The sequence below is a fragment of the Salmo salar genome, chromosome ssa15 (genome assembly GCF_905237065.1).
Source record: "Salmo salar chromosome ssa15, Ssal_v3.1, whole genome shotgun sequence".
NCBI classification, from domain to species: domain Eukaryota; kingdom Metazoa; phylum Chordata; class Actinopteri; order Salmoniformes; family Salmonidae; genus Salmo; species Salmo salar.
In genome coordinates, this window is record NC_059456.1 from 32,950,217 (window position 1) to 33,214,597 (window position 264,381).

At 41.3% G+C, this 264,381-nt stretch overlaps 12 protein-coding genes and 198 non-coding genes across 221 annotated transcripts; 7 read left to right on the forward strand and 203 right to left on the reverse strand.

The window, feature by feature from the left end:
* The first annotated feature begins 32,847 nt into the window (after positions 1 to 32,847).
* Positions 32,848 to 41,922, forward strand: LOC106571277 (snake venom 5'-nucleotidase). The gene is made up of 9 exons (XM_014144145.2): positions 32,848 to 33,292; positions 34,407 to 34,629; positions 34,918 to 35,106; positions 36,160 to 36,357; positions 37,301 to 37,455; positions 37,564 to 37,672; positions 37,860 to 38,009; positions 39,929 to 40,129; positions 40,471 to 41,922. Exons 1-9 carry the CDS (start codon positions 32,963 to 32,965, stop codon positions 40,656 to 40,658), a joined length of 1,743 nt encoding a protein of 580 aa, XP_013999620.1. The 5' UTR covers positions 32,848 to 32,962; the 3' UTR covers positions 40,659 to 41,922.
* A 756-nt stretch (positions 41,923 to 42,678) lies between these two features.
* snx14 (sorting nexin 14) lies at positions 42,679 to 65,977 on the reverse strand. Of its 3 annotated transcripts, none has more exons than XM_014144084.2 (30): positions 65,756 to 65,977; positions 65,430 to 65,580; positions 65,081 to 65,201; positions 64,697 to 64,770; positions 64,385 to 64,463; positions 64,188 to 64,231; positions 63,996 to 64,083; positions 63,732 to 63,816; positions 63,446 to 63,602; positions 63,133 to 63,208; positions 62,802 to 62,846; positions 62,635 to 62,715; positions 62,164 to 62,278; positions 61,741 to 61,896; positions 61,492 to 61,616; positions 59,440 to 59,498; positions 59,031 to 59,057; positions 57,892 to 58,021; positions 57,359 to 57,545; positions 57,091 to 57,174; positions 56,827 to 56,927; positions 56,184 to 56,295; positions 55,852 to 55,892; positions 55,601 to 55,717; positions 50,043 to 50,163; positions 48,776 to 48,940; positions 48,368 to 48,463; positions 47,986 to 48,077; positions 47,817 to 47,873; positions 42,679 to 42,822 (listed from the first exon to the last, which is right to left on the reverse strand). In XM_014144084.2, exons 2-30 carry the CDS (start codon positions 65,564 to 65,566, stop codon positions 42,787 to 42,789), a joined length of 2,808 nt encoding a protein of 935 aa, XP_013999559.2. In that variant the 5' UTR covers positions 65,567 to 65,580; positions 65,756 to 65,977; the 3' UTR covers positions 42,679 to 42,786.
* A 298-nt stretch (positions 65,978 to 66,275) lies between these two features.
* On the reverse strand, positions 66,276 to 76,231 carry LOC106571276 (heterogeneous nuclear ribonucleoprotein Q). 8 transcript variants are annotated; one of them, XM_014144144.2, is made up of 12 exons: positions 75,994 to 76,231; positions 75,110 to 75,287; positions 74,218 to 74,336; positions 74,019 to 74,126; positions 73,612 to 73,725; positions 73,159 to 73,335; positions 71,812 to 71,947; positions 71,438 to 71,643; positions 70,899 to 71,048; positions 70,671 to 70,792; positions 70,113 to 70,494; positions 66,276 to 68,516 (listed from the first exon to the last, which is right to left on the reverse strand). In XM_014144144.2, the coding sequence occupies exons 1-12, from the start codon at positions 75,994 to 75,996 to the stop codon at positions 68,478 to 68,480; spliced, it is 1,734 nt and encodes a 577-aa protein (XP_013999619.1). In that variant the 5' UTR covers positions 75,997 to 76,231; the 3' UTR covers positions 66,276 to 68,477. The 8 variants fall into 8 exon arrangements, with proteins under 8 accessions (XP_013999619.1, XP_013999618.1, XP_013999617.1 ...); XM_014144143.2 differs by having other exon boundaries at positions 66,276 to 68,519; XM_014144142.2 differs by having other exon boundaries at positions 69,971 to 70,494.
* Positions 76,232 to 80,784: 4,553 nt separating this feature from the next.
* Positions 80,785 to 140,150, reverse strand: LOC106571278 (uncharacterized). Its single transcript, XM_045695629.1, has 103 exons — positions 140,047 to 140,150; positions 139,652 to 139,684; positions 134,057 to 134,106; positions 133,814 to 133,861; positions 133,078 to 133,124; positions 131,971 to 132,022; positions 130,477 to 130,524; positions 130,239 to 130,285; positions 129,235 to 129,286; positions 128,995 to 129,041; positions 128,250 to 128,298; positions 127,519 to 127,565; positions 127,017 to 127,068; positions 126,772 to 126,819; positions 126,043 to 126,090; positions 125,054 to 125,100; positions 124,804 to 124,852; positions 124,065 to 124,111; positions 123,815 to 123,863; positions 123,315 to 123,362; positions 123,072 to 123,119; positions 122,584 to 122,630; positions 122,336 to 122,383; positions 121,334 to 121,381; positions 120,592 to 120,639; positions 120,341 to 120,389; positions 119,602 to 119,648; positions 119,352 to 119,400; positions 117,622 to 117,669; positions 117,384 to 117,430; positions 116,381 to 116,428; positions 115,644 to 115,691; positions 115,396 to 115,443; positions 114,889 to 114,940; positions 114,390 to 114,437; positions 113,902 to 113,948; positions 113,650 to 113,701; positions 112,650 to 112,697; positions 112,407 to 112,454; positions 111,922 to 111,968; positions 111,674 to 111,721; positions 111,172 to 111,223; positions 110,682 to 110,728; positions 110,434 to 110,481; positions 108,965 to 109,013; positions 108,473 to 108,519; positions 108,229 to 108,276; positions 107,475 to 107,526; positions 106,733 to 106,779; positions 106,490 to 106,537; positions 106,238 to 106,289; positions 105,990 to 106,037; positions 105,747 to 105,794; positions 105,260 to 105,306; positions 104,758 to 104,809; positions 104,269 to 104,315; positions 104,026 to 104,073; positions 103,033 to 103,084; positions 102,792 to 102,838; positions 101,795 to 101,843; positions 101,307 to 101,353; positions 101,057 to 101,105; positions 100,567 to 100,613; positions 100,324 to 100,371; positions 99,327 to 99,378; positions 99,086 to 99,132; positions 97,838 to 97,885; positions 97,335 to 97,386; positions 97,097 to 97,143; positions 96,854 to 96,901; positions 96,601 to 96,652; positions 96,358 to 96,405; positions 95,616 to 95,662; positions 95,373 to 95,420; positions 95,120 to 95,171; positions 94,378 to 94,424; positions 93,634 to 93,681; positions 93,133 to 93,184; positions 92,895 to 92,941; positions 92,652 to 92,699; positions 92,399 to 92,450; positions 91,656 to 91,702; positions 90,911 to 90,958; positions 90,168 to 90,215; positions 89,668 to 89,719; positions 89,430 to 89,476; positions 89,187 to 89,234; positions 88,934 to 88,985; positions 88,691 to 88,738; positions 87,203 to 87,249; positions 86,953 to 87,001; positions 85,029 to 85,075; positions 84,527 to 84,578; positions 84,284 to 84,331; positions 84,046 to 84,092; positions 83,800 to 83,848; positions 83,557 to 83,604; positions 83,064 to 83,111; positions 82,826 to 82,872; positions 82,338 to 82,385; positions 82,086 to 82,137; positions 81,821 to 81,885; positions 80,785 to 81,287 (listed from the first exon to the last, which is right to left on the reverse strand). The coding sequence occupies exons 2-102, from the start codon at positions 139,660 to 139,662 to the stop codon at positions 81,839 to 81,841; spliced, it is 4,872 nt and encodes a 1,623-aa protein (XP_045551585.1). The 5' UTR covers positions 139,663 to 139,684; positions 140,047 to 140,150; the 3' UTR covers positions 80,785 to 81,287; positions 81,821 to 81,838.
* Positions 81,973 to 82,044, reverse strand: LOC123727401 (small nucleolar RNA SNORD50). Its single transcript, XR_006759397.1, has one exon. It is a non-coding gene; the product is annotated as a small nucleolar RNA SNORD50 (small nucleolar RNA).
* On the reverse strand, positions 82,225 to 82,296 carry LOC123727458 (small nucleolar RNA SNORD50). The gene has a single exon (XR_006759454.1). It is a non-coding gene; the product is annotated as a small nucleolar RNA SNORD50 (small nucleolar RNA).
* On the reverse strand, positions 82,468 to 82,539 carry LOC123727459 (small nucleolar RNA SNORD50). The gene has a single exon (XR_006759455.1). It is a non-coding gene; the product is annotated as a small nucleolar RNA SNORD50 (small nucleolar RNA).
* LOC123727461 (small nucleolar RNA SNORD50) lies at positions 82,714 to 82,785 on the reverse strand. The gene has a single exon (XR_006759457.1). It is a non-coding gene; the product is annotated as a small nucleolar RNA SNORD50 (small nucleolar RNA).
* On the reverse strand, positions 82,951 to 83,022 carry LOC123727536 (small nucleolar RNA SNORD50). Its single transcript, XR_006759530.1, has one exon. It is a non-coding gene; the product is annotated as a small nucleolar RNA SNORD50 (small nucleolar RNA).
* Positions 83,194 to 83,265, reverse strand: LOC123727413 (small nucleolar RNA SNORD50). Its single transcript, XR_006759409.1, has one exon. It is a non-coding gene; the product is annotated as a small nucleolar RNA SNORD50 (small nucleolar RNA).
* On the reverse strand, positions 83,446 to 83,517 carry LOC123727573 (small nucleolar RNA SNORD50). Its single transcript, XR_006759567.1, has one exon. It is a non-coding gene; the product is annotated as a small nucleolar RNA SNORD50 (small nucleolar RNA).
* On the reverse strand, positions 83,687 to 83,758 carry LOC123727462 (small nucleolar RNA SNORD50). Its single transcript, XR_006759458.1, has one exon. It is a non-coding gene; the product is annotated as a small nucleolar RNA SNORD50 (small nucleolar RNA).
* LOC123727537 (small nucleolar RNA SNORD50) lies at positions 83,934 to 84,005 on the reverse strand. Its single transcript, XR_006759531.1, has one exon. It is a non-coding gene; the product is annotated as a small nucleolar RNA SNORD50 (small nucleolar RNA).
* On the reverse strand, positions 84,171 to 84,242 carry LOC123727539 (small nucleolar RNA SNORD50). The gene has a single exon (XR_006759533.1). It is a non-coding gene; the product is annotated as a small nucleolar RNA SNORD50 (small nucleolar RNA).
* On the reverse strand, positions 84,414 to 84,485 carry LOC123727414 (small nucleolar RNA SNORD50). The gene has a single exon (XR_006759410.1). It is a non-coding gene; the product is annotated as a small nucleolar RNA SNORD50 (small nucleolar RNA).
* Positions 84,666 to 84,737, reverse strand: LOC123727574 (small nucleolar RNA SNORD50). Its single transcript, XR_006759568.1, has one exon. It is a non-coding gene; the product is annotated as a small nucleolar RNA SNORD50 (small nucleolar RNA).
* On the reverse strand, positions 84,916 to 84,987 carry LOC123727592 (small nucleolar RNA SNORD50). Its single transcript, XR_006759586.1, has one exon. It is a non-coding gene; the product is annotated as a small nucleolar RNA SNORD50 (small nucleolar RNA).
* On the reverse strand, positions 85,154 to 85,225 carry LOC123727415 (small nucleolar RNA SNORD50). Its single transcript, XR_006759411.1, has one exon. It is a non-coding gene; the product is annotated as a small nucleolar RNA SNORD50 (small nucleolar RNA).
* On the reverse strand, positions 86,840 to 86,911 carry LOC123727463 (small nucleolar RNA SNORD50). Its single transcript, XR_006759459.1, has one exon. It is a non-coding gene; the product is annotated as a small nucleolar RNA SNORD50 (small nucleolar RNA).
* Positions 87,090 to 87,161, reverse strand: LOC123727593 (small nucleolar RNA SNORD50). Its single transcript, XR_006759587.1, has one exon. It is a non-coding gene; the product is annotated as a small nucleolar RNA SNORD50 (small nucleolar RNA).
* Positions 87,328 to 87,400, reverse strand: LOC123727566 (small nucleolar RNA SNORD50). Its single transcript, XR_006759560.1, has one exon. It is a non-coding gene; the product is annotated as a small nucleolar RNA SNORD50 (small nucleolar RNA).
* Positions 87,582 to 87,653, reverse strand: LOC123727417 (small nucleolar RNA SNORD50). The gene has a single exon (XR_006759413.1). It is a non-coding gene; the product is annotated as a small nucleolar RNA SNORD50 (small nucleolar RNA).
* LOC123727464 (small nucleolar RNA SNORD50) lies at positions 87,835 to 87,906 on the reverse strand. The gene has a single exon (XR_006759460.1). It is a non-coding gene; the product is annotated as a small nucleolar RNA SNORD50 (small nucleolar RNA).
* Positions 88,078 to 88,149, reverse strand: LOC123727402 (small nucleolar RNA SNORD50). Its single transcript, XR_006759398.1, has one exon. It is a non-coding gene; the product is annotated as a small nucleolar RNA SNORD50 (small nucleolar RNA).
* Positions 88,330 to 88,401, reverse strand: LOC123727465 (small nucleolar RNA SNORD50). Its single transcript, XR_006759461.1, has one exon. It is a non-coding gene; the product is annotated as a small nucleolar RNA SNORD50 (small nucleolar RNA).
* LOC123727466 (small nucleolar RNA SNORD50) lies at positions 88,578 to 88,649 on the reverse strand. The gene has a single exon (XR_006759462.1). It is a non-coding gene; the product is annotated as a small nucleolar RNA SNORD50 (small nucleolar RNA).
* On the reverse strand, positions 88,821 to 88,892 carry LOC123727418 (small nucleolar RNA SNORD50). The gene has a single exon (XR_006759414.1). It is a non-coding gene; the product is annotated as a small nucleolar RNA SNORD50 (small nucleolar RNA).
* Positions 89,074 to 89,145, reverse strand: LOC123727467 (small nucleolar RNA SNORD50). The gene has a single exon (XR_006759463.1). It is a non-coding gene; the product is annotated as a small nucleolar RNA SNORD50 (small nucleolar RNA).
* On the reverse strand, positions 89,317 to 89,388 carry LOC123727540 (small nucleolar RNA SNORD50). The gene has a single exon (XR_006759534.1). It is a non-coding gene; the product is annotated as a small nucleolar RNA SNORD50 (small nucleolar RNA).
* LOC123727411 (small nucleolar RNA SNORD50) lies at positions 89,555 to 89,626 on the reverse strand. Its single transcript, XR_006759407.1, has one exon. It is a non-coding gene; the product is annotated as a small nucleolar RNA SNORD50 (small nucleolar RNA).
* LOC123727468 (small nucleolar RNA SNORD50) lies at positions 89,806 to 89,877 on the reverse strand. The gene has a single exon (XR_006759464.1). It is a non-coding gene; the product is annotated as a small nucleolar RNA SNORD50 (small nucleolar RNA).
* Positions 90,055 to 90,126, reverse strand: LOC123727469 (small nucleolar RNA SNORD50). Its single transcript, XR_006759465.1, has one exon. It is a non-coding gene; the product is annotated as a small nucleolar RNA SNORD50 (small nucleolar RNA).
* On the reverse strand, positions 90,298 to 90,369 carry LOC123727419 (small nucleolar RNA SNORD50). Its single transcript, XR_006759415.1, has one exon. It is a non-coding gene; the product is annotated as a small nucleolar RNA SNORD50 (small nucleolar RNA).
* Positions 90,549 to 90,620, reverse strand: LOC123727470 (small nucleolar RNA SNORD50). The gene has a single exon (XR_006759466.1). It is a non-coding gene; the product is annotated as a small nucleolar RNA SNORD50 (small nucleolar RNA).
* LOC123727473 (small nucleolar RNA SNORD50) lies at positions 90,798 to 90,869 on the reverse strand. The gene has a single exon (XR_006759468.1). It is a non-coding gene; the product is annotated as a small nucleolar RNA SNORD50 (small nucleolar RNA).
* LOC123727420 (small nucleolar RNA SNORD50) lies at positions 91,041 to 91,112 on the reverse strand. Its single transcript, XR_006759416.1, has one exon. It is a non-coding gene; the product is annotated as a small nucleolar RNA SNORD50 (small nucleolar RNA).
* On the reverse strand, positions 91,292 to 91,363 carry LOC123727575 (small nucleolar RNA SNORD50). Its single transcript, XR_006759569.1, has one exon. It is a non-coding gene; the product is annotated as a small nucleolar RNA SNORD50 (small nucleolar RNA).
* On the reverse strand, positions 91,543 to 91,614 carry LOC123727594 (small nucleolar RNA SNORD50). Its single transcript, XR_006759588.1, has one exon. It is a non-coding gene; the product is annotated as a small nucleolar RNA SNORD50 (small nucleolar RNA).
* On the reverse strand, positions 92,036 to 92,107 carry LOC123727532 (small nucleolar RNA SNORD50). Its single transcript, XR_006759526.1, has one exon. It is a non-coding gene; the product is annotated as a small nucleolar RNA SNORD50 (small nucleolar RNA).
* On the reverse strand, positions 92,286 to 92,357 carry LOC123727421 (small nucleolar RNA SNORD50). The gene has a single exon (XR_006759417.1). It is a non-coding gene; the product is annotated as a small nucleolar RNA SNORD50 (small nucleolar RNA).
* Positions 92,539 to 92,610, reverse strand: LOC123727474 (small nucleolar RNA SNORD50). Its single transcript, XR_006759469.1, has one exon. It is a non-coding gene; the product is annotated as a small nucleolar RNA SNORD50 (small nucleolar RNA).
* On the reverse strand, positions 92,782 to 92,853 carry LOC123727541 (small nucleolar RNA SNORD50). Its single transcript, XR_006759535.1, has one exon. It is a non-coding gene; the product is annotated as a small nucleolar RNA SNORD50 (small nucleolar RNA).
* LOC123727412 (small nucleolar RNA SNORD50) lies at positions 93,020 to 93,091 on the reverse strand. Its single transcript, XR_006759408.1, has one exon. It is a non-coding gene; the product is annotated as a small nucleolar RNA SNORD50 (small nucleolar RNA).
* On the reverse strand, positions 93,272 to 93,343 carry LOC123727475 (small nucleolar RNA SNORD50). Its single transcript, XR_006759470.1, has one exon. It is a non-coding gene; the product is annotated as a small nucleolar RNA SNORD50 (small nucleolar RNA).
* On the reverse strand, positions 93,521 to 93,592 carry LOC123727476 (small nucleolar RNA SNORD50). The gene has a single exon (XR_006759471.1). It is a non-coding gene; the product is annotated as a small nucleolar RNA SNORD50 (small nucleolar RNA).
* LOC123727422 (small nucleolar RNA SNORD50) lies at positions 93,764 to 93,835 on the reverse strand. The gene has a single exon (XR_006759418.1). It is a non-coding gene; the product is annotated as a small nucleolar RNA SNORD50 (small nucleolar RNA).
* On the reverse strand, positions 94,016 to 94,087 carry LOC123727561 (small nucleolar RNA SNORD50). The gene has a single exon (XR_006759555.1). It is a non-coding gene; the product is annotated as a small nucleolar RNA SNORD50 (small nucleolar RNA).
* Positions 94,265 to 94,336, reverse strand: LOC123727595 (small nucleolar RNA SNORD50). The gene has a single exon (XR_006759589.1). It is a non-coding gene; the product is annotated as a small nucleolar RNA SNORD50 (small nucleolar RNA).
* Positions 94,758 to 94,829, reverse strand: LOC123727533 (small nucleolar RNA SNORD50). The gene has a single exon (XR_006759527.1). It is a non-coding gene; the product is annotated as a small nucleolar RNA SNORD50 (small nucleolar RNA).
* On the reverse strand, positions 95,007 to 95,078 carry LOC123727423 (small nucleolar RNA SNORD50). Its single transcript, XR_006759419.1, has one exon. It is a non-coding gene; the product is annotated as a small nucleolar RNA SNORD50 (small nucleolar RNA).
* Positions 95,260 to 95,331, reverse strand: LOC123727477 (small nucleolar RNA SNORD50). The gene has a single exon (XR_006759472.1). It is a non-coding gene; the product is annotated as a small nucleolar RNA SNORD50 (small nucleolar RNA).
* LOC123727613 (small nucleolar RNA SNORD50) lies at positions 95,503 to 95,574 on the reverse strand. Its single transcript, XR_006759607.1, has one exon. It is a non-coding gene; the product is annotated as a small nucleolar RNA SNORD50 (small nucleolar RNA).
* LOC123727424 (small nucleolar RNA SNORD50) lies at positions 95,741 to 95,812 on the reverse strand. Its single transcript, XR_006759420.1, has one exon. It is a non-coding gene; the product is annotated as a small nucleolar RNA SNORD50 (small nucleolar RNA).
* Positions 95,993 to 96,064, reverse strand: LOC123727478 (small nucleolar RNA SNORD50). Its single transcript, XR_006759473.1, has one exon. It is a non-coding gene; the product is annotated as a small nucleolar RNA SNORD50 (small nucleolar RNA).
* LOC123727554 (small nucleolar RNA SNORD50) lies at positions 96,243 to 96,315 on the reverse strand. The gene has a single exon (XR_006759548.1). It is a non-coding gene; the product is annotated as a small nucleolar RNA SNORD50 (small nucleolar RNA).
* LOC123727425 (small nucleolar RNA SNORD50) lies at positions 96,488 to 96,559 on the reverse strand. Its single transcript, XR_006759421.1, has one exon. It is a non-coding gene; the product is annotated as a small nucleolar RNA SNORD50 (small nucleolar RNA).
* LOC123727479 (small nucleolar RNA SNORD50) lies at positions 96,741 to 96,812 on the reverse strand. The gene has a single exon (XR_006759474.1). It is a non-coding gene; the product is annotated as a small nucleolar RNA SNORD50 (small nucleolar RNA).
* LOC123727542 (small nucleolar RNA SNORD50) lies at positions 96,984 to 97,055 on the reverse strand. The gene has a single exon (XR_006759536.1). It is a non-coding gene; the product is annotated as a small nucleolar RNA SNORD50 (small nucleolar RNA).
* LOC123727426 (small nucleolar RNA SNORD50) lies at positions 97,222 to 97,293 on the reverse strand. Its single transcript, XR_006759422.1, has one exon. It is a non-coding gene; the product is annotated as a small nucleolar RNA SNORD50 (small nucleolar RNA).
* Positions 97,474 to 97,545, reverse strand: LOC123727480 (small nucleolar RNA SNORD50). Its single transcript, XR_006759475.1, has one exon. It is a non-coding gene; the product is annotated as a small nucleolar RNA SNORD50 (small nucleolar RNA).
* On the reverse strand, positions 97,723 to 97,795 carry LOC123727555 (small nucleolar RNA SNORD50). Its single transcript, XR_006759549.1, has one exon. It is a non-coding gene; the product is annotated as a small nucleolar RNA SNORD50 (small nucleolar RNA).
* LOC123727428 (small nucleolar RNA SNORD50) lies at positions 97,968 to 98,039 on the reverse strand. Its single transcript, XR_006759424.1, has one exon. It is a non-coding gene; the product is annotated as a small nucleolar RNA SNORD50 (small nucleolar RNA).
* LOC123727481 (small nucleolar RNA SNORD50) lies at positions 98,220 to 98,291 on the reverse strand. Its single transcript, XR_006759476.1, has one exon. It is a non-coding gene; the product is annotated as a small nucleolar RNA SNORD50 (small nucleolar RNA).
* LOC123727429 (small nucleolar RNA SNORD50) lies at positions 98,470 to 98,541 on the reverse strand. The gene has a single exon (XR_006759425.1). It is a non-coding gene; the product is annotated as a small nucleolar RNA SNORD50 (small nucleolar RNA).
* Positions 98,722 to 98,793, reverse strand: LOC123727576 (small nucleolar RNA SNORD50). Its single transcript, XR_006759570.1, has one exon. It is a non-coding gene; the product is annotated as a small nucleolar RNA SNORD50 (small nucleolar RNA).
* On the reverse strand, positions 98,973 to 99,044 carry LOC123727596 (small nucleolar RNA SNORD50). Its single transcript, XR_006759590.1, has one exon. It is a non-coding gene; the product is annotated as a small nucleolar RNA SNORD50 (small nucleolar RNA).
* Positions 99,466 to 99,537, reverse strand: LOC123727534 (small nucleolar RNA SNORD50). Its single transcript, XR_006759528.1, has one exon. It is a non-coding gene; the product is annotated as a small nucleolar RNA SNORD50 (small nucleolar RNA).
* Positions 99,716 to 99,787, reverse strand: LOC123727482 (small nucleolar RNA SNORD50). The gene has a single exon (XR_006759477.1). It is a non-coding gene; the product is annotated as a small nucleolar RNA SNORD50 (small nucleolar RNA).
* LOC123727430 (small nucleolar RNA SNORD50) lies at positions 99,959 to 100,030 on the reverse strand. The gene has a single exon (XR_006759426.1). It is a non-coding gene; the product is annotated as a small nucleolar RNA SNORD50 (small nucleolar RNA).
* Positions 100,211 to 100,282, reverse strand: LOC123727535 (small nucleolar RNA SNORD50). The gene has a single exon (XR_006759529.1). It is a non-coding gene; the product is annotated as a small nucleolar RNA SNORD50 (small nucleolar RNA).
* On the reverse strand, positions 100,454 to 100,525 carry LOC123727597 (small nucleolar RNA SNORD50). The gene has a single exon (XR_006759591.1). It is a non-coding gene; the product is annotated as a small nucleolar RNA SNORD50 (small nucleolar RNA).
* LOC123727431 (small nucleolar RNA SNORD50) lies at positions 100,692 to 100,763 on the reverse strand. Its single transcript, XR_006759427.1, has one exon. It is a non-coding gene; the product is annotated as a small nucleolar RNA SNORD50 (small nucleolar RNA).
* Positions 100,944 to 101,015, reverse strand: LOC123727484 (small nucleolar RNA SNORD50). Its single transcript, XR_006759479.1, has one exon. It is a non-coding gene; the product is annotated as a small nucleolar RNA SNORD50 (small nucleolar RNA).
* Positions 101,194 to 101,265, reverse strand: LOC123727390 (small nucleolar RNA SNORD50). Its single transcript, XR_006759386.1, has one exon. It is a non-coding gene; the product is annotated as a small nucleolar RNA SNORD50 (small nucleolar RNA).
* Positions 101,434 to 101,505, reverse strand: LOC123727432 (small nucleolar RNA SNORD50). The gene has a single exon (XR_006759428.1). It is a non-coding gene; the product is annotated as a small nucleolar RNA SNORD50 (small nucleolar RNA).
* Positions 101,682 to 101,753, reverse strand: LOC123727485 (small nucleolar RNA SNORD50). Its single transcript, XR_006759480.1, has one exon. It is a non-coding gene; the product is annotated as a small nucleolar RNA SNORD50 (small nucleolar RNA).
* Positions 101,932 to 102,002, reverse strand: LOC123727558 (small nucleolar RNA SNORD50). The gene has a single exon (XR_006759552.1). It is a non-coding gene; the product is annotated as a small nucleolar RNA SNORD50 (small nucleolar RNA).
* On the reverse strand, positions 102,172 to 102,244 carry LOC123727569 (small nucleolar RNA SNORD50). Its single transcript, XR_006759563.1, has one exon. It is a non-coding gene; the product is annotated as a small nucleolar RNA SNORD50 (small nucleolar RNA).
* Positions 102,679 to 102,750, reverse strand: LOC123727590 (small nucleolar RNA SNORD50). Its single transcript, XR_006759584.1, has one exon. It is a non-coding gene; the product is annotated as a small nucleolar RNA SNORD50 (small nucleolar RNA).
* Positions 103,172 to 103,243, reverse strand: LOC123727486 (small nucleolar RNA SNORD50). Its single transcript, XR_006759481.1, has one exon. It is a non-coding gene; the product is annotated as a small nucleolar RNA SNORD50 (small nucleolar RNA).
* LOC123727598 (small nucleolar RNA SNORD50) lies at positions 103,421 to 103,492 on the reverse strand. Its single transcript, XR_006759592.1, has one exon. It is a non-coding gene; the product is annotated as a small nucleolar RNA SNORD50 (small nucleolar RNA).
* On the reverse strand, positions 103,661 to 103,732 carry LOC123727433 (small nucleolar RNA SNORD50). Its single transcript, XR_006759429.1, has one exon. It is a non-coding gene; the product is annotated as a small nucleolar RNA SNORD50 (small nucleolar RNA).
* On the reverse strand, positions 103,913 to 103,984 carry LOC123727487 (small nucleolar RNA SNORD50). Its single transcript, XR_006759482.1, has one exon. It is a non-coding gene; the product is annotated as a small nucleolar RNA SNORD50 (small nucleolar RNA).
* LOC123727600 (small nucleolar RNA SNORD50) lies at positions 104,156 to 104,227 on the reverse strand. Its single transcript, XR_006759594.1, has one exon. It is a non-coding gene; the product is annotated as a small nucleolar RNA SNORD50 (small nucleolar RNA).
* Positions 104,394 to 104,465, reverse strand: LOC123727434 (small nucleolar RNA SNORD50). Its single transcript, XR_006759430.1, has one exon. It is a non-coding gene; the product is annotated as a small nucleolar RNA SNORD50 (small nucleolar RNA).
* LOC123727577 (small nucleolar RNA SNORD50) lies at positions 104,647 to 104,718 on the reverse strand. Its single transcript, XR_006759571.1, has one exon. It is a non-coding gene; the product is annotated as a small nucleolar RNA SNORD50 (small nucleolar RNA).
* Positions 104,897 to 104,968, reverse strand: LOC123727488 (small nucleolar RNA SNORD50). Its single transcript, XR_006759483.1, has one exon. It is a non-coding gene; the product is annotated as a small nucleolar RNA SNORD50 (small nucleolar RNA).
* Positions 105,147 to 105,218, reverse strand: LOC123727391 (small nucleolar RNA SNORD50). The gene has a single exon (XR_006759387.1). It is a non-coding gene; the product is annotated as a small nucleolar RNA SNORD50 (small nucleolar RNA).
* Positions 105,387 to 105,458, reverse strand: LOC123727435 (small nucleolar RNA SNORD50). Its single transcript, XR_006759431.1, has one exon. It is a non-coding gene; the product is annotated as a small nucleolar RNA SNORD50 (small nucleolar RNA).
* LOC123727489 (small nucleolar RNA SNORD50) lies at positions 105,634 to 105,705 on the reverse strand. Its single transcript, XR_006759484.1, has one exon. It is a non-coding gene; the product is annotated as a small nucleolar RNA SNORD50 (small nucleolar RNA).
* On the reverse strand, positions 105,877 to 105,948 carry LOC123727543 (small nucleolar RNA SNORD50). The gene has a single exon (XR_006759537.1). It is a non-coding gene; the product is annotated as a small nucleolar RNA SNORD50 (small nucleolar RNA).
* LOC123727490 (small nucleolar RNA SNORD50) lies at positions 106,125 to 106,196 on the reverse strand. Its single transcript, XR_006759485.1, has one exon. It is a non-coding gene; the product is annotated as a small nucleolar RNA SNORD50 (small nucleolar RNA).
* Positions 106,377 to 106,448, reverse strand: LOC123727491 (small nucleolar RNA SNORD50). Its single transcript, XR_006759486.1, has one exon. It is a non-coding gene; the product is annotated as a small nucleolar RNA SNORD50 (small nucleolar RNA).
* LOC123727601 (small nucleolar RNA SNORD50) lies at positions 106,620 to 106,691 on the reverse strand. Its single transcript, XR_006759595.1, has one exon. It is a non-coding gene; the product is annotated as a small nucleolar RNA SNORD50 (small nucleolar RNA).
* Positions 106,860 to 106,931, reverse strand: LOC123727403 (small nucleolar RNA SNORD50). The gene has a single exon (XR_006759399.1). It is a non-coding gene; the product is annotated as a small nucleolar RNA SNORD50 (small nucleolar RNA).
* Positions 107,112 to 107,183, reverse strand: LOC123727492 (small nucleolar RNA SNORD50). Its single transcript, XR_006759487.1, has one exon. It is a non-coding gene; the product is annotated as a small nucleolar RNA SNORD50 (small nucleolar RNA).
* Positions 107,362 to 107,433, reverse strand: LOC123727493 (small nucleolar RNA SNORD50). The gene has a single exon (XR_006759488.1). It is a non-coding gene; the product is annotated as a small nucleolar RNA SNORD50 (small nucleolar RNA).
* On the reverse strand, positions 107,615 to 107,686 carry LOC123727495 (small nucleolar RNA SNORD50). Its single transcript, XR_006759490.1, has one exon. It is a non-coding gene; the product is annotated as a small nucleolar RNA SNORD50 (small nucleolar RNA).
* LOC123727436 (small nucleolar RNA SNORD50) lies at positions 107,864 to 107,935 on the reverse strand. Its single transcript, XR_006759432.1, has one exon. It is a non-coding gene; the product is annotated as a small nucleolar RNA SNORD50 (small nucleolar RNA).
* Positions 108,116 to 108,187, reverse strand: LOC123727496 (small nucleolar RNA SNORD50). The gene has a single exon (XR_006759491.1). It is a non-coding gene; the product is annotated as a small nucleolar RNA SNORD50 (small nucleolar RNA).
* Positions 108,359 to 108,430, reverse strand: LOC123727602 (small nucleolar RNA SNORD50). Its single transcript, XR_006759596.1, has one exon. It is a non-coding gene; the product is annotated as a small nucleolar RNA SNORD50 (small nucleolar RNA).
* On the reverse strand, positions 108,600 to 108,671 carry LOC123727404 (small nucleolar RNA SNORD50). The gene has a single exon (XR_006759400.1). It is a non-coding gene; the product is annotated as a small nucleolar RNA SNORD50 (small nucleolar RNA).
* LOC123727497 (small nucleolar RNA SNORD50) lies at positions 108,852 to 108,923 on the reverse strand. The gene has a single exon (XR_006759492.1). It is a non-coding gene; the product is annotated as a small nucleolar RNA SNORD50 (small nucleolar RNA).
* On the reverse strand, positions 109,101 to 109,171 carry LOC123727578 (small nucleolar RNA SNORD50). Its single transcript, XR_006759572.1, has one exon. It is a non-coding gene; the product is annotated as a small nucleolar RNA SNORD50 (small nucleolar RNA).
* On the reverse strand, positions 109,348 to 109,419 carry LOC123727437 (small nucleolar RNA SNORD50). Its single transcript, XR_006759433.1, has one exon. It is a non-coding gene; the product is annotated as a small nucleolar RNA SNORD50 (small nucleolar RNA).
* Positions 109,600 to 109,672, reverse strand: LOC123727453 (small nucleolar RNA SNORD50). The gene has a single exon (XR_006759449.1). It is a non-coding gene; the product is annotated as a small nucleolar RNA SNORD50 (small nucleolar RNA).
* LOC123727562 (small nucleolar RNA SNORD50) lies at positions 109,850 to 109,920 on the reverse strand. Its single transcript, XR_006759556.1, has one exon. It is a non-coding gene; the product is annotated as a small nucleolar RNA SNORD50 (small nucleolar RNA).
* Positions 110,321 to 110,392, reverse strand: LOC123727498 (small nucleolar RNA SNORD50). Its single transcript, XR_006759493.1, has one exon. It is a non-coding gene; the product is annotated as a small nucleolar RNA SNORD50 (small nucleolar RNA).
* Positions 110,569 to 110,640, reverse strand: LOC123727392 (small nucleolar RNA SNORD50). The gene has a single exon (XR_006759388.1). It is a non-coding gene; the product is annotated as a small nucleolar RNA SNORD50 (small nucleolar RNA).
* LOC123727439 (small nucleolar RNA SNORD50) lies at positions 110,809 to 110,880 on the reverse strand. Its single transcript, XR_006759435.1, has one exon. It is a non-coding gene; the product is annotated as a small nucleolar RNA SNORD50 (small nucleolar RNA).
* LOC123727499 (small nucleolar RNA SNORD50) lies at positions 111,059 to 111,130 on the reverse strand. The gene has a single exon (XR_006759494.1). It is a non-coding gene; the product is annotated as a small nucleolar RNA SNORD50 (small nucleolar RNA).
* On the reverse strand, positions 111,312 to 111,383 carry LOC123727500 (small nucleolar RNA SNORD50). Its single transcript, XR_006759495.1, has one exon. It is a non-coding gene; the product is annotated as a small nucleolar RNA SNORD50 (small nucleolar RNA).
* On the reverse strand, positions 111,561 to 111,632 carry LOC123727501 (small nucleolar RNA SNORD50). Its single transcript, XR_006759496.1, has one exon. It is a non-coding gene; the product is annotated as a small nucleolar RNA SNORD50 (small nucleolar RNA).
* On the reverse strand, positions 111,809 to 111,880 carry LOC123727393 (small nucleolar RNA SNORD50). Its single transcript, XR_006759389.1, has one exon. It is a non-coding gene; the product is annotated as a small nucleolar RNA SNORD50 (small nucleolar RNA).
* On the reverse strand, positions 112,049 to 112,120 carry LOC123727440 (small nucleolar RNA SNORD50). Its single transcript, XR_006759436.1, has one exon. It is a non-coding gene; the product is annotated as a small nucleolar RNA SNORD50 (small nucleolar RNA).
* Positions 112,294 to 112,365, reverse strand: LOC123727502 (small nucleolar RNA SNORD50). The gene has a single exon (XR_006759497.1). It is a non-coding gene; the product is annotated as a small nucleolar RNA SNORD50 (small nucleolar RNA).
* On the reverse strand, positions 112,537 to 112,608 carry LOC123727544 (small nucleolar RNA SNORD50). The gene has a single exon (XR_006759538.1). It is a non-coding gene; the product is annotated as a small nucleolar RNA SNORD50 (small nucleolar RNA).
* Positions 112,785 to 112,856, reverse strand: LOC123727406 (small nucleolar RNA SNORD50). Its single transcript, XR_006759402.1, has one exon. It is a non-coding gene; the product is annotated as a small nucleolar RNA SNORD50 (small nucleolar RNA).
* LOC123727389 (small nucleolar RNA SNORD50) lies at positions 113,033 to 113,104 on the reverse strand. The gene has a single exon (XR_006759385.1). It is a non-coding gene; the product is annotated as a small nucleolar RNA SNORD50 (small nucleolar RNA).
* On the reverse strand, positions 113,287 to 113,358 carry LOC123727503 (small nucleolar RNA SNORD50). The gene has a single exon (XR_006759498.1). It is a non-coding gene; the product is annotated as a small nucleolar RNA SNORD50 (small nucleolar RNA).
* LOC123727454 (small nucleolar RNA SNORD50) lies at positions 113,536 to 113,608 on the reverse strand. Its single transcript, XR_006759450.1, has one exon. It is a non-coding gene; the product is annotated as a small nucleolar RNA SNORD50 (small nucleolar RNA).
* On the reverse strand, positions 113,789 to 113,860 carry LOC123727603 (small nucleolar RNA SNORD50). Its single transcript, XR_006759597.1, has one exon. It is a non-coding gene; the product is annotated as a small nucleolar RNA SNORD50 (small nucleolar RNA).
* Positions 114,277 to 114,348, reverse strand: LOC123727504 (small nucleolar RNA SNORD50). The gene has a single exon (XR_006759499.1). It is a non-coding gene; the product is annotated as a small nucleolar RNA SNORD50 (small nucleolar RNA).
* Positions 114,524 to 114,595, reverse strand: LOC123727611 (small nucleolar RNA SNORD50). The gene has a single exon (XR_006759605.1). It is a non-coding gene; the product is annotated as a small nucleolar RNA SNORD50 (small nucleolar RNA).
* Positions 114,775 to 114,847, reverse strand: LOC123727612 (small nucleolar RNA SNORD50). The gene has a single exon (XR_006759606.1). It is a non-coding gene; the product is annotated as a small nucleolar RNA SNORD50 (small nucleolar RNA).
* LOC123727552 (small nucleolar RNA SNORD50) lies at positions 115,028 to 115,100 on the reverse strand. Its single transcript, XR_006759546.1, has one exon. It is a non-coding gene; the product is annotated as a small nucleolar RNA SNORD50 (small nucleolar RNA).
* On the reverse strand, positions 115,283 to 115,354 carry LOC123727506 (small nucleolar RNA SNORD50). Its single transcript, XR_006759501.1, has one exon. It is a non-coding gene; the product is annotated as a small nucleolar RNA SNORD50 (small nucleolar RNA).
* Positions 115,531 to 115,602, reverse strand: LOC123727507 (small nucleolar RNA SNORD50). Its single transcript, XR_006759502.1, has one exon. It is a non-coding gene; the product is annotated as a small nucleolar RNA SNORD50 (small nucleolar RNA).
* On the reverse strand, positions 115,779 to 115,850 carry LOC123727604 (small nucleolar RNA SNORD50). The gene has a single exon (XR_006759598.1). It is a non-coding gene; the product is annotated as a small nucleolar RNA SNORD50 (small nucleolar RNA).
* LOC123727441 (small nucleolar RNA SNORD50) lies at positions 116,019 to 116,090 on the reverse strand. The gene has a single exon (XR_006759437.1). It is a non-coding gene; the product is annotated as a small nucleolar RNA SNORD50 (small nucleolar RNA).
* Positions 116,268 to 116,339, reverse strand: LOC123727567 (small nucleolar RNA SNORD50). Its single transcript, XR_006759561.1, has one exon. It is a non-coding gene; the product is annotated as a small nucleolar RNA SNORD50 (small nucleolar RNA).
* Positions 116,512 to 116,583, reverse strand: LOC123727545 (small nucleolar RNA SNORD50). The gene has a single exon (XR_006759539.1). It is a non-coding gene; the product is annotated as a small nucleolar RNA SNORD50 (small nucleolar RNA).
* Positions 116,764 to 116,837, reverse strand: LOC123727553 (small nucleolar RNA SNORD50). Its single transcript, XR_006759547.1, has one exon. It is a non-coding gene; the product is annotated as a small nucleolar RNA SNORD50 (small nucleolar RNA).
* LOC123727614 (small nucleolar RNA SNORD50) lies at positions 117,018 to 117,089 on the reverse strand. The gene has a single exon (XR_006759608.1). It is a non-coding gene; the product is annotated as a small nucleolar RNA SNORD50 (small nucleolar RNA).
* Positions 117,271 to 117,342, reverse strand: LOC123727605 (small nucleolar RNA SNORD50). Its single transcript, XR_006759599.1, has one exon. It is a non-coding gene; the product is annotated as a small nucleolar RNA SNORD50 (small nucleolar RNA).
* LOC123727570 (small nucleolar RNA SNORD50) lies at positions 117,509 to 117,580 on the reverse strand. Its single transcript, XR_006759564.1, has one exon. It is a non-coding gene; the product is annotated as a small nucleolar RNA SNORD50 (small nucleolar RNA).
* Positions 117,757 to 117,828, reverse strand: LOC123727572 (small nucleolar RNA SNORD50). Its single transcript, XR_006759566.1, has one exon. It is a non-coding gene; the product is annotated as a small nucleolar RNA SNORD50 (small nucleolar RNA).
* On the reverse strand, positions 118,006 to 118,077 carry LOC123727442 (small nucleolar RNA SNORD50). The gene has a single exon (XR_006759438.1). It is a non-coding gene; the product is annotated as a small nucleolar RNA SNORD50 (small nucleolar RNA).
* LOC123727579 (small nucleolar RNA SNORD50) lies at positions 118,247 to 118,319 on the reverse strand. Its single transcript, XR_006759573.1, has one exon. It is a non-coding gene; the product is annotated as a small nucleolar RNA SNORD50 (small nucleolar RNA).
* LOC123727508 (small nucleolar RNA SNORD50) lies at positions 118,500 to 118,571 on the reverse strand. The gene has a single exon (XR_006759503.1). It is a non-coding gene; the product is annotated as a small nucleolar RNA SNORD50 (small nucleolar RNA).
* Positions 118,749 to 118,820, reverse strand: LOC123727395 (small nucleolar RNA SNORD50). Its single transcript, XR_006759391.1, has one exon. It is a non-coding gene; the product is annotated as a small nucleolar RNA SNORD50 (small nucleolar RNA).
* LOC123727580 (small nucleolar RNA SNORD50) lies at positions 118,990 to 119,062 on the reverse strand. The gene has a single exon (XR_006759574.1). It is a non-coding gene; the product is annotated as a small nucleolar RNA SNORD50 (small nucleolar RNA).
* Positions 119,239 to 119,310, reverse strand: LOC123727509 (small nucleolar RNA SNORD50). The gene has a single exon (XR_006759504.1). It is a non-coding gene; the product is annotated as a small nucleolar RNA SNORD50 (small nucleolar RNA).
* Positions 119,489 to 119,560, reverse strand: LOC123727396 (small nucleolar RNA SNORD50). The gene has a single exon (XR_006759392.1). It is a non-coding gene; the product is annotated as a small nucleolar RNA SNORD50 (small nucleolar RNA).
* Positions 119,729 to 119,800, reverse strand: LOC123727443 (small nucleolar RNA SNORD50). Its single transcript, XR_006759439.1, has one exon. It is a non-coding gene; the product is annotated as a small nucleolar RNA SNORD50 (small nucleolar RNA).
* Positions 119,977 to 120,048, reverse strand: LOC123727510 (small nucleolar RNA SNORD50). Its single transcript, XR_006759505.1, has one exon. It is a non-coding gene; the product is annotated as a small nucleolar RNA SNORD50 (small nucleolar RNA).
* Positions 120,228 to 120,299, reverse strand: LOC123727546 (small nucleolar RNA SNORD50). The gene has a single exon (XR_006759540.1). It is a non-coding gene; the product is annotated as a small nucleolar RNA SNORD50 (small nucleolar RNA).
* LOC123727556 (small nucleolar RNA SNORD50) lies at positions 120,477 to 120,549 on the reverse strand. Its single transcript, XR_006759550.1, has one exon. It is a non-coding gene; the product is annotated as a small nucleolar RNA SNORD50 (small nucleolar RNA).
* Positions 120,727 to 120,798, reverse strand: LOC123727397 (small nucleolar RNA SNORD50). The gene has a single exon (XR_006759393.1). It is a non-coding gene; the product is annotated as a small nucleolar RNA SNORD50 (small nucleolar RNA).
* Positions 120,972 to 121,043, reverse strand: LOC123727557 (small nucleolar RNA SNORD50). The gene has a single exon (XR_006759551.1). It is a non-coding gene; the product is annotated as a small nucleolar RNA SNORD50 (small nucleolar RNA).
* LOC123727511 (small nucleolar RNA SNORD50) lies at positions 121,221 to 121,292 on the reverse strand. Its single transcript, XR_006759506.1, has one exon. It is a non-coding gene; the product is annotated as a small nucleolar RNA SNORD50 (small nucleolar RNA).
* Positions 121,469 to 121,541, reverse strand: LOC123727559 (small nucleolar RNA SNORD50). Its single transcript, XR_006759553.1, has one exon. It is a non-coding gene; the product is annotated as a small nucleolar RNA SNORD50 (small nucleolar RNA).
* LOC123727615 (small nucleolar RNA SNORD50) lies at positions 121,722 to 121,793 on the reverse strand. Its single transcript, XR_006759609.1, has one exon. It is a non-coding gene; the product is annotated as a small nucleolar RNA SNORD50 (small nucleolar RNA).
* LOC123727512 (small nucleolar RNA SNORD50) lies at positions 121,974 to 122,045 on the reverse strand. The gene has a single exon (XR_006759507.1). It is a non-coding gene; the product is annotated as a small nucleolar RNA SNORD50 (small nucleolar RNA).
* Positions 122,223 to 122,294, reverse strand: LOC123727513 (small nucleolar RNA SNORD50). Its single transcript, XR_006759508.1, has one exon. It is a non-coding gene; the product is annotated as a small nucleolar RNA SNORD50 (small nucleolar RNA).
* LOC123727398 (small nucleolar RNA SNORD50) lies at positions 122,471 to 122,542 on the reverse strand. Its single transcript, XR_006759394.1, has one exon. It is a non-coding gene; the product is annotated as a small nucleolar RNA SNORD50 (small nucleolar RNA).
* On the reverse strand, positions 122,711 to 122,782 carry LOC123727444 (small nucleolar RNA SNORD50). The gene has a single exon (XR_006759440.1). It is a non-coding gene; the product is annotated as a small nucleolar RNA SNORD50 (small nucleolar RNA).
* On the reverse strand, positions 122,959 to 123,030 carry LOC123727568 (small nucleolar RNA SNORD50). Its single transcript, XR_006759562.1, has one exon. It is a non-coding gene; the product is annotated as a small nucleolar RNA SNORD50 (small nucleolar RNA).
* On the reverse strand, positions 123,202 to 123,273 carry LOC123727547 (small nucleolar RNA SNORD50). The gene has a single exon (XR_006759541.1). It is a non-coding gene; the product is annotated as a small nucleolar RNA SNORD50 (small nucleolar RNA).
* LOC123727407 (small nucleolar RNA SNORD50) lies at positions 123,450 to 123,521 on the reverse strand. The gene has a single exon (XR_006759403.1). It is a non-coding gene; the product is annotated as a small nucleolar RNA SNORD50 (small nucleolar RNA).
* Positions 123,702 to 123,773, reverse strand: LOC123727514 (small nucleolar RNA SNORD50). Its single transcript, XR_006759509.1, has one exon. It is a non-coding gene; the product is annotated as a small nucleolar RNA SNORD50 (small nucleolar RNA).
* Positions 123,952 to 124,023, reverse strand: LOC123727606 (small nucleolar RNA SNORD50). The gene has a single exon (XR_006759600.1). It is a non-coding gene; the product is annotated as a small nucleolar RNA SNORD50 (small nucleolar RNA).
* LOC123727445 (small nucleolar RNA SNORD50) lies at positions 124,192 to 124,263 on the reverse strand. Its single transcript, XR_006759441.1, has one exon. It is a non-coding gene; the product is annotated as a small nucleolar RNA SNORD50 (small nucleolar RNA).
* Positions 124,442 to 124,513, reverse strand: LOC123727515 (small nucleolar RNA SNORD50). The gene has a single exon (XR_006759510.1). It is a non-coding gene; the product is annotated as a small nucleolar RNA SNORD50 (small nucleolar RNA).
* On the reverse strand, positions 124,691 to 124,762 carry LOC123727517 (small nucleolar RNA SNORD50). Its single transcript, XR_006759512.1, has one exon. It is a non-coding gene; the product is annotated as a small nucleolar RNA SNORD50 (small nucleolar RNA).
* Positions 124,941 to 125,012, reverse strand: LOC123727607 (small nucleolar RNA SNORD50). The gene has a single exon (XR_006759601.1). It is a non-coding gene; the product is annotated as a small nucleolar RNA SNORD50 (small nucleolar RNA).
* Positions 125,179 to 125,250, reverse strand: LOC123727446 (small nucleolar RNA SNORD50). Its single transcript, XR_006759442.1, has one exon. It is a non-coding gene; the product is annotated as a small nucleolar RNA SNORD50 (small nucleolar RNA).
* Positions 125,427 to 125,498, reverse strand: LOC123727518 (small nucleolar RNA SNORD50). The gene has a single exon (XR_006759513.1). It is a non-coding gene; the product is annotated as a small nucleolar RNA SNORD50 (small nucleolar RNA).
* LOC123727519 (small nucleolar RNA SNORD50) lies at positions 125,680 to 125,751 on the reverse strand. Its single transcript, XR_006759514.1, has one exon. It is a non-coding gene; the product is annotated as a small nucleolar RNA SNORD50 (small nucleolar RNA).
* On the reverse strand, positions 125,930 to 126,001 carry LOC123727520 (small nucleolar RNA SNORD50). The gene has a single exon (XR_006759515.1). It is a non-coding gene; the product is annotated as a small nucleolar RNA SNORD50 (small nucleolar RNA).
* Positions 126,177 to 126,248, reverse strand: LOC123727399 (small nucleolar RNA SNORD50). The gene has a single exon (XR_006759395.1). It is a non-coding gene; the product is annotated as a small nucleolar RNA SNORD50 (small nucleolar RNA).
* Positions 126,417 to 126,488, reverse strand: LOC123727447 (small nucleolar RNA SNORD50). Its single transcript, XR_006759443.1, has one exon. It is a non-coding gene; the product is annotated as a small nucleolar RNA SNORD50 (small nucleolar RNA).
* Positions 126,659 to 126,730, reverse strand: LOC123727548 (small nucleolar RNA SNORD50). The gene has a single exon (XR_006759542.1). It is a non-coding gene; the product is annotated as a small nucleolar RNA SNORD50 (small nucleolar RNA).
* On the reverse strand, positions 126,904 to 126,975 carry LOC123727550 (small nucleolar RNA SNORD50). Its single transcript, XR_006759544.1, has one exon. It is a non-coding gene; the product is annotated as a small nucleolar RNA SNORD50 (small nucleolar RNA).
* LOC123727551 (small nucleolar RNA SNORD50) lies at positions 127,157 to 127,228 on the reverse strand. Its single transcript, XR_006759545.1, has one exon. It is a non-coding gene; the product is annotated as a small nucleolar RNA SNORD50 (small nucleolar RNA).
* Positions 127,406 to 127,477, reverse strand: LOC123727591 (small nucleolar RNA SNORD50). Its single transcript, XR_006759585.1, has one exon. It is a non-coding gene; the product is annotated as a small nucleolar RNA SNORD50 (small nucleolar RNA).
* LOC123727448 (small nucleolar RNA SNORD50) lies at positions 127,646 to 127,717 on the reverse strand. The gene has a single exon (XR_006759444.1). It is a non-coding gene; the product is annotated as a small nucleolar RNA SNORD50 (small nucleolar RNA).
* Positions 127,894 to 127,965, reverse strand: LOC123727521 (small nucleolar RNA SNORD50). The gene has a single exon (XR_006759516.1). It is a non-coding gene; the product is annotated as a small nucleolar RNA SNORD50 (small nucleolar RNA).
* On the reverse strand, positions 128,137 to 128,208 carry LOC123727522 (small nucleolar RNA SNORD50). The gene has a single exon (XR_006759517.1). It is a non-coding gene; the product is annotated as a small nucleolar RNA SNORD50 (small nucleolar RNA).
* Positions 128,387 to 128,458, reverse strand: LOC123727408 (small nucleolar RNA SNORD50). The gene has a single exon (XR_006759404.1). It is a non-coding gene; the product is annotated as a small nucleolar RNA SNORD50 (small nucleolar RNA).
* On the reverse strand, positions 128,640 to 128,711 carry LOC123727523 (small nucleolar RNA SNORD50). Its single transcript, XR_006759518.1, has one exon. It is a non-coding gene; the product is annotated as a small nucleolar RNA SNORD50 (small nucleolar RNA).
* Positions 128,882 to 128,953, reverse strand: LOC123727409 (small nucleolar RNA SNORD50). Its single transcript, XR_006759405.1, has one exon. It is a non-coding gene; the product is annotated as a small nucleolar RNA SNORD50 (small nucleolar RNA).
* Positions 129,122 to 129,193, reverse strand: LOC123727410 (small nucleolar RNA SNORD50). Its single transcript, XR_006759406.1, has one exon. It is a non-coding gene; the product is annotated as a small nucleolar RNA SNORD50 (small nucleolar RNA).
* Positions 129,374 to 129,445, reverse strand: LOC123727524 (small nucleolar RNA SNORD50). The gene has a single exon (XR_006759519.1). It is a non-coding gene; the product is annotated as a small nucleolar RNA SNORD50 (small nucleolar RNA).
* On the reverse strand, positions 129,624 to 129,696 carry LOC123727455 (small nucleolar RNA SNORD50). The gene has a single exon (XR_006759451.1). It is a non-coding gene; the product is annotated as a small nucleolar RNA SNORD50 (small nucleolar RNA).
* LOC123727456 (small nucleolar RNA SNORD50) lies at positions 129,876 to 129,948 on the reverse strand. The gene has a single exon (XR_006759452.1). It is a non-coding gene; the product is annotated as a small nucleolar RNA SNORD50 (small nucleolar RNA).
* LOC123727563 (small nucleolar RNA SNORD50) lies at positions 130,127 to 130,197 on the reverse strand. Its single transcript, XR_006759557.1, has one exon. It is a non-coding gene; the product is annotated as a small nucleolar RNA SNORD50 (small nucleolar RNA).
* Positions 130,364 to 130,435, reverse strand: LOC123727525 (small nucleolar RNA SNORD50). The gene has a single exon (XR_006759520.1). It is a non-coding gene; the product is annotated as a small nucleolar RNA SNORD50 (small nucleolar RNA).
* LOC123727400 (small nucleolar RNA SNORD50) lies at positions 130,612 to 130,683 on the reverse strand. The gene has a single exon (XR_006759396.1). It is a non-coding gene; the product is annotated as a small nucleolar RNA SNORD50 (small nucleolar RNA).
* On the reverse strand, positions 130,852 to 130,923 carry LOC123727450 (small nucleolar RNA SNORD50). The gene has a single exon (XR_006759446.1). It is a non-coding gene; the product is annotated as a small nucleolar RNA SNORD50 (small nucleolar RNA).
* On the reverse strand, positions 131,102 to 131,173 carry LOC123727526 (small nucleolar RNA SNORD50). Its single transcript, XR_006759521.1, has one exon. It is a non-coding gene; the product is annotated as a small nucleolar RNA SNORD50 (small nucleolar RNA).
* On the reverse strand, positions 131,353 to 131,425 carry LOC123727565 (small nucleolar RNA SNORD50). The gene has a single exon (XR_006759559.1). It is a non-coding gene; the product is annotated as a small nucleolar RNA SNORD50 (small nucleolar RNA).
* Positions 131,607 to 131,678, reverse strand: LOC123727451 (small nucleolar RNA SNORD50). Its single transcript, XR_006759447.1, has one exon. It is a non-coding gene; the product is annotated as a small nucleolar RNA SNORD50 (small nucleolar RNA).
* Positions 131,857 to 131,929, reverse strand: LOC123727457 (small nucleolar RNA SNORD50). The gene has a single exon (XR_006759453.1). It is a non-coding gene; the product is annotated as a small nucleolar RNA SNORD50 (small nucleolar RNA).
* Positions 132,110 to 132,180, reverse strand: LOC123727564 (small nucleolar RNA SNORD50). Its single transcript, XR_006759558.1, has one exon. It is a non-coding gene; the product is annotated as a small nucleolar RNA SNORD50 (small nucleolar RNA).
* LOC123727528 (small nucleolar RNA SNORD50) lies at positions 132,351 to 132,422 on the reverse strand. The gene has a single exon (XR_006759522.1). It is a non-coding gene; the product is annotated as a small nucleolar RNA SNORD50 (small nucleolar RNA).
* On the reverse strand, positions 132,599 to 132,670 carry LOC123727608 (small nucleolar RNA SNORD50). Its single transcript, XR_006759602.1, has one exon. It is a non-coding gene; the product is annotated as a small nucleolar RNA SNORD50 (small nucleolar RNA).
* On the reverse strand, positions 132,965 to 133,036 carry LOC123727609 (small nucleolar RNA SNORD50). The gene has a single exon (XR_006759603.1). It is a non-coding gene; the product is annotated as a small nucleolar RNA SNORD50 (small nucleolar RNA).
* LOC123727529 (small nucleolar RNA SNORD50) lies at positions 133,205 to 133,276 on the reverse strand. Its single transcript, XR_006759523.1, has one exon. It is a non-coding gene; the product is annotated as a small nucleolar RNA SNORD50 (small nucleolar RNA).
* Positions 133,448 to 133,519, reverse strand: LOC123727530 (small nucleolar RNA SNORD50). The gene has a single exon (XR_006759524.1). It is a non-coding gene; the product is annotated as a small nucleolar RNA SNORD50 (small nucleolar RNA).
* On the reverse strand, positions 133,701 to 133,772 carry LOC123727531 (small nucleolar RNA SNORD50). Its single transcript, XR_006759525.1, has one exon. It is a non-coding gene; the product is annotated as a small nucleolar RNA SNORD50 (small nucleolar RNA).
* Positions 133,944 to 134,015, reverse strand: LOC123727452 (small nucleolar RNA SNORD50). The gene has a single exon (XR_006759448.1). It is a non-coding gene; the product is annotated as a small nucleolar RNA SNORD50 (small nucleolar RNA).
* A 1,007-nt stretch (positions 140,151 to 141,157) lies between the features above and the next one.
* Positions 141,158 to 149,679, forward strand: LOC100306849 (mitotic checkpoint serine/threonine-protein kinase BUB1; the record flags this gene model as incomplete). Its single annotated transcript, XM_045696069.1, is given in 24 exon segments — positions 141,158 to 141,277; positions 141,279 to 141,394; positions 141,465 to 141,508; positions 141,613 to 141,692; positions 141,805 to 141,851; positions 142,167 to 142,179; positions 142,394 to 142,923; positions 143,116 to 143,162; positions 143,275 to 143,394; positions 143,539 to 143,655; positions 143,878 to 143,959; positions 144,068 to 144,143; positions 144,286 to 144,454; positions 144,666 to 144,735; positions 144,900 to 145,041; positions 145,218 to 145,413; positions 145,476 to 145,799; positions 145,908 to 146,008; positions 146,212 to 146,373; positions 146,692 to 146,864; positions 147,070 to 147,247; positions 147,339 to 147,411; positions 147,414 to 147,444; positions 147,614 to 149,679. Coding segments are annotated over 24 exon segments (3,207 nt in total), but the record flags the coding sequence as incomplete, so codon positions are not given.
* Positions 149,680 to 151,600: 1,921 nt separating this feature from the next.
* LOC106571297 (mucin-5AC) lies at positions 151,601 to 156,628 on the reverse strand. The gene is made up of 4 exons (XM_045696070.1): positions 155,516 to 156,628; positions 154,387 to 154,412; positions 153,512 to 154,256; positions 151,601 to 153,325 (listed from the first exon to the last, which is right to left on the reverse strand). Exons 1-4 carry the CDS (start codon positions 155,678 to 155,680, stop codon positions 151,601 to 151,603), a joined length of 2,661 nt encoding a protein of 886 aa, XP_045552026.1. The 5' UTR covers positions 155,681 to 156,628.
* Positions 156,629 to 211,451: 54,823 nt separating this feature from the next.
* htr1e (5-hydroxytryptamine receptor 1E) lies at positions 211,452 to 212,714 on the forward strand. The gene has a single exon (XM_014144207.2). It carries the CDS (start codon positions 211,528 to 211,530, stop codon positions 212,671 to 212,673), a length of 1,146 nt encoding a protein of 381 aa, XP_013999682.1. The 5' UTR covers positions 211,452 to 211,527; the 3' UTR covers positions 212,674 to 212,714.
* Positions 212,715 to 214,717: 2,003 nt separating this feature from the next.
* LOC106571280 (zinc finger protein 292) lies at positions 214,718 to 235,535 on the forward strand. The gene is made up of 8 exons (XM_014144173.2): positions 214,718 to 214,922; positions 227,178 to 227,332; positions 227,709 to 227,787; positions 228,006 to 228,141; positions 228,318 to 228,520; positions 228,832 to 228,968; positions 229,187 to 229,328; positions 229,509 to 235,535. The coding sequence occupies exons 1-8, from the start codon at positions 214,761 to 214,763 to the stop codon at positions 235,305 to 235,307; spliced, it is 6,813 nt and encodes a 2,270-aa protein (XP_013999648.2). The 5' UTR covers positions 214,718 to 214,760; the 3' UTR covers positions 235,308 to 235,535.
* A 1,984-nt stretch (positions 235,536 to 237,519) lies between these two features.
* LOC106571283 (gap junction beta-7 protein-like) lies at positions 237,520 to 243,434 on the reverse strand. Of its 2 annotated transcripts, none has more exons than XM_014144181.2 (2): positions 243,304 to 243,434; positions 237,520 to 239,695 (listed from the first exon to the last, which is right to left on the reverse strand). In XM_014144181.2, the coding sequence occupies exon 2, from the start codon at positions 239,672 to 239,674 to the stop codon at positions 238,883 to 238,885; it is 792 nt and encodes a 263-aa protein (XP_013999656.1). In that variant the 5' UTR covers positions 239,675 to 239,695; positions 243,304 to 243,434; the 3' UTR covers positions 237,520 to 238,882. The 2 variants fall into 2 exon arrangements, with proteins under 2 accessions (XP_013999656.1, XP_013999657.1); XM_014144182.2 differs by lacking the exon at positions 243,304 to 243,434 and adding an exon at positions 240,473 to 240,620.
* LOC106571284 (small integral membrane protein 8) lies at positions 241,469 to 242,111 on the forward strand. Its single transcript, XM_014144183.1, has 2 exons — positions 241,469 to 241,754; positions 241,859 to 242,111. Exons 1-2 carry the CDS (start codon positions 241,635 to 241,637, stop codon positions 241,991 to 241,993), a joined length of 255 nt encoding a protein of 84 aa, XP_013999658.1. The 5' UTR covers positions 241,469 to 241,634; the 3' UTR covers positions 241,994 to 242,111.
* LOC106571281 (uncharacterized) lies at positions 242,288 to 258,601 on the forward strand. 2 transcript variants are annotated; one of them, XM_014144178.2, is made up of 26 exons: positions 243,425 to 243,505; positions 243,602 to 243,706; positions 243,897 to 244,099; positions 244,379 to 245,547; positions 245,878 to 245,952; positions 246,075 to 246,195; positions 246,314 to 246,416; positions 247,257 to 247,370; positions 247,460 to 247,576; positions 248,653 to 248,813; positions 249,113 to 249,259; positions 249,545 to 249,647; positions 249,889 to 250,017; positions 250,129 to 250,314; positions 250,536 to 250,792; positions 250,943 to 251,992; positions 252,107 to 252,215; positions 252,550 to 252,648; positions 253,015 to 254,622; positions 254,724 to 254,846; positions 254,968 to 255,096; positions 255,228 to 255,420; positions 255,625 to 255,749; positions 255,890 to 256,080; positions 256,316 to 256,449; positions 256,533 to 258,601. In XM_014144178.2, the coding sequence occupies exons 4-26, from the start codon at positions 245,526 to 245,528 to the stop codon at positions 256,763 to 256,765; spliced, it is 5,529 nt and encodes a 1,842-aa protein (XP_013999653.2). In that variant the 5' UTR covers positions 243,425 to 243,505; positions 243,602 to 243,706; positions 243,897 to 244,099; positions 244,379 to 245,525; the 3' UTR covers positions 256,766 to 258,601. The 2 variants fall into 2 exon arrangements, with proteins under 2 accessions (XP_013999652.2, XP_013999653.2); XM_014144177.2 differs by lacking the exons at positions 243,425 to 243,505; positions 243,602 to 243,706; positions 243,897 to 244,099 and adding an exon at positions 242,288 to 243,316 and having other exon boundaries at positions 252,550 to 252,657.
* Positions 258,602 to 258,691: 90 nt separating this feature from the next.
* Positions 258,692 to 263,806, forward strand: cfap206 (cilia and flagella associated protein 206). Its single transcript, XM_014144180.2, has 12 exons — positions 258,692 to 258,897; positions 259,003 to 259,086; positions 259,179 to 259,269; positions 259,438 to 259,626; positions 259,825 to 259,983; positions 260,091 to 260,305; positions 260,437 to 260,556; positions 260,788 to 260,983; positions 261,203 to 261,343; positions 261,501 to 261,694; positions 263,253 to 263,396; positions 263,542 to 263,806. The coding sequence occupies exons 1-12, from the start codon at positions 258,790 to 258,792 to the stop codon at positions 263,767 to 263,769; spliced, it is 1,869 nt and encodes a 622-aa protein (XP_013999655.1). The 5' UTR covers positions 258,692 to 258,789; the 3' UTR covers positions 263,770 to 263,806.
* Positions 263,807 to 264,381: the final 575 nt, after the last annotated feature.

Genomic DNA, 264,381 nt, shown 5'->3' on the forward strand with positions numbered 1-264,381 from the left:
AACAAGGACATTTGTTTTGAAACCATTTCACATTTTTAAATAGTGGCAGGATTTTATGTCATCAACCCGGGATATGGCGTATCTCGTTGGCCTGGGGTCATCCTGATAACATTTTCAGCCGACCTCTCCTCTCAGTTGGGGATGAAGACCAGGACAAATTCCCATTCTTTGACTGGAACAACCTCAGCAGGGCCCTCTTCCTCATCACTGGATTGTTCCACATCGGTTGTCTCTTGGTCTGGATCATATTCTGTGTTGTCTTCGACTTCTGACACTTCCTCCTCTAATGCATCTACACTGTCAGTTTGCTGGCCTCTCTCCTCCTCACTAGTGTAATGATCAAAGATATGATCAAGAGCCTCACATACAGTATTTTTTTTGGTCATTGTGTTGCCACAGAATGAATTGTGAGCAAGGCCTCAAAAAAGCTTTATATACCAGAGCTGCGAGAAAAGTTCTATATATTATTGAAACAATGTTGCGATTGTTTGTGAGAATGCCAACAGGTGTGGTTCCCGTGGGGGAAAGATTATATTGGGGAAAGGTTCCTGAGGGGGTTGCCATGGAATCCAAGAAGGGGAGTGAGGTGTGTGTGTGTGCTCAAACATACATGCATGTGGGGTCTGGGAGAGGAAGTGTGTCCATCTGATGAATGGGCATGTGCCTGAACTCAATTTTATACACGAATTGTAGTCTCACCCATTACTTTCTAATGACCAGTCATTTTTGACCTGGAACACCACAGGTGTACAAAAGTTCAATAAAACACCCAAAATGTAATGAAAATCATCTAAATGTATTTTGTGTGTTCAGATGCCCTGTGTGGACAAAGTTATGGAACCTAATGGCAATCAGATTAAATGAATTACATTTTTCAGAGAGAAAACTTGTAAATCGGTCCAATTCGACCGGAACACAACAGGAGGGTTAATCAATCATTTTCTGACGCTTTTACTGAAAACTGTTCTAGTTGTCTCCCAGAGTTATTTTTCTTTTGCTTCTCTGTCATTTTCACAACATTAATGAAAGTCAGTGGTTGGAACTTCAATAGAATCCATCATTTACACCTCATCAAGATTGACAGGTGCTGTGTGCATTTGCATACTTAGCTAAGCAAGAGCATAGATTTAGGTTGTTCTCACTCACTCCAAAAATGACAGATGAAATACATTAATCTAGTTACATATTGATGAAAGATAGGATGACAGCGGAACAAGCTTTTTAATGGAATACATATCAAAGTCAATGTGGAAATAGACAATAAAAGTGTCTTGTGAATTTAGAGAACAATTAATTGAAAGACTCAATAATTACATGCAAATAAATTGCCGCTGCCCACAATTTGAAAGGGTTCCAACCAACGAACATGGATCTTTACTGCAGCAACAACACATTGCTCGATTTCTTGTTGTTTTTAAAGTGAATTTTGGGATGTTTTCAAAAGGCATTTTTAGATGTTTTTCTTCTCTTTTGCCCACCAGTATTTCTACTTGCACATCCTCATCTGCACATATATCACTTCAGTGTAAATTGCTAAATTGTAATTACTTAGCCACTATTGGCCTATTTATTGCCTTACTTCCTTACTTCATTTGCACACACTGTATACAGATTTTTCTATTGTGTTATTGACTGTACGTTTGTTTATCCCATGTGTAACTCTGTGTTGTTTTTGTCGCACTGCTTTACTTGATCTTGGCCAGGTCACAGTTGTAAATGAGAACTTGTTCTCAACTGGCCTACCTGGTTAAATAAAGGTGAGAATTAAAAAATTTAGGTGTTGTTTACCTGTAAATAGCTCTAACTGGTGCATAATCAAAATGGCAGCATGACTGGGTAAGGGTGTTCTACTTGGAATGGCTGAGGGAATTGAGGCTGTCACACTGAGAGGAGAGGTTGGCTGCATCCCAAATTGCACCCTATTACCTATTTAGTCCTCTATTCAGGGCCGGCTCCAGGCATAAGCGACATAAGTGGTCGCTTAGGCCTGGGGCCCCCCGACCACCAAAAAATGTGTATATATATATATATATTACATATATGGGGGGGGGGGGCTCAGTCAGGGTCTCAACTTACTGTTGAGAGTTAGAATAGTATAATACACAAGGTTTATGTTCGAAATATGGTTGTGCACCAGCAATTGTTCTCTTATGTCAGTCATTGACTGTCACTCAAGTAGCCATTTCAGCTAACAATTATTTGATTGTCTAGCCAGCTATCTGAACTAATCATGGCCGAACACCGACCAGGCACGCAGGGCACGTGCCCAGGGGACCTGACCTCCAGGAGGCCCACATTGATTTTGTTAGTCACTCTCACTCAGATATCCTTAACATGGCATAAGGCATGGCAAAATGTGTAGATTTGCATGAAATTTGCTTAAAGACTGAAACAATTTCACTTCACCCCATGGCAAAATGGGTAGAATTGCATGAACTTTAAAATGTAAATGTTTCTCTCTGCCGTCAAGAGAGGAGCCACTAAAGAAAATTGCCCTCGAGGTGGGTGCCCCCCCAACCACATCCTCCCCCAACCAAATTCCTTCCCCCTCTCTCTCTCAATTCAATCCAATTCAAGGGCTTTATTGGCATGGGAAACATATGTTAACATTGCCAAAGCAAGTGAAGTAGATAATAAACAAAAGTAAAATAAACAATAAAAATGAACAGTAAACATTACACTAACAGAAATTTCAATTCAAGGGCTTTATTGGCATGGGAAACATACGTTTACATTGCCAAATCAAGTGAAATAGATAATAAACAAAAGTGAAATAAACAATAGAAAAATGAACAGTAAACATTTCACTCACAAAAGTTCCAAAATAATAAAGGTCTCTCTCTCTCTCTCTCTCTCTCTCTCTCTCTCTCCCTCCCTCCCTCCCTCCCTCCCTCCCTCAGGGGTGAACAAACAGGCACAGGATGTGTGAGCTCTCTCTCTCTCACACTGAACTCCATTTAAGACCCTCAGCTCAGCAGCATCAGATCCACATTGTCTCATTAGAATATTTGTTCTATGCTACGAGGCCCATCTCCGGCACCTCATTAGTTCTTTGTCTCATTACCCCGTTTTTATTTACAAGTGTCTTTCCTCTTTGTTCTGCCTGAATCCTCCAGCACCACAAATGAGCAAAGGCTACTGTTAGATGATCACAATCTTTTATGATGAGCCATTTTGAGAACAGGGACAAGAGCCACTTTAACTCCTGTGTTTTCCTTTCATCCTGGCTGGCTGTCCTCTTAACACCATGGTAATGTGGGGATATTTTTTTAACAAAGTGCTTTGTTATTGCATTGGGATGTCACATGAAGGAGTGAACCACACAAGGGATCAATCTCTTCAAGGCAGAAACCCACAGGAAACAAACACAGCACAGCTAACTACATCAAGACTATGCCCTAAATGGTGCCCTATTCCCTTTGTAGTGCACTTCTTCCAACCAGGGCCCATATATTGGAAATAAGGTACTATCTGGGATGAAGATCATAAATATTAACTGGGCTTTCACAACACTACTAATTGATTCTCTGGTGAGAGATAAAATATGAAACATAATTTACACCTACTCTGCTGTTGGCACTGCCCCTTCGTAATGACTAGCTGTGGAAAATAACCAAATTATTGGAATGCAACATAATGAATCATCAGTTTTTCTTTTCCAAAGTTTCCATCCAATTTTCTCTGTGTGTGGTTGGAGTGATGTACAGTGTCTGTCCATTTTCCTCAAACGAAAGTATCCGCAAACTGCAAACTAGTAATTGCGAAGCAGAATTATGGAGGACAGATTATATATCATCCCAATTGTAACTTTCAGTTGTTTCATTAACTCCTGAATTTAAATCCTAATGTGTGCTGGCTGTTTAGAGGACTTCTTCATGCATACAGCATACCCTTTGGGACATACACCATGTGTCTGTAACGTGACTGATGAGGAAATGAAAATAAAAATTAAAAAATCGGTCTTTCTCCCTCTGCCTGTGGATACAGTTCCTTCCACGGCACGACAAAATGCCATGATGGCAGCTTGTAACCCAGGCTGTTAGGGAGAGCCCACCACTCAAAAGAGGCGCATACACACGTAAACACACTTTGAAAGAGCACATGCTGTAGCCACTGCAGGTGTCTGTCCCACAGTCAGACTTCAGGGTCTTTATCACATGCTGTCATGCAGCGCCCCAGAGTCTCTCCCCTCGGCCTACTCTCACTGACAAGCAACATTCTTCTTTGGCTTGACTTATTCCTACCACACATTTAAATCCTATAGTATATTTGTGTGTGTGCTTGTGTTTGAGTCTGTTTCTCATACATTCATCTCTCGTCTTCTGATTTTCAGAAATTAATCAATCGCCTTGTGAACTCTAGAAGTTGGCTTTTGTCCAAATAAAAGAGCTGCGTATTTCCCTGTGGAGGCCATCATGATTAAAATAGTAAAAGTCACGTTTAAGTAAGAGCTCTCTGCAGCTTTATCACACGGTTTTAAGTCCATTTGAAATTGTGCTCATTTGCTACATGTGATTGGCCATGCTGTGGTGGCACTAAATGTTTAAAGGACCCCCAAAAGGAAGTTGACGCCACTATTTCAACGTAATTTCTAGTCCTAGAGAGGAAATGCACGTTTATGTTCCATCCACGAAGAATGACGAAGGCTACTTATACATATTCACAAATTGGGTGTGGGGAATTTCCATGTGGAGTTGATAAACATCAACAAATAGGGCACTGACAGCTGTCAGTGTAGCTAGCTAGCATGCCAACATTATCTAGCTAGCTACCTTTCTGACCTTATCTAGCTAGCTACCTTTCTGACCTTATCTAGCTAGCTACCTTTCTGACCTTATCTAGCTAGCTACCTTTCTGACCTTATCTAGCTAGTTATCTTTCTGACCTTATCTAGCTAGCTACCTTTCTGACCTTATCTAGCTAGCTACCTTTCTGACCTTATCTAGCTAGCTACCTTTCTGACCTTATCTAGCTAGCTACCTTTCTGACCTTATCTAGCTAGTTATCTTTCTGACCTTATCTAGATAGCTAATGTTATTTGTTGTTGCTGTTTTTATTTACTACCCCGTATTGAAAAGATTAGTCAGTTGGCTCTATAGCTGATTCTGGAGCTGGATTTGTCATCAACATTGATTTAGGGAAAACTTTGCCACAGATGGAACCCACTGGCATATCTTTGACTTTGCCATCTATTGCTATCTCCAAAGTTATGGCATTTCCATATATTGCAGCCGCAAATCCGCCATAGAAAAATACTGAACAAAAATATAAACTCATGTTTCATGAGCTGAAATAAAAGACCCCAGAAATTTTCCATACGCACAAAATAATATTATTTCTCTTAATTCTTTCAGCACCATTTTTTTTTACATCTGTTACGGATACAGGTATCCTGTGTATGTATCCTGTGTGTGTTTCTTTTCTCTCCTTCTCACCTCACAGGTGACAATGCTTATGTTACAAATCCCTTTGGCCCTGCAGTCTAGGGGGGATGGCAACGAGACCCGTAACATAACTCATGCAAATTATAATAGTGATAAAGAACAGTGAGAACAAAAACCACAGACAACTGAAATTTACCGTCAAACACTAAAAGTTTATTTTTAAACACACGGTAAAAGGGGTGTGAGAAAAGGGGCTGAGCTGGACCCAAGGAAAGAAACAATAATCCCAAAACACCCCTAAGCTAGACTAGCCTACTTCAATAACAGCTAGCTAACTAACCAAAAAATACAGTGGGTGGTCCGCCCAGTTCTAACTAGTGTATTTCGACACTGTTTTCCTATGTGTAATGTAGGCCCATGGGCGACTGGTCTTCTGATTGGTGACTGATTTGGGAATGATGATTGTCACCTGTGAGGGGAGAAGGAGAGAAAAGAAACACACACAGGATACATACACATGATACCTGTATCCGTAACACTCCCACCCTTAAAAGAGCAACCCTAGGGGGGATAGCGAACAAAGTTTTTACAATAACTACTCACAAGATCAAACAAAGTCAACCTCACGAAACATACAAAAATAATTTTTACACACGAGACAAAGCATCTGCGAACACATTATCAGAACACTTTTTGTGGCGGATCTCCAAATTATAATTCTGCACAATGAGCGCCCAACGCATAAGGCGCTGGTTCTGGTTGTACATCCGGTGAAGAAACACTAACAGGTTATGATCAGTATATACAATCACTGGTAGGGCACTAGAACCAATATACACTTGAAAGTATTGAAGCTAACAACAAAGCTAGAGCTTCTTGCTCGATGGTTGCATAGTTGGCCTGACATTTGTTAAATTTCCGTGAAAAATAACACACAGGATGATCCACTCCACTCTTGTCCTGCTGCAGTAGAACAGCACCAGCACCTCTGGCACTAGCATCTACTTTAAGTTTAAACGGTTGTTCAAAATCCGGAGCAGCAAGTACAGGGGTATTACATAAGAGTGCTTTAGCAGTATCAAAAGCTACCTTACAATCAGGGGACCACTTAAACGATCTTGCCGGACTGAGCAAATCAGTCAAGAGAGCAACTACCGCAGAGACATTTTTACAGAAACTACGGTAGTAGCCAACCATCCCTAAAAAGCGGCGTAGCTCTCATCTGGTGGTAGGTGCAGGGAATGCAGTTATAGCATTGAATGTGGCTTACTTCATTGATGGTAATCTCCTCATGCGTAAATGGACATCCCATGTTGACGCGGACGGAGATTGGAATGCTGCTTACCAAATAGTGATTCCTACAGCCTTTCGACAAAATGTGTTATCCCTTGCTCATGATCACCAGTGGTCTGGTCATTTAGGAACCACAAAGACTTATGATCGGGTCCTTCGACATTTCTTTTGGCCAGGTTTAAAACAAGATGTGGCTCAGTTCTGTCGGACATGCCACACGTCAGATAACAGGAAAACCAAATCAGGTTATTCCTCCCGCTCCTCTTTGTCCTATACCTGTCATAGGTGAACCATTCGAACATGTGGTGGTTGATTGTGTTGGACCGTTACCGAAGACAAAAATCGGGTAACCAGTTTCTGTTAACGATTATGTGTATGGCAACAAGATACCCCGAAGCCATTCCTCTGAGAAGGATTACAGCTCCGGTGGTGAGTAAAGCCTTAATTAAATTCTTCACGACATTCGGGTTACCTAAGGTGGTACAAACTGATCAAGGTACAAATTTCCTGTCAAAGCTCTTCAAACAGGTGTTAAAATCCTTGTCAATTACGCACCGTGTGTCAAGCGCATATCACCCAGAGTCTCAGGGTGCGCTTGAACGTTGGCATCAGACATTGATGTCTATGCTACGTGAATATTGTTTGGAATCTGACAAAGATTGGGATGAGGGAGTTCCTCTAGTTTTGTTTGCTGCTCGTGAAACTGTACAGGAGTCCCTAGGGTTCAGCCCGGCTGAACTAGTGTTTGGTCACACAGTGAGAGGACCAATGAAAGTCCTTAAAGAACAGTTTTTGTCCCAAGAGTTGTGTATGGGAGATGAGAATGTGTTGGACTACATTAGTCGCTTTCGTGAGCGCCTACACCAAGCCTGTGCTCTCATAAAGGAAGCTCTGTCTTGCTCACAGAGGAGTATGAAAAAACACTATGATAAACAGGCTGTTTCTCATCCACTACAGCCAGGTGACCAAGTACTGGTGTTATTGCCTGTTCCAGGATCTTCACTGTCAGCTCGTTTCTCTGGTCCTTATTTGATTGAAAAGAAATTAAGTGAAACTGATTATGTGCTTCAAACTCCTGAAAGAAAACGCCAATCTCGTGTGTGCCATATTAAAATGTTGAAGGCATACCACACCTGACCCATCACCCAGGTAGATAGTTCAAAAACAGCGGAAGATACTGCTGTTTCCTCTGCTTCTACTGCTATGGTAGTGGACTGTCATATTGATGATGTTGATGGATTAGAGTTGCGCAATACTCAGCAGCAGTGCGTTAGATTGCCCAACTCCGAAATGCTGCGGTCTCTCCAGTCAGGTCTGATTCATTTAACGGACGGACAGGTCGACGATATTGTGAGGCTACAATACAGTTTTCCATGTCTCTTTAATGACGTTCCTACTCGCTCAAATGTGTTGGAACATGACATTAATGTTGGAAATGCTGCCCCTATCAAGCAACACCCATATCGTGTCAACGCTTCAAAGAGGAAGATAATGAAGGATGAAGTGAGATATTTGTTGGAGAATGACCTGGCTACGCCAAGTTCAAGCCCTTGGAGTTCTCCTTGAATTTTGGTTCCTAAACCTGATGGTACGTCCAGGTTATGTACGGATTATCGAAAGGCAAATTCTGTCACAGTGCCAGATTCTTTCCCGTTACCCAGACTGGACGACTGTATCGACACTGTTGGTGCTGCTACTTATGTAACAACATCCATGAGCATTTCTCCTTTGCCAAGATAATCCATCCACCTGACAGGTGTGGCATATCAAGAAGCTGATTAAACAGCTTCTTCACCTGAGGGATCGTCTGAGACCAGCCTGCCGGACAGCTGATGAAACTGTGGATTTGCACAACCGAAGAATTTCTGCACAACAGAAACAGAAGCCGTCTCAGGGAAGTTCATCTGGTTGCTCCTCGTCCTCATCAGGGTCTTGACCTAACTGCAGTTTGGAGTCGTAACTGACTTCAGTGGGCAAATCTTCATCTTCGAGAGATACTGCACAGAGATACTGTGATGAGATTGTGAGGCCCATTCTTGTGTCATTCATCCGCTGCCATCACCTCATGTTTCAGCATGACAATGCACGGCCCCATGTCGCAAGGATCTATACAGAATTACTGGAAGCTGAAAATGTCCCAGGCCATGTTCTTCCATGGCCTCCATAATCACCAGACATGTCACCCATTGCCATGTTTGGGATGCTCTGGATCGACGTGTACGACAGTGTGTTCCAGTTCTCGCCAATATTCAGTAACTTCACACAGCCATTGAAGAGGAGTGGGACAACATTCCACAGCCTGATCAACTCTATGCGAAGGAGATGTGTTGCGCTGCATGATGCAAATGATGGTCATACCAGATACTGACTGGTTTTCTGATCCACACTCCTACCTTTTTTTAACCTCTATGGGCTAGGTGGGACGCTTGCGTCCCACCTACGTAACAGCCACTGGCAGCCTGTGGCGCGATTTTCAAAACCTTAAGAATCCTATTACTTCAATTTCTCAAACATATGACTATTTTACAGCTATTTAAAGACAAGACTCTCGTTAATCTAACCACACTGTCCGATTTCAAAAAGGCTTTACAACGAAAGCAAAACATTAGATTATGTCAGCAGAGTACCAAGCCAGAAATAATCAGACACCCATTTTTCAAGCCAGCATAAATGTCACCAAAACCCAGAAGACAGCTAAATGCAGCACTCACCTTTGATGATCTTCATCAGATGACAACCCTAGGACATTATGTTATACAATACATGCATGTTTTGTTCAATCAAGTTCATATTTATATCAAAAACCAGCTTTTTACATTAGCATGTGACGTTCAGAACTAGCATACCCCCCGCAAACTTCCGGGGAATTCGCTAACATTTTACTAAATTACTCACGATAAACGTTCACAAAAAGCATAACAATTATTTTAAGAATTATAGATACAGACCTCCTCTATGCACTTGATATGTCCGATTTTAAAATAGCTTTTTGGTGAAAGCACATTTTGCAATATTCTAAGTACATAGCCCAGGCATCACGGGCTCGCTATTTAGACACCCGGCAAGTTTAGCACTCACCATAATCATATTTACTATTATAAAAGTTTGATTACCTTTTGTTGTCTTCGTCAGAATGCACACCCAGGACTGCTACTTCAATAACAAATGTTGGTTTGGTCCAAAATAATCCATCGTTATATCCGAATAGCGGCGTTTTGTTCGTATGCGTTCCAGACACTATCCGAAATAGTAAAGAAGTGTCGCGCGCATGGCGCAATTCGTGACAATAAAATTCTAAATATTCCATTACCGTACTTCGAAGCATGTCAACCGCTGTTTAAAATCAATTTTTACGCCATTTTTCTCGTAGAAAAGCGATAATATTCCGACAGGGAATCTCCTTTTCGGCAAACAGAGGAAAAAAATCCCAAAGGCGGGGGCGGTCGGGTCACGCGCATAAGCCCAGTGTCCCTTGATCGGCCACTTGAGAAAGGCGATAATGTGTTTCAGCCTGGGGCTGGAATGACGACATTCTGTTTTTTCCCGGGCTCTGAGCGCCTATGGACGACGTGGGAAGTGTCACGTTAGAGCAGAGATCCTTAGTAAATGATAGAGATGGAAAAGAAGTTCAAGAAATGGTCAGACAGGCCACTTCCTGTAAAGGAATCTCTCAGGTTTTGACCTGCCATTTGAGTTCTGTTATACTCACAGACACCATTCAAACAGTTTTAGAAAATTTAGGGTGTTTTCTATCCATATGTAATAAGTATATGCATATTCTAGTTACTGGGTAGGAGTGGTAACCAGATTAAATCGGGTATGTTTTTTATCCAGCCGTGTCAATACTGCCCCCTAGCCCTAACAGGTTTTAAGGTATCTGTATTTCCAGTCATGTGAAATCCATAGATTAGGGCCTAATTTATTCATTTCAATTGACTGATTTCCCGAAATGAATTGTAACTCAGTAAAATCTTTGAAATTGCTGCATGTTGCATCTATATTTTTCTTCAATGTAGTTAGAAAAAATATGAAGCTCCGGTAATATGGATAACTATTCAAAGATAGCTGATATGCGTTTTTCTACATTGTAATGGACACGATGCAACCTTTGGTAGGTAGGCTGCTGGCAGGCTTCAGCTGCGGTAGAGCAAAATCAAGTCAGCCCATGCTCGTGGTTCTCACAGGGGAAGTGAAATGATAGGCTACAATAACTTTGCTCATGATCATGCATCCTGCAAATGACATGTAACTATAACTTCCTTGAACTTTCTTTTACCTTTTCATTATCTGGTTTGTAGCTAATGTTACACCAGTCAAAGCAGTGGAGCGTGTAGTGAAGCAAAAGTTGTCAAACCATTAATCTTGGGATGACGGGAGAGCGGGTTTTGCAAAATACTATCATATCACGCAGTTACTCCATTTATAAAATTGATATATATTATATATATATATATATATATATATATATATATATATATATATATATATATATATATATATATATATATATACATACACATTTTCTTTATATACAGACTAGCTCAAAAATAAGTGGAAATTACAAAATTATCCAATGGATTATGATACTTTTCAGGTAAAAAAACATTGAGTTGCAAAAAGTTAGCAGCCCTTGTTTGTCACATCTGTGTGTAGGAATGGACCAAGGCGCAGCGTGAATATCGTTCCACATATTTTATTATAATGTGAAACTATGCAAGACATACCATAAACAAAACAACAAACCGTGACAAAGAGGTGCTACATGCACTAACTCAAAAATAATCTCCCACAAAGGTGGGAAAAACAACTACTTAAATATGATCCCCAATTAGAGACAACGATGACCAGCTGCCTCTAATTGGGGATCATCCAAAAACCCCAACATAGAAAAACAGAAACTAGAACCAAACAACATAGAAAAATAAAACTAGAATAAACCCCCCCAGTCACGCCCTGACTTACTTAAAATAAGAGCTCTCTATGGTCAGGATTTGACATTGTTTTAATTTACTCCATGGCTCAGGCTACCAAGTGGACACAAGGCTGTTTGGCTCATCTAATTTGCAGAAAGGAATAACTTTGCAGCTGTTCCTGATTAGCCCTGACATGAAATGTAGGCTGAACATATCATGTAGGAAAAGATTCACTCAGATTTGCACGAAGTGGGCAGTTCGAATTTGTCACTTCAAGCCCAAATATGTCATACTTTGACTAAATTGATGACTTATTGACTTAAATTGTTTTCAACATCATGGGTATGCTCTGGCCATCGCTCAAAAAAATAGATTTCTACTGGTGTGTGTGTTTAAGGAAAAGTAAACATGAAACACTGATAGCCTGAGAGGACGTGACCTTATTTCCCCTCCTCCTCAAGCAGTGACCAAATTGAAACGATCTTTCTCTGGTTTTCCAAGCGGGCAGCAAATATATTGACAACATAAAAAAAGCTTAACTTCCTCAAAGTGATGGATAAAGTGCAGAGGTGTGGCTCTCTATTGAGTGGAATGTAATGCGGGCGGACGGGCATCATATTGGGGATTGAATCAGTAGCTGACTGCTAATTAGCCTCTCATTTCCCATTGGAGATATGGACTGGGGTAGTTGGACACAGATGGCCACTGAGGCGTAGCAGACTGAAGGAAGGAGCCGCCTAGTGTAGCTAGGAGCAGGGACCGGGAAATTGCAGTCAATCAGAGCATAGCCCAGGCATCAGACTTAACGAGGCTCGGTCTGTCATGTTCAAGTGGCATCACTACAACTAGAGGCCTTACCTCTCTGTGTTCTCTGGGCTGTGTCCTAAATAGCACCTTTGCATTCCCTCTATATTGCACACTAGAGTCCTGGTCAAAGGTAATGCACGTTATAGGGAATAGGATGCCATTTGGGACGCACACTGAGTCTGTCACTGTATAGAGGCATCACAACTAGACACCTTCCCTCTCTGTGTTTACTGGGTCTCCAGTGCTGTCAGGGTCTGCTGAGCAGTGAGACAAGCGTTTGAGCTGTTTAAGACCGAGGGACAGCCCTGTTTTAGGACGCTCACTCATTAAGTAGTGGACCTTTATACCCTCCTCTCTGATATTGGCTTTCTCCACAAATCACCTTTTCAATCAGGTTGGAGGATAGTTGTATCACATCAATCATAACCGGTATCACCAATGTACATTGAGGACCGTCTGTGACACACTCCATTTGTTTGGTGCCTCCCCATTAAGGCTTTGAGTAGCAGACTAGCAGTGTATACAGTACCTCTGTGAGTAGGGCTCAAAGTGGTATGTTTGAAATGACAGATTTATTTTGAAGTACTCATAATTAAGGTTAAGGGACTCTATTTCACTCCATTCTCTCTCCTTATTGAATCACGGTATGTGGGCCAGGAGAAAATAAGTCAAGTCGTGTCACCTTGGACTCCACACATACCAAGGCAAAATTATTGTAAAAACCTTCAAAACATCTAATGGGGCATGAAACAGAGATGGTATTGTTTCACTGGTTTGATCATTTGGTTTATTGTTTTGCTGGTTTTTGTCCTTTGGAAATAGCAATGCAAACATTTGGCCCATGGAGAGAGTTTGTCAAAGTGTGTATGACAGATTGGACAGAATTTAGAGCGTTCCAAACTCTGCTGTCTTCTCCACATACTGTAGACAAGGTCTTTTTATCCACCATGCTCTCATAAAAGCATGCCTCGTAGGGCTAAAGAAGTAGCCTACATTTATGACTATAGATGAGCTGATGTCAAAATAACAGTAAAAAGAGAGATGCTTCAACAACAAATCTACAGATTTCCATCTCTGTAGATCCGAGAGTCATGGAATTGCACATGTTTCAATTTCATGACAGAATTTAAGATCTGAGCTACTCTTATATCAACAGTGTTCTATATAACCAAGGTCAAACAATTCTATAGATTTTTTTGTTCAAGCATCTATCTTTCGACTGTTATTTTGACATCAGTCTCAAAGTTAAGTCAACATACGTTTACTACTACCAGACTATCCTATATACAGAATAGGAACGCAGAGTGTGTGAGGGGTTGTCACTCATCCACTCTAACCAACATCAAACAGAAGAAGAATTACATCCTTGATTAATCGGTGCAATTACTGGCATGGGTAGATTGATGGGTCTTGTGTAGAATTTAATTTGGCTGTAGGAGCGCTTCAAAGATTCATGAGGGGTGAAAGGACTGGGGACTGTCTCTATTGAAGCAGACTCTTAGTATTCCAGCCACATCCAGCCAGAGGAGAGGAGGCAGTGCCAACACCCACCCATATGAGGACAGCAAGCTCCTCTGATGAGCTCAGCCGAGCGCCTGAACTCTTAAATCTGGGCTAAATCTCCTGGCCTCCACACAGGTCAGTCGCTCGCCAGGGGATGGGATGGCCTTGGTGACAACAAGTATTTTTGAAGCCCACCTGAAAAAGCAACCTGGTCTCAGAACATTTAGTATTATTCATTATGTAAATCCAAGACACTCCATTTACTATGATATGTTATGTTTTGTATGATATGTATTAATTTGTGGATGTTCAGCACCCATTTTGTATGATATGTTACAAATTACCAGTCTTATTATATGTTACGAATTTGCAAAATGTACAATATGTTATGAATTAGCTAAATGTACAATATGATATGAATTTGCAAACATATGATATGTTACGGATTCTAGCTAGGTGGTTAGGTGCTAACGTTAGCTAGCTCACTAACATTAGCAAGGCTAGAGGTTTGGGTTAAGGTTAGGGTTAAGTTTAGGAGTTAGGTTAAAGGGTAAGGTTAGGGAAAGGGTTAGCTAAAAAGGTTAAGGTTAGGGTTATATGAAGGGTCAGCTAAAATAGTTAAGGTTATGGTTAGTGGAAGGGTTAGCTAACATGCTAAGTAGTTGCAAAGTAGCTAAAAAGTAGTAAGTAGTTGAAAACTTTCTAATTAGCTAAAATGCTAAAGTTGTCCAAACTTGCAAACTTTAGGTTGCTAGACATACGCTTTATACGCCCACCCATCAACCCCAACCAAACACCCTAAGTAACCATCTGTCTTATGTAATCATACCAAAGGTAACATATCATACTAAATGGAATGTCTCGGATTTACGTACAGAATAATATGTAATGATCTGAGACCATGTTGGAGAAGGATGCTATTAGGATGCTGCTTTCAGTGGCTGATAGGTAAAATGAGACAGATTGAGACATGAATGGTTTTGGCCTTCTCCAGAACCATCTCTCCCCTACTTTTCCTGACATTTACATTTACGTCATTTAGCAGACGCTCTTATCCAGAGCAACTTACAAATTGGTGCATTCACCTTATGATATCCAGTGGAACAACCACTTTACAATAGTACATTACTATATCCTATCCCAGGTATTCCTTAAAGAGGTGGGGTTTCAGGTGTCTACGGAAGGTGGTGATTGACTCCGCTGTCCTGGTGTCGTGACTTTTAGGAGTCCTGAAATGTTCCACTTTTATTCTTAGCATCGTTCTTTTATTAACTACAGTGTTTTTCTGGAAATCTTCAAAGAGATCTGGTCATGTAATTCTGACTGTGGTAATAGGCCAATTCTGCAATAAATACATTTTACGAAGAATCCCACGTACTGTCAGTTTTTGTATTTATTTTGTGTTTTTCAGTTTGTAATTATGTAATCTCTTGGGGGAAGATCTATGTAAACATAACTGGTACCATATCTGTCTGGAAAGAATTCGGGATGCGTGGGGTAACGAGCAGCAGTAGTTCCGAGGTTTGGGTTTGTCGTCACTGGTCATTTGGACAAATCACGTGTTAGCATCTTTCGAATTTGGGAAGGGGAGGGGACATTTGGCCGATACTCTTGCCCGTAACTTGCAAAGCGAGACGGTCGCATCTCTTAATCCCTTCTCTTAACAAGTAGGAACCCAGAACATAATCGAGCAGCTGACCAATTACGCAAGACTTTAGTTCTGGGTTTACCGATTCGTATGTATGTGCTCCCTATTGCTTCCTGCCAAATGAACAGCTTCTAGTACCTCAGAGGTTGATTGAAGTAGCAGTGTTTGAGAAACATTGAGAAACAGTTTCATAACACTCTGTTTGATTCAGTGTTGATGTACACCCACTTCTTCAGTGAGAAACAACATACAATCCTTCTTTCGTGTATCCATCCCTGTTTATAATTGAATGGGCGACCCCGAGCTAACATCAAACAGAGCAAAGGGAAATTCAATAAACAGTGCTGTGGTGAATGACGCAGTGGTGGGCTGAGTGGAGCGGCTATCTGGACACCTCAGGCCTGGCTGGCACAAACAGGGAGAGTTTGATTGCCGTACTCTTTTGATCGCTCTGTCCATCACTCTCCAGATGGACTCAGTCGTCTTGATAAATAGAGAAGCAGAGAGGCAGTCAGAGGAGAGGCTCTTCCATCACACAGGACTGGAGTTCTCTGGGGCCGAGGAGATGTTGATGGCTCAGAGGGGGGGGGTTTATTGAATTAAGGACATCTTGTCTGTGTGGCTTGTACGGGGTCTGAATACACACCAGGCACCCAAGGAGTTACAATCAAGTGTTTGATGTTTTTCCTCATACTAAGAGATTCTAGTCACCGGTTCATAGTTTAATCAGTGAGTAATGGTGCCGGAGGGAATGGCTGTCGTTTTATGGGCTCTTAACCAACCGTGCTATTTTGTTTGTTTTTACGCATTGTTTGTAACAGATTTTGTACATAATGTTGCTGCTACTGTCTCTTATGACCAAAAAGAGCTTCTGGACATCAGAACAGTGATTACTCACCTTGAATTTGACAAATAATTTTTCTTTAATGAGTCGGACAAGAGGGATTTACTCCAGACACCCGACAAGGCCATCATCCCCTGCCATTCGCAGAATAAAAATAAGGAGATATCGCGGAAGGAGATCGGGGTGCTTTGTAAGGATCCGGCAACGAGTGGCTAATCTGCCTTTGCCATCGGTACTATTGGCCAACGTACTAACTCTGGATAATAAAGTGGACGAACTACAAGCACGTATATCCTACCAACGGGACATTCAAACCTGTAATATCGTATGTTTCACCGAGTCGTGGCTGAACGACGACATGAATAACATATACACTACCGTTCAAAAGTCTGGGGTCACTTATAAATGTCCTTGTTTTTGAAAGAAAAACTATTTTTTTGTCCATTAAAATAATATTAAATTGATCAGAAATACACTGTAGACATTGTTAATGTTGTAAATGACTATTGTAGCTGGAAACATGTTTTTTTATGGAATATCTACATAGGCGTACAGAGGCCCATTATCAGCAACCATCACTCCTGTGTTCCAATGGCACGTTGTGTTAGCTAATCCAAGTTTATCATTTTAAAAGGCTAATTGATCATTAGAAAACCCTTTTGTAATTATGTTAGCGCAGCTGAAAACTGTTGTCCTGATTTAAAGAAGCAATAAAACCATCCCTCTTTAGACTGGTTAAGTATCTGGAGCAGCAGCATTTGTGGTTTCGATTACAGGCTCAAAATGGCCAGAAACAAAAAACATTTTCTGAAACTCATCAGTCTATTCTTGTTCTGAGAAATGAAGGCTATTCCATGCGAGAAATTGCCAAGAAACTTAAGATCTTGTACAACGCGTTGTACTACTCCCTTCACAGAAACCGGCTCTAACCAAAATAGAAAGAGGAATGGGAGGCCCCGGTGCACAACTGAGGAAGTGCATTAGAGTGTCTAGTTTGAGAAACAGACGCCTCACAAGTCCTCAACTGGCAGCTTCATTAAATAGTACCCTCAAAACACCAGTCTCGACGTCAACAGTGAAGAGGCGGCTCCGGGATGCTGGCCTTATAGGCAGGGTTGCAAAGAAAAAGGCATATCTCAGACTGGCCAATAAAAATAAAAGATTAAGATGGGCAAAAGAACAGACACTGGACAGAGGAACTCTGCCTAGAAGGCCAGCATCCTGGAGTCGCCTCTTCACTGTTGACGTTGAGACCGGTGTTCTGTTAAACAAGGGGCACCACCAAGTAAGCAGCACCTTGAAGTCCAAGGAGCTCTACAAACAGGTCAGGGACAAAGTTGTGGAGAAGTACAGATCAGGGTTGGGTCATCCCATGGAGCACCATTAAATCCGTTATTAAAAAATGGAAAGAATATTGCACCACAACAAACCTGCCAAGAGAAGGCCATCCACCAAAACTCACGGACCAGGCAAGAAGGTCATTAATCAGAGAGGCAACAAAGAGACCAAAGATAACCCTGAAGGAGCTGCAAAGCTCCACAGCGGAGATTGGAGTATCTGTCCATAGGACCTCTTTAAGCTGTACACTCCACAGAGCTGGGCTTTATGGAAGAGTGGCAAGAAAAAAAGACATTGCTTAAAGAAAAGATAAGCAAACATGTTTGGTGTTCGCCAAAAGACATGTGGGAGACTCCCCAAACATACGGAAGAAGGTACTCTGGTCAGATGAGACTAAAATGTAGTTTTTTGGCATCAAGGAAAATGCTATGTCTGGCGCAAATCCAACACCTCTCATCACTCCAAGAACTTCATCTCCACCGATGTTTTTCATCGGCAGGGACTGGGAAACTGGTCAGAATTGAAGAAATGATGGATGGCGCTAAATACAGGGAAATTCTTGAGGGAAACCAGTTTCAGTCTTCCAGAGATTTGAGACTGGGACGGAGGTTCACCTTCCAGCAGAACAATGACCTTAAGCTTACTGCTAAAGCAACACTCGAGTGGTTTAAGGGGAAAAATGTCAATGTCTTGGAATGGCCTAGTCAAAGCCCAGACCTCAATCCAATTGAGACTCTGTGGTATGACTTAAATATTGCTATAGACCAGTGGAACCCTTCCAACTTGAAGGAGCTGGAGCAGTTTTGCCTTAACGCTTGCTTCTAGGCGTTCCGCCAGCGGAACCCCTAGCCAACAGCCAATGGGATAGCAGGGCGCGAAATACAAAACATCAAAAATCAAATAATTCAAATTTCTCAAACATATGACTATTTTACACCATTTGAAAGATACACTTCTCCTTAATCACACCACATTGTCCGATTTCAAAAAGGCTTTACGATGAAAGCAAAACATTATGTTAGTCTACCACCCCAGCAAAAAAACAACAACACAGCCATTTTCCAAGTAAGGGTAGCCGTCCAAAAGCAGAAAATCAGCTAAAATTATGCACTAACCTTTGACGATCTTCATCAGATGACACTCCTGGGACATTATGTTAGACAATACATGCATTTTTTGTTCTATCAAGTTCATATTTATATCCAAAAAAACACATTTTACATTGGCGTGTGACGTTCAGAAAATGTATTCACCCCAAAATTTCCGTTGAATGGGCACATCAATTTACAGAAATACTCATCATAAACGTTGACAAAATATATAACAATTCATTAAAGAATTATAGATAAACTACTCCTTTACGCAACTGCTTTGTCAGATTTCAAAATAACTTTACGGAGAAAGCACATTGTTCAATATTCTGAGTACTGAGCCACATCATCAATCCAAGCTATACAGTTAGCCGTCCAGCCACGGCATCCACAAAACTCTGAAATATGTTTAAAATATTTTCTTACCTTTGCTGATCTTTGGCTGAATGCACTCCCACAAGAAATGTTCATTTGTTCGATAAAGTCCATCATTTATGTAGAAATAAATCAATTTTGTTGGCGCGTCCAGATCACCATTCCAAAATGCATGAAGCGCATCTATCCCCCGTTGACGAAAAGTTATAAAGTTCCCTCAGCGTTTGTAGAAACATGTCAAACCATGTTCACAATCAATCTTTAGGGTGTTTTTAATGTAGAATTGCGATAATATTAAAGCCGGACAATAGCACATTCATTACAGAAGAAAAAGAAAATGGCTAACCCTTCGTTGATCGCGCATGAGGTAATGAAGTGACCCCAGCCAGACCACTTACTGTTCCAGGTATTATTCAATCAAATTGCATTGTAGAAGCCTCAAATAAGGTTCGAATGACTGTTGACATCTAGTGGAAGCCTTAGGAAGTGCAATATGACATCACAGACACTGTAGTTTGGATAGAACATAATTTGAAATGACTACAACCCTCTGAGTGCCCACTTCCTGGCTGGATACCTCTCAGATTTTTGCCTGCCATATGAGTTCTGTTATACTCGCAGACATCATTCAAATATTTTTAGAAACTTTAGAGTGTTTTCTATCCAAATCTGCTAATAATATGCTAATATTTGACTCTGGGCCCGAGTAGTAGGCTGTTTAATTTGGGTACGTTTTTCATCCGGCCGTGGAAATACTGCCCCCTATACCACAGCAGGTTAAAGAATGGGCAAAAATCCCAGTGGCTAGATGTGCGAAGCTTATAGAGACATACCAACAGATTTGCAGCTGTAACTGCTGCAATAGGTGGCTCTACAAAGTATTGACTTTGGGGGGGGGGGGGGGGTGAAAAGTTATGCATGCTCAGGTTTTCAGTTTTTTTTTTGTCTAATTTCTTGTTTGTTTCACAAGAAAAAATATTTTTAATCTTCAAATTGGTAGGCATGTTGTGTAAATAAGAATGATACAACCTGGAATTAAAATTGATTTTGGGGGGGTTTGTAAGGCAACAAAATAGAGAAAATGCCAAGGGTGGTGAGTACTTTCGCAAGCCACTGTAACACTGAAACATGCACGAGAGCATCAGCTGTTCCGGACAACTGTGTGATCATGCTCTCCATAGCCGGTGTGAGTAAGAACTTTAAACAGGTAAACATTCACAAGGCAGCAGGGCCAGACAGATTACCAGGAAGTATACTCCGAGCATGCAATGACCAACTGGCAAGTGTCTTCACTGACATTTTCAACCTCTCCCTGTCTGAGTCTGTAATACCAACATGTTTCTAGCAGACCACCATAGTCCCTGTCCCTAAGAACACTAAGGTAACCTGCCTAAATGACTACCAACCCGTGAGCCATGAAAGGCTGGTCATGGCTCACATCAACACCATTATCCCAGAAACCCTAAACCCACTCTAATTTGCAAACCGCCCCAACAGATCCACAGATGATGCAATTTCTATTGCACTCCACACTGCCCTTTCCCACCTGGACAAAAGGAACATCTATGTGAGAATGCTATTCATTGACTTCAGCTCAACACCATCGTGCCCTCAAAGCTCATCACTAAGCTAAGGACCCTGGGACTAAACATCTCCCTCTGCAAATGGATCCTGGACTTCCTGACGGGCCGCCCACAGGTGGTAAGGGTAGGTAACAACACATCCGCCATGTGGATCCTCAACACAGGGGCCTCTCAGGGGTACGTGCTCAGTCCCCTCCTGTACTCCCTGTTCACTCATGACTGCATGGCCAGGCATAACTCCAACACCATCATTAAGTTTGCCGATGACACAACAGTGGTAGGCCTGATCACCGACAACGACGAGACAGCCTATAGGGAAGGGGTCAGAGACCTGGCCGTGTGGTGCCAGGACAACAACCTCTCTCTTAACGCGATCAAGACAAAGGAGATGATTGTGGACTGCAGGAAAAGGAGGACCGAGCACACCCCCATTCTCATCTACTGGGCTGTATTGGAGCAGGTTGAGAGTTTCAAGTTCCTTGGTGTCCACATCACCAACAAACTTACATGGGCCAAGCACACCAAGACAGTTGTGAAGAGGGCATGACAAAACCTATTCCCCCTCATGAGACTGAAAATATTTGGCATGGGTCCTCAGATCCTCAAAAAGTTCTACAGCTGCACCATCGAGAGCATCCTGACTGGATGCATCACTGCCTGGTATGGCAACTGCTCGGCCTCAGAACGCAAGGCACTACAAAGGGTAGTGCGTACGGCCCAGTACATCACTGGGGCCAAGCTTCCTGCCATCCAGGACCTCTATACCAGTGTCAGAGGAAGGCCTGGAAAATTGTCAAAGACTCCAGCCACCCTAGTCATAGACTGTTCTCTCTGCTACCGCAAGGCAAGCAGTACCAGAGCGCCAAGTCTAGGTCCAAGAGGCTTCTAAACAGCTTCTATCCCGAAGCCATAAGACTCCTGAACATCTAATCAAATGGCTACCCAGACTATTTGCATTGCCCCCCCCCCCTTTACGGTGCTGCTACTCTCTGTTTATTATCTATGCATAGTCACTTTAATAACTCTACCTACAGTACATGTATATATTACCCCAATTACCTCGACTAACTGGTGCCCCTACACATTGACTCTGTACCAGTACCCTGTATATAGCCTCGCTATTGTTATTTTACTGCTGCTCTTTAATTATTTCTTACTTTTATTTCTTACTTTGTAGGTATTTTCTAAAAACTGAATTGTTGGTTAAGGGCTTGTAAGTAAGCATTTCACTGTTGTATTCGGCGCATATGACAAATAACATTTGCTTTGATTTAATTTAATAATTTAGTCAAAGTAAGTCTGAGGAAAGAGTCAGATGTGGGAGGGTTTCTAATGCAACTGACTAAGTATCAGTAGTCACCTGGCTGAGTGCTGAAATGTTGAACGATGCAGAATCATTTGGGCACTATGTGCTAATCTTACCTCCTGTTGTACAGTCAGCCCCTATAAAAGACAAGTTAATGGACTTCTGTAATTGTTTCTATCCTGACTCTCTGACACCGCAGCACTTACTTCTCACAATTAAAATATATCAATGTTCTCCCCACATGTGCAGAGACAAGTACAGATGGTCCCAGTCAAAAGTGTATGTTTTTTCCTGCTCCTTTTAAAATGCCTAGTGTAGCTCCTAGAGTCTAGAACTAGCTATGATGAAAACACAGTTTGCTTTCTTTACTGATATACTGAACAAAAATATTAACGCAACATGTAAAGTGTTGATCCAATGTTTCATGAGTTGAAATCAGAGATCCCAGAAATGTTCCATACTCACAAAAGCTTATTTCTCTCAAAAGTTGGGCACAAATTTGTTTATATCCCTGTTAATGAGCATTTCTCCTTTGCCAAGATAATCCATGCACCTGACAGGTGTGGCATATCAAAAAGCTGATTAAACTGCATGATTATTACGCATGAACACCTTGTGCTGGGGGCAATAAAAGGCCACTCTAAAATGTTTTAAGGGAGTGTGCAATTGGCATGCTGACTACAGGAATGTCCACCAGAGCTGTTGCCAGATAATTTAATGTTAATTTCTCTACCATAAGCCGCCTCCAACTTCATTTTAGAGAATTTGGCAGTACGTCCAACCAGCCTCACAACGGCAGACCACATGTAACCACACCAGCCCAGGACCACCACATCTGGCTTCTTCACCTGCGGGATCGTCTGAGACCAGCCACCCGGACAGGTGAAGAAACTGTGGGTTTGCACAACCGAAGAATAGCTGCACAGCCTGTCAGAAGCCGTCTCAGGGAAGCTCATCGTCCTCACTAAGGTCTCGACCTGACTGCAGAGTGATGTCGTAACTGACTTCAGTGGGCAAATTCTCACCTTGATGGCCACTGGCACACTAGAGAAGTGTGCTCTTCATGGATGAATCCCGGTTTCAACTGTACCGGGCAGCTGATGTCAATGTTGTGAACAGAGTGCCCCATGCAGGCATAAGCTACGGACAACGAACACAATTTCATTTTAGCGATGGCAATTTGAATGCACAGAGATATCTTGACGAGATCCTGAGGGCCATTGTCATGCCATTCATCCGCCGCCATAACGTCATGTTTCAGTAAAATCTTTGAAATTGTTGCATGTTGTTTTTATATTTTTCTTCAGTGTACTTAAGCTCTCAAGGAGAGTGACATAGAGGTTAGGAGAAACACTTAAGTGACACCATCTCTACCATGCTGAATAGGTGGATAGAACCATAGAATTAGAATGAATAGAACTTAGAAGTGAATCAGACAGGGGATATGGAACTCCCAAGCCTGATAATGAGATGCATAGAGTGAGAGAGAAATTCCATTTCTCTTCTCTTTCAGGAAATGAGGTAAGGCTATATCTGATAACGTTTCATTCAACATGAAATGAAATGATCCCCTCTGACTTCATATGAACTTTTGTGATTTGGTTCTGGGGGGGGGGTTGGTTTTATGCTCGCATAGAAATTAATATGAATCAACATTGTAATAGGACTTTGTATCAGTCCTCATGTGTACTGCGTTCTGCTTAGAATTGTTTTACATTTTGATGACATTGTCTCACATTCAATTCAGATAATGATATGTAATATGTGCCGGGTGGATAGGATAGTGCTGTTCCACTGGAGTTCTGAATTCTTTTCAATCACAGAACTCATGAGTCTCAGCTTTTATCTCCTATTCAACCATTTAATTAAAATGTAATTAAATAAAATCTCCATTGATTACAAAATAGTCATATGATCTCAGTTAGTTTGCAGCCCACTGAGAACATTATTTTTCAGACCATTTTTTTCTACTAATCAATTTCTGCTAATAACTTTTATATTTTTCAGAGTAGCATCTGCGTACTAGTCACGGATTCATGCTGCTACCCACAAGGGTGCTAGTGGCTTAATACTTGGCAAGAAGATCGGGCAAGGCAAGAGGGTTAGTTTCCCACACCACCACCCCCATGTTCTGTAGTTGTGATGATGCCAAAGTCACTGCTTACTTTCTCCCCTTTTTTAGGATATATAAAAAATATTAGTATCCCCATGGTGACAGTCTTACTGGGGCCCGAACCATAATGAAAAAGACATTACAGAAAAAATGTACATACATTTGAAACATTAGCATGTGTTGTGCGTCTATCAGTTACACATACATGTCAGTACATACACACAACAAGTAGGTCACATGGGGGAGAGGCGTTGTACCGTGAGGTGTTGCTTTAGTCAAACAGTAAAAGTCTCAACTCAGTAAGTGATTTGAGAGGTCCAAAATCATAAAAAGCTTATAGATTTGCTAATACTGTATACAATTATATCCATAATTTTGTGACCATTTCAAATTAGGCTAGTAACTGATATCACTGAACTTCTTCACATGGCCAAAAGTTATTTATCACCAACATTTTTACATTTAAGTCATTTAGCAGACGCTCTTATCCAGAGCGACTTACAAATTGGTGCATTCACCTTATAATATCCAGTGGAACAACCACTTTACAATAGTGCATCTAAATCTTTTAAGGGGGGGGTTAGAAGGATTACTTTATCCTATCCCAGGTATTCCTTGAAGAGGTGGGGTTTCAGGTGTCTCCGGAAGGTGGTGATTGACTCCGCTGTCCTGGCGTCGTGAGGGAGCTTGTTCCACCATTGGGGTGCCAGAGCAGCGAACAGTTTTGACTGGGCTGAGCGGGAACTGTGCTTCCTCAGAGGTAGGGAGGCGAGCAGGCCAGAGGTGGATGAACGGAGTGCCCTTGTTTGGGTGTAGGGCCTGATCAGAGCCTGAAGGTACGGAGGTGCCGTTCCCCTCACAGCTCCGTATACAAGCACCATGGTCTTGTAGCGGATGCGAGCTTCGACTGGAAGCCAGTGGAGAGAGCGGAGGAGCAGGGTGATGTGAGAGAACTTGGGAAGGTTGAACACCAGACGGGCTGCGGCGTTCTGGATGAGTTGTAGGGGTTTAATGGCACAGGCAGGGAGCCCAGCCAGCAGCGAGTTGCAATAATCCAGACGGGAGATGACAAGTGCCTGGATTAGGACCTGCGCCGCTTCCTGTGTGAGGCAGGGTCGTACTCTGCGAATGTTGTAGAGCATGAACCTACAGGATCGGGTCACCGCCTTGATGTTGGTGGAGAACGACAGGGTGTTGTCCAGGGTCACGCCAAGGCTCTTAGCACTCTGGGAGGAGGACACAAGGGAGTTGTCAACCGTGATGGCGAGATCATGGAACGGGCAGTCCTTCCCCGGGAGGAAGAGCAGCTCCGTCTTGCCGAGGTTCAGCTTGAGGTGGTGATCCGTCATCCACACTGATATGTCTGCCAGACATGCAGAGATGCGATTCGCCACCTGGTTGTCAGAAGGGGGGAAAGGAGAAGATTAATTGTGTGTCATCTGCATAGCAATGATATGAGAGACCATGTGAGGATATGACAGAGCCAAGTGACTTGGTGTATAGCGAGAATAGGAGTGGGCCAAGAACAGAGCCCTGGGGGACACCAGTGGTGAGAGCACATGGTGCGGAGACAGATTCTCGCCACGCCACCTGGTAGGAGCGACCTGTCAGGTAGGACGCAGTCCAAGCGTGGGCGGCGCCGGAGATGCCCAGCTCGGAGAGGGTGGAGAGGAGGATCTGATGGTTCACGGTATCAAAGGCAGCAGATAGGTCTAGAAGGATGAGAGCAGAGGAGAGAGAGTTAGCTTTAGCAGTGCGGAGAGCCTCCGTGACACAGAGAAGAGCAGTCTCAGTTGAATGCCCAGTCTTGAAACCTGAACATGTGTTCATTAAATCAAGGAATGATCACGGAATCAAACAAAACACAAGTTCTTCAGCTGGAAAGCTGTGACGAGGTGTCGTGAAGTCACAGCTGGCAGGTTGAAAACATTTTCAAATGCCTTTCTGAAGAATAGGCACTAAATTCACTCCATTTCAATTCACCTCGGAAAATAAAATCACAGAAGGTCTTTAGAAAAGGACGCCATCTGGCATTTTAAGACTTCATTGAGAGGGAGCTATAGTCTTTGAGAAAGCTATTGTGTCAAAACTGTGCAACAAAAATGTTCAGTCTTTATGGGGCAAATTACAGTAATGCAAAAAAAATGACTTCTCTTTGAATTTAGAGTGTCTTAGAACAAATTGTAAAATAACAGCTTTGGTTTCCCTTTGACGACATGTTCCTTTTCAACTCCTCCTGTCTCAATCTCACACCCTTAGCCCCTCCAGCTATCATCTCTGACAGTCTCAGAACCTCATCACTATCATTTCTCCAACCCCTTTACTTTCTGGAGAGTTCTGTTTCATCCTCCCTTTCCGCCCACCCAGGTCTGGATGGGGGGCAAGAACAAGAACATGCAGTAATGCACAGCAGGTCATTTCATCACTCTATTTCTACTCATAGTTCCCCTAGGGAGCCCAGCAACAATTTCATTCCTCACCAAGTGCTCTTCGTCCTTTGGCCTCATCAATCATTCATATCGAGCAGGTCCTCTTCCTCACCTATTCAGAACAAGGCCTATGGGCCCTGGTCAAAAGTAGTGTACTAAAAAGGTATATGGTGCCATTTGGGATGCACACCATGTCAACAACATGGGATTAATCTTCGACTGAGGACAAGGACAGGTACGTGAAGATAACAGGCCTGCTCTTGACTGCTAAGCCCATTCATGATTGGCTACAGGGCCTTGTATGAAATGCCATGGTCATTCATTCATTGTTTGTAAAATTGGACCACCCCGATCACCAACTGTATCATTATAGGTAGTCATATTAAGGCTGGTGTATGAGAGGGTTGGCCAATGTCCATCAACATTGTTTCGAATCCCTTTTGGCCCTGTAGTCTTGGGGGGGATGGAAACGGGAGCCGTAACATAACGCCTGCAAATTATAATAGTGATAAGAAACAGTCAGAACTAATAACCACAGACAAATTAAGTTTACCGTCAAACTCCATAGGTTTATTGCTAAACACACAGTAATGGGGTGTGAGAAAAGGGGCTGAGCTGGACCCAAGCAAAGAAACAATAATCCAAAAACACCCCTAAGCTAGACTAGCTTACTTCAGTACAGCTAACTATCCAAAAATACAGCAGGTGGTCCGCCCAGTTCTAACTAGTGTATTTAGACACTGTTTTCCTACGGGTAATGTAGACCCATGGGCGACTGGTCTGGTTACCCCCTTTTCCCACCAAACAGTCAACCAACAAAACAATACTCACAGGATAACCGGACAAATGTGACATGTAGGAGCAATAGAAAAGAGAGATCACTACAGAAAGAGAGAGCTGGGAACACAGAGCGAGAGAATGAGTTACCGAGAGATTGAACACAAAGCGATTGATCTCAGGAGAACACAACTGACTGGGTTTTTAAACCAAGGGAAAGGGATGTGATAGGGTAAGTGAAAAAGGAGCAGGTGCCTTCTGATTGGGGACTGATTGATGACTGATTGGAGAATGATGATTGTCACCTGTGAGGGGAGAGAGAAGGAGAGAAAAGAAACACACACAGGATACACACACAGGATACCTATATCTGTAACAAGTACGGAATAGAGTTACTTCTAATGGAAGGACTTCCTCTCCACATAGTGCCTCCACTCTCTCTTGCTCTCTCAGTCTCAGCCTATAGTGAAACGTACTCGTACTTTGTGTTTTTCATTTGTCATTTGTGTTGAATGTGAAGTGGGAATGTGAGAGAGACTGTCAGTGTGCAAGCCCACACACACAGATCATCATTCATTTGGTGAGCAGCTGTTATAAAAATAAAAAAAACAGGGACTCTTGAGAAGCTGTCAGATGTTCTGTGAATTGTTTCATCCATTACATTTTTCATCTAACATCAGGCTTGGCTTTCATTTCATATATCCAGTGAAGTAGTAGTCTGTATTATTTGAACGTCACCATATCTGGTGGTATCTGGTGGTATCTGGTGGTGGAAGGTGCTGGTACGACACGGTTATTAGCCCTGTAACACATCAAAACAGTCCCACATGCAGTGTACCTCATCTCTGGGTAAAGCTACATATCTCCATGAATGAATGTTTACTGCCACCTTGTGTGTCAAAGGTGCCCCTGCAGTATGTCTAACTAATAACACTATAATTTCTCTACAATTTTCATAGTATTGGAACATACCAAATAAAGGTTTAGTAAATGTGTAATAAATAGCCACAGAAGAGGTAGTGGTGACGGATAATGGGACCAAAATGATCTTAAAACACAGGATTATTATGGAAACAATTATGTGTTTCCGGTTTCCCAGACACCGATTAAGCCTAGTCCTGAACTAATAAGAATGTCCAATGGAGAATCTCTATAGAAAGTGTCAGGGTAATTGACCCTAAAGGTCTACAACATGAAAAAAGAGCCATTCCACTGGAACCACTAACAGCAGAGATCCATGTAGCACGTTGGGGGCGATGAAACAACAGAAGCCCATTCATTTTAAATGAAGGAAGCCAAGTGGGTGGGGGGACCGTTGGGCCATGCGAGTATGGGCGAGGGACTAAAGTTGGAGAAAGTTGAACTTTATTCAAATGTTCTGCAACATCGTGTCTGGTTGACCAGTCGAAGGTCACTATAGCTTCCAGCCCCTACTGGATTGGCTGTTTCCACTGGGCACAGACGTCAGTTCTATCATTCAGCCTACAGTAGCTGCCAATGTGTGGTGTTCAATGTATGCCTACATTCCATGAGACATGCAGGGCTTGACAAAACATGCAGGGCTTGACATTAACCTGTTAATCCACTTGTTCTTCAGACAAGGAGGTGACTGAAAATGTTGCTGTGTTGTTTGATGCAAGAAACCACTTTACAAAATAAAATGCATTATTATTACCATACGATTATTACAGAGAATCAGACAAATTATGCTGCCCTCCGCCTATTGGCTACTTAGCTTATTCAAGCCTGTCTCAAAATACAACAGCTCCCCTTTAAGACAAAAAAAACCTCTACCCAACTCGCTTTTGAAAGATGTCTAGAAATGTACACATTTTGTGCTCTTGTAGGAAGCAATCACTCCCCTATTGCTGACTACAAATGATCTATAACTGGGCTAATACCTCACTAACAAGCAAAGGATATGAACAAATATGCACAGGCACATCTACTCACAACCGCTCATGCTGTAAACAGTCCAGTTCAAAGTGAATGGCACAGATCCATATATGACAATGGTCTATTTGCATATAGGCCTACTACAGGTCTGATTGGTTATGCCGCACCGGTCTGTGTATGTGTCAATGCAATATAATTCTACTTCGATGTGCTCTGCCAACAACAAAATCTCTTGCATAGTTAGTTTTGCATACTAAATCTTGTATAATTCGTTTTGTTTTGGTATGTTCATTGAAAGTGGCTAATACTGCATTGAGTCGATCATAATTCCCACAGTAAATGGAAACGTTGATAGTGTTAACTAAGGCGGAAAACTCTAGCGTAGCTTAGAGGGAACATTGTTCCAAAATGGGCCCTGGTCAAATGTAGTGTACTACATATGGAATAGAGTGCCATATGGGACGCATCCACACTGCTACTTCTTATTCACTGATAGAAAAAACCTTTTGTGTTACCCTACTCATCAGCACATACTGTACCAGCATACTGTAGCCAACTCTGCTGTTATAATATCACCTCAAGCCCAAGACAAACTATTACTGGTAGTTCTGGTCCATGTACATTATACGCCTCTGTCAGCAGACATAAGAGAGAAAATGTGTTTGTGAGCAATAATTGTAGCAACACAGCAGTATGCAAGGAGTATGATTATAGCCTCCACCATTTGTGGTGATAAGTTTGCAGACGTTGTCATTTTTACAGACGTGGCACAGAGTATCTGGTATTTAAACATAAATATTTATTGGGAGTTGTACATTTTAAATAGTGACTCTCCCTGTACAGCAGTGGTATTCAAACTTTTTCAGCGGGGACCCCATTTTTTCCACCAGAAAATATATTTTTACATCAATAAACAACCTTCAACTCAACAAATGATAATCTCTTATCAAAATTAAAAGAAACCATTAAGAAATGTTACTCAATAACCCCACTGCAGTTCCTCTAGGGGGTTACGACCCCGACTTTCCAATACCACTGCTGTATTTAAGAAATGAAGCAATAAGGCCTGAGGGGGTGTGGTATATGAATAATATACCACCGCTAAGGGCTGTTCTTATGCACGACGCAACGCGAAGTTGTTAAATGCGGATTTCAGTTGAACACATTCAGTTGGTCAACTGACTAGGTATCCCCCTTTCCCTTTATATTGGCCATATATTGGCCAAACCCCCAAAGTGCCTTATTGCTATTATAAACTGGTTACCAACATTAGAACAGTAAAAATAAATGTTTTGTAATACACGTGGTATTTGGTCTGATATACCACGGCTTTCAGCAAATCAACATTCAGAGCTCGACCGCCCAGTATATCATGTTTAATCTATTATTCTAAATGAGTATACCAGTAGCAGCCCACACATACAGTTGAAGTCGGAAGTTTACATACACCTTAGCCAAATACATTTAAACTCAGTTTTCACAATTCCTGACATTTAATCCTGGTAAAGATTCCCTGTCTTAGGTCAGCTAGGATCACCACTTTATTTTAAGAATGTGATACGTCAGAATAATAGTAGAGAGAATGATTTATTTCAGCTTTTGTTTAATTCATCACATTCCCAGTGGGTCAGAAGTTTACATACACTTAATTAGTATTTGGTAACATTGCCTTTAAATTGTTTAACTTAGGTCAAATGTTTCAGGTAGCCTTCCACAAGCTTCCCACAATAAATTGGGTGAATTTTGGCCCATTCCTCCTGACAGAGCTGGTGTAACTGAGTCAAGTTTGTAGGCCTCCTTGCTCGCACACGTTTTTTCACTTCTGCCCACATATTTTTCTATAGGATTGAGGTCAGGGCATTGTGACAGCCACTCCAAAACCTTGACTTTGTTGTCATTAAGCCATTTTGCCACAACATTAAAAGTATGTTTGGGGTCATTGTCCATTTGGAAAACCCATTTGCGACCAAGCTTTAACTTCCTGACTGATGTCTTGGGATGTTGCTTCAATATATCCACAGAATTTTCCTCCCTCATGACACCAGCTATTTTGTGAAGTGCACCAGTCCCTCCTGTAGCAAAGCACCCCCACAACATGATGCTGCCACCCCCGTCCTTCACGGTTGGGATGGTGTTCTTCGGCTTGCAAGCCTCCCCCTTTTTGCTACAAACATAACAATGGCCATTATGGCCAAACAGTTCTATTTTTGTTTCATCAGACCAGAGGACTTTTCTCCAAAAGGTACGATCTTTGTCCCCATGTGCAGTTGCAAACCGTAGTCTGGCTTTTTTATGGCGGTTTTGAAGCAGTGGCTTCTTCCTTGCTGAGCAGCCTTTCAGTTTATGTCGATATAGGACTCGTTTTACTGTGGATATAGATACTTTTGTACTTGTTTCCTACAGTATCTTCACAACGTCCTTTGCTGTTGTTCTGGGATTGATTTGCACTTTTCGCACCAAAGTACGTTCATCTCTAGGAGACAGAATGCGTCTCCTTCCTTAGCGGTATGACGGCTGCCTAGTCCCATGGTGTTTATACTTGCGTACTATTGTTTGTACAGATGAACGTGGAACCTTCAGGCATTTGTAAATTGCTCCCAAGGATGAACCAGACTCGTGGTCTACAAAAAAAAATTCTGAGGTCTTGGCTGATTTCTTTTGATTATCCCATGATGTCAAGCAAAGAGGCACTGAGTTTGAAGGTAGGGCTTGAAATACATCCACAGGTACACCTCAAATTGACTCAAATGATGTCACTTAGCCTATCAGAAGCTTCTAAAGCCATGACATTATTTTATGGAATTTTCCAAGCTGTTTAAAGGCACGGTCAACTTAGTGTATCTAAACTTCTGACCCACTGGAATTGTGATACAGTGAATCATAAGTGAAATAATCTGTCTGTAAACAATTGTTGGAAAAATTACTTGTGTCATGCACAAAGTAGATGTCCTAACTGACTTGCCAAAATTATAGTTTGTTATTAACAAGAAATTTGTGGAGGGGTTGAAAAACGAGTTTCAATGACTCCAACCTAAGTGTATGTGAACTTCTGACTTCAAGTGTATGTAAACAGATACTGGTTCGGGGAGGGAGAGAGTGGAGTGACTGCAAAGAGGAGTGGTGCATGTCTAAATGTCTGCTTAGTGTGCTTAATCTTTATGATGTAATGCATGGCAGCGGGAAGATGTTTTGGGGTGGGGGTGCTGTTGATTGGTTGGGGTGGGGGGAATTTTGTCAATTCATATTTTTCTCTGCTCATACAGGTGTAATAAATGCCTAGTGCAGTAATTTGGTGAGAACATTTTTTAATTTTAAATTGTGATTTATCAGGGGGTGCTTCAGCACCCCTACATCCCACGGCTATACCATAATTCAGTGTGTGGGTGGTGATTGAATTGAACAATTCAGATAGCAGAAATGTTCTTCATATGCTGTATACACCTCTGTGGTAAAAGCTAAGAAGACACTACAATATTATAACTATAGAATGTGTACGTGGGAAGGCACAATCTTTTGCCCAGATTACTCTCTCTCTCTCTCTTCCTCTCTCTTAAATGCTACGATTTGAGAAGAACAGTGTCCACGCCTTCTGGTGCAGTCACTGAAAGTAGTGGGGATAACTTCAGTGTTCTAATACATTGCGCTGCCAACGAGCAGATAAAATGGGAGTGCGTGAGCCGGTGAAGAGCATTTTATTCTACCTCTGCATCTGTAGTCATGTTTGTACTGAAGAGTGGGAACTCACGCTGCTTCATACCAACGATGTCCACGCACGGGTTGAGGAGACAAGCAAGGACTCCGGCAAATGCACCAAGCCTCCGTGTTTTGCCGGGGTGGCACGGAGATTTACGAAAATAAAGGAGATCCGGAACCGAGAGAAAAATGTGATGCTGCTGGACGCAGGCGATCAATTTCAAGGAACCGTTTGGTTTAATGTCTATAAGGGAGCTGAGGCTGCACATTTTATGAACAAACTTGGCTACGATGCAATGGTAAGCCGTTTAGTCCTAGTTGGGTAAGAATGAATATAAATATGGGCTAGTGTTGGGGTACTCAACTACTATTTGAGAAAGTTCGGTCACACACATTTCCTAGGTGGCAAAGGTCCTGATATATATTGTAATTTATCGGTGTAGTAACATATGATACCTGAGTGACAGAATCAATGGGGGCCCCCTGGCAGTCGAGGCCTCTGGGCACATAATCTGGCAATTATAACTACAAGATTTAGATAGCTGGTTAGCCTAACTAGCTAACATGGGCTGGTAGTTGATCCACTGGACATTTCTGACAGTTTATAAAAATCTCTCTAAGGTCTGTCAGTGAATGAGATAGCAAAACTGCCCATGTACTGCCACATTTCGTCATTTTAACTTGTGCATTCTACGATACAACTCTCAACAGCAGTAGCCTAAATTGAAAGCCCCCCCAACAACAACAAAAAGATACAGGTACAACGGGGACATCTGTGATGTACAAGGGACAGGTAACCTGGAGTAACGTGTCAATGAGGTAATGGGTAAAACTAGACCTGACAAAGGACTACAATTCCCAGAGTGACACTGGCCCGGGAATAATTCCAGGCATCTTTATATTATGGTTGGGAAGCCAACCCCAGGATATGTCCAATCACAGAGATGTTTTTAATTCCATCAGTTGTTAGTAGACATGTAGCCTCTACTCTTATGCTCCGCTAACCAGGCTAGGTGAAAGCCTGTGGCAGAGGCTAGTAGACATTAGATGAAGACAAATATTACTTTTGATTCGATTAGGTTAGATATACTAATCTAAAAATATATTTGTTTGTTTTCTAAGATGAACTTGGCAGCACAATAACTACTGAACATTATGGCTGATTTGTTGCACACTTTGTTAACAGGTGAAATATTGGGGATGACTTTTACCTTTGTTTTGATTACACAGGAGGTTGGTGGCACCTTAATTGGGGTGGATGAGCTTGTGGTAATGACTGGAGCGGAATGGATGGAATGGTATCAAACACATGGTTTTCATGTGTTTGATGCCATTCCATTTACTCCGTTTCAGACAATATTATGAGCCTTCCTCCCCTAAGCAGTCTCCTGTGGTTTTGAACTATCTTTATAGGCTCTGGGCAATCATGAGTTTGACAATAAAGTGGAGGGACTTATCAAGCCGTTTCTCCAGGAGGTAAAGTGCACAGTCCTCAGTGCTAACATCAAAGCAGACGACACACTAGCCCCACGCATCAGTGGCCTTTATTTCCCTTATAAGGTATTTGATGTGGACTCTAAGAAAGTGGGCGTGGTGGGATACACATCAAAGGAGACGCCCGCTCTGTCACAAACAGGTACAATTGATTGAAGTTCTAGCTCCTCTTCATCCGTCTTCCTCTCTTAAAGTCTCTTCCTCTTTTCCTCAATCCCTCCTCTATTTTGCTTCATTTCGTACATTGTTATTCATATCCCTCATTCTGTCCTCACAATAATCCATATTGATCACTTTGTCCAGGTTGCTTCATATTTGATTCCTATTTTTGTCTTGGAGCAAATATGATTTTGAGATGCCTTTCCATACGTAGCTACATTTGAGGATGACCCTGGTGTAAAACCATTTTTTGTTCCCCATTCTGTTGCAGGACCTAACTTAGTGTTTGAGGATGAGATTGATGCACTCCAGCTCCAGGTTGACAAACTAATCACTTTGGGGGTCAACAAGATTATCGCCCTTGGTCACTCTGGCTTCGTTACAGACAAAGAAATAGCCAGAAGGGTAAAGGGTGTGGATGTGGTCATCGGAGGACATAGTAACACCTTTTTGTACACAGGTAGGCATAATGTTTGCTATAGGCTCCTTTTCTTATTTACAATCATAGTAGCTAGCCGCTGTAATTCTTCAGAACACCATCTGGTAAACTGTCATCGTTTTTGTAAGGAGCCTACAGTTGATTTATTCCAGAACTGAACATGTGTCCCTGGCTGTCTTCACAGTTTTCAAATCAAATCAAACTTTACTTGTCACATGCGCCGAATACAACAAGTGTAGACTTTAACGTGAAATGCTTACTTACAAGCCCTTAACCAAGAGTGCAGTTCAAGAAGAGAAGTGATCCAACAGTGAAATCAAGTAACAACAACAGACTGAAAATGTAAATGAACGCGCCAGAGGTTACCTTCTAACCTCAGCACCATAGAAACTCCATAACAACGTAGCCTGTTTCATGTCCAATCAAAAGGACATAAATTCTGCTTCCAGTCCTGTCAAGGAAGTAGGTCTACTAATAGCTCAGCCAACACACTAAGCATGCTGTTTCTGCTACACATGCAGTAGATGTATATACTTTATGCCTCAGCAGCTCTTGGCCAATGACTGTGACCATCTCATCCTTTGTGCAAAAAGCTGAAACGATGAGTACCTGCCACCGGCCTCTCCGGTGATGCCAATCATAGCCTTACTCTTTGTTAACTTGAGCTGTGCTGCTAACCGCTTTTTCCACAGCAGCAGCCATGATTAACGTTGGAATGTTTTGTTAGGGCCATTAAACTGTCTGCTTCCCACACCTGCACGTTCAATAAACTGTAGGGGAGAGTGGGTTAAGTTGAGCCAGAGAGGAATAAGTGACTAAGGGAGGGATTAAGAGAGTGATTACGTGATTCCTATAAGGTTTCCCTTTGAATGGAGGCCTATACAGTTCACTTATGTGGTGGGAAAGCACAGAAAATAGCAATGCAAGAAGACTGCATTGAATCTTTATTCACCCCACAGTCATTTAGGCGTTGTATAAATTGCAACGCTGTTTTCTTACGCATGATTACAATGCAACCGATGACTGATATTAACAATGTTAATCAATTCCATGGTTTACATTCACCGTTTCTAGGAAAACAGCCTTCCTCTGAGGTCCCGGCAGGTCCCTACCCGGTCATAGTAAGGTCAGAGGGTGGGCGTGACGTCCCTGTGGTGCAGGCCTTTGCCTTTGGGAAATATCTGGGTTACCTCAAGGTGACGTTTGACGAAGCTGGCAACGTGCTCCAGTCCACAGGCAACCCCATCCTTCTGGACAGCTCTGTACCAGAGGGTGAGTACAGTACTGCTGAGTAAAACGAGGGGAAGTTGATAGTAAGTGCATCCCAAATGCCACCCTATTCCCTATATAGTGCACTACTTTTGACCAGGACCCATAGGCACCCTTTCTTCAGAACACCTGCATCTGGTAAAACTGTCATATGTTTTTGTAAGGAATTATGGGGCCTAGAGTGAATTTATTCCAGAACTGAACATGAAAGTAACAACAACAGACTGGAAATGTAAATGAACGCGCCAGAGGTTTCCTTCTAACCTCAGCACCATAGAAACTCCAAAACAACGTAGCCTGTTTCATGTCCAATCAAAGCACATACATTCTACCTCTAGTCCTGTCAAGGAAGTAGTTCTACTTCTAGGGCCCATAGGGGTCTGGTCAAAAGTAGTGCACTATATAGGGAATAGGATGCCATTTGGGACGTACACAGTGAAATGGACTTCCGATTGCATCAGCAGTGAGTGCATGGTGATATACAGTAGTTGTATACTTGTAGTGCATGGTGATATACAGTAGTTGTATACTTGTAGTGCATGGTGATATACAGTAGTTGTATACTTGTAGTGCATGGTGATATACAGTAGTTGTATACTTGTAGTGCATGGTGATATACAGTAGTTGTATACTTGTAGTGGATGGTGTTATACAGTAGTTGTATACATGTAGTGCATGGTGTTATACAGTAGTTGTATACTTGTAGTGCATGGTGATATTTTATTTATACTGTAGTATATCAGTAGTATGTCTCTCTGTCCACTGTCACTATATCTTAATACAATGATAAGCATGAGTTCACCAATGTTACCGATCTGCTAGTTTTTTTCATTGAAAACGTCAACACTGTTATTATCACTATCAGGATCATTATAATGTATACACGCATTAGAATTCATATATTGTATGGAGTATATAGTAAGTGTATATGATTCCGTCTTGTCAGACCCCAGTATTCTGGCTGAAGTCAACGAGTGGAAAAAGGCCCTGGCAAATTACTCCTCCCAGTATGTGGGGGAAACCCTGGTGTATCTCAATGGAACGTTTGAAGAGTGCAGGTTCCGAGAGTGCAACCTGGGAAACCTAATCTGTGACGCTATGGTGAGTTAGTAGTACTCAGACAAGCTAACCAAAGCAGGTACCTTTGGGCCAGTCTGTAACCTACTGATGATGTAACCTGCTGAAATCCTCTCTGTTTTTTCGCTGTAGGTACACCACAACATCAAATACGCAGATGAGCTTCAGTGGAACCATGTTAGCTCCTGCATCCTCCAAGGGGGATCGATACGGTCATCCATAGATGAGCAGAGTCGAAACGGTGTGTGTGCCTTTATGGGTCCGTTTCCTGGATACAGATTAAGCATAATCTTGGACACCTTTTTTTTTTTTTCCCATTTCTCCAGGACTAGTCTTAATCTGTGTCCAGGAAACCGTCCCTGTGTGTTTAAGAGAGAGAATAAACTCCAGCAATGGCTGAGGAAACTGAGTGAAATGTCTTTTGTTAGGTTCCATCACGATGGAGGACCTCATTGCTGTGTTGCCGTTTGGAGGCACTTATGATCTGGTTCAGCTGAAGGGATCTACTCTGAGGAAGGCTTTTGAGCACTCCGTCAGGAGATATGGAGGGAACACAGGGGAATTCCTTCAAGTATCAGGTATCAGACACTGTTTTATTTTAATTGGTACAGAGGGTCACAATATGACTTCATGCAGGGGCAGTTACGCTGAGTGTACAAAACATTAGGAACACCTTCCTAATATTGAATTGCACCCCCTTTGCCCTCAGAACAGCCTCATTCATCTGGGAATAGACTACAAAGGGTCGAAAGCATTCCACAGGGATGCTGGCCAATGTTGACTCCAACAACTGATGCTACTGAGCCAGATGTCTATGTGTCAGGGGAGAAGGTCCAGGTGGTATCTGACTTTAAGTACCTTGGCATCATACTTGATTCCAACCTCTCTTTTAAAAAGCAGGTGAAAAAGGTAATTCAAATAACCAAACTCAACCTAGCTAATTTATGATTTATACGATTTTTTTTACTATAGAGGTAGCAAAACTGTACATCAAATCTATGATACTTCCCCACTTAACATACCGCTTGACTAGTTGGGCCCAAACATTAAAACCCATTCAGTCGGTCTACAAACAGGCTCTCAAAGTGCTTGATAGGAAGCCCAATAGCCATCATCACTGTTACATACTCAGAAAGCATGAGCTCCTGAGTTGGGAAAATCTTGTGCAATACACCGATGCATGTCTTGTATTCAAGATCGTAAATAGCTTGGCTCCCCCTCCACTCAGTACTTTTGTTAAACAGAAAACCCAAACATATGGCAGCAGATCCACAAGGTCTGCCATGAGAGGTGACTGTATAGTTCCCTTAAGGAAAAGCACCTTTAGTCAATCTGCTTTCTCTGTGAGAGCTTCCCATGTCTGGAATACACTGCCATCAGACACACATAACTGCACCACCTATCACACTTTCACAAAAAACATGAAGACATGGCTAAAGGCCAATCAGATTTGTGAACATAATCCCTAGTTGTGTATTGCCGCTTCCCATGTTGTCTGTAGCTTGTGAGGTGTGGAAACACTTTGTTGCTTTTATGGATTTTGTCTTGTTGCTTTTTGTGCTATTTTGCTTTGTCTGCATGCTACATCTTGCTTGTCCTATGTTGCTCTGCGTGTGCTCAATGATTGTCTGTATTGTTATTGTAATTGTTTTTAATAACCTGCCCATGGACTGCGGTTGAAAATTAGCCGGCTGGCTAAAACCGGCACTTTTACTGAAACGTTGATTAATGTGCACTGTCCCTGTAAAAATAAAAAATAAACTCAACGCTTCCCACAGTTGTGTTAAGTTGGCTGGATGTCCTTTGGGTGGTGGACCAATCTTTTTAATCTTAATGATTAAAAAAAAAAAAACATACAATCTACATGCATGCAGTGAAGCCGCTCAACATTTACATTACGTTCAGTCATCTAGCAGACGCTCCCATCCAGAGCAATCCACAGGAGCAACCAGGGTCACATCGACAGTTCCCCCACTTAGTCGAATCAGAGACCTGAACCATCCAAGATCCGCCCACAGTTCCCTGTGAGAGCTACCCCTCAACCATCAAAGACTCCCCCACAAATCATTATTGATACACACAGGAAACTGTTGAGCATGAAAAACCCAGCAGCGTTGCAGTTCTTGACAAACCGGTGCGCCTGGCACTTACTTACATACCCCATTCAAAGGCACTTAAGTCTGTCTTGATCATTCACCCTCTGAATGGCACACATACACAATCCATGTCGCAAGGCCTAAAAATCCTTCTTTAACTTGTCTCCTCCCCTTCATCTACACTGATTGAAGTAGAACACTCAGTGTGTCTCTAGTAGCTGTCTATCCCCAAGAGCCTGTGCACCTTTATTGAATTTAGTTTTTGTTACATATTGGTTACATATAAGTTAGGTCCAGCAACAGATTGAGGAAACTACGTGAGGGAGAGGAATGAGGACAGGTGTTTGGTCTCCCGCTGTGTTTTGGACTGATTTTATTTCCCTCTTGTACAATCTCAATAGGATTTCATGTAGAGTATGATATGTCGAGGCCCCCTGGGGACCGCGCTAGGAGTATTAGTGTGCTCTGTACGGACTGCCGAGTGCCTGTCTATGAGCCTCTGGACGACAGAAGGCTATACAAGGTGGTCCTGCCCTCATACATGGTGGAAGGAGGAGACGGATTCTCCATGATTAAAGAGGAGAACCTGAAACATGACAGCGGTGAGCTCACAGATCTGAACATATTAAAACACTATGGTTGTGTCCTAAATTGTACCCTATTCCCTGTATAGTGCACTACTTTTGACCAGGGTCCCGGTCAAAGGTAGTGCACTACATAGGGCACAGGAAGGAAAGAGCGCTATTTGCGACGTAGACAATCTATATTTATGGGTGAGCTCCTCTCTGCAGACTCACAACTTCCTTATGAACAGGAACCCTTTGGTCATTTTCTGTTGTACAACCACTACTTATCAGACCAAGCAATGTTGGTGAACTGCTCCATTAAAAAAATAAAAAATGTTCTTGACGTCGCAAACTATCTGTGTCTGTTTCTCTTTCAGGTGACATGGACATATCGGTGGTGGCCAGCTACATTGCTGAGAGGAAGAAGGTGCACCCGGCTATAGAGGGACGTATCAAGATTTCCAACTCAGCTTCAGGAGGGCCTGGTCACATGGCTCTGTTAATCATGCTGGGGCTAGTGATGGCTGTTTTGGAGACTATGAGAGATCCCTGGCTGCAATCATGATGTAAAGCTAACCATTGGATATGTTTTTCTCAGCAACAGCATTTAAGGGAAGAGCTCAACTCTAGTCTATTGAGTACAAATTGAACAGGGATATTGTGAATGGATATTTCACCAATGCTCTCAGATTTGTCTTCATAAATACTGCAGTTTGATATGAAATTCGTTATTGAAACTTCAGGGAAAATACTATAAATATATTATCCTATGGCTAAAATTAGAAATGATGCACTGGTAAGTCTCGTGTACAGTAGATGCTGTCAAGCTCTTGCTCTGCGATCCAGTTAGAGTGCATAAGCAAATATATATGGAAACAGATGACCAGTGCTTGTTTAAGTGTGTACCCTTGGCAGAGCCTGCTTAACCAGCATTAGGACTGAAGCGTTACAGATTTTGGGATAGAAATGTAAAGGTAATTTCCGATTGAGCCGACATATACAGTCTCCACTAACGGGGGACATTGCCTTTAAATGTCAATCACGCTGTAACACCGAATGTCCATGATATGGATAGAATAGACTTTGTTTATGGGATAGGGTGTCCAAACACAGAGCTCCAGAATAGTTTTGTCAATATTTTGAAGCTCTTTTAGACATGAAATATAATCTCTGAAGGTGGGATAAACAAGTTGGCGATCAACCTTTTGTAAACATTTAGAGGAAACTCTATTTACAGGACATACCCACTCAAATTAATGAGGTAGCAGGAAACTGATACACTTGGTATTCTTGATTCACACAGGAAACTGTTGAGCGTGAAAAACCCAGCAGCGTTGCAGTTCTTGACAAACCGTTGCGCCCAGCACCCTACTACCATACCCCGTTCAAAGGCACTGAAATATTTTGTCTTGATTATTCACTGATTGAAGTGGATTTAACAAGTGACATCAATAAGGGATCCTAGCTTTCACCTGGTCATGGAAATAACAGGTGTCCTTAATGTTTTGTACACCAAAGAGGGACCAGAGAGGGAATGTTTTTCTCTGGGTTGTAATTTCTAAATAGCCCTGGATAAATTGTGACCTCTTAACATTTTATATTTGGTGTGATATTGCAACAAGGTTGGTAATAGTACAATATACTGATGTGTACCTAAAGCCTGAAGGTTATACAGGTAAATGAACAAATTGTCCTCCTTACTGTTTTTTTTTTATGTCTAGCAGCTATTTCTGCATATAAAAACTGGTCACCAACTGTAACAATTCAACAGTAGCAATGCTGTTACTGTTGAAAAATACCAATAAATTGTCATGACAACAACAAAAAAAGAGCTCATCTTAAACTTATTAAAAACAAAGAAAAACACATGAATTCTGAAACGCCTCCCAGGCGTATTTCCATCGAATGTAGTATTTCTCAAAGGAAAGAATTACATAACATCCCTCACAGTTACTCTTTAACTTGTGAGTGGTGTAACCTTGAGCTTTGCTGCTCTCACTATTCATCAGAACTGTGTCAGGGCCACGGGGTAGAGTAGTATTCTGAGGACAAGGACCATTCTGTCTCTGGATTGCCCACAGAAACACAAGCTTTATTATTCACAGGGGCCAGCTATTAGTCTCCACTGATGGCTCCGACCCAGCTGGCTCTGACCAGTGGGAATGTACATGGTGTTGCCAATTACCACATCCATGGAACACTGCATGGAAAGTATCTCTTTTTCACAGTGGACTAAAACATTATCAGAGCAGAAATGAAACTCCAAGGAGGGAAGGGAGATGGAAATCACATTAGGTCATATGCAGGACACAACCTCATTTTAGAAAACAGAAGCTGACAAACAAAACAGCTCTTAGTGCTCAGCTTATTGCTCCAACCTGCTTCTCAGCTGTAAAACGACACATGAACCTACAGTTACCATACAAAATACAGAGACAGAGTCAATTGGTCTTTAAACAGTCATCTCACTTGGAGAAGGGAAGACATCTAAAATTGACACATCTAACTAAAAGATGGACCAGTGTGCAAAGCAGCAAGGCATTATTATATCCAATAAGTAAAATACAAAATATTTGACCACCCAGTAAAATCTATAAATATATTTTTAATGCATTATTATACATTGGAATGTTGATATTTGTTGGAATTTGTTGTATTGCACTTTGGCTCCAGGAAAGGGAAGCAAGCTAAATTCACTGGTTACTGTCTACCGATGGCTCCCTTTGTCCCTGCTGAAGAGACAACATACAGTATCAGCAGGGAGGTACACAACCTACGTCCTGTTACCGTTCTACTTTCACTTCATTTATAAATGTGTAAATAGTTTGGAAAAGACAACTGGTTGATTACCCCCTAGTTGAAACACAAAGTGAGTGTTTACTTTCAGGGGGCCTATGGCAGAGAGATGCTTAAGTTAAATACGATATACAGTGCCTTGCTAAAGTATTCAGACCCCTTGGATTTCCTTCACATTGTATTGTGTTACAAAGTGCGATTAAAACAGATTTAATTATTTTTGTCAACAAGACAAAATACTACCGAATGTTTTTTTTTTATTAATAAAATAAAAAAATATATATAACTAACAGTTGTTGGATAAGTATTCAGACCCTTTGTTAAGGCAAGCCTAAATTAGTTCAAGAGTAAAATGTGGCTTAACAAATCAAATAAAAAGTTACATGGACTCACTGTGAAATTATAGGGGTTGACATGATTTTTAAATGACTAACCCTTCCTTTGTCCCACATACATACATCTGTAAGGGCCCTCAGTCAAGTATTGAATTTCAAGCACAGATTCAACTACAAAGACCAGGAAGCTTTTTTGAAAGCCTCATAAAAAGAGCAGTGATTGGTAGATGACAATAAAACATCTGACATTGAATATCTCTTTAAGCATGGTCTAGTAGTTAATAATTATGCTGTGAATTATACAGTATATTAATAAACCACCCAGACACAGCATGGTCTAGTTCAGGGGTCGGAAACCCTGTTCCTGGAGTGCCGCACGTACTGCAACATTTTGTTCCAACTAGGCACCACACTTGACCAACTGAGCTAATTGATCAGTTCAGTGATTACCTAAATTCAAAACACCTGGTCTTCCAGGTTGGTTAAATCAAACGCATAAAGTGCCTGTGGCCCTCCAGGACCAGGGTTGCCCGTCCCTGCTCTAGTTATGCTGTATTAAACCAGCAAGACACATCAAAGATGCAGTCGTCCTTCTGAACTGAGCTGCTGGATAGGAAGGAAACTGCTCAGGGATGTTACCATTAGTGATTTTAAAACAGAAATGGAGTTCAATGGCTGTGATGGGAGAAAACTGAGGATGGATCATTGCAGTGACTTCACAATAATGACCTAAATGACAGAGTGAAAAGAACACAAATATACAAAAACCATGCATCTTGTATGCAACAAGGCACTACAGTAATACTGGGAAAAAAAATAAAAATACATGGCAAAGAATACACTTTTTAGCATAAATGCAAAACCCTACACAACACATCACCGAGTAATTGCCTTCTTATTGTCCAGCATGGCGGTGGCTGCGTCATGGGTATCAGGATAAAAAGAAGCACAGGCAAAATCCTAAAGGAAAACCTGTTTCAGTCTGCTTTACACCAGACACTGGGAGATGAATTCACCTTTCAGCAGGACAATAACATACAATACAAAGCCAAATCTACACTGGAGTTGATTACCAAGAAGACAGTGAATGTTCCTGAGTGGCCAAGTTACGGTTTTACTCTCGCTCTTCAAGAGAGCGAGAGTTGCACCCCTTCTCAAAAAACCTACACTCGATCCCTCCGATGTCAACAACTACAGACCAGTATCCCTTCTTTCTTTTCTCTCCAAAACTCTTGAGCGTGCCGTCCTTGGCCAGCTCTCTTGCTATTTCTCTCAGAATGACCTTCTTGATCCAAATCAGTCAGGTTTCAAGACTGGTCATTCAACTGAGACTGCTCTTCTCTGTGTCACGGAGGCTCTCCGAACTGCTAAAGCTAACTCTCTCTCCTCTGCTCTCATCCTTCTAGACCTATCTGCTGCCTTTGATACTGTGAACCATCAGATCCTCCTCTCCACCCTCTCCGAGTTGGGCATCTCCGGCGCGGCTCACTCTTGGATTGCGTCCTACCTGACAGGTCACTCCTACCAGGTGGCGTGGCGAGAATCCGTCTCCGCACCACGTGCTCTCACCACTGGTGTCCCCCAGGGCTCAGTTCTAGGCCCTCTCCTATTCTCGCTATACACCAAGTCACTTGGCTCTGTCATATCCTCACATGGTCTCTCCTATCATTGCTACGCAGACGACACACAATTCATCTTCTCCTTTCCCCCTTCTGATAACCAGGTGGCGAATCGCATCTCTGCATGTCTGGCAGACATATCAGTGTGGATGACTGATCACCACCTCAAGCTGAACCTTGGCAAGACGGAGCTGCTCTTCCTCCCGGGGAAGGACTGCCCGTTCCATGATCTCGCCATCACGGTTGACAACTCCATTGTGTCCTCCTCCCAGAGTGCTAAGAGCCTTGGCGTGACCCTGGACAACACCCTGTCGTTCTCCGCTAACATCAAGGCAGTGACCCGATCCTGTAGGTTCATGCTCCACAACATTCGCAGAGTACGACCCTGCCTCACACAGGAAGCAGCGCAGGTCCTAATCCAGGCACTTGTCATCTCCCGTCTGGATTACTGCAACTCGCTGTTGGCGGGGCTCCCTGCCTGTGCCATTAAACCCCTACAACTCACCCAGAACGCCGCAGCCCGTCTGGTGTTCAACCTTCCCAAGTTCTCTCACGTCACACCGCTCCTCCACTGGCTTCCAGTTGAAGCTCGCATCTGCTACAAGACCATGGTGCTTGCCTACGGAGCTGTGAGGGGAACGGCACCTCCGTACCTTCAGGCTCTGATCAGTCCCTACACCCAAAGAAGGGCACTGCGTTCATCCACCTCTGGCCTGCTCGCCTCCCTACCTCTGCGGAAGCACAGTTCCCACTCAGCCCAGTCAAAACTGTTCGCTGCTCTGGTACCCCAATGGTGGAACAAGCTCCCTCACGACGCCAGGACAGCGGAGTCAATCACCACCTTCCGGAGACACCTGAAACCCCACCTCTTTAAGGAATACCTGGGGTAGGATTAAGTAATCCTTCTAACCCTCACCCCTACCCTCCCCCACAAAAAAGATATAGATGTACTATTGTAAAGTGGTTGTTCCACTGGATATCATATGGTGAATGCACCAGTTTGTAAGTCGCTCTGGATAAGAGCGTCTGCTAAATGACGTAAATGTAAATGACTTCAATCTCCTTGAAATACTATGGCAAGACTTGAATTGGTGTCTAGCCATGATCCCCAACATCTTGACAGAGTATGAAGAATACTTACAAGGAAAAAAAAAAATTGGCAAATATTGCACAATCGTGGTGTGCAAAGCTCTTAGACACTTACCCAAGAAGACTCACAGCTGTTATCGCTCCTTAAGAGTTTCTAACATGTATGGACTCAGGGAGCTGAATACTTATGCAATTACTATATTTTATTTATTAATCAAAAAAAGTTAGCATTTTTCAGACACTGACAGAGTAGTGTGTATATTGTTGAAAAAAAAGAATGAAATCCGTTTTAAATCACACTTTGTAACGCAATAAAATGTGAAGAAATCCAAGGGGTCTGAATACTTTTGCAAGACACTATAGCTAAAGCTGTGTTTGGTAACTTTACATTTATTGGTGTAATACAAGCAAATACACAGTAACTTAATTAGCTAACAGAATAAGAAACAGAATCTGGCCAATTTCCTTTTAAGAACACAGCTAAGGTTACCCTATACAGCACAGTAATTGCATTGTACTAACAAGTAGGCATACATATTATGACAAATGTATTACGAATGGTTGCCCTGCATACAGTGCCTTGCGAAAGTATTCAACCCCCTGGCATTTTTCATATTTTGTTGCCTTACAACCTGGAATTAAAATTGATTTTGGGGAGGGGGTTGTATCATTTGATTTACACAACATGCCTACCACTTTGAAGATGCAAAATATTTTTTATTGTGATACAAACAAGAAATAAGACAAAAAACGGAAAACTTGAGCATGCATAACTTTTCACCCCCCCCCCAAAGTCAATACTTTGTAGAGCCACCTTATGCAGCAATTACAGCTGCAAGTCTCTTGGGGTATGTCTCTATAAGCTTGGAACATCAAGCCACTGGGATTTTTGCCCATTCTTCAAGCTCCAGCTCCTTCAAGTTGGATGGGTTCTGCTGGTGTACAGCAATCTCTAGGTCATACTACAGATTCTCAATTGGATTGAGGTCTGGGCTTTGACTAGGCCATTCCAAGACATTTAAATGTTTCCCCTTAAACCACTCAAGTGTTACTTTAGCAGTATGCTAAGGGTCATTGTCCTCCGTCCCAGGTGAACCTCCGTCCCTGTCTCAAATCTCTGGAAGACTGAAACAGGTTTCCCTCAAGAATTCCCCTGTATTTAGCGCCATCCATCATTCCTTCAATTCTGACCAGTTTCCCAGTTCCTGCCGATGAAAAACATCCCCACAGCATGATGTTGCCACCACCATACGTCACTGTAGGGATGGTGTTCTCGGGTGATGAGATGTGTTGGGTTTGCGCCAGACATAGCGTTTTCCTTGTTGGCCAAAAAGCTATATTTTAGTCTCATCAGACCAGAGTACCTTCATCAATGTTTGGGGAGTCTCCCACATGCCTTTTGGCGAACACCAATTTATTTCTTTAAGCAATGGCTTTTTCTGGCCACTCTTCCATAAAGCCCAGCTCTGTGGAGTGTACGGCTTAAGGTGGTCCTATGGACAGATACTCCAATCTCCGCTGTGGAGCTTTGCAGCTCCTTCAGGGTTATCTTTGGTCTCTTTGTTGCCTCTCTGATTGATGCCCTCCTTGCCTGGTCTGTGAGTTTTGGTGGTAATTGCTTGCACCAGATCTTATTTAGGGGCTTCATAGCAAAGGGGTGAATACATATGCACGCACAACTTTTACATTTTTTTGAATTTTTTTAAATAAGTCATTTTTATCATTTCACTTCACCAATTTGGACTATTTTGTGTATGTCCATTACATGAGATCCAAATAAAAATATATATAAATTACAGGTTGTAATGCAACAAAACAGGAAAAAACGCCAAGGGGGATGAATACTTTTGCAAGGCACTGTATAGCTGATTCTCAGAAGTTTACCTTGCCGAGTTCTGGAAACAGTTCTTCGACAGCAATATCCATCAGAACGTAAGTCATCTTAGGGGAGCCAAAAGACAGAAACAAGAGGAGAGAAAACAGTTAATATCACCATGAGACCTTGGCTGCAGAGAAGCTGTTACTCGTCTTCATGTTTGCCTTTCAGCTTTACCTGCTTGTTGAGAAGTGGCTGCTGGAAGCCGTCAAAGAGAAGTCTGATGCCCTCGTACTTGGCCTCCTGTCCAATGCACTTTTCCATAAAGTCTACAAGGTGAAAAGACAGAAAGACACAGCAATACTGTACAGCTTAACTGAGGCCAATGTTATTTGCCTTTGCCATTAATGGGACTGATTGGTGAAACTGGAATGTTTCTACAATGGAAAATATCTGGGATTGGAGGAAACTGTCTAGGATGATCCCAGAGTTTCCGACTTACAATTCCAAGTTGGATGACCGCTCAAAACAATTTTTCCCACTCAGAGCAGGTGAATATGGCAAAAGAAAACTACTGAGTAGAGAAAATATTAATAGTCAGCCAAAGCCTGGGTCTAACCTGGCAGATAATTCATCATCTCTTCGAATGCCTTCTTGGCTCTTCTCTGCTTGTCTCCTGTGGTGCGTTCCTCACTGTTCTCGCAGAACACAGCATCTGAAATTGGGCAGAAAATGTAATTATGAATTTAGGAGAGCTGGATTAAGTAAGGCAGGGCAATCCCAGACCTCAATGGACATGGGATAACAAACAATATCATGGTGATTGGATTTGGATGAGCACTGAAGTGAAACAACACATCTACAGTGATTGTATGCTGCCCTCAAAACCTTTGGTGGAGCCTTAGGAAGGAAATAGGAGGGGTTGGGGGAGAATGTCAACAAAACAGGATGCGTTACTGAAGGAACATACACAAGCGACTGCACGCACAAACACACACAGAGAGAGACCAACACACACACACAGTACCTCTGAGCATGGTGACGAGAGACACCACACGGTGCTCCTGCAAGATCATCTCCAGCTTGTGTTGAATGTAGTTATCCATGTAGGCCTCCAATGTGTTCTTGAGCAAGATCCGCCCCCCTGACAGGATGTGATGCAACCAGTCTGGCATGTGGAACACGACTCGACCTGTCCATCAAACACAACACCAAACACAATGAAAATAATCATGACTGGGCAACAGGTGTGCGTCTGACAGTCAGGATACGCAAACCATCCTAAAAACTTTCTATCATGACAAACACTGTGGTGGCCATCACTGGTAGTGCTAAAACTCTGGATTCACTTGCACAAGGTGAGCGTTGGACCAGTCACCGAAAGGTCACTGGTTCGAATCCCCGAGCCGACTAGTTGACAAATATGTCAATGTGCCCTTGAGCAAGTCACTCTGGATAAGAAAGTCTGCTAAATCAGTGTTTCCCAACTCCAGTACCCCCAACAGAAAACATTTTTGTTGTAGCCCTGGACAAACACCTGATTCAGCTCATTGAGGGCTTGAGGATTAGTTGACAAGTTGAATCAGGTGAGTTTGTCTGAGGCTACAACAAAAATGTGTGCTGTTTGGGGTACTGGAGGACTGGAGTTGGGAAACACTGTGCTAAATGACTAAAATGTAAAAAAAATGATTTTTATATTGGCTGAATCCTATAACAGTTTGTCATATGTTACAAGCTTTGGTTTTTCCATTTATGTTTTGAGGTTGGTCTTTAGCTCGTTACCACGTAGGGCGCACCAATTGGTGTCACCTCGTTAGTCAGTATGTGTTACACCTGTGCTGGTTTCCGTCTTGTTAGTGGGAAGGTGTTTCACCTGTGCTGGCCCAAGTGCTATTTAAGAGTGGCTGGCCCAGTGCTCCAGTTGTCTTGATAGATGTGGAGGGTTAACACCTTTAGTTGGCGCTCTCTATTTTGATTTTTAGACAAACAATCCTTTATCTGATTTTGTTTCACTCCACCTCTTTAGTTTGGTGTGGGTTTTTATTTTGTTTGCTTCTTCTTAGGCAAATTTAGTGGGCACTCATGGTGGGTGTCTTAGGTTCCAGTTGTTGTTGCTAGTCAACTTTATATGGACACCCCCATGAGTGTCTTTCAGAACCCCTCCTAAAACCCCACTTGTTTTGGTTGTTGTCAGTGACTCTTGTTAGTTCTCCCTTCTGTTTGAGTGCTGGGGAACGTACCACATAGTTCAGTTCTCTGTGATGGGGAACTACTACTTGTGCCTGGTCACTTACCCATAAACATCATGTAGTCATACATCCCTTCTACTGAGATCATCTCCATAAAGTAGTTCCGGTTATGTGTCTCCAGGGTCTCAGACAGATTAGCATTGTTTTTGTAGAGGTCATTGGAGTGCTAGGGAGATCGGAAGGGACACAATTATTATATTGACAGAATGAAATATACAACTGTCAAGGCAGTTCAGAGCTACAGGGCAGTCAGTCTAGCCATCTTCCTAACAGTGGCCGGCGAAAGTATTCATCCCCCTAAGCATTTTTCCTATTTTGTAGCCTTACAACCTGGTATTAAAATTGATTTGTTGGGGGTTTGTATCATTTGATTTACACAACATGCATACCACTTTGAAACAAAATATATTTTATTGTGAAACAAACAAGACAAAACTACTTGAGCGTGCATAACTATTCACCCCCCCCAAAATCAATACTTTGTAGAGCCACCTTTTGCAGCAATTACTGCTGCAAGTTTCTTGGGGTATGTCTATAAGCTTGGCACATGTAGCCACTGGGATTTTTGCCCATTCTTCAAGGCAAAACTGCTCCAACTCCTTCAAGTTGGATGGTTCCGCTGGTATACAGCAATCTTTAAGTCATACCACAGATCCTCAATTGGATTGCGGTTTGGCCTTTGACTAGGCCATTACAAGACATTTAAATGTTTACCCTTAAGCCACTCAAGTGTTGGGTCATTGTCCTGCTGGAAGGCGAACCTCCGTCACAGTCTCAAATCTCTGGAAGACCGAAACAAGTTTCCCTCAAGAATTCCCCTGTATTTAGCGCCATCCATCATTCCTTCAATTCTGACCAGTTTCCCAGCCCCTGCTGATGAAAAACAGTCCTGTAGCATGACGCTGCCACCACCATGCTTTACTGTGGGGATGATGTTCTCGGTGTGATAAGGTGTTGGGTTTGCACCAGACATAGCGTTTTCCTTGATGGCCAAAAATCTACATTTTAGTCTCATCTGACCAGAGTACCTTCTTCCATATGTTTGGGGAGTCTCCCACATGCCTTCTGGCAAAAACCAAACGTGTTTGCCTAAAGAAAAAAAAAAAGCAATGGATTTTTTTCTGGCCACTCTTCCGTAAAGCCCAGCTCTGTGGAGTGTACGGCTTAAAGTGGTCCTATGGACAGATACTCCAATCTCCGCTGTGGAGCTTTGCAGCTCCTTCAGGGTTATCTTTGCTCTCTTTGTTGACTCTCTGATGCCCTCCTTGCCTGGTCCATGAGTTTTGGTGGGCGGCCCTCTCTTGGCAGGTTTGTTGTGGTGCCATATTCTTTCCATTTTTTTATAATGGATTTAATTGTGCTCCGTGGGATGTTCAAAGTTTCTGATATTTTTTTATAACCCAACCCTGATCTGTACTTCTCCACAACTTTGTCCCTGACCTGTTTGGAGAGCTCCTTGGTCGTCATAGTGCTGCTTGCTTGGTGGTGCCTCTTGCTTAGTGGTGTTGCAGACTCTGGGGCCTTTCAGAACAGGTGTATGTATACTGAGATCATGTGAAACTTAGATTGCACACAGGTGGACTTTAACTAATCATGTGACTTCTGAAGGTAATTGCTTGCACCAGATCTTATTTAGGGGCTTCATAGCAAAGGGGGTGAATACATATGCACGTACCACTTTTACATTTTTTTTTTTTTAAATAAGTACTTTTTGTCATTTCACTTCACCAATTTGGACTATTTTGTGTATGTCCATTACATGAAATCCAAATAAAAATCTATATAAATTACAGGTTGTAATGCAACAAAATAGGAAAAACGCCAAGGGGGATGAATACTTTTGCAAGGCACTGTACAGTCGTGGCCAAAAGTTTTGAGAATGATACAAATATTAATTTCCACAAAGTTTGCTGCTTCAGTATCTTTAGATATTTTTGTCAGATGTTACTATGGAATACTGAAGTATAATTACAAGCATTTCATAAGTGTCAAAGGCTTTTATTGACAATTACATGAAGTTGATGCAAAGAGTCAATATTTGCAGTGTTGACCCTTTTTTTTCCAAGACCTCTGCAATCTGCCATGGCATGCTGTCAATTAACTTCTGGGCCACATCCTGACTGATAGCAGCCCATTCTTGTATAATCAATGCTTGGAGTTTGTCAGAATTTGTGGGTTTTTGTTTGTCCACAGGCCTCTTGAGGATTGACCACAAGTTCTCAATGGGATAAGTTCTGGGGAGTTTCCTGGCCATGGACCCAAAATATCGATGTTTTGTTCCCCGAGCCACTTAGTTATCACTTTTGCCTTATGGCAAGGTGCTCCATCATGCTGGAAAAGGTATTGTTCATCACCAAACTGTTCATGGATGTTTGGGAGAAGTTGCTCTCGGAGGATGTGTTGGTACCACTCTTTATTCATGGCTGTGTTCTTAGGCAAAATTGTGAGTGAGCCCACTCCCTTGGTTGAGAAGCAACCCCACACATGGATGGTCTCAGGATGCTTTACTGTTGGCATGACACAGGACTGATGGTAGCGCTCACCTTGTCTTCTCCGGACAAGCTTTTTTTCCGGATGCCCCAAACAATCGGAAAGGGAATTTATCAGAGAAAATGACTTTACCACAGTCTTCAGCAGTCCAATCCCTGTACCTTTTGCAGAATATCAGTCTGTCCCTGATGTTTTTCCTGGAGAGAAGTGGCTTCTTTGCTGCCCTTCTTGACACCAGGCCATCCTCCAAAAGTCTTTGCCTCACTGTGCATGAAGATGCACTCACACCTGCCTGCTGCAATTCCTGAGCAAGCTCTGTACTGGTGGTGCCCCGATCCCGCAGCTGAATCAACTTTAGGAGACGGTCTTGGAGCTTGCTGGACTTTCTTGGGCGCCTTGAAGCCTTCTTCACAACAATTGAGCCGCTCTCCTTGAAGTTCTTGATGATCCGATAAATGGTTGATTTAGGTGCAATCTTACTGGCAGCAATATCCTTGCCTGTGAAGCCCTTTTTGTGCAAAGAAATGATGACGGCACATGTTTACTTGCAGGTAACCATGGTTGACAGAGGAAGAACAATGATTCATTTTACATTTACATTTTAGTAATTTAGCAGACGGTCTTATCCAGAGCGACTTACAGTAGTGAATGCATACATTTCATTAAAAAAAATGTTTTCGTACTGGTCCCCCGTGGGCATCGAACCCACAACCCTGGCGTTGCAAACACCATGCTCTACCAACTGAGCCACACGGGATTCTAAGCACCACCCTCCTTTTGAAGCTTCCAGTCTGTTATTCGAACTCAATCTGCATGACAGAGTGATCTCCAGCCTTGTCCTCGTCAACACTCACACCTGTGTTAACGAGAGAATCACTGACATGATGTCAGCTGGTCCATTTGTGGCAGGGCTGAAATGCAGTGGAAATGTTTTTGGGGGATTCAGTTCATTTGAATGGCAAAGAGGGACTTTGCAATTAATTGCAATTCATCTGATCACTCTTCATAACATTCTGGAGTATACGCAATTTGCCATCATACAAACTGAGGCAGCAGACTGACTGAAAATTAATATGTGTCATTCTCAAAACTTTTGGCCACGACTGTACATATCAAAAGTCTGTTTTTTATATGCATAGTTTCAGTGGAAAATGTTCTTCTTCCAAAAGTGATAAACCCTGGAATGACCGGAACAGTCTTGGTTTATGTTTCTGGGAAGGAGTGTGTAAAGATTTATCATTCTAACATACAGTTGAAGTCGGAGGTTTACATACACTTAGGTTGGAGTCATTAAAACTTGTTTTTCAACCACTCCACAAATTTCTTGTTAACAAACTATAGTTTTGGCAAGTCGGTTAGGACATCTACTTTGTGCATGACACAAATCATTTTTACAACAATTGTTTGACAGATTATTTCACGTATAATGCACTGTATCACAATTCCAGTGGGCCAGAAGTTTACATACACTAAGTTGACTGTGCCTTTAAACAGCTTGGAAAATTCCAGAAAATGATGGCATGGCTTTAGCAGTTTCTGATAGGCTAATTGACATCATTTGAGTCAATTGGAGGTGTACCTGTGGATGTATTTCAAGACCTACCTTCGAACTTTGCTTGACATCATGGGGAAAAATCAAAAAGAAATCAGCCAAGACCTTAGAAAATAAATTGTAGACCTCCACAAGTCTGGTTCATCCTTGGGAGCAATTTTCAAACACCTGAAGGTACAACGTTCATCTGTACAAACAATAGTACGCAAGTATGAACACCATGGGACCACGCAGCCGTCATACCGCTCAGGAAGGAGACGTGTTTTGTCTCCTAGAGATGAACGTACTTTGGTGTGAAAAGTGCAAATCAATCCCAGAACAACAGCGAAGGACCTTGAAGATGCTCGAGGAAACAGGTACAAAGGTATCTATATCCACATTAAAACGAGTCCTATATCGACATAACCTGAAAGGCCGCTCAGCAAGGAAGAAGCCACTGCTCTAAAACCGCCATAAAAAAGCCAGACTACGGTTTGCAACTGCACATGGGGACAAAGATCGTACTTTTTGGAGAAATATCCTCTGATCTGATGAAACAAAAATAGAACTGTTTGGCCATAATGACCATCGTTAGGTTTGGAGGAAAAAGGCTTGCGAGCTGAAGAACACCATCTCAACCGTGAAGCACGAGGGTGGCAGCATCATGTTGTGGGGGTGCTGTGCTACAGGAGGGACTGGTGCACTTCACAAAATAGATGGCATCATGAGGGAGGAAAATTATGTGGATATATTGAAGCAACATCTCAAGACATCATTCAGGAAGTTAAAGCTTGGTCGCAAATGGGTCTTCCAAATGGACAATGACCCCAAGCATACTTCCAAAGTTGTGGAAAAATGGCTTAAGGACAACAAAGTCAAGGTATTGGAGTGGCCATCACAAAGCCCTGACCTCAATCCTATACAAAATTTGTGGGCAGAACTGAAAAAACGTGTGCGAGCAAGGAGGCCTACAAACCTGACTCAGTTACACCAGCTCTGTCAGGAGGAATGGGCCAAAATTCACCCAACTTATTGTAGGAAACTTGTGGAAGACTACCCAAAACGTTTGACCCAAGTTAAACAATTTAAAGGCAATGCTACCGAATACTAATTGAGTGTATGTAAACTTCTGACCCACTGGGAATGTGATGAAAGAAATAAAAGCTGAAATAAATCACTCTACAATTATTCTGACATTTCACATTCTTAAAATAAAGTGGTGATCCTAACTGACCTAAGACAGGAATTCTTACAAGGATTAAATGTCAGGAATTGTGAAAAACTGAGTTTAAATATATTTGGCTAAGGTGGATGTAAACTTATGACTTCACCTGTAAGTGAGAACATCCTGACAGAGAGCAGGGGTAAGGAGATAATCAGTGATTAAGGCTGTCCAATGAGGCAGGATATATCCCTACATATAGCTGAGCTGGATGGGAAGGGTGTACATAGTGTTTCCACTGTGAAGTATGTATAGGCCAAGTGGACTCAGGACAGATGGGGAGTTTTGCACAGTGATTGTAACTTAGGTAAAATCAGGGAATTTGGGGAATGTTTTGGGAATTTTGCAACCGTAGCTGACCTTGTTGTACTCAGCAGTAGAGCTGAGGATGGTCAGCTCAGGCCTGCTGGGTTTGACTTTGGGAGATTCACAAGAGTTGAAGAAGGACTGGATGAAAGGCTCTAGGTTCTGTCCTTTCTGGCAGGTAGAGGAAACAGACAGAACATCATGATTAATATCAGACCACTGAGTGAAATAATTTCAGCGACTAACTACAGTATATCCCAAGAGATATTCTACTATTAAAATCCCATTGGATAAATGCCTCTTACCTCTTTAATAATTTTTCCAGGGACAGACCTGAATATTTTACCTGAGAAGGAATAAAATCAATTTGTCAACACGGCTACACATGGTGCTACATAGCTAATCAACAATGAATTTCTCCTATATTTCTCTATGGTATGTTTAGGCCTCCTTGTATGAATGTGTGGGTTATTAAGGATGCATCCCAATTGGCACCCTATTCCCTACACATTGCATACCTATTAGGCTCTGGTCAAAAGTAGTGCACTATATGGGAAATAGGGTGCCATTCGGGATACAACCCATGCATTTTTAGTGCTCCTTGTGTTATACATAAGTGTTATTTGATGCTCCATACCCAGGTTTACATCAGGCATCATCTTGTCCATAAACTGAGTCTCCATGCTGTGAGGTGACAGGAAGTCTGCCAACAGCTGACTGTTACTCAGCTCTGGGTGCTGCAGCAGTCTCTGTTTACAACAAAGACAAGTATTATAGTAGTTTCAATTTCATAGAACTGTATAGGCACTACAGTTACTGTATACTACAGAGCAACAGGCCTACGTACACAGTGTACATAACATTAAGAACACCTTCCTAATATTGAGTTGAACCTCCACCCCCTTTTACGCTCAGAACAGCCTCAATTCGTCAGGGCATGGACTCGATAAGGTGTCGAAAGCATTCCACAGGGTTGCTGGCCCATGTTGACCCTAATGCTTCCCACAGTTGGGTCAGGTTGGCTGGATGTCCTTTGGGTGGTGGACCATTCTTGATACACACAGGAAACTGTTGCGCCTGAAAAACCTAGCAGCGTTGCAGGTCTTGGCACAAACGGGTACACCTGGCACCTACTACCATAACCTTCTTTAACCAGTCTCCTCCCCTTCATCTACCCTGATTGAAGTAGATTTAACAGGTGACATCAATAAGGGATCATAGCTTTTACCTGGTCAGTCTATATCATGGAAAGAGCTGTTCATAATGTTTTGTAGGAATACCTGCAAATACTCCTCAAATTCTTCCCTCTTTGATGATAGGAACTCATAGTTCTTTGGTCCTATAATTCTTTTCGAAGGGAGCTGTGCATCTGCAAATGAGCCTGTGCAACAAAAAACAAGATAAAAACTACCAGTGACATAACAAATGTGAAAAAAGTTAACGGAAGCTCACATCTACTAACCACAGGACTTCAGAGATAACAAAGCTAAACAGGTATACTTCCTGTGAAGAAATGTGTGAGAAAGTACACAATGTCATCTTACCATGGAACTCTGTGAGTTTATTTTCTAGAACGTAGAATTCCATGTATCTTCTGAAGATGGACCAGTCCTCTGTTTCATGTCCCACTGAAAATCACTCAAGAATCAACACAATTGAAAACCAACATATATAGTGCATCCTAAATGGCATCCTATTCCGTACAAAGTACACTACTTTAGACCAAGGCCCTCTGATCAAAAGTAGTGCACTGTGTAGGGAATAGGGTGGCATTTAGGACTTTAACATAAACAGCTCTGGCCGTGCCCTCACCTTCCTTCATGTCATTGCGTTCCACGTCGATGCAGAACACGGGGACCCTCTCCTTCTTCACCTCGTCATCGTAGAAGTCAATGTAGGGGATGGTGATGCTCCAGGCTGACAGGTTCCTCAGGACTCCTGGAGTACTAGCTGTCTCCACAGGGGAGTCATCCTCCATCACCATAGTCGCTTCCTCAACCTGCAACCCAACATGGGATGTCAAAAAGGCACTCTTCATATAATTAATTAAAATTCCTTTATTTGTATGGCATGTTCAATGATGTGTTAGTGTGTGAAAATTCAAGAACAATATTGGAATTGGAAATAATTGTTGTGTGATACTTTAGTGTTATCCTCGGAGTGTATTTTTTTTAAACTGTACTTACTACTAAAGTAACTGACAATTCAATCAAAATCACTATGGAAACCCAGCCTGTGGTTACAATATGCAGGAATAGAAATCCCCCATTCATATGCACGGTGGAGGATGGGGATGTGATCATGGTTTCGGTGTCAGTGTTCGTTTTGGGGGGGGGAGTTCTCACCGCTTCATCTTCAGCGTCGACCATGGTGTACGGCAGCATCGCCCCCTCCATGGTGGTGCTCTTGAAGACGCCTTTGATTTTGCTGCCGATCCGGCTGATCCCGAACGTCTCCCCTCGTTTTGAGACGTTCCTTCACAAGCACACACATGAACACAGAACTGAACACACAAGAAAATGGAATGCCAGACAGGCAGCTGTGTGAAACTGCATGTGTTGTTGCTGTCAACAGTTGATGCCACTTATCCAAACATCTGCTGTTAATGCAGCGATGCCTCAAATGGTGATATGCAGATCAAAATAATTCAAAATGCTGCAAAGATGTTGAAATTATAAGTCCAAAGTCAAAGTGCCATGCTGAGGTCCAAATCCAAACATGAACACACAAAGAGAGCACACATTATGAAACGTTGCACATTCTACTAATGCCAAGCAGACAGATGAGAACAGATGCACTCAAGCAATGAGAGGTAGTTTGTAGTTGTGTACAGGAGTCCATGCTTACAGACTGAGGCTCACATCTAGCCATATGTCAGTAAAGGTGGAGGTTTGAATGTTGGATGGGCAACTTAGTGCAGACCAAAAATTAGGGACAAGAAGGGAAGGTTGAAGAGGGATGGGGTGAAATTGAGGCCCTCCAACTCTGTCCCGACAAGGAGATCTGGCGTCCATTATACACAAGAGAACTATGGGCGCTCACACAAGACGTGGATAGACCATTAGAGAAACAGTATGAGAGGAGATTAGTTATGGGGCCATGGGAAACACCATATTTCTCCTTCCTCCATTCTGTGGCTCGAGTTCAACGCCAAAACTAGAAATTAAAATACTATTCAAAGCACCTGCTACCTTGAATGTTCAACAATTCTTCAACTGAATAAAAACAATTGCATATAACCCCAACTCTTGTTCAGTTACAGCAGTACAAGGTAAAGAGCAAGTCTTAACAAAAACAACACAAACGCTAGCTTGCAAAAGCCTACTGAAGAAAAGTGCTTATTGCCCCACAATGCTTTTTCTAAGGCACATTTTGGTTCCATTCACTGCAGTCTGGGCTAATTATATCTGGCATGCAGCAAACTCAACGGCAGTCGGCAGCAGGACATTAACCTGGTCTGCATCATTCCCAAACACATACTCACCTCATATCATCCACACACAGACTATTCCTGGAATAACAGCAAGATAAACAGCATAAGCCCACAGCTACAGGCTTCAAATAATACAAAATAGCTTCAGTGCCGTCGATTGTGTTGGGCATAAACAGGCCTATGTTACAGGGTCCAAAAATAACAAGACACCACCCTAATGTGGAGTCTTGGCTGAGAAGTAAAGATGCACGATGTGTAGAAATAGCCATTGAAACTACACTTAACACTTCTGTTTAGAAGAAGATGAAATCTCACCAATCAAGTCTCTATTTAGATGCAAAGAGACAATGTGTGTGTATATAATATGAGTGAGTGAAAATAAACAACACTAAACACTTCAGCTTAGAAGAATATTACACCTCTTTCTAATGTTACAGTCATTGCCATCAGGAGCACAAACCTGTTAATTCTGGAGTCCCTTTTTGGAGACTCTGCCCCCATCAGCAGGTGTGTGAAATACTGCAGAGACAGAGTTATGAATGGGAAAAATGTTATCAGTTAGTCAACTTGCTTTTGTATATTGAAACGTTCACGTTGTCATTGTATCATGTTCTGGCTCGTTGTAGGACAATTCCATTGAAGGCGATTAGATTAGGGTGTATGGTTTATGTCCACATAGAAAGTACAGGTTGCATCCCAATAATCTCTCTTTTCTCCAGAAATGTGCACTTGTTCACTTCCCTTCATGGTTTAGAAAGGAAAATGACAGGTACAGTTAAAGTCGGAAGTTTACGTACACCTTAGCCAAATACATTTAAACTCAGTTTTTCACAATTCCTGACATTTAATCCCAGTAAAAATTCCCTGTTTTAGGTCAGATAGGATCACCACTTTATTTTAAGAATGTGAAATGTCAGAATAATAGTAGAAAGAATGATTTATTTCAGCTTTTATTTCTTTCATCACATTCCCAGTGGGTCAGAAGTTTACATACACTCAATTAGTATTTGGTAGCATTGTCTTTAAATTGTTTAACTTGGGTCAAATGTTTTGGGTAGCCTTCCAGAAGCTTCCCACAATAAGTTGGGTGAATTTTGGCTCATTCCTCCTGACAGAGCTGGTGTAACTGAGTCAGGTTTGTAGGCCTCCTTGCTCACACACGCCTTTTCAGTTCTGCCCACAAATTTTCTATAGGATTGAGGTCAGGGCTTTGTGATGGCCACTCTAATACCTTGACTGTGTTGTCCTTAAGCCATTTTGCCACAACTTTGGAAGTATGCTTGGGGTCATTGTCCATTTGGAAGACCCATTTGCGACCAAGTTTTAACTTCCTGACTGATGTCTTGAGATGTTGCTTCAATATATCAACATAATGGCATCTATTTTGTGAAGTAAACCAGTCCCTCCTGCAGCAAAGCACCCCCACAACACGATGCTGCCACCCCCGTGCTTCAAGTTTGGGATGGTGTTCTTCGGCTTGCAAGCCTCCACCTTTTTCCTCCAAACATAACGATGGTCATTAGGGCCAAACAGTTCTATTTTTGTTTCATCAGACCAGAGGACATTTCTACAAAAAATACAATCTTTGTCCCCATATATAGTTGCAAACCGTAGTCTGCCTTTTTTATGGAGGTTTTGGAGCAGTGGCTTCTTCCTTGCTGAGCAGCCTTTTAGGTTATGTCAATATAGGACTCGTTTTACTTGTGGATATAGATACTTTTGTACCCGTTTCCTCCAGCATCTTCACAAGGTCCTTTGCTGTTGTTCTGGGATTGATTTGCAATTTTCGCATCAAAGTACGTTCATCTCTAGGAGACAGAACGCGTCTCCTTCCTGAGCGGTATGAAGGTTGTGTGGTCCCATGGTGTTATTACTTGCGTACTATTGTTTGTACAGATGAACGTGGCACCTTCAGGCGTTTGGAAATTGCTCCCAAGGATGAACCAGACTTGTGGAGGTCTACAATTCTTTTTCTGAGGTCTGGCTGATTTCTTTTGATTTTCCCCATGATGTCAAGCAAAGAGGCACCGAGTTTGAAGGTAGGCCTTGATATACATCCACAGGTACTTGAAATACATCCTCCTATTGACTCAAATGATGTCAATTAGCCTATCAGAAGCTAAAGCCATGAGATCATTTTATGGAATTTTCCAAGCTGTTTAAAGGCACAGTCAACTTAATGTATGTAAACTTCTGACCCACTGGAATTGTGATACAGTGAATTATAAGTGAAATAATCTGTTTTTAAACAATTGTTGGGAAAATGACTTGTGACATGCACAAATTAGTCCTAACCGACTTGCCAAAACTATAGTTTGTTAACAATACATTTGTGGAGTGTTTGAAAAAGGAGTTTTAATGACTCCAACCTAAGTGTATGTAAACTTCCGAGATGGAAACTCCATCTAGCCCAAGCCTACTTGACCATTACAATGTTTTAAAATGTGTGGGCAGTAGGACAGAATATTGGGATGCAACCAGAGAGTAGTGTCAGTGCATGGCTGGGGCTCACCCCATCGCTGTGGCAGAACATGGGGGTGAAGACGCTCTCCAGCAGGGACAGGACATGCTCGTAGGCCTCAAACAGGCAGCGCATAGTCTGCAGCTTCACCACTCCCTCGTACGGCCCCTCGGCAACTAAAACAAGAGACATATATGTTTTTAAAGGTTTAAGGACTTCCAGAAAAGAGCACATCTCACATCACACTGTGTTAAATGATTGTGGTAAAATTGTGAGCACCAAGTGACTACCACAGCTTACTGTTTCGTATTTCCTCAACGATGAAGCGGTCAAAACTGATCTTGTCGATACTCTCCTCCAAGCAGTAGGTCTTGTAGACGTGCTGCACCTCACCATGCAGACGATGCAGCTCAGCTTCACTCAGCTCTGGACACAGGATCTTATCATTGAACTCCTCTGTAATGCCATGAAGGAGAAGTGGATGAATGCTGTTAGTGTTACCAGATTGATCTATGCTTTATAAAACTTTCAAATTAACTGAAAATAAGTGGGGTTGTGTAGTACCTCTCTAAATATCACTGGCTTGACTATGGTTATTTTACATGTCCTCCTGGACTTACATTAAATGGATCTTTGATGAAATGATATAAATGCCTCTCAATAGAGCAGTATGCAGGAAAGACCTTACAGCCTCGTATGAGGTTCTATGAGATTTGTCCTTACCCACGGTGAGTAAGAACTGGAGCACGTGCACGGCTCCCTCCTGCTTTAGGAAGTTCATGAAGCGGAACAGAAGGTCCTGCTGCTCCCGGATCTCCTTCAGCTCCAGCTTCAGCACCTGGGAAACCAGATGGCAGGAGGAAAGACAGAGTTCAGCAGCTGTGTGTGCTCCCTAAATGGCACCCTGTTCCCTTTATAGTCAACTACTTTTGAACAGGGCCCATAGAAATGCACTATATAGGGAATAGGAGGCCATTTGGAACACATTCTGTGTTTGTCCATGCAAAACTCTCTACCAATATTTCATTTATCAATCTCTTCTCTTTTTTTTTTTGTATTCTGTTTAAGTTCATTAACTACCTTTCTCACTGTGCTTGTAATGGCTGATAGAGTACTGTACAGCCAATGAATTGGTCAGTGGACTGGATATGTCGGTAACAAGGGCTTTCTGTGCCCATAGGACTAAGTACTTACAGATGTCTTCTTGGTACGAGGGTCAGCGTATTTCTGCAGGAATGGAACCAGGGTAGATGGTGGCTCCATGGCCGGCTCAGACTTGGAAAACAATGAGGAATGAACCACAAATGCACGACTGCATGATGCTTCCACTAGAAGATTGGTAAAATGTGCAATTTACTTACTGGAGTGTCATCAACGAATATTAGCACCATGTGGTTCACAGTATCCTGAAAAGCAACAGGAGGAATGCATCAGTAAGATGGAACGTGTCAACCACCACTCAGTTACGTTGCTAAAATTCCAGGTCTAAAATGTTCTGCTCGTTCATGCATTTCATTGATACAATCTTAATGCAGAGAGTTTTGAGTTTATATAATTGGCCCATTCACTTGATTCTGCTCCTTTGAAAAACAATGGCTTGCTCAGCACAAAGCAGTTCTTGCACGAGTCATGTGAATGGCCTTTAGCTTCTACACCCTCGATCACTAAGCACACATACATCATCATACTTACAGGATCAGCCATGAAGTCCATGATGGGGAGGAACACAGAGCCTACCAGGATCTCTTGCATCAGCACAGCTAGAGATCTGACAAAGAGTAAGACACAGGATTCAGAGTAAGACAGGATTCCAATTGCCTTGTTTCAAAAATAAATGTTTTCCTTTCCCTTCAACAGGTCCACGGACTCTGTCCCAAATGGCACCCTTTTCCCTTTATACAACACTACTTTTGACTATTGCCCTATGGGCCCTGGTCAAAAGTAGTGCACAATACAGGGTGTAGGGTGCCATTTGGGAGGCAACTGTCTGGTTGGTTTGGCCTACCTGCAGTCAGTGGCTTTGGGAGGCATGAGATAGGCAAATAGCATCTTTGTCACCTTCCTGAGATAACGGAGCTCATCTTTGCGACTATGCAGGGCAAAATGTAAGCCAGGCCCATACTCATCCAGAGCAGCCTGCTGCAAACCCTCAGTGTTCTTCACTGAAACACACACATACACACACAGTATTAAGCCTTGCACAGTCAGTGCACATTTAGTTCTCTACTGACCAACATCTTGCAGTGCAGAAACTTACTGCAATTTGTGTTACCAATCTACAGAATAGAAACCTTTTTGCTTGGCCTTTGCAATTATTTCAACGTGCTTCATGGCTGCTTTCATCATTTTGCCAGAAATAACTGAGGGGACATCAACCTGTATGAAACATTTTCACAGTTAATGTAAAGCCTGAGTACATTAACAATGTATTAACCATAATCAGCAATATGTGGACCCAAGGTCTCCCTTGAAAAAGAGACTCTGGGTCTCAATGGTCTTATCCTGGTTTTAAAAAAGGCATACATAACTTGAATCGACTGAGAACTATGCATCACCTTCTGAGCTCGCCGAACTAACACAGATGCAAAGAACCGAAAGGTCATTCTCAGTTCATCTACACATGCCTCATCATCTGTGATGTTCCTGTCATATAAAGAAAAGCATAATGAAATATGCATTCACACTTCCCTCTCCTCTCCACAGAACAGAGAAGTCAAATGTTAAAAACTGTGGTAGAATCTACTCACCGGTACCAGGGATATACAAAATTCTCCAGAACCAACTCGAGCACCTAAGGGCCAAACGATAATACAAAATGGATTTCCTGATTTGGACAATAAAGACATTGACTGATTGACAATCTGTTATAATTGTGACTGATTGACAATCTGTTATAATTGTGATTTCTAATCAAAATCCTATTTAAAATGACCAATTGCAATACCTCAGACATGGAAGCATCCACTTTGGAGTAGACTTTCAAGTCCAACCATGGCTGATAGTTTTCTAGGAGTAATGTTGGTCTGTGAAGGACAACATATTTCAATAGTGATGTGAATGAGAAGCACCGACTCATAGTGTCCACTAGGTGGCAAATTAACTCCGCCAAATCCTTCTTCGACTTTTATTAATCAATCAATGTCACTGCTGTTCATTGCTGCTCAACACAAGCTTCCATTCATTCGCCATACATGTAAACGTGACATTTGGTCTGTTCTCCATTTGTGCTAGGCTTATATTGAGTGGTCTGACATACCTGTGACGTTTGCACTTTACTTTCCCACACACTGCACAGCTGTGTCCCAATGGAAACAGCTCCTGTTGCTCTTGCTGGTGGAAGAATAGATAGGGAGACCCTGTAGCTACAACACTTGTCACTTACTTTTGGATATCCCACTGACTAATGAGAAATTACCAACTGTTTACAGAAACGTAATAAGCAACTCAATTACAAAACACTGCATTCCCCTCTGACTATTGGGTCATATTAATTAGGGCACACTGAAGGAAAACGTTTGCAACAGAAAACTAAAACGACTGTTTAGTTCAGGAGGTTGTCCCTCCCTGAATCATCCGTATTCTTCAATTTGGTGCCTAGTGAACATGACCGTTGTACTTCAGGTTTTTGGAATGTGCTTACTTTGTTCTTGGGCTTTATGGTGTACAGGATGTTGGGCAGGAGTGATTCTGGACCGAGGGAGCAATAGAATGTAATCACTCCAGCCAGGAAGGACCAAAACACCATCAGAATGTGAAGATACCTAGAATAACCAGGTCAGACACATAGCTAGATGTCTAATACCTCAACTGAAAAAAATGAAATATTCTGAAAGAATGAGTATAGACAGGATGCTATACTGACTTTTCCCCCGACAGTTCTGAATTGAGCAAAATAACCGTTTAACTACTTCAGATTACATGAGCATAAAGTATAACATTTGTAATTTATTCCAAAATAGACATCCACCTTGTTTGTCCACAAAACCTACCTATTAAGAAGTATAGTTAATGACAGCATAAAAACCAGAAGAATGCAAAAGACAGGATATTGACGTCCAACTTCCCTCAAGACATCAATTTGCAGTCCTTGCTTCAGGCTCTCCAGATAAACTCGAATACATTCCATTTTACAAATGGGGTCTGTTGAAGAAGTGAACATTTTATTTACTCCCGCTAGCTTGAAAGGTGTAGCTAGCAAGTTAGTTACATGGATAGCCTACTATTTGAAGTAATACCAGCAAAAAGTAACAGCACACCAGCTACAATGTACTTAAATTATCAAGGGGCACGCGACATTAACTAGCTGGCTACTTACAAATGAGTAATCCAGGCAGCTAGTTCTACTTCAGACAGCGAACCATGTTATACTTTTGTGTCAGTTTCAGATAGCTATACTTCTATGTCTTCATTTTAATTGTAGCTAGCTAGCGTTCTGTTCTTTCCTATGCCCGAAAGTGTTGTTTATTTCCTTGACAGATCGACTGTTTCCTTAATCCTACAGTCGTCACTTCCGGCTCTAATCCTCGCCACTAGTACATCGAGGGATAGGAGATGCGACTGGGAAATCTTTAGTACTAGTAGTCTTGAGTTGTATTATCGTAGATATTTTCTGGCATTTCCAATTAAACGCGTAGTTTTGATAGTGACATTAACATCAGTAAACAAAATAAAATCTGTATGACTATTGCTGTAAATTCCAGAAAAAGGGCAGTGAATGTAGTGTAATAATTCACAACTCAAACATGCTGATTATCAGTCTTTTCACCAATTTCCATTACATCTACACACTTGTTAGATGGATATAGTCATACACATGGATACAGTAGCAAGAGCACTACAATAAAATCAAGACCTTTATTTTGAAAAATAAAGCTACTCGCCTCAATTTACAGTATAAAACAATTTATTTGCAAGACTGCAAAAAAAAAAAGAAACTTGTTAGCCAGCCAACAATATTTTAACACTGGTATTTTCAAAGGTTGTCTAATGAGACTTACTGAGGGAGTCAACTGTGTAAAAAACCTGATCAAGTTGTTCAGTATCCTTTATGCAATTTAAAAAAGCTGCCGCATCCCTTTTGAACTGGATAAAACCAGTCATATCCAGCTAACTCCGCTACTAATCATATGTTCAACATGATGCAGATTGAAGACACTTGTCAAATGTGACAAAAAGGCAGCTGGTTGGATGTCTGATCAATGCTCACGTTGTACAACATGATTAGGCAAATATCTTTACACAAAGTAGGTGGATGGCTTTCAAACATTAGTGTATGCAACCTTACAAAAGGGATGTGATTATATACACAAAAGTTAAACTTCCTATCCCATCGAGCAAAGAAGGGGACACTTTAAAGCTTGAAAAAAGTTGATGTTTTTCTGGTGTTCAAGCTTTTACAAAAGTAACATTTTCCTAAACTATAATACAACCAGTAACTACATTATCTGAAGAAGCACACTGCAAATTCAGTTCAGCCTAGATGAAAGCATGGCTTGTTCATTCAGACTCATTACATGAGATTATTTAACATGCAGAGTTTGACTGTTCGCAGTGTCAGACAAATAGCACGCAGCACCTATAATAAAACTACATGTGCTCTGCTGTTGCCCTTGTGCATATTTAGTAGGGCCGGGACCATACCAGTATCGCGATACTCGTATTGTGGCAAGGAAACAAAACCCTAATGTTGGAAACAAACATTATGGTGTCATCCAGAGTCACATGTATTTACTTTCCAAGCTATAGGACACAATATTTTACATACAGTAGATGTTTTAAGTAACAAAGAGTTGTCTGCTTCATGTTGTCATTTTTGCCATGGGAAAAAAAGGAAAAAAATAGTGCGATACTGATACCTTCACAGTCCTAATATTTAGTGGGTGAACAAGCCCTTCTTTCATCAATTAAGTTTTCCTATTTACAGTACAAACAGGGCAGTTGAATCCTCTGTACAGAGGTAGTTAACCAGTGGTGTAAAGTACTTGAGTAAGAATACTTTAAAGTACTACTTAAGTAGATTTTTTGCTTATCTGTACTTGACAACTTTTCCTTCACTACATTCCTAAATAAAATAATGTACTTTTTTTACTCCACATTTTCCCTTACACCCAAAACTACTTCTTACATTTTGAATGCTTTGCAGGACAGGAAAATGGTCCAATTCACACACTTATCAAGAGAACATTCCTGGTCATCCCTACTGCCGCCGATCTGGCGGAATCACTAAACACAAATGATTCATTTGTAAATTATGTCTTGAGTGTTGGAGTGTGCCCCTGGCTATCCGTAAATAAATAAAAATACAAGAATATGGTGCCGTATGGCTTGGAATTTGAAATGTATACTTTTGATACTTAATTACATGTTATCAATTACATTTACTTTTGATAAATAAGCATATTTAAAACCAAATACTTACTTTTACTCAAGTAGTATTTTACTGGGTGACACTTTTATTTGAGTCATTTTCTAATTAACATATCTTTACTTTTACTCAAGTATGACAATTCAGTACTTTTTTTCACCACTGTAGTTAACCAACCCTTTAAAATAAGTTCTGAAAATAACCACCTTCCTGGAATGCCTGACTTTATGCCAGGGGGTTACGCCTGAAAACATTCTTAAAACCAATCCAAATCAAAAACAGGATTAAAACATGTCTATCCCAGCATAAAGCTGCATTAACCACACAAATGTACATTAGCATCAAGCTCCTCTGAGCCACTTCAAACTTAGACAAAGTGCAAAAGACATAATTACATTTCATTTCAGGATGAAGAGTCCCCTGGGAAATCTCAACATCTTCAGTCATTTAAAATGGCATATTCTTTGGGGATATGGGGGATGGTGACAAGTTAAAATAAAAAAGTCCAAGCAAGTGATTTGAGTTCTCTTTTGATCATCTTCTCCTGTAGCAGTTCTGGGAGATATGCTGCTTTAAGGCTGGAATATCATTGGACCATTGAGTTGACCTTACCATCACTTCCATTGGCAGCTTCCTGGTGTAACCCCACATACAGTAAGTAGCAGGTCAGTCTTCATAGTGACAGGTCAGGACCGGCCTCGACCTCTTTTCCCTGCTAGTCAGGTAACAAAAGGATGCAATTAGAAGATAGACCACAACAGAAGACCACATAACATCTACACCACATAACATCTACACACATGTAACTACAGAAAATGGGCTACTGCACATTAAAGACAAACTCTTGTAAGCATTCATCGACTTCCACACCTTTCAACGTCACATGCAACAAGTCTATGCCTTTAGGAAAAGGTCAAGCAGAACAGTGGCTTTGCTGTGTTCTTTAAAAGGAGACAAGTTAAGTAGTTGGGATGTGGAAAGATTAGGGGTTATGGCCAAACTACAAGCTCTACAGACAGTCCATGCATGACAATTATTTCCCACCATTACTCAATTAGGAATTTGAGAAACATGCAAGATCAGTGTTAAGGCTACCAATGACTATATAGATCTTTCTGAGACACAAAAAGCTTCACAAATTGTGCTTTCTTAATAGCTGAAGGGACAGATTTGAAGTGGCCACCAGAGAAAGATTTCACACTTGTTTTCAGTGCATGTCTTTAATGAAAATCCATTTAAATTTGGGCTACAAAAAAAAAGTGAAATCAAATTCAATGTTTGAGATATGGCGTTTCATTTATTTATTTTTTTATGCTCTGATGGGGTATGTCTCTACACATACGTAACACTTGAATTGTGGAAAGATGCCGACTGCTGAACTAGGTGATAAATTTGATGGCATGCAAAAGTGACGTTGCAGCATGTGGCTAACATAGGCAAACCTTTAGTCCTTCTCTTCCACAAGGAGCCTTAAATTTGAAGGCAATTTAAAGAGAGAATTTGCCGAAACATGAATTTGCAACACAATTTGAAGTTTTGTACACTTGTGTGTGTATGTTTATTAAAGCAGACAAACAGCAAAGAATACAAGCCAAAATGTAAAGGCAAAAAAAAATTGGACTAGTCCCCCCCCCTTTTTTTTTTTTTACAAGACAAGCTATTTCCTAGAATTACCTTGTGTAACATACAAATTGTAATTTCATTTGTTTTAAAAAGCGAGGCTACATATTTAAGAGACATAAGCGTTGTTGCTGTTAGCTACTTAAGACATGGAGATCAGAATTGCTAAAAACATACATAATACTACTATAGCCAAATAGAGAGCTGGAGCACATGATTGCAAATTTAAAATGTCAAAACATTATGGAAATCACAATCAATATTTTTTTTTAAATGTACCAGTTCGCCAGAAGCAGGTGGGATTGTATCTACGGTTAAAATCCAAGCGGATTATTAAAATATATACAAGACAAAACTTGCCAGATGTTACCAAATTGGAAAAAAATGGAGGCGACCGTATGGATTTACGACTATTCAGATCAAGCCTCTAAAAAAAAGGATTTGAAATCATAGCCCTAAAATTCTACTTCCACTGTTGCCCAAAAGAATCCTGATAAAACTCCTGGTTGTCAGATTTGTAACCATAGTTACCAGAACGATCACCACCTTGGAGCGGTTGCTGAGCAATGGGTTGAGAGCCCCAGTTCTGATTATTGGTCTGGCGCCGCTTGGAATCTGGCTGGTTGTACCCATCAGCTTTGCGCTTTCCTCCTACATTTCCACCGCGGCCACCCCTTGCACCACGTACCCCGCCGCGGCCTCTCTGCTGCACACCTCCTCTGGCACCTCGTACACCTCCTCTGCTTGATCCTGGACCGCCACGCGGTGAGAAGCCACCTCTGCCCCTGAAAGTGCCTGCACCGCCTCGGCCTCTGGCTGGAGATGGCCCCCAGGCACTTCTGCCCCCTCTTCCTCTAGCGGGAGCCTGATAGTCATCATAGCCGTAGTAGGGGTCCTCGTATCCGTCACGGTAATTGTGGTAGTCATAACCATAATAATCGTAGTAATCCTCGTAGCCATAATAGTCAGGGGGGTAAGCATACCCTCCCCTAGCACCACCTCTACCCCTACCGCCTCTTGTGGGAGGGGGCAACTGAGGGGGGCCGTAGTTGTAATAATAATCATCATACCTATGTGGGAAAAACAAGCACAACCATGCAAAAATGTTCAAGGCACTATACACATATGGACTGATTACTGTTCTTACGGGATTAGAACTTAGAATTGGTCATGCAACCATTTCAATTTGGCCTTTGAAAAGTGGAGTTTTTTGTAAAGAGGTGTAACATTTGGGAAGACTTCTTACATGTTTGTTTTGGCTGCTTGTCTCTGAGCTTTGCGTTCTTTCCTCTTCTGATCAGGGGGCTTTGCAAAGACTATGTCAATGTGCTCTCCCTCTAGATCTTTACCATTCATTTCAGCCAATGCCTGTGGAGATGGTGGCAAACTACAGTCATCATACAATTACACACCTATGCACCGTCATGTACTTACAGCAGTGTATTCTCATTATATCGTCGCTTAACGGCAGTACCTTGACTGCACTGTCCCTCTCATCAAAGTGAATGAACGCGTAATCTTTCAGCTTTTTCACTCGTTCCAGTCTACCAAACTGGCCGAAGGATTTTTCCAGTATTTCTTCCGTAACACTGTTCGCAAGGTTTCGGACAAACAAAACTTTGACCTGTGGATTGAAATGCATGAAAGGAAACGTGTTATGAATTTCAAGTACATGGTTTCCACAAAGACATCAGTGTGATCACCCAGTTAAAGACTAGCTGTTGCATTTTGTTAAATGCAAGACTTGAGGTTGATCAATTTTCAACTGCAAGCCTATGAAGCAAGACGTCAGGTAGGAAACCAATCAATGTACATCCCCTGACCTTCAACAGAGGGATTTTTATACCCGAGATAAAGTTAAATTGGCAACATTCAGAAACCCCGGCGTCGTCCCAAATGACACCCAATGGCCCCTAGTCAAAAGTAGTGCACTATATAGGGAATAGGGTATCATTAGGGATACACACTCATTTATCCAGTGTTTCATCACTTTGTAATAATCAGATCACCTACCTTGGCCATGACCTCTGAATCAGGTTCCTCTATGGGGTCTGCCCACTCCACAGTAACCGCGTTTCCCCAGACTTTCACCTTGCCACTCATCAGCCTGCGTCTGGCCTGAGCAGCAGTTTTGTGGTCCTCGTATTCCAAAAAGCAAAAACCTCTGTTCTTCTTTTTGTCATCCGGCTGATGGTACAGTATGACATCATTAAGACCCTCTGTTGGTAAAAGAAAGAGTCAGTTCAGGTTTGAAATGCATTAAAGATCACATTCTCATAGCTAAAGCAAATCTGCTCTTGATGTAGTTAGCTACAACCAGAAGACATGTCCTTAACGTAATAAAATGAAGAGCCCTAATCTCACCCATCAGCAAAGATGTTTCTTACCTGTGACTTTAGCAAACTCCTCCACCATCTGCTCTTTCGTTTTACTCTTGGGGATGGAGCCGACGAACAGCCTGTTATTGGCAACAGATATACACACTCCAATGTGCTTGCCAGGGCGTATTTCATGATTATTACACTACGGAAAGAGAGGAACTCGTCAACCAGGGTGACAAGCATAAATATGAAACCACCATGGCACAGAAAGTTCATATTTTCAAATTGATTAAACCGATGAAGCCTGAAAACAAAATGAGGAATACCATAGAGCAGGGTTCTCCAACCTTTTCTAGCATGAGCTACTTAAAAAAAAAAAAAAAGGCACATTTTCCTCCCTCCCCTGCAACTCTTCCCCAGGTCCTTACTGTACAAGAGAAAGTAGTGCACTGTGTTTTTGGTAAATATACCAGGTAAAATAATGAAAGGATTTCTCTCTCCAAATTATGTTGTATATTTCCCAAAACTATCTTCTCAATTTTATTTTTCCTGGTTTTAGATTTGTTTTGAAATCAAAAATACAATTGTTCAAAGAAAAACAACGAAATTGGATGTTCTGAGTCCATGACAATGCTTAAATCCCACCTGAAGACCATTTTTTATAAGTTTGGAAGAAAATGAAGACATAATTGTGCATCTGGCAGGTGAGGAATGTGCCATCTGATGTGCTGGTCTGGCGATGGTTCTGTACTGCTGCTGCTCAAATTTCATGGCAATGTTTGCAGGTAACAAATAATAGATACAAATAATATACTTCTGCCAGGTTAGCCTACTTTGCAGTTAACATTTAATTGAGTCGGCTTTGGGGAAAGCATTTCTGTCAACCCACAAGACTTATCACGTCAACTAGCTACACACAGAGCGATAGAAACACGTGCACCACACAGACAGGGGCAATATTGCTGCAAATTAACTGGCAGATATTGTGTTAGATTTAGCTTTTTAAGCCAATAGTGGCTAACCAGGGGTTGAGATAATGTCAGTGTTGGGTTGATTAGATGGTAGCGGATACTGGTGAGATTTGTTTATCACAGTTTGCAGTGGAACATATGGTAACTGCATGTACTTTCAGAATTGTTTGGCGAGCTACTCATATGTGGGCTGCGAGTTACTGGTAGCTCGCGATCGACCTGTTGGAGATCCCTGCTGTAGAGGATGCAATAACTGGAGTGTCAAGGTTAGGGTTGCAAAATTCCCTGGTATTCCTGAAATCCCAGTTGCAGGATTCCCGGAATCAGGAGCAAATAATTATGAAATTCGGAATCCTACAGTGAGGATTTCTGGAAAAACAGGGAATTTATTGAAAGTTCCTGGAATTTTGCAACCCTCGTCAAGGCATGAAGACACACTCACCAGGTTTACTGCCTCTGAGGCAGCCTCTTTAGTGCAGAAAGTGACAAAGGCGTACCCCCTGTTCAGGCCACTAAGAGGGTCCATCATTAGACGTAGATCCCAGATAGGTCCCGCCTTCTCAAAGAGCGGCACCAGCTCGTCCTCAAACAAGTCTCGAGGAATTTTCCCAACAAATATCTGGAAAGGGAGGGAACATGACATGAAGAAACATCTGCGAAAGTGCTCGGTTCTGGAAATGTATACACAAAATATTTATGGAACTCAAAAGGCACAAGATAGGTTATTTTTTTATTATTACACTTTAGTCTTTTAAGTTTCAGCCCAGTCAGATCTTAGCAGTAAGCTCTCAGTCTCTCCAGAACTACAAATGTCATCATTAGGACAAACAGCGATTTGTAGATGTTTGATGGTCTCATTCATGTGCGTTTGTTCACTGAAAGGTAAAGACCTTACCTCTGTTCCAATAGTGGGTTGAGCACCTGAATACACAGACTCTGGAGGGGGGCCTCCATACTTGCGCTGACCCGTTGTCACATCAAGTGTATAGCTGGTTCTATCAAGCAGAGCCTAACATAATCCAAATAAATAGATTAAATGTTGCAACTACACAAAAACAATGCTTGATTGTCACAAATAACCAAAATATTAAGCTATGCAAAGAGAAATCTATGATCACAGCCTAAATCGACAGACTTTTGGAACCTTGGTATAATACTCTGACAATCTAAGTGGAGTCTAGATCAAGTCTGCCAAGAAATGCCCAGCTATTACAATATGCCAAGGCAGTGGGAAGAGATTGGAACAGATATATTTAATTTCTACTAAGAACATGGACAGTAAACTTCCTGGTGTTGACATACCTTTATTTTTGCCTCATCTGGTCCCTTTGTGGAATCTGAAACTTTGGTCCCTTGCTTCTCCCTCTGTCTGTAAGTCTTCATTACTCCACAGAGAAATGCACTTTTGTTCTGCATGGGAAAATTTGAGCTTTTAGGTCCTCCCAGCATTTCACTAAATCAGAAAATCGTCCTCAACCAAGAGTAATACCGCCCCACTTACTTGCACATGTGACAGATCACTTTCCTTAAACTGAAGCAGGACTTGCAGAGCACCTTCTTCATTAAATTCTTTCAACGCTTCAATAGCCCTTTCATCTAGGTCACTGTGTGCTACCAGTCCTGTAGACGAGAGACATTCCAAATATAACCATTTTGTTCACCAATGATATCACAATAAGACATGGCATTATGTCCAATCAGATCTTAGCGGTAAAACATCACAGCAATGTTGAGTTGCTCCAGGATTTGAGTAATAGATATCATGTGGACAATCAACACATAAAGTAGTCAATATTGCTAGAAAAAGTTGGGTTAGTTGTGAAAACATGAACAAGGATAAGAGAAACATAAGGAAATTAACAAACATGCAGCTTATCGAAAGATGTGAAGAATATCTCACTATCTGCACACACAAGCAATTATCACACTGTTAAACCCAGGTCAGTCAGCTGTACTTGTACAAGTAAATACAGATGTCTTAAGAGCCCTGTTATGCTTTTCTTTATATTATAATTAGCATGTCCACATTGTGCTTCTGGGGGACATCACTTGTCCCAGTCCAGGCAGCTGGTGCCATTGTTCCTGCATATGCCATGGCCTCAGATTCCCCCTGAGACCATATCAAGACAACCCTCCCCCATCCACTCCAGTTTCTCAGTTTCAAAATGTATACTAATCTACAATAGGATTCCATCCATATTAACCAATAGCTTCTCTACTCTGTCCAGACACAACTCATTAAAATTCCCACTCAGAAATACCGTTTTTTGGTATGGTGAGGATAGCTTTGTTTGTACCCATTTTGTAAAGAAATCAGACAAAGTTGCTGTGGTAAATACAAACGGCTAACAGATAGAACTAAAAAGGCAGACCATTACGGTAGTTTCGCTCACCTGCTACGTAAATGTCATCTAATTTTTCAGCAATTTTCTGTGGTAAACCAGCGTCTAATAAAGTCTGGAAATGGTCTGAATGTTTAACTTCTGCTGCAGTTGTGTCCACTGTAGTTGTGTCCATTGGTTCTTCTGTACCATTTCCATTTACTTGATCAGTCACCATGTCTCCAGACATCTGTGTAATGCAATGAGTCAAAGAAATTAGACAGGAAAATGTAGTATAGCAACAAGCCTTTTATGATCATGCTAATCATTAAACTCCTGCAACGAAGAAAAAAATGTTTTACGATGGTCTTGTTTTAGCAAGCAAACAGTGCCTTAAGTCCAGAGGTACCCGACTTTATACTGAACTTCGGAAATTAATATAACCGTTAAATATAACTAACGATGCGTTTTTGGACTCATTTAGAAACCAGCAAACTAGCGTTACATGTGTTTTGTGCGCACTGACGGCACTGCTGTAGTAGGCTTGTTTAGCAATGCATTGTAAAGTAGCTAGTAAACTAATACCACAGATATAACTAAACCTCATTGTTCTACAAATAACGTATTTGCTAATACATTAGCTAATGTTAATCCCTTCTTCAGGAATTTGTCTGAAATATTTGCCACCGGTTCGCTAGTAACATTAGTGAAACTAACATAGTTAGCTAGTCCGTGGACCCGGCCTGGTGTCCAGACGCCAAATAACTAGCTAGTTAACTTAGCTGTCTAGCTAACGACATTTGCTCTGGAATCCATTTTCAAAATGCCGGGTAGGAGTAGCTAGCTTGCTAGTTAGCTAACGTTAACCACGTTACACATTGTTTGAAAACACTGCAAGAACAAACATCTACACCTATCCCTAGCTTGACCAGTTGGCACATCATGCAAATATTTACCATTTGATAGTTCACTAAGGTGCACCGTGCTGATTTTGTCTGATTTCAGGGTCTTACAAAAAAAAAGGAAAAAAAAATCTACGATTCCCGGCGTAGGTCGGATTTTCACTCCTGTCCCGATGATGTAAAATGGCGGCTAGTTGACGCCGCGAGTGCTTCTACATCTATGGGGTTTCTGCAGCTGCAAACCACGGGCTGGTGCATTTTGACGATGTAGAGTAGACTCGAAAAGGAAGAAAGAGGGCCAACTCGGTAGAAAATCTGTCTCCCTCCAGCAGATGGCGATTTGTCGTTCTTTCGCCAACCAAAGCGAGGAGTTTTTGTATGGTGTCGAAATTGGTCAACAAGCAAATGAATGGCTTATTTGATCGAATATACGTTTTGTAATGCCTGTGTTCTTACGCGTGTACTGATATACACTATATATGCAAAAGTATGTGGACACCCCTTCAAATTAGTGGATTCTGCTTTTTCAATCATACCCATTGATGATAGGCATATAAAATCGAGCACATAGCCATGCAATCTCCATAGACAAACACTGACAGTAGAATGGCCTTACTGAAGAGCTCAGTGACTTTCAACGTGGTACTGTCATAGGATGCCACCTTTCCAACAAGTCAGTTGGTCAAATTTCTGCTCTGTCAAATGCAAGTGCTGTTATTGTTAAGTGAAAACATTTAGGAGCAACAACGGCTCAGCCACGAAGTGGTAGGCCACACAAGCTCACAGAACGTGTAAAAATGGTCTGTTCTCGGTTGCAACAGTCACTACAGAGTTCCAAAGTGCCTCTGGAAGCAACGTCAGCACAATAACGGTTTGTAGGGAAATGCATGAAATGGGTTTCCATGGCCGAACAGCTGCACAAGCCTAAGATTGCCATGCGCAATGCCAAGCGAAGGCTTGGGAGGTGTAAAGTTCGCCACCATTGTACTGTGGAGCATTGGAAACATGTTCTCTGGAATGATGAATCATGCTTCACCACCTGGGTTTGGCAGATGCCAGAAGAACACTACCTGCCCCAAACATAGTGCCAACTGTAAAGTTTGGAGAAGGAACAATGGTCTGGGGCTGTTTTTCATGGTTTGGGCTAGGCCCCTTAGTTCCAGTGATGGAAAATTTTAACGCTACAGCATACAATGACATTCTAGACAATTCTGTGCTTCCAACTTGGTGGCAACAGTTTGGGGAAGGCCCTTTCCTGTTTCAGAATGACAATGCCCCTGTGCACAAAAGCGAGGTCCATACAGAAAGGGTTTGTCAAGATCGGTGTGGAAGAACTTGACTGGCCTGCACAGAGCCCTGACGTCAACCCCAACGAAGACCTTTGGGATGAATTGGAACACAGACTACGATCCAGGCCTAATTACCCAACATCAGTGCCCGACCTACTAATGCTCTTGTGGCTGAATGGAAGTAAGTCCCCGCAGCAATGTTCCAACATCTAGTGGAAAGCCTTCCCAGAAGAGTGGATGCTGTTATAGCATCAATGGGGGTACCAACTCCATATTAATGCCCATGATTTTGGAATGAAATGTTCGACGAGCAGGTGTCCACATACTTTTGGTCATGTAGTGTAAGTAGAATACGTAACATCCCGGCAACTTTGAGAAAAAACACGTTATATCAGAGTTGTCGCGAGGTGTTAAATGAGATGTATCCACCAATCCAAAGAAAGGTTAGGCGGGAGCTAGATGGCTCGCTGTGCTGTTTTGTGGACGTCCCCATACTGTTAGGACGGGGAGCCATCTTGTCAGTATATCCATAATATTTTATACCAGCCTACTGGTAGCCCAATAATGGACCAAATGAGGCTGACGTTACTTCCTATAGTCCAAGGACCTTACACGTTATGAATGTTTGAAGGCGAATTGGCTCTGGATGAAAAAACAGCCATATACTCAACCTAAACGTGAATCGATTCTCAATTGCGGTACGGTTCTAGAACCATAAATCGCTCTACTTTCATATCACATGAAAATAATTCCAAAAATGACAAATATACGTACTGTACACAGTTAACAGTTGCAGCCAACAGTATTGTTCAGTGACAACACGTCTTCCGTTTACACAGGTTTTCGGAGACGTTTTCCGTAAGCACCGTGGGAACCCTAACCCTATATAAAGTGAATACATTTAACATAGTTTTTTGACAATTATTTATCGCTGATAAAGATATGTCCTTCCAAAACCTTACTGCAAGTGATGTGTGTTCTGACCAAGTGTTGGGGCTCTTAAGGTTAACTCCCCATACAGAAGACGCCTTGTCCAATGATTTATGTGTAATGTAATGGAACTGATCAAGCGCTAGGGCTACTAAGTGCTTTAGATACACAACAGAAGCAGTGGCCTTGTGACATTGTCCAGAACAAACAGGGAGACATTTTTATAAAGGTGTTAGATATTTCAGGCATCATATGCCATCTTCATCCCTTTGTCATGTCCTATAAATTAGTTCTCCCAAGAAAAGGTATAAGGGCATTATCAAATGTAATTTTATCGGTCACATACATATGTTTAGCAGATGTTGTTGCGGGTGTAGCGAAATGCTTGTATGGACCCAAATAAAAGTGCAGGTGGACATGAAATCTTTAGAACAGCCAGGCAAATAATCATTTTAAAAGCAATATTTTCCACAGTATTTTATGCATCATTTCATGAAGAAATGTATATTATTCTGGATGACGACCATAATTAGTTATTACATTTTGCAGCGCTAGGACTGATCTTTAGCAGTCATTTCTATGAATGTGTTTCAAGTTTATGAATCAGGCTGTGGTTCAGATTAATCGGATTCAGATGAGTCATAAGATTCAGATGTAATAAATCAGATGATGAATCAGATGGAGATTCGGTTATGTTAGTCGAGTAAGGCGAAGAGTCCAGCAAAGCCAACAATGTATCCAATTCGGAACCCGAAACACTTTCGGACTCTGTCCCAGATAAAGAGATCCTGGCCCTTGATGGGGACTGTCTTCTGCTCGATGGTGGTTGGCTTGTGGTCCTCTAGGCTTCCGACAGCCAGTGCAGTTCTAGAAGCACGTTCAGGTGCATCCTCCTCTACAATTTGCACCAGTCTTTCAAGATAAATACCTAGTAAATTACCAGTATGCCACTTTCAACCCTTCAGGGCATCAATTCCATTTTACCAGCAGTTAAGGTACACAATTTGAGAAACACGTTGGTGTTTTCCCAAACACAATCTTAATTGAAAGTGTTTTATAGTCCGGGATTAGAATTAATCTATGTCCAGAAAACCAGTCCTTAAAATTGGAAGCTAATAAAGCGAAGATTGATTTATTTTAAATTGGAAGCTGCGGTGAAAAACAGACCAACATCAACAGGTTGTTCCTGATGCAGGTCTTGTGTGTGACTTCAGTCACACACACCTCCGCATGCCACTGCTCAGGTATTGGACCTGACCACAACAAATTTGGGAGGGAGGGCCCAAAATTTGCATTGCTTCAGTTGTGTTACAGTACAAGGAAAAAAATACATTGCAAAGAGTCAGAGGCTCCATTTCCATTTGTCTCATCTCAACGGTCCCTCCACTCAGACCTTTTCCTATGGCTTTTGAGGATTGGACATATTGAGTAAAGATTAATTGAGAATGGGACAAAGGTATTACCTTTGTTACATCTTTCCTCTAGCTCCATGGGCCAGGGCAACTCTTTGAACCCACCATCACGTCGTTCCTGCACTTCATGACCACTTGCTCCAAGTGCAACTCCGTCTCCAAAGTTAATTATTTAACTAGGCAAGTCAGTTAAGAACAGATTCTTATTTACAATGACGACCAACCAAAAGGCCTCCAGCGGGGACTGGGGCTGGGATTAAAAATAAAAATAAATTAAATAAAAATATAGGGCAACACACATCACGACGAGACAACACAACACTACATAAAGAGAGACCTAAGACGACGACATAGCATGGCAGCAACACATGACAACACAGCATGGTAGCAACACAACATGGTAGCAGCACAAAACAGGGTACAAACATTATTGGGCACAGACAACAGCACGAAGGGCAAGAAGGTAGAGACAAATATACATCACACCAAGCAGCCACAACTGTCAGTAAGAGTGTCCATGATTGAGTCTTTGAATGAAGAGATTGAGATAAAACTGTCCAGTTTGAGTGTTTGTTGCAGCTCGTTCCAGTCACTAATGGTAAGGTCCTCAGTGGAGGTGATAGGACAAATGCACCCATCACATATAATAGGCTGTCTTGTGGATCTCCATGTTGTGGTCAGTAAGCCATGCTGTGGGAAACTTTCACCCGTTTAACATGTTTTGATTGATAAGGTCCATGTTGAGAAAGCCATATGCAAAGTATTTTACACCTAACGTTACTCAAATAAAGTTGAGTCAGACCTTACCTCAACAGAACGATCGTAATCCGTTCTCTCAAATGACAAAATTACTTAAATTAGGACAAATTCATTTGAGCACAGGGCGGCACACAATTGGCCCAGCGTCGTACGTGTAGGGTTTGGCCGGGGTAGGCCGTCATTGTAAAGAATTTGTTCTTAACTGACTTGCCAAGTGACCTTTTTTTTTTAAATAGCTGCTGTCATACAACTAAGAAATTGAACATGCAGCTTTTCTTAGAAAATATCTAATCTTTAGAGAATTGATATTTACAGAATAAATATTTAACAATGACACACTGATATTGTGATTATGAGATCTGACATTATGACGCTTTAGATTCCACATGCCATCATTCACACCCAAATGAGTTGGGACAAAAGCCTATGCAGTGAAACAAAAATGAAAGACCGAATGCATTTAAATGATCTTTATTAAATTCAAACATCCAGTTACTGCACAAATCAATACAGTCAATATAACAAACTTTGTCCTAGGATAGCACAGTTCTAATTTAGAGCTTTGTAAATGAAAAGGCAATAATGCGTTCTCCACATTGCTAGTGATGGCCAGCTCCATTGTATGATAAAGATCACAATGACCCTTGCGAAGACAGTCACTAGGAATTTAAAAAATGAAAGAAAACACCTTGTTACAACCTTTATAAAGCTATTCTCCCCAAAATCCTGTTAACACATTTGGTTGCAAATTGCATTTCAGAAGTCAGGTCTGACAGTGTTGTCAATCATGTTCGGGATAGTGTCATCCTAAATACAATCTTGCAACAACTTCACAAAATGCATTCTTACAAGTGTAACACTGTGTCCTTTTCTGGTCTGCTGTCCCCCAACCTCTGAAGCTCAGGCGTTGCTAGTCAACGAGACAATTTGGAAGGATATAGTCACGACTAGCAGTGCCCTGAAAGACAACCAGGAAAATAATTTAACAATAAACCCTTTTGCATGTTAACATGTGACATCAGAAATCTGCAAATTGGGGACTCCTGAGTGGCGCAGCAGCCTAAGGAGTCACTACAGACAGGGGTTCGATCCCAGACTGTGTCACAACTGGCCATGACCGGGAGTCCCAAAAGGCTGTGCACAAAGGGCCCAATATCGTCCGGGTTAGGGGAGGGTTTGGCCGGGGGAGCTTTACTTGGCTCATCGTGCTCTAGCAACTCCTTGTGGTGGGCCTGGTGCCTGCAGGCTGACTACGTCATCAGTTGAACGGTATTTCCTCCGACACATTGGTGCGGCTAGCATACGGGTTAAGCAGGCGGATGTTAAGAAGTGCGGTTTGGGAAGGACGCATGACTCGACCTTCGCATGTCCCGAGGGAATTGCAGTGTAATTGGATATCACGAAATTGGGGCGAAAAGGGGGTAAAAAATGTATAATAATAATGACAAAAAAATAAGTCAGATCCGATGGGGTTGTCAGGCTTACACAAACCTAGAAGATACTTAGTTGTTAGCTACAGTCTGTATTTTTCCCATCCATGTCTGGTCTGAAGTTACCTGAAAGACAGTATGGTAAAAAAATATTACCATTAACTTTATTTTGCATGGATGTTCAAATGTATCATGATCAATTATGCTAATTGTATTTCAGAAGTCAGATCCGATAGGGTTGTCAATCTTACAGGAATCAGGTTCGGGATAGGTTCATGCTTAATACAATCTTGCAACGAGTTTGCACAAAACTAGCAGATACTTACAGTTGTTAGCTACAGTCTGTACTTTTCCCATCCATGTCTGGTCTGAAGTTACCTGAAAGACAGTATGGTAAAAAAATATTACCATTAACTTTATTTTGCATGGATGTTCAAATGTATCATGATCAATTATGCTAATTGTATTTCAGAAGTCAGATCCGATAGGGTTGTCAATCTTACAGGAATCAGGTTCGGAATAATGTCATCCTTAATACAATCTTGCAACGAGTTTGCACAAAACTAGCAGATACTTACAGTTAGCAACAAGATGTACTTTTCCCATCCATTCTGGTCTGCAGTTGCCTGAAAGACAGTACAGTCAAAATATTAACATGAAGTTTGTGCATGTATGTTCAAATGTATCATGATCAATTATGCTAATTGTATTTCAGAAGTCAGATCCGATAGGGTTGTCAATCTTACAGGAATCAGGTTCGGAATAATGTCATCCTTAATACAATCTTGCAACGAGTTTGCATAAAACTAGCAGATACTTACAGTTAGCAACAAGATGTACTTTTCCCATCCATGTCTTGTCTGAAGTCACCTGAAAGACAGTATGGTAAAAAAATATTAACATGAAGTTTGTGCATGTATGTTCAAATGTATCATGATCAATTATGCTAATTGTATTTCAGAAGTCAGATCCGATAGGGTTGTCAATCTTACAGGAATCAGGTTCGGAATAATGTCATCCTTAATACAATCTTTGAAAAAACTAGGAGTAGACAACAGATTCTTACAGGAAGCCATGTTCTGGTGTAGAGGATTCCATTTCTGGTCTGCATATCTGAAAAACGGTAAGGTGAACAGTTTCACATTACCCTAGTGCATGTTCAACTGTGGCATCAGAAATTATGCTAATTGTATTTCAGAAGTCAGATCCGACAGGGTTGTCAATCTTACAGGAATCAGGTTCGGAATAATGTCATCCTTAATACAATCTTGCAACGAGTTTGCACAAAACTAGCAGATACTTACAGTTAGCAACAAGATGTACTTTTCCCATCCATTCTGGTCTGCAGTTGCCTGAAAGACAGTACAGTCAAAATATTAACATGAAGTTTGTGCATGCATGTTCAAATGTATCATGATCAATTATGCTAATTGTATTTCAGAAGTCAGATCCGACAGGGTTGTCAATCTTACAGGAATCAGGTTCGGGATAGGTTCATGCTTAATACAATCTTGCAACGAGTTTGCTCAAAAATAGCAGATACTTACAGTTGTTAGCTACAGTCTGTATTTTTCCCATCCATGTCTGGTCTGAAGTTACCTGAAAGACAGTATTGTAAAAAAAAATTACCATTAACTTTATTTTGCATGGATGTTCAAATGTATCATGATCAATTATGCTAATTGTATTTCAGAAGTCAGATCCGATAGGGTTGTCAATCTTACAGGAATCAGGTTCGGAATAATGTCATCCTAAAAAATCTTGCAACGAGTTTGCACAAAACTAGCAGATACTTACAGTTAGCAACAAGATGTACTTTTCCCATCCATTCTGGTCTGCAGTTGCCTGAAAGACAGTACAGTCAAAATATTAACATGAAGTTTGTGCATGTATGTTCAAATGTATCATGATCAATTATGCTAATTGTATTTCAGAAGTCAGATCCGATAGGGTTGTCAATCTTACAGGAATCAGGTTCGGAATAATGTCATCCTTAATACAATCTTGCAACGAGTTTGCATAAAACTAGCAGATACTTACAGTTAGCAACAAGATGTACTTTTCCCATCCATGTCTTGTCTGAAGTCACCTGAAAGACAGTATGGTAAAAAAAATATTAACATGAAGTTTGTGCATGCATGTTCAAATGTATCATGATCAATTATGCTAATTGTATTTCAGAAGTCAGATCCGACAGGGTTGTCAATCTTACAGGAATCAGGTTCGGAATAATGTCATCCTTAATACAATCTTTGAAAAAACTAGGAGTAGACAACAGATTCTTACAGGAAGCCATGTTCTGGTGTAGAGGATTCCATTTCTGGTCTGCATATCTGAAAAACGGTAAGGTGAACAGTTTCACATTACCCTAGTGCATGTTCAACTGTGGCATCAGAAATTATGCTAATTGTATTTCAGAAGTCAGATCCGACAGGGTTGTCAATCTTACAGGAATCAGGTTCGGAATAATGTCATCCTTAATACAATCTTGCAACGAGTTTGCACAAAACTAGCAGATACTTACAGTTAGCAACAAGATGTACTTTTCCCATCCATTCTGGTCTGCAGTTGCCTGAAAGACAGTACAGTCAAAATATTAACATGAAGTTTGTGCATGCATGTTCAAATGTATCATGATCAATTATGCTAATTGTATTTCAGAAGTCAGATCCGACAGGGTTGTCAATCTTACAGGAATCAGGTTCGGGATAGGTTCATGCTTAATACAATCTTGCAACGAGTTTGCTCAAAAATAGCAGATACTTACAGTTGTTAGCTACAGTCTGTATTTTTCCCATCCATGTCTGGTCTGAAGTTACCTGAAAGACAGTATTGTAAAAAAAAATTACCATTAACTTTATTTTGCATGGATGTTCAAATGTATCATGATCAATTATGCTAATTGTATTTCAGAAGTCAGATCCGATAGGGTTGTCAATCTTACAGGAATCAGGTTCGGAATAATGTCATCCTAAAAAATCTTGCAACGAGTTTGCACAAAACTAGCAGATACTTACAGTTGTTAGCTACAGTCTGTACTTTTCCCATCCATGTCTGGTCTGAAGTTACCTGAAAGACAGTATGGTAAAAAAATATTACCATTAACTTTATTTTGCATGGATGTTCAAATGTATCATGATCAATTATGCTAATTGTATTTCAGAAGTCAGATCCGACAGGGTTGTCAATCTTACAGGAATCAGGTTCGGGATAGGTTCATCCTTAATACAATCTTTGCAAAAAACTAGGAGTAGACAACAGATTCTTACAGGAAGCCATGTTCTGGTGTAGAGGATTCCATTTCTGGTCTGCATATCTGAAAAACGGTAAGGTGAACAGTTTCACATTACCCTAGTGCATGTTCAACTGTGGCATCAGAAATTATGCTAATTGTATTTCAGAAGTCAGATCCGACAGGGTTGTCAATCTTACAGGAATCAGGTTCGGGATAGGTTCATGCTTAATACAATCTTGCAACGAGTTTGCACAAAACTAGCAGATACTTACAGTTGTTAGCTACAGTCTGTACTTTTCCCATCCATGTCTTGTCTGAAGTTACCTGAAAGACAGTATGGTAAAAAAAATATTACCATTAACCTCTTGGGGCTAGGTGGGACGCTAGCGTGCCACCTGTGGTGCACTCCATCAACAGCAGGTGCATTTCAAGAGCGGCAAATTTGAATCCAAATAAATGTCAAAATTCAAATTTTTCAAAAATACAACTATGTTACACCATTTGAAAGATAAACATCTCCTTAATCTAACCACGTTTTACGATTTCAAAAAGGTTTTACGGCGAAAGCATAAATTTAGAGTATGTTAGGACAGTACATTTACAAGAGTTGTGTGTAATGTTTTGTCAAGTCAAAGACAGGGTCACCAAAACCATAAAACCAGCTAAAATGATACACTAACCTTTTACAATCTCCATCAGATGACACTCCTAGGACATTATGTTAGACAATGCATGCATTTTTAGTTCTATCAAGTTCATATTTATATACAAAAACAGCGTTTTACTATGGCATTGATGTTGAGGAAATCGTTTCCCTCCAATAACCGGCAGTCAAGTCAGCGTCACAAATTAAATAATTAAAATTAGAAAACATTGGTAAAATATTATATTGTCATTTAAAGAATTATAGATTTACATCTTTTGAACGCAATCAACTTGCCAGATTTAAAAATAACCTTACTGGGAAATCACACTTTGCAATAATCTGAGCACTGTGCCCAGAAAAATACGCTGCGATACAGACTAGACGTCATGTTGGGGAGATCTAAAATCGAAAATACTATGTAAATAATCCATTACCTTTGATTCTCTTCATCAGATGTCACTTCCAGGTATCACAGGTCCATAACGAATGTAGTTTTGTTCAAAAAAGCTCATCATTTATGTCCAAAAATCTCCGTCTCGTTAGCACATGATGTAAGCCAGCCGGACTTCTCGTCATGAACGAGGGGAAAAAATATATTTCCGTTCGTTCAAACATGTCAAACGTTGTATAGCATAAATCATTAGGGCCTTTTTAACCAGAACATGAATAATATTCAAGGTGGACGAATGCATAGCCTTTTATAACGTATTGGAACGAGGGTACCCAACATGAAGTAGCGCCAGGTGTCTAATGGGACATCACCGTTCCATGGCTCTTGTTCGGTCAGATCTCCCTCCAGAAGACTCAAAACACTTTGTAAAGGCTGGTGACATCTAGTGGAAGCAATAGGAAGTGCCAAAATATTCCTAAACCCCTGTGTTTTTCAATGGGATAGGTTTAAAGTCAATACAACACATCAGGTATCCACTTCCTGTCAGAAAATGTCTCAGGGTTTTGCCTGCCAAATGAGTTCTGTTATACTCACAGACACCATTCAAACAGTTTTGGAAACTTTAGAGTGTTTTCTATCCATATATAATAAGTATATGCATATTCTAGTTACTGGGTAGGATTAGTAACCAGATTAAATCGGGTACATTTTTTTTATCCAGACGTGCAAATGCTGCCCCCTAGACCCAACAGGTTAACTTTATTTTGCATGGATGTTCAAATGTATCATGATCAATTATGCTAATTGTATTTCAGAAGTCAGATCCGATAGGGTTGTCAATCTTACAGGAATCAGGTTCGGAATAATGTCATCCTTAATACAATCTTGCAACGAGTTTGTATAAAACTAGCAGATACTTACAGTTAGCAACAAGATGTACTTTTCCCATCCATGTCTGGTCTTTAGTTACCTGAAAGACAGTATGGTAAAAAAAATATTACCATTAACTTTATTTTGCATGGATGTTCAAATGTATCATGATCAATTATGCTAATTGTATTTCAGAAGTCAGATCCGACAGGGTTGTCAATCTTACAGGAATCAGGTTCGGGATAGGTTCATCCTTAATACAATCTTTGCAAAAAACTAGGAGTAGACAACAGATTCTTACAGGAAGCCATGTTCTGGTGTAGAGGATTCCATTTCTGGTCTGCATATCTGAAAAACGGTAAGGTGAACAGTTTCACATTACCCTACTGCATGTTCAACTGTGGCATCAGAAATTATGCTAATTGTATTTCAGAAGTCAGATCCGACAGGGTTGTCAATCTTACAGGAATCAGGTTCGGGATAAGGTTCATGCTTAATACAATCTTGCAACGAGTTTGCACAAAACTAGCAGATACTTACAGTTGTTAGCTACAGTCTGTACTTTTCAGATCCATGTCTGGTCTGAAGTTACCTGAAAGACAGTATGGTAAAAAAAATATTACCATTAACTTTATTTTGCATGGATGTTCAAATGTATCATGATCAATTATGCTAATTGTATTTCAGAAGTCAGATCCGACAGGGTTGTCAATCTTACAGGAATCAGGTTCGGGATAGGTTCATGCTTAATACAATCTTGCAACGAGTTTGCACAAAACTAGCAGATACTTACAGTTGTTAGCTACAGTCTGTATTTTTCAGATCCATGTCTGGTCTGAAGTTACCTGAAAGACAGTATGGTAAAAAAAATATTACCATTAACTTTATTTTGCATGGATGTTCAAATGTATCATGATCAATTATGCTAATTGTATTTCAGAAGTCAGATCCGATAGGGTTGTCAATCTTACAGGAATCAGGTTCGGAATAATGTCATCCTTAATACAATCTTGCAACGAGTTTGCATAAAACTAGCAGATACTTACAGTTAGTAACAAGATGTACTTTTCCCATCCATTCTGGTCTGCAGTTCCCTGAAAGACAGTACAGTCAAAATATTAACATGAAGTTTGTGCATGCATGTTCAAATGTATCATGATCAATTATGCTAATTGTATTTCAGAAGTCAGATCCGATAGGGTTGTCAATCTTACAGGAATCAGGTTCGGGATAGGTTCATGCTTAATACAATCTTGCAACGAGTTTGCACAAAACTAGCAGATACTTACAGTTGTTAGCTACAGTCTGTATTTTTCCCATCCATGTCTGGTCTGAAGTTACCTGAAAGACAGTATGGTAAAAAAATATTACCATTAACTTTATTTTGCATGGATGTTCAAATGTATCATGATCAATTATGCTAATTGTATTTCAGAAGTCAGATCCGATAGGGTTGTCAATCTTACAGGAATCAGGTTCGGAATAATGTCATCCTTAATACAATCTTGCAACGAGTTTGCACAAAACTAGCAGATACTTACAGTTGTTAGCTACAGTCTGTATTTTTCCCATCCATGTCTGAAGTTACCTGAAAGACAGTATGGTAAAAAAAATATTACCATTAACTTTATTTTGCATGGATGTTCAAATGTATCATGATCAATTATGCTAATTGTATTTCAGAAGTCAGATCCGATAGGGTTGTCAATCTTACAGGAATCAGGTTCGGAATAATGTCATCCTTAATACAATCTTGCAACGAGTTTGCATAAAACTAGCAGATACTTACAGTTAGTAACAAGATGTACTTTTCCCATCCATTCTGGTCTGCAGTTCCCTGAAAGACAGTACAGTCAAAATATTAACATGAAGTTTGTGCATGCATGTTCAAATGTATCATGATCAATTATGCTAATTGTATTTCAGAAGTCAGATCCGACAGGGTTGTCAATCTTACAGGAATCAGGTTCGGGATAGGTTCATGCTTAATACAATCTTGCAACGAGTTTGCATAAAACTAGCAGATACTTACAGTTGTTAGCTACAGTCTGTATTTTTCCCATCCATGTCTTGTCTGAAGTTACCTGAAAGACAGTATGGTAAAAAAAATATTACCATTAACTTTATTTTGCATGGATGTTCAAATGTATCATGATCAATTATGCTAATTGTATTTCAGAAGTCAGATCCGATAGGGTTGTCAATCTTACAGGAATCAGGTTCGGAATAATGTCATCCTTAATACAATCTTGCAACGAGTTTGCACAAAACTAGCAGATACTTACAGTTAGCAACAAGATGTACTTTTCCCATCCATTCTGGTCTGCAGTTCCCTGAAAGACAGTACAGTCAAAATATTAACATGAAGTTTGTGCATGCATGTTCAAATGTATCATGATCAATTATGCTAATTGTATTTCAGAAGTCAGATCCGACAGGGTTGTCAATCTTACAGGAATCAGGTTCGGAATAATGTCATCCTTAATACAATCTTTGCAAAAAACTAGGAGTAGACAACAGATTCTTACAGGAAGCCATGTTCTGGTGTAGAGGATTCCATTTCTGGTCTGCATATCTGAAAAACGGTAAGGTGAACAGTTTCACATTACCCTAGTGCATGTTCAACTGTGGCATCAGAAATTATTCTAATTGTATTTCAGAAGTCAGATCCGACAGAGTTGTCAATCTTACAGGAATCAGGTTCGGGATAGGTTCATGCTTAATACAATCTTGCAACGAGTTTGCACAAAACTAGCAGATACTTACAGTTGTTAGCTACAGTCTGTATTTTTCCCATCCATGTCTTGTCTGAAGTTACCTGAAAGACAGTATGGTAAAAAAATATTACCATTAACTTTATTTTGCATGGATGTTCAAATGTATCATGATAATTATGCTAATTGTATTTCAGAAGTCAGATCCGATAGGGTTGTCAATCTTACAGGAATCAGGTTCGGAATAATGTCATCCTTAATACAATCTTGCAACGAGTTTGCATAAAACTAGCAGATACTTACAGTTAGCAACAAGATGTACTTTTCCCATCCATGTCTGGTCTTTAGTTACCTGAAAGACAGTATGGTAAAAAAATATTACCATTAACTTTATTTTGCATGGATGTTCAAATGTATCATGATCAATTATGCTAATTGTATTTCAGAAGTCAGATCCGATAGGGTTGTCAATCTTACAGGAATCAGGTTCGGAATAATGTCATCCTTAATACAATCTTGCAACGAGTTTGCACAAAACTAGCAGATACTTACAGTTAGCAACAAGATGTACTTTTCCCATCCATTCTGGTCTGCAGTTGCCTGAAAGACAGTACAGTCAAAATATTAACATGAAGTTTGTGCATGCATGTTCAAATGTATCATGATCAATTATGCTAATTGTATTTCAGAAGTCAGATCCGACAGGGTTGTCAATCTTACAGGAATCAGGTTCGGGATAGGTTCATGCTTAATACAATCTTGCAACGAGTTTGCACAAAACTAGCAGATACTTACAGTTGTTAGCTACAGTCTGTATTTTTCCCATCCATGTCTGGTCTGAAGTTACCTGAAAGACAGTATTGTAAAAAAAATTACCATTAACTTTATTTTGCATGGATGTTCAAATGTATCATGATCAATTATGCTAATTGTATTTCAGAAGTCAGATCCGATAGGGTTGTCAATCTTACAGGAATCAGGTTCGGAATAATGTCATCCTTAATACAATCTTGCAACGAGTTTGCATAAAACTAGCAGATACTTACAGTTAGCAACAAGATGTACTTTTCCCATCCATGTCTGGTCTTTAGTTACCTGAAAGACAGTATGGTAAAAAAATATTACCATTAACTTTATTTTGCATGGATGTTCAAATGTATCATGATCAATTATGCTAATTGTATTTCAGAAGTCAGATCCGATAGGGTTGTCAATCTTACAGGAATCAGGTTCGGAATAATGTCATCCTTAATACAATCTTGCAACGAGTTTGCACAAAACTAGCAGATACTTACAGTTAGCAACAAGATGTACTTTTCCCATCCATTCTGGTCTGCAGTTGCCTGAAAGACAGTACAGTCAAAATATTAACATGAAGTTTGTGCATGCATGTTCAAATGTATCATGATCAATTATGCTAATTGTATTTCAGAAGTCAGATCCGACAGGGTTGTCAATCTTACAGGAATCAGGTTCGGGATAGGTTCATGCTTAATACAATCTTGCAACGAGTTTGCACAAAACTAGCAGATACTTACAGTTGTTAGCTACAGTCTGTATTTTTCCCATCCATGTCTGGTCTGAAGTTACCTGAAAGACAGTATTGTAAAAAAAATTACCATTAACTTTATTTTGCATGGATGTTCAAATGTATCATGATCAATTATGCTAATTGTATTTCAGAAGTCAGATCCGATAGGGTTGTCAATCTTACAGGAATCAGGTTCGGAATAATGTCATCCTAAAAAATCTTGCAACGAGTTTGCACAAAACTAGCAGATACTTACAGTTGTTAGCTACAGTCTGTACTTTTCCCATCCATGTCTGGTCTGAAGTTACCTGAAAGACAGTATGGTAAAACAAATATTACCATTAACTTTATTTTGCATGGATGTTCAAATGTATCATGATCAATTATGCTAATTGTATTTCAGAAGTCAGATCCGACAGGGTTGTCAATCTTACAGGAATCAGGTTCGGGATAGGTTCATCCTTAATACAATCTTTGCAAAAAACTAGGAGTAGACAACAGATTCTTACAGGAAGCCATGTTCTGGTGTAGAGGATTCCATTTCTGGTCTGCATATCTGAAAAACGGTAAGATGAACAGTTTCACATTAAACCCTGGTGCATGTTCAACTGTGGCATCAGAAATTATGCAAATTGTATTTAGGAAAGTCAGATCCGACAGGGTTGTCAATCTTACAGGAATCAGGTTCGGGATAGGTTCATGCTTAATACAATCTTGCAACGAGTTTGCACAAAACTAGCAGATACTTACAGTTGTTAGCTACAGTCTGTATTTTTCCCATCCATGTCTTGTCTGAAGTTACCTGAAAGACAGTATGGTAAAAAAATATTACCATTAACTTTATTTTGCATGGATGTTCAAATGTATCATGATCAATTATGCTAATTGTATTTCAGAAGTCAGATCCGATAGGGTTGTCAATCTTACAGGAATCAGGTTCGGAATAATGTCATCCTTAATTCAATCTTGCAACGAGTTTGTATAAAACTAGCAGATACTTACAGTTAGCAACAAGATGTACTTTTCCCATCCATGTCTGGTCTTTAGTTACCTGAAAGACAGTATGGTAAAAAAAATATTACCATTAACTTTATTTTGCATGGATGTTCAAATGTATCATGATCAATTATGCTAATTGTATTTCAGAAGTCAGATCCGACAGGGTTGTCAATCTTACAGGAATCAGGTTCGGGATAGGTTCATGCTTAATACAATCTTGCAACGAGTTTGCATAAAACTAGCAGATACTTACAGTTGTTAGCTACAGTCTGTATTTTTCCCATCCATGTCTTGTCTGAAGTTACCTGAAAGACAGTATGGTAAAAAAAATATTACCATTAACTTTATTTTGCATGGATGTTCAAATGTATCATGATCAATTATGCTAATTGTATTTCAGAAGTCAGATCCGATAGGGTTGTCAATCTTACAGGAATCAGGTTCGGAATAATGTCATCCTTAATACAATCTTGCAACGAGTTTGCACAAAACTAGCAGATACTTACAGTTAGCAACAAGATGTACTTTTCCCATCCATTCTGGTCTGCAGTTCCCTGAAAGACAGTACAGTCAAAATATTAACATGAAGTTTGTGCATGCATGTTCAAATGTATCATGATCAATTATGCTAATTGTATTTCAGAAGTCAGATCCGACAGGGTTGTCAATCTTACAGGAATCAGGTTCGGAATAATGTCATCCTTAATACAATCTTTGCAAAAAACTAGGAGTAGACAACAGATTCTTACAGGAAGCCATGTTCTGGTGTAGAGGATTCCATTTCTGGTCTGCATATCTGAAAAACGGTAAGGTGAACAGTTTCACATTACCCTAGTGCATGTTCAACTGTGGCATCAGAAATTATTCTAATTGTATTTCAGAAGTCAGATCCGACAGAGTTGTCAATCTTACAGGAATCAGGTTCGGGATAGGTTCATGCTTAATACAATCTTGCAACGAGTTTGCACAAAACTAGCAGATACTTACAGTTGTTAGCTACAGTCTGTATTTTTCCCATCCATGTCTGGTCTGAAGTTACCTGAAAGACAGTATTGTAAAAAAAAATTACCATTAACTTTATTTTGCATGGATGTTCAAATGTATCATGATCAATTATGCTAATTGTATTTCAGAAGTCAGATCCGATAGGGTTGTCAATCTTACAGGAATCAGGTTCGGAATAATGTCATCCTTAATACAATCTTGCAACGAGTTTGCATAAAACTAGCAGATACTTACAGTTAGCAACAAGATGTACTTTTCCCATCCATGTCTGGTCTTTAGTTACCTGAAAGACAGTATGGTAAAAAAATATTACCATTAACTTTATTTTGCATGGATGTTCAAATGTATCATGATCAATTATGCTAATTGTATTTCAGAAGTCAGATCCGATAGGGTTGTCAATCTTACAGGAATCAGGTTCGGAATAATGTCATCCTTAATACAATCTTGCAACGAGTTTGCACAAAACTAGCAGATACTTACAGTTAGCAACAAGATGTACTTTTCCCATCCATTCTGGTCTGCAGTTGCCTGAAAGACAGTACAGTCAAAATATTAACATGAAGTTTGTGCATGCATGTTCAAATGTATCATGATCAATTATGCTAATTGTATTTCAGAAGTCAGATCCGACAGGGTTGTCAATCTTACAGGAATCAGGTTCGGGATAGGTTCATGCTTAATACAATCTTGCAACGAGTTTGCACAAAACTAGCAGATACTTACAGTTGTTAGCTACAGTCTGTATTTTTCCCATCCATGTCTGGTCTGAAGTTACCTGAAAGACAGTATTGTAAAAAAAAATTACCATTAACTTTATTTTGCATGGATGTTCAAATGTATCATGATCAATTATGCTAATTGTATTTCAGAAGTCAGATCCGATAGGGTTGTCAATCTTACAGGAATCAGGTTCGGAATAATGTCATCCTAAACAATCTTGCAACGAGTTTGCACAAAACTAGCAGATACTTACAGGTTAGCAACAGTCTGTACTTTTCCCATCCATGTCTGGTCTGAAGTCACCTGAAAGACAGTATGGTAAAACAAATATTACCATTAACTTTATTTTGCATGGATGTTCAAATGTATCATGATCAATTATGCTAATTGTATTTCAGAAGTCAGATCCGACAGGGTTGTCAATCTTACAGGAATCAGGTTCGGGATAGGTTCATCCTTAATACAATCTTTGCAAAAAACTAGGAGTAGACAACAGATTCTTACAGGAAGCCATGTTCTGGTGTAGAGGATTCCATTTCTGGTCTGCATATCTGAAAAACGGTAAGATGAACAGTTTCACATTAAACCCTGGTGCATGTTCAACTGTGGCATCAGAAATTATGCAAATTGTATTTAGGAAAGTCAGATCCGACAGGGTTGTCAATCTTACAGGAATCAGGTTCGGGATAGGTTCATGCTTAATACAATCTTGCAACGAGTTTGCACAAAACTAGCAGATACTTACAGTTGTTAGCTACAGTCTGTATTTTTCCCATCCATGTCTTGTCTGAAGTTACCTGAAAGACAGTATGGTAAAAAAATATTACCATTAACTTTATTTTGCATGGATGTTCAAATGTATCATGATCAATTATGCTAATTGTATTTCAGAAGTCAGATCCGATAGGGTTGTCAATCTTACAGGAATCAGGTTCGGAATAATGTCATCCTTAATTCAATCTTGCAACGAGTTTGTATAAAACTAGCAGATACTTACAGTTAGCAACAAGATGTACTTTTCCCATCCATGTCTGGTCTTTAGTTACCTGAAAGACAGTATGGTAAAAAAATATTACCATTAACTTTATTTTGCATGGATGTTCAAATGTATCATGATCAATTATGCTAATTGTATTTCAGAAGTCAGATCCGACAGGGTTGTCAATCTTACAGGAATCAGGTTCGGGATAGGTTCATGCTTAATACAATCTTGCAACGAGTTTGCACAAAACTAGCAGATACTTACAGTTGTTAGCTACAGTCTGTATTTTTCCCATCCATGTCTTGTCTGAAGTTACCTGAAAGACAGTATGGTAAAAAAAATATTACCATTAACTTTATTTTGCATGGATGTTCAAATGTATCATGATCAATTATGCTAATTGTATTTCAGAAGTCAGATCCGATAGGGTTGTCAATCTTACAGGAATCAGGTTCGGAATAATGTCATCCTTAATACAATCTTGCAACGAGTTTGCACAAAACTAGCAGATACTTACAGTTAGCAACAAGATGTACTTTTCCCATCCATTCTGGTCTGCAGTTCCCTGAAAGACAGTACAGTCAAAATATTACCATGAAGTTTGTGCATGGATGTTCAAATGTATCATGATCAATTATGCTAATTGTATTTCAGAAGTCAGATCCGACAGGGTTGTCAATCTTACAGGAATCAGGTTCGGGATAATTTCATCCTTAATACAATCTTTGCAAAAAACTAGGAGTAGACAACAGATTCTTACAGGAAGCCATGTTCTGGTGTAGAGGATTCCATTTCTGGTCTGCATATCTGAAAAACGGTAAGATGAACAGTTTCACATTACCCTAGTGCATGTTCAACTGTGGCATCAGAAATTATTCTAATTGTATTTCAGAAGTCAGATCCGACAGGGTTGTCAATCTTACAGGAATCAGGTTCGGGATAGGTTCATGCTTAATACAATCTTGCAACGAGTTTGCACAAAACTAGCAGATACTTACAGTTGTTAGCTACAGTCTGTATTTTTCCCATCCATGTCTTGTCTGAAGTTACCTGAAAGACAGTATGGTAAAAAAATATTACCATTAACTTTATTTTGCATGGATGTTCAAATGTATCATGATCAATTATGCTAATTGTATTTCAGAAGTCAGATCCGATAGGGTTGTCAATCTTACAGGAATCAGGTTCGGAATAATGTCATCCTTAATACAATCTTGCAACGAGTTTGCATAAAACTAGCAGATACTTACAGTTAGCAACAAGATGTACTTTTCCCATCCATGTCTGGTCTTTAGTTACCTGAAAGACAGTATGGTAAAAAAAATATTACCATTAACTTTATTTTGCATGGATGTTCAAATGTATCATGATCAATTATGCTAATTGTATTTCAGAAGTCAGATCCGATAGGGTTGTCAATCTTACAGGAATCAGGTTCGGAATAATGTTCATCCTTAATACAATCTTGCAAACGAGTTTGCACAAAACTAGCAGATACTTACAGTTAGCAACAAGATGTACTTTTCCCATCCATTCTGGTCTGCAGTTGCCTGAAAGACAGTACAGTCAAAATATTAACATGAAGTTTGTGCATGCATGTTCAAATGTATCATGATCAATTATGCTAATTGTATTTCAGAAGTCAGATCCGACAGGGTTGTCAATCTTACAGGAATCAGGTTCGGGATAGGTTCATGCTTAATACAATCTTGCAACGAGTTTGCATAAAACTAGCAGATACTTACAGTTGTTAGCTACAGTCTGTATTTTTCCCATCCATGTCTTGTCTGAAGTTACCTGAAAGACAGTATGGTAAAAAAAATATTACCATTAACTTTATTTTGCATGGATGTTCAAATGTATCATGATCAATTATGCTAATTGTATTTCAGAAGTCAGATCCGATAGGGTTGTCAATCTTACAGGAATCAGGTTCGGAATAATGTCATCCTTAATACAATCTTGCAACGAGTTTGCACAAAACTAGCAGATACTTACAGTTAGCAACAAGATGTACTTTTCCCATCCATTCTGGTCTGCAGTTCCCTGAAAGACAGTACAGTCAAAATATTAACATGAAGTTTGTGCATGCATGTTCAAATGTATCATGATCAATTATGCTAATTGTATTTCAGAAGTCAGATCCGACAGGGTTGTCAATCTTACAGGAATCAGGTTCGGAATAATGTCATCCTTAATACAATCTTTGCAAAAAACTAGGAGTAGACAACAGATTCTTACAGGAAGCCATGTTCTGGTGTAGAGGATTCCATTTCTGGTCTGCATATCTGAAAAACGGTAAGGTGAACAGTTTCACATTACCCTAGTGCATGTTCAACTGTGGCATCAGAAATTATTCTAATTGTATTTCAGAAGTCAGATCCGACAGGGTTGTCAATCTTACAGGAATCAGGTTCGGGATAGGTTCATGCTTAATACAATCTTGCAACGAGTTTGCACAAAACTAGCAGATACTTACAGTTGTTAGCTACAGTCTGTATTTTTCCCATCCATGTCTTGTCTGAAGTTACCTGAAAGACAGTATGGTAAAAAAAATATTACCATTAACTTTATTTTGCATGGATGTTCAAATGTATCATGATAATTATGCTAATTGTATTTCAGAAGTCAGATCCGATAGGGTTGTCAATCTTACAGGAATCAGGTTCGGAATAATGTCATCCTTAATACAATCTTGCAACGAGTTTGCATAAAACTAGCAGATACTTACAGTTAGCAACAAGATGTACTTTTCCCATCCATGTCTGGTCTTTAGTTACCTGAAAGACAGTATGGTAAAAAAATATTACCATTAACTTTATTTTGCATGGATGTTCAAATGTATCATGATCAATTATGCTAATTGTATTTCAGAAGTCAGATCCGATAGGGTTGTCAATCTTACAGGAATCAGGTTCGGAATAATGTTCATCCTTAATACAATCTTGCAAACGAGTTTGCACAAAACTAGCAGATACTTACAGTTAGCAACAAGATGTACTTTTCCCATCCATTCTGGTCTGCAGTTGCCTGAAAGACAGTACAGTCAAAATATTAACATGAAGTTTGTGCATGCATGTTCAAATGTATCATGATCAATTATGCTAATTGTATTTCAGAAGTCAGATCCGACAGGGTTGTCAATCTTACAGGAATCAGGTTCGGGATAGGTTCATGCTTAATACAATCTTGCAACGAGTTTGCACAAAACTAGCAGATACTTACAGTTGTTAGCTACAGTCTGTATTTTTCCCATCCATGTCTGGTCTGAAGTTACCTGAAAGACAGTATTGTAAAAAAAAATTACCATTAACTTTATTTTGCATGGATGTTCAAATGTATCATGATCAATTATGCTAATTGTATTTCAGAAGTCAGATCCGATAGGGTTGTCAATCTTACAGGAATCAGGTTCGGAATAATGTCATCCTTAATACAATCTTGCAACGAGTTTGCATAAAACTAGCAGATACTTACAGTTAGCAACAAGATGTACTTTTCCCATCCATGTCTGGTCTTTAGTTACCTGAAAGACAGTATGGTAAAAAAAATATTACCATTAACTTTATTTTGCATGGATGTTCAAATGTATCATGATCAATTATGCTAATTGTATTTCAGAAGTCAGATCCGACAGGGTTGTCAATCTTACAGGAATCAGGTTCGGGATAGGTTCATGCTTAATACAATCTTGCAACGAGTTTGCACAAAACTAGCAGATACTTACAGTTGTTAGCTACAGTCTGTATTTTTCCCATCCATGTCTGGTCTGAAGTTACCTGAAAGACAGTATTGTAAAAAAAAATTACCATTAACTTTATTTTGCATGGATGTTCAAATGTATCATGATCAATTATGCTAATTGTATTTCAGAAGTCAGATCCGATAGGGTTGTCAATCTTACAGGAATCAGGTTCGGAATAATGTCATCCTAAAAAATCTTGCAACGAGTTTGCACAAAACTAGCAGATACTTACAGTTGTTAGCTACAGTCTGTACTTTTCCCATCCATGTCTGGTCTGAAGTTACCTGAAAGACAGTATGGTAAAACAAATATTACCATTAACTTTATTTTGCATGGATGTTCAAATGTATCATGATCAATTATGCTAATTGTATTTCAGAAGTCAGATCCGACAGGGTTGTCAATCTTACAGGAATCAGGTTCGGGATAGGTTCATCCTTAATACAATCTTTGCAAAAAACTAGGAGTAGACAACAGATTCTTACAGGAAGCCATGTTCTGGTGTAGAGGATTCCATTTCTGGTCTGCATATCTGAAAAACGGTAAGATGAACAGTTTCACATTAAACCCTGGTGCATGTTCAACTGTGGCATCAGAAATTATGCAAATTGTATTTAGGAAAGTCAGATCCGACAGGGTTGTCAATCTTACAGGAATCAGGTTCGGGATAGGTTCATGCTTAATACAATCTTGCAACGAGTTTGCACAAAACTAGCAGATACTTACAGTTGTTAGCTACAGTCTGTATTTTTCCCATCCATGTCTTGTCTGAAGTTACCTGAAAGACAGTATGGTAAAAAAATATTACCATTAACTTTATTTTGCATGGATGTTCAAATGTATCATGATCAATTATGCTAATTGTATTTCAGAAGTCAGATCCGATAGGGTTGTCAATCTTACAGGAATCAGGTTCGGAATAATGTCATCCTTAATTCAATCTTGCAACGAGTTTGCATAAAACTAGCAGATACTTACAGTTAGCAACAAGATGTACTTTTCCCATCCATGTCTGGTCTTTAGTTACCTGAAAGACAGTATGGTAAAAAAAATATTACCATTAACTTTATTTTGCATGGATGTTCAAATGTATCATGATCAATTATGCTAATTGTATTTCAGAAGTCAGATCCGATAGGGTTGTCAATCTTACAGGAATCAGGTTCGGAATAATGTCATCCTTAATACAATCTTGCAACGAGTTTGCACAAAACTAGCAGATACTTACAGTTAGCAACAAGGTGTACTTTTCCCATCCATTCTGGTCTGCAGTTGCCTGAAAGACAGTACAGTCAAAATATTAACATGAAGTTTGTGCATGCATGTTCAAATGTATCATGATCAATTATGCTAATTGTATTTCAGAAGTCAGATCCGACAGGGTTGTCAATCTTACAGGAATCAGGTTCGGGATAGGTTCATGCTTAATACAATCTTGCAACGAGTTTGCACAAAACTAGCAGATACTTACAGTTGTTAGCTACAGTCTGTATTTTTCAGATCCATGTCTGGTCTGAAGTTACCTGAAAGACAGTATGGTAAAAAAATATTACCATTAACTTTATTTTGCATGGATGTTCAAATGTATCATGATCAATTATGCTAATTGTATTTCAGAAGACAGATCCGATAGGGTTGTCAATCTTACAGGAATCAGGTTCGGAATAATGTCATCCTTAATACAATCTTGCAACGAGTTTGCACAAAACTAGCAGATACTTACAGTTAGCAACAAGATGTACTTTTCCCATCCATTCTGGTCTGCAGTTCCCTGAAAGACAGTACAGTCAAAATATTAACATGAAGTTTGTGCATGCATGTTCAAATGTATCATGATCAATTATGCTAATTGTATTTCAGAAGTCAGATCCGACAGGGTTGTCAATCTTACAGGAATCAGGTTCGGGATAGGTTCATCCTTAATACAATCTTTGCAAAAAACTAGGAGTAGACAACAGATTCTTACAGGAAGCCATGTTCTGGTGTAGAGGATTCCATTTCTGGTCTGCATATCTGAAAAACGGTAAGGTGAACAGTTTCACATTACCCTAGTGCATGTTCAACTGTGGCATCAGAAATTATGCTAATTGTATTTCAGAAGTCAGATCCGACAGGGTTGTCAATCTTACAGGAATCAGGTTCGGGATAGGTTCATGCTTAATACAATCTTGCAACGAGTTTGCACAAAACTAGCAGATACTTACAGTTGTTAGCTACAGTCTGTATTTTTCCCATCCATGTCTTGTCTGAAGTTACCTGAAAGACAGTATGGTAAAAAAAATATTACCATTAACTTTATTTTGCATGGATGTTCAAATGTATCATGATAATTATGCTAATTGTATTTCAGAAGTCAGATCCGATAGGGTTGTCAATCTTACAGGAATCAGGTTCGGAATAATGTCATCCTTAATACAATCTTGCAACGAGTTTGCATAAAACTAGCAGATACTTACAGTTAGCAACAAGATGTACTTTTCCCATCCATGTCTGGTCTTTAGTTACCTGAAAGACAGTATGGTAAAAAAAATATTACCATTAACTTTATTTTGCATGGATGTTCAAATGTATCATGATCAGTTATGCTAATTGTATTTCAGAAGTCAGATCCGACAGGGTTGTCAATCTTACAGGAATCAGGTTCGGGATAGGTTCATTCTTAATACAATCTTTGCAAAAAACTAGGAGTAGACAACAGATTCTTACAGGAAGCCATGTTCTGGTGTAGAGGATTCCATTTCTGGTCTGCATATCTGAAAAACGGTAAGATGAACAGTTTCACATTAAACCCTGGTGCATGTTCAACTGTGGCATCAGAAATCATGCAAATTGTATTTCAGAAGTCAGATCCGACAGGGTTGTCAATCTTACAGGAATCAGGTTCGGGATAGGTTCATGCTTAATACAATCTTGCAACGAGTTTGCACAAAACTAGCAGATACTTACAGTTGTTAGCTACAGTCTGTATTTTTCCCATCCATGTCTGAAGTTACCTGAAAGACAGTATGGTAAAAAAAATATTACCATGAACTTTATTTTGCATGGATGTTCAAATGTATCATGATCAATTATGCTAATTGTATTTCAGAAGTCAGATCCGATAGGGTTGTCAATCTTACAGGAATCAGGTTCGGAATAATGTCATCCTTAATACAATCTTGCAACGAGTTTGCATAAAACTAGCAGATACTTACAGTTAGCAACAAGATGTACTTTTCCCATCCATGTCTGGTCTTTAGTTACCTGAAAGACAGTATGGTAAAAAAAATATTACCATTAACTTTATTTTGCATGGATGTTCAAATGTATCATGATCAATTATGCTAATTGTATTTCAGAAGTCAGATCCGACAGGGTTGTCAATCTTACAGGAATCAGGTTCGGGATAGTTCATCCTTAATACAATCTTTGCAAAAAACTAGGAGTAGACAACAGATTCTTACAGGAAGCCATGTTCTGGTGTAGAGGATTCCATTTCTGGTCTGCATATCTGAAAAACGGTAAGATGAACAGTTTCACATTACCCTAGCATGGATGTTCAAATGTGGCATCATGAAATTATTCTAATTGTATTTCAGAAGTCAGATCCGACAGGGTTGTCAATCTTACAGGAATCAGGTTCGGGATATGGTTCATGCTTAATACAATCTTGCAACGAGTTTGCACAAAACTAGCAGATACTTACAGTTGTTAGCTACAGGCTGTATTTTTCCCATCCATGTCTGGTCTGAAGTTACCTGAAAGACAGTATGGTAAAAAAAATATTACCATTAACTTTATTTTGCATGGATGTTCAAATGTATCATGATCAATTATGCTAATTGTATTTCAGAAGTCAGATCCGATAGGGTTGTCAATCTTACAGGAATCAGGTTCGGAATAATGTCATCCTTAAACAATCTTGCAACGAGTTTGCACAAAACTAGCAGATACTTACAGTTGTTAGCTACAAGTCTGTACTTTTCCCATCCATGTCTGGTCTGAAGTTACCTGAAAGACAGTATGGTAAAACAAATATTACCATTAACTTTATTTTGCATGGATGTTCAAATGTATCATGATCAATTATGCTAATTGTATTTCAGAAGTCAGATCCGACAGGATTGTCAATCTTACAGGAATCAGGTTCGGGATAGGTTCATCCTTAATACAATCTTTGCAAAAAACTAGGAGTAGACAACAGATTCTTACAGGAAGCCATGTTCTGGTGTAGAGGATTCCATTTCTGGTCTGCATATCTGAAAAACGGTAAGATGAACAGTTTCACATTAAACCCTGGTGCATGTTCAACTGTGGCATCAGAAATTATGCTAATTGTATTTAGGAAAGTCAGATCCGACAGGGTTGTCAATCTTACAGGAATCAGGTTCGGGATAGGTTCATGCTTAATACAATCTTGCAACGAGTTTGCACAAAACTAGCAGATACTTACAGTTGTTAGCTACAGTCTGTATTTTTCCCATCCATGTCTGGTCTGAAGTTACCTGAATGACAGTATGGTAAAAAAATATTACCATTAACTTTATTTTGCATGGATGTTCAAATGTATCATGATCAATTATGCTAATTGTATTTCAGAAGTCAGATCCGATAGGGTTGTCAATCTTACAGGAATCAGGTTCGGAATAATGTCATCCTTAATACAATCTTGCAACGAGTTTGCATAAAACTAGCAGATACTTACAGTTAGCAACAAGATGTACTTTTCCCATCCATGTCTGGTCTGTAGTTACCTGAAAGACAGTATGGTAAAAAAATATTACCATTAACTTTATTTTGCATGGATGTTCAAATGTATCATGATCAATTATGCTAATTGTATTTCAGAAGTCAGATCCGACAGGGTTGTCAATCTTACAGGAATCAGGTTCGGGATAGGTTCATCCTTAATACAATCTTTGCAAAAAACTAGGAGTAGACAACAGATTCTTACAGGAAGCCATGTTCTGGTGTAGAGGATTCCATTTCTGGTCTGCATATCTGAAAAACGGTAAGATGAACAGTTTCACATTAAACCCTGGTGCATGTTCAACTGTGGCATCAGAAATCATGCAAATTGTATTTCAGAAGTCAGATCCGACAGGGTTGTCAATCTTACAGGAATCAGGTTCGGGATAGGTTCATGCTTAATACAATCTTGCAACGAGTTTGCACAAAACTAGCAGATACTTACAGTTGTTAGCTACAGTCTGTATTTTTCAGATCCATGTCTGGTCTGAAGTTACCTGAAAGACAGTATGGTAAAAAAATATTACCATTAACTTTATTTTGCATGGATGTTCAAATGTATCATGATCAATTATGCTAATTGTATTTCAGAAGTCAGATCCGATAGGGTTGTCAATCTTACAGGAATCAGGTTCGGAATAATGTCATCCTTAATACAATCTTGCAACGAGTTTGCACAAAACTAGCAGATACTTACAGTTAGCAACAAGATGTACTTTTCCCATCCATTCTGGTCTGCAGTTCCCTGAAAGACAGTACAGTCAAAATATTAACATGAAGTTTGTGCATGGATGTTCAAATGTATCATGATCAATTATGCTAATTGTATTTCAGAAGTCAGATCCGACAGGGTTGTCAATCTTACAGGAATCAGGTTCGGGATAGGTTCATCCTTAATACAATCTTTGCAAAAAACTAGGAGTAGACAACAGATTCTTACAGGAAGCCATGTTCTGGTGTAGAGGATTCCATTTCTGGTCTGCATATCTGAAAAACGGTAAGATGAACAGTTTCACATTACCCTAGTGCATGTTCAACTGTGGCATCAGAAATTATTCTAATTGTATTTCAGAAGTCAGATCCGACAGGGTTGTCAATCTTACAGGAATCAGGTTCGGGATAGGTTCATGCTTAATACAATCTTGCAACGAGTTTGCACAAAACTAGCAGATACTTACAGTTGTTAGCTACAGTCTGTATTTTTCCCATCCATGTCTGGTCTGAAGTTACCTGAAAGACAGTATGGTAAAAAAAATATTACCATTAACTTTATTTTGCATGGATGTTCAAATGTATCATGATCAATTATGCTAATTGTATTTCAGAAGTCAGATCCGATAGGGTTGTCAATCTTACAGGAATCAGGTTCGGAATAATGTCATCCTAAAAAATCTTGCAACGAGTTTGCACAAAACTAGCAGATACTTACAGTTGTTAGCTACAGTCTGTACTTTTCCCATCCATGTCTGGTCTGAAGTTACCTGAAAGACAGTATGGTAAAAAAAATATTACCATTAACTTTATTTTGCATGGATGTTCAAATGTATCATGATAATTATGCTAATTGTATTTCAGAAGTCAGATCCGATAGGGTTGTCAATCTTACAGGAATCAGGTTCGGAATAATGTCATCCTTAATACAATCTTGCAACGAGTTTGCATAAAACTAGCAGATACTTACAGTTAGCAACAAGATGTACTTTTCCCATCCATGTCTGGTCTTTAGTTACCTGAAAGACAGTATGGTAAAAAAAATATTACCATTAACTTTATTTTGCATGGATGTTCAAATGTATCATGATCAATTATGCTAATTGTATTTCAGAAGTCAGATCCGACAGGGTTGTCAATCTTACAGGAATCAGGTTCGGGATAGGTTCATTCTTAATACAATCTTTGCAAAAAACTAGGAGTAGACAACAGATTCTTACAGGAAGCCATGTTCTGGTGTAGAGGATTCCATTTCTGGTCTGCATATCTGAAAAACGGTAAGATGAACAGTTTCACATTAAACCCTGGTGCATGTTCAACTGTGGCATCAGAAATCATGCAAATTGTATTTCAGAAGTCAGATCCGACAGGGTTGTCAATCTTACAGGAATCAGGTTCGGGATAGGTTCATGCTTAATACAATCTTGCAACGAGTTTGCACAAAACTAGCAGATACTTACAGTTGTTAGCTACAGTCTGTATTTTTCCCATCCATGTCTGAAGTTACCTGAAAGACAGTATGGTAAAAAAATATTACCATTAACTTTATTTTGCATGGATGTTCAAATGTATCATGATCAATTATGCTAATTGTATTTCAGAAGTCAGATCCGATAGGGTTGTCAATCTTACAGGAATCAGGTTCGGAATAATGTCATCCTTAATACAATCTTGCAACGAGTTTGCATAAAACTAGCAGATACTTACAGTTAGTAACAAGATGTACTTTTCCCATCCATTCTGGTCTGCAGTTCCCTGAAAGACAGTACAGTCAAAATATTAACATGAAGTTTGTGCATGCATGTTCAAATGTATCATGATCAATTATGCTAATTGTATTTCAGAAGTCAGATCCGACAGGGTTGTCAATCTTACAGGAATCAGGTTCGGAATAATGTCATCCTTAATACAATCTTGCAACGAGTTTGCACAAAACTAGCAGATACTTACAGTTAGCAACAAGATGTACTTTTCCCATCCATTCTGGTCTGCAGTTACCTGAAAGACAGTATGGTAAAAAAATATTACCATTAACTTTATTTTGCATGGATGTTCAAATGTATCATGATCAATTATGCTAATTGTATTTCAGAAGTCAGATCCGATAGGGTTGTCAATCTTACAGGAATCAGGTTCGGAATAATGTCATCCTTAATACAATCTTGCAACGAGTTTGCATAAAACTAGCAGATACTTACAGTTGTTAGCTACAGTCTGTATTTTTCCCATCCATGTCTGGTCTGAAGTTACCTGAAAGACAGTATGGTAAAAAAATATTACCATTAACTTTATTTTGCATGGATGTTCAAATGTATCATGATCAATTATGCTAATTGTATTTCAGAAGTCAGATCCGATAGGGTTGTCAATCTTACAGGAATCAGGTTCGGAATAATGTCATCCTTAATACAATCTTGCAACGAGTTTGCACAAAACTAGCAGATACTTACAGTTAGCAACAAGATGTACTTTTCCCATCCATTCTGGTCTGCAGTTCCCTGAAAGACAGTACAGTCAAAATATTAACATGAAGTTTGTGCATGCATGTTCAAATGTATCATGATCAATTATGCTAATTGTATTTCAGAAGTCAGATCCGACAGGGTTGTCAATCTTACAGGAATCAGGTTCGGGATAGGTTCATCCTTAATACAATCTTTGCAAAAAACTAGGAGTAGACAACAGATTCTTACAGGAAGCCATGTTCTGGTGTAGAGGATTCCATTTCTGGTCTGCATATCTGAAAAACGGTAAGATGAACAGTTTCACATTAAACCCTGGTGCATGTTCAACTGTGGCATCAGAAATTATGCTAATTGTATTTCAGAAGTCAGATCCGATAGGGTTGTCAATCTTACAGGAATCAGGTTCGGGATAGGTTCATGCTTAATACAATCTTGCAACGAGTTTGCACAAAACTAGCAGATACTTACAGTTGTTAGCTACAGTCTGTATTTTTCCCATCCATGTCTGGTCTGAAGTTACCTGAAAGACAGTATGGTAAAAAAAATATTACCATTAACTTTATTTTGCATGGATGTTCAAATGTATCATGATAATTATGCTAATTGTATTTCAGAAGTCAGATCCGATAGGGTTGTCAATCTTACAGGAATCAGGTTCGGAATAATGTCATCCTTAATACAATCTTGCAACGAGTTTGCATAAAACTAGCAGATACTTACAGTTAGCAACAAGATGTACTTTTCCCATCCATGTCTGGTCTTTAGTTACCTGAAAGACAGTATGGTAAAAAAAATATTACCATTAACTTTATTTTGCATGGATGTTCAAATGTATCATGATCAATTATGCTAATTGTATTTCAGAAGTCAGATCCGATAGGGTTGTCAATCTTACAGGAATCAGGTTCGGAATAATGTCATCCTTAATACAATCTTGCAACGAGTTTGCATAAAACTAGCAGATACTTACAGTTGTTAGCTACAGTCTGTATTTTTCCCATCCATGTCTGGTCTGAAGTTACCTGAAAGACAGTATGGTAAAAAAAATATTACCATTAACTTTATTTTGCATGGATGTTCAAATGTATCATGATCAATTATGCTAATTGTATTTCAGAAGTCAGATCCGATAGGGTTGTCAATCTTACAGGAATCAGGTTCGGAATAATGTCATCCTTAATACAATCTTGCAACGAGTTTGCACAAAACTAGCAGATACTTACAGTTAGCAACAAGATGTACTTTTCCCATCCATGTCTGGTCTTTAGTTACCTGAAAGACAGTATGGTAAAAAAATATTACCATTAACTTTATTTTGCATGGATGTTCAAATGTATCATGATCAATTATGCTAATTGTATTTCAGAAGTCAGATCCGACAGGGTTGTCAATCTTACAGGAATCAGGTTCGGGATAGGTTCATGCTTAATACAATCTTGCAACGAGTTTGCACAAAACTAGCAGATACTTACAGTTGTTAGCTACAGTCTGTATTTTTCCCATCCATGTCTGGTCTGCAGTTACCTGAAAGACAGTATGGTAAAAAAATATTACCATTAACTTTATTTTGCATGGATGTTCAAATGTATCATGATCAATTATGCTAATTGTATTTCAGAAGTCAGATCCGATAGGGTTGTCAATCTTACAGGAATCAGGTTCGGAATAATGTCATCCTTAATACAATCTTGCAACGAGTTTGCACAAAACTAGCAGATACTTACAGTTAGCAACAAGATGTACTTTTCCCATCCATTCTGGTCTGCAGTTACCTGAAAGACAGTACAGTAAAAATATTAACATGAAGTTTGTGCATGCATGTTCAAATGTATCATGATCAATTATGCTAATTGTATTTCAGAAGTCAGATCCGACAGGGTTGTCAATCTTACAGGAATCAGGTTCGGGATAGGTTCATCCTTAATACAATCTTTGCAAAAAAACTAGGAGTAGACAACAGATTCTTACAGGAAGCCATGTTCTGGTGTAGAGGATTCCATTTCTGGTCTGCATATCTGAAAAACGGTAAGATGAACAGTTTCACATTAAACCCTGGTGCATGTTCAACTGTGGCATCAGAAATTATGCTAATTGTATTTCAGAAGTCAGATCCGATAGGGTTGTCAATCTTACAGGAATCAGGTTCGGGATAGGTTCATGCTTAATACAATCTTGCAACGAGTTTGCACAAAACTAGCAGATACTTACAGTTGTTAGCTACAGTCTGTATTTTTCCCATCCATGTCTTGTCTGAAGTTACCTGAAAGACAGTATGGTAAAAAAAATATTACCATTAACTTTATTTTGCATGGATGTTCAAATGTATCATGATAATTATGCTAATTGTATTTCAGAAGTCAGATCCGATAGGGTTGTCAATCTTACAGGAATCAGGTTCGGAATAATGTCATCCTTAATACAATCTTGCAACGAGTTTGCATAAAACTAGCCGATACTTACAGTTAGCAACAAGATGTACTTTTCCCATCCATGTCTGGTCTTTAGTTACCTGAAAGACAGTATGGTAAAAAAATATTACCATTAACTTTATTTTGCATGGATGTTCAAATGTATCATGATCAATTATGCTAATTGTATTTCAGAAGTCAGATCCGACAGGGTTGTCAATCTTACAGGAATCAGGTTCGGGATAGGTCATTCTTAATACAATCTTAACGATTTGCAAAAAACTAGGAGTAGACAACAGATACTTACAGGAAGCCATGTTCTGGTGTAGAGGATTCCATTTCTGGTCTGCAGTTATCTGAAAAACAGTAAGGTGAAAAGTTTCACATTACCCTAGATGCATGTTCAACTGTGGCATCAGAAATTATGCTAATTGTATTTCAGAAGTCAGATCCGACAGGGTTGTCAATCTTACAGGAATCAGGTTCGGGATAGGTTCATGCTTAATACAATCTTGCAACGAGTTTGCACAAAACTAGCAGATACTTACAGTTGTTAGCAACAGTCTGTATTTTTCCCATCCATGTCTGGTCTGAAGTTACCTGAAAGACAGTATGGTAAAAAAATATTACCATTAACTTTATTTTGCATGGATGTTCAAATGTATCATGATCAATTATGCTAATTGTATTTCAGAAGTCAGATCCGATAGGGTTGTCAATCTTAAAAGGAATCAGGTTCGGAATAATGTCATCCTTAATACAATCTTGCAACGAGTTTGCACAAAACTAGCAGATACTTACAGTTAGCAACAAGATGTACTTTTCCCATCCATGTCTGGTCTTTAGTTACCTGAAAGACAGTATGGTAAAAAAATATTACCATTAACTTTATTTTGCATGGATGTTCAAATGTATCATGATCAATTATGCTAATTGTATTTCAGAAGTCAGATCCGACAGGGTTGTCAATCTTACAGGAATCAGGTTCGGATAGGTTCATCCTTAATACAATCTTTGCAAAAAACTAGGAGTAGACAACAGATTCTTACAGGAAGCCATGTTCTGGTGTAGAGGATTCCATTTCTGGTCTGATATCTGAAAAACGGTAAGATGAACAGTTTCACATTACCCTAGTGCATGTTCAACTGTGGCATCAGAAATTATGCAAATTGTATTTCTATCCGAAGAGTTGTCAATCTTACAGGAATCAGGTTCGGGATAGGTTCATGCTTAATACAATCTTGCAACGAGTTTGCACAAAACTAGCAGATACTTACATGTTAGCAACAGTCTGTATTTTTCCCATCCATGTCTGAGTTACCTGAAAGACAGTATGGTAAAAAAATATTACCATTAACTTTATTTTGCATGGATGTTCAAATGTATCATGATCAATTATGCTAATTGTATTTCAGAAGTCAGATCCGATAGGGTTGTCAATCTTACAGGAATCAGGTTCGGAATAATGTCATCCTTAATACAATCTTGCAACGAGTTTGCATAAAACTAGCAGATACTTACAGTTAGCAACAAGATGTACTTTTCCCATCCATTCTGGTCTGTAGTTACCTGAAAGACAGTATGGTAAAAAAATATTACCATTAACTTTATTTTGCATGGATGTTCAAATGTATCATGATCAATTATGCTAATTGTATTTCAGAAGTCAGATCCGACAGGGTTGTCAATCTTACAGGAATCAGGTTCGGGATAGGTTCATTCTTAATACAATCTTTGCAAAAAACTAGGAGTAGACAACAGATTCTTACAGGAAGCCATGTTCTGGTGTAGAGGATTCCATTTCTGGTCTGCATATCTGAAAAACGGTAAGATGAACAGTTTCACATTAAACCCTAGTGCATGTTCAACTGTGGCATCAGAAATCATGCAAATTGTATTTCAGAAGTCAGATCCGACAGGGTTGTCAATCTTACAGGAATCAGGTTCGGGATAGGTTCATGCTTAATACAATCTTGCAACGAGTTTGCACAAAACTAGCAGATACTTACAGTTGTTAGCTACAGTCTGTATTTTTCCCATCCATCTGGTCTGAAGTTACCTGAAAGACAGTATGGTAAAAAAATATTACCATTAACTTTATTTTGCATGGATGTTCAAATGTATCATGATCAATTATGCTAATTGTATTTCAGAAGTCAGATCCGATAGGGTTGTCAATCTTACAGGAATCAGGTTCGGAATAATGTCATCCTTAATACAATCTTGCAACGAGTTTGCATAAAACTAGCAGATACTTACAGTTGTTAGCTACAGTCTGTATTTTTCCCATCCATGTCTGGTCTGAAGTTACCTGAAAGACAGTATGGTAAAAAAAATATTACCATTAACTTTATTGTGCATGGATGTTCAAATGTATCATGATCAATTATGCTAATTGTATTTCAGAAGTCAGATCCGATAGGGTTGTCAATCTTACAGGAATCAGGTTCGGAATAATGTCATCCTTAATACAATCTTGCAACGAGTTTGCACAAAACTAGCAGATACTTACAGTTAGCAACAAGATGTACTTTTCCCATCCATGTCTGGTCTGCAGTTACCTGAAAGACAGTATGGTAAAAAAATATTACCATTAACTTTATTTTGCATGGATGTTCAAATGTATCATGATCAATTATGCTAATTGTATTTCAGAAGTCAGATCCGATAGGGTTGTCAATCTTACAGGAATCAGGTTCGGAATAATGTCATCCTTAATACAATCTTGCAACGAGTTTGCACAAAACTAGCAGATACTTACAGTTAGCAACAAGATGTACTTTTCCCATCCATTCTGGTCTGCAGTTACCTGAAAGACAGTATGGTAAAAAAATATTACCATTAACTTTATTTTGCATGGATGTTCAAATGTATCATGATCAATTATGCTAATTGTATTTCAGAAGTCAGATCCGACAGGGTTGTCAATCTTACAGGAATCAGGTTCGGGATAGGTTCATTCTTAATACAATCTTTGCAAAAAACTAGGAGTAGACAACAGATTCTTACAGGAAGCCATGTTCTGGTGTAGAGGATTCCATTTCTGGTCTGCATATCTGAAAAACGGTAAGATGAACAGTTTCACATTAAACCCTGGTGCATGTTCAACTGTGGCATCAGAAATAATGCAAATTGTATTTCAGAAGTCAGATCCGACAGGGTTGTCAATCTTACAGGAATCAGGTTCGGGATAGGTTCATGCTTAATACAATCTTGCAACGAGTTTGCACAAAACTAGCAGATACTTACAGTTAGCAACAAGATGTATTTTTCCCATCCATGGTCTGAAGTTACCTGAAAGACAGTATGGTAAAAAAATATTACCATTAACTTTATTTTGCATGGATGTTCAAATGTATCATGATCAATTATGCTAATTGTATTTCAGAAGTCAGATCCGATAGGGTTGTCAATCTTACAGGAATCAGGTTCGGAATAATGTCATCCTTAATACAATCTTGCAACGAGTTTGCACAAAACTAGCAGATACTTACAGTTAGTAACAAGATGTACTTTTCCCATCCATTCTGGTCTGCAGTTCCCTGAAAGACAGTACAGTAAAAATATTAACATGAAGTTTGTGCATGGATGTTCAAATGTATCATGATCAATTATGCTAATTGTATTTCAGAAGTCAGATCCGACAGGGTTGTCAATCTTACAGGAATCAGGTTCGGAATAATGTCATCCTTAATACAATCTTGCAACGAGTTTGCACAAAACTAGCAGATACTTACAGTTAGCAACAAGATGTACTTTTCCCATCCATTCTGGTCTGCAGTTACCTGAAAGACAGTATGGTAAAAAAATATTACCATTAACTTTATTTTGCATGGATGTTCAAATGTATCATGATCAATTATGCTAATTGTATTTCAGAAGTCAGATCCGATAGGGTTGTCAATCTTACAGGAATCAGGTTCGGGATAGGTTCATGCTTAATACAATCTTGCAACGAGTTTGCACAAAACTAGCAGATACTTACAGGTTAGCTACAGTCTGTATTTTTCCCATCCATGTCTGGTCTGAAGTTACCTGAAAGACAGTATGGTAAAAAAATATTACCATTAACTTTATTTTGCATGGATGTTCAAATGTATCATGAAATTATGCTAATTGTATTTCAGAAGTCAGATCCGACAGGGTTGTCAATCTTACAGGAATCAGGTTCGGGATAGGGTCATCCGTAATACAATCTTTGCAAACGAGTTTGCACAAAACTAGCAGATACTTACAGTTGTTAGCTACAGTCTGTATTTTTCCCATCCATGTCTGGTCTGAAGTTACCTGAAAGACAGTATGGTAAAAAAATATTACCATTAACTTTATTTTGCATGGATGTTCAAATGTATCATGATCAATTATGCTAATTGTATTTCAGAAGTCAGATCCGATAGGGTTGTCAATCTTACAGGAATCAGGTTCGGAATAATGTCATCCTTAATACAATCTTGCAACGAGTTTGCATAAAACTAGCAGATACTTACAGTTAGCAACAAGATGTACTTTTCCCATCCATGTCTGGTCTGTAGTTACCTGAAAGACAGTATGGTAAAAAAATATTACCATTAACTTTATTTTGCATGGATGTTCAAATGTATCATGATCAATTATGCTAATTGTATTTCAGAAGTCAGATCCGATAGGGTTGTCAATCTTAAAAGGAATCAGGTTCGGAATAATGTCATCCTTAATACAATCTTGCAACGAGTTTGCACAAAACTAGCAGATACTTACAGTTGTTAGCTACAGTCTGTATTTTTCCCATCCATGTCTGGTCTGAAGTTACCTGAAAGACAGTATGGTAAAAAAATATTACCATTAACTTTATTTTGCATGGATGTTCAAATGTATCATGATCAATTATTCTAATTGTATTTCAGAAGTCAGATCCGACAGGGTTGTCAATCTTACAGGAATCAGGTTCGGGATAGGTTCATCCTTAATACAATCTTTGCAAAAAACTAGGAGTAGACAACAGATTCTTACAGGAAGCCATGTTCTGGTGTAGAGGATTCCATTTCTGGTCTGCATATCTGAAAAACGGTAAGATGAACAGTTTCACATTACCCTAGGGCATGTTCAACTGTGGCATCAGAAATTATGCTAATTGTATTTCAGAAGTCAGATCCGACAGGGTTGTCAATCTTACAGGAATCAGGTTCGGGATAGGTCATGCTTAATACAATCTTGCAACGAGTTTGCACAAAACTAGCAGATACTTACAGTTGTTAGCAACAGTCTGTATTTTTCCCATCCATTCTGGTCTGAAGTTACCTGAAAGACAGTATGGTAAAAAAATATTACCATTAACTTTATTTTGCATGGATGTTCAAATGTATCATGATCAATTATGCTAATTGTATTTCAGAAGTCAGATCCGATAGGGTTGTCAATCTTACAGGAATCAGGTTCGGAATAATGTCATCCTTAATACAATCTTGCAACGAGTTTGCACAAAACTAGCAGATACTTACAGTTAGCAACAAGATGTACTTTTCCCATCCATTCTGGTCTGCAGTTACCTGAAAGACAGTACGGTAAAAAATATTACCATGAACTTTATTGTGCATGGATGTTCAAATGTATCATGATCAATTATGCTAATTGTATTTCAGAAGTCAGATCCGACAGGGTTGTCAATCTTACAGGAATCAGGTTCGGGATAAGGTCATCCTTAATACAATCTTGCAACGAGTTTGCACAAAACTAGCAGATACTTACAGTTGTTAGCAACAAGATGTACTTTTCCCATCCATTCTGGTCTGAAGTTACCTGAAAGACAGTATGGTAAAAAAATATTACCATTAACTTTATTTTGCATGGATGTTCAAATGTATCATGATCAATTATGCTAATTGTATTTCAGAAGTCAGATCCGATAGGGTTGTCAATCTTAAAGGAATCAGGTTCGGGATAATGGTCATCCTTAATACAATCTTGCAACGAGTTTGCACAAAACTAGCAGATACTTACAGTTGTTAGCAACAGTCTGTATTTTTCCCATCCATGTCTGGTCTGAAGTTACCTGAAAGACAGTATGGTAAAAAAATATTACCATTAACTTTATTTTGCATGGATGTTCAAATGTATCATGATCAATTATGCTAATTGTATTTCAGAAGTCAGATCCGACAGGGTTGTCAATCTTACAGGAATCAGGTTCGGAATAAGGTTCATCCTTAATACAATCTTGCAACGAGTTTGCACAAAACTAGGCAGATACTTACAGTTGTTAGCTACAGTCTGTATTTTTCCCATCCATGTCTGGTCTGCAGTTACCTGAAAGACAGTATGGTAAAAAAAATATTACCATTAACTTTATTTTGCATGGATGTTCAAATGTATCATGATCAATTATGCTAATTGTATTTCAGAAGTCAGATCCGATAGGGTTGTCAATCTTACAGGAATCAGGTTCGGAATAATGTCATCCTTAATACAATCTTGCAACGAGTTTGCATAAAACTAGCAGATACTTACAGTTAGCAACAAGATGTACTTTTCCCATCCATTCTGGTCTGCAGTTACCTGAAAGACAGTATGGTAAAAAAATATTACCATTAACTTTATTTTGCATGGATGTTCAAATGTATCATGATCAATTATGCTAATTGTATTTCAGAAGTCAGATCCGATAGGGTTGTCAATCTTACAGGAATCAGGTTCGGAATAATGTCATCCTTAATACAATCTTGCAACGAGTTTGCACAAAACTAGCAGATACTTACAGTTAGCAACAAGATGTACTTTTCCCATCCATTCTGGTCTGCAGTTACCTGAAAGACAGTATGGTAAAAAAATATTACCATTAACTTTATTTTGCATGGATGTTCAAATGTATCATGATCAATTATGCTAATTGTATTTCAGAAGTCAGATCCGACAGGGTTGTCAATCTTACAGGAATCAGGTTCGGGATAGGTTCATCCTTAATACAATCTTTGCAAAAAACTAGGAGTAGACAACAGATTCTTACAGGAAGCCATGTTCTGGTGTAGAGGATTCCATTTCTGGTCTGCATATCTGAAAAACGGTAAGATGAACAGTTTCACATTAAACCCTGGTGCATGTTCAACTGTGGCATCAGAAATCATGCAAATTGTATTTCAGAAGTCAGATCCGACAGGGTTGTCAATCTTACAGGAATCAGGTTCGGGATAGGTTCATGCTTAATACAATCTTGCAACGAGTTTGCACAAAACTAGCAGATACTTACAGTTGTTAGCTACAGTCTGTATTTTTCCCATCCATGTCTGAAGTTACCTGAAAGACAGTATGGTAAAAAAAAATATTACCATTAACTTTATTTTGCATGGATGTTCAAATGTATCATGATCAATTATGCTAATTGTATTTCAGAAGTCAGATCCGATAGGGTTGTCAATCTTACAGGAATCAGGTTCGAAATAATGTCATCCTTAATACAATCTTGCAACGAGTTTGCATAAAACTAGCAGATACTTACAGTTAGTAACAAGATGTACTTTTCCCATCCATTCTGGTCTGCAGTTCCCTGAAAGACAGTACGGTAAAAAATATTAACATGAAGTTTGTGCATGCATGTTCAAATGTATCATGATCAATTATGCTAATTGTATTTCAGAAGTCAGATCCGACAGGGTTGTCAATCTTACAGGAATCAGGTTCGGAATAATGTCATCCTTAATACAATCTTGCAACGAGTTTGCACAAAACTAGCAGATACTTACAGTTGTTAGCAACAAGCTGTATTTTTCCCATCCATGTCTGGTCTGAAGTTACCTGAAAGACAGTATGGTAAAAAAATATTACCATTAACTTTATTTTGCATGGATGTTCAAATGTATCATGATCAATTATGCTAATTGTATTTCAGAAGTCAGATCCGACAGGGTTGTCAATCTTACAGGAATCAGGTTCGGGATAATGGTTCATCCTTAATACAATCTTGCAACGAGTTTGCATAAAACTAGCAGATACTTACAGTTGTTAGCAACAGTATGTATTTTTCCCATCCATGTCTGGTCTGAAGTTACCTGAAAGACAGTATGGTAAAAAAATATTACCATTAACTTTATTTTGCATGCATGTTCAAATGTATCATGATCAATTATGCTAATTGTATTTCAGAAGTCAGATCCGATAGGGTTGTCAATCTTAAAGGAATCAGGTTCGGAATAATGTCATCCTTAATACAATCTTGCAACGAGTTTGCACAAAACTAGCAGATACTTACAGTTGTTAGCAACAGGATGTACTTTTTCCCATCCATGTCTGGTCTGAAGTTACCTGAAAGACAGTATGGTAAAAAAATATTACCATTAACTTTATTTTGCATGGATGTTCAAATGTATCATGATCAATTATTCTAATTGTATTTCAGAAGTCAGATCCGACAGGGTTGTCAATCTTACAGGAATCAGGTTCGGGATAGGTTCATCCTTAATACAATCTTTGCAAAAAACTAGGAGTAGACAACAGATTCTTACAGGAAGCCATGTTCTGGTGTAGAGGATTCCATTTCTGGTCTGCATATCTGAAAAACGGTAAGATGAACAGTTTCACATTACCCTAGGGCATGTTCAACTGTGGCATCAGAAATTATTCTAATTGTATTTCAGAAGTCAGATCCGATAGGGTTGTCAATCTTACAGGAATCAGGTTCGGAATAGTGTCATGCTTAATACAATCTTGCAACGAGTTTGCACAAAACTAGCAGATACTTACAGTTAGCAACAAGATGTACTTTTCCCATCCATTCTGGTCTGCAGTTACCTGAAAGACAGTATGGTAAAAAAATATTACCATTAACTTTATTTTGCATGGATGTTCAAATGTATCATGATCAATTATGCTAATTGTATTTCAGAAGTCAGATCCGATAGGGTTGTCAATCTTACAGTAATCACGTTCGGAATAATGTCATCCTTAATACAATCTTGCAACGAGTTTGCACAAAACTAGCAGATACTTACAGTTAGCAACAAGATGTACTTTTCCCATCCATGTCTGGTCTGCAGTTACCTGAAAGACAGTATGGTAAAAAAATATTACCATTAACTTTATTTTGCATGGATGTTCAAATGTATCATGATCAATTATGCTAATTGTATTTCAGAAGTCAGATCCGACAGGGTTGTCAATCTTACAGGAATCAGGTTCGGGATAGGTTCATGCTTAATACAATCTTTGCAAAAAACTAGGAGTAGACAACAGATTCTTACAGGAAGCCATGTTCTGGTGTAGAGGATTCCATTTCTGGTCTGCAGTATCTGAAAAACGGTAAGGTGAACAGTTTCACATTAAACCCTAGTGCATGTTCAACTGTGGCATCAGAAATTATGCTAATTGTATTTCAGAAGTCAGATCCGACAGGGTTGTCAATCTTACAGGAATCAGGTTCGGGATAATGGTCATGCTTAATACAATCTTGCAACGAGTTTGCACAAAACTAGCAGATACTTACAGTTGTTAGCTACAGTCTGTATTTTTCCCATCCATGTCTTGTCTGAAGTTACCTGAAAGACAGTATGGTAAAAAAATATTACCATTAACTTTATTTTGCATGGATGTTCAAATGTATCATGATCAATTATGCTAATTGTATTTCAGAAGTCAGATCCGATAGGGTTGTCAATCTTACAGGAATCAGGTTCGGAATAATGTCATCCTTAATACAATCTTGCAACGAGTTTGCATAAAACTAGCAGATACTTACAGTTAGCAACAAGATGTACTTTTCCCATCCATGTCTGGTCTGTAGTTACCTGAAAGACAGTATGGTAAAAAAATATTACCATTAACTTTATTTTGCATGCATGTTCAAATGTATCATGATCAATTATGCTAATTGTATTTCAGAAGTCAGATCCGACAGGGTTGTCAATCTTACAGGAATCAGGTTCGGGATAGGTTCATTCTTAATACAATCTTTGCAAAAAACTAGGAGTAGACAACAGATTCTTACAGGAAGCCATGTTCTGGTGTAGAGGATTCCATTTCTGGTCTGCATTATCTGAAAAACGGTAAGATGAACAGTTTCACATTAAACCCTAGTGCATGTTCAACTGTGGCATCAGAAATCATGCAAATTGTATTTCAGAAGTCAGATCCGACAGGGTTGTCAATCTTACAGGAATCAGGTTCGGGATAATGGTCATGCTTAATACAATCTTGCAACGAGTTTGCACAAAACTAGCAGATACTTACAGTTGTTAGCTACAGTCTGTATTTTTCCCATCCATGTCTGAAGTTACCTGAAAGACAGTATGGTAAAAAAAATATTACCATTAACTTTATTTTGCATGGATGTTCAAATGTATCATGATCAATTATGCTAATTGTATTTCAGAAGTCAGATCCGATAGGGTTGTCAATCTTACAGGAATCAGGTTCGGAATAATGTCATCCTTAATACAATCTTGCAACGAGTTTGCACAAAACTAGCAGATACTTACAGTTAGCAACAAGATGTACTTTTCCCATCCATGTCTGGTCTTTAGTTACCTGAAAGACAGTATGGTAAAAAAAATATTACCATTAACTTTATTTTGCATGGATGTTCAAATGTATCATGATCAATTATGCTAATTGTATTTCAGAAGTCAGATCCGACAGGGTTGTCAATCTTACAGGAATCAGGTTCGGGATAGGTTCATTCTTAATACAATCTTTGCAAAAAACTAGGAGTAGACAACAGATTCTTACAGGAAGCCATGTTCTGGTGTAGAGGATTCCATTTCTGGTCTGCATATCTGAAAAACGGTAAGATGAACAGTTTCACATTAAACCCTGGTGCATGTTCAACTGTGGCATCAGAAATCATGCAAATTGTATTTCAGAAGTCAGATCCGACAGGGTTGTCAATCTTACAGGAATCAGGTTCGGGATAGGTTCATGCTTAATACAATCTTGCAACGAGTTTGCACAAAACTAGCAGATACTTACAGTTGTTAGCTACAGTCTGTATTTTTCCCATCCATGTCTGAAGTTACCTGAAAGACAGTATGGTAAAAAAAATATTACCATTAACTTTATTTTGCATGGATGTTCAAATGTATCATGATCAATTATGCTAATTGTATTTCAGAAGTCAGATCCGATAGGGTTGTCAATCTTACAGGAATCAGGTTCGGAATAATGTCATCCTTAATACAATCTTGCAACGAGTTTGCATAAAACTAGCAGATACTTACAGTTGTTAGTAACAGTCTGTACTTTTCCCATCCATTCTGGTCTGCAGTTACCTGAAAGACAGTACGGTAACAAAATATTACCATTAACTTTATTTTGCATGGATGTTCAAATGTATCATGATCAATTATGCTAATTGTATTTCAGAAGTCAGATCCGACAGGGTTGTCAATCTTACAGGAATCAGGTTCGGAATAATGTCATCCTTAATACAATCTTGCAACGAGTTTGCACAAAACTAGCAGATACTTACAGTTAGCAACAAGATGTACTTTTCCCATCCATGTCTGGTCTTTAGTTACCTGAAAGACAGTATGGTAAAAAAATATTACCATTAACTTTATTTTGCATGGATGTTCAAATGTATCATGATCAATTATGCTAATTGTATTTCAGAAGTCAGATCCGATAGGGTTGTCAATCTTACAGGAATCAGGTTCGGAATAATGTTCATCCTTAATACAATCTTGCAAACGAGTTTGCACAAAACTAGCAGATACTTACAGTTAGCAACAAGATGTACTTTTCCCATCCATTCTGGTCTGCAGTTACCTGAAAGACAGTATGGTAAAAAAATATTACCATTAACTTTATTTTGCATGGATGTTCAAATGTATCATGATCAATTATGCTAATTGTATTTCAGAAGTCAGATCCGACAGGGTTGTCAATCTTACAGGAATCAGGTTCGGGATAGGTTCATTCTTAATACAATCTTTGCAAAAAACTAGGAGTAGACAACAGATTCTTACAGGAAGCCATGTTCTGGTGTAGAGGATTCCATTTCTGGTCTGCAGTTATCTGAAAAATACGGTAAGATGAACAGTTTCACATTAAACACCTGGTGCATGTTCAACTGTGGCATCAGAAATAATGCAAATTGTATTTCAGAAGTCAGATCCGACAGGGTTGTCAATCTTACAGGAATCAGGTTCGGGATAGGTTCATGCGTAATACAATCTTGCAACGAGTTTGCACAAAACTAGCAGATACTTACAGTTGTTAGCTACAGTCTGTATTTTTCCCATCCAGCTTGTCTGAAGTTACCTGAAAGACAGTATGGTAAAAAAATATTACCATTAACTTTATTTTGCATGGATGTTCAAATGTATCATGATAATTATGCTAATTGTATTTCAGAAGTCAGATCCGATAGGGTTGTCAATCTTACAGGAATCAGGTTCGGAATAATGTCATCCTTAATACAATCTTGCAACGAGTTTGCATAAAACTAGCAGATACTTACAGTTAGTAACAAGATGTACTTTTCCCATCCATTCTGGTCTGCAGTTACCTGAAAGACAGTATGGTAAAAAAATATTACCATTAACTTTATTTTGCATGGATGTTCAAATGTATCATGATCAATTATGCTAATTGTATTTCAGAAGTCAGATCCGACAGGGTTGTCAATCTTAACAGGAATCAGGTTCGGGATAGTGTCATGCTTAATACAATCTTGCAACGAGTTTGCACAAAACTAGCAGATACTTACAGTTGTTAGCTACAGTCTGTATTTTTCCCATCCATGTCTGGTCTGAAGTTACCTGAAAGACAGTATGGTAAAAAAATATTACCATTAACTTTATTTTGCATGGATGTTCAAATGTATCATGATCAATTATGCTAATTGTATTTCAGAAGTCAGATCCGACAGGGTTGTCAATCTTACAGGAATCAGGTTCGGAATAGGTTCATCCTTAATACAATCTTGCAACGAGTTTGCATAAAACTAGGAGGCAGATACTTACAGGTAAGCTACAGTCTGTTAGAGGATTTCCATCCATGTCTGGTCTGAAGTATCTGAAAGACAGTATGGTAAAAAAATATTACCATTAACTTTATGATGGCATGTTCAAATGTGATCATGAAATTATTCTAATTGTATTTCAGAAGTCAGATCCGATAGGGTTGTCAATCTTACAGGAATCAGGTTCGGAATAATGTCATCCTTAATACAATCTTGCAACGAGTTTGCACAAAACTAGCAGATACTTACAGTTAGCAACAAGATGTACTTTTCCCATCCATGTCTGGTCTGCAGTTACCTGAAAGACAGTATGGTAAAAAAATATTACCATTAACTTTATTTTGCATGGATGTTCAAATGTATCATGATCAATTATGCTAATTGTATTTCAGAAGTCAGATCCGATAGGGTTGTCAATCTTACAGGAATCAGGTTCGGAATAATGTCATCCTTAATACAATCTTGCAACGAGTTTGCACAAAACTAGCAGATACTTACAGTTAGCAACAAGATGTACTTTTCCCATCCATTCTGGTCTGCAGTTACCTGAAAGACAGTATGGTAAAAAAATATTACCATTAACTTTATTTTGCATGGATGTTCAAATGTATCATGATCAATTATGCTAATTGTATTTCAGAAGTCAGATCCGACAGGGTTGTCAATCTTACAGGAATCAGGTTCGGGATAGGTTCATTCTTAATACAATCTTTGCAAAAAACTAGGAGTAGACAACAGATTCTTACAGGAAGCCATGTTCTGGTGTAGAGGATTCCATTTCTGGTCTGCATATCTGAAAAACGGTAAGATGAACAGTTTCACATTAAACCCTGGTGCATGTTCAACTGTGGCATCAGAAATCATGCAAATTGTATTTCAGAAGTCAGATCCGACAGGGTTGTCAATCTTACAGGAATCAGGTTCGGGATAGGTTCATGCTTAATACAATCTTGCAACGAGTTTGCACAAAACTAGCAGATACTTACAGTTGTTAGCTACAGTATGTATTTTTCCCATCCATGTCTGAAGTTACCTGAAAGACAGTATGGTAAAAAAAATATTACCATTAACTTTATTTTGCATGGATGTTCAAATGTATCATGATCAATTATGCTAATTGTATTTCAGAAGTCAGATCCGATAGGGTTGTCAATCTTACAGGAATCAGGTTCGAAATAATGTCATCCTTAATACAATCTTGCAACGAGTTTGCATAAAACTAGCAGATACTTACAGTTAGTAACAAGATGTACTTTTCCCATCCATTCTGGTCTGCAGTTCCCTGAAAGACAGTACAGTCAAAATATTAACATGAAGTTTGTGCATGCATGTTCAAATGTATCATGATCAATTATGCTAATTGTATTTCAGAAGTCAGATCCGACAGGGTTGTCAATCTTACAGGAATCAGGTTCGGAATAATGTCATCCTTAATACAATCTTGCAACGAGTTTGCACAAAACTAGCAGATACTTACAGTTAGCAACAAGATGTACTTTTCCCATCCATTCTGGTCTGCAGTTACCTGAAAGACAGTATGGTAAAAAAATATTACCATTAACTTTATTTTGCATGGATGTTCAAATGTATCATGATCAATTATGCTAATTGTATTTCAGAAGTCAGATCCGATAGGGTTGTCAATCTTACAGGAATCAGGTTCGGGATAGGTTCATGCTTAATACAATCTTGCAACGAGTTTGCACAAAACTAGCAGATACTTACAGTTGTTAGCTACAGTCTGTATTTTTCCCATCCATGTCTTGTCTGAAGTTACCTGAAAGACAGTATGGTAAAAAAAATATTACCATTAACTTTATTTTGCATGGATGTTCAAATGTATCATGATAATTATGCTAATTGTATTTCAGAAGTCAGATCCGATAGGGTTGTCAATCTTACAGGAATCAGGTTCGGAATAATGTCATCCTTAATACAATCTTGCAACGAGTTTGCATAAAACTAGCAGATACTTACAGTTAGCAACAAGATGTACTTTTCCCATCCATGTCTGGTCTTTAGTTACCTGAAAGACAGTATGGTAAAAAAAATATTACCATTAACTTTATTTTGCATGGATGTTCAAATGTATCATGATCAATTATGCTAATTGTATTTCAGAAGTCAGATCCGACAGGGTTGTCAATCTTACAGGAATCAGGTTCGGGATAGGTTCATCCTTAATACAATCTTTGCAAAAAACTAGGAGTAGACAACAGATTCTTACAGGAAGCCATGTTCTGGTGTAGAGGATTCCATTTCTGGTCTGCATATCTGAAAAACGGTAAGGTGAACAGTTTCACATTAAACCCTAGTGCATGTTCAACTGTGGCATCAGAAATTATGCTAATTGTATTTCAGAAGTCAGATCCGACAGGGTTGTCAATCTTACAGGAATCAGGTTCGGGATAGGTTCATGCTTAATACAATCTTGCAACGAGTTTGCACAAAACTAGCAGATACTTACAGTTGTTAGCTACAGTCTGTATTTTTCCCATCCATGCTGTCTGAAGTTACCTGAAAGACAGTATGGTAAAAAAAATATTACCATTAACTTTATTTTGCATGGATGTTCAAATGTATCATGATAATTATGCTAATTGTATTTCAGAAGTCAGATCCGATAGGGTTGTCAATCTTACAGGAATCAGGTTCGGAATAATGTCATCCTTAATACAATCTTGCAACGAGTTTGCATAAAACAAGCAGATACTTACAGTTAGCAACAAGATGTACTTTTCCCATCCATGTCTGGTCTTTAGTTACCTGAAAGACAGTATGGTAAAAAAATATTACCATTAACTTTATTTTGCATGGATGTTCAAATGTATCATGATCAATTATGCTAATTGTATTTCAGAAGTCAGATCCGATAGGGTTGTCAATCTTACAGGAATCAGGTTCGGAATAATGTCATCCTTAATACAATCTTGCAACGAGTTTGCACAAAACTAGCAGATACTTACAGTTAGCAACAAGATGTACTTTTCCCATCCATGTCTGGTCTTTAGTTACCTGAAAGACAGTATGGTAAAAAAAATATTACCATTAACTTTATTTTGCATGGATGTTCAAATGTATCATGATCAATTATGCTAATTGTATTTCAGAAGTCAGATCCGACAGGGTTGTCAATCTTACAGGAATCAGGTTCGGGATAGGTTCATCCTTAATACAATCTTTGCAAAAAACTAGGAGTAGACAACAGATTCTTACAGGAAGCCATGTTCTGGTGTAGAGGATTCCATTTCTGGTCTGCATATCTGAAAAACGGTAAGGTGAACAGTTTCACATTACCCTAGTGCATGTTCAACTGTGGCATCAGAAATTATGCTAATTGTATTTCAGAAGTCAGATCCGACAGGGTTGTCAATCTTACAGGAATCAGGTTCGGGATAGGTTCATGCTTAATACAATCTTGCAACGAGTTTGCACAAAACTAGCAGATACTTACAGTTGTTAGCTACAGTCTGTATTTTTCCCATCCATGTCTGAAGTTACCTGAAAGACAGTATGGTAAAAAAAATATTACCATTAACTTTATTTTGCATGGATGTTCAAATGTATCATGATCAATTATGCTAATTGTATTTCAGAAGTCAGATCCGATAGGGTTGTCAATCTTACAGGAATCAGGTTCGGAATAATGTCATCCTTAATACAATCTTGCAACGAGTTTGCATAAAACTAGCAGATACTTTCAGTTGTTAGCTACAGTCTGTATTTTTCCCATCCATGTCTGGTCTGAAGTTACCTGAAAGACAGTATGGTAAAAAAAATATTACCATTAACTTTATTTTGCATGGATGTTCAAATGTATCATGATCAATTATGCTAATTGTATTTCAGAAGTCAGATCCGATAGGGTTGTCAATCTTACAGGAATCAGGTTCGGAATAATGTCATCCTTAATACAATCTTGCAACGAGTTTGCATAAAACTAGCAGATACTTACAGTTAGCAACAAGATGTACTTTTCCCATCCATGTCTGGTCTTTAGTTACCTGAAAGACAGTATGGTAAAAAAAATATTACCATTAACTTTATTTTGCATGGATGTTCAAATGTATCATGATCAATTATGCTAATTGTATTTCAGAAGTCAGATCCGATAGGGTTGTCAATCTTACAGGAATCAGGTTCGGAATAATGTCATCCTTAATACAATCTTGCAACGAGTTTGCACAAAACTAGCAGATACTTACAGTTAGCAACAAGATGTACTTTTCCCATCCATTCTGGTCTGCAGTTACCTGAAAGACAGTATGGTAAAAAATATTACCATTAACTTTATTTTGCATGGATGTTCAAATGTATCATGATCAATTATGCTAATTGTATTTCAGAAGTCAGATCCGACAGGGTTGTCAATCTTACAGGAATCAGGTTCGGGATAGGTTCATTCTTAATACAATCTTTGCAAAAAACTAGGAGTAGACAACAGATTCTTACAGGAAGCCATGTTCTGGTGTAGAGGATTCCATTTCTGGTCTGCATATCTGAAAAACGGTAAGATGAACAGTTTCACATTAAACCCTGGTGCATGTTCAACTGTGGCATCAGAAATCATGCAAATTGTATTTCAGAAGTCAGATCCGACAGGGTTGTCAATCTTACAGGAATCAGGTTCGGGATAGGTTCATGCTTAATACAATCTTGCAACGAGTTTGCACAAAACTAGCAGATACTTACAGTTGTTAGCTACAGTCTGTATTTTTCCCATCCATGTCTGAAGTTACCTGAAAGACAGTACAGTCAAAATATTAACATGAAGTTTGTGCATGCATGTTCAAATGTATCATGATCAATTATGCTAATTGTATTTCAGAAGTCAGATCCGACAGGGTTGTCAATCTTACAGGAATCAGGTTCGGAATAATGTCATCCTTAATACAATCTTGCAACGAGTTTGCACAAAACTAGCAGATACTTACAGTTAGCAACAAGATGTACTTTTCCCATCCATTCTGGTCTGCAGTTACCTGAAAGACAGTACGGTACAAAATATTAACATTAACTTTTGTGCATGGATGTTCAAATGTATCATGATCAATTATGCTAATTGTATTTCAGAAGTCAGATCCGACAGGGTTGTCAATCTTACAGGAATCAGGTTCGGAATAATGTCATCCTTAATACAATCTTGCAACGAGTTTGCATAAAACTAGCAGATACTTACAGTTGTTAGCTACAGTCTGTATTTTTCCCATCCATGTCTGGTCTGAAGTTACCTGAAAGACAGTATGGTAAAAAAAATATTACCATTAACTTTATTTTGCATGGATGTTCAAATGTATCATGATCAATTATGCTAATTGTATTTCAGAAGTCAGATCCGACAGGGTTGTCAATCTTACAGGAATCAGGTTCGGAATAATGTCATCCTTAATACAATCTTGCAACGAGTTTGCATAAAACTAGCAGATACTTACAGTTAGCAACAAGACGTACTTTTCCCATCCATGTCTGGTCTTTAGTTACCTGAAAGACAGTATGGTAAAAAAATATTACCATTAACTTTATTTTGCATGGATGTTCAAATGTATCATGATCAATTATTCTAATTGTATTTCAGAAGTCAGATCCGACAGGATTGTCAATCTTACAGGAATCAGGTTCGGGATAGGTTCATCCTTAATACAATCTTTGCAAAAAACTAGGAGTAGACAACAGATTCTTACAGGAAGCCATGTTCTGGTGTAGAGGATTCCATTTCTGGTCTGCATATCTGAAAAACGGTAAGATGAACAGTTTCACATTAAACCCTGGTGCATGTTCAACTGTGGCATCAGAAATCATGCAAATTGTATTTCAGAAGTCAGATCCGACAGGGTTGTCAATCTTACAGGAATCAGGTTCGGGATAGGTTCATGCTTAATACAATCTTGCAACGAGTTTGCACAAAACTAGCAGATACTTACAGTTGTTACCTACAGTCTGTATTTTTCCCATCCATGTCTGAAGTTACCTGAAAGACAGTATGGTAAAAAAAATATTACCATGAACTTTATTTTGCATGGATGTTCAAATGTATCATGATCAATTATGCTAATTGTATTTCAGAAGTCAGATCCGATAGGGTTGTCAATCTTACAGGAATCAGGTTCGGAATAATGTCATCCTTAATACAATCTTGCAACGAGTTTGCATAAAACAAGCAGATACTTACAGTTAGTAACAAGATGTACTTTTCCCATCCATTCTGGTCTGCAGTTCCCTGAAAGACAGTACAGTCAAAATATTAACATGAAGTTTGTGCATGCATGTTCAAATGTATCATGATCAATTATGCTAATTGTATTTCAGAAGTCAGATCCGATAGGGTTGTCAATCTTACAGGAATCAGGTTCGGAATAATGTCATCCTTAATACAATCTTGCAACGAGTTTGCACAAAACTAGCAGATACTTACAGTTAGCAACAAGATGTACTTTTCCCATCCATGTCTGGTCTTTAGTTACCTGAAAGACAGTATGGTAAAAAAAATATTACCATTAACTTTATTTTGCATGGATGTTCAAATGTATCATGATCAATTATGCTAATTGTATTTCAGAAGTCAGATCCGATAGGGTTGTCAATCTTACAGGAATCAGGTTCGGGATAGGTTCATGCTTAATACAATCTTGCAACGAGTTTGCACAAAACTAGCAGATACTTACAGTTGTTAGCTACAGTCTGTATTTTTCAGATCCATGTCTGGTCTGAAGTTACCTGAAAGACAGTATGGTAAAAAAAATATTACCATTAACTTTATTTTGCATGGATGTTCAAATGTATCATGATCAATTATGCTAATTGTATTTCAGAAGTCAGATCCGATAGGGTTGTCAATCTTACAGGAATCAGGTTCGGAATAATGTCATCCTTAATACAATCTTGCAACGAGTTTGCATAAAACTAGCAGATACTACAGTTAGTAACAAGATGTACTTTTCCCATCCATTCTGGTCTGCAGTTCCCTGAAAGACAGTACAGTCAAAATATTAACATGAAGTTTGTGCATGCATGTTCAAATGTATCATGATCAATTATGCTAATTGTATTTCAGAAGTCAGATCCGATAGGGTTGTCAATCTTACAGGAATCAGGTTCGGGATAGGTTCATGCTTAATACAATCTTTGCAAAAAACTAGGAGTAGACAACAGATTCTTACAGGAAGCCATGTTCTGGTGTAGAGGATTCCATTTCTGGTCTGCATATCTGAAAAACGGTAAGATGAACAGTTTCACATTAAACCCTGGTGCATGTTCAACTGTGGCATCAGAAATTATGCTAATTGTATTTCAGAAGTCAGATCCGATAGGGTTGTCAATCTTACAGGAATCAGGTTCGGGATAGGTTCATGCTTAATACAATCTTGCAACGAGTTTGCACAAAACTAGCAGATACTTACAGTTGTTAGCTACAGTCTGTATTTTTCCCATCCATGTCTTGTCTGAAGTTACCTGAAAGACAGTATGGTAAAAAAAATATTACCATTAACTTTATTTTGCATGGATGTTCAAATGTATCATGATAATTATGCTAATTGTATTTCAGAAGTCAGATCCGATAGGGTTGTCAATCTTACAGGAATCAGGTTCGGAATAATGTCATCCTTAATACAATCTTGCAACGAGTTTGCATAAAACTAGCAGATACTTACAGTTAGCAACAAGATGTACTTTTCCCATCCATGTCTGGTCTTTAGTTACCTGAAAGACAGTATGGTAAAAAAAATATTACCATTAACTTTATTTTGCATGGATGTTCAAATGTATCATGATCAATTATGCTAATTGTATTTCAGAAGTCAGATCCGATAGGGTTGTCAATCTTAAAAGGAATCAGGTTCGGAATAATGTCATCCTTAATACAATCTTGCAACGAGTTTGCACAAAACTAGCAGATACTTACAGTTGTTAGCTACAGTCTGTACTTTTCCCATCCATTCTGGTCTGCAGTTACCTGAAAGACAGTATGGTAAAAAAATATTACCATTAACTTTATTTTGCATGGATGTTCAAATGTATCATGATCAATTATGCTAATTGTATTTCAGAAGTCAGATCCGATAGGGTTGTCAATCTTAAAAGGAATCAGGTTCGGAATAATGTCATCCTTAATACAATCTTGCAACGAGTTTGCACAAAACTAGCAGATACTTACAGTTAGCAACAAGATGTACTTTTCCCATCCATGTCTGGTCTTTAGTTACCTGAAAGACAGTATGGTAAAAAAAATATTACCATTAACTTTATTTTGCATGGATGTTCAAATGTATCATGATCAATTATGCTAATTGTATTTCAGAAGTCAGATCCGACAGGGTTGTCAATCTTACAGGAATCAGGTTCGGATAGGTTCATCCTTAATACAATCTTTGCAAAAAACTAGGAGTAGACAACAGATTCTTACAGGAAGCCATGTTCTGGTGTAGAGGATTCCATTTCTGGTCTGCATATCTGAAAAACGGTAAGATGAACAGTTTCACATTACCCTAGGGCATGTTCAACTGTGGCATCAGAAATTATTCTAATTGTATTTCAGAAGTCAGATCCGATAGGGTTGTCAATCTTACAGGAATCAGGTTCGGAATAATGTCATCCTTAATACAATCTTGCAACGAGTTTGCACAAAACTAGCAGATACTTACAGTTAGCAACAAGATGTACTTTTCCCATCCATTCTGGTCTGCAGTTACCTGAAAGACAGTATGGTAAAAAAATATTACCATTAACTTTATTTTGCATGGATGTTCAAATGTATCATGATCAATTATGCTAATTGTATTTCAGAAGTCAGATCCGACAGGGTTGTCAATCTTACAGGAATCAGGTTCGGGATAGGTTCATTCTTAATACAATCTTTGCAAAAAACTAGGAGTAGACAACAGATTCTTACAGGAAGCCATGTTCTGGTGTAGAGGATTCCATTTCTGGTCTGCATATCTGAAAAACGGTAAGATGAACAGTTTCACATTAAACCCTGGTGCATGTTCAACTGTGGCATCAGAAATCATGCAAATTGTATTTCAGAAGTCAGATCCGACAGGGTTGTCAATCTTACAGGAATCAGGTTCGGGATAGGTTCATGCTTAATACAATCTTGCAACGAGTTTGCACAAAACTAGCAGATACTTACAGTTGTTAGCTACAGTCTGTATTTTTCCCATCCATTGGTCTGAAGTTACCTGAAAGACAGTATGGTAAAAAAAATATTACCATTAACTTTATTTTGCATGGATGTTCAAATGTATCATGATCAATTATGCTAATTGTATTTCAGAAGTCAGATCCGATAGGGTTGTCAATCTTACAGGAATCAGGTTCGGAATAATGTCATCCTTAATACAATCTTGCAACGAGTTTGCATAAAACTAGCAGATACTTACAGTGTTAGCAACAGTCTGTATTTTTCCCATCCATGTCTGGTCTGAAGTTACCTGAAAGACAGTATGGTAAAAAAATATTACCATTAACTTTATTTTGCATGGATGTTCAAATGTATCATGATCAATTATGCTAATTGTATTTCAGAAGTCAGATCCGACAGGGTTGTCAATCTTACAGGAATCAGGTTCGGAATAATGTTCATCCTTAATACAATCTTGCAAACGAGTTTGCACAAAACTAGGACAGATACTTACAGTTAGCAACAAGATGTACTTTTCCCATCCATGTCTGGTCTTTAGTTACCTGAAAGACAGTATGGTAAAAAAAATATTACCATTAACTTTATTTTGCATGGATGTTCAAATGTATCATGATCAATTATGCTAATTGTATTTCAGAAGTCAGATCCGACAGGGTTGTCAATCTTACAGGAATCAGGTTCGGGATAGGTTCATGCTTAATACAATCTTGCAACGAGTTTGCACAAAACTAGCAGATACTTACAGTTAGCAACAAGATGTACTTTTCCCATCCATGTCTGGTCTTTAGTTACCTGAAAGACAGTATGGTAAAAAAAATATTACCATTAACTTTATTTTGCATGGATGTTCAAATGTATCATGATCAATTATGCTAATTGTATTTCAGAAGTCAGATCCGATAGGGTTGTCAATCTTAAAAGGAATCAGGTTCGGAATAATGTCATCCTTAATACAATCTTGCAACGAGTTTGCACAAAACTAGCAGATACTTACAGTTGTTAGCTACAGTCTGTATTTTTCCCATCCATGTCTGGTCTGAAGTTACCTGAAAGACAGTATGGTAAAAAAATATTACCATTAACTTTATTTTGCATGGATGTTCAAATGTATCATGATCAATTATGCTAATTGTATTTCAGAAGTCAGATCCGACAGGGTTGTCAATCTTACAGGAATCAGGTTCGGATAGGTTCATCCTTAATACAATCTTTGCAAAAAACTAGGAGTAGACAAAAGATTCTTACAGTAGAAGCCATGTACTGGTGTGAGGATTCCATTTCTGGTCTGCAGTTATCTGAAAAACGGTAAGATGAACAGTTTCACATTACCCTAGGGCATGTTCAAATGTGGCATCATGAAATTATTCTAATTGTATTTCAGAAGTCAGATCCGATAGGGTTGTCAATCTTACAGGAATCAGGTTCGGAATAATGTCATCCTTAATACAATCTTGCAACGAGTTTGCACAAAACTAGCAGATACTTACAGTTAGCAACAAGATGTACTTTTCCCATCCATGTCTGGTCTGCAGTTACCTGAAAGACAGTATGGGAAAAAATATTACCATTAACTTTATTTTGCATGGATGTTCAAATGTATCATGATCAATTATGCTAATTGTATTTCAGAAGTCAGATCCGACAGGGTTGTCAATCTTACAGGAATCAGGTTCGGGATAGGTTCATCCTTAATACAATCTTTGCAAAAAACTAGGAGTAGACAACAGATTCTTACAGGAAGCCATGTTCTGGTGTAGAGGATTCCATTTCTGGTCTGCATATCTGAAAAACGGTAAGATGAACAGTTTCACATTAAACCCTGGTGCATGTTCAACTGTGGCATCAGAAATCGCAAATTGTATTTAAGTCATTTAGTTAAACAGAGAAAAGATATTCCATATTCTGGTCTGCAGTACCTGAAAGACAGTTAAAAAATTACTTTATTTTGCATGGATGTTAAATGTATCATGATCAATTATGCTAATTGTATTTCAGAAGTCAGATCCGACAGGGTTGTCAATCTTACAGGAATCAGGTTCGGGATAGGTTCATCCTTAATACAATCTTTGCAAAAAACTAGGAGTAGACAACAGATTCTTACAGGAAGCCATGTTCTGGTGTAGAGGATTCCATTTCTGGTCTGCATATCTGAAAAACGGTAAGATGAACAGTTTCACATTAAACCCTGGTGCATGTTCAACTGTGGCATCAGAAATCATGCAAATTGTATTTCAGAAGTCAGATCCGATAGGGTTGTCAATCTTACAGGAATCAGGTTCGGAATAATGTCATCCTTAATACAATCTTGCAACGAGTTTGCATAAAACTAGCAGATACTTACAGTTAGTAACAAGATGTACTTTTCCCATCCATTCTGGTCTGCAGTTCCCTGAAAGACAGTACAGTCAAAATATTAACATGAAGTTTGTGCATGCATGTTCAAATGTATCATGATCAATTATGCTAATTGTATTTCAGAAGTCAGATCCGATAGGGTTGTCAATCTTACAGGAATCAGGTTCGGAATAATGTCATCCTTAATACAATCTTGCAACGAGTTTGCACAAAACTAGCAGATACTTACAGTTGTTAGCTACAGTCTGTATTTTTCCCATCCATGTCTTGTCTGAAGTTACCTGAAAGACAGTATGGTAAAAAAAATATTACCATTAACTTTATTTTGCATGGATGTTCAAATGTATCATGATCAATTATGCTAATTGTATTTCAGAAGTCAGATCCGATAGGGTTGTCAATCTTACAGGAATCAGGTTCGGAATAATGTCATCCTTAATACAATCTTGCAACGAGTTTGCATAAAACTAGCAGATACTTACAGTTAGCAACAAGATGTACTTTTCCCATCCATTCTGGTCTGCAGTTGCCTGAAAGACAGTACAGTCAAAATATTAACATGAAGTTTGTGCATGCATGTTCAAATGTATCATGATCAATTATGCTAATTGTATTTCAGAAGTCAGATCCGACAGGGTTGTCAATCTTACAGGAATCAGGTTCGGGATAGGTTCATGCTTAATACAATCTTGCAACGAGTTTGCACAAAACTAGCAGATACTTACAGTTGTTAGCTACAGTCTGTATTTTCCCATCCATTCTGGTCTGCAGTTCCCTGAAAGACAGTACAGTCAAAATATTAACATTAACTTTATTGTGCGTGCATGTTCAAATGTATAGTGCAATTGTTAAGTATTCAGACCAAGTGACTTTTTCTACATTTGGTTACGTTCCAGCTTTATTCTACCATAATGACAAAGCAAAAACTTTTTATTTTTTATTTTCATTAAAACACCCTGAAATATCACATTTAAATAAGTAATCCAACCCTTACTCATTTTTTTATTTTAATTTTATTTAACCTTTATTTAACCAGGTAAGCTAGTTGAGAACAAGTTCTCATTTACAACTGCGACCTGGCCAAGATAAAGCAAAGCAGTGCTACACAAACAACAGAGTTACAGTGGGGGAAAAAAGTATTTGATCCCCTGCTGATTTTGTACGTTTGCCCACTTACAAAGAAAGGATCAGTCTATAGTTTTAATAGTAGGTTTATTTGAACAGTGAGAGACAGAATAACAACAAAAGAATCCAGAAAAACGCATGTCAAAAATGTTATAAATTGATTTGCATTTTAATGAGGGAAATAAGTATTTGACCCCTCTGCAAAACATGACTTAGTACTTGGTGGCAAAACCCTTGTTGGCAATCACAGAGGTCAGACGTTTCTTGTAGTTGGCCACCAGGTTTGCACACATCTCAGGAGGGATTTTGTCCCACTCCTCTTTGCAGATCTTCTCCAAGTCATTAAGGTTTCGAGGCTGATGTTTGGCAACTCGAACCTTCAGCTCCCTCCACAGATTTTCTATGGGATTAAGATCTGGAGACTAGCTAGGCCACTCCAGGACCTTAATGTGCTTCTTCTTGAGCCACTCCTTTGTTGCCTTGGCCGTGTGTTTTGGGTCATTGTCATGCTGGAATACCCATCCACGACCCATTTTCAATGCCCTGGCTGAGGGAAGGAGGTTCTCACCCAAGATTTGACAGTACATGGCCCCGTCCATCGTCCCTTTGATGCGGTGAAGTTTTCCTGTCCCATTAGCAGAAAAACACCCCCAAAGCATAATGTTTCCACCTCCATGTTTGACGGTGGAGATGGTGTTCTTGGGGTCATAGGCAGCATTCCTCCTCCTCCAAACACAGCGAGTTGAGTTGATGTCAAAGAGCTCCATTTTGGTCTCATCTGACCACAACACTTTCACCAGTTGTCCTCTGAGTCATTCAGATGTTCATTGGCAAACTTCAGACGGGCATGTATATGTATTCTTGAGCAGGGGGACCTTGCGGGCACTGCAGGATTTCAGTCCTTCACGGCGTAGTGTGTTACCAATTGTTTTCTTGGTGACTATGGTCCCAGCTGCCTTGAGATCATTGACAAGATCCTCCCGTGTAGTTCTGGGCTGATTCCTCACCGTTCTCATGATCATTGCAACTCCACGAGGTGAGATCTTGCATGGAGCCCCAGGCCGAGGGATATTGACAGTTCTTTTGCGTTTCTTCCATTTGTGAATAATCGCACCAAATGTTGTCACCTTCTCACCAAGCTGCTTGGCGATGGTCTTGTAGCCCATTCCAGCCTTGTGTAGGTCTACAACTTGTCCCTGACATCCTTGGAGAGCTCTTGGTCTTGGCCATGGTGGAGAGTTTGGAATCTGATTGATTGATTGCTTCTGTGGACAGGTGTCTTTTTTACAGGTAACAAGCTGCGGTTGGGAGCACTCCCTTTAAGAGTGTGCTCCTAATCTCAGCTCGTTACCTGTATAAAAGACACCTGGGAGCCAGAAATCTTTCTGATTGAGAGGGGGTCAAATACTTATTTCCCTCATTAAAATGCAAATCAATTTATAACATTTCTGACATGCGTTTTTCTGGATGTTTTTGTTGTTATTCTGTCTCTCACTGTTCAAATAAACCTACCATTAAAATTATAGACTGATCCTTTCTTTGTCATTGGGCAAACGTACAAAATCAGCAGGGGATCAAATACTTTTTTCCCCCACTGTACACATGGAATAAACAAACATACAGTCAATAATATAATAGAAAGTCTATAGATAGTGTGTGCAAATGAGGTAGGAAAAGGGAGGTAGGCAATAAATTGGCCGTAGTGCCGAAAAAATTACAATATAGCAATTAAACACTGGAGTGATAGTTGTGCAGAAGATGAATGTGCAAGTAGAGATACTGGGGTGCAAAGAAGCAAAATAAATAAATAAATAACATTATGGGGGTGAGGTAGCTTGGATGGGCTATTTACAGATGGGCTATGTACAGGTGCAGTGATCTGTGAGCTGCTACGGGTCTGTGCTGCTATGGTGACCAGTGAGCTGAGGTAAGGTGGGGCTTTACCTAGCAAAGACTTATAGATGACCTGGAGCCAGTGGGTTTGGCGACGAATATGAAGCGAGGGCCAGCCAGCGAGAGCATACAGGTCGCAGTGGTGGTTAGTATATGGGGCTTTGGTGACAAAACGGACGGCACTGTAATAGACTGCATCCAATTTGCTGAGTAGAGTGCTGGAGGCTATTTTGTAAATGACATCGCCAAATTCAAGGATCGGTAGGGTAATCAGTTTTACGAGGGTATGTTTGGCAGCATGAGTGAAGGATGCTTTGTTGCGAAATAGGAAGCCGATTCTAGATTTAATTTTGGATTGGAGATGCTTAATGTGAGTCTGGAAGGAGAGTTTACAGTCTAACCAGATACCTAGGCATTTGTAGATGTCCACATATTCTAAGTCAGAACCGTCCAGAGTAGTGATGCTGGACGGGCGGGCAGATGCTGGTAGCAATCGGTTGAAGAGCATGCATTTAGTTTTACTTGCATTTAAGAGCAGTTGGAGGCCACGGAAGGAGAGTTGTATGGCATTGAAGTTCGTCTGGAGGTTAGTTAACACAGTGTCCAACGAAGGGCCAGAAGTATACAGAATGGTGTCGTTTGCGTAGAGGTGGATCAGAGTATCACCAGCGGCAAGAGCGACATCATTGATGTATACAGAGAAGAGAGTCGGCCCGAGAATCGAACCCTGTGGCACCCCCATAGAGAGACTGCCAGAGGTCCGGACAACAGGCCCTCCGATTTGACACACTGAACTCTGTCTGAGAAGTAGTTGGTGAAACAGGCGAGGCAGTCATTTGAGAAACCAAGGCTGTTGAGTCTTCCAATAAGGATGTGGTGATTGACAGAGCCTTGGCCAGGTCGATTAATACAGCTGAACAGTATTGTACTTTGTTGAAGTACCTTTGGCAGCAATTACAGCCTTGAGTCTTCTTGGGTATGACGCTACAAGCTTGGCACCTGTATTTGGAGTTTTCCCATTCTTCTCTGAAGATCATCTCAAGCTCTGTCAGGTTGGATGGGGAGCGTCGCTGCACAGCTATTTTCGGGTCTTTCCAGAGATGTTCGATCGGGTTCAAGTCCGGGCTCTGGCTGGGCCATCAAGGACATTCAGAAACTTCTCCTGAAGCCACTCCCGCGTTGTCTTGGCTGTGTGCTTATGGTCGTTTTCCTGTTGGAAGGTGAACCTTTGCCTCAGTCTGAGCTCCTGAGCGCTCTGAAGCAGGTTGTCATCAAGTATCTCTGTACTTTGTTCCGTTTATCTTTCCCTTGATCCTGACTAGTCTCCCAGTCCCTGCCGCTGAAAAACCTCCCCACAGCATGATGTCGCCACCACCATGCTTCACCGTAGGGATGATGCCAGGTTTCCTCCAGACATGACGCTTAGCATTCACTCCAAAGAGTTCAATCTTGGTTTCATCAGACCAAAGAATCTTGTTTCTTATGGTCTGATAGTCCTTTAGGTGCCATTTGGCAAACTCCAAGCGGGCTGTCATTTGCCTTTTACTGACGAGTGGCTTCCGCCTGGCCACTCTACCATAAAGGCCTGATTGGTGGAGTGCTGCAGAGACAGTTGTCCTTCTGGAAGGTTCTCCCATATCTCCAGAGGAACTCTGGAGCTCTGTCAGAGTGACCATAAGGTTCTTGCTCACCTCCGTGACCAAGGCTATTCTCCCCCGATTACTCAGTTTGGCCGGGCAGCCAGCTCGAGGAAGAGTCTCGGCGGTTTCAAACTTCTTCCATTTAAGATTGATGGAGGCCACTGTGTTCTTGGGGACCTTCAACGCTGCAGAAATGTTTTGGTACCCTTCCCCAGATCTGTGCCTCGACACAATCCTGTCTTCGAGCTCTTCCGACCTCATGGCTTGTTTTTACTCTGACATGCACTGTCAACTGTGAGACATTATATAGACAGGTGTGTGCCTTTCCAGATCATGTAGAAACATCAAGGTTGATCAATGGAAACAGGACGCACCTGAGCTCAATTTCGAGTCTCATAGCAAAGGGTCTGAATACTTATGTAAACAAGTTAATTTTTAAAATGATTAATACATTTGAAAAAATGTCAAAAAAACAGTTTTTGCTTTGTCATTATGGGGTATTGTGTGTAGATTGTTGAGTTTTATTCATTTTTTTAATCCATTTTAGAATAAGATTGTAACGTAACAAAATGGGGGGAAAAGGAAGGGGTCTGAACACTTTCCGGGAATGCACTGTACGTAATTGTAATGCATATATAATTGCAATTAGTAATAATTAGTAGTAATTAGCTAGCAACAATATATAAATACTCGATTTTCATATTTTACAAACTGAAGGTTGACAATGTTTTTAAAAAGTCAGGTAAAAAATATAAAAAATGAAATAAATGGAAAGTTATGTAAACTGATGTACAATATTCATTCTTATTACAAGTATTTTTCAACCATTTAAAAATTATGCCAAAGTTAGAATACCTTTAATTGTTTAAATCTTGTATTCGTTAGTGGTGTTATTTCCACACTAGTATTGCTTTCCACCCTCTTATGCTTCATTCAACGCAGTTAGGTCAGTATTTTAAAATCATAATTTAACACCATCAAATGTCATGCATATTTTTGTGCTAACGTGTAGAGATAGAAGGGGTCGACTAAAAATAATGTTGACAAAATTCTATTGTTATTCTTGTTTGGAAAAATAGGGTGCAAATAAAGCACTGGTTCGGAAAATAACAGGTTTCACTCAATAATCATTGTTTTATATTGACTTAAATAAAACAATGAATATGATAAGAGTATGCTAAATTTGAGGTCTTAGACATTTTCAGATAGTTGTTTCTCTAACTGGGTGGAAATACCTCAAGGTCCATGTGTGAACAATCCGCCTATAAATTTTAGGATTCATGTGCTTGACCAATGTTTTCTTAAAGTCAAACGTGTCCTTTTTGTGATAGACTACTAAGAGAATAAAACAAATATGAACTTTTACCCCAAAAGTTATGAGGACCAAAAGACACTGGGTAGTAGGAATGCCCATTGACCACAAATGATTATATTTACACTTGTAGTCCATTTTGGCACTAGAATAAGTGTTTGACTCATATCGATGCCACACACAGGCCGTTTTGCTTTTAGGAGCAGTCGCTCTTTTTTAATACAATCTTTAACAAAACTAGCAGCTGTTAAAATACAGTATATTCTTACAGGTTTGTATTGTTTTTGCATACAGACTTTAATGTTATGCCACACTATTTCACAAAACTAGCAGCAGTTAAATTGACTTACAGGAGTTGCATTTTTTTTCATGTCTGCAGTCCCCTGAAAGACATTAAGACAATAGCCTGTTAACATGTACATTTATTGTGCATGTTCAAATATAGCATAGCTAGCTAATGTAATGTAAATTGAATTTCAGAAGTCAGATTCGTCGGTATCTACAATTTTGCACAAACCTAGCAGCAGTTAATTCATACAGCCGTTAGTTTTTCCTTCTAGCTAATGTTTCTGGGTTGCAAAAGGTGATTGGAGCGCAAGCAAACTTCGCTAACACGTGGTGCTCTACTTTGGCTTAATATTATTTCACATATCATTTTTAAAAGTGACGATTGGACAACTAATGTCAATAGCTATCTGTCGTGCTAGCTAGGTTATAACTGCAGATGTATTGCTAATAGTCTTACTTCCAGTGAACTTCGCCAGCAAGCTAACTGAGTTAACAAGTTGGACTTTGCAGAGATAAAAGAGACCCTGTAAGCGTTTCGTGAAGTACTTATACTCAAATTATCACACGATTTAAAACAGCCGATTCAAGCATTGGCGAAAGTGCCATTGAAATCGCGTTTTTCTCGCTCCAAAGGCGCTGATTGGCTCCATTCGGATTTGTCGCCGTGCTTACTGATGACGTATCAGCTAAGCGCGCAATTTGGAATGTACCAGCTAAGCGAATTTTTGTTAATTTTGTCAATTAATTAATTTAACTTGCTTGTAAATTTCTCGTATTTGTATTGTTATAAAACTGGTTGTTTAGTACACCATGGATGTTGGTTCACATTTACAGTAAGTTCCGTATTTAGTTAGTGAGCTAGCTATGCGTTAACTGTTGATTTTCCCAACCAACTAACGCTAATGATTACTAATAAGATAACTATCTGACTAAGTAATGATTTCTCCCAAAAATGTGTGAATAATATTACATTTGATAGTTATAGATGTTTCTTTGATACCAGGGTTTTAAACAAATGTTTTGAGCAAAGTTTAAACAACTATACTGGAGACGATCCATGGGACAGGTCAGTTAAGAACAACTTCTTACTGAACACTGCTGGGGACCAGAGTTCAGAGGTAGAACAATAGGTTTTTAACTTCTCAGCTCGGGATTCGATCCAATAACCTTTCGGTTACTGGCCCAACGCTCTAACCACTAGGCTACCTGCCGCCCTTGGGGGCCACCAACGAAAAGTAGACAATGAAGGGTTATTCATCTGCCATTGATTTGATATTTTCATTTTCACATGCATATCGCACTTGGTTTGAGAGCAACATAACTCTGTAAAACGAAATCGAAGTACTGATGAAGCAAGCAAGTGATTGTGATTAGTCATAAATGTTTGTTTTGGCCAGCTTGAATTTGTTGGTGTGTAACTCTTTACCATACATTTACATTATTTCAGGTTTATAAAATATCTAGAGAAGAGATTACCTGCTGAAGACTCCAAAGCGATGTCTCTTGTGCTAGATCGTCTAGTACAAAGATTTCTCCAAGAAGAGCGTTATACCAATGACATCTGATACGTAAACTACTACATTAAATGTGCAAGTTATTACAATGAGCCCATCAAACTATACAGCCACATATACAGTAAGGGCATTGGCACCAGAGATGCAGTCCTCTATGTGGCGTGGGCTCATCTATGTGGCGTGGGCTCAACAGTTTGAGCAGCAGGGCCTGCTTCAACAGGCTGACACCGTGTACCAGAGAGCCATGGAAAACCAAGCTAAGCCAACTGACACTGTCCTTCAGCAATACAGGTAACTTGTAGTATTGTTTACCTTTCCATGTTGATGTTTCTATTGTTGATACATTTTAATCTATTCACAGAATGTTCCAAACCAGGACTTCTGGAAGTGGGGCAGGGGCTTCAGGTGAGACTGTTTTGTGTGCATTTCTTCCTTCTGGACTGGCTCTTTGGCTATGGAAATGATCAAAGGAAACTAATGCACTATCTAATCTGTGTTTATGAAAACAGAAGCTGTACGGAATCCTCTTCAGAAGTCCAACTTGGTAAATCAGCTGCAAACCCACAGAGTGCCCAGCCCACAGTGCAAGGTGAGTTACTAACAGTTTTTGTAGCTTCAAACTTGGCATACATTGGTTAATGGCTGTTTCTCATGTGGTGTTTTTAAAAAGTGATCAATATGATTTATTTTTCTTGCCACAGGACCCTGAACGTCTGTTCCAACTCCCTACAGACAGAACTGTTCGCATGTAAGTCATTAGACAGAATACCAATACTTCTTCTTGTCCCTTATTTGTGAGACGCGAGCAAGAGAAGAAACGGAGAGAGTTTGGTAGGATCATATGACTTCTTAACCCAGCGCTGTTCCATCACACTCATCTAAAGAGAAGAAATGCATGGCTGGATTTTAGTGCAGTCAAGGACATCGATATGAACAGGCCACATGATATCCTTTACAGACACCCTTCATCTAAATCAAATGCATTAACAACTGGTTGCATAACACACTACCACAGGGCTAATTGTGGGTTTTGACCAACGTTTTCTTTGTGTTCTGTAACCAGAGGACCGTCAGAGGTTGGTTAGAGAGCAGGAGGAGGAGGTAATGAGGATGAACCAGCTGTTGGAGGAGCTGGAGAGTAATCTCTGTGTGAGCTCCGCCAGTGCTCTACCAGTGCAGCAGGTGAGAGAAAACACATTGCCTTTTTATCTTTAGTCGTTTCTGTTATAGTTTCCCTAGTACACTTTTTATTTTTTTATTTTTTTACATTGGTATGCACTTCTGTTTCAGGCACTCTGCACACCTGCAACAGATCTGAATCCTGAGTTCCTCCAACATTCTTTAAGGCACCCTCTACTCTCGAGCAACCTCGGCATCAAACTCACTCCAGGCTTTAGACTGAACAGTGTACAGGACCCCAGACAAGGCATGGTTAGGGAATCTGAGACGCACCTTCAGTGCGACCATCTCAGGGCTCCCATTACAGACAGTCTGCGCTCACAGCGATCCGTTTCTCCATCTGGACAGTTGGAGGAGGTAAACTCCTCCCATAGATGCTCCCTCCACATGCCAGAAGCAGCAATGGGTCACTTGCGTGAATATACAAAAGCTCCAAAACCATTTGCAGTCGCTTCCCAGGCAACTTCTCTACAAGCTTCTCTAGTTCAGCCCCAACCAGAACGAAACCCTAAGCCATTTGGGTCGGTCCCACAGAAGCCAGCAGCCTACAGATTTGACGTGCAGCTTGGTGGAGTTCCATATCAGGGTGGTCACTCTCACCTCAGCAGCATTTTCCAGCAGCACAACGGCAGCGATCATCAGTAGGTGATAATGAGTCATCATGTCTCCAGATTGGTTCTGGTTTTTCCGATGTGTAATTGTTCCCAACCAGACTTAATTACATCTCTTATGCCTCTGCTTAGTCAGAGTGAAATGCCTCAGAGATTAAGCTAATTAATTCGTTTTTAATTAATTTGCCGTTCAAGCTAATCTCTTTTCTTTGTTTTTTCCAGTGAGGTGTCTGTCAGTGAAGCTCCTGAGTCAGAGGTGAAATTAGATGGTGAGTAAAGGATCGTAACCTGGGCCCGTTATCCCCTTCATTAGAATCCGTATGGGAATTAAAAGATTGTTTAATCACACCGTCCCTCACTCGCTCCTATTCTCTCTGGCAGTGTCACAGGGAGGGACTGGAAACGTGTCCCATATCACTCCTAACACTTCTCTGGGACTGGTGCAAGTCACCCCGTCCAGGGTGCTCCCATCCCCCACAGTCAACACACGGGAGGCACTTGGTGATAAATGCATACTTTTATTGGTGACCCAGTCATAAACCATGTTGTGTTTACATATTCTAATGTATTACCATACCTGTGTATGGGAAAGACTGTACAACCAATGGAGTCCTTAGTATCTCACCTCTTTACCCTCACCTCCAGATGCTATCATGGACATGTTCCAGGTTCCAACCCTCCTGCAGGAGGACCAGTTCCGCAGCATGCCAATGCATCCACATCAGGCGGAGAAGAGCTTTGATGCTGGCTACCAGAGAACGGGTAATTCAATTCCCATCTGATTACAACTTCTCAAAAACTTTGTTTCAGACTGTAAGCAAAAATCATATCACATTTTACAGTAAAACAATTAATTAAATAAATAAGAGGTAAAAGCCAACAGACAATAAAAGCGACACATAATGGCGGGTCACCCTTTTTGATTTTACATACAGTGATTAAATGGTCTTTCTATAAATGTTTTTGTTGTATTATGTAATGGAGGCGCAGCTTCATTCAGCAAGCCCCCCAGTGCAGTCCCTTTCGCTATCTTTCAGGATGAGAATGACATAAAGGAGAAATGCAGGTGAAGCATTGCATTTATTCCCCTGCATCCCTTTCTCTTTGCCGTCTCTTTAATTCTCAAAGGACATTTATTAACAATGCATTATTGTGCTTCTCCTGCTCCATTTAGTGCTGCTATGGTGGACAATGCAAAGCCACCAAGGGCCCTAGCAGAAATCCCTCTGTCTAAACCAGAGAAACAAAATGTAAGTGCATAATTACATGGTGACATACCCATGTTGATTCAACAAGGACTCAATGTTGTTGATGGTTGGGTTATTTTAAGTTGAGTACACAATGCAAACCTTTATCGTTTCGTGTGTGCTGGTTTAAATTGTTTTTAATCAGGAACGTCCATCGGAATTGATACCAGATGAGAGCACTATGTGGGAAGCATGCTACAACTCCCTGGCCGCCTGCCCCAACAGCACCAGAGACTTTTCACTGTCGGCTCACCTGGCCTCCACGCCCTTCCAAAACAAAGTTCCTTACTCCTGGGACTTTGAGCAGGATCAAGGTAGCCCTCTGTCTGAGCTTATACAGGATGCATCCCAACTAATACCATAGGGCTCTGGTCAAAAGTAGTGCACTATATAGGGAATAGGGTGCCATTTGGCTGTTCAGAAATCAAATGCCCTCACCTGGCAAAACGTGTCTGTAGTTCAGAACAACAATGCTGTCTATAGCAAGTACTTTACCTTTTTTTTGTTTCTTTCTCCTCCCTCTAGAAAATGATCAACCCAGTGGCTTTGGGGGTCCGGAAGAAGGCCCTTTCCTACGACAGCCCACAAAACTCAGGTACTTACCAGTAACCCCCTATTGTAGACTACCGGTAACTGCAGTGTACTGTATGTGTTCATGTTGAATGTTTGTTGGTCCACGTTTTTGATGTGTAGTCAAGAGTGTGTGGGTCAAACCAATGTAGTTGCCTCCATGGCGGTGATAATGACCTCCTTCCTCAGCCCTATCATAGAGCAGAGCCCACCTGATGGGTTACCTGAGACTGGCACGGAGTGCTCTATGAGAGCTCAGGGCTTTGCTGAGCAGGGCACCATCGTGGGAGAAGGGCTAGCCCTGGCCCAGCGAAGCCTGGCTACTGCTCCATGACTGAAGTGCAGCATCATGCCCCGGCCGCACTGTCCTTCAGAGACCAGACTGCCCCCCTGACCCATGCTGAGGTGGCAGTGGCCAAAAGCCCTCCTTCCAAGGCCTCAAAGCCAGACTGGGATGTCTATGTGAGCCCAGAGCAGTCCTCAAAGCCAGCTTTTCCTCTCCCACAGCATGCACCTGTGGCAGAAGCATTCCTTTCAAAGAGCCAGATATATGCCCCCAAATCCAACTTTGATGTTCCAACTTGTCCAGAGAAAGCTCCAACGCCTGCCTCCAAGTGTGCACCCAAGTCAGACTGGTTAGTGGTCAAAAGCCCAGAGGTTGTGGTTGAACATGACTTGGATGCCTTCATGAGTGCCCGTCAGGGTCAGAGAACAGTCGGCATCCCTCTGGAGACCATGGACATCCCCGTAAGTCCAGAACCACCTAAATTTGGCTCGGATGTGACCATGAGTCCATTCCAGTCGTCATCAAAGTTCAGAATGGATATTCCTATGAGCCCAGCTCCAGAGGTGAGGAATGGCATGGATATTCTTATGAGCCCAGACCGAGGTTCAAAGGTGAACATGATGTGCCCATGAGTCCAGCAGGTCAAGGGGCAGCGGCTGTAGAGCTGGTCTCCGACCCCTGGGATGAGGAGCTGATTTCCTCCCTGCTCTCCAAGCTGTCCACGCCACTCACCTCACAGCCTAACTTCATCACCTGGCAGTGCAAAGCCCCCAGCATCGCACCCAAGATGACCATCAAGATGGGTAAGAAAGTCTATCTTTGTGTGTTTACAAGCAGTGACATAAAAAATAAATAAAAAATCACCCCCCCCAAAAGGACATCTGAATATGGCTTTGATGGTCGTCACACAGGTAAAGGCTCCTTACGGGTTGACTGTGTACTCGGACAGGGTGCCTTTGCCACAGTCTACCAGGCAACTGACCTCAACACCTCAGAGAAGATGATTTTAAAGGTAAGATGGATCTTGACTTTATATTAATTTAAAACGGTTGACTCCCCTGACCCTTTCAATGAAATTAGTAGTCATTATTTTGCCACTGTCATTACTAAGGCCAGAGAACATGGCAAGTTTATATGGAGCTGGCCCTCACAATTAATGCGCTCCTATTGGATGATTGATTCTCAATGCTTGAATGTGTCTTTCTTGATCTATAGGTGCAGAAACCAGCCAATCCGTGGGAGTTTTACATCAACTCTCAGCTGAATGCCCGGCTGCAGCCCAGCGTGCGCCACCTCTTTAATAACATCCACTCTGCCCACCTCTTCCAGAACGGTAGCGTGCTATTGGGCGAGCTCTACAACTGTGGCACCCTATTGGTGGGTAGTAACCCCTCTTCATCACCCACCAAACTTTATCAATCAATTAAAGATCAAGGATACGTCCCAATTATATCCCTTTCTTCCCAAAGTGTGTAATGTTTCACTTCCATTCACTGATTTGAAAGGACTGGTATAAAAAATATAGTGGAAATTCCCTCTAGGCCATGCCTGTACCAATCCAATGCTTTTAGATTTGTGGGAAGTAGTGAACAAGTTTACACTATAGGAGAAAGGAGATCTTATTGGGATGCACCCAAGGAGAGTCCACAGCAGAGCACTGAAAGGAGTTAAACATGTTTTATTATTCCCCTCTAGAATGCTGTAAACCTGTACAAGAACCTTAGCGACAAGGTGATTCCCCAGCCTCTGGTGATCTACTTCACTGTCTGCATCCTGCACATGGTGGAACAGCTGCACAATATCCACATCGTTCACGCTGACATCAAACCAGACAACTTCCTGCTGGAGAGAGGTAGTGACGTCCCTGAGTGTGTGTGTGTAAAGCAGACCGATAGGAATCCTGTATCAAATGCTAAACTTAAAATGTTCAACTGTCATTTCAGTGAGGAACATCTTTTTTTATTTTTGAGTATTTTCCTTCCAGTCATTTAGTAGTGGGTGGATGCAGTACTCTACCAGGGATTTCCAATGTCTCCTCTTAACTGTTTTAATTGTTTGCCTGTTGTTCTTTAGGTTCCTGGAGAACAAGTCTTTTGACCAAGATAATCTGGATCATGGCCTCTCCCTAATTGACCTGGGTCAGAGCATTGACATGACTCTGTTCCCAGAGGGCACGGCTTTCACTGCCAAGTGTATGACCTCGGGCTTCCAGTGTACAGAGATGCAGAGTGGGAGACCATGGAACTACCAGGTAAAGATTGTGTGTTTGTGTGCATGCTCCTGTAATGATGGTGGATGTCTGATAATACCTGTTGAGGATATTAAGTTTCTTTGTGTTTTAGACGGACTACTTTGGGATAGCTGGAACGGTGTACTGCATGATTTTTGGAACATACATGCAAGTGACACAGGAGGGTGCGTGTGGAAGACAAATGCAGTATTTAGAAGGTAACCCTTTTACTAGGAGTGGTTGTTGTTTTTTTACACAACCCACAACTTATTTTTTGCTCTCAAACTCGTTGAATATATTTTTGATTTTGAAAACATCTCTCCACTCCACCGTAAATAGTTACAATTCACACTACATTACCTTTCCCCTTGTCTGTCTCTCCTCCAGAAATCCCCACAGTGATCTGTGGACAGAGTTCTTCCACACTCTGCTGAATGTACCTGACTGTAGCTCCCTGCCCTGCCTGCGGAGCCTGCGCAGTAGACTGAGCACTGTGCTCCAACAGAACTACAGCAACAAGCTGCCATCGCTGAAGACGCGCCTGGTTATCCAGGTGTTAGAGAGCAGGACGGCAAGGAGATAGAACTCCCTGAGAACCTTTCTACTCTTGGGTCCTGTTCAGTAGGTATACAATTAAAGAAAGCGGTCTGAAACTGAGTGGAACTTGGGAGATACTATCTGGACTTTATGAACAACCCTAATGAACACGACCCTGGATACTACTGTGATGTCGAATTTCTAGTCCATTTGTAAATACAAAAGATTGACCTTAAATCGGTTCCGGTCACTGTGATAACCTTTTATGCATTTTAATGTTTTTTAGTGATAACCTTTTGTCCATTTAAATAACAGAAATTGTGAGGTTGGAGATGTTATGGTGTATTTTCATTTGTAAAGAATATATATATATTTTTAAATCCTGTCTTGCAAGTGTAGTTTATCATGGCATTTGAATTTCTTTTTGGCTCCAACTTCATGCAGAAATATGTCACTAGGTGTCACCCTTGTTCAAGAAGTTGAGCAACATGCTCTAGTTTGTGAATTTGGTGTGTAATTTTAAGGACAGTATTTGATATTAACAGGGTATATAATTGTGTATTCCCTTGATACTACAATGCAAGATAAATGAAGGCAAGGCAATTATTTATGTTTCAGTACCTATTGCCAGATGTTTGATGATAGAAGCTAGCTTAATACACCAGCAGAATACAGCAATCAAACTGCTTTTCATCCAGAACAACGGATCAAACCAAATTAAGGAAGTGATGTACGAAATGAGCACAAAATACTTGACTGGATCCAAACGAAATTCTTTTCCCGTTGGAGCAATTCAGTTTGGAGTCATACCAAAGACTTAAAATGGAACCCGATGCCTCTGCTTGGCCATTGGCATAAGAACATGGATTGGGTGATGAACCCCAGTGTCCTGCCCAGGAGGTGTCCTATGATCTGTTCTGGTTTGGACAAGGCTTTCTTACAATTCAGTTTGGATCCAGGCTACATATGTAATTACCACAATCTGTGCCTCTACAGTACAGTTCCCTCAGAGGTGCCTCGAGTTTTGCCACTCTATTCCATTGCTAGGCACCCTGTTTGACTCCCACTTTAACAGCCCTGCCCTCTGATGTCCTCAGCATTATTAATGAGCTTTGTTTGGTCACAGTTTTTCTGTCCCCAATGATACCCTATTCCCTCTATGGCAACCTATTCCCCTGTGAGCCCTGGTCAAAAGTAGTGCACGGGAGAGGGAATGGGGTGCCATTTGGGATACTAGCATTGACAATCAGAAGCCTGTGATATGAAAAGGGAGCATGGCGCAGCAGCGATTTGAGATTTCCCCGCACCTGGAACGGTGATGCTGAAACAGACCAGACTTTTAGGGTGGACGCTAGAGTAAACCTCTCAAAGGGTGTTAACAATAGAAGCGTGCCTCAATCTGTTTTTCCTTTACCATCCCCTCAGGCGAGAGTGATATCAGAGACCAATACTAGCCTGGCTGACGCGACCCATGTGACTACTGTAGGACATCGAGAGCTGGTGTCAGCCAGACTACAACAAAACAGGTGGTCCTCAATCAACCCCTGAGTAACTGCACTTTGAAAGTAATCCTCAATATAAATATCTGGCTTTTATGCTGTGGGTCACAGTGGGGTGTTTTTCATAGTAATCAAGGCAAAATATATTTGTTGAATAGATATAGGCTAGGACAAGGAAAAGGGTTGGGTGTGACTGATCATTTAAAAATCCACCAAAAGCTTCTGAGAGGAAAATGTATCACTATATTCAGCCCACTGATCTGACACCTTGTAATGAGAACCTAGACACCCTAACGATTAGGGAGGATTTACACATAGAACAAACCTCATAACATTGAATATGAATCAAGGCAATTACTTTTTTTATTTGGTGTATTCCAGTGTGTGAGATATTAAATGTCACAAACTGAAAATTGAGTTTGTAGTTGTGTGGTGGCCTTAACATGCACTGTTTACAATAACACAACTTTCTGGCTATCTGCTAGCTGCTTTTTTATTTATTTTTATATTGAGTGAGATATCCATGGGGTATATCATCACATTAAGGACGCTTCATTACTTTCCTACATACATTTTAAAAAAAAAGAAAAACTCTGAGGTGACTGATTCAGACTGAACAGTTTGATTATTTCACAAATACAATCTGATGCTTGCAGGTGATTATTATTTGCCATAAGAAGCTTCCATGAGGAGAACAGCCAGCAAACCTGTTCATACTACAAGCGTCAATGTCAGTCGTCTGTCTTTTTGACTAGAGCCCGTTATCCCCTTATATTCAGTTTAGTTGAACGTCCATTGCTGTGACTGCAGCAGTGACAGACCATCCATAGGGTGCCATGCACAGTGGTGAGAGAAACCACTGGTCTTCAGCAGTCCCAGTTGGGCTCTCAGCAGCCATCTAAACACCCATTTAACCCTACAGAGCTCCACCTTGTGGAGTGCAGCAGGCATCATCCTGTCTGACAGTGTCAGCCTCGTTGTCTGCCAGAGAGGAAGCTGTAACTAATGGACACAGACACGGCTGGGGAGGTCAAATAAAAATGTTTTTGTCACCTGCTTTGTAAACAACAGGTGTGGACTAACAGTAAAATGCTTACATATAGACCCTCCCCAACAATGGAGAGCAATAAAATAGAGAAATAATACAAAAAAGTAAAAAACATGACAGGTACACATTGAGTAACAATAACTTGGCTATATACACGGGGTACGAGATGGTTAACAGTAGCAGCATATGCAATGTGTCAAAGTTAGTGCAAAAAAGGGTCAATACATACAGCCCGGGTTGCTTTTTGGTTAACTATTTAACTAGCTATTTAGCTGTCTTATGGCTTGGTGGTAAAAGATGTTCAGGGTCCTGTTTGGCTTCAGACTTCGGTACCGCTTGCCGTGTGGTAGCAGAGAACAGTCTATGACTTGGGTGGCTGGAGTCTTTCACCATTTTTATGGTCTTCCTCTGACACCGCCTGGTATAGAGGTCCTGGATGGCAGGGTGTTCCACCCCAGTGATGTACTGGGCCATCCGCACTACCCCCTGTAGCGCCTTGCGGTCGGAGGCAAAGCAGTTGCCATAAAAAGCGGTGATGCCGCCAGGGACCCTGGTTAAAAAGTAGCGCACTATAAAACGAATAGGGTGCAATTTTGGGATGCATCCTGACTATTTATAGTAACACCCCAATTATAGTGTTCAGGTATAATTTAGCACGTGCTCCTCTCTTCATTCCTGTATTGCTCCATGTGCCTGACATGTAGTATAATGTAGGGCTATGCGTCAGTGCGTGGGAGTATAGCTCTGTATCTCTGTTCTCACCGTCTCCAAGGTAGTCTCGCTTTCTTCTGACATCTAGAGGAATCCGCAAGCATAGATAGACTAAAAAATAACACGGGAATGAACCTACAAGTGTCATTCCCATAGGCTAACTGGGAAAAGGGCTCTGCGATGGAAATGTAAGCAGCAGTAATACTTCAAGAGGCACCACCTCAGACCAAAATAGCTCAACATGTCAGTTTGTTACTGTAAAGTGTATTATAGTATCAACATCCCTGCCATTTCACCTCCATTCAGCTGTGTTTCGCTTGTGTCTGTTCTAAGACACGTTTTGACATTGTGTATTTTAAACAGTGCACCATGATATTTACTTTTTTCTGTAGCCTAAACTATGCATGTTGTATTTAAAACAAACCAAAATTAATAAGCCAAAACCAATAGGCATACCAAATGTTTTCATTAGGAACAGACACATACTGTACTCATAGAACAAACAGAGTCAAATCATGTGAAATGCAAAACAATGTATTTGGTAGAAAGAATACATACTATTCACTTCTGAATACATCTTTAGGTAGAATGTGCAGAATTAAAACGAGAGGGAGGCCTAATCAAAGGAGGCAGAGGGAGCCCGCTGGACCTTTGGGTCTCAGTGTTGGATGATACTGCAGAATCAGCTGGTCCGGATACCACCTTGGCTGTGGCTGAGCTAGGTTTCACCTCGTGCTGCTGTGGGGCCAGTAGGGTCTTGAGCTCCCCGAAGCCTCCTTCCAAACCATTCATCAGAACCAGCTGTTTAATGAGGGCAGGATGGGGATGTGAGACAGTGGCTGTGTGAGTCGAGGTCTCTAGAGCCAGGCTGTGTGAGATTTGCGCGTGGGCCGAGGCAGTCGTCACTCGCTGGGTGTGGGCAGAGGGGGCCGAAGCAGTCGTCACTCGCTGGGTGTGGGCCGAGGCGGTGGTCACTCCCTGGGTGTGGGCCGAGGGGGCCGAGGCGGTGGTCACTCCCTGGGTGTGGGCCGAGGGGACCGAGGCGGTCGTCACTCGCTGGGTGTGGGCCGAGGCGGTGGTCACTCCCTGGGTGTGGGCCGAGGGGACCGAGGCGGTCGTCACTCGCTGGGTGTGGGCCGAGGGGGCCGAGGCGGTCGTCACTCGCTGGGTGTGGGCCGAGGGGGCCGAGGCGGTCGTCACTCCCTGGGTGTGGGCCGAGGCGGTGGTCACTCCCTGGGTGTGGGCCGAGGGGGCCGAGTCGGTGGTCACTCCCTGCCTCTGAAGGTGCTCCATATGTTTCATGATCAGGTTGTCCTCCAGGTGCCTGAGCTCCTCCTGGTCCATGAACAACACCTTATCCCGCTGTCTGAGTGGGGCGGGGCGTTTCAGAACAACAGCAGGGGCTTCTGCCACCTGGGTGGGTTTCCTAGTTGGATGGCTGGTTGCCGAAGCAAGGGCGGAGTGGTATGACTGGGCCACCATGCCGGGAAAGTGTTTGAGCTTCACCTCCATATACTTACTCCTCACCTTCTCCTCCAGCCAGCATCTCTCCGGGGTCAAGCTCCTCACAGGGGATGTCTGGTTCAGAGAGTGTCCGGTCTGGGAAGGTTTGGTAGCGTGGCTCTCGGCTGGCTGGAGCACAGTGCTGGTGGTAGTCTTCTCTACAGGTCTGGTGGCTGGTGAGCTGTCCTTCGCTACGGCTGCAGTAGCCTGCGGCTCCTCTGCTGGCCTTGTAGTCTTGTTCTTCAACCTGAACTCTGTGTTGCGGTGCGCTCGTCCAGAGAACACCGCCTGACGGTCGGTCACATTGCCCATGACCTTCCCGTCGCCTGCGCTGCCGGAGGTAGGGAGCTGCTGGAGCGCAAGGTCGCCCACGTACCTGGTGACCAGCTTGGGGAAGCCCCAGAGGCGCTGGCTCTGCTTGCGGCAAACATGAGACTCAAGCTTCTCTCGGACCTCCTGGCAAATGAAGGGGATCCTGGCGCCCTGAGTGTACATCATGATGGACTTGGGTTTACCCTCTAACCCTGGAGACTGGCATGGAGCCCTGGAGGGAGATGGAGGTTTGGCACCCTGAGGGCAGAAAGCTGGAACACTGGCAGTTTTCCTGGTGATCTTTGATCCTTTCTTAGCCTGAGAGGTGGTTGAGGTGTTGAACTGGGTGGTAGTGGTGGTGGTGGTAGTGGTGGTGGATGCAGAGGTGGAGGTTGAGCTGGTGGTGCCTCCTCCCTTCAGTCTCTCGGGGAGCAGCCACCTAATGATGGAGATCATCAGCACGGCAATCCTCCAGCGCTTACGGGCCACCTTAGATTATAGATTAAATTAGATTAATTCACCTCCAAGGAGGAAATTAGACAGTTAGACAAACACCTAACCAGCAACTCATCAACTAGACGTTTAACAGAAGTGGGTGTCTCAAATGGCACTCTATATCTTATATAGTGCACTATGTAGGAAAGGGTCAGTAAAAATGATTTTTTTTTTACAGACCTTCTGTGTCACGTTGAGTTCCAAGTGTCTGCGGTACCAGCGGCACAGGACGGCTGGGTCTCCTTTCCTCGGCACGACCTCAAACAGCTGTCTTACCATTGGAATATGTCTCGCAGTCGGAGTCCTGGAGCGGTCTGTGCGGCTGGCAGCTCTGTCTTTACAGCCAGTGACAGTAGAAGCAGCAGCAACAGGCACAGCGACAGGAGAGTCCAGTTTGGCCTCCATCAGAGTCCAGTTTAGCCTCCAACCAATAGCAGTAAGCTGACGAGGGCAGGGCTGGTATTCCAGAGGTTGAGGGGAGTCAGAAGGAGTCACGTACCTAGAGGAGTTGCAGGAGGAGCTACAGGAGGTGTGTGTGGAGCCATGGTGACTGTCCTTAACATCACCACCTCCTGGTAGCTTGAGGCAGGGCTTAGCCAGTGGGATAGAACTACCTGAAGAACAGTGACTATCTGGACCACCGCCTTTCAGGAATTTAAACCTGTCAGGTGGATGCCGTTTCCGCCGTTTATTGCAGGTTCGGCATGTGCTGCAGTCACTAAATCTGGAGGATCTAGAATGTGGTCTAGAATGTGATCTAGAAGATGATCTGGATGAGCATGAGTCAAAGCACGATTGGGGGTCAGCGCAGGATTCCAGGTCCACCTCAGAGGTGAGGTCCTCCATATGTAACGTTAGTTCCTCCAGTCGTTGGAGGTAGCTGTAGTAGAGATGAACTCCCTCTGTGAAGTTATTGACCAGCGCTCTGCAAGAGAACATTTAAGACTGGGTTTAAATTAAGTTCAGAGCCATTCACTTTCAAGATTTTTACAAATGTTTTAACCACATGAAAGATCTCTTTGAAATCACAATGAATTATGAAGGATGAAACTTACTGGTCAATGTCGCCGAAGACATCATCCTGTTTAAAAAAATAAAAAATGTGTATATATTTTGAAATATATATAAATTGTAAATTCTGTACAATGACACATGGTAAACAATAGCAAAATTAGGAAGTTAAGATGTCCGACCTTCAGCACCACTGAATGGAGAGCACTCGTATATAGTGTATATACAGTACCAGGCAAATGTTTGGACACACCTAACCTTTATTTATACTAAAGTCTACATTGTAGAATAATAGTGAAGACATCAAAACGATGAAATAACACATTTGGAATCATGTAGTAACCAAAAAAGCAGCCTACTTTGAAGAATCTCAAATATATAAAACATATTTTGATTTGTTTAACATGTTTTTGGTTACTACATGATTCCATATGTGTTATTTCATCGTTTTGATGTCTTCACTATTATTCTACAATCTAAAAAATAGTAAAAATAAAGAAAAACCCCTGAATGAGTAGGTGTGTCAAAACTATTGACTGGTACTGTGTATTTAAGCAATAAGGCCCGAGGGAGTGTGGTATATGGCCAATATATCAATGACTAAGGGCTGCTCTTAGGCATGACGCCACACCCCGAGGTGCCATCACTATTATAAACTGGTCACCAACATAATTAGAGCAGTAAAAATAAATGTTTTGTCATACCTGTGATATATGGTCTGATATACCTACCCCGGCTTTCAGCCAATCAGCATTCAGGGCTCCAACCCCCGCTTTATAAACCCGCTTTATGAATTGTGGTAGTCACTCTGCAGTGCTGAATGGACAGCGCCACTGTCGAGCCAGCTATAGAGTTTCATGTTTGTGGGAAGTGGGTCAGTTTGTGGCAGGGTCATGTATTTAGAGAGTTGGGCCAATGCGGTTTCTGCATTATGGTCATTTACATAACACTTCAACATTCTATGGCAGCAATGTTAGCTCCCCATTAAAATTATATGGGGGATATTTTAAAAAAAACCTGTGTAACTGAATGTCTAGAATATTCAAAATTCTCTAAATATATAGCCCTGGTTTGTGGGCAGTTTGTCACACCCTGACAGTTTGTCCCACACGCGTCAAACACAATTAGACTATATAAAGAAGTAACGTCTCCCTACTGGTGGCGCGCACTTACATCGTCCTTACACAAATGGATGGCCCAGAACAGGAGCAGGAGAATGGAGAGGAGAATCAGGAAAAGGTGGGGCCCAATGACCCCGTCTGAACTGAACTCCTCCTTGGATGCTTGTAGGAGCCTGGGCACACAGAGGCCCATGTAATTTACTGCAGTGGCAAACATGTTAACATCTTCCTTCTTCAGTCACACTTCGCCATGACGACCTCCCTAACGTTATTTAATGCTTTCTGTTCTGGTGGTTGCGCGCTCTTTACCATGAGCAAACGTGGGGTTGAAGCCACATTACAATGTTACTGCTCTGCCTGATTGATAAAGTGTATCTGACCGTTACAGGTTGTTGTGGACCATATAAGCTGCATGTGTGCGACACGCTATTATGACTCAATCATGGCGTGTAGTGCGTCACGCAATCAAAGTAAACAGTTGCGAGGTACCACAAAGCATCCATAATCGAAATCTCTATGGCCCAATATGCCTCAATGAAACATTCCCGTGCTGTGTCCCGCTATAGGCCACTAATGAACCCTATGGACAATAGCGTCTGCTAAATTACGTAAATGTAAATGTCTCATACCCTAAGACACACAGCAATAGCCTATCTTTTTTTTGACGTGGGGTTTGAGAATTCTACAAATTAAAGCAAAACATCACCGACCTAGAATGGTTTTTTTTCAGTTTGGGGTTTGCTAGGCTACCCAGTCTGATTTGGAAGATTGTTGATATAGGTCATCTTCCCACAGGCCACACATTATTTTATTGGACCCTCGTTGCTTTTCAAAACCCATCAAACAACTGCAGAAACATTTTCATATTCATGCTTCCCAACTTACTAGAGAGGTGTGCTTAAGTCACAATTGTATCTGTTCCACCTCTGCATTTCATTTCCAAACGAATAATCTCAATAGTTTGCTTACCTCCCCGCTGCGATCACAAAGCAGATTAAGGAGCTGCTCACACCTGCTCTGCAATGCAGAATATAAAGTCTGCCGTTAAAACTGAGTAGGCTGAGGGGTTTGTTTGGGTAAAGAGTAAATAAAGAGGTGAGGTGCCACAGAATATCAATTAAATGTTATAATATCGTCCCCAATGTCATTCTAAGAAAAAAAGAGGAGCCCCCTAAAAGAGGAGAGCATTGTAAGGTAATGCATATGAACTGATTTATCCATTAAGGAACACACATTTATTCTCACAAACAGTACTTCTCAGTGGGCAAAACTGCTTCAAATGTTGTAATTTCCTCTGACAATCACAGTAAAATATGATTAATGTGACCATTAATTCAGGTGCTGTTATTAAAATGTCTATAATATATATATATATATATATATATATATATATATATACTGCTCAAAAAAATAAAGGGAACACTTAAACAACACACCCTAGATCTGAATGAAAGAAATAATCTTATTAAATACTTTTTCCTTTACATAGGTGAATGTGCTGACAACAAATTCACACAAAAATAATCAATGGAAATCCAATTTATCAACCCATGGAGGTCTGGATTTGGAGTCACACTCAAAATTAAAGTGGAAAACCACACTACAGGCTGATCCAACTTTGATGTAATGTCCTGGTCTCCTGAGGGATCTCCTCCCAGACCTGGACTAAAGCATCCGCCAACTCCTGGACAGTCTGTGGTGCAACGTGGCGTTGGTGGATGGAGCGAGACATGATGTCCCAGATGTGCTCAATTGGATTCAGGTCTGGGGAACGGGCGGGCCAGTCCATAGCATCAATGCCTTCCTCTTGCAGGAACTGCTGACACACTCCAGCCACATGAGGTCTAGCATTGTCTTGCATTAGGAGGAACCCAGGGCCAACCGCACCAGCATATGGTCTCACAAGGGGTCTGAGGAGCTCATCTCGGTACCTAATGTCAGTCAGGCTAACTCTGGCGAGCACATGGAGGGCTGTGCGGCCCCCCAAAGAAATGCCACCCCACACCAAGACTGACCCACCGCCAAACCGGTCATGCTGGAGGATGTTGCAGGCAGCAGTACGTTCTCCACGGCGTCTCCAGACTCTGTCACGTGCTCAGTGTGAACCTGCTTTCATCTGTGAAGAGCACAGGGCGCCAGTGGCAAATTTGCCAATCTTGGTGTTCTCTGGCAAATGCCAAACGTCCTGCACGGTGTTGAGCTGTAAGCACAACCCCCACCGGTGGACGTCGGGCCCTCATACCACCCTCATGGAGTCTGTTTCTGACCGTTTGAGCAGACACATGCACATTTGTGGCCTGCTGGAGGCCATTTTGCAGGGCTCTGGCAGTGCTCCTCCTGCTCCTCCTTGCACAAAGGCAGAGGTAGCGGTCCTGCTGCTGGGTTGTTGCCCTCCTACGGCCTCCTCCACGTCTCCTGATGTACTGGCCTGTCTCCTGGTAGCGCCTCCATGCTCTGGACACTACACTGACAGACACAGCAAACCATCTTGCCACAACTCGCATTGATGTGCCATCCTGGATGAGCTGCACTACCTGAGCCACTTGTATGGGTTGTAGACTCCGTCTCATGCTACCACTAGAGTGAAAGCACCGCCAGCATTCAAAAGTGACCAAAACATCAGCCAGGAAGGATAGGAACTGAGAAGTGGTCTGTGGTCCCCACCTGCAGAACCACTCCTTTATTGGGGGTGTCTTGCTAATTGCCTATAATTTCCACCTGTTGTCTATTCCATTTGCACAACAGCATGTGACATTTATTGTCAATCAGTGTTGCTTCCTAAGTGGACAGTTTGATTTTACAGAAGTGTGATTGACTTGGAGTTACATTGTGTTGTTTAAGTGTTCCCTTTTTTTTTTTGAGCAGTGTATATATTTATATATATACGGGAGTGTACAAAACATTAGGAACACCTTCCTAATATTGAGTTGCATCCCCCTTTTGCCCTTAGAACAGCCTCAATTCATTGAGGCATGGACTCTACAAGGTGTCGAAAGCATTCCACAGGGATGCTGGCCCATGTTGACTCCAATGCTTCCCACAGTTGTGTCAAGTTCTCTGGATGTCCTTTGGGTGGTGGATCATTCTTGATACACAGGGGAATCTATTGCTGCTCATTGGACCCTATGATCACTCGGCTACACAGCTGATGCCTGCTGGACTGTTCATTAACACGGTACTTCATTTTGTTTATCTGTTGGGCCCAGTCTCAAACTCAGGCTCTGTGTGTAGCTAACTGACCCTCTCTGCCCATTTATTGCCATTTACCCGTTGATTTTGTCTTAGCTGTTTACCCGTTGTTGTCTTAGCTCTCCCAAGCAACACCTGTGATTGCTTTATGCCTCTCTCTAATGTCAATATGCCTTGTATACTGTTGTTTAGGGCAGCTCTCGTTGTTTTATTTTACTGCGGAGCCTCTAGTCCTGCTCAACATACCTCAGATAGCCCCCATGTCTCACCCCCCACACATGCAGAGACCGCATCTAGCTTCACTTGTGCCTCCAGAGATGCAACCTCTCTCATCGTCACTCAAAGCCTGGGTTTACCCCCACTGTACTCGCAGCCTACCATACCCTTGACTGTACACTATGCCCTGAATCTATCCTACCACGCCCAGAAATCTGCTTCTTTTATTCTCTGTTCCCAAAGCACTAGACGACCAGTTCTTATAGCCTTTAGCTGTACCCTCATCCTACTCCTCCTCTGTTCCTCCCTGTGTGTCCCCAGGTGCTCTCATTTGCTGACTTCTGCAACCGTAAAAGCTTTGGGTTCATGCATGTTAACATCAGAGCCTCTTCCCTAAGTTTGCTTTATTCACTGCTTTAGCACACTCCGCCAACCCTGATGTCCTAGCCGTGTCTGAATCCTGGCTTAGGAAGGCCACCAAAAATTAGGAAATTTCCAAGCCCAATTACAACGTTTTCCGTCAAGAAGGAACTGCTAAAGGGGGCGGAATTGCAATCTACTGGAGAGAGAGCCTGCAAAGTTCTGTCATACTATCCAGGTCTATGCCCAAACAGTTCGAGCTTCTACTTTTAAAGATCCATCTCTCCAGAAATAAATCCCTCACTGTTGCCGCTTGTTATAGACCCCCCCAGCTCCCAGCTGTGCCCTGGACACCATATGTGAATTGATTGCCCCCCATCTATCGTCAGAGTTCGTACTGATAGGTGACCTAAATTGGGATATGCTTAACACCCCGGCCGTCCTATAATCTAAACTAGATGCCCTCAATCTCACACAAATTATCAAAGAACCTACCAGGTACAACCCCAAATCCGTAAACATGGGCACCCTCATAGATATCATCCTGACCAACTTGCCCTCTAAATACACCTCTGCTGTCTTCAACCAGGATCTCAGCAATCACTGCCTCATTGCCTGCGTCCGGAATGGGTCCGCGGTCAAACGACCACCTCTCATCACAGTCAAACGCTCCCTAAAACACTGCGAACAGGCCTTCATAATCGACCTGGCCCAGGTATCTTGGAAGGAGATTGACCTCATCCTGTCAGTAGAGGATGCCTGGTTGTTCTTTAAAAGTGTTTTCCTCACCATCTTAAATAAGCATGCCCCTTTAAAGAAATTATGAACTAAGAACAGATATAGCCCTTGGTTCACTCCAGACTTGACTGCCCTTGACCAGCACAAAAACACCCTGTGACGTACTGCACTAGCATCGAATAGTCCCCGCGATATGCAACTTTTCAGGGAAGTCAGGAACCAATACACACAGTCAGTTAGGAAAGCAAAGGCTAGCTTTTTCAAACAGAAATGTGCATCCTGCAGCACTAATTCCCAAAAGTTTTGGGACACTATAAATTCCGTGGAGAATAAGAGTACCTCCTCCCAGCTGCCTACTGCACTGAGACTAGGAAACACTGTCATCACTGATAAATCCACGATAATCGAGAATTTCAATAAGCATTTCTCTACGGCTGGCCATGCTTTCCACCTGGCTACCCCAACCCCGGCTAACAGCTCTGCACCCCCAGCAACTGGCCCAAGGCCCCCCCCCCCCCGCTTCTCCTTCACCCAAATCCAGACAGCTGATGTTCAAAAAGAGTTGCAAAATCTGGATCCCTACAAATCAGCTGGGCTAGACAATCTGGACCCTCTCTTCTAAAAACTATCCACCGTCATTGTTGCAACCCCTATTACTAGTCTGTTCAACCTCTCTTCCGTATCGTCTGAGAGTCCTAAAGATTTGAAAGTGGCCGTGGTCATTCCCCTCTTCAAAGGGGGAGACACTTTAGACCCAAACTGTTACAGACATATATACTTCTTCCATGCTTTCCACCTGGCTACCCCAACCCCGGCTGTTTCAACTGTTCTGCCTGCGGCTATGGAACCCTGACCTGTTCACCGGACGTGCTTGTTGCACCCTCGACAACTACTATGATTATTATTATTTGACCATGCTGGTCATTTATGAACATTTTAACATCTTGACCATGTTCTGTTATAATATCCACCCTGCACAGCCAGAAGAGGACTGGCCACCCCTCATAGCCTGGTTCCTCTCTAGGTTTCTTCCTAGGTTTTTGGCCTTTCTAGGGAGTTTTTCCTAGGGAGTTTTTCCTAGCCACCGTGCTTCTTTCACATGCATTGCTTGCTGTTTGGGGTTTTAGGCTGGGTTTCTGTACAGCACTTTGAGATATCAGCTGATGTATGAAGGGCTATATAAATAAATTTAATTTGATGATTTGATTTGATTCTTGACCTGCCTTTCTAAAGTCTTCGAAAGTCAAGTGAACAAACAGATCACCGACCATTTCGAATCCCACCGTACCTTCTCCGCAATGCAATCTGGTTTCCGAGCTGGTCACGGGTGCACCTCACCCACTCTCAAGGTCCTAAATGATATCATAACCGGCATCGATAAAAGACAGTACTGTGCAGCTGTCTTCATCGACCTGGCCAAGGCTTTCGACTCTGTCAATCACTGTATTCTTATCGGCAGACTCAACAGCCTTGGTTTCACTAATGACTGCCTCGCCTGGTTCACTAACTACTTCTCAGATGGAGTTCAGTGTGTCAAATCGGAGGGCCTGTTGTCCAGACCTCTGGCAGTCTCTATGGGAGTGCCACTGGGTTCAATTCTCGGGCCGACCCTTTTCTCTGTATACATCAATGATGTCACTCTTGCTGCGGGTGATTTTTTTGATACACCTCTACGCAGACGACACCATTCTATATACATCCGGCCCTTCTTTGGACACTGTGTTAACAAACCTCCAAACGAGCTTCAACGCCATACAACACTCCTTCCGTGGCCTCCAACTGCTCTTAAATGCACGTAAAACAAAATGCATGCTCTTCAACCGATCGCTGCCCGCACCCGCCTGCCCGACTAGCATCACTACTCTGGACAGTTCTGACTTAGAATATGTGGAGAACTATTAATACCTAGGTGTCTGGCTAGACTGTAAACTCTCCTTCCAGACTCACATTAAGCATCTCCAATCCAAAGTTAAATCTAGAATTGGCTTCCTATTTCAAAACAAAGCCTCCTTCACTCATGCTGCCAAACTTACCCTCGCAAAGCTGACTATTCTACCGATCCTTGACTTCAGCAATGTCATTTACAAATTAGCCTCCAACACTCTACTCAGCAAATTGGATGCAGTCTATCACAGTGCCATCCGTTTTGTCACCAAAGCCCCATATACTACCCACCACTGCGACCTGTATGCTCTCGTTGGCTGGTCCTCGCTACATATTCATTGCCAAACCCACTGGCTCCAGGTCATTTATAAGTCTTTGCTAGGTATAGCTCCGCCTTATCTCAGCTCACTGGTCATCATAGCAGCACCCACCCATAGCACGCGCTCCAGCAGGTACAGTGCCTTGCGAAAGTATTCGGCCCCCTTGAACTTTTCGACCTTTTGCCACATTTCAGGCTTCAAACATAAAGATATAAAACTGTAATTTTGCACCCCCAATTTTTCAGTTTTGTATTTGTTAAAAAAGTTTGAAATATCCAATAAATTTCATTCCACTTCATGATTGTGTCCCACTTGTTGTTGATTCTTCACAAAAAATTACAGTTTTATATCTTTATGTTTGAAGCCTGAAATGTGGCAAAAGGTCGAAAGGTTCAAGGGGGCCGAATACTTTCGCAAGGCACTGTATATTTCACTGGTCATCCCCAAAGCCAACACCTCCTTTCCTTCCAGTTCTCTGCTGCCATTGACTGGAACGAATTGCAAAAATAACTTTAGTTGGAGACTTATATCTCCCTCACTAACTTTAAGCGTCAGCTGTCAGAGCAGCTTACCGATCGCTGCAGCTGTACACAGCCCATCCAACCAACTACCAACCTCGTCCCCATATTTGTTTTAGTTTTTCTGCTCTTTTGCACACCAGTATTTCTACTTGCACATCCTCATCTGCACATATATCTCTCCAGTGTAAACTGCTAAATTGTAGTTATTTCGCCACTTTTGGCCTATTTACTGCCTTACCTCCTTACTTCCTTTGCACGCACTGTATACAGATTTTCCATTGTGTTATTGACTGTACGTTTGTTTATCCCATGTGTAACTCTGTGTTGTTGTTTTTGACACTGCTTTGCTTAATCTTGGCCAGGTCACAGTTGTAAATGAGAACTTGTTCTCAACTGGCCTACCTGGTTAAATAAAGAATAAAGAATAAAAACTAAAAACTGTTGAGTGACAAAACCCCAGCAGCATTGCAGTTCTTGACACGCTCAAACCGGTGCGCCTGGTACCTGCTACCATACCCCGTTCAAAGCCACTTAAATATTTTGTCTTGCCCATTCACCCTCTGAATGGCACACATACACAATCCATGTATCAACACTTAAAAATCCTTTAACCCATCTCCATCTACACTGATTGAAGTAACATCAATAAGGGATCATAGCTTTCACCTTGATTCACCTGATCAGTCTACTGTATGTCATGGAAAGAGCAGGTGTTCCTAATGTTTTGTATAATGCAATACAATTGGTCCCTTCAAATAAATAAATGGTAATGCATCACTGGAGATTAACAACTTTTTATATCACAGCAGCACATTTGTTATTAATCTATCAACAACCTTCATGAAATGATCAAATGATACAGGTTTAACCAAGAGAAATGTTATTGGAATATCATGCTTGAAACTGAATAGCATGGTTGAAAATGAATAACATGCTTGAAACAGTGAAGTGGGTCAGAGGTGAAGTGGGTGAGGACAGTCATATTCTGTTCTAAAGGTCATGACCTGAATAGTTTTGTGTTACAGAGGAGCAACTAACTAAAAACCATTTCATACTATCCTAAATGGCACACTATTCCCTATATAGTGCACTACTTTTGACCAGAGCCCTGGAAATAGGGTGCCACTTGGGATGCAACCATAATCATTGTAACAACCATCTAAAATCTCCATTTATCCTGGCATGTTGCGAGGATACTTTTTTTTTAAACCTCAAGAGAGACCTTTCCATTATATTGTCTGTGGCACTTCCCACTTCCCAACAAATATTAATACTCCACATTCTCTTTAGAATGGAGACCTACATTTAGCATTGTATTTATGGATTATAGAGTTGAGTGTTGATAAATACATTAAAGTGCAAATGTAACAATAAAAAGTCAAACATGCTTCCCAAGCTCACTTTAACCTTTTGCTCTAAGAGCAGATGCAAACTGATTATATACTGCTCAAAAAAATAAAGGGAACACTTAAACAACACATCCTAGATCTGAATGAAAGAAATAATCTTATTAAATACTTTTTTCTTTACATAGTTGAATGTGCTGACAACAAAATCACACAAAAATAATCAATGGAAATCCAATTTATCAACCCATGGAGGTCTGGATTTGGAGTCACACTCAAAATTAAAGTGGAAAACCACACTACAGGCTGATCCAACTTTGATGTAATGTCCTTAAAACAAGTCAAAATGAGGCTCAGTAGTGTGTGTGGCCTCCACGTGCCTGTATGACCTCCCTACAACGCCTGGGCATGCTCCTGATGAGGTGGCGGATGGTCTCCTGAGGGATCTCCTCCCAGACCTGGACTAAAGCATCCGCCAACTCCTGGACAGTCTGTGGTGCAACGTGGCGTTGGTGGATGGAGCGAGACATGATGTCCCAGATGTGCTCAATTGGATTCAGGTCTGGGGAACGGGCGGGCCAGTCCATAGCATCAATGCCTTCCTCTTGCAGGAACTGCTGACACACTCCAGCCAGGTCTAGCATTGTCTTGCATTAGGAGGAACCCAGGGCCAACCGTACCAGCATATGGTCTCACAAGGGGTCTGAGGATCTCATCTCGGTACCTAATGGCAGTCAGGCTACCTCTGGCGAGCACATGGAGTGCTGTGCGGCCCCCCAAAGAAATGCCACCCTACACCATGACTGACCCACCGCCAAACCGGTCATGCTGGAAGATGTTGCAGGCAGCAGAACGTTCTCCACGGCGTCTCCAGACTCTGTCACGTCTGTCACGTGCTCAGTGTGAACCTGCTTTCATCTGTGAAGAGCACAGGGCGCCAGTGGCGAATTTGCCAATCTTGGTGTTCTCTGGCAAATGCCAAACGTCCTGCACGGTGTTGGGCTGTAAGCACAACCCCCACCTGTGGACGTCGGGCCCTCATACCACCCTCATGGAGTCTGTTTCTGACCGTTTGAGCAGACACATGCACATTTGTGGCCTGTTGGAGGTCATTTTGCAGGGCTCTGGCAGTGCTTCTCCTGCTCCTCCTTGCACAAAGGCGGAGGTAGCGGTCCTGCTGGAGGACGTCCACCAACCTATCAGAGCTCTTGCAGCATGAACACATGAAGTATACCCAATCAAACGATCAGAAAATGAATCTAGTACTGAAAGTATAAGCTACAGCTAGCTAGCACTGCAGTGCATAAAATGTGGTGAGTAGTTGACTCAAAGAGAGAGAAAGACAATAGTTTAAACGTTTTGAACAAATTCATTTCTTCAAAAATGAAAGAGAAGCAAGAGAGAGATTTCGTAATTTCTTTTCATTTTCACTTACTTAGCTAGCAAATGCAGCTAGCTAGTTTAGCCTACTCAAACACCCGGCTCAAACAGAGGGGTGGTATGTTAGCTAGCTGGCTATATCCAACACAACACTGGTATTCTTCCAAGTCAAGGTAAGCTTTAGTTTTACTAATTTATTGCCACCAAAGACCACCGGTGTAAGTGCTAAACTGCTTACTGACTGTACACTGTACTGCATGATTGCAGCAGGTTTACTAACGAGTTCTATTAGGTATGCTGACTATGACTTTACTTTAGCTAATATGGTAACAACGATGTAGGCTGTGTGTAGTGGTTTTTATATGGTTTGGAAAGGTTTTATCGCCTGGTCACATACAACTAATGTGTTGTGCATTGAAGTTCACAAACAAAGGGAAAAGGTGAGAGGAAGACAGCGCATAGATGCGAGAAGGAATACAACGTGGCTGCTATGAATGTGAACTGTGTTTACGGTGATCAGGGCTGTATTCATTCTGCCGATTCTGTTGAAAAACGTTTCTTAAACAGAATGAAACAGAAGGAAACAGTCTCCTGAGACTGTTTAGACTGTTGTTGTCTCAAATCAAATTCAAAACAAGGGTGGCTTTGACAGAACTGTTTATTGGTTTGTCAACACCACTAAGTATTTCCCACTCGGGGAAAATAAAACAACAAAGGGAAAGATTTCCAATCTCCATAACTACATAAGGTTGAATGGGGTTGTTCGCTGTGCCAATCTCTATGTATATCCTTCAAGAGTGGAATACCATTGAAATGTTTTCCTCAAATGTTGATATACTTCTCAGAGGAGTTGAGAATTGGTCATTGGTAAAAATGTGCCACTTTTAGTGAGACAAATCACTCTGGGTCTTTACCACATACCAATAAGCAAGGGCTATTATACATTACATATTTCAAACAATATGCATCCCAAATGGCACCATATTCCCTATGTAGTGCACTACCTTTGACCCTGGTCAAAAGCAGTGCACTATATATGGAATAGGGTGCAATTTTGGATGTAGATACGTGGTGTGATTAAAATGGGGGTTAATGGAGATGGAACATTCCATCTTAAATAAAAAACGATGGATCTGACCTCTATGGCCGAAACAGACAAACAGGACAATTGTGATTGATGTGGAAAACTGTTCAGATTTTTCCTCATCAAATTCATCAAACAGATCTGTTTATCATAGGGTAAAAACACAGCACTCTCCAAGAGGAAAGACACTTTCATTCTTAAAGGATAGCCAAAGTAATGATGTTTTCAAGGTGTCCTGAAATTGTTGCTGATTGTAGGATGCACTTATAGTAGACTGATGAGAATGGTGCATAGAGAGCTTATACTGTACATTAATGAATAACATTCCATGTAGGCTAGTGGAGAAGTTTTTGGCTTGCTTTTCAATGCATAGTCCCAGCGTGTCAAGATGTATGCCAGGACCTTGTTTCATCGTTCCACTTTGCTCAAATAAAATCCATCATGACAAAATGAACAAAAATAGAATGCAATAGATTTATGAATAGTAATCCAAGGCAGCATGAGGTTCACAGCTGAGAGAAAGGCTATGAGCTGTGTTTGTCCATGTGTGGTGCTCTGAGGTCCCGCCGAGACCTGTCCTGTCAGCCAGCCAACAGACATGGGCCTCATATAAAAATGTAAATAAACAATCTGCCACAAGTGAATCATACCAATACGTGGCAAACTCGCACCGTGGGGCTCCGGCATAAGAGGAGTGAAAGAGACCAGATGTTTGGAACATCAATATAAATCATGAATATATTCCCTTAACGTGGTTATTAGACCTGTTGTACTCTGACATAGGCTACCATCTGTTAGTCTGCTTTGTCTGACAATTATCGGCCATGTTGTCAAAATGTAAAAAGAAAGGGACTCAATGATGATGAGGCATTTGCAGAACATCTATTCCAGTGATTTATTGGTGTATACCGTGCCCCACTGATCCAGTCAGATGAAGTAGAATCACTCATAGAGAGTCCAATACAGAACAAACTGTTGATGGTTTTTAATGTTACACATGACCTTGCCTCGTTACCAGTCTGGTTATTTTCATGTCATTCAAGACTCTCACAGCCATCAGACCAGAGTTGCAAATATCAGACCATTGCACTTTTTCTATTTAACTGTTATTTAACTAGGCAAGTCAGTTAAGAACAATATCTTATTTACAACAACAGCCTACCAAGGAAGAGTGGGTTAACTGCCTTGTTCAGAATGACAGATTTGTACCTTGTCAGCTGGGGGATTTGATCTAGCAACCTTTCAGTTACTGGGCCAATGCTCTAACCACTAGGCTACCTGACCTTTTAACACTGGTGCAAAGGAATGGTGTTCCAAACCATATCAAATCAATCCCTACACTAGGAGTTTTAAGATAAACCTTAATAAATGATTTATGGGAAAATGCTTTAACACTGCACAGGCTTAAAGAAAGTATCATTGTTTCAATGGACGTTACTTGGTAATCTATTTTATTTCTTTTAAGGTTTCCTCCATATTGATGAGATGTATTTGAGATGTATTTTATTTTCACGTTATAATCTTGTGTATATTCTGTTTTCATGTATTATCATGAGGACCACAATGGAAATACGTTTTTATCCACACGTTTTAATGGCGTTGTACTTTATCCACATGTGTGCTTGTATTGTGTTTAAAATGGTCCCCCCCAAAAAATATGTCTGGGTACCAATTTGTTTAGCTATCATTCCACTCCTGACACTACTTATCCAATGTCAAAGTCAAAGAGACTGGCCTTGAACATTTTATCATTAATGAGCTCAAGGAGAACAGAGGATTTTATCATGATTTGATAACCCACAAAGCAATCCTCCAATCACAAAGGTTATGCAAATATTAGAAGTCTATCACTTTTTTTCTCTACAGATTTTTGTTGGTGTCTGGTTGCATAGAAACCGTTTTTGGTTTCTCCAGACTAAACCAGTCTGTCAAAAGTAGCTAGCTCACATCAAATATCTCAAACGAAATACATACTGCAATTCCAACCACAAATTCTCCCAGCTTCAATTTTAAGCTTAAAAAATACAACAGCTTTCTTAGCTACAGCTAAATGTTTGTTTTTGACTTTGTTTGACTTTGTTTTGATTCATTCTAATTATATTTTCGAGGTTTGGCATGTTGTAATGGCATTATTTATGTTTAACAACCAATAAGTGCTCATGCACAAAATCCAGCTGCAGATTGAACTTTGATTTTAAGCCTCAAAATACAACAAGGGATTAGTTTGGATGTAAAATGATTGGATGATGGATCATGACCCTTTAAAGCTATTGTTGGAACAATGACAAAGCAGGCACTCTGCCTCTGTTTTGGTAAATAGCTGAGGTATAGGCCTGAAGAAATGTAACCACTCTTAAATTCATAGACAGAGTGGATGCAAGGACTGACTATGATCATTACAGTTTTAACCATGTTTGAGGCTATACAGTATTTGTTTACATTGACGTTGTTTTACGTTTCTATTTTGGGTTCTGATGGGATATGACAGTTGAACTTTGCTCATGGGGCATTTATAAGTGATATTCTTCAAGAATCAATGGGTATCATCATTTTTTATTTCAAAAAATGGATGTAGCAGCTAAGGATTCTTGCGTGACCATTTGTGCTCATTAGCCCCCAAGGCCCAAGCCACCAACCCAAAGCATGACATCAGCCACCACACTCGACTGGAGCACCAAGAGCAAAGCCTAACTAACAACGGACACTTTTAAAATGTACACTGCAGGTTTCAAACAGTAATAGAGTAAACGAATATGACAGTTGGGACCTAACGTCGGAGAAAAAAAGCGTAATTAAATTGTTGCCAGCAGCACAGTTACAGTCACCAACGCTCTGGATAACATGAAAACAGCCTAACCAGCTCTGCTAGGGTGAGTACAATTGTCAGAGTGAGGTGTTCTCTCATTTGTGTCTGGAAGTAGCTAGCAAGCTTGCCAACATTAGCCAGTTAGCTTGGGTGCTTGATGGCCGTTGTGTTGTCAGAACGCTCAGATCAACCATATTCCTCAGCCAGAGCGTCCAATGTGCGCTCTAAACGATCCGAGAGCGAAACGCTCATAATTTATGAATGGACAACCTGACAATGCTCTGAATTTACGAACAGCCAGAGCGCACTCTGGCACTCCAGATTGAATTTACAAACACACCCTTGATCATTTAATATATCCCTGGGCTTTTGCTTGAGTCTCTCATCATCTCTGGAATGAGCTACCTCAATCAGGCTAGGGCCTTGGCTCGAACACATCTTGAAGACAGGACAACTCATTTGCTGTACTGTGACTGTAATGTTTGTTTTGCTCACTTGTACTTGACTTAATCGTGTAGGATATAGGCCTACTACATCAGTGCGTTTCATGTTGTGGGTAAAAAGGGTTCACATTAGACCTGTCAAATCAATGAATTTCCAAGGGAAAGCAAGTTCCATGATCCCAGGGGTAATTTGGGACAAAGTTCACCCGGAATTTAGAATATCAGCATCCTGAGACCAAACTAGATTAAGAGGATAAACAACACATGTTTGATAAGCAGATTATGTGATAGCTACTGCGCTGTCGGTCCTCAATGATGAAATTGTATTGAATCAACAATAAAAAAATTCTAAAGATAGTAAAACATTTTAGAGCCACAACATCAAATGACATAGTAACGGTCATACTGTTAATGTCTGTTTGGGTACATTGTTCTTTGCTCTTGGAGGAGAACTGGAAGTCAGAATTGGAAGGAAACTCATGGAAGTGGGCTGCAAAGAGGCTGTTAATATCATCGATCCATAACGCTTTTCTACTGCCAATTTCTGAATGGATTATTTAACACAGACTTGTTCAATTTTGGACAAAACCCCATATCTGGATGAGCCAATTATTCGGTGTTGTTAAATTCAGGATCTTTACTCATTTGGCTCTGTAAGACAGTATTTTATTACATAAATCTAAATCCATGGTGTAATTGCATCATTTTGTCCTCACAAGCTCTGGAATCAAGGATAATTCATGGAGGTTTGAATAAACAGAATGAGTGTAAAATCCAGCAGAAACCAGACAAAAAGATGGAGGCAAAATAAGAAATGTTAAACTTGCATACATTTTACATATGGGTGGTCCCAGGAATCAAACCCACTATCGTGGTGTTGCAAGCAACATGCTCTACCTACTGAGCTACAGAGGACCGCTATACCACTGTTTACAACTTCCTTTCCCTGCTTCTTTTTCCTCTAAATTCAATGTGGTGTTGTACGCATCAAACCACACATCTCTGTATTGTTACAGAAAGAATATCTGTGCAAAGCTATAGGGACAGGATCCAGTAGAACAAATGTAAAGCCAATAGATTCAACCTCTAAATGAGACTTAAATCGTTCTTTTAAGATGACGCACAATTCAGTGTGTCATCAGCTGCGTTTACACAGCCAGCCCAATTCGTATAATTTGCCCAATTATTACACAACCAGCCCAAAAGCATCTTAAATTGGCTCGCAAGGTGTTCGTTGGTGTTCGTTGGAGTCTGTGCAGATCGATCTCGACAAACCATTTCTGTATGGCGTTCGCTTTGTGCACTGGGATACTGTCATGCTGAAACAGGAAAGGGTCTTCCCCAAACTATAGTCACAAAGAATTGTCTAGAATGTCATTGTATGCTGTAGCGTTAAGATTTCCCTTCACTGGAACTAAGGGTCCTAGCCTGAGCCATGAAAAACAGCCCCAGACCATTATTTCTCCTCCACCAAACTTTACGGTTGGCACTATTGATTCGGGCGGGTAGAATTCTTCTGGCATCCGCCAAACCCAGATTCATCCGTCGGACTGCCAGATGGTGAAACGTAATTCATCTCTTCAGAGAACGCATTTCCACTGCTCCAGAGTCCAATGAGCTTTACACCACACCAGCCAAAGCTTGACATTGCACATGGTGATCTTATGCTTGTTCGGCCATAGAAACCCATTTCATGAAGCACCCGACGAACAGTTTTTGTGCTGACGTTGCTTCCAGAGACAGTTTGGAACTCAGTAGTGAGTGTTGCAACCGAGGACAGACGATTTTTACATGCTACGCGCTTCAGCACTTGGCGGTCCAGTTCTGTGAGCTTGTGTGGCCTACCACTTTGCTTTTGAGCCGTTGTTGCTCCTAGACGTTTCCACTTCACAATAACAGCACTCACAGTGCAGATCAAGCGGGGCAGAAATGTACTGAACTGACTTGTTGAAAATGTGGCATCCAATGACGGTGCCACGTTGAAAGTTACTGAGCTCTTCTGTAAGGCCATTCTTCTGCCAATGTTTGTCTATGGAGATTGCATGGCTGTGTGCTCTATTTTATACACCTGTCAGCAACGGGTGTGGTTGAAATAGCCAAATCCACCAATTTGAAGGGGTTTCCACATACTTTTGTATATATAGTAGATGTTTAATTCTGCGAAAGTAGCTTTTGAAATTCACTTTTTTACTTGTGGATGGATTGTTAGGAATTATTTAGTGTGTGAACTGAAAAATAATGCTCAAGAATATTAGGCGATAATGAGAATGCCTTTTTTGAATACATCTCTGCGTAGGTAGATTTGAAAGAGAGACTTCTAAAACAATGATCTCTGAGAACTTGTTAGTCTATTGCCTCTCACACCTTTCAGTTTGTAAATAACACAGCATATATATATTACCAATATTTACATAAATCAATCCACTTAACTGCAAATGGACAAGCTGATTGGCGCTCCTTTAACATAATCACGGCACTTTTCCTTTTTTGCCCTGGCTGGCTGACTTACAGAAATGTCTATATTTAGCTGACTGTTGACTCCCTCTCCAGGTCCCCTGAGACAGAGCCTAATCAGCCTGATGGAGCATTCCTCTGAGACGCAGCAGTGTGCTGTCAGTTGGCCCCAGCATCCCAGCATGCCTACTGTCTGCTTCCCAAATGGAAACCTATTTCCTATTTAGTGTACTACTTTTGACCAGGTCCCATATGGCCCTGGTCAAAAGAAGTGCACTACATAAAGTGCACTATATAGGGAATAAGTTGTCATTTGAGACGCACACTGTGTGAAAACTACACAAAGATGACAGACTAGGCCTCTAATTACCTTCTTCGGCCCGTCATCACTGTAACAGTGGGTGTGACCACCTTTAGCTGTGGCAGCCTGGCAGACTCCCTTCTCTGGGCACAGCCAGAGGTCTAAGATACTGTATGTCAGACATGTGATCCAGAAATGAACTTGTCCTGCCTCCCGCCTGGCCTTCTGTGGCTGCTTTCAGTGATGACGGAGCCGGGAGCAGACAGAGTCCCAGTCACAGGACTGCTGCCAGTTTGGAGCATTAGCTGCAGTGGACATAAACTCAACACCTTTAATAAGCAGGGGCTATTGTTGTTCCCTGACGGGCGCTGTCTTAGCTAGTTACTGTTAGCACGTTATCACATTCTCGCTGTAGTCACAAGTTCATCTCTACTCTGAGGTCATATTATCCAAACATAATATGGAGGGGATGTCGTTATATTTGCTCAGTACATGCATATCCCTAAGGAATGTTTTCATCTTCAATGCAGTGAAGATGAAAGGTTTGTGCCTAACAATGCTTATGCAGAACCACATATTCAGATCTAAATTCATGGCTCTGTGCCTATGGAATGTTTCAAAATGCTAAATGTGAGGATCCACTTTCTAAAACCACATTTCATCCCCCATTATTCTGATCACACAGTAATGATGAAATGTCTTCCTTTTCTGCTTTGTTAAGAAAAATAGTCGCACCCCCACCCCCCCAAAAAATATATATTTGTCACAAGAAATTAGCTCCCTGTTATACAGAAAATACACTAGCCCTGAAGTAATCTTCCAGAAAATTGGAACGGAAATGGCGCTCCACCAAACTGGAAGTCTTCCGACTAGCTTCGAAAGACAGTACCATGCAATATAAAAGAGCCTTCACTGCTGCTCGATCAGCGTAGTTTTCCAACCTAATTGAGGAGAATCTTTTTGATACTGTTCCAAAGATAACTAAAAAGCAACATTCCCCAAGAGAGGATGGCTTTCACTTCAGCAGAGATGAATTCATGAAAGTGATGAAAAATCATGATTATTAGAAAGCAAATTACAGACTTCTCTTTGAATCTGCATATTTCTCCAAAGCTCAGTTGTCCTCAGTCTGCACAGAACTGCCAGGACCTAGGATTAATGAAGACACCCTAGTTTTTTAATCCTGTATCTCTTGACACATTCACAAAAATATTAATGGACTCTAAACCTTCCAGCTGCACACTGGACCCTATTCCAACTAAGCTACCGAAAGAGCTACTTCGTGTGCTTGGCCCTCCTATGTTAAACATAATAAACGGCTCCTTATCCTCCATATGTGTACCAAACTCACAAAAAGTGCCAGTAATAAAGCCTCTCTAGAAAAAGCTAAAACTTGATCCAGAAAATGTAAAAAACTATTGGCCTATATCAAATCTCCCGGTCCTCTCAAAAATTGTAAAAAAATAAGTTATGCAGCAACTCACTGCCTTCCTGAAGACAAATATTAGATATGAAACACTTCAGTCTGGTTTTAGACGCCATCATAGTACTTAGACTGCACTCGTGAAGGTGGTAAATGACCTTTTAATGGCATCAGACCAAGGCTCTGCATCTGTCCTCGTGCTCCTAGACCTTAGTGCCGCTTTTGACACCATTGATCACCACATTATTTTGGAGAGATTTGGAACCCTAATTGGTCTACACGGACAAGTTCTTGCCTGGTTTAGATCTTATCTGTCGGAAATATATCAGTTTGTCTCTGTGGATGGTTTGTTTCAATGTTCCTCAAGGTAACATTTTAGGACCACTTATTTTCACTATATATTCTACCTCTTGGTGATGTCATTCAGAAACACAATGTTAATCTGCTGTTTGATATGACAATTAATCTTGATATCAAGGCACAAGGCGAGACCCAGATGCACACACAGGAGGCAGATGATTGGAGTCTTACAATGTTTAATAATCCAAAGGGGTAGGCAAGAGAATGGTCGTGGACAGGCAAAAGGTCAAAACCAGATCAGAGTCCAGGAGGTACAGAGTGGAAGACAGGGTCGTGGCCAAGGCTGGCAGAATGGTTAGGCTGGTGGGTACAGAGTCCAGAAACAGGCAAGGGACAAAACCGGGAGGACTAGAAAAAGGAGAATAGTAAAAGGAGTACGGGAAAAACACGCTGGTTGACTTGACAAAACATACAAGACGAACTGGCACAGAGAGACAGGAAACACAGGGATAAATACACTGGGGAAAATAAGCGACACCTGGAGGGGGTGGAGACAATCACAAGGACAGATGAAACAGATCAGGGCATGACACTTGATGGTTGTACAGTCATCTCAAATAAAATCGTGAAGGACCTCTACTTTACTCTGGACCCTGAATATTTAAAGGGCAGCTTTTTTTCATCTTCATAACGTTGCAAAAATCTGAAACTTTTTGTCGAAAAATGATGCAGAAAAGATAATCAATACTTTTGTCACTTATAGATTAGACTACCGCAATGCTCTACTCTCCGGCTACCTGGATAAAGCGCTAAATAAACTTCAGTTAGTGTTAAATACGGCTGATCATATTACTCCAGTGTTAGTCTCTCTAAACTGGCTTCCTGATAAGGGTTCTGCTGATTTCAAGGTTTTACTGCTAACCTACAAAGCATTACATGGACTTTCTCCTACCTATCTCTCCGATTTGGTCCTGCCGTACATACCTACACGTACATTACGGTCACAAGACGCAGGCCTCCTTATTGTTCCTAGAATTTCTAAGCAAACAGCTGGAGGCAGGGCTTTCTCCTATATAGCAAAATTTTTATGCAATGGTCTGCCTATCCATGTGAGAGACGTAGATTCTTTCTCGACTTTTAAGTCTTTAATGAAAACTCATGTCTTCAGTAGGTCCTATTATTGAGTGTAATCTGGCCCAGGGGTGCGAAGGTAAAGGGCAAGGCACTGGATTGACGAACCGCCCTTACTGTCTCTGTCTGGCCGGCTACCTTCTCTCCACTGGGATTTTCTGTCTCTGACCCTATTACGGGGGCTGAGTCACTGCCTTACTGGTGCTCTTCCATGCCGTCTCCAGGAGGGGTGCGTCACGTCGTGCCTGGCATTTTTTGCACTATACTCGACTTGAGTGGGTTGAGTCACTGACGTGATCTTCCTGTCCAGTTGTGGGCTATATTCAACCTTGTCTCAGAGTAGCAAGTTGGTGGTCTGTTGATATCCCTCTAGTGGTGTGGGGGCTGTGCTTTGGCAAAGTGGGTGTGGTTATATCCTGCCTGGTTGGCCCTGTCCGGGGGTATCATCAGACGAGGCCAGAGTGTCCCCTGACCCCCCTGTCTCAGGAGAATCACACAAGATATAACAGACACACCCTTACCCCCCGGCACATAGACTATTGCAGCATAGATACTGGAGGCTGTCTTATCTGGTGTCCTGTATGAACTTACAGTAAGTATGCTCCCTCTAATCCCCCCCCCCGGAGGACCTGGGACCATGCCTCAAGACTACCTGGCCTGATGACTCCTGGCTGTCCTAAGTCCACCTGGTTGTGCTGCTGCTCCAGTTTCAGCTGTTCTGCCTGTGGCTATGGAACTCTGACCTTTTCACCTTGTCCCGGACCTGCTGTTTTCATCTGTTTTCATCTCTCTCTCTCTCTCTCTCTCTCTCTCTCTCTCTCTCTCTCTCTCTCTCTACCGCAGCTGCTGTCTCAACCTTTGAATGTTCGGCTATGAAAAGCAAACTGACATTTACTCCTGAGGTGCTGACCTGTTGCACACTCTACAACCACTGTGATTCTTATTTGACCCTGCTGGTCATCTATGAACGTTTGAAAATCTTGAAGAACAATCTTGCCTTAATGGCCATGTACTCTTATAATCTCCACCCCTCAGAGCCTGGTTCATCTCCAGGTTTCTTCCTACGTTCCTGCCTTTCTAAGGAGTTTTTCCTAGCCACCGTGCTTTTACATCTGCATTGCTTGTATACTATAGTTATTAATTTTGTGTTTTTGTCTCATATTTACTGTAGTGTATTTGTGGACTGTACTATACTGTAGTATTTACTGTAGTGTTTTGTTTATTATCTTTCACATAGAAACCTACTGGAGAAATACTAAAAGACAAAATGTTCATAACCTGTATGTAGATAGGTCTGGCATCTGAACAGATAGTTCAGAGCTTCTGCTCTTTTCTATAAGCTGTAGGAACACAATATATGGACTATACTCAGCATGCAGGTTTCTAGCTTACGGGTGGCACAAATGGTGATATGGGGGAGGGGAATGGGCAGGGTATATGCAAATTTAATATTGTAGTATTTACTATCATTAAAAAAGGGTGTAGTGTTTTTGCGGACATTAGTATACAGTATTTTTTGTGTGGATAATACTGTAGTATTTACTATAGTATTTTACAGTATACTACAACATTATATAGTAAGTACTACATATGATTGAGGGACACTACAGTGTGTAGTGTGGTATTCTATAGTATACGACAGTTTACTATATAATTTTATAGTAAGTACCGTAGTATTCTATAGTAAACTGTAGAATTTTTCCATGTGGCTAGGCCCTAATGAGTTCTGGGTAAGATATGGGGATGTGGAGATGTACAGTAGCATGGCCCTGGGTTGCATCCCAAATAGTTCATCCCAAATGGTTCGCTATTCCCTATGTAGTGCCCTACTTTTGACCAGGGCCTATAGGGCTCTAATCAAAAGTAGTCCACTATATTGGGAATAGCGTGCCCTTTGGGATAGATTCTTGGAGTCTAAGGACCCTGCACAGCTCAGTGGTTTAAAGTTTGGGGACAAACAGAGCCAGAAAACCCCTGCAGATAAACATGTGGGGAAACACTGCTGCTGTATTGCAAAGCTACTGTGCTTCTGTCATACACAATTTGCGCAAAATATGTTAACAAGGACAGAGAGGTCGTACGGTGTAATGCTTATTTTTTTCTCTTTGGCATAGTTTCAACATGCTACTAAAAGAGACCCACTCTGAATTTTACTCTGCAATCTGTTTCTTTTTTTTTTTATCTCCCAAAGTGCAGCACTCTCAGGCCTAACGTGTGAGTAATTATGATTTTCTGAAATTAAGTCTGGAAGATGATGTTTGGCTGCCAAAAACAATGTTTCTCATTCCAATAATAATTTAGAGCACAAATTAAACAGGTTAAAAAACATTTTAATAAAAAATAAATACCTAATTGTCTGTTTGTTGAGCTGAGCAATCAGAGACAGATTTTATTAACCTGCCGAACCTGCCAAAACAAATCTACCAAGGGTACATCCCAAATGGCAACCTATTCCCTATATCGTGCACTACAGTACGACCTATTTATTTCACTACTTTTGGTCCCTGGTCAAACGTAGTGCATTATATAAGGAATAGGGTGCCATTCGGGACATATTCGCTGCCTTCATAACGCTGCCAACTTGGCCAACTGATCATCTGATGACCTTGGGCAAAGTTTGGAGTGAAACAGATTTCTTGTATAGATGTTTGAGAACTTTTGTTTTGACAATCTTATTGTATTACTCTGAGGGTAGGGTATGCCTCCTCTCATGATAATCTGATGTCTAGAAATCCCATGTACAGTATATGAAGGTAAATTAATCTGACATCACAGTGGACTGGTTGTAAACAGTGAGGATGACCTCAGAGCACCTCATCCTGTTCAGCAGTAGCCATTTATTGCGTGTTGCATCCCAAATGGAACCCAATTCCTGGTGCTATATACTATTAAGAAAAAAAGGTGCAGATCTAGAACCAAAAAGGGTTCTTCATCTGTCCCCATAGGAGGGGTTCTACCAAAAAGGGTTCTCATATGAGGACAGCCACAGGACCATTTTTTCTAGAGTATGTTTTTGACAGGGCCCTGGTCATTGTCATCTCCCTCACGACGCCAGGACAGCGGAGACAATCACCACCTTCCGGAGACACCTGAAACCCCACCTCTTTAAGGAATACCTAGGATAGGATAAAGTAATCCTTCTAACCCCCCCCTTAAAAGATTTAGATGCACTATTGTAAAGTGGTTGTTCCACTGGATATCATAAGGTGAATGCACCAATTTGTAAGTCGCTCTGGATAAGAGCGTCTGCTAAATGACTTAAATGTAAATGTAAATGTAAACCGGTCATGCTGGAGGATGTTGCAGGCAGCAGAACGTTCTCCACGGCGTCTCCAGACTCTGTCACGTCTGTCACGTGCTCAGTGTGAACCTGCTTTCATCTGTGAAGAGCACAGGGCGCCAGTGGCGAATTTGCCAATCTTGGTGTTCTCTGGCAAATGCCAAACGTCCTGCACGGTGTTGGGCTGTAAGCACAACCCCCACCTGTGGACGTCGGGCCCTCATACCACCCTCATGGAGTCTGTTTCTGACCGTTTGAGCAGACACATGCACATTTGTGGCCTGCTGGAGGTCATTTTGCAGGGCTCTGGCAGTGCTTTTCCTGCTCCTCCTTGCACAAAGGCGGAGGTAGCGGTCCTGCTGCTTGGTTGTTGCCCTCCTTTCGGCCTCCTCCACGTCTCCTGATGTACTGGCCTGTCTCCTGGTAGCGCCTCCATGCTCTGGACACTACGCTGACAGACACAGCAAACCTTCTTGCCACAGCTCGCATTGATGTGCCATCCTGGATGAGCTGCACTACCTGAGCCACTTGTGTGGGTTGCATTCAAAAGTGACCAAAACATCAGCCAGGAAGCATAGGAACTGAGAAGTGGTCTGTGGTTACCACCTGCAGAACCACTCCTTTATTGGGGGTGTCTTGCTAATTGCCTATAATTTTCACCTGTTGTCTATTCCATTTGCACAACAGCATGTGAAATGTATTGTCAATCAGTGTTGCTTCCTAAGTGGATAGTTTGATTTATATTACATTACATTTAAGTCATTTAGCAGACGCTCTTATCCAGAGCGACTTACAAATTGGTGCATTCACCTTATGATATCCAGTGGAACAACCACTTTACAATAGTGCATCTAAATCTTTTAAGGGGGGGGTTAGAAGGATTACTTTATCCTATCCTAGGTATTCCTTAAAGAGGTGGGGTTTCAGGTGTCTTCGGAAGGTGGTGATTGACTCCGCTGTCCTGGCGTCGTGAGGGAGCTTGTTCCACCATTGGGGTGCCAGAGCAGCGAACAGTTTTGACTGGGCTGAGCGGGAACTGTGCTTCCTCAGAGGTAGGGGGGCCAGCAGGCCAGAGGTGGATGAACGCAGTGCCCTTGTTTGGGTGTAGGGCCTGATCAGAGCCTGAAGGTATGGAGGTGCCGTACCCTTCACAGCTCCGTAGGCAATCACCATGGTCTTGTAGCGGATGCGAGCTTCAACTGGAAGCCAGTGGAGAGAGCGGAGGAGCGGGGTGACGTGAGAGAACTTGGGAAGGTTGAACACCAGACGGGCTGCGGCGTTCTGGATGAGTTGTAGGGGTTTAATGGCACAGGCAGGGAGCCCAGCCAACAGCGAGTTGCAGTAATCCAGACGGGAGATGACAAGTGCCTGGATTAGGACCTGCGCCGCTTCCTGTGTGAGGCAGGGTCGTACTCTGCGAATGTTGTAGAGCATGAACCTACAGGATCGGGTCACCGCCTTGATGTTAGTGGAGAACGACAGGGTGTTGTCCAGGATCACGCCAAGGTTCTTAGCACTCTGGGAGGAGGACACAAGGGAGTTGTCAACCGTGATGGCGAGATCATGGAACGGGCAGTCCTTCCCCGGCAGGAAGAGCAGCTCCGTCTTGCCGAGGTTCAGCTTGAGGTGGTGATCCGTCATCCACACTGATATGTCTGACAGACATGCAGAGATGCGATTCGCCGCCTGGTTATCAGAAGGGGGAAAGGAGAAGATTAATTGTGTGTCGTCTGCATAGCAATGATAGGAGAGACCATGTGAGGATATGACAGAGCCAAGTGACTTGGTGTATAGCGAGAATAGGAGAGGGCCTAGAACAGAGCCCTGGTGAACACCAGTGGTGAGAGCGCATGGTGCGGAGACGGATTCTCGCCACGCCACCTGGTAGGAGCGACCTGTCAGGTAGGACGCAATCCAAGCGTGGGCCGCGCCGGAGATGCCCAACTCGGAGAGGGTGGAGAGGAGGATCTGATGGTTCACAGTATCAAAGGCAGCAGATAGGTCTAGAAGGATGAGAGCAGAGGAGAGAGAGTTAGCTTTAGCAGTGCGGAGAGCCTCCGTGACACAGAGAAGAGCAGTCTCAGTTGAATGCCCAGTCTTGAAACCTGACTGATTAGGATCAAGAAGGTCATTCTGAGAGAATGATTTCACAGAAGTGTGATTGACTTGGAGTTACATTGTGTTGTTTAAGTGTTCCCTTTATTTTTTTGAGCAGTATATGTGTGTATATATATGTGTGTGTGTGTGTGTGTGTGTGTGTGTGTGTGTGTGTGTGTGTGTGTATATATATATATATATATATATATATATATATATGTGTACCTCCTTTATCTCACCTCATCTGCTCACATTGTATATAGACTTATTTTTCTACTGTATTATTGACTGTATGTTTGTTTTACTCCATGTGTAACTCTGTGTTGTTGTATGTGTCGAACTGCTTTGCTTTATCTTGGCCAGGTTGCAGTTGTAAATGAGAACTTGTTCTCAACTTGCCTACCTGGTTAAATAAATGTGAAATAAAATAAATAAAAAATAAATAAAATATGAGGGCACAGTAAATACGATGACTCACTGAGCAGGTGACAGCACTGAGACAATGTTTTTGCTTATCAAAGTCAAGTGTGTCAAAGCCATAGAAATAGATTGCTAGAATCATAGAATAGAATCATTCACATTTTTTGGTCATAGCTTTGCTTGGTTTTTAAAGTGGTTATTTTATGCTGACAGATTTTGTCCTGCTTTACATAGAGATGCATTTTGAACTCATATGATTAATGTTTTCTCTTAACGTCTATGAATTGCCCTTCTGCTACACTACATTAATATTGACCACTACCAACCTTTGTTTTCTATAAATTAATGTAGTGAATAAATTGTACAGAGTCTAATGAACAGGACAATAGCAGACATATCAACCATTTCCTCTTTAGATTTTTCCACAACATTACCCGGTGCCCCAAACAATAGGAGGATTACATTTTGTGCTGCGGTGGTATATATCTCAGAACGGCATCATATTTCATCCCCACTGTGTTTGCATGGCTCAGAGAGCTGTTAACAGATAAATATTTGTCTGACCTGGTGGCAGATATAATTCTCCCAGACTCCATTTCGTTAACAGGCAGGGACTGAGTAGGGCATTATTGTCTTTAAGCACATCCAATACATAGTAAATATCCAGGAAACTATTGTTTTACCCACAATGCAGTGTGTCTGTGGAGATTGTTGACCTACTGCTTATTTTGTGTATTGCGTGTGTAGTGATTTTCTTCTTTGCATTCCTGGGAAGAGGACATACTACTCTATCAGGGTGCACCTACATGACCAAAAGTATATGGACACCTGCTCGTCGAACATCTCATTCCAAAGTCATGGGCAATAATATGGAGTTGGTCCTCCCCTTTGCTGATATAACAGCCTCCACTCTTCTGGGAAGGCTTTCCACTAGATGTTAGAACATTGCGGCGGGGACTTGCTTCCATTCAGCCACAAGAGCATTAGTTAGGTAGGGCACTGATGTTGGGCGATTAGGCCTGGCTCGCAGTCGGCATTCCAATTCATCCCAAAGGTGTTCGATGGGGTTGAGGTCAGGACTCTGTGCAGGCCAGTCAAGTTCTTCCACACCGATCTTGACAAATCATTTCTATATAGACCTCTTTTGTGTATTGTCATGCTGAAACAGGAAAGGACCTTCTCCAAACTGTTGCCACAAAGTTGGAAGCACAGAATCGTCTAGAATGTCAGTGTATGCTGTAGCATAAGATCTCCCTTCACTGGAATTAAGGGGCCTAGCCCGAACCATGAAAAACAGCCCCAGACTATTATTCCTCCTCCACCAAACTTTACACTATGCATTAAGGCAGGTAGCGTTCTCCTGGCATCCGCCAAAACCAGATTTGTCCGTCAGACTGCCAGATGGTGAAGTGTGATTCATTGCTCCAGAGAATGTGTTTCCACGGCCCCAATGGCGGTGAGCTTCACACCACTCCAGCCGACGCAAGGCACTGTGCATGATGATCTTTTGCTTGTGTGTGGATACTCGGCCATGAGAACCCAGTTCATGAAGCTCCCGACAAACAGTTATTGTGCTGACGTTGCTTCCAGAGGCAGTTTGGAACTCGGTAGTGACTGTTACAATCGAGGACAGACGATTTTTACGCGCTATGTGCTTCAGCACTCGGCGGTCCCGGTCTGTGAGCTTGTGTGGCCTACCACTTCCCGCCATTGTTGCTCCTAGATGCTTCCACTTCACAATAACAGCACTTACAGTTTTTTGACGAACTGACTTGCTGGAAAGGCGCATCCTATGATGGTGCCACTTTGAAAGTCACTGAGCTCTTCAGTAAGACCATTTTACTCTCAATGTTTGACTATGGAGATTGCATGGCTGTGTGCTCGATTTTATACACCTGTCAGCAATAGGTGTGGCTGAAATAGCCAAATCCACTAAGGGGTTTCCACATGCATTTTAGTGTAGCATCTGTCTGATGCAGACTTCCATATCTAGACGAGTACTGCTCCCCATTATGTAATCTGCTGAGGTCCTTGTGCTGTGCTCATGCTCCTTTTCCTGATTTCCTGCCAACAGGTGGCTGATCAAGAGTTCCAAACCTCCCCTCTATCGAAAATATAACACAACATTTCTCGTCTACTTGGAACTTTACCTTTAAATGTTTTAGTAAGGAAATGTCATAGGTTCATATTAATTTCACACTCTTGAGTTAACCAAATGTTCCTAGGCCATCATTGTAAATAAGAATTTGTTCTTAACTGACTTGCCGAGTAGAGAACAAGAGAGAGTAGAGAACAAGAGAACAGCAGATCAGATTTACGTTTTATTCTAGGATCAATTCAACTGAGGTTTTTAAAGATTAAGAAAAGCCGTTTGAACAACTTACATACTAATTATAGATTAGGTAAGGGCTCTTCATGCACAAAATGACTAAAGCCAATCAAAATAAGTTTGATAAGAGTATGACTCAGTTACCGGTGGACTTTTTGTAAAACCACAAGTTTATTTGCATCAAATGCTGGTGACGTTGTCAGACAGTATTACTGTTTCAACTTCGAAATATAGTTTCATTCAGTCTCCATGGAAACATGATGCATGGCAGCACACAGCTGTGGCCACTGCTCTACATGTGACTTCTTTTGATTAATCCTCAGCAGAGGAGGGTTACTAAATACATAGAATTAGAGTAAATAGAACATGTGTCCCCATTCAGGTCAACAATACCATAATGGTCAGAGGTTCCAAGCCTTTTCTACTCATTCTATGTCTATGCCTTAAGTATGTTCCTCTTCTGTTACATCACATCAACGTAAAGTATGGCCATTACATCATACATCATAATAAAACTAGACAAATTAAAGACGAGGATAGAAACAATCTAATCGACGTAATGAGTTAAGACATGTATCCCAAATGGCACCCTATTCCCTACATAGTGCACTACTTTTGACCAGGGCCTAGGGCATAAGTTATAGGGAATGCATAGGGAATAGGGTGCATTTTGGGACCCAGAAATGGGTTTAGATCACGCAATCACTCATGCATAGAGTGTGGTCTGATTGCCCTGCCAGAGGTTTATGGTTCTGTGGAATCCTTGCGATTGTTGACCCATGGATAACTAATAGAAACCTGCTGTCTACAAGGGACATTTATCCCTACATGGCCCTCCTGTCCCAAGGCACCCAATTAGACGCAAGGAAACCTGTCGCTGACCTAATGAACCATAGAAAATATCAATTAACTTGATAGGGATGGATGAGGGTCTACTTAATGTCAGACTCGCTCTTTGTCGAAGCTATCGCTATGAAGCACAAGCCCATTCCAAGCCCAAGCTCATCATACTCACACTAGACCAGATGGAGCAGTAAAGGGTGACTGTCTGCTCCACTGCAATGTCTCTCCATTCCATCTGGTCCACGTCAACTAGGACATGCTATGATTAGTCCTTTGTAGCTCAGTTGGTAGAACATGTTGCTCACATCAGGGCAGTGGGTTCAATTACCGGGACCATCCATATGTAAAATGCATGCACTTATGACTGTAAGTTGCTTTGGATAAAGTGTCTGCTCACTGGCGTATATTATTTATTAAGGGATCAAAGGCATCACTGCAGTCCAGTCCCAATGTGGACAACTAACTCCTCGCCTACTCTGTCCCCATGTGAACTATTTCAAGATGGACAGTGGCTTCCTAGACGACTGTTATTGAATACTTTGCAGCATATTGTGTTCCAATTTTAATATCCAGTTTTGAAAGGGAAGTTAATATACATATTACTGTGAGAGAATTAAGATGCCATAAATTGACTTCCTGATACGGCTTTCCAATGAAAGTATCTCCCAAGGGATCTTATCACCAAGGTAATTCAACCATGCACATGCTGGTGGCACTTAACACACATGGCCCCATGAGTAATGTATGCAAACCCAGATTTTTCATCCCTCTGATATTGTTTTACTTGGAAATAGGATTTCCCGGAGTCCCTCCAAGATGTGCTTCAATAAGCTTAATTAGATGGGGCTGAAGTAATTTTCTGGATCGAGCCAGCTGGATCACTTTGATGCTTTTAAGAGTTTTTAAACCAAGATATTCATAACACCGTTAACTTGTTTTTCCTTGACTGGATTGCGTAATATGTGAAATATTGGGACATAATATAGCACTTTTCATTAGCAAAAGCCATCTTGCTTCAGATAATGACCAAGACATGATCATGATAATCTCATATGAGAGATGGACTAAGAGGGCTTTCTGTCTCTCCTCTCCTCTCCTCTTCTCTTCTCTCCTCTTCTCTCCTCTCCTCTCCTCTCCTCTCCTCTCCTCTCCTCTCTCATCCTCTTCCATTAATTTTCAATATTACAGGGGGAAGCTGTGTTTTCTTTTATTCACTTAAAAAACACATTTAAATCCTAATTTGCAATTGTAATCAGATGATCAAAAAGTTTACTGTTTAGTATTTCAACCAACATTTCCCACTGTCTCGTCTTTTTGCGGCTTGAATATTTTCCTGCATCCTCTGCCCAGACATGGGTGCATCTTAATGGTAATACTGTAAGTAGAGGAAGTACCACAGAAATACAACTCATTCTAGTTCTGTGGGAAGAACACAATGCATTACAGATACACTTTAACTCACTGTCTAAGGTTGGTAAATAAGGAAACATGAGCTTTGCTTAGTCACTTCACACAATCTCAAGCTATTTCATTTTCACACTGTTAACACCCACTCACGTGAAGACCTGTTTTAAGATTAATTTTCAATAATGAGATGATGCCATGGCATTAATAATGGTCTTCTTGCTTTGCTCCAATATTATCTCCCACCAGCTGTTGGTTAACTACTGGGCTGTTGCCAGATTAACATTTTCTATAATCCTACTGTGTTTCTAGATTCATTCATTTCAAAGACTTGGTCTAGAGCTTTGCTTCTCAGTAAATCAACATACAGTATGTGTTATTTTTGTTCCCCAGTGCCAAATAAATAAATCCTGGACAGTCTAATTAACACGTTAAAGAGGAAAGTGTTATCAAAGGTCCTCCAGTGACAGGGCAATATTGAATGCCTATAAATGGACCACCTCGAAAGTGGCACACTTTATCACATCAGCTAGTGAATGGGGATTGGTTGTTAACGCCCAGCCTGCAGCACTAGACTAAAGGCAATGGTCATATAAAAGGACATTGTGAAAATCTGAATTCATACCAAAAGTCCTATATTTCTAGAGTGCTGAATCACAGTAGCAGGCAGTGTGTTGGCAGTGTCTGAACTGAGATACGTTCTTGTAGTATACATTAGTCTCATTCTGAACATCTGACTCTGAACCTGCCTCATGGCTGTTTGCTAAGCTTCAGACATCAATTATTATTGCAGAGCAAAGAGAGACATAACAGATGACAACCCTGCCAGCTGGGGGAATCTTTACTCAGTATGAGGCAGAGAGAGCCACACACACACACATACACCACCCAGCGGAAATATCCCCCTTATACCAGTCACAACTGATCCAATCAAGCTGACATGCCCCTGTCTCCAACACTGCGTGACCCAGCCCAGTCACTGAAGATGTGTGCAGAAGTATTTGTTACCATGAGGCTGACGGGGGTCTCATCTTCTCATAGCCAATTTGACCATCTGTCTGCAGTCAGGGTAGAGCAATCAGCATAAAAGCCCTTATCCTGAAACAGGGAGAAGAGAGAGGGCTCTCTGTAATGACAGATTCCTCACTTAGGTTTTTTCAGGGGAAGCTAAATTGCTTCACAGACACCAATTTGCTGAAACAACTCCACAGCCTCAAGTAACCTAGCAAGCTTTGTCTTAGTACAGGAGTGGGGTGCACAACAGAAGCTACAGCCAACAAAAGGTCTCTAAGAAAACCAGATTATTTCATGCCAAAATCCATGTCTATGGTACACAGCTTTACGGCTCTGCTAATGATTGAAACTGTCTTAGTGTTGTTGTTGTGGTATGTACAGGGCCGTGATGTGACATACAGTACACATCTTCTCAGCTAGCCTGGCATAGAGTCTACCCAGGACTGATGGGCAAAAGGCTGGCAGATGACAGATCTTTATTTGTCCAATTATCCCTCTGTGCAGGGTGCCGTTTCACTGTTTCACACTCCGGCGACATGCCAGATGGCTTCATTAAGTTGGATGGGGGATGGCTCGCTGCCAGACACCTAAAAATGACTCGGTAGTCTGCTAACAGTGCTGAGTAGAGGTTCTGATGACTGAACACCCTCCAGGCATTGTGTTAGAAATTGTTACTCTTCGCACTGCACAGCAGCTCTGTCTCATCTCTACATTCCCACAGTGGTTTGGTCGTAGCATCTCTCTCTCTCTTGCTGCTGTGTGTCTTTGACCTTGGGTAACCTATTAAATGGAGTCTCCTCACATCAGATATGTTACCCTTCAATGGTGACATGTTTGCTTCCAAGAATCATTTGGTATTCAGTAAGCTGCTACAGGGGTGCTGCACTGTGGTTGACCTTGTGCTCCAACCTATTTGTGGGGATGGTGTATGTGTGTGTGTCTCGGTGGAGATGGTATACTGCAGAGAGGAACGTTGACTTTTCCTGTGGACAACGGACAATAAAGTAATCTTCTATCTCCTCTCTGAATTGGAACTGAAAAATACAGATACTGGAGGAAAGTTCTTCTATTCTGAGTTGGATCTAGTGCAGTGTCAAATCGTTTGGGTCCTTCTAACCTTATTTCATAATCTGTGAAGGGTTCCAATTGCTCAGTCCACATTCCAACCTGTAGCAGCCTGAAATGAATATCCTACTACACCAAACACACTTCCCTGGATAGCATCATATCATCCAATGTCACACAACATCAATTAATGCTGACAAGTCCCCTACTCCCCTGGCACTCCCAAGGGGATGTTTCCTGTTTGGAGCACTCAGCACACAGCCGCTACGCCACCGGGTCGGGTCACCAAGGTAGGATTAATGCGTTCTGATCTGATCCATGGCCCTGGCCTGCATCCCAAATGGCACCCTATTCCCTACATAGTGTACTACTTTTGACCAGGGCCCAGGGGGAATAGAGTGCCATTTGGGACGCAAGCCTGGGCTTTTAACGACCTGCTGGAACGCACTCACAACTTGTCGCCCTCAGCTCCCTCCCTTTCATACCTCCATCTTTATGTGACGTCATCGCTGTAACAGCATTCATCAAAGTCGTGTAGTAGTACAATGTCAGTTTCGAGCACCAATAACTTACGCAGTGCAAATACCACCTGTAGCAGGAAGTATAATGGCAAGACTGTTCCGGAGGAAGGGATGGCATAGTAGGTAGAGTGATTGTGTTAGATTGAAATCTCTACATCCAGAGAATCGTTGCTTGATAGAAAATGTTGTGTAGACAGAATCTACTCAGTCTAGTCCATTGAACATCGGTAATGTTTTTCCACCTTCACTCCACAATGCCTACACCACTGTGATAAAGCACTTCTGCGAATTTAAAGTATGAAACTGAATCATCATTCTATCAGTTTTTCAATGTGTGTCACTGTACATGTACAGTGATTATGAAGTACTTCAACAAATTAAAGGGGATCTCGATTGCACTCCACACTGCCATTTCCCACCTAGACAAGAGGAACACCTACACTACATGACCAAAAGTATGTGGACACATGCTCATCGAACATCTCATTCCAAAATTATGGGCATTAATTTGGAGTTGGTCCCCTCTTTGCTGCTATAACAGCCTCCATTCTTCTCTGAAGGCTTTCCACTAGATGTTGGAACATTGCTGTGGGGACTTGCTTCCATTCAGCCACAAGAGAGGTCAGGCAGTGATATTGGGCGATTAGGCCTGGCTCGCAGTCGGCGTTCCAATTCATCCATCCCAAAGGTGTTTGATGAGGTTGAGTTCAGGGCTCTGTGCAGGCCAATCAAGTTCTTCAACACCAATCTTGACAAACCATTTCTGTATAGACCTCACTTTGTGCATGGGGGCATTCCCCCTGAAACAGGAAAGGGCCTTCCCCAAACTGTTGCCACAAATGTTGTAAGCACAGAATCGTCTAGAATGTCATTGTATGCTGTAGCGTTAAGATTTCCCTTCACTGGAACTAAGGGGCCTAGCCCAAACCATGAAAAACAGCCCCAGACCATTATTCCTCCTGCACCAAACTTTGGGGCAAGTAGCGTTCTCCTGGCACCCGCCAATCCCAGATTCGTCCGTCGGACTGCCAGATGGTGAAGCGTGATTCATCACTGCAGAGGTTAATGGTGGCGAGCTTTACACCCCTCCAGCCGGCGCTTGGCAGTACGCATGCTGATATTAGGCTTGTTTGCGGCTCCTCGGCCATGAGAACCCATTACATGAAGCTCTTGATGAACAGTTCTTGTGCTGACGTTGCTTCCAGGGGCAGTTTGGAACTCGATAGTGAGTGTTGCAACCGAGGACAGACGAGTTCTACGCGCTATGCTCTTCAGCACTCCACGGTCCCGTCTGGTCAGCTTGTGTAGCCTACCACTTCACGTCTGAGCCGCTGTTGCTCCTAGATTCCACTTCACAATAACAGTACTTACAGTTGATCGGGGAAGCTCTAGCATGGCAGAAATTTCACGAACTGACCTACATTTACATTTACATTTAAGTCATTTAGCAGACGCTCTTATCCAGAGCGACTTACAAATTGGTGCATTCACCTTATAATATCCAGTGGAACAACCACTTTACAATAGTGCATCTAAATCTTTTAAGGGGGGGTTAGAAGGATTACTTTATCCTATCCTAGGTATTCCTTAAAGAGGTGGGGTTTCAGGTGTCTCCGGAAGGTGGTGATTGACACCGCTGTCCTGGCGTCGTGAGGGAGCTTGTTCCACCATTGGGGTGCCAGAGCAGCGAACAGTTTTGACTGGGCTGAGCGGGAACTGTGCTTCCTCAGAGGTAGGGAGGCGAGCAGGCCAGAGGTGGATGAACGCAGTGCCCTTGTTTGAGTGTAGGGCCTGATCAGAGCCTGAAGGTACGGAGGTGCCGTTCCCCTCACAGCTCCGTAGGCAAGCACCATGGTCTTGTAACGGATGCGAGCTTCGACTGGAAGCAAGTGGAGAGAGCGGAGGAGCGGGGTGACGTGAGATAACTTGGGAAGGTTGAACACCAGACGGGCTGCGGCGTTCTGGATGAGTTGGAGGGGTTTAATGGCACAGGCAGGGAGCCCAGCCAACAACGAGTTGCAGTAATCCAGACGGGAGATGACAAGTGCCCGGATTAGGACCTGCGCCGCTTCCTGTGTGAGGCAGGGTCGTACTCTGCGAATGTTGTAGAGCATGAACCTACAGGATTGGGTCACCGCCTTGATGTTAGTGGAGAACGACAGGGTGTTGTCCAGGGTCACGCCGAGGCTCTTAGCACTCTGGGAGGAGGACACAAGGGAGTTGTCAACCGTGATGACTTATTGGAAAGGTGGCAGCCTATGATGGTGCCATGTTTAAAGTCACTGAGCTCTTAAGTAAGGCCATTCTACTGTCAATGTTTGTCTATGGAGAGTGCATGGCTGTGTGCTCAGTTTTATAGACGTGTCAGCAACGAGTATGGTTGAAATCGCTAAACCCACTAATTTGAGGGGGTATCCACATACTTTTGTATATATAGTGTATGGGAGAATGTTGTTCATTGACTACTGCTCAGCTTTCAACACCATAGTGCCCTCGAAGCTCATCACTAAGCTAAGGACCGTAAGACAGAACACCTCCCTCTGAAACTGTATCCTGGACTTCCTGACGGGCCGCCCACACGTGGTGAGGGTAAGTCAATACACATCCGCCATGCTGATCCTCAACACGAAGAACCCTCACGGGGGCGTGCTTAGTCCCCTCCAGTACTCATTGTTCACCCACGACAGCATGGTCGCACACGACTCCAACACCATCATTAAGTTTGCCGATGACACTTGTAGCTGCTTCGCGTGATGTATTAGTGTCTCTACCTTTTTGCCCTTTGTTCTGTTGTCTGTGCCTGACAATGATTGTACCATGTTTGTACCATCCTGCTATGCCATGATTGTACCATGCTGCTAACATGTTGTTCTGCTGCCATGTTGTGTTGCTACCGTGTTGTGGTCATGTTGTATTACTACCATACTGTGTTGTCATGTGTTGCTGCCAGTGGTGGCTGCTGAAGGGAGGACAGCTCATAATAATGTCTGGAACAGAGCAAATAGAATGGCATCAAACACATGGTTTCCATGTATTTCATGTATTTGATACCATTCCACTGATACCGCTCCAGTCATTACCAGGAGCCCGTCCTCCCCAATTAAGGTGCCACTGACCTCCTGTGGTTGCTGCCATGTTGTGTTGTTGTCTTAGGTCTCTCTTTATGTATTGTTGCGGTGTCTCTCTTGTCGTGATGTGTGCTGATCGTGGACTACATGAAAGGGCGGGCCGAGCATGCCTCCATTCACATCAACGGGGCTGTTGTGCAGTGGGTCGAGAGCTTAGAGTTCCTTGGTGTCCACATCACTAAGGATCGATCATGGTCCACTCACACCAACACAGTCGTGAAGAGGGCCCGACAACACCTCTTCCCCCTCAGGAGACTGAAAAGATTTGGCATGGGCCCTCAGATCCTCAAAAAGTTCTACAGCTGCACCATTGAGAGCATCTTGACTGGTAGCATCACTCCTTGGTATGGCAACTGCTTGGCATCCGACTGCAAGGCGCTACAAAGGGTACTGCATATGGCCTAGTACATCAATGGGGCCGAGCTCCCTTGCAATCCAGGACCTCTGTACCAGGCAGTGTCAGAGGAAGAACCTAAAATTGTCAAAGACTCCAGCCATAGACTGTTCTCTCTGCTATCTCATGGCAAACGGTACTGATGCAGTCTGGAACCAACAGGACCCTGAACAGCTTCTACCCCCAAGCCATAAGACTGCTAAATCGTTAGTTAAATAGTTAACCAAATAGCTACCCAGACTATTTTCATTGAACTTTTTCAACTCATCACATATGCTGCTGCTACTGTTTATTAGCTGTCACTTTATTCATAGTCATATGTACACATCTACCTCAATTACCTCGTACCCCTGCACATTGACTCAGTACTCGTACACCATGTATGTAGCCAAGTTATCATTACTCATTGTGTATTTATTATTGTGTGGTAGATGAATCAAGGGAATTAAGGAGGAAGTATTAATTTTGAATTTTGAATCAATTGAGCCCATATCTCTGACTGTGAAAAGGTTCCCGATAAAGGATAGGCCATAAACCCTATGGTAAGAGCAGGTCCCCCCACCTCAGCCTTTCTGAGTCCACACACTGAACAGCTGTTAGTTTATATCATTATTCATATTCTAATGAGGTGCTTCAGGGGTGGGTGTGTGGCTCCAATGTAGCAATTCGTTTTTATTATTATTATTATTAATTGCTTTATCACTTACCCTGTCATGCCTGTGAAAGATATATTGGCCTATAGTCCATCTGATTAGTAGTAGGCCTATGATTTACATGGATCTTACAGATACTGCTGTCAGATGTTCCAATCCTCACCAATAGGTTTACTGATGTTCTGGTGACCTTTAAAGGGGCCTTTGGTCCTTATCTCCAGACCTCAACCCCGACAGTACTTTCCATAGGCCTATTCATTTGATCAGTGAAAACCTATTGAGTTGGAAACATTACTAAAGTAGATGGACATCATGCAGTAAGTAGCCTTTTTTATCATATGATTGTTATGTTGCCTGGTGACGTGCAACTGCTTCTAGCAAAATGTGCCCCCTAGTGTTACAGTGGTTTATTTCAGTGCGACTCACTGACAACCTTGATATTTGGAGGGAGACAAAAACCAAAGGCAACCAAGTGGCTGTAGAAACCGTCAGAATTACTTTAATGGGTTCTCCCGATAAACGTGACAATTTTAGAACAATGACATCAGTGCATTTCTATGTCCAGAGCTAATGGCGCGGATTATTCCAAGGTTCTACCAAGCGGTGGGCAATGTGAGGACACCTGATGAACGGTTCAGCGCGTGTACCTTAGCTGCGGGAAACTGCGCTCTAAATTCCACCGCCTGAGGACAACCACAGAGAATAAAAAAATTGATGTTTTCGCTTTATCCATTTCTGTGAAAAATTGGAAATGATGACAGTCCAAAAGACTTTGGAAAAACAATCCACGGTAAGTGATGCGCTGCGCACAAAACGTACAAGCACTTCTTAATGAGGGATGCCTTTGTATTAGGCTGTCTTCTGATCAGTCACGGTTTTCTGCAGGTAAATATTGCCTTTTTGCTTATCCACTGCTCGATTACACTTAGAATAGCTGCATCTTGATTTCTTTAAACTGTGTTGAAATTATCAGTGGAAATTACTTTTCTATGATCCAAATAACAATTTTCACAAATAAGCCAAGCTATATTTTACTCATTCTTAAGATATGATCTGTCTCACTGTTTTGGAATGACATGTTATTGAACGGATATATGTATGTCGCTCATTACCATAGCTTATATATAATAAAAGGGATCAAAGGTGTAGTTTTCCAGAAAAGCAAGCATCTAAGGTAAATGTGTTTAAATTGAATAATGCTCAACAGAATGCATGATTCCCTTTCATTGATAGGCCTATTGCCAATCCCTTTGAAAAGGTATAGACTGCCGGCAATTAAAAATAAATACTTTCCTATTCAAATCAAATCAAATGATATTTGTCACATGCCGGAATACAACAGATGTAGATCTTACAGTGAAATGCTTTCTTAGATGCCCTTAACCAACTATCCTCTAAGAAGTTTTAAGAAAAATAAGTGTTGAGTAACAAATAGATAAGTAAAACATGTAAAATTAAAGTAACAAATAATTAAACGGCAGCAGTATAATTGCAATAGAGAGGCTATACACAGAGGTGTACCGGTATGAGGTAATTGAGGTAAGATGTACATGTAGGTAGAGTTAAAGTGACAATGCATAGATAATAAACAGAGAGTAGCAGCAGTGTAAAAGAGGGGTCTGGGTAGCCCTTTGATTAGCTGTTCAGGAGTCTTATGGTTTGGGGGTAGAAGCTGTTAAGAAGCCTTTTGGACCTAGACTTGGTGCTCCGGTACCACTTGCCGTGCGATAGCAGAGAGAACAGTCTGACTAGGGTGGCTGGTGTCTTTGACCATTTTTAGGGCCTTCCTCTGACACCGCCTGGTATAGAGGTCCTGGATGGCAGGAAGCTTGGCCCCAGTGATGTACTGAGCTGTACACACTACCCTCTGCAGTGCCTTGTGGTCAGAGGCAGAGCAGTTGCCATACCAGGCAGTGATGCAACCAGTCAGGATGCTCTCGATGGTGCAGCTGTAGAACCTTTTGACGATCTGAAGACCCATGAGAAATCTTTTCAGTCTCCTGAGAGGGAGTAGGTTTTGTCGTGCCCTCTTCACGACTGTCTTGGTGTGCTTGGACCATATTAGTTTCTTGGTGATATGGACACCAAGGAACTTGAACCTCTCAACCTGCTCCTCAACAGCCCCGTCGATGAGAATGGGGGCGTGCTCGGTCCTCCTTTTCCTGTAGTCCACAATCATCTCCTTGTCTTGATCACGTTGAGGGAGAGGTGGTTGTCCTGGCACCACACTGCCAGGTCTCTGACCTCCTCCCTATAGGCTGCCTTGTTGTTGCCGGTGATCAGGCCTACCACATCGGAGTCTGAGCGTCGGAGCCGGTGTAGTACGATTCGATTTTGTCATCGGCAAACTTAATTATGGTGTTGGAGTCGTGCCTGGCCATGCAGTCATGAGTGAACAGGGAGTACAGGAGGGGATTGAGCACGCACCCCTGAGGGGCCCCTGTGTTGAGGATCAGCGTGGCAGATGTGTTGTTGCCTACCCTTACCACCTGGGGGAGGCCCGTCAGTAAGTCCAGGATCCAGTTGCGAAGGGAGGTGTTTAGTCCCAGGGTCCTAAGCTTAGTGATGAACTTTGAGGGCACTATGGTGTGGAATGCTAAGCTGTAGTCAATGAATAGCATTCTTACATAGGTGTTCCTGTTGTCCAGGTGGGAATGGGCAGTGTGGAGTGCAATAGAGATTGCATCATCTGTGGATGTTAGGGCGGTTTGCAAATTGGAGTGGGTCTAGGATTTCTGGGATAATGGAGTTGATGTGAGCCATGACCAGACTTTCAAAGCACTTCATGGCTACAGACGTGAGTGCTACGGGTCGGTAGTCATTTAGGCAGGTTACCTTAGTGTTCTTGGGCACAGGGACTATGGTGGTCTGCTTGAAACATGTTGGTATTACAGACTCAGATTGGGAGAGGTTGAAAATGTCAGTGAAGACACTTGCCAGTTGGCCATTGCATGCTCGGAATACACGTCCTGGTAATTCATCTGGCCCTGCGGCCTTGTGAATGTTGACCTGTTTAAAGGTCCTACTCACATCGGCTGCGGAGATTGTGATCACGCAGTCGTCCGGAACAGCTGATGCTCTCATGCATGTTTCAGTGTTACTTGCCTCGAAGCAAGCATAGAAGTTAGTTAGCTCATCTGGTAGGCTCGTGTCACTGGGCAGCTCTCGGCTGTGCTACCCTTGGTAGTCTGTAATAGTTTGCAAGCCCTGCCACATCCGACGAGCGTCGGAGCCGGTGTAGTACGATTCGATCTTAGTCCTGTATTGACGCTTTGCCTGTTTGATGGTTCATCAGAGGGCATAGCGGGATTTCTTATAAGCTTCCAGGTTTGAGTCCCGCTCCTTGAACGAGGCAGCTCTACCCTTTAGCTTAGTGCGGATGTTGCCTGTAATCCATGGCTTCTGGTTGGGGTATGTACGTACAGTCACTGTGGGGATGACGTCACCGATACACTTATTGATGAAGCCAGTGACTGATGTGTTGTACTCGTCAATGCCATCGGAAGAATCCCGGAGCATATTCCAGTTTGTGCTAGAAAAACAGAGCTTCCTTATTGAATCTTATGTGACCTTATGATATCTTCTGATTATTCAATAGAAATCGACTGATTCAACCATATGTTTAACATAAAATCTCCACCACATACTTTGTCAATGAGAGTTAATGAATAAAATGTCCATTTTGAACATTAAGAGCTTCCTGCAATATGACCTCCAATCTGGAAAGGTGAGTGTGGAAAGTAAATGGAATTGCAATGTGGTGTATTTGGGACTAAATGACACCGTGGGGAGTTGTACAGAGACCGTGCCACCCATGGACTGCTGCATAGTTTTCTGAAGTTCGGAGTGCATAATGGAGATTATGGAGTATGTGCACGTACTGTCGTGGCCAACGGTTTTGAGAATGACACAAATATTAATTTTCACAAAGTCTGCTGCTTCAGTGTCTTTAGATATTTTTGTCAGATGTTACTATGGAATACTGAAGTATAATTACAAGCATTTCATAAGTGTCAAAGGCTTTTATTGACAATTACATGAAGTTGATGCAAACAGTCAATATTTGCAGTGTTCACCCTTCTTTTTCAAGACCTCTGCAATCCGCCCTGGCATGCTGTCAATTAACTTCTGGGCCACATCCTGACTGATGGTAGCCCATTCTTGCATAATCAATGCTTGGAGTTTGTCAGAATTTGTGGGTTTTTGTTTGTCCACCCGCCTCTTGAGGATTGACCACAACTTCTCAATGGGATTAAGGTCTGGGGAGTTTCCTGGCCATGGACCCAAAATATCAATGTTTTGTTCCCCGAGCCACTTAGTTATCACTTTTGCCTTATGGCAATGTGCTCCATCATGCTGGAAAAGGCATTGTTCATCACCAAACTGTTCCTGGATGGTTGGGAGAAGTTGCTCTCGGAGGATGTGTTGGTACCATTCTTTATTCATGGATGTGTTCTTAGGCAAAATTGTGAGTGAGCCCACTCCCTTGGCTGAGAAGCAACCCCACACATGAATGGTCTCAGGATGATTTATTGTTGGCATGACAAAGGACTGATGGTAGCGCTCACCTTGTCTTCTCCGGACAAGCTTTTTTCCGGATGCCCCAAACAATCGGAAAGAGGATTCATCAGAGAAAATTACTTTACCCCAGTCCTCAGCAACCCAATCCCTGTACCCTTTGCAGAATATCAGTCTGTCCCTGATGTTTTTCCTGGAGAGAAGTGGCGTCTTTGCTGCCCTTCTTGACACCAGGCCATCCTCCAAAAGTCTTCACCTCACTGTGCATGCAGATGCACTCATACCTGCCTGCTGCCATTCCTGAGCAAGCTCTGTACTGGTGGTGCCCCTATCCCACAGCTGAATCAACTTTAGGAGACTGTCCTGGCGCTTGCTGGACATTCTTGGGTGCCCTGAAGCCTTCTTCACAACAATTGAACTGCTCTCCTTGAAGTTCTTGATGATCCGATAAATGGTTGATTTAGGTGCAATCTTACTGGCAGCAATATCCTTGCCTGTGAAGCCCTTTTTGTGCAAAGCAATGATGACGGCACATGTTTCCTTGCAGGTAACCATGGTTGACAGAGGAAGAACAATGATTCCAAGCACCACCCTCCTTTTGAAGCTTCCAGTCTGTTATTTGAACTCAATCAGCATGACAGAGTGATCTCCAGCCTTGTCCTCGTCAATACTCACACCTGTGTTAACGAGAGAATCATTCACATGATGTCAGCTGGTCCTTTTGTGGCAGGGCTGAAATGCAGTGGAAATGTTTTGGGGGGATTCAGTTCATTTACATGGCAAAGAGGGACTTTGCAATTAATTGCAATTCATCTGATCACTCTTCATACCATTCTAGAGTATATGCAAATTGCCATCATACAAACTGAGGCAGCAGACTTTGTGAAAATGTATATTTGTGTCATTCTCAAAACTTTTGGCCACGACTGTAGTGTACTAGTATCTGTGAACCCAAAGCTAGGAGTGAGGTTGGGGTGGGGCTGGTAGCCTATAACCTCTTCTCTCCTTCTTTGGAGATCAGTCACCATCAAGTGTGTTTGCACTCCTGTTCTGTTAATGATCTAAACAAAGGCTGCATTTGACAGGAAAGAGAACAGAATTGTGAAGATCTTAGAAAAGGCATATGGCTCTGGCCCCAAGAATTCAACTTTGCTAACACTAGCGGGATCATGAAATTTCCACTGGGATAGCTAATACAATTGTGGTACTAATAAAATATTTTGTTGGGGGTGCTAGACCTATTCTTGAGGGGGCTTCAGCCTAGTCAAACCCCCCTCACTGGAGCCACCGATGTTTACTAGATGAACACAGATGAACTCTGAGATGAGTGCATCCTGGCACTGGAACAGCATAATCTCTTTCCATAAATCACCCTACCTTGTGCTTAGCCTCACATGAATGATAGGGAAGCTTCTCACACAAATCACATAATGTTGTATTTAATGTCTGGATGATCAGGATCAGCATTAGTCGCACCTAGGTCTCACATGCCTCTTTGCAATGTCCAACAGCTGCACTCTGTTGAGCTACTGTACAGTATGAATTCGTCCAAAATGGCACCCTATACCTTACATAGCGCACTACTTTTGACCAGGGCCCATTTGGTTCAGGTCAAATGTAGTGCACTATATACTTAATAGGGTGCCGTTTGGGACACAGTTATATCCCCAGCCTATCTGTGTGTGTGTGTGTGTGTGTGTGTGTGTGTGTGTGTGTGTGTGTGTGTGTGTGTGTGTGTGTGTGTGTGTGTGTGTGTGTGTGTGTGTGTGTGTGTGTGTTAGCACACACCTACCAGCTAGCACACCTGTAATGTGTACTTATCACTCTCCAGGAGTAATGAAACAGCTCACAAGGCCCAGCCAATGACATTAAAGAATGGAGGCAGATGTTTGTGATTATAGCTGTGTGCCAATTGGCACTCTATTCCCTGTATAGTGCGTTTGACCAGGGCTCTAGGGCTCTGATCAAACAGTGCACTGTGTTGGTAATAGGGTGCTATTTGGGATGCACATCATATCTCTTCATTTAAATGCACTGAAAATGTCCAATTCAGACAAGGTGCTGGATTATAGATGGTCTATCTCCCTTAAAAATAGTCTGACTATGAAAACAGTATAACTGTTTAATTTGATAAATGTTTTTATAATATCATTTTGAGTTAAGATGTCATGTTCTCATAATTTATTACGCCTGCAACATTTGCCAACTCCATAGCCTATGCTGTGAATCATAACAGAGATACAATTTAGTCATTAAGGATTGAAATGGCTTAGGGCCCAAGTCATATTTAATATTTCTGCTAGTGCAGTGATTACACCTTTTAATATTTGAGATACTGCCAGACAGCTGAAGATAAATAGCCTAGAGGCTAGAGGTGAAAGTACTGCGATATTTAACACTGAATCTGAGAGGATCCTAATTGATTCCACTTGTCTCACTTCTCTTTTTCAAATTCTGAGCCATTTAGTAAACTCTTAGAACACTCTAAATCCTAAAAGGGTTCTTCGGCTGTCCCCATAGGAGAACCCTTTGAAGAACCCTTTTTGCTTCAAGGTAGAACCTTTTTGGTTCCATGTAGAACCCTTTCCTGAGAGGTTTCTACTTGGAACCCAAAAGGGTTTTACCTGGAACCAAAAAGGGTTATCCTATTGTGACAGCTGAAGAACACTTTTGGAACCCTTTTTTCTAGGACAGCGTGTTGGACATTGTTTGACTCAACAGTAAACTTGTTGTTGAAAAAAGGTATATGTTAATTTGTGTTAAAATATCTGTTGCCTGAGACCAAAGTTTGTTTGAAAGTGGAGGCTCTGTCTGTCACTGTGTGCCCACACTTTGTTCAATCTAAATAAGTTACTGATGTTGTGCCTCGTTCCTAGTACTACCTGAGGAAGACCACTATAGCAGCTCGGTTGAGCCCTCAGGCAAAAATCAATAGTCTCCTACTTTTATTCCTCCCAAGGCACCCATTATTACAGCAGTCCAGACAAACGACTCATGGCCTTGCATTCTGTCGGTCGTCATTCTCAACCACCACATAAACTCAAGCTCTGTGTTTACTCACTAAAACCTCACTCTGGCACTCTCCTTTATCGTCTCTGACGACCACAGGCCAGGGTGATCTCAAGGGTGGTCTCTATTGTTTGGGATTCTTCAGGTGTAGTCTTGAGAGAAAGTAACAGTAATTAATTGAAGCCAGAGTGGAAAGGGTAACTTGCAAAGGAAACAATTCAAGTGCTGTCAAGAGCTGGAGAAACACAAAGGGCGTACACAGCAAGGTTCCTGTATCACAGCAAATCCAATTAAACTATTGACATCCACACAAAGAAACAGAGCTTGATTATGTATTCAAGTCTGTAATTCTTATCCTGTGTATTTTTTAGGTCGACAGAGAACGAGACAATAACAAGGACAGATCAGGGGCATCAGTATTAGATCATGTCTTAGTGCTGCTGTGTGGCTGACTTCCCATTATGGTCAAATGTTATTATATTTTAGGAGCGTGAAGTCTCACCACCAGCCAGATGTATAGAACAACAGATAAGCAAGGGTTTAGGACAGCAGGAAAGAGAGGCCGAATACCAAATGGCACCCTATTCCCTACATAGTGCACTGCTTTTGACTGGAACCCTATGGTCCATGGTCAAAAGTAGTGCACTACAGTAAGGAATAGGGTGCCATTTGGGATGCAGCCAGAAAGTTATTTCGAGACATATTCATTCTCTCCCAGGGAGGGACATTATTCCTTTAACAGACATTGGAGGCAATTAATAAAAAGTATAATCTCACAAACATTGTTTACCACAACTTTGGCAGTGGATTTATATGGTGACATTACTGCCTGGCGTTTGGAAGACAAGCAAAACAGGAGTTTATACCAAAGTATTCAAAAGATTGTTATCTGGCTGGGGTTAAAGCTAATCAGAGTCATGGCAGTGCCAGATGGGATTTGAGGACCTTGGACAGCACACTTTCGTGGTAGACGGTTGTCTGTCCACTCCTCCATCACAGCAAGATTTACATCACAACTTTCACAGTGCAGTTAGATAGTGACATTAACAATATTTTAAACAAAAACGTTTAAATCAAACCATTCTGAGGATTGTAATCTGGCAGGGGTGCGTTTAAAGCTGAGCAGAGACATGGCACTGTGGACTTTTAGGAGGACGGCATGTGATACTGTTTGCCACAACTTTGACAGTGCGTTCATATGGTGACATTACTACCTGATGTTCTGATGACAAGCGAAACCGTTATGATCAAAAACAGGAGTTAAAACCAAAGCATTTGAAGATTGTGATCTTGGATATGTTTAAAGCAGAAACATGGCATTGGCATCATAGTGATTTCACGACCTTTGACAGCACCCCATATACCCTTCCTGGTGAACAGTTGTCTGTCCTCTCAATCACACCAAGAATTGCATCCTGAAAGCAGCGGTCAGTCAATGTCTATGTGACAGATTGGGTGATTGTGGGGGCAGAGGCCCCTGCCTTGGAGCATCATTCAATGTCCTTCTCCTTCCTACACAGTAATATATTGTTGCTGATGTTCCATCGTGAAGGGTCACAGCTGGCTGTTATTCTACCTAGCTGTTCTTACTACATTGAGAACATTATGTTTCAGTTCACCGTCTCATGGTTCAGGGGTGAGTAATAGGCCAAGTGTTTATGTCAGACAAGGTGAAAAATGGTGCTCAAGGCGGTCACATTTGATTTATTGCTTCTATGGATTGGTACATCAGTTGCTTTTATACTGGACAGGAATTGTGTTCTTGACCAATAGAGGTGTGTCAACCCTCCTTACACAGCCTGTCTTGCAGAAACATGAAAGGCCCCAAAGGGAATACCCCCTATTCTACCTCCACCAAAGCCCAGAATAAGTTAACCAGTTTGGCCCATAATGTATGAGCTCTCCTGCATACAGCATCTCTCTGGGATCTATTTTAACACACACAATGCAACAATGTGCAATCTTAGCACTGGCGGTAGTGTTATAGGTTCATGAGTTTGTCAGAAATATTTTTTATATTTTCACAACGGGAATTATGGGTGCAGTAGCTGGCGGTGGCGCGAATGAGCCAGGTTTTCAATCATAATGTGCTATATGGCTAAATATGTGGTTGCTTTTATGCATTGCATTGTCATCAACTCCAATTCGAATGTTAGTCTGTTCTAGCTTAGTTAGTTAAATAGCCTGCCCCATATTTACTAAATATGTTGAACATGTTTGCAGTCCACATTGTTCTAATTGCATTGCTTCAAAATGTACATTTATTTTTATTGTTAACATCATGGAACCATCTTACAGATCATATTTGCACTTCTCCTGAAATAGCAGATGAAATTGCATTGCATTCGAGCCATGTACGTTCTCACCATAAACCCATGGAAGGTGAATCATTCTAATAAGTTTGTTTTTTAATCAAATTAAATGAAAGACAATCAATCTGATTTTCAAACCAACAACAATATTTCTAAATAGGATCAGGTCAGAAGCATGATATCATGAATCGCTTCTCTCGTTCCATGGCAGTGTGTGCAAAGAACACATAGACCTAAATGTCTTTATGCAAAACATTTGCACGTCTATACAAAATACTAGGCTCCTGTCTATTGTATTGTTGCCTATGTACAAGGCAGATTTTTGCAGATTAAAAAAAAAAACAATCTGCCATTGATGTGGCATTATAGGAGGACTGAATAGTTTGGAGGAGCTTGTCTTTGGTAATCGGACGAGGGGCGCTCTTTTGAAAATGCGGATGGATACCCTACTTGAACAAGCAAAATGCATGTGAATGAAAAAGCATGAGGGCAAAAACCTCCAATATTTCAGAGTACTCTCAGTAGACCATTTAAAACCCCTTTATTTCTAGGCCATGTTAGGCTGATGGCCAGGATAAAAAGACGCACCTATGCGATGCTGCTAAACCAGCCTGGATTAAGAGGAGGGTAGGCTATACTTTGGTTTCCCCCCATTTCGTTTAATTTGATTAAAAACAATCGAATGTTTCTCAATACGAGATTCACAGGTACAAAAGGCACAACTCTCATTCCATGGGCACTATGCGTTATGGCTGGATAGTCTGCGCTTCCGCTCTCACAATCCATGGCATTATCAACTGTGTTACCGTTAAGACTTGCTTTTTGTGATGCTTAAAACTTCCCATTAGCACTGCATGAAATTGTCACTTTTGCGCTCCTGTTTAAGGACACCGCTCAGATAGTGCCTCCCCTCTTACCTCAGTGCAAGCTAGCTGATATTAGACGGGTATATTTCCGAACCTGGCGTTAGGGCTTGAAAATGCCGTTGACCCAGTTTGTACATGACAAAATTGCAAATGAACATGCGTTTGACACTTGCGCCTCCTTAGCGCCAGCCGAAAATAAAGCCCTCTACCTGTCATGAACAGTTGTTCCCTCTTTATGATCCATCATACTCAGATCCTCTTCCTGTGTCTGAAATGTCACCCTAATCCATATGTAGTGCTCTGGTCAAAGGTGTGCACTACATAGGGATTAGGGTACCATTTGGGATGCACAATGTGTCTAAGCTCACTAATAGGAAGAATGCCTTCCAGAGCAGGATGCTAGTGGAGGTGCCAATAATATGCCTGGATGTCATAACATATCTAATTGGATATGAATTGGAAATGGAGATGCATTGACCTTTCCCCTGACCTATCATAGTTATCTTTCCATTTCTATTTCCCCTCATCTCTTTACTCCAGGCTCTTTTCTTCAGATAACACATACGCCTGTTTATCTGAATTTTCCTTATCAATTTTGCATTCATTTCCCCCTATCTCTAGCAATGGGCTTAGCAAAGAGATCATTAACAGGTTTGAATAATATAATCAAACCATTTTTGGCTATGATGGGTTTCCAGTGTGTGTTGATGATGGATTGTTCCCCCACAACTTGTGATACAGGCAGTTTTATGATAATGCAGGACCACCATTGCAATCTCCACTCATGAAAAGCCATCCATTTCTCTGGTGAGATGATGGCTGAGTAACAGCATCGTTTGCCGACTTCCTGAGTGTGACTTGCCTGGCTCCCTACAAAATCAAGCCCAGTCAGCATAGTCAGTGAATGATTTAGATGTCATCCTACAGTCTTCTACCTGGAATGTACCAAAGCTGTTAAAGACAGTTGGTTATGTCCAAAATGGCACCCTATACCTTATAATGTGCACTACTTTTGACCAGGGCCCATTCAAAAGTAGTGCACTAAATCGGGAATAGGGTGCCATTGGGTCACAGAAAGTGTATTTTATCATGTCTCTGAATTACAGTACTTCGTCATTTCCCTACTAGAAATTATTGTATGTCACACAGCACAGTTCTGAGTTCTGGTTCTGTGTTTGTAGAACAGTATTAAAGGGGAAATCTGCAGTTGCTCTAACCATTTTTTGTACTTATAAATGAATAATATGTAGGGGAGAGTGGGGTACGTTAAAGCATTTTTTACATTCAGCATCACTCTGTCAAGAGGAAGTATAGTATTCTTTCTAACAAAGATATCTACATATTTTCAGGATGTTGTGTATGCCTGAAAAAAACTGAATTAAAGTAAACATTTGTTTTAAAAATATATCTTGTCCAAACAAAGTGGTCTCTTGACAGTTTATTGGGTAAGTTGAGCCACGGGACAGGGTAAGTTAAGCCACCTACACGTTTGTGTACTGAATGAAATATTACCACTACCTTTTTAAAACCATGTTTATCTCTATTTCCCAAACACAATTCAACACAATCACTTTTTGTCTTTTAATAATTAAAAAATATTTTAACACAGGCTTAACACTTAACAAACACACAATTTTAAAATAGGCCCTTGTTACCTCATGTCCCAGCTATAATGCCTTGCATTATGCCTGGAAAGAAAACACTTCAATTTGCTCAACTTGCCATTGGCTCAACCATTGGCTCAACTTACCCCAAGGCCATTGGCTCAACTTACCCCAAGGCAAGCATTTTGACTATATTAACCCACACAGCCACAAGGATGCACTTTCATGCTAGATTTAGGACCTGAAACTTACAGAGACCCCAACTGATGTATAGAACAATCTTAAAATGAATTGCCTTGGTTTAGATACAAGCATCATGAATCCTCTAACACAACAAATTAATTAATTTGACTTGATGAAAATCTGTTTTTTTAGACCTTACTTGCTTACCACTTAATTAATTATTCAACAGGCTACTGTTTTGTATCACACATTACCAGGGTAACATTCACAACAACCCTTTATAATGCCAAGTTCTGTAGAGAACATTGATGCTTGAAGAATATAATTTATAAACGCCACATGAGGTTAGTTCAACTGTCATAACCCATCACAACCTAAAAATATATGCTTGTTTAACTCCAATGTTTCTAAACAAAGTAAATGTAAACAAACACTATATACTATGGTTAAAACTATCATGTTGATATCATGAATGCTCAATCCTTGTATCCATAGCTCTATCTACGCATTTGAAAGTGGTTACATTTCTCCAGCTCCATTCCTCAGCTTTTTACAGAAACAGGGGCAGGGAAAATGCTTTGTTATTGTTTAAACTGCTGATTGCTGCTTTCAATGAGAAATAGAAGGTGTTAATGTTCTCCACGGCAGTTGGCATTATAAAGTGTTGTTGTTAATGTTACCATGGTCATGTGTGATACAATACAGTGTCCTGTTGAATTATTAATTTAGCTCACAGGCTTTTCAAGACTTGGCTGTGTTACAGCAATTACTTTTGCACAGCTCTCGTGAAAAATAGCAATCTTTATTAGACTGATTAGTTGTTCTCAAAAGGTGCTTTAAATGATTTATGTGGTCCAATTTATACGCTACTGTCAGTATTATTACACTACAGTAATGTATCAGTTTGTGAGTAAAATGTGATGACAAATAGATGTCAACTATGGCTTATTTATTCCCTATGATTCTTGACTCTGACTACATAAAAAAGTAATAGCAAATTAGGACTCTATGCCCCTAATACTCTGTCTGTCACTTCATCTGAAACTGCCAAACTGCGGGATTTGTGCTCATTTCTTGAAAGATCAACAACAGCATTACATCGGGTATGTGATGCTGAAGCTGACCTCAGTAATGGGTTGGCCCAGATTCTGTTTTAGGCTAGTAGGCAGGTCATGGACATAGGTTAGCATATGGCATGCGGAAGAGGTTTGTGGCTTTGGAGGTTTTTTTTAACTTCCTTCCCAGTGGAAACTAATGGGGCATCCGAGTCCAAGGCAGAGTTATTTCAGTCTCTAAAACAGAGTTTTTGCATTACATTTGAGAGGGACTTGTTATTCTTCAGAAGGACGTCTAAATGCTTCTTTAATTCCCATTCTAATTCTAATTTAATGATAGCCTTGTGGGTTTTGTTATATTTGAGTCTTCTGTGATGTATATAAAGTGTAATATTGGGATGCAAACTCAAAATGGAATACATTTCAAGTCTATATCTGGCATGGTACAAGTTCCTCCTTTTTTAAAGCCCATAACCATGTGTGTGAGGTGTATACTTTCAAAGTACAGTTGTTTAAGAGTACCAAGCAACACTCTGTGTGACCCTGATTTAGCCCAGTGCAGTAAAAGGTTATCCTCTATGGGATCGGTGTCCCCCCCATGGGACGGTTAAGCTAACGCAGGCTAATGTGAGTAGCATGAGGTTGTAAGTAACATGAACATTTCCCAGGACATAGACATATCTGATATGGGCAGAAAGCTTAAATTATTGTTAATCTGACTGCACTGTCCAATTTACAGTAGCTATTACAGTGAAATAATACCATGCCATTGTTTGAGGAGAGTGCACAGTTATGAACTTGAAAATGTATTAATAAACCAATTAGGCACATTTGGGCAGTCTTGATACAACATTTTGAACAGAAATGCAATAGTTCATTGAATCAGTCTAAAACGTTGCACATAGACTGCTGCCATCTAGTGGCCAAAATCTAAATTGCGCCTAACCTGGAATAGTACATTATGGCCTTTCTCTTGTATTTCAAAGACACATGTTTTTTTCTTTGTATTATATTTTACCAGATCTAATGTGTTATATTCTCCTACATTAATTTAACATTTTCACAAACTTCAAGGTGTTTCCTTTCAAATGGTATCAAGAATATGCATATCCTTGCTTTAGGTCCTGAGCTACAGGCAGTTAGATTTGGGTATGTCATTTTAGGTGAAAATTTAAAAAAGGGTCCGATCCTTAATCAATAAGCCTTGACTCAATTCATATGAATATTAATCTTTAATCTTAGTATGTAGACAACAACCAGCAACCGCTTCCTCAAAATGCTTTTCATGTTTCTTGAGAATGAATAATTGCATATTGGCTCAATAAAGATATCACTCAGACTCATTGAACATTACACTCCTTTACTCTGTGTGTAGTTATGTGTAGTGTGTATTAATCATTCTTCAGGCAGGGAATAGAGACCCATTTCCTCTCATTGAGACAGTTATGATATAATGCCATTTGAACACTTGTTGCTTTACTATACTCTATCTCCCTGGGGAATGAACACATCTCAAACACTCCCATCATGTTGTATTTACATAGAATCAGTCAGTGGCTTTGAGATTGTCACATACTAAATAATATTTTTTTCCCTTTGGAGTATTGCCCTCTCTGATTCAAGCAACGATGCTGCAAGGCTGTCATTAATAAGTAACAAGCAGTAGCACTGGACCAAGTTCTATCTAAAATACTTTAATGAAATCAGCAACAAAAGAATGTCATCAGAGCCATGGATGAAATCAAAATGTGCTAGCTCTTGGCTCTCCTCTACCATAAATGATGTGACAATGGTGTGCTGACCCTATTCCTCAGTGAAAATTGCCTTTCAGATGCCAGACTGAGTAGTTACATGAAGGGAGCTCTCGTCGGCTCTGAGGGGTAGGCACTAGGATGCATTGCACACACAGCTCTGTATTCTCTCAGAGTGCTGGAGAGGTGAAGCCAGTGATGAGGGGAAGCTTCTTTGAAAGGCATAGTCCCAGTCGGTATTAGATAGAAAGTTGCGGCCCCGCCCGCCTTTGGGGAAAACAACATGTGGTTACCTAGGTTACCCCATTGGCTCACAGAAAAAACCTGACCTTTTTCAAACCTACATTTTCTTGTCTATTTGTTTATTTGGATCCCCATTAGCTTCTGCAGAGGCAGTAGCTACTCTTTTTGGGGTCCACAAAAAAACACAAAACATGACAAGTAACAAAACACTGGTACACTGATAGACAAGCACAGTCACAAAAATGTTAATACAACGATATATACAAACAATACAACTAAAAACAATGATGTGTGTGTGTGTGTGTGTCTTCCCTGTGGCTCAGTTGGTAGAGCATGGTGTTTGCAACGCCAGGGTTGTGGGTTCGATTCCCATGGGGGGCAGCACAAAAAAAAAATGCATGAAATGAAATGTATGCATTCACTACTGTAAGTTGCTCTGGATAAGAGCGTCTGCTAAATAACTAGAATGTGTGTGTGTCCTCATAGTCCCCGCTGTTCAATGAGATGTTGTTTAATATTTTTCGAAGGTAATTTTGCTGTTTGCTTGAGTAATTGGAGATGGAAGGGAGTTCCGTGTGATCATGGCTCTATATAATACTGTGCGTTGCCGTGAACTGTGAAGAAACCTCTGGTGACATGTCTCGTGTGGTATGGGTGTCTGAGCTGAATGTTATTTTATTATGCAGACAATCTGTACATTTCATTACAGTAATACTTCTCGTAAAACCAGAAGAGAAGCAGTTAATCTCTTGTCAACCCTCAACCAGGAAAGACTGGCATTCATGTTGTTGATGTTAGATCTGTATGTGCAGTTAAGGACAAGGCGTGCTGCTCTGTTTTGAGCTAGCTGCAGTTTTGCTAGGTCTTTCTTTGCTGCACATGACCATATTACCGGACAGTAATCAAAATGGGACAAGACCAGAGCCTGAACAACTTTTACAGTTGATTTGTGTGTCATTTTTTTTGGTCTGCTTGTTTTATTCAAATTCAAAACAACATTTAGGAAAAGTACAACATGTCTAAAGATTACTTTTCAACATTGCCTGCAACCGAGAGTTCTCATTACTTAGAAAGAAGTAACATTGTATGGCTTCCCTCGTGCCCCTTTTGATGACGGTGCTAGCAGCCACGTGAGTGCTAGCTAGCTAGCTACCGACCAGCTAGCCAAGACCAACAACACAAACAAACTATACAGCTACAAGTAGTCAGTGGAGTTACAAACAGACTACAGTATACTAAACAAGTTAAATATATTACCTGTGATTAAATGTTTTCCCACACACATAGCTAGGTGTAGCCTACTTGGACACCAGGGTCCCCACATTTACCACGCCGAGTAACCTGGAGCCATAGGGCTCTTCTCGCAGGCTCTATTTCCCTACGTGGGAGTGTTGCAAACCGTAGGTTGGGATTTCTGACCTGGTTACATGTAAATTGAACAACACAGCAGCTTTTCGGCATGTTTTGTTTATTTCTGTATAACTAAACATCGACGACGAAGTTGTCTCTTTTACAATGGGGGTCAATTGGAAAAAAGTTTGTTTTCTCCAATTTGTGGGCGTGGTCGAGGGGAGAATTCTTTGAAAATAAACTGGTTTCAAGCCTCTTGACACCTCCAGTGTTGACTAAATTGTCTGAAACCATTGCTTCAGGCTGAGTAATACAGAGGTAGACATATCTTACTGGTAATTTAGATTACATCTTTGAAATAGGTGTAGTCCATTAATTCTTAACAGCTTCTACCCCCAAGCCATAAGACTCCTGAACAGCTAATCAAATGGCTACCCCCCCCACCCCCTCTTTTACGCTGCTGCTACTCTCTGTTTATTATCTATGCATAGTCACTTTAACTCTACTTACATGTACATATTACCTCAATTACCTTGACTAACCTGTGCCCCTGCTGTTATTTTACTGCTGCTCTTTAATTATTTGTTATTTTTAACTTATCTTTTTTTACTTAACGCTTATTTTTCTTTAAACTGCATTGTTGGTTAAGGGTTTGTAAGTAAGGTCTACACCGGATGTATTCGGAGCAGGTGACAAATAAAATAAAATGTGTAGCTCTTTATCATTAAATTTTGGTAGCTTTAAAAAAAAGTCCACTGAAATACAACTATGGAGAAAAATGAATCTTTCTCATTTACCAGGAATGTTTTTGTGTGACACTTAGACTGACCTCTAAAGTAATTTTAGACCTATAAAATTAGATAATCTTGAATGAGTTGTATTATAAATTCCAACACTTTTTTTCTCAGCTATCCTTGCTGTGTTTCCCTATACTCTCACCAAGTAGATGGTCTTAGTAATTTCATTCTGCTTTATTGACTAATACAAATCATTAGCAGCCTGGGCACCCTGGCATGGACCATCTGTCAGTAATTATATTGACTCAGGCGAGGTCTGTGCTAAGAGGTGCACTAGGGACAGTAGTGAACCATCTCAATGCTGACAGCTGACATTGAAATGTTCCATCTACCGAGTCTAGCTAAATGAATTTGCCTCCTCAAGCAGTGTCCTTCAGCAGTCTCTCAAGCCTGCCTGCAGATATAAATGCTTATATTTCTGCCTCTCAGAGTGGACGAGAGACATTGTATGAGAGAGATAAACCTTTTGACATCAATTACACTTGCCACATGCTACGTTCACTCACCCTGATGAAGGTTGATTTAGACTGAAACCTTGGTCAAAATAATCTATTAAATTGTTGGGAGCATCAAGATCACCAGTATGCTGGAGTTGTTATTTTTTATTATATTCACTCACTGTTCTGTATATTTTCCTCGGTATTCTCTTCCAGGGTGTTTTAACAGTTTCCCCCTTATTGGTACAGTAATATATCTTTATATGTGTTTAATTGTAGACAAAACAAAAAATATATCAGTGACAATTATCAGTGTTTCCTCCACTTTAGGACTTTAGGACCCCTCAGTTTTACAAGTACTTGCTGTGTTAAGTGGCTCTTCCTCTCCCAAATAACATTGGATTATAAAATCTCCACTATAAATCCAAATCCCTCACCTTTCAGAAGCTCAATTACTGCCATGGGCTGCACTATTTTACCTTTATTGTTTATCTTTCTTCTATTGTATAACAACCTCCAATTGCCAAGGGCAGCTCTGTTGATTAAAAGGCAGGTGAAACATACAAAGACTAATTTAAAGTTTGCTAGTGCAAAGAAACACTGTGCCCTCCAGTGTTACGCGCTTATTACACAAGAGATATGACATAAAATTGCGTCTAGTGTACTTGTTTGAATTCTAATGAATGTATCCTACTGAAAACAAGTTTTCACCAAGGTCACTGTGACAGTCGTATGTACATTTTCTATTATGAAATATGAATCTTTATGCACTTTCTAATGTACCGTACATGTCTGTTTTGTGTGTTACAGTGTGACCACTGACCTATAGTGTGGATCCTATTCCTGGGACAGAGTGTGCCCATCAGTGGGGGAGAGCTGGCTCTGTCTGGGGAAGATGGAGATGGAGAGGGACCTTGGGGACAGCTCCACAGCGCCCAATATCACCAACAGCACAGGAGCTCCAGACAGCGCTCTCCCTGTGGTGGTGTTCACAGACAGGATGGTGGTGCTGGTGGTTATCCTGGCGCTACTCACCCTCCTCACCGTGCTGGCCAACAGTGCTGTCATCACAGCCATCTGCACCACCAAGAAGCTCCACCTTCCCGCCAACTACCTCATCTGCTCCCTGGCGTTCACCGACTTCCTGGTAGCTATCCTGGTCATGCCAATCAGCATCCTATACATTGCCACAGAGTACTGGTCGTTGGGCCAGGTGGTGTGTGAGGCCTGGCTGAGTGTGGACATGACCTGCTGCACCTGCTCCATCCTGCACCTGTGTGTCATAGCGCTGGACCGCTACTGGGCTATCACCAAGGCCATCGAGTACGCCCGTAAGAGGTCGGCCCGCCGGGCAGCTGTCATGGTGGGCATCATCTGGGTCATCTCAGTCTTCATATCCATTCCACCCCTCTTCTGGAGACACAGGCCCGGTAGCCACGGCCCAAAACAGTGCATCATAGAGCATGACCACGTGGGCTACACTATTTACTCCACCTTCGGGGCCTTTTACATCCCCATGACCCTTATTCTCATCTTGTACTATAGGATTTACAATGCTGCTAAGACGCTCTATCAGAAACGGGGCTCATCGCGGCACTTGAGCAACCGAAGCCAGACGAAGACTGATAGCCAGAACTCTCTGAACCACTGCCGTACGGCACACACCTTCTGCGTATCGGACCTATCCACCTCAGACCCCACTCTGGAGTTTGACAGGCTCAATGCCACCATCCGTATCCCCTCATTCGAGACAGATATGGACGGGGCAGATGAGAGGAGCCAGATCTGTACCTCCAGGGAGAGGAAGGCAGCACGTATCCTGGGCCTCATCCTCGGGGCTTTTATCCTCTGCTGGCTGCCTTTCTTTCTGAAGGAGCTCCTTGTGGGCCTACAGGTCATAACTGCCTCACCCCAGGTGTCAGACTTTCTAACCTGGCTGGGCTACATCAACTCACTTATTAATCCTCTACTTTACACCAGCTTCAATGAGGATTTTAAGTTGGCATTTAAGAAACTGCTCAGACGAAAGGAGCATGCATAGATTTGCAGGCCCAGGTTGAACGTACAGAATAGTCCCATCAGGGAAAGTATGAAGGAAAGTTACATGCAGTGTGTTCGTTGGCTATGTGATGTTGTGCTTTTCAAAATAAACGTTTTTTTTTTTTTAAGTAATGCTTCTTGCTCTTTGCGTAAACACAAACTTTGACCATGAATAATCATGGCTTATAAATGCACATGCATACACAAAGACATACATTTTTTTATGGCTTTGTGAATTAATTACATTTTTACCAATGTGGGGTTTAAGTAAATATTCAATGTTTTTGTCTCAATTGGTTTTACTACACCAGGCACACCTGCAAAATAGAATTCTAAATCACATTCCATTTGCTCCGTTACAGACATTATTATGAGGCGTCCTCCCCCTCACTGATTTCACTGTAGGTATTTATCCCTCCATACTAGGCTGAAATAGACGGTATGTGAGTGACCAAAGACCTGGATGAGAAACTGACTTCTGCACCCATAAATTTTTTTATAGGGCCTGGTAGACTGATAGATGATTACCTTACCTGATTGTGATTTATTTATTTATTTATTTATTTCACCTTTATTTAACCAGGTAGGCAAGTTGAGAACAAGTTCTCATTTACAATTGCGACCTGGCCAAGATAAAGCAAAGCAGTTCGACAACATACAAAAACACAGAGTTACACATGGAGTAAAACAACATACAATCAATGATACAGTAGAAAAAAATACTATATACAATGTGAGCAAATGATGTGAGATAAGGGAGGTAAAGGCAAAAAAGGCCATGGTGGCAGAGTAAATAAAGTATAGCAAGTAAAACACTGGAATGGTAGATTTGTTATTTGAAGAAAGTTCAAAATAAATAAATACAGTAGGGGAAGAGGTAGTAGTTTGGGCTAAATTATAGATGGGCTATGTACAGGTGCAGTGATCTGGGAGCTGCTCTGATAGCTGGTTCTTAAAGCTAGTGAGGGAGATAAGTGTTTCCAGTTTCAGAGATTTTTGTAGTTCGTTCCAGTCATTGGCAGCAGAGAACTGGAAGGAGAGACGACCAAAGGAGGAGTTGGCTTTAGGGGTGACCAGAGAGATATACCTGCTGGAGCGCGTGCTACAGGTGGGTGCTGCTATGGTGACCAGTGAGCGGAGATAAGGGGGGACTTTACCTAGCAGGGTCTTGTAGATGACCTGGAGCCAATGTGTTTGGCGACGATTATGAAGCGAAGGCCAGCCAACGAGAGCGTACAGGTCGCAGTGGTGGGTAGTATATGGGGCTTTGGTGACAAAACGGATGGCACTGTGATAGACTGCATCCAGCTTGTTGAGTAGGGTATTGGAGGCTATTTTGTAAATGACATCGCCGAAGTCGAGGATTGGTAGGATGGTCAGTTTTACGAGGGTATGTTTGGCAGCATGGGTGAAGGCTGCTTTGTTGCGAAATAGGAAGGCAATTCTAGATTTAACTTTGGATTGGAGATGATTGATGTGAGTCTGGAAGGAGAGTTTACAGTCTAACCAGACACCTAGGTATTTGTAGTTGTCCACAAATTCTAAGTCAGAACCGTCCAGAGAAGTGATGCTGGACAGGCGGGCAGGTGCAGGCAGCGATCGATTGAAGAGCATGCATTTAGTTTTACTTGTATTTAGGAGCAGTTGGAGACCACGGAAGGAGAGTTGTATGGCATTGAAGCTCGTCTGGAGGGTTGTTAACACAGTGTCCAAAGAAGGGCCAGAAGTATACAGAATGGTGTCGTCTGCGTAGAGGTGGATCAGAGATTCACCAGCAGCAAGAGCGACATCATTGATGTATACAGAGAAAATATGATGAATACAATCACTAAAATGATGTTTTGAACTGATAACCTAATGGTCATTATTTATTGGCCTCTTGATGTCTTCGAGTTTAGTTGATTTATAATAGTTAGGCGCCTGCACGCAACAGAAAAACATACGTGCAGCCTGCTATATACCACAGAGTTCAAAACTGCTACGCCCCTCGGTGGACTACAGTGGCATTTGATTCTGCGTGCGTTAATTATTCTGGTCACATGCTGTCTGCGTACGCGGCAGTGGTACGCGACCGAGTTGGGTGTGAAGATGGCGGACGAAGAGGCCGAACAAAACCTCAGCGCACAGACCGATACCAGTGCAACGATTGTGGCACTCCGAGAGAAATTGCTAAAATTAGCAATTGCACTGAAGAACAGTACGGACTCTCCGGCTCAGTCGTCTACTCAGTATTGTCAACACTTTTGCCAGGTTAGTTCGTTCTTTCGCTGTGCGCGCTGGCGATTCCAAAATAACCCTCGAGCCTTGCATTAGCATAGCTAGCTAAAGGTAGTTTACAATCCTGGATAATATTGCCATTGTCAATGTGGAAATTGTTTCATTATTTATGTAAAATAAGCATACGTATACTTGTTGTAACTAGCTGGTGCTATTGTGTTATGTGACTGACTTTCGCACGTTGCGTTAACGTTAGATAGCTAACTGATTTGATGTTGACACTGTCTGTAGCTTAGCTACCCTTTTGATACTGTGTGCTGACATAGCTAGCTTACTGAATTATCATAGGCGAAATGAGGAGGTCCATCATCAGCGTTGCTTTGTCATGTCTAGTTTACGCAGAGACGCTGACTTTACGGCCGTTGATAAAGTTAACGTTAAACTAACCATGACTGTCTCAGCTTTGTAGTTGGCTAGCAACTAATTTACTATGCTAACGAGAATGAAGTAGCTAGCTAGTAGCTAACTAGCGAACAAATGGCTTTGTTCTGCCTTCACTGCAATGGGACAGGCCTCGCACACACTACACCGCATCTTTTGCTGACAGGTCTCAAATAAATGTGGGGTGTTTGTGTCCATGCATGGTCTCGGATTGTCAAACTGAAACTGTACCGATTTAGCCATTGTTCCTAAGTGTGGGTTATAAAACAAATTGATTTAACTAGGACAATAGTTTTCAAACCTCTTCTCGTGGACCCCCAGACATTTCATAATTGTTTTGTAGCCATCAGATAAACCTATTCAAAGGGTTTAAAATTAGTTGACAAGTTTGAATCAGGTGTGTCATAGCTGTGGTATAGGCTAGGTAAACTACATGGACTGTTGGGGGTTCCAGAGGAAAGGTTTGAAACATCTGAGTTAGGCTATTCTGTCAGTGTGAACTTTTTTTGAAATCGCTGAACACATTTTCCCATAATTTCCCATCAGTTTGGTGCACTACTGAGGCTGCTCCACTTTTACCTTCTTGTGCCTTTCACGTAGCTATTGGTTTACTGACCCATATTTTATCTGGCCAAGTTTTCAGTCGACTGGGTAGTGTCAGATGAAGAACAATGAACTGTTACTTCACCATACACCTGGTTTTCATGTACATGGTTTTCATGTAAAATAAATGTTTTGCTCATAGTCAAGGGCTTGTACCATTCATGACTGAGGCAGCGATAGTAAAAATTACTTTATAAGTCCTCCAGAGTCCTCGAGGACAAAACATGGCCCCCCTCTTGACGGCAGAGAGAAACATACGTTTACATTTCCTGCAATTCTACACATTGGTTATGGGGTGTGGAGAAAGAAAATGTTGCCATTTTAAAGCAGGTTTTCTGCGGTAATACACATTTTGCCAAGGGGTGGAGAGAATTTGGCAATTTTACAACACATTAAATGAAAATCTAATTTTTCCATGGGGCAAAACATCTGTTTTACAGCTAATTCCCTGCAAATCTACACATTTTGCCATGACTTATGCCATATGTTTATGTTGCCTTATGTTAATGATATCTGAGTGAGAGTGACTAACAAAATCAATTGGGGCCCCCTGTAGTACAGGGCCCCTGGGTATTCGGGCCATGATTACTACAACTTTAGATAGCTGGCTAGACAGACTTGCCAATCAAAAAATTGTTAGCTGACATGGCTAATTGAGTGACTGACATAAGACAAGAATTGCTCATGCACAACCAAATGTCTAACTTGCACCTTGTGTGTTCTGCCATTATAACTCTCAACAGTAAGTTGAGACCCAGACTGAGTTCCCACCCCCAAAAACGTGTCAGCCTGGGGCCCTAAGTGACTGCTTATGCCTGGAGCCAGCCTTGGCTAAACCAACTTGAATTGCTGTAACAATAATGATTTGCATTGTAACACATGAACAGAGGTCTAAACGAACAGTAGCAGGCCTCATTAGCATGCTGTTAATCATTCTGTTGAATCTTGTTGCATACAGAGTTTTTGGACTTCGATGTGGCAGCCATTGTTGCAGTAGAATATCAAGCATGTGTGAATATCTGTGGCTAGAGGCAACGACTGTCCTTGCGCTGTGTGGGAGGATGGAAGGACACAGAGAGAAAGGATGAGCGCCACTGCAGTAGGCATGGTTCTTCATCTTCACACTTAAATTGTCATTCATCTTCCAGCATGTACATTTGAATTCAGCACAATGTGTTTACAAAATAACATCTTTTAAAAAAAGTATCTGTTGGCTATTCATGACAATCCAGCGTTCTTTTTAAAACAGCATACATTGTTTTGCATTTTCCTTTTCCACCTCTCTGTGTGGAAGAACTGCTTGTTTTCTGCCCTTTACACTCAGCTGCATGATGCTTGAAAGAGCACTATCCCCAGGTGCCCAGCTGGGTTCCTAGATATGCATGGCTCCCCAGCCTCCACTGCTCATCTAGCAGAGTGAGTGTATGGTGGTGTTATTAGACTACCAGCCGCGCGGCCGAGTGTTGTAAATCGCCTCCTCCCACCCGACCCCGGCTCGGTCTTAGGATGCCATGTGTTGTCTGGAGATTGAAGACATGTGAGACAAGCCACTGCCCCTGGTCACAGCATGGATGGTGATGAATATTGATGATCCTACTCTACTGTTGGTGTTAGTCTGGCTGGACTGGCAGTGTGCTTTCTACCAGATGTCTACCAGGCAGCCCAGGTCCCCCTCCTGCCTCCTCTCTAATTAGGACCAGATCAAAATGGAGGGGTGAATGGGATTCTATGTATGTAGTTAGCGCCTCTCATGAGGAAAGTCTCTTGTTGAGGCATTGGCATTGTATTTATGCAACAATCACAGTACATTATTAGACTGTATTACATTATATACTCTAGATGGGTTATTTAGCCTAGCTAAGAAAAACACTTGATGGTTTAATTTATTTGCAATTCTAAGGCCACTTTTTCTTTAGATTCCAGTCTAAAGAAAGTTGTGATAAATTATAACTTGTTTGGATTATGTTGGCCAGTTGCAGCTTACAATGAAATCAAATACACATGACCTCTGACCTCAGCTGTGGGTGCGCCCCAAATGGCACCCTATTCCCTTTATATTGCACTGCTTCTGACCAAGGCCCATGTCAAAAGTAGTGTGCTATATAGGTAATAGGGTGCCATTTGGGATTCCTTCCGTGTCTGACAGCTGTGCTATGTCTCTCGCTCTGAGGGTTTGATGGATGTTGATGGAATATACCCCTGTGCTGACACACTGAAAATATAACATTTTATAAGCATGTGCGGGTTGGTGTATGTGTGTTGTTTACAACTTATCTATGAATCTGATCTGCGATGTGGAACCTTGTTTTTGTTATCAAGTAATAAGGCTACTCTAAGCTGACAGAATGAGGACTGAACCAGAATCTGGATTTACAAGAGACATTGAATATGGCGTCTCTCCTTTATGTCCAGGAAGAAGCCATTCACCAGCTTTTTAAGCTTTAATAATTTCAAAATGCGTACGGTACTTATTAAAGAATGGGGTTTCGCTGAGTAACTATCGTCATTACTGCCGTTACATCCGGAATGTACTTCCAAAAAAAAGTAAAAGGTTATATGCAACTGAAAAAATGCCTTGTCTGGATAGAATCTTAAGTATTGTTTTTGACCAAGTGTGCATTCGCCAAATTCACCTCATGCACTTCCAATAAAATCTCTTATTACTGCCGGGCACAGGTCGGCTGATCCAGCAGCAGGAAAGGTCATTGATTTTGATTTGAATGTCATATCTGTTTCACCCGTGCAACACGGAATACATTAATATTTAATGTAAGTAGATTAAGTAAACAATATAGGATATGTTAGATGTGACAATTGGGCAATTTTGCTTAATGTTTAAGCACTTTTGGGGGGGGGATTAGTTTTCCATTAAAACGATAAGATGAAATCATAAAATTCTCAGTCTATTCACATTGAAGAACAATGGTCCTGTTGCGTATGTATGAATTATAGGGCAGGTCAATGAAGTTATGTCTACCGCCAGGGGTTGGAATCGGTTCAGAAAACGGAACCAGAATTTTTTTTTTTCGAGGAACAGAATCAGAACTGGGAGCGAAAGTAATCTATACTGTTTCAGGAACATAACCATTAACAGTATAGGAACCTGGTTAATACTGTTATTTTACATTACGGGCATATTTTTATTTTTCCTCTCCTAGTCCCACAAAAAAAACTAAGTGCCTATAAAGCCCTCACTATGTCACAACTTTTTTCAGTGTCAGCCTGCCAGCTGAAAATCTTTGCCTGTGTGTGTGTGCGCGTGCGCAGGCTACCTCCCCCTCCGAAGCATAGTCTACTGTTGCCTACTGACGTTAGTGTTATTCAGAAATTAGGGGGTGAGATTTCTTTTTTTATTAGAGAAGAATAGATGAACTTTTACAATGCTAGTTAACTATAGTATCCTTATCACGTTTCACATTGCAGGGCTCTACGCTGACCTTTTTTTACAAGGACTATGAAAAAGTATTTCAGGTAATAAAGCTAGAATCCTTCATTTTTCTAGACGCACTTGTGCGCCTAAATAGACAATTCCAGTCTCACAGCAAAATATTTAGTTGTATATGCAAATAAAAAGTTTGCACTGTAGAGTCATGCATTGGATTTATTAACTACAAAAAGGTAAAACGTGTTTTTATTCTGATGCACACACTAGCTTGTTAGCTAGGCTACGCTGGGGCGGCAGCGTAGCCTAGTGGTTAGAGCGTTGGGCTAGTAACTGAAAAGTTGCAAGTTCAAATCTGTCGTTCTGCCCCTGAACAAGGCAGTTAACCCACTGTTCCTCGGCAGTCATTGAAAATAAGAATTTGTTCTTAACTGACTTCTGTTCAGAGATGAAATGATACCGCAGTCATATACCCGTGAAAGCACCTTGGATACGGCATGTTCCTTCTGACTCTTTCGACACGCCACTGAACAGCATTTTATTTGTCTATAAAGGAATGCTCCTTCTGAAGCTGCCTGCGGGCAGACCACTCTCTCATAAAAAATAAAGTAGTTTAAAGTTCATTAAGTACTGTGACTTACCAAGACATCTAGAAGGAAAAAAAACCATCTCCCACTAGGAATCGACTCCTAAGATTCAGTATTTTTGGAACAGAGAAGACTGATTAGTTGCCGTACTTCCGAGAACACAAACACCTTCCATCTTTCATAGGTGTGTGCTTTTCATGTTCAATCAATTGAATTTACCACAGGTGGACTCCAAGTTGTAGAAACATCTGAAGCATGATCAATGGAAACAGGATGCACCTGAGCTCAATTTCGAGTCTCATAGCAAAGGGTCAATACTAAAGTACATGTTTTTGCTTTGTTATTATGGGGTATTTGTGTGTGTGTGTGTAAGGCTGAAATGTAACAGAATGAAAAAGGGAAGGGGTCTGAATCCTGTCCGAATGCCCTATATAAACAGGAAGAGTAGTGTCCCTAAAACACTTCCTTCTGGCACTCCACAGCTGATTAATCTTGAATCTGATAAGGTGCCATTGATCGCATCCATCTGATACCATGCTGCTAAAACCTAGGGCCTAGAGTTACAGAATTCCAGGAGCTTTACCTAAATTACCTGGTTTTCCCGAAATCCTGTTTGGAGCATTCTGGATTACCTGCTTTATTCCCTCCTGATTCTGGGGAAACATTCAAAAGAGATTTCAGGAAAATGTATCGAAAGTTCCAGGAATTTTACAACCCAACTAGGGCCCTTGTGGAGTATTATCTGGTGGGCTACTGTATCAAAGGCTTTCTGAAGGTCCAGTAAAACCATCCCACAGTGTTCCATCAATCTCTTTCCTGATACGGTCGGTTAAATACAGTAAACATTAATTAGTTTAATGTGACTTTGTAAAACCGGACTGTAAATCATACATCAGTGCATTCTTGGATATGTACATGTCAATTTACTCATAGATCATCTTCTCCAGGACTCCCAGAATAGAGACCTGTAGTTACCTTGGTTTCTACCTTACTACCTTGTGTAGTGGGGTAACCCTAGCAAGTTTCAGGTAATTTGGAACCCTCCCTTGTTCTATTGAGATGTATAGGTGCCAGGCAGGGGTTATCCCACTACAGGCAGGGCCAGTCAACTTGAACCCTCCCAAAATGAAATACTTGTTTTTTTGTGTTTTCATATGCCAACATGGGTCTAGGTAATTTGCAGTGTTTTTAAAGTAATTGTCTGTATCAGTCTCAGAAATACACATCTATATTACATAAACTTGATTTAAGATAACCTTTTTGCATCTTAATGAAGACAGACAAACATTACATTATGTATTAATTGAACATGTTAACTACATGTATACAATATATCTAAGACGGAACAATGTTATTGAGAACTGGTTACTGAATCAACTTAAGTTAGAGATTAAACAACATAACACAACAATATAAAATACGTGTGTCTTCTCCAGCCTTCACTTACTTTGCTTCACCCTCCCACTTCAGTCACTGAATGGTCATCTTGACCTTATTTTTTCTGAACACACACAAGAATGGTGTATAGGTACTTTGTAGAAAAGACCGGTATGCAATTCTTATATAAACATAAGAGCAGACAGGGGAAAGCACGGGTGATGGGGCAAGCACATGCCACCCAAGGGTAGATTAAAAGATCACAAGTGAGAGTGCATTCAAATGTACAAATTCAGAGAGCCGAATGGTCAAAATAAAGAGGTTGCCAGATTTGATAAAATTGGCAATTTATTAGTCTTGACCTTTTTGAGTTTCACCACTTGCTACCGGCCCTCTCTGCCATGTAGTGCTCAGTATCCGGGCCATGGACAGAGATCAGCAGCAGACTGTTCATCATGCTGGTAGACAGGCTGGACCTCCAGTCTGACTTGATGCACTTCATGGCTGAGATCCCTCGCTCACAGCTGTATGAGCTCATGGGTAAGACCAGCATTATCTTTACCGTTACCCTGATGTGGGAGAACTGGTCTGGCCTCCCAACAGTAGCTTGCAGCAGGCGCTGCCACAGCACCTGTGGCTGAAGGTGTCTGACCTGGCGGACATCTACCTTGAGTTCCAGCCGCTCACGCGTTGCATGTGTGGAAGACTTGAAGTCCTGACATTCCTCCAGGATGTGGCTAAAGTGGTCTGAACAACTTCAGCTCCTCCAGGCCAAAAGTAGCGAGTACATTGAGGTAATCTGGCCAGCTGGAGTGGTCAAAGAGTGTGGAGACTGCTTTCAAGATTCCCATTTCCAGGTTTCCAAAAGGCTTAGACACAAAATGACAGTCATCCACAAGCTTCTCTCACTTCCCAGAAGGCAGCGTCATAATTTTCTTTTCTGCAGTGGCACATTTCTGAAGGCCGTCTTCTCTGGTCCATCATCTTCCAGGAACTGTTGGATTCTTGGTCCTGGGGATCTATGATCTCAGAGAGACGTCAAGATGATGCTCAAGTTGGGGCTTGACATTTTGGGGCATTCATCATTGCCCGACAAGGTAACACATTCACCCTGTAGTAACAAGCCTTATACAACGGGTGGGTCTAATCCTGGAGGCTGATTGGTTAAAAAGGCATTCCAGCCGGTGTCTATTCCACAAGTTGCCACCGGCTTAAGCTATGATGTTGAAATGCCTATTTACTGTTCCATCTCAGTCCACTGTCTCACCATCCCAGCAAGGCAATTTATAAACTTGATCTCCACTATATAAATCGAGACATTCTCCCATTTTCTTTTGAACTAGCATTTGGTTTTCAACAGCAGAGATTTGTATAAACCTTGCAGTCTCTTTCTCTGACATTTGCCACAATGAATTTCAATATTGAAATAATCTCCTGCTTGTCAAGACGAGGCAGACAGCTTTCATCAGCAGCTCAAAATCATGAATCAACTGGCATCATTTTAATGGATATATACTGTACAAAGAAATGTCAGTAGAAAACTGGTAAAACGAAATGAGATGCAGCTTGTTTCCAGTCTTTCTAGCTTCAGTTTGAAGTGTTAGCTGTGTTGGCTAGCTCCTCTGAACAACAGTGTCCTGATGAAAGCACATTTTCTATTCCAGGGTCGCGTCCATAGATACAGAACAAAAAGACTTAACGACTGGGTTGCGTCTCTGGAAACCCAACCGATAGCACAAACGACCAGCCGGCTTGGGTAGTAAGTAACCTTAGATTTGTATCTCAGTGTACAATCGGTTCAGGCCAGGGAGATTCAACCATATTCTCTAGATTACCATAGTAGCTAGCCATAGCCTACAGACGTGCATTCTAATAGGCCTATTTGCCCAACATTGGAATGATTTTCCAATATTATACATTTGCATAACCTAAATAATTACATATGCGATGTCTAGCCAGCCATATTATTATTTGAAACCTGGAAGTTTTACATTCGCATATCTTACCTTGCTTTTAATAGCCTACGGCCAAAATCTGACCATAGGAAAATTGCGAATTCTTTAAGATTTCCTGATATGCCATTGAAACCAACAATTGTTCTTCTACTGTCGAAAGGCAGTAAGGCACAATCCTTACTGCCTTTGGCAGGTTAAACTATTTTGATCATAATACAATTATTAGTGGGTCTTATGGTTGTGGAAGGCTACAGTGCATTCGGAAAGTCTTCAAACCTCTGAGAAACTTTACCCTCATCAATCTACACACACTACCCCATAATGACAAATGTATTACAAATAAATGTAAAAAAGTACATAAGTATTCAGACCCTTTTCTACGAGACTCGAAATTGAGCTCAGGTGCATCCCGTTTCCATTGATCATCCTTGAGAGATTTCTACAACTTGATTGGAGTCCGACAGAGGTAAATTCAATTGATGGTTCACCTTCCAATAGGACGACAACAAGTCCTTGAGTGGCCCAGCCAGAGCCCGGACTTGAACCTGATCGAACATCTCTGGAGAGACCTGAAAATAGCTGTGCAGCGACGCTCCCCATCCAACCTGACAGAGCTTGAGAGAATCTGCAGAGAAGAATGAAACTCCCCAAATACAGGTGTGCCAAGCTCGTAAAGTCATACCCGAGAAGACTTGCGGCTGTATTCGCTGCCAAAGCTACTTCAACAAAGTATTGAGAAAAGGGTCTGAACACTTATGTAAATTGCATTTTTTATATATAGATGGATACATTTGCAAAAATGTCAACCTTTTTTTGCTTGTCATTGAGGTATTGTGTGTAGATTTAAGGACATGTTAGAATAAGGCTGTAACGTAACAAAATGTGGAAAAAGTCAAGGGGTCTGAATACTTTCTTCTTACCCCTTGACTTATTCCGCATTTTGTTACATTACAGCCTGAATTTAAAATGTAATAAATATGTGTTTTCAACCATATACACACACTACCCCATAGTGACACACAAAGTTTTTAGAAAAGGTTGCACATTTATTGACAAATTAAATGCAGAAATATATCTTATTTACATAAGTGTTCACACCTCTGAGTCAATGCATGTTCGCATCACTTTTGGCAGTGATTACAACTGAGTCTTTCTGGGTAAGTCTCTAAGAGCTGTGCACACCTGGATTGTACAATATTTGCACATTATTTAAAAAAAACCTTCAAGCTCTGTCAAGTTGGTTATTGATCATTGCTAGGAAGCGATTTTCAAGTTTTGCCATAGATTTTCAAGCAGATTTAAGTCAAAACTGTAACCAGGTCACTCAGGAACATTCAATGTTGTCTTGGTAAACAACTCCAGTGTATATATGACCGTGTGTTTTATGTTATTGACCTGCTGAAAGGTGAATTTGTCTCCCTGTCGGAAAGCAGACTGAACCAGGTTTTACTCTAGGATTTTGCCTGTGCTGAGCTCTATTCCGTTTATTTTTATTAATAAAAAGAAAACTCCCTAGTCCTTGCCGATGATTAGCATAAATATAACATGAAGCAGCCCCCACCATGCTTAAAAATATGAAGTGGTACTTAGTGATTGGATTTGCGCCAAACATAACGCTTTGTATTCAGGACATAAATGAAGTTTCATTGCCATTTTTTTAGTTTTTGTTGCAGTTTTACTTTAGTGGCTTATTCCAAACAGGAAGCATGTTTTGGAATATTTGTATTCTGTACAGGCTTCCTTCTTTTCACTCTGTCAATTAAATCAAATCAAATTGTATTTGTCACATGTGCCGAATACAAGAGGTGTAGACCTTACAGTGAAATGCTTACTTACAAGCCCTTAACCAACAATGCAGTTTTAAGAAAATCCCTTCAAAAAAGTAAGATAAGAATAACAAATAATTAAAGAGCAGCAGTAAATTACAATAGCGGGGCTATATACAGGGTCAATGTGTCAATGTGTAATGGGCCACAGAGTCAATGTGTCAATGTTCGGGGGACACCGGTATTAAGGTAATTATGTACATGTAGTTACTTTAATAAATCTATCTATAATTAGATAAGAGTAGCAGCAGCGTGGGGGTGGGAGGGGCAATGCAAATAGTGTAGATAGCCATTTGATTAGCTGTTCAGGAGTAATATGGCTTGCGGATAGAAGCTGTTTAGAAGCCTCTTGGATCTAGACTTGGTGCTCCGGTACCGCTTGCTGTGTGGTAGCAGAGAGAACAGTCTATGACTAAAGTGGCTGGAGTTTTTGACAATTGTTAGGGCCTTCATCTGACACCACCTGGTATAGAGGTCCTGGATGGCAGGAAGCTTGGCCCCGGTGATATAGGTTTGTGGAGTAACTACAATGTTGATCCATCCTCAGTTTTCTCCTATCACAGTCATTAAACTCTTTAGCCGTTTTAATGCACCATCCAAAGTGTAATTAATAACTTCACCATGCTCAAAGGGATATTCAATGTCTGCTTTAAAAAATAAATAAAAATACCCGTCAACCAATTGCGAGTCATTGGAAAACCTCCCTTGTCTTTGGTTGAGTCTGTTTTGAAATTCACTGCTCGACTGAGGGACCTTGCCGATAATTGAATGTGTGGGGTAAAGAGATGAGGTAGTCATTAAAAATGTTAAACACTATTATTGCACACAGAGTGAGTCCATGCAACTTATGTGACTTAAGCACATTTTTACTCCTGAACTTATTTAGGCTTGCCATAACAAAGGGGTTGAATACTTACTCAAGACATTTCAGCTTTTCACTTTTAATGAATTTGTAAAAAATATCTAAACATAATTCCACTTTCACATTATGGGGTATTTTGTGTAGGCCATTGACACAATCTCAATTTAATCAATTTGAAATTCAGGCTGTAACAATGTCAAGGTGTGTGAATACTTTCTGAAGCATTGTATATTTGGCCTATTAATAATTTTACACGCCCTTAATTCTTTACATTATTCCTGACTGTTTGAAATGCAGTGTTCACCTTTTCCGTTAAAATCTCCATATATCGTGAATCACCCATAAATTTGAAAGAGATCTAGATATAGCCTCAGCCCGGTCTCCAGCTAGCATTTATTTCCTGAAGAGCAAAAGAGGAAGCTGTTACTGGAGAGAAGTCTCCATAATCTCACCAACCTGCAAAGGCTTTTTCCTCTAGTAGGCTTTTGTTACTGAGCCGTCTGAGACAAAGTGCAGCCAACCATCCATGCAGTGACGTTAACAGTAACGTAGACTGTTGTTTCTATGCCAAGGTACACTGAGATTGTGAATAATTCAACAATACTGAGGTAGCTAATAACACACATGTAGCATAGGCCATGAAATGTTCTCTCTCCATCCAGAGCAGAATAAAGTTGTATGGTTTCTCACGTAAATCAGATTTATTCGTCATTGCACAGTTCTCATGAACCTTTTTATAACCTAATTCTCTCTAAGGAGTTGCCTGACCGAGAGAAGCTGTCAGAACTACTTGTCTTTTGATGCTGCTCAGAACAGGGCTTCTCCTCCAGGCCCATCTGTCTGTCTGCGCTCTCCAGAGTCTCACTGCTCTCTGTGTGTGGGCATCTGCCCAGCCCCCTCTGCTTTGATGGAAAGGGGCTACACATCTATTCTGTAGGACGTTGGAGAAATGTAGCCTGAAGTTTTGTTAAACCACATCCAACATGAATGAAGTGGTTGGTAGCTTTCTTTGTTTTTATTCTACTGGTCTAAACAGGATGCATTACAACTGCTTGTCATTTCACATACAAACATTTAGGCTAATTATATACATTTCACCCCCCCCGTTGCAAATTAATTTCAGCAGTAGTAGTGGTAGGCACTATATTGCATCTAAAGATGCCAAACATCTGCCTTTGTAGCTATCTGTGGATGACTTCATTAGTGCATAAGAGAAAAGTGAGTGTAACCCCCCCCCCCCTCTCTCTCTCTCTAGACTCTGGTGGAGTATGCTGGTCGATGGAGGATGGAGGAGGAGCCCCTGCCCCTGGTGGAGGTGTATACAGTGGCCCTGCTGAGCTATGCCCAGGCCTCGTCCTGCCTCTCCTCTCAGTGTGAAAACGTCCCCCTCGTTCTTGAACGTCTCTCACTGTGAGTACGCCTGTCTAATTGGTGGAGGGGTTTAAACTGCTTGTTGTTCTCCATGTGCCCATGAGTTGTTGTTCTCCAGATTAGTACCCATGAGATTTTTAGAAGATAATTTGAAATGCACATCAGATGAATTACTGTACTATACATTATCTCAGATGTAGAGTTGTATGATACACACTACATGTAGAATAAAACATTGGATGAAGTTACCTAACACCACTTCCAGCAATTTGTTTTAGTGCTTTAACATTATTCATCATTACCAATCACACTTGCCTTTATTCTTCAGATGATCATGTTTAAATCACTGCACAAAATACAAAGGCTTTAGTCATCATGTTTGGGGAGCTCATTTGATTTCCTGTTGGTTGTGCAGGAGCTGTGTAGAGCTGCTGCTCTCCCTGCCAGAACACTTCCCAGATTCCTTGTGGGAAGAGTTCAAGTCATCTGTTCAGGTGAAATGCTTAGTCATGTCACACAGAGGATGAAATGTTTCCTTTATATATACAATGAGATCTAGTCTTTTAAGATACCATTTTGTCTGTTTCTGAAATGTACTACATAATATTATATATGTTGCAAGGATGCACCATTTTCTTTTAATGCGTAATTGCTTCTAAAAGTACCTACGGCTTTGAGAATACTGCCACTGAGTGAATGGTGTGTGTTGCAGTCAGCACACTCCCAGCTGCAGGAGAATGGCATCACACAGCTGGCCCTCCTGTCTGCTGTGGCCCAGGAGACTGGTGTGTGGACCAACAGCACCCTGCATAGTCTCCTCTCTAATGAGTCTCCACAAACAGAGGAGGGTGAGTGTTCTTTTACTACAATAAAGGAAGAAAACCCTGTGCACAACAGTGCGTCTGGATCCAGGAGCAACTTTTGATACTAGCTGTTATTCAAGTCTTGTACATTTGAACCAGCATTTTATATCAGTACTCTATTTGTATTGTCTCTGTATGAATCTCAACATCCTCCTCTTTAGTTCACAAGTTCCTTCAACTTGAGGGGCCCATTCTGCTGGAGATGAGAGTAAAGCACCTTATCAAGGAGAACCACATGGAGAGGGCTGCACTGCTGGCAAGGGCTTGTGCAGAGTGTCCCGAGTTTGAAGGAAAAGGGCACTTTAAGCAGATGTACCTGGTCTGCCTGTGCTCTGCCTCAGCACAGGAACCACTAATGGAGGAGGTAGGTTGGGACAGTCTGCTAGAAACAGGTTGAGTCCCAAATGGCAGCCTATTCCCTATATAGACCGCTACTTTTGAACAGGGCCCATATATACTTTAATTATTTAACTGTCAGGCCTCTGTGGATTCATTGCACCAATCAGAATGTCTCTGTCCTCGCTATGGTTTTCTAGTGTATGAAATTGAGACTTTCATCAACAAAAGGGCAGGCCATTCAATGGAAAAGGTGTAATTGCGGCTTGAGGTAGACCTGTTGCATACCACATTGAAATATCATTTGAATGCAATGCCGCTCTTCCTTTTTATCGGCAGCTCTCCGAGGTTGATTGCCGCGATGCACTAGAAATGATCTGTAACCTGGAGTCGGAAGGGGATGAGAGGGGAGCCTTCAGCTTATGCTCAGCCTTTCTAACACGTCAGCTTCTCCAAGGAGACACTTATTGTGCCTGGTAAGATCACGGCGCTACATTTCTTGCATTAAAGCCCACCCCTCCTATCTGTTTGACATATAAAATGTATTTCTATTGTGTTATTACCCGTTTCAACTTACAGTAGTCGTAACAAAATAAAACGCATTGTGCAATCTCTTGTTTAGTTCTTCAGATAATGCAGGTATTATATATTATGACTATTATTAAGCTATTTGGTTTATTTATTTTCTCTCCAGGGAGCTGACACTGTTTTGGAGCAAACTGCTGAAGCGGATGGAGTCATCTGAAGAGACGTTCCTGGACAGATGTCGTCAGATGTCTTTGCTGTCCACAACAGTCTTCCACATCCTCTTCTTCATCAAAGTCATTCAATCAGAGGTAAGCTTCTGCCCTGATACATTCATTATTTCTGGGTGTATGTAGACTAAACATGGCACCTTTATCTTTGCATTGTATAGTCAGCACTCCACCCCTTTTGTTCCATGTGCTCTCTTGTTTCATTGATAGTCAACTAAAATGTTGTGTTTTTCCCTCTAAAACCCTGTTTTTCTTTTACAGGTGGATAAGGTTGGACTGCCAGTGTGTGTTGACATGTGCATACGGGCTTTACAGTTGGAATCAAGTGACGGAAACACCAAGGCCACCATTTGCAAAACCATCTCCTGTTTGCTGCCCACTGATCTGGAGGTAAAGCGGGCCTGCCAGCTGACAGAGTTCCTCCTGGAACCCACAGTGGACTCCTACTACGCTGTGGAGACTCTGTACAACGAGCCAGACCAGAAGCTGGAGGAGGAGAATCTTCCTGTGCCCAACTCGCTCCGCTGTGAGCTCCTGCTGGTGTTCAAGACCCAGTGGCCTTTTGACCCTGAGTTCTGGGACTGGAAGACACTGAAGCGTCACTGCCTGACCCTTATGGGTGAGGAGGCCTCCATTGTGTCCTCCATTGACTTGCTGAATGACAATGAGATCCCAGAGGCCCCTGAGGAGGAGGAGGACACAGCCCAGGGTGAGGAAGTGTTCAGAGACGTCACAGACTACTTCGTGGACACCACACATGAACTGAATGAAATAACCGATAAAAGACAGAAAATCCGAGAGACAAAGAAACTGAGAGAGAAAGGGTTCATCTCGGCCAGGTTTCGAAACTGGCAGGCATACATGCAGTACTGTGTTCTGTGTGACAAGGAGTTTCTGGGGCACAGGATTGTACGTCATGCACAGACTCACTACAAAGATGGACTTTATAGCTGCCCGATATGCGCGGAGACCTTCACCTCAAAAGACATATTGGAACCACACGTGGCATCACACGTAAAGCTATCATGCAAGGAAAGACTAGCTGCAATTAAAACAAATAAAAAATTAGCTAATCCCAAAACGGCTGCTCCTGTTATTGCGGCTTTGAAAGCTAAGACTGAAAATCTACTTTGGAAAAAAGATGCAATAAGCGATTCCCAAGAACACAATGGGGAGTCGCTTCAGACAGAATCAATTCAGACCAAAGTCTCTGGACTTAAGACCGAAAGCGGCACTGAGGAAAACACATGCCCTGTTGCAAACTGCAAAAAGGGATTCAAGTATTTCCGAAATCTTCTTGTTCATGTGAAAGCACATAGAGATAACGATGAAGCAAAGCGCTTCCTTGAAATGCAGAACAAAAAGGTGATTTGTCAGTATTGTCGTCGCCAATTTGTTAATGTCACCCACCTTAATGATCATTTGCAAGTGCACTGTGGTGTCAGACCTTACATTTGCATACAGTTGAACTGCAAGAGCAGCTTTCTCTCCAACACAGAGCTGCTTGTACACAGAAAAGAACATGTCGTATTTAAAGCCAGATGCATGTTTCCTAGATGTGGGAAGATTTTCAATGAAGCCTATAAGCTTTACGACCATGAGTCACAGCATTACAAAACGTTCACCTGCAAAGTCCCTAACTGTGGAAAAGTGTTCCATTCTCAGTCACAGTTGGATCTGCACCAGGAGGAACATGTCACAAAAGAGGAGGAAGACCCAGCTACAGACACTGACCTTTCTCATTTTCTGGACCAGAGGATGCTTTCTGATCAGGCTTCCTTCTCAGAGGATGTTGATGTGGCTTCTCATCCATCAGCATCTGTTGAGGTGAAGCACTCGATTGACAACCTGCTGAATGCTTCTCAAGGTCCTGTTGAGAATGATCGACGATACATGATTCAAAGTGAGCCACCAGTAAAAGAACTGTACCCATATTCAGAAAGATCTGTTATTCGGTCTACCACAAATGCACAAACGCATGACCCAAATCAGCTGAGACATAGACCCCAAGACCCCTCAGAGACTGCTGCATATGACTATATGAGACCCAAACCACATAATCCTCCATTAGCTTCATACCAATATCCTGGGGGTTTGCATCATGCCCAACAACCAAGTGTGTTTCAAGGTCAGGTCCAGAGTTATCGCAAAGGTGGAAATTATGAATCCGGGAACTACAATTCTGACTACCGAGTACCAGTGCAAGAACAACAACATCCACACATGTCTGTTAACATGTCAGCATCAAGCCAGACCTCCCATTACATGTCAACTCCAATGCCTCAAATTCTCCCATCAGTCTCTCACACACTTCTTCCACTAGTAACTCGTTTGCCAGCCACTGGTTGCAGAACAGAGAATACACAGTTCCCGTTAGCAGGCACTCCTGCCCCACAGCACCACCCATTACCAGCTACTCCTGCCCCACAGCACCACCCATTACCAGCTACTCCTGCCCCACAGCACCACCCATTACCAGCTACTCCTGCCCCACAGCACCACCCATTACCAGCTACTCCTGCCCCACAGCACCACCCATTACCAGCTACTCCTGCCCCACAGCAACACCCATTACCAGCTACTCCTGCCCCACAGCAACACCCATTACCAGCTACTCCTGCCCCACAGCACCACCCATTACCAGCTACTCCTGCCCCACAGCACCACCCATTACCAGCTACTCCTGTCCCACCCCAAGGAGAGAGAGAGAGACACCACTGTGCTTTGGAGACATGTGATCGCAACTACAGCTCCTACAGAAGTGTTACCAAGCATATGAAAGCAGCTCACCCAGAGTTTTATACAGAATGGAAACTTGTTAAGAGAAAAACAAGGGAACATGAAAAAGCAAGGAAAGCTGCCCCGTCGAGTGTGCCTCTGATCGGGAACCATAACTCTGTTGCTCCAATACAACATCAACAGGCTAATGGTGTCCCAGTTCACAGCCACAATGTCATTCAGCCAACCCCGCCCCTGTACCCAAACTCAAACCACTCTTACGCTTCCCATTCAGCTGCTGTCCAAAGCCAGGCTTTCCCCAACCAAATGGACAATATCTTAGATCCCATTGTACTCTCCCAGCTAGGAAACAACCCCAATCATTATGGACCACCTAGTATGCCATGGCAACAAACACCAGGAAACAACCAAATCCAGAATTATCACTCACAAGTATATCCCTCCTCAAACCTGCAAGGGATGCCACAAATGGATGGTGGAGGAATGGATGTTCATGTTATTCCATCCGGTCATATGATGCGATCTAATGTGGAAAGACCAGCAGATTCACTGTTACCAACAACTATGGATAATGTTCTTCAGCCTGTTTTCCCCTCTTATGTGGACATTCTGAAAGACTCAAGTCTCTCAAATCAGCTGGGAAATGCTGCACTTCCCTACACACCGCAGACTCAAAGTAATTTGCGTTCTAATTTCAATCCCCCTGAAAGGAGTCGAAGAATGCAGAAAACCAACATGGAATCACATGTCCTTGCAGGAAACCAATTGCTAGCGAGAAACAACAGTGAATCTCAAGGCGGCACCAAAAACACTGCTGAAACTAATCAGATGGGCAAAAAAGTTAAGCGCAACAAAAGAACTAAGTGGCCTGCCATTGTTAAAGATGGAAAGTTCATTTGCTCTAGGTGTGGTAGAGAATTTACAAATCCCAAATCACTTGGAGGCCATTTGTCCAAACGTTTACACTGCAAAGCCTATGACACTGAGCTCCTGACAGCAGACTTGCCTTCATCATTTCTTGATCTTCTCAATTCAGAGCAACTTCTCAATACTCAGCCCCCACCATCTTCACAATATAACCCTGCTGCACCGTATGCAAATGATGGCGAACAACCTGATGAGATTCTTAAACAAATTATGGTTACTCCAAATATTCCCAATATGTTTGAGCCCTCAGCGATTCCCCAGCCAACGTTCCAAAATCCTTATGGTCCTTACGGACCTGCTGGACGCTTGCCAGAAAGCACAGTCATACAGCACACAGGAAATGTCCAAGTGAAGACAGAAAAGGAATCATATACAGATGGTTATCTTCAGCAGTCATGTGACCCTGGGTTTGGCAGTAGTGCATTCTATGAGCCACTTCTCACTCAGGTGCTTGCAGAAAACAACCCCACCGTCTCACTTCACAGACTTCCCACAGACCATATTGATAATTTACTCAGAGCAGAAACACTGATGAAGATGAAAGAAGTGAAGGGGAATTCTGATTCTGCCGCCAATTCGGGAGGTCTGTCTAATGATGGACTTCTGGCTGCAATGGCTAGTTTGGCGGAAAACCTTATGACAAACCCCATGTTGCAGATCACTTCACCAGACCCTCAGCCTCAACATAGTCCAGCAGCAACAAGTAGCAAACCGGTGGAGACACGGAGGAAGAGTGCGGAACATAATGTCAAGAAAAGATTGCGTGAACAGATTTTAGCTGGAGACTTCCAAAGAAGAAGCGGTTTATCTCGGACAAGCAGCACTGACACACATGCCAGTTTGAATCTGGTGTCATCCAATCCAACAACCAATGATGTACAACATTTTGGAGTACGTCAAAGTCCTCAGCCTTCCAAGATGATTGATCACGGAATCCCCTCTGTATCATCTGCTCAAATGAATGGAGCAGCACCCATAAAGAGCTTTACTAATTTCAGAGAGGCTTCCTCTCAAGACCACGAGATACCTGCACCTACCTGCATTGTTGCAAATGACGTTGATCTTGGTCCTAATCTAACACCTGCAAACCAACAGCATTGGATAATGGACATTCAGACTGCATTAGAGAGGCTAGACTTAGACAAACAACAGGTGTGTGATTCTACTCCAACATATTCCTCCACAAAACCTAGCTGCACTGATATTTGCAATGATACTGAATCATTCCAGCCTAATGTCTCAACTGCGAAGGATACACAGATTCCTGATGGCTGTAGAAAGCTGTTTGCCTGTGAGAGTGACAACTGCACATACAGGGCCATGACAAAAGATGCCATTTTAAAACACCTCATCAAGACTCACAATTACACCAATGAGATGATCAATTCGATTAAGAAAAACCATGGGAAATTTGCCCCATTCTCTTGTCAAATGTGTGATAAGACTTTTACCCGAAATTCAAACCTTAAGGCACACTGTCAAACAGCTCACAGATTGACACAGCAGGAGATTGCAGAACTAATCATGAAGCGCAAGTCAAGGAACACGGTTGGATTTGCTAATAATGAAGACAAACCATGTGTGCATTCAGAGCCTCCTTTGTCTGGTCAGATTGCCACAGCGCCCCACTCAATAATGGAGAATATTAGACGTCAACATTCACTCCCGGATGTGAGCCTAAATCAAGATGTGACAGTAAAAAACGTGTTTGCTTCAGGAGAAAGGATAAAACAAGACTACCACCCACATCCTTTCAAACAGCAGACTTCTCAAGGCATAGCTGACGCGAGATATCATGATAATAGCCTCTCCATGGGAATCCAGCCAATACAAAGGATGCCCATGCATGATCAGACACCATTAATGCTAATGTCTGAATATCAAATTAATGCACACTACTCAACAATATCCCAACAGCCTTTAATGACCCCTCCTGATGCAGATCAATGGTCAAACGGACAACACATACCAGCTCCATCTAGGCCTATGCCTACTCATTACAGTCAACAATCTGGAGGCTACCTGGCTGAAAGAGCTGGCTCAATGACACCTCCATCAGATCCCCTTCAGGTTTGTGCTCCCTTGCTAGAAAAGACATCCAAAATCAAGCTGCAGAGAGGACCAAAGCCTAAAGTCGAAATTCCCAAGAAGACGAAAGAGAAGAAGTCTGGGGCAAATGATTCTTTCAGTCCATACAGGCCATATCGCTGTGTTCATCAGGGATGTGTAGCAGCCTTTACAATTCAGCATAATTTAATCCTCCATTACAGGGCTGTCCATCAGTCTGCTCTATCTACATGTGAAATGAACAATGAAAATGATCAAAATGAGGAACAGGATGAGAAAAAAGGCATCAAGCATGAGCGGGGTTATGGAGGAGGAACCAGAGGTTGAAGTAACCCAGGTAACAGAACTCAGGTGTCAAGTGAGCGACTGCTCGAGAGTATTTCAAGACGTTCCGAACATGTTGCAGCATTACCTCCAGCTTCACAAGTTCAGCCTGGATAAAGCAGGATCTCTAATGTCAAACATCAACCTAGGCAGATTCCGATGTGATCAGCAAGGGTGCACAGCATCCTTCATTGCTTTCTGGAAGTACATCGGACATATTGAAAAAGAACATGACAAGGCAAAACTTGCCAAAATGGAACCTGTGGATGGTATGTTCCAATGTGATGTCGAAGGCTGTGACCGTGCTTACGCTACAAAGTCAAACCTGCTGAGGCATACCATGAAAAAGCATCATGACCTTTACAAACTCCAACAGAAAACTGAAGATTGTCAGAAACCTGACTCCAACAATTCACATTACCAAATAACTAAATCAAGCGATGGGAAAGAAAACATAGAGGGCAACAAAAAGATTACACAGAAGGGAGGTGACAAAAAGAAAACTGACAAGACAGAAAAAAATAGTTGGACGAAATATGGAAAACCCTCCTTGAAAACTAAGGATGAAGCATCTGCAATGTGCATTAAGAAATGCAAGTTGCAATACCCCTGCATGATAAAGGGCTGTGATTCAGTGATGAAGTCTGAACGGAGTATCATGAAGCACTACATGGGGCACGGACTGTCCGAGCGATACTTAGAAGAGCAGAGAAGCCATTTCATATTCTGCAAGAAATACCCAAGACGTAGAAACCTCCGCGCTGCCAGGAGCGATGACTCTAAGTCTGAGACCTCCTCAGAGATATCCGACAGCGAGGACACAGCAGACACGGGCCTAGAAGGAAGTGAGTTTGACGAGTATTCAAAACCTGTGTTACGGAGAAAGGGGAAGGGCGAACTGTGTGACACCAAACCTTTGTACGATGAAAGTTCAGAAACTGCATCTGATGGTTCTGTGGTGGTGAAACGCAAAAGAGGAAGTCCACGGAAAAGTGTTTTTGAAAAAATTGTAAAACGCAAGAGGCTGACAAGGAGTAATGCGGTTTACTGTGGAGAAAATGGATCCGACTACGACTCCTCTAGCACTGCCCTTACCCAGGATGAAATGAACGATCAAAGTGAAACGTTGACCTCCTTTAAGCCCATGGGATTCGAGGTATCTTTCTTAAAGTTCTTGGAGCAATCAAGCCCATCTAAAAATGCTCTGAAGAAGAGGATTCGACTGAGAAACGCTACAGTGTTGTGCAAAAGGTCAGACACATACTTGCACTACCCAAAAGGCTTTGATACCCTTGAGTTCAGGAACCCTCAGAAGCTGACGTCACTTAAAAATGTAAAAATTGTAGTGGACAAAGCCTTTTCGGACGTAGCTGATACTCTGCTGAAGCAGCTCCAGGAAATGCGACCCACAGTAATATTAGAAAAATAGATTCCGATGTAGTATTTAAGTGACAGGCTAAATGTTTTTCTTGTCAAAACACCGTAACTCAGGATTAGAACGGTTTTGAACCTGCTGCAGAATGTTGCCCAAAACAATAATACTTTTGATTTTGTTTTTTCACCGCAAAATATAAATCCACTGTTTTTCAGTTGACTATGTGGAAGTTGTTTTAAAATGATACATTATTTACTGTAACCTTGAGTCTGTAAAAATCTTTTGTCTCTATTATATATTGAGCTCATTTTATATTATATGTATTATTGGTAGGATAAATTTAAGCATGTTTGTATTTATCTTCCCAGCACATTGCCTTTGCAAACTAAATTTAAAATGGAAGGCTAAAAACATTACAATGTCATGTGATAAGTATCCCCATGTGACAATGAAATGGTCCTTTTAAACAAATGGAATGTGATGTGTATAGTTTGTGAATGTTGTTGTTTCAATATGCCTTGTAAATGTTCATTTGTAAGTAGACAATGTTGTGTGTAAATATTTTGTTTCTTTTTCAATGAACTACTGCCACCAGCAGTCTAACTTAATTGAGATAAACAATTTTGTTACAGATTGCATTTCTCACTGGTGTTTCTTTCACGTGTTCAGATTTGTCATTTTGTTTAAATTACAAGACTAGTAGAGAACTTATTTTTTTTATTTAACTTGTCAGCTCTGAGATTCGATCTAGCAACCTTTCGGTTACTGGCCCAACACTAACCACTAGGCTACCTGTTACCCCAATTTCAATTCCCCCAGAAGAAAAATGATAGAGAGAAATTGGTAGAATTGTCTATATTATTATTTTTAAATACAAGAGATGCATTACACAAGGAAGAATGCTGGAGCTCCTACAATCAGAAAAGGATCAGTTTTAGTGCTTGTTGTAAAGGAGTAATGCCATATAACAGATGTGATATAACATGATCACTAAACAACTCTCAATTGTTGAAATCAAGTTGTATGGATTTCTCTTCATTAATCAAGAAAGATCAGAGTTCTGCATTACCTGAAATTCAACATTTTATATTGATAAGATGTTTATCACAAGGCTAGCATACACACTATCTCTCCCATGAAAGATGGGAGAGAATCTGCCAATGGAATGAATCTGCCAATGTATAGATTAGAATTACACTGACGGTCATATTTACATAAATGGGCTCCACTGGGGACCATGACATGAACATAAAATGAATGCTGTGATGTCAGTAAGGAAAAAGGCATGGTCTATGTATGAATGCAGTCCAGCACTGAAAGTGGAAACGTAAAGCATGAATTTTTTTAAATTCTTTGTTAATCATAATACCAAAGTCTGAAATTACTGTCAAAGTAATGCAATGACTAGGGCTTTACAATAATGGTGAAATATTTGAGAAATGTTGGCTAAGTAGTTTAACATTTTCCTATGAGTTGCAGAGGGTGCACAGAGGGACATGTCAAAAGTGTTTTTCATGTTAAAAATCCAATTGATTGTATTTTCCATATTGTCTATATTAAAGAGCACTTCATTTGATATAATAGGCTTTTAAATGTCAATATTTGTGCACAATTTCTACTAAAAACATCAAAGGGATGCAAAAGGGAGTAATTTTATGAAATGATCCTACTGCAGTCGATTTGCATGTCAAGCACCTGTCAGAGGCCACCTATTATGCCGACGTGCAGCACTATACAAATAGCCTAAGTAAAGTTAAGAATAGCCTACATGTTTATTTTCTATAAGCATATAGGGCCTACCATTTTTATTAGATTGTTGGGTAATGAATCATAATACCAAAGGTGATTATATAAATTATACTAGATTAAATTAGCAGACAATTCAATTAGCAGAAAATTGAGACATAAAGGCCTTAAATACGACCCTAATGCTAAAAGTAACAGTATCTGTTAAAAGGTTAAAGGTGCTTTGTGGGTGGGTGGAGGGATGGATGGATGGATGGGAGGGAGGTGTGGAGGGGCAGATGGATGAGGGGATGGGCTTGTACTGTTTTTCTGTTATCATATCTGAAAATCTATAAAGTACAACAACAAAAAAGTTCAAGGTGAATAACTACAAGTTCTACATAGTTTCTGAAATCATTTAAGTTAAAAGAAGTCCTGAATTCTGATCACAATAAATTATTAGGTAATTGAATGCAATTTAAGAGGGAAAGGTTTGGTTTCCCTTTGTAGCTGGATCTTGTGAGCCCATTATATCTTTGTTAGGTGTGGGATGAAGGGTTGAGGTACTGTTGCTGATTGGGACAGTGTGATTACAATGCCAGTGAGCTCTCTCTTCAATTGGGATATACCGCTTGCTAAAACACTTCCAGCACTGTTTAGATAGGATGTATACCATCTCCGAGACATTCAGTACAATACACAATATGGACGTGCAGCCCATGATGTAGAGGAAGACCATCTTCTCAGTGGCTTTGGAGATGTAGCAGTCTACGGTGTTAGGGCAAGGGTCCAGGCTGCAGCGAAGCAGTCTGGGAACGTCAAAGCCACTGTAGAGGAAGTAGAAGGCCAGGAGGGAGCCCACCTCGAAGGTAGTCTTGAAGACGAGGCTGAGGATATAGGTGCAGAGCAGACCTCCGTCAATCCTACCTTTGTCCACATACAGCTTCTTGCCATGCCTGCTCTCCCTGTTCTCGCGGTAGGCCACGTGGAGAGCCACCAACAGGGATGGAGTGGACACCATGATGAGCTGGAGGGCCCACAGGCGGATCTGGGAGATGGGGAAGAAGTGGTCGAAGCACACGTTCTCACAGCCAGGCTGCTGGGTGTTGCAGACAAAGTCATTGTGCTCGTCCTTCCAGACCTGCTCAGCAGCCGCCACGTACACCAGGATGCGGAAGATGAAGACGATGGAGAGCCAGATGCGCCCAATGACTGTGGAGTACTTGTTCACCCCACTCAGGACGTTCTCCAGAAACCCCCAGTTTGACATCTTCTCTCTGATTACATGAGCCTGTGGAGGAGGAAGAAACTGTAGATATGGGGCTCTGTCCCAAATGGAACCAATATTTTTCCCTACATAGTGCACTACTTTTGACCAGGCTGTTCAAAATAAATGTACTATGTTGTAGAGAATAGGGTGCCATTTGGGACACAACGACACGACCCTGTAGATACAAGGCCAATACTCAATTCTGCCTGTTATGATGAAGAGGGCATCATCTGACAATATAAATATATTCCAATCATACATTGACCATAGGAGGCTAGGCTATATTTCTATATTCACCATTCTCTCCACTATAAATAGTAACAGGTATTATTGTTTATACTTGTTACACTGTAGGCTACTTGTAAATATGACAGTGTAATAAGGACAATGTAATGCAGTGTTATCAAATTAACATTTATTTTGATAGCAAATTAATGGAAAGGGCAAATATCATGTTGATAACAAATCTGTGAAGGCTATAATTACTGAGGAAGGAATATCTTCTTTAATACGCTTTTACAATGACAACATCTACTGGTTCTGTATTTCCTGACTAGCAGTACAGTAGCATCACATCATGTATACATTAATTAGTATTTTACAAAACAGAAAGCTTCTATTTTTACAATTGCTCTCCAGTGAATAAATGCCATTGATTAACTAATTTATTTCAAGTAGCCAAGGCTATTAAAACTGTGATGGTGCGCATTTTCCAATAGAATAGGCTAAACCTATTTTAAGAACACTATTATGTTCAGACAAATACAATATTGAAAGAAAATACAATAATTAACTCACCGATTATAAACAGGCTATTCCAGTTTTTTCTGTTTGTGTTATGTGTTTGGGGGCTAATTTTCCGATGCTGGCTACTGCAGTCGATTTGCACGTCGAACACACCTGTCTAAGAGGCCACACCTATTTTCTACCCAGAGGGCTTGTTTGGATAGTCTATTGCGGACGAGCAGCACTATACAAATACCCTAAGTATAGTTAAATATACCCTGTAGGCTATGTGTATTTTTATATTAGCCTATGTCCTATAATTGTTTTTATTAGATTGTTCTGTAGGTTTAAGATTAAAGACTGTTTCTGAAAGGTTTAAAAAAAACAAAAAGGAAGTGAAAGCATCCTGTATTTAACACTACAGTATGTCTATTTTCAATATGCTTTAATGCCTGTAGCTACCATTCATGAGTCACTATGTGCATTCATTCATCTGTCGTTAACCCTACAGATTGTTCTGGGACAGACAGCGTCACCATGGTCACATTAAACACTGAACCTGTCACCCGTGGTAGGAAATATCAGTCCATGAGTTCATGTTGCGTTGCTAAAATAATTAAAATATATAGAATTGTATCTAAGTTCAATGATTATTTGAATGTCCCTTGCAAATGTTGACTTCTTTGTAGCTATATTGGGCATGAATGACAACTTGTACCATGCATTTTTTATAGGTATTTCAGGTGTCCTATGACTTGAGTGGTAGTAATGGATAGGCTCACCTTTCCCTCTGTTCAAGGCTAACAAGATATTACACTTTTTTTCTGAATTCGGGGAAACAACGTTCATATAAAATCGTTTATGATGGGTGTCTTGTATACTGTAATCAAAATGCCAAACCAAGGGTCTGACTGACTGTGACACAAATGCTACTGACTTGCCTAGTTAAATAAAGGTTAAATAAAAATAAATACAGCAGAAACCATGGTGTAGCCTACTCCATCCACAAGGTGGCGCTCTACTATTATAAAGACGTTCTAACATGCAAACAATGTGTTTTTTCTTGGAGTTCGTTGACTGTTAGCCATGACTTCCAAAACAAGTGGACGTGTTGTTGTGGATGCGCTATTGGTCGTTCCAAATGGTTTCCATCATTAATAGCGTTTCCTCAAACGCGTTGCACTTCTTTATACAATAAATGTAAACCTTATCCATCTCCTCAAGTAATTGCACAATGGCATCTGAAAGCGGTAAGGAGGCTGCGAAAGAAGGGGACTTCAGGATGCCTGGCCTTAGAGGAGCGAAGACCACCACTCTTTTCCGAGCTGTCAACCCTGAGCTCTTCGTTAGACCCGTAAGGCCTAACTCACTGGTCACAATTGTATTACGGACAATGAGTCTGTTTGTTCATCAGTATCGTCTGTTCTATTGTCGATGCAAATTGTGTTTCCTTTACAGAACAAGCCAGTGATGGCATTTGGACTTGTGACAATCACCTTGTGTGTGGGCTACCTGGGATACCTTCATGCCACCAAAGAGAACGACCAGCAGCTGTATGAAGTTATTGACAGTGAAGGGGAGGAAAACGTCTAAATGGGACTGATCAAATCAGATGTGCAATATATCCTGAACATTATTGTGGTAAAAATGGCTTGGCCTGAAAGCACTGGATCTATGTAATGACGATGGTTATTAAATATTGTTACAATTAGGCAGTAGCTCTTGGATTCATTTATGAAACTATTGAAATAACAATTTACCATAGAGTAAGGGTAAGAATGTAAAACTCATAAAAGCATATTGAGCAATTAGCAATCATCATCAAGCAAGGAGCTGAATACCCAAGTCAGACGCGCTACCGAAAACTGACGATGGTATTGTAACGACCCTGGGTTTATAAGCGCGGATATCGACTCTGCAGCATGAGCATGCTTTTGCTACACGGTCGATAGCGCACTGGACTTCGGGCTAGAAGGTCGAGGGTTCGAGACCTACTCCCTGCTGTTTCATTACAGTATCTTCTGAAGGGGGGAGTTTTGTTAAGACCCTCCGCAGACACTTCGCTTTAAAGTTAACACTCATCTCTTGCGGTGCGGTAATGGAAACAAGGAATGTATATTTCATATTAGTAAACAAAAGTTGAAATGACTACACACCTTTGTAGGGTTAGGGTTCCCACACGACCACATTTCCATCTTACAAGGCTTTTTTTTAACGGAAAACAAGAGTGGACTACCTTTGCTAATTATCTATATGCGTCTCCTAACACTGTACACGGCAGGTGGACGCCACAAACGTGACTGCAACTGTGTTATAACAGGTTAAAACAGTGTGCAGTAAGTGTGTATTTTTGCATTTGTGGATTTTTTTTTTTAATATGAAAGTAGAGTACCGCAATTGAGAATCGATGTATGTTAGATGGAGTTACTTTAGGCACCATTATTGGGCTAGGAGCTGACCAGCTCTCCCGGAAAAAAGGCAGTAATTGGAACGTCTCAATGAGCCACGTGCGTTCTAAAAAGCATCACAATGGATTATTATTTTTTCCGGCACATGCATTTGGAGTCATAAATTCTTTGTTGTTTTCTTCAGCAAGGAAACCTTTTTAGTACTTCCAACAGATCTCTGTAACTAGATTTGATTAAAGCAAGATATCCCGCCCCATGGGGTGAGTCAAAGCTACAATAATTACGTGCTTTGTGAGGTCCACTGTAAAAGCTAAAATGGACACACTCAAAGAGCAATGGAAACCCAACGTGGGAACCCTCAAAGCTTCACAGCATCCGTCCACTCTATCTAAAGGAGGTCATAGATGCACTGCAAGAAAGCGAGAGCCCACAAGCCGTGCTCTCACAGCTTTGTATGGAGACCCAATGAAAGAGCTGAAGCAGTTGAGTACTCACTCAAACATCATTGGTATGCCCACTCCTCCTTTACTACACCCACTCCATGTATCAATGGTAGCAGCCTGTAACAGATGTTTAAGTGACTGTATCACATTGAATTGCAGATATAGGAGAAAACATACACCAGTATTACATGACAGAGTTTCAAAAGGAGAAGGAGGAGTGTATTAGAGCTGCTACTGAGAAGGCGTGGGGCAAGGTACAAAAATATGCTGATTTTTGTTGTTGAACATTGCTTAGGTCTGGACTTCAATACTGTGCAAGAGGTTTTGCTAATGATAAGTCTTGCTTTCAGGCTGATATGGAAATTGAGAAAATAGTGTTAGAGACACTTCAGTGGGCCAGAAAGGAGAGAGAGCTCTTGAGGAGGAAAGTGGAAAACGCAAACTCTTATTTGCAGGTGTGAGGACACTTATAAAAGGAAAACAATTGTAATCTATAGTAGTCTATAGACATGTACAAATTGATAGAGTAGCCTACTATATCAATTGTTTCATAAAAAGCTGTGATGCTCAGATATTTGAATAGAGTGTAGGGTTGGCTATGTGTAAGCCTATGTAATCAATTAAATTGCCTCATGACATCCTCAGGAGACCATGGCTAAGTATGATATCAAAACAAAGCGCAAGATCAGGTCCGACATTGAGAAACTGCGCAAACGAAACGAAGAGAGGGCCTCTCAGGAAATCCGAAGGGCCATAGAGAAGATAGCCCAGCGGCATGCTAAGAGTGTTGTGAGAACCCGAAGAGAAGAGGAACAAACTACTGCACACGCTGCCACTATCTTGGAGATGTTGGTAGACATATGTGATCAGAGTGATAGCTACAGTATTTCAAAAGCAGCTCATGGGTGTAAATTGGGGCAATGAGTGAGATTTCTGTGCTTTTTATAGTCATAATTTTCTAGCTTGATGCCTGTCTGTCTTTGACATCTTGGAATTGTCGTGGCAAACATGCTTGGCTTGACAATGATGACAACGGAGGAGTAGGCAAAATCTGAAATAGATCTGTGACCGGCTAATGATTTTCCTATTGTGGTTCACAAACTCATTATGTGATATGTTTACAACAGGGACTTCATGCTGCAACCGGAGGATGCAAAGGCTGTCGCCAGCAAGAAAAAAGATGAGATACTGGTGGAAGTGAGGGCAGTGATGATATCCAGCATCACTGGCAACATCGAGAGAACCCGAAGGAAGGAGATGGATATTGCCCAACGCAACATAGATGAGGCGGAGGGGCGGTACAAGGCAGAACTAACTACCTTGAAGGAGTCAACACAAGCGCTTGAGACTCTGCTGGACAAGACCATCAGGGACCTCCGTACAGCAGTAGCCGATAAGCAAGTATATATGGATGACCTGGAAGAAACAAGGGCAGCATTTCAACATTTCATCAATCAGCAGTTTAAAGAATTGAAGCCTGATCAAGCTGACTTTATCCTACCGTCAAAGAAATGTACAGGTTGAATGATAAGTGAACGAATAGAAGCCCAGAAAAACATGCGTCTCTTTGGCTTATCACAATTGGTCAACTGTAATAAATCTGATTATCCACATGCTATTTGTTTGTGTAATAATTGCAGTAATTTTGTCGGTTTGATATCTGATCGTGTGATTATGCCAGGCATCACAAGTACCTGTCATATAGGCAGGTCACATGTTGATTTCAACAACAAAACTTTGGTACGTAAAAGTTTATTTTATCATCTTTAATGCCAGGAATGATTTACGTTGTCATTAGGATGAACTGTGTTACATCTCTTTGAAATAATCTGTGCGTGCATTTATTGTTCAATGGTTTATTTTATTAGCATTGCATGATCATGAATCTCAAAGTAATAAAATATAAATACAGCATTGCATTGATTGCCATCAGTTCACAGAATGTTAACAGCTATGCATCTCTCCATGCAAGTCACGTTCTCGTTATATTTCCCCGCCCTCCGATATTTGAAGTTATAAATGAGGGCTTGCAGCATCCACTCAATGGAATTGTTCAACCGCACGATACCCTGTTCGGAATGAACTTAATATGGCGGAAACAAGTGGACTAGATCCCAAGTCTCTTGTCCAACCGACACTCAAATATAATGCTGTCTTTTAGATTGTTTAGATAGGAAATATGAGGGGATCGATTCTAAATATTTTTCTCGCATTCCGGCAGGAAAAATAACAACGAAAGCTCCAACATTTGGAAAGGACTGTGAGAACCCCACAATGAGCCGCCGCCACGCAACAGGTAAGATTCGAGTCAAGTGCACGATGCAGCGTGAGAATTTGTTACAAATTTACGAAGTCATTATGGTGTTGCATTCTCATATCACGTGTGATGGTAGCGCTTTGTGTTTGTGGTAAATGAAGTGTGTAAAATGTGCCTGCAAATAAGCTCTGTTCTGATGTATTGTAGTGAGGGTAGTTTTGCTACTTATTGGCTGCAGTTGGGTTGGGTGGGGAGAGGGATTGGAAGGCGCCGGACGCTCTGGTTTCTAAGGTTAGTGGAAAAACACCGATGAAATTGTACCCAGGCATGTTTCTAATGTACATGTTCGTTTCGCACAAATACTTTCAGAATTCCAAGGGGCCTCCCCCTCCCTACCGCTGCCTCCAGATCATGTGTTGAACTCGGGAGCAGTAGTTTTCCCTGGTAGGCTATAATAAACACTCGATTCATTATTTGTATGTTACTATGTGCAAAATGTAACAAAACGATAGCAAATTATGAACTGTAACAATGTGCGCATGAAATGATTGGATTTCTGTCAACAGGTGCCTTTGATCAGCATGGATGTTCTCTGGTCATGTTCCCTGTGGATTCTCATGGCAGTCTTTCAGATCTAAGCAAATCTGAAGTGGTTGACTTCATACACTACTTTCTCTGTTTGTACAAGTATGTACCTACAATGTAATGTTTATTTTTTATTTTATTTTTTTTAACGGATGTCCATTTAAGATTGCTCAAAACTGGAAGTCATGTTAAGCCTTACTGATGCCACTTTGTTTTTTAGTAAGAAACAGGAGAAGGAGAGCTTGGTTTCAGTTGTGGCTGATTTGAGACAAGCCACTCTTAATACAACAAGGTTCATCGCTGAAACTCTTCTTCTCCTTGAGGTATCTATTCTATCATTTTGCCCCAAAAATGCATATTTTGAATAATTTGAGTCAACATTTCATATTTTAGATGGATTGTAGGCATTGCTTTACAGTAATGGTCATAGTTGGTTCTTAAAGTAATGTTATTTAGTACACCTCAATCCACTTTTGCACAATTAAAAATAATAAGTTGATTTTGTCTGGGAAATGTTGCAAGTTAGCCTCAGTTTGTTGTATTGCTGTGTCCAGTTCAACCACAATGATGTTCAGCACTTCATAGTTCCACCTCGGATTGGCCTTTCTGGTACTCCTAGCTCATTAAGTGTTCTTGTCTGATGTTGCTCTTTAGGGCACAATGCGAAGTGCGTCACTTCCTGCTTGGATGATGGTTATGGGCTAAAATACTGAAGTGGTGGCGGGGAGGGAGATCACATGCTGCATCATATGCCTTCAGTTATTTAATAAGCCCTAGTGGAATTGTATGAGGAATTGCATTATCTGAGCTAAATTGGTTAAGGTGTTTGTTTGGAAATCTGCCATACAATTCAGTGGTCTATGGCTCTTTTTGTCTGATTACATATTATCATTTTGACAATCAAAATGGTAGACTCTTAATGTCCACAAACATACTGTGTGCATTTGATTTAGTCATTTTTGATAATGGTGCAGTGAGTCTTCATGTCAGTTTGTCCTCATTTGTCATGGCCACTGACAGAACCGTGGTGCTCATTACAGTTCCACATCGGGGAAGACATTTGTGTGCCCCACCCAAGTTGTACTACTAGAAGGTGTGTGATTTTGACTTGTTGTCATTAATTAATACTGACAAAAGTAACATTAATTTCTTGCCCCATCTAGCTTCATAGGAGGACTGTGCACACTGTATACATAATTCAACCGAAAAAGAAAGATGTTCTGAAACTTTTGTTGAAACTGCTCGTACCGTCAAAGTCTTATGTTGCTCCCTTTAAGGTAAGATGGGTTCACTGTCTTCACCTTTCATATTGTGTGTGTGTGGGGTGTGTGTGGGGTGTGTCTAAACATCCTTTTAATACCAACAGAGAGTTCTGCTGAAAGGGGTCTTTGACCTTTCCAACTACATTGACAGAAGCCAGTTGACTGCATCTTTAGGAGGCTACCTGGTTTACTGTCATCGGAGTTGGGTTACCTTTATCAAGGTTTGTCTCTTACAATCATTTAGATGGACTGTTGTCATTTCATACTGTGGTATTTTGCTTATTGGTCAAGTGGAAAGTTATGCCAGTTGTAAAATGTTGGTGCCCATTCATTGGCATATAATCTCACCAGAATTCTCATGACCGTTTTCTTTCAAAGAATTCCATTGACTGCTAGCGTCACTACTCGTTCTGTTAAATAAGCACACTGGACTTTTCTCATGATAAATCTTAGGCAATACATGACTAGTCTTGTCGTGTGTGTAATGTGATCTTCTTAAAGGACCGTCTTATTTGCCACAGCGAGCTTTGGCAGTAGATTATCTTAGGATCAGTCATAACGCCACTAATAGGTTTAACACACGGCAGCATTGTCCTCCTTTCCCCATCAGGGGTCAAAGGACGACCTCACTGCCTCCTATCCTCTGCTTTTGATTTGCTGCCTATTTTGAGGATGAAATTACTAAGAGAGCAGGAGAACTCGGCTTCCAATCCAAGCTATATTATTTCTTTCACTAGTAAACATCTGTGGTAGATTCAGTTAATGAATCTATCTGGAGAGATGGGTGTGCAATTAGTGATTCAACTTTCATCTGTGGGGAGATTTTTCATTTGTGAATCCATTCATGAGTTTCAGTGATGTGGCCCCTGACCCATTGTTACCTTGGTGAAGCTTGCGAAATTGCGGAGTGCAATCAGTGGACCTCATTACCAAGTGAATGGCGGCCCCCTCTCCTCTCGCCATTTGATCATATTCACTCATGTTTGACTGGGTGTTCACCCATGTTGACTATTCATTAGTACTGCTGAGGGAAGTCTGTTTTGACATGCTGTAATTAATGTTTTCGGTTACAATGTTGTGCTGTTACAGTAACTAAATGGACATTCTTGGTAGATTGAGTAGGTGAGCAAACTTTGTTATAGATTTAGCTTGTCTTTTGCCTATTGGTTGGTGATTGTACAACTTTGACAAGCATGTGAATAATGCATTTTGATGCAACAGGATTTACTTTATTGTATTTTTTTCTACTTCAGCTCACCCTCATCCTTCTAACTAGCTTCTTGGACTGTTTATATAGGAGATAGATGGCTTTGTCCAGGAGTTTCTCTCGGTGGTCCAGAGGCTCCCGTCCTCCATCTCCACCCTGCAGACCCTCTCCAGACAGCCTGTCCCCTCTGCCTTCACTGAGCTGAAGACCTTCTGTTACACCAACGAGGCCAAGTTCCAAATGCTTCGGCAGTAAGAGACTCCGTTTTCACCATTGGGCTCTCATTCAGTTGGACATAACAAATGCCTACTTTGGGTAGTACATGTGTAAGCCGAGTTGATCTACACATATAGCGGCTGTACATATGCTCACTTTCTAAGTGCTTTTAATGGCTTAAGTTACCTGCCTCAAGTTGCAACACCTTTTGAAGGATTTTCTTGAATATTTCCTTAAATCTTTGGACTCTTGTGCCCCTGCAAAGGCTGAGTGACTGTATGTACATATTATGGACAGAGGACATGTGTAACTCTACTCTCCTTGTGGTGTGTAGGGAGCTGGGGTTGGATGAGCTGCTAAAGCACTGTGAGTGTGTGGTGGAGAAGATGCGCTACCCTGAGAAGAACTCGTGCTATCAGGCCATGGCCGGGACAGCCCTCTTCACCAACACAGCCTTCGACATGCTGCAGAACTACAGCAGGTACTGTACTGTGTGGTAGGCACTGACACTGCTGACAAAGTAAATGTAGGCAAGCTGCCATTTAGGCTTTTCCTTAGGGTTAAGGTGTGCATTTTATTTGTTTTTGAAGGGAATACTTGCATATTTGACACCAAATGACTTTCTATCTAGACAAAGCTGTCAATGGATAGATATTATGTAAGTAATGTATACAGAACTGTTTTATTTCAAGGTTCATCATAGTATTCTGCTACATTGAGTCTTTTCCCCGGGTTGAAGGTATCTTATTGTTGTCTTTGTTGACAGGATAACTGTGGCTGTGGAAAAAATTGAGTTGCTGTGGCAACAGGCCTTTTCCAAGGCCCACCTCCAGCTACAGGTCTTCCAGCTGCGTAATGAGGCACAGCAGGTTTGTTATAATACATAACAATTACTCTAAAATGTTGTTAATTAGGGCACAAAACAAAAAACATTTTAAAATGCTTTCCAACTGAAAACAAAAATTGGTCATTGTTAGTCCAGTCCTTTCCTGTTTGTCAGTTCTTCCATTTGGTGCCTAATGAACATGACCCAGTTGTCTTTCCTTTTTCCATTTTCAGAGGCTTATTGAAGTGTTTAATTATTTTTGCTTTATTTACCTCCACTTGCAGATAACAGAACAGATTAAAAGCCTTCAGAAAGAGAAGCTCCAGCCTTACAGAATAGAGATCTCTAAAGATGCCAGAAGGGCTGAGATGTTAACGTCAGAATTTGAGGCATCGATCTATACCCCTGCCATGGTAAGTATAGGCTACTCTGATATTTTCCTCCTAAGATTGGTACATTGCAGTATTTGAGCTGCTGTATGGATCCTAAATGACACAGCGGTGGTTTGTCCTCCGTCTTGTCAGGCCCTGGTTCGCTGTTCTGAAGATGTGATCCACACATTAGCTGAGATTCTGCCTCCTGGTTCTGTCCAGACCAGGGAAGAGTGGGTGCAGGCTCTGGACAGACTGAAGGAGAACTTCCACGCTGCTGTAGAGCTCCCTCATCAGACCCTCCGAGCAGTCTCTGACTTCTACCACTACTACAAAAAAGTAGTTGTCCACTTGCACTAATGTTTTATGATTCCTTATTGTGCATGCCAACTTTTTATATTATATTGAAGTGGTGATGTAATTGAAATAGACTACAATTAGAAATTCTTGAAATGACATCACATTTTACATGTTTATCTCCTGTGATGTGCATGTGGTTTGTGGTTAGACATTGTCAATTTAATCTTGAGTCATGTACTCAACTTCTTTCATATCAACAGGCCAATAGTTGGTACAACATAGTCCTGTGTGAGAACTTTCTCCAAGACCTTCTGTGGGGTGTGAACTACGACTGCCTCCCCAGGCAGCGGCACCCGCTGGAGATGCATGGCCCTGTCCCTGTGTGGAGGCAGGCAGTCTGTGACTTCCTGACAAACAACCCCTCCCCGGACATGGAGGAGCTGGTCCAGCTTGCTCACCTGGCCAACGTCATCCCTGACGCCCAGCTGCAGCAGACTGGCAAACAGCTATCACAAAGGTGAGAAAATACTGTTGCATAATACTGTTTTATACCACAGTGCGATTTGAAATGCTTTAGGAGGGTATTAACTACAGACTTCCCTAGTTATTTGATCTGGTGACTTTTATCATAGTTTTTGCATTGACCCTGGCGCTTTCTTTCTTTCAGATGCTTGAATCTGTGTAAACTTCTGACCTGTCCAGGTGTAGTACCTATCAACGACCTCCAGTCTGCGCTGCAGTGGCAGTATGAGTTTCTGAGAGCCAACCACAGGGAAGGACCTGGGCCACACACTAACCTGGCTGTAGGCAGAGTACCTGAGGCCAGTCTCAACATTCCAGATGTGACGTTTAGTCACAGTAGAACCTCTGGTTCCAGATCCGACTGCCACACTAAGGACAACATGCACAGTCACGGCTCTCTCTCCAACCTCAAGCACCATCAGGCCCCTCTGGGTACGTCTCCCTCCAGTGCCGTCTCTGGGGCTGTGTCTGCTGTGGGGAAGCCTCCCTCCCTCAGCTCCTTTGACTCTGGCTTTGATGGAGCAGGAAGCGGCCACATGGAGACTGGCGCTGGGCGAGAGGGATGGGAGGGGCTGTCCAGGGTACCAGGCACCAGGGACTCCTTCAGGCCCATCACCAGGCAGCCCCAGATCCACGAGGAGAACATCTCCAGCGTGTCTGACTCTGAGGACCGCAGGGAGGAGTTTGACTTTGAATCTGTGGGCAGCACCACAAGGGCCAGCATTCAGATCATCCCAAAGATAACTGTGGACTCGATGCATTTTGAGATCAAGCTGAAGCGTTCGGCTACCCTGCCCCATAATCCATGGCTCAGTCTGCCTGTGGAAGACCTTGAGAACTCCTACACGGTCACCATCACTCAGAACCCATCACAGTCACCACAGCTGCGGGACGTCAAGAGCCCCAACCCTTCAGAGTGCTCCCACCACAGCGACCAATTATCCAACTGGTCCAGAGACCAGCCCACACAGACGGAGGTACAAGCCAAGCCTCAGAGCAGAGGGGCACAGCCCTGCGACAGTATCCTACAGGCACAGGACAGCTTTGATGACTCGGAACTGAGTGCCATTCGGGATCCCCTTTCCAGCACCATCACAGATGCAAGAGATGGGCCGAACTACACTGCAGAGAGCAGCCCCACTCTTCTCTGGGATACGTATGACTTTCACAACCCCAAACAGGACAGCTGTGAAAGGTAATGACACATTATGCTCTTGTCTCCTGACATGGTCCTCATAGGTGCCCATTGTGCCTAGTAAACTATGAAAGCCAAAGCACTCATCTTGTTGCTGTTTGATGTGTTTTGCAGGATAACCAGCTCCATGACTGAAGTCTCGTTAAATGACTGGGACCTGAAGGAGCAGGAGGGTCTCAGGAAGGTAGAAGAGATCTTGGACCGGGCAGCTGGAATACTAGAGGCATGTTGGTACAAATGTTCAATGGATTGTCTTCATGCCGAAGCAGTAAATGGTTTGGCTCCTCAGATTTGCACATTACTGAGATTGTTAGTAGTGACCTTAACCTAGGCTTGTGAAATTCTGGGAACGTTCAATAAATTCCCTGGTGTTCCAGAAATCCCGGATGGAGGATTCCCAGAATCAGGAGGGAATAAGCAGGAAATCAGAATTCTCAACCAGGATTTCTTGAAATCCAGGGAATTTGAGTTCCGGGAATTTTGCAGCCCTCCCTAAACAAATGGCGTAGGCCAATAGCTTGCATTTGTAAACATTTCACTAACTGTGTTTTTTACAGGAGGAAGAGAATGTGATGGTACAGGAGCAGATGTTGGCTGTCCTTCTGAAGACTGAGAGCACGAGCAAACCGTGGGAATCATGGGGCAGTGAGGCGCAGGTATGTGTGGTAGGTCATGATATAAATGTGTACCTCTAGGTCAGATGTGGATCATGGAACCATTTAAGCTGGTGAACTATGAACAAAGTAGACCACTGTCCATACATTACAAATTGGATTCTATAAATTAGATTATTAAATTTTTTTCGCAATAACAAAATGCACTTGTCAACAAATTATATTTCCCCCCCCCCTGGAGAGTTGTAAGAAAGTATTGTTTTTACAAGATTGAAAATAGATTTAATTTAATACAAGCCAAGTTTATTTTGTTTGGTGGACTTTAAATTGGAATAGATAATCAGCTGATGGGGGATCTCCACTTTTAATCTTTCTGTTATTATTAATAACAATGTTTTTGTTTTTCAGATGACCTCCAGTGACCTTAAGGCACATGGTGTCCTGGGCCTTGATGACAGTCTTGCCTCTGCAGACACTGACAACCAGAGTGAATGCAGGTCACCAGAGGCAACCAGTGAAACTGTGGCCTCAGAACACAGCATGGGCCACAATGGATGGCTGACGGAGACTGGGTTGACTGGTCTGATGTGCCCTCAAAGCAGCAGGGGAGAGTTGCTGAAGGAGCTGAGAGGACTGCATGTTCTGGATGAGCTCATCATGGAGGAGAACCTGAAGATCCACCAGCTTCGACGGGCTGAGAAGCAGTGCCCTGATGAAAAGCCCACTCAATCAGCGGTTTCCCGAAGTACGAGCAAGGAGAGGCAGGAGTTCCTATTAGAACTAGAGAGGGAGAAAAGGGAAGTGGAGGGGATGGAAAATAGCCTAGACAAAGAGATGACCAAAGAATGTCAACTCAAGAGGATGAGCAGAACCAGGAAAGTAGTGAAATGCTCAGTAATGGAAAGGACTTCTAAACTTAAAAACTTGGAGGACCGTGCACTCTGTGATAATCTTATATCACACAATAGGAGCCAACACCACAACGTAAAGCACTTGCCCTCCTTACCCCAAGACTCCATAAACCTGGATCCTAATGAATCCCTCAGTATTACTGCAACCCCATGTCCAGATTATGCCAAAACCCCTGAATCACAAACATGTGTTCAAAGTGTAAATGGTCAGTCCCCACATGATGACGCTAATATATCCAGCTGTGGTGATGCCGTGGTAGAAGTTGACACCCCCAGCTACTGTGATCTTACTGAGCATAATTCACCACAAGTTTTAATTCTACCACAAATCACTTCTGATCCCAATGAATCTATTGAAAAGGTTGGAATCCAAAGCCATGAGGGTACAGAGAAGAAAGATTTAAGATCTGGGGAAGCTTTTCAAAGTTGCACACCAGAAACGACCTCCTTTATACATGAAATGTGCCCTGAACATGGAGCATTTGACCCAGGTGCTAATGCCAACAACCCCCCTGTGCCTAAACCAAGAAAGGCATCTGTTCCTGTGAATGATAAAGGTCAAGAACTCAAAATTCCAACCAAACCCATGTATAGAACTCTCTGCTCTGATAGTGATTCAGACCCTAACCCTAGGCTCACACCGCAAGTTGCGCTCAATACTCAACCGAAGCCTAAAGAGCGAAACCTCAAACCTACAAACAGTTCTCCTAGTTCTGTTCTGAGTCAAGATGTGAATGAACACAGAAGTGACAACAATGACAAACCCTTATCCGCTCAACAGGCGTCCTTATGTAATAACCCTTTGGAGTTCCATGAACAGTCAACGCTAGGCGGCTGCTCTGTGGGATCAACATTAACGCTTGTTGGCTCTGACTGTGTTCAGATAGAAATCCACTGCTCCCAGAAATCTGAGGATGTGTTAACACATTTGGGGTCCAATTCTGAAGAGCTGTCTCGTATGTCTGCTGAAGTAACGTCTGGATCATGTGAACCAAGCGGAGCTGATGAGTGGAGAGAAGTAGAGGTCCCTGATGGGTTCCAGAGGTGTGGTACTGCCAGGAGATCACCTGTCAATCAACCCAATCACCACATCCCCACCAGAGACGTAAGGCTTTAGTTAGTCCACGTTATTCACCATAGACCTGATTATTATACTTTATCTTTCGGTAAAATGTGAATTATTAGGCTTTTTTTTTTATTTTTTAGATGACCAATTTCAAGACCCCTATTGTGCTGGACACAGGGTCTGGTTTGATGAAAGCAGGGTTTGCAGATCAGGACCTCCCAAATACTATATTCCCAAATATCATTGGGCTGCCAAAATACGAGGTAAGGCAACAGCCAAGTATGTGGCATCTATACTCTTGGACTGTGTTTTTCATCAAGTTAAGGTCGTATTGGCTCCCTTAGCTTTCCCTAAGTGCAGACTTTCTTTGTAATTTGCCATCAGGAAATAATGAATGGCTACTTGGAACGGGAGACCTATATTGGACATGAGGCTCAACATATGAGAGGAGTCCTGGCACTGAAGTATCCCATGAAGAACGGAATTATACGCAACTGGGATGAAATGGAAAAGGTTGGTGATATATTGTTGACTTAATTTTATCCAATATTCTGTATGCGCTTTAGTGGTGCATTTGGGAGTACTGAAGCCATAGTATCAGGCTGTGGTGGTTTTGACCTCACTGCTCAATTGTCTGGTTTCAGATTTGGCACCACACATTCCAGCAGTTGCATGTGGAACCAGACGATCACCCTGTCCTACTGACCGAGGCAGCCATGAACCCACTGGCGAACCGTCAGCGCATGGTGGAACTCATGTTTGAGTGCTTCAATGTTCCACTCACCTACGTGGCCATGCAGGCAGTGCTGGCACTTTACGCAGCAGGGAGAACCACAGGTAAAACGAGCACGATTATATTCTCTACAAATGTGTCTAGTCGGTTAACATATTTAAGTCAGTTGTATCCCAGAGTAGAGGACAGTATGCTTTCAAAGACCTGTTTAAAGCTATAATCTAAGACTGGTTACTATACATCTACTATTTGGTTGAATAATTTGGAAGATGGCAGATGATCATTAGAGTATCTGTTTCTCCTACTAGGTGTAGTGTTTGACTCTGGGGATGGAGTGAGCCATAGTGTGCCAGTGTTTGAGGGATACTGTCTACCACACGCAGTGCAGCGCTGCACCTTGGCTGGCCATGATGTTACAATGCACCTTAAAAAGGTATTTGATATTAACGCATAATTATCTGTATGTATTTCTGACAGGGACAGGGATTTTGTCTAAAACAATTAGTTCAAAATGATGATCACTTGAAAACAATGTCCATTGCCTGTATTGTGTGCCGCTGTCCTGTGTACCAGCTTCTGCAAGAGCAGGGGTTCTGCATGCGCACTTCTGCCGAGATGGAGATTGTGAGGGAGATGAAGGAGAAATGCTGCCGGGTGTCCCAAGACTATGAATCTGAGCTAACCTGTGGAGGGTCGGCCAGCAGTGAGATGTATTACACTATGCCTGATGGACAGGTCGTCCACCTCAGCACAGAGCGGTTCAGGTAACCATCTAACAGGGCCCCTGAATCCTCACACTGAAGACTAAACACTCAACCTAATGAGTATGGATAATTAAGTGTTCTGCTTTGTCTGAGGAAATTGAGACTAAGAACTGTTTCCCTTTGCAAACGGTGCCATTTATTGTTCAGTTTTGATTATGGTGCTACCAAGTAAGCCTTTGGATAGCCACCAAGGGTTGGCTAAGATCTGTTAATCGGTGGCGTCTTCCATCCACAGGGCTCCTGAGATTCTGTTTAAGCCAGAGCTGATTGGACGAGACCATTACGGGATGCATGAGAGTATTTTCAAGTCTATCCTTAGTTCAGACATTGACCTCCGGCGGAGTTTTTTGGGGAACATTGTCCTATCAGGTACATAGTTTTTGGTTTATTAGTTGCTGAATAGTTGTCCACTCATCTGCCCATGTCTGAATGTATTTATTTCCCCTGTGAAGGTGGAAATACCCTGTTGGCTGGCTTGCCTGAGCGGCTTCAGAGTGAAATTAGAACCATGGTGCCTACAGACTTGGGGGAGTGTGTGCGGGTGACCAGCCCTAAGGACAGAGATTTCTCTGTATGGAGCGGAGGTGCAGTGCTGGCCAACTTGTCTTCCTTTGCCTCGGCCTGGATCAGCCAAGAGGAATACGAGGAATATGGTCCCCAGATTGTTTTCAGGAAGTGCTTCTGAGCTGGACTTGCCTGAAATGTACACGTGCAATAGAGTATAGCTCTCCAATAGTGCCTAGTTTCTATGTCTGCTTTTTAAACCTTTTTTTAAAATCATTTTCAATGGTGTTGTCTATGTACTATGTCTTTCATTACTGATGTTCAGCACTGACACTTCCAACGATCTGGCACTTTGAGTGTGATATAAAATGTTTCTACTGTTGTCGGATCAGACAATACTTGGGAATGTTCAGTTTTATGCTTACTGTGGCAGAAATCCTGTCAAAGGAAGATGAACTTACTTGCTAGCTATAGTGCTTGTCAGGAATCCCCTGATCAGGATCTGGCCTTATGTAAAGAAAGGTGACTGATTCTCCTCTGAATGACTCCTAAAAAAGAGTAACTGGGATGGGTGTGCCTCTTGAAATATTAGGTTGTTTTTCTACCCTTTTCTCTTTTTTGGGGGGGGGGGGAGAATATGACAAAAGGCACTTGAACCAGGTATTTTGGTGATGGTCGGGAAATCTATCTGTTTTATTTAAGGGCCCATTTTGAGCAGTCTTCTCAGTTTCTGAGGAGCAACTAGGACAATGCCACGGTTCTGGCAAGGTCAATGACCAGAACTGTACGTAGTGCCCCAAATTTGAATATATTTTGTCGGTTCATTTTCCTATTTTAAGATGAGCTTTCTAAAGTTAATCTTGAAATTGTCTGTAAATATTTCTGTTTTTAAATTGGCTTTCTAAAGTTGTCTTGAAATAACTTAATCTAAAATGTCCATGTTATATTTTCTGTGTCCACTTGGTGAGATACTGTAGTTTTCCCTCTAAGACTTGTAGCTAAATCAATGCAGGTGAAGAGTTGATGCCACCATGCCTGAATGGTAGACTGACTGTTCATTTTACTTATCCATTTGAGTTTTCATTCTAATGTCTTGAGTCTGCACTTAGTGTTGATTAGGGTACGTTTCATGTCCCAAATATAAGGCCTATATTGCGCAAGTCCTGAATTGTGTCATTCAGCTGTATACAATCACTGTTTATTGTGCATTGATCCTTAACATACATTTTTGTTTGATTGGGCCCTTGATTCAATGTACTAATCTCTATTCTTGACTGGTATGATTTGTTGGTTCACATTGTATTGGACTTTACATGTTTGTTCACAATATATTGACTTTTTTTTACTTATGAATATTGAGTGATCTTTCAACTTTAATGAGTGGGTCATATCTGACTTAAATGCATGGTTTTTCTATTATAAGTATTTTGACAACAAATGCCTGAACTTGATGAGAATGTTGAATTTTGTTTCATTGAGGCTACCTGATAGCCATGTTGGCTATGCCCTTAACATTTGATTGTTTTCTTTGACTTCCTATGGACTATTCCTATGGATACTATGGACAAGCAATTGGCCTTATCAGTTTAAATAACTAGTATTTTGATCAACCCCACTGTATTTACAGTAGACTTACTAGTATCTAGTGTGATTCACTTATTACATAGCCGCTCTTTGATTTTGTCACGATTTTTGCTTGTTCTCTTCAATGTGTTTTAAGAACTGCTATGTTTTTCTACTCTAAAGAAGTGGGGTTGCCATGTGATCTTAATCGCAGGTCTTTTTAAATGGAGGTCTGGAGCGTTCCCTGTGGGAAATGGAAAGGCCTTATGAGGGCTGAAATATGAAGACTGATGAATAGTCGTCTCATTTATGTTAGTTCTTGGTGGTCAGAGGTTGAATTGAAGTCCCAGCCTCTCGGTTTTGATTGTATATTCCATGCTCGAGTCTTGCTATGATTTACTTAAACCAAGTTGTATGTCAGGTCTGTTTTTTAGAATAAATATTTTTATGTATCTGACTGTTGCATGTTTCCATTACATCCTCCATAAAAATGATCTGCAAAGTAATAACACTGAATGAGAAGATTCACCAGTCAGCTGTGCATTGTATCTGTGGCAGTGTTTCATTGGTTCCCATGGCAACCGACGGGGAACCGGGAGGACGCGGTGCGATTTGCATCTCCGTAGCTTGCAAGCTAAAAACATGTCTCGTGCTCAAGCAGAAAGTGTGATAAAAAACATTATTCGAGAAATCGCCCAAGAATGTGCCGGAAAAGGGCATGCTGTGTCCGAAACATTAGTGGCTTTCATGGTAGGTACCTGGTTTACTAATTAGTAACGTGGCAAGCGTTCGGTAACTAGCCGTGTGTGGTAATGTGTTGGTGTTTTACGGTCTAATCAATGATTTTCCTATTAGGTAAAAGCTGTTGTGTTGGACCCACGAAATCTATTTAACGTTGATCGGACTCTTACCAAGCAAGATGTTAGAAAACTTGTGGAAGTAAGTGCTTTTAATTATAACCGGTTTTGCTGGTAGCATGCCTGAGATCTTTGCGCAATGGGCTCTCAACGTCCCGTGTTATTCCTTTGCAGTTGTGTGTGGACAAACTCATGGACCAGGGGAGCCCTGCCCTTGACACAATCAAGATGCAAGTCTACTTCGACATGAATTACACATCTCGACGTAAGTGGGTGCTTTAGAATGCTCAAAGAATGCATTAACAATGTATGATGTATACGTCGTACTAACTAAACCCTACCTGTTGGGACATGTGTAACGTCTAAGGGCATGGGAATACTGGTCTTGTACCATTCATCAGTTTAGCCGCAAAGGTCTTGTTTTGTGTCCCAGGTGAGTTTATTGAGGAGCACCAGCGGGTACTACAGTCAAGGCTAGTCCCAGTGAGTCGAGAAATCACTGACAGCCGAGTGAAAACGCATGAGGATCTGGAGGGCCTTTACCATAAGATCGTCAGCTATGTTCTGCTGCGCTCTGGCCTGGGTTCTTCCACAGACATCACCACAGTGCGAGAGGCTACGGGTAATCAGGACTATTTTATTGTAATTTGTACCACTAGTTAAGAATCACTATTCACAAAGATGGGAAAGGAAATGGTCCATTGTAATTACACTGTCCATCGAAGTGAGTTTTTACAATGTGGGAATCATCACATTTTCCAGCATTGATCAGTTTGTTCCTATTTTGCTCACAACTAACTGTGTGTGTGGTGTTTTGCAGCTGCCTTACAGAGCATCTTTCCTCAGTCAGAGCTGGGGACCTTCATGTCCCTCATCAAGAAGGACAAGGAGCAACAGCTCAACGACCTCAGCATGATTGTGACTGGCATCCGTCTCTTCAACAAAGACAGCAGGAAAGGAGGAGAGGGCATAGACGACTGTAAGTTCCAAAATATCACATTTAGTTTTTTGATAGACCTTGATAACTGAAACAATTTCTCAGAGCTCCAAATGTGTATTTAAATTTTGTCCTCGACTTCCATATAGTGCCAGCTATTCTGAATGAAGCCATTCCATCCACCAGTAAAGACATTGAATGGGAGCTGGAGCTTTCTCAGAGTTTGGCCTGGCAGTACACAACCTGGCTGGAGAGGCTCCTGGACCCTGAGGTTGAGACCAGAGAATGTATTGTTCCCCTGGACATGCTTAAACAGGCTCTCTATAATGTACGACAACATGAAGCCTTTCTCAAAGTTATTTTGGTGAGTTAGCTAGAAGGTGATGGGCGTCATGACTTCAAGTCAGTACATGAAATTGTCCCAATGAGCAGTTCTTCAAGAGTATTGTGTTGCATAATAATTTTACCTGTTGTTCTGATTAAATTCCTCACCAGGCAGATGTCATTCTATGTGCAAAGCAAGTTGAAACCCTACAGACTGAACTAGCGACACGTATGAAGCTTTTGAGGGTCACCGTACATTCAAAGACTGCAGTACCCACTGCACAGGTTTTTGTAAGTACAGTATCTTGCATATATATATATTTTATTTATTTATTTGAGTTGTTTTGTTATGGGGCGGTTTCCCGGACACAGCTTTTGAGTCTAGGACTAGGTTTAATCTAACTCGATGGAGAATCTCCATTAGAAAGTGCTTTTTAGTCCAGGACTAGGCTTAACCTGTGTCTGGAAAAAGGGCCTTTCAATGTCTAAGCCTCAACTTGTGTACTATGTATCCTCTTCCAGCCCCATTTCACAGCTCTGGCAAAGTTCTGGTCAGGTCTTCAAGATGAGATGGTGCTGTTGAGCATCCTCAGTAACATAATGGAGAACCTGCAGCCCTTCCTGGCTGCTCAGTCCCAGCTCTTCCCTGATGGTCAGTTGGAGGACATACTGGGGTCGGAGATCAAGAAATACGAGCAGAGAATGAAGGAGTCTTCAGGTAAGTACTCTGGGTGCATCCCAAATGGTATACTATTTCCTATGGGGCCTGGTATAAAGTAGTGCACTACATGGGGAATAGGGTGCTATTTGGGACGTAGCCTATGTTTATACCGCCACAGTAAAGCACTGCATTTCCTACATTTCTATCATTAGCTAATGATTTTACATGTTTAATTTGTAGTAGATAAATTGTTTTGTTTGTTTTTCACCTTGTCAGAAAACCGTATTGACCCCTATGAGATCAAAACACAAGAGTGGCTCTTGCCTGAGACAACAGCCAACTTTGACAAATTACCACTGCAGTACAATGGAATTTGTGGTTATACACTTGTGAAGAAGGATGGGCTTTTACTGCCAGGTATGTGGAGTTTTGGACGTGGCAATTGTATACGTTGTTGTACAACTGTTCATTCCCCCCTTATTGAAAATATTCACCAGAAGTGATGTAATATGCCAACTTGTCTTCTTCTAACTGAACATTCCAATGCTGCATGTAAAATAGACTGTTGTTTCAGGCAACCCAAGCATAGGAGTCCTGAAACATAGGGAGAAATACTATGTTTTCAGCTCCAAGGAGGCAGCTTTAAGATTTGGATCCAAGCCAGATGAGTACATTGCCCATGTGGCAGAGAAAGCAAAGCAGTCCCCTGAGCTTATCCAGCTCCTCCAACTCCACCAACAGTTTGCCTGTGTCACTCCATATCCTGAGGTACAGTGCATTCAGGAAGTATTCAGACCCCCTGACTTTTTCCACATTTTGTTACGTTACAGCCTTATTCTAAAATGGATTAAATAAAAATCCTTAGCAATCTACACACTCTACCCCATAATGACAAAGCAAAAACAGGTTTTTAGAAAAGTTAGCAAATCTATAAAAAATAGAAATACCTTATACATAAGTATTCAGACCCTTTGCTATGAGACTCAAAATTGAGCTCAGGTGCATGCTGTTTCCATTGATAATCCTTGAGATGTTTCTACAACTTGCTTGTTGTACACCTGTGGTAAATTCAATTGATTGGGCATGATTTGGAAAGGCACACACCTGTCTATATAAGTTTCCACAGCTGACAGTGCATGTCTGAGAAAAAACCAAGCCATGGGGTTGAAGGAATTGTCCGTAGAGCTCCGAGACAGGATTGTGTCGAGGCACAGATCTGGGGAAGGGTACCAAAACATTTCTGTAGCATTGAAGGTCAGCAAGAACACAGTGGCCTCCATTCTTAAATGAAGTTTGGAACCCCCCAGCCAAACTGACCAATCGGGGGCCTTGGTCAGGGAGGTGACCAAGAACCCGATGGTCACTCTGACAGAGCTCCAAAGTTCCTCTGTGGAGATGGGAGAACCTTCCAGAAGGTCAACCATCTATGTAGCACTCCACCAATCAGGCCTTTATGGTAGAGTGGCCAGACGGAAGCCACTCCTCAGTACATGACAGCTCGTTTGGAGTTTGCCAAAAGGAACGTAAAGACTCAGACCATGAGAAACAAGATTCTCTGGTCTGATAAAACTAAGCATGGTGGTGGCAGCATCATGCTGTGGGGATGTTTTTCAGCGGCAGGGACTGGGAGTCTAGTCAGGATCGAGGCAAAGATGAACGGAGCAAAGTACAGAGAGATCCTTGATGAAAACCTGCTCCAGAGCATTTGGGACCTCAGACTGTGGCGAAGGTTCACCTTCCAATAGGACCCTAAGCACACAGCCAAGGCAACACAGGAGTGGCTTCGGGACAATTCTCTGAATGTCCTTGTGGCCCAGCCAGAGCCCGGACTTGAACCTGACCAAACATCTCTGGAGAGACCTGAAAATAGCTGTGCAGCGACGCTCCCTATCCAACCTCACAGAGCTTGAGAGGATCTGCAGAGAAGAATGGGAGAAACTCCCCAAATACAGGTGTTCAAAGCTTGTATTGTTATACCCAAGAAGACTTGAGGCTGTAATCGCTGCCAAAGGTGCTTCAACAAAGTACTGAGTAAGGGGCTGAATACTTATGTAAATGTATTTTTTTTTTTTTTTAAGAAATATCACAATTTCTAAACCTGTTTTTGCTTTGTCATTGTGGAGTAATAGTGTAGATTGTGGGGGAAAAAAATATTGAATCAATTTTAGAATAAGGATGTAACCTAACAAAATGTGGAAAAAGTCAAGGGGTCTGAATACTTTCCGAAGCCACTGTTTGTTCACTAAGTCATAATTCTACCATAGCATCTTCAGAACTTGCAGTAATATTTTTTTACCCACAGTTCACTTACATTTTGTCTCTCTAGATGCAGTCAGGGGAGAGACTGTTGGTAAAACCCATTACAAAGTGTGACAGCAGCACTCAGACAGACACTCATTTGTTGGAGACCAACATTGTGAAGTCATACGAGTGGAATGAGTGGGAGCTGAGGAGAAAAGCAATTAAATTGGTATGTGATTTTTAATTGACTCTTGAGTGTACTGTTTCATTTTATCAGTGGTAGGTTTACCATGGTCTTCTTGCATGGATCTTTTTTATTCAAGAAGGTTAACTTTTATGTCCTGCCTTTGGCAATGGGCATGTTGTTTTTTCAGGCCAATCTCCGTAGTAAAGTGACCCACTCAATGCAGACTAATCTAAGTCACATGAGGAGGGATAACGTCACCCAAACCTACCTCCTCGAAGATGTTGCATGCCAGAGCAAGAGGGATGGCAATAGCAATGTCCCCAAGCCTCAGGTGTACCTGGCTGGTCTTCGAGGAGGGAAAACCAAGACTACACATATGATAAAAACAAACTTGACCAGATCAGTAAATGAATAACTTATATCTTCAAGCAATAAAGATAACTTTGATGGAAGTGCCAGTCTATTTGTTTAAAAAAATTGTTGTGCACATTGGCCTGGGGGGGTTACTGCCCACAGAAAATTGTTGTATGCCAGTAAAAGAAACGGGTCATATTGTTTGGACTGAGGAAGGATAACATAGAGGGTTACACTTGGTCAAAACAGTGTCTGCCAAAACTGTCCACATAACCGACTGTAGGTGCAGGCATGCGCACAAGACACACAGCCTGTCATAGGCAAAGTACAGCATATACCTGGTAACATTATGTGGGTCCTGGGGGGGGGGGGCATTCAGCATATACCTGGTAACATTATGTGGGTCCTGGGGGGGAGGGGCATTCAGCATATACCTGGTAACATTATGTGGGTCCTGGGGGGGGACATTCAGCATATACCTGATAACATTATGTGGGTTCTGGGGGGGATAGATATACCTGGTAACATTATGTGGGTTCTGGGGGGGGCATTCAGCATATACCTGGTAACATTATGTGGGTCCTGGGGGGGACATTCAGCATATACCTGGTAACATTATGTGGGTCCTGGGGGGACGGGGACATTCAGCATATACCTGATAACATTATGTGGG

Bases quoted from the DNA above. Each gene is read 5' to 3' on its own strand.
- LOC106571281 (XM_014144177.2), top strand. From the start codon at position 245,526: ATGAGCCGCCGCCACGCAACAG. The intron at 245,548-245,877 runs GTAAGATTCGAG...AAATACTTTCAG, and splicing joins GAGCCGCCGCCACGCAACAG to AATTCCAAGGGGCCTCCCCC. The intron at 251,993-252,106 runs GTAATGACACAT...TGTGTTTTGCAG, and splicing joins AAACAGGACAGCTGTGAAAG to GATAACCAGCTCCATGACTG.
- LOC106571297 (XM_045696070.1), bottom strand. From the start codon at position 155,680: ATGTTTGCCACTGCAGTAAATTACATGGGCCTCTGTGTGCCCAGGCTC. The intron at 154,257-154,386 runs GTAAGTTTCATC...GTTCTCTTGCAG, and splicing joins GTCTTCGGCGACATTGACCA to AGCGCTGGTCAATAACTTCA. The intron at 153,326-153,511 runs GTCTGTAAAAAA...CTATAATCTAAG, and splicing joins AACTCAACGTGACACAGAAG to GTGGCCCGTAAGCGCTGGAG.
- LOC106571276 (XM_014144136.2), bottom strand. The intron at 73,726-74,018 runs GTATGTCAACAC...GGATTATGTTAG, and splicing joins CAGATGAGGCAAAAATAAAG to GCTCTGCTTGATAGAACCAG. The intron at 73,336-73,611 runs GTAAGGTCTTTA...CTCCCTTTCCAG, and splicing joins AACCCACTATTGGAACAGAG to ATATTTGTTGGGAAAATTCC.
- cfap206 (XM_014144180.2), top strand. From the start codon at position 258,790: ATGTCTCGTGCTCAAGCAGAAAGTGTGATAAAAAACATTATTCGAGAA. The intron at 259,087-259,178 runs GTAAGTGCTTTT...ATTCCTTTGCAG, and splicing joins ATGTTAGAAAACTTGTGGAA to TTGTGTGTGGACAAACTCAT. The intron at 263,397-263,541 runs GTATGTGATTTT...TTGTTTTTTCAG, and splicing joins GGAGAAAAGCAATTAAATTG to GCCAATCTCCGTAGTAAAGT.
- LOC106571277 (XM_014144145.2), top strand. From the start codon at position 32,963: ATGGGAGTGCGTGAGCCGGTGAAGAGCATTTTATTCTACCTCTGCATC. The intron at 35,107-36,159 runs GTAGGCATAATG...CACCGTTTCTAG, and splicing joins TAACACCTTTTTGTACACAG to GAAAACAGCCTTCCTCTGAG. The intron at 37,456-37,563 runs GTGAGTTAGTAG...TTTTCGCTGTAG, and splicing joins ACCTAATCTGTGACGCTATG to GTACACCACAACATCAAATA.
- LOC106571280 (XM_014144173.2), top strand. From the start codon at position 214,761: ATGGCGGACGAAGAGGCCGAACAAAACCTCAGCGCACAGACCGATACC. The intron at 228,142-228,317 runs GTGAGTGTTCTT...CCTCCTCTTTAG, and splicing joins GTCTCCACAAACAGAGGAGG to TTCACAAGTTCCTTCAACTT. The intron at 229,329-229,508 runs GTAAGCTTCTGC...TTTCTTTTACAG, and splicing joins TCAAAGTCATTCAATCAGAG to GTGGATAAGGTTGGACTGCC.
- LOC106571278 (XM_045695629.1), bottom strand. The intron at 93,185-93,633 runs GTAAGTATCTGC...ACTGTCTTTCAG, and splicing joins AGTACATCTTGTTGCTAACT to GTAACTTCAGACCAGACATG. The intron at 82,873-83,063 runs GTAAGTATCTGC...ACCGTTTTTCAG, and splicing joins AGTACATCTTGTTGCTAACT to ATATGCAGACCAGAAATGGA.
- LOC106571284 (XM_014144183.1), top strand. From the start codon at position 241,635: ATGGCATCTGAAAGCGGTAAGGAGGCTGCGAAAGAAGGGGACTTCAGG. The intron at 241,755-241,858 runs GTAAGGCCTAAC...TTTCCTTTACAG, and splicing joins CTGAGCTCTTCGTTAGACCC to AACAAGCCAGTGATGGCATT.
- snx14 (XM_014144083.2), bottom strand. From the start codon at position 65,566: ATGGAATGTATTCGAGTTTATCTGGAGAGCCTGAAGCAAGGACTGCAA. The intron at 59,499-61,491 runs GTGAGCCCCAGC...CTGTCTCTGCAG, and splicing joins TGTTCTGCCACAGCGATGGG to TATTTCACACACCTGCTGAT. The intron at 47,874-47,985 runs GTAAAGCTGAAA...GGCTCCCCTAAG, and splicing joins AGCCACTTCTCAACAAGCAG to ATGACTTACGTTCTGATGGA.
- LOC106571283 (XM_014144181.2), bottom strand. From the start codon at position 239,674: ATGTCAAACTGGGGGTTTCTGGAGAACGTCCTGAGTGGGGTGAACAAG.
- htr1e (XM_014144207.2), top strand. From the start codon at position 211,528: ATGGAGATGGAGAGGGACCTTGGGGACAGCTCCACAGCGCCCAATATC.